We start from the raw sequence: 236513 nt of genomic DNA, 5'->3' as shown, positions 1-236513 counted from the left end.
TAAATAACAATTTAAGGGAAAAAAAGAAAGTAATTCTTTGAGATTATTTTAAGCTTAACATTTTCTAATATAGTCCTGCGTCAGTTTTTAAGAGACTATCAAACACGTCAAAAGAAAAAAAAAACACTTTACATTTTCAGAAAACTAAAAGTCATTTGTTTTCAGTAAAAAGACACATCTTCAAAGAATGGTTGCAATCCAAATTTTTCAGTCACCATTTTAAAAAGTTTGTGTCCTCTGAACTGTAATGTGCATTTCATTTAAACTGCTCAGTGTTGGGGGGTGACTCACCCTGAGGGTATGACATGTGTAAGGGTAATCATCAGGTTGATGGAATACAGACAAAGTTATAATAAGAGCCATTATTTTAGCATTATAAATGAATCTAAAAAGGATAAAGAATTTCATCGTTTTGCAATTAATACACCACAATTTGGCCTCTGTATTCTACAGACCCCTGTGAAATTCCGTTTCAGACCTTTCCTAGGGATGGGCAATACACATTGAATATGTAAAATGGACATATATCACAAAACAGATTTGTTCCTGCAAAGCAGTTCAACAAAAAATTAAACAGAATAAGAAATTAAATACTATTTTTAAAGTGCTGGTTTGAGACTAATGTAGAGATCAGGTCTGGCTTCCCCACGACTTGCCATGGGACCTGGAGCACCTTCCCGCCTCTGCAGGCCTGAGGTCCTGGCTCTGTCTGTAAAGGAAGGGGTTAGCTAGATGATTTCAACTCAAACTCCCTTGGGGGCATTCATTCCTTTTCCTCATTCTTTCTAAAATAGTAAATAAGGAAGTAAACAGCTTTCGTACAGACAAGGAAGCTCTTATTATAGAACACTCAGTAAAACAAAGACTTCATTTACAATATGAATCATCTCCCTCCCCCAGGCTGGAGGCTACCCACCCTTTCCCAACTCATTTAACATGTTTAGATTTTCATAATCAGTGTTGTGATTATCTGTTGCTAAGTAACAGAACTACTCTGAAACTTAATGACTTGAAATAATCGTTTTAATTTGTTCATGAGTTTGTGGGTCAGGAATTGGGGAAGGGCATAGTTGTGCAGCTGGTCTCTTTCTAGCGAGAGTGGTTAGGCTGGAGAACCCACTTCCGAGATGGTTCCTCCAAGCCCGTGCCTGGCACGCTGACAGGGGCAGCTGGAAGGTTCCGCTGGGCCTCTCCATCTGGTCCTACAGCATGAAAGTCACAGGAGCTAACAGGACATCTCAGGGTTCCCAGAGAGAACGTGATGAGAGACAGGAAGGAGAAGCTGCCAGTTCTGATGGCTGGAGCTCAGCCGCGCTTCTTCGCATCCTATTAGTAAAGTTGCTGCAGACCCCACCTACTGTCAAGGCGGGAAACACAGACCCCACCCATCAGTGGGAGGAGCATTAAAGAATCTGTGGCTAATTTTAACTCTACCTCAAAGTACGCTGCTATATTGTTATCGATTTTTATTTATTGCGTGCATCCTATGGCCAGGCATAGTGACTCATTTAACCTTTCTAATAACTATGAGATATCTTTCTTAATCCCATTTTACGGATGAGAAAATTGAGGCGGGGGCGGTGGAATTAGGCTGTTTGCAGAGGATCACCCAGCCAGGAGGTGGCAAAGTCAGAATTCCTGCCGGCAGTCTGCCTCCAGAGCCCACATTCTTGTCTCTCTCTCTCGCCTCCCACTCGGGCAGTGCTTCCCCAGGCATTTAGGAGGTCCGCCTCGAGGCTGCTGTTCCTGTGTTCTGCTTCCATCCACATTCTCACCAACCGGATGATGACTCAGGAAAGCCGTTCTTTCCCTCGTCGGATTCCCAGGCCAGATACATTTGTATTCTTGCTTCTGAACACTGCTCCCTCTGCTTTTCCACATTTTGGTTCCACATAAAACATAACAGCCTCCATATCTGTGATGGTTAATTTTAAGTGTCAGTTTGACTGGCAAAACATTATTTCTGGGTGTGTCTGTGAGAATGTCTCTGGAAGAGATTAGCATTTAAAATCAATAAACTGGGTAAAGATCACCCTCCCCGATGCGAGTGGGCATTATCCACTCCGTTGAGGGCCTGAATAGAAGAAAAAGTGGAGCAAAGGCAAACTGGCTCTCTGGGCTTGAGCCTCGGCATCCATCTCTGCCCTCTGACCTTGGTTTCCTGGTCCCCAGGGTTTTGGACTCAGAGCAGGATTTACACATTGGCGCCTCTAATTCTCAGGCCTCAGACTGAACGACACCACTGGCTTTCTTGGGGCTCTGGCTTTCTGACCTCCATAACTGCATGAGTCAGTTCTTATAGTAAATCTCCTATATAATTATAATTATCTATTATCTATTATATAATTATATATATTATATATGTATATACTCTACCTATCTTATTGGTTCTGTTTCTCTTGGAACTATAATTCGGTATACAGTGCCTTAAAAGGGAACACTAGGAAGCCATTAAACACCACGTGTAGTTATTATTTTGTATTTATATACAATATATTGACATGGAAAGAAATTTATAATATAGCAAGTAAAGAAGCAAGTTATAAACAAAATATATAATATAACCCCATTTAGAAAAGATGGCTCATATTCATAATTATAGATTTAGAAAAATAAAATTACCTTTGGTGTTTATCTCCTAGTGGTAAGATTACAGATGGTATTGTTTCCTCCTTTCTGCTTATCTTTCTAAATATTCTACTATAATATGTTACTTTGTAATAAAAATGTTACTGCATACATTTGATGTAAACTGACACAAGCTTTTACTTGATAGTAACTCTTATCAAATACAATTCTATAAGCAAAACATTGCCGTTTAAACAAAACTCAATTTTTCCATAGACCTCCCTTCAAATGTGGAGCATCAACCCTGGTAAATATATAATATGCTTATACCTATGTTTATATTTCCTTATTCTTTGCAGCCATCTAAATTTGGAGACAATCTAAACCAGTCATTTTTTTAACATTTGTGAAGGAGAAACTAAACAGTACAGATAGGGAAGGCTGTTGAATAGGTATATGTAAAAAGAATTGCTGACAATTTTAGACAATTGCTGACAATTTTGCACTGAGTCATGCAAATACCATCTGCCATTTTGAAACATTAAAACTACCATTTTGAAACATTTTTCCTAATTAAAAAATATATGTGCATACAATTTTTTCTATATAATGACTCTTGAGTTTTTAGGAAACTATTTTTAGCCTTCACCCTTTTAAGAGCCACAATCACAAAACATCTCCTCCCATCTAGAGAACCAGCACCCAGCAGAGCATAAACATTCAAGGTATTTATGGCATATCTCAGTTTTGTCCTAATTTCTTTGGCTCTGTCCTCTCTTTTCCCCAAATTGGGTTTGTGAAATGGGTAGTAGGTGAATTGAATGCTACACTCCAAGTAAGACTCTGAGTCTATTCTATTAATGAAGTGCAAAAGAAGTCACAAATTGAATTCAGGGGCAGCTTGGTTACTTTTCAGGGCCATTAGCACTAGGTTGCAGGTTTCACAAATCAGTTTTGAATGTGAAAGCTCATTATTATTTAAAGTAAATTCCAGAAATTATCATTTCATTTGTTAATATTCCAGTATTTCTAAAAGTTAAGGACTACTTTTAAAAGCATAACCGCATTATTATTATCATACTTAGAGGACATTATCTATACTTCCTTAATATGGTCAATTACTCAGTATTCAGGGTTTCAGTAATTTCAAATGTCACAATTGCTTTTCCACTATTTTGATATGTAATTTACATACCATAAAATTCACTGCTTTAAAGCGTACAAATCAATGGTTTTAGTATATTCACGGAGTCATGCAAATACCATCGCTAATTACTTTTAGAATATTTCGTCACCCCCAAAAGGAAATGTACCCCCATCACTTCCATTCCTGCTTCTCTCATCCTCTGGCAATCACTAGTATACTTTCTATCTCTATGGAGTTATCTATTCTGAACTTTTTATATAAATGGAATCATACAATATATGGCCTTTTGTTCCTGCCTTCTTTCATTTAGTGTAATGTTTTCAAGGTTGGTTCATCTATGTGTAAGTACTTCATTGTTTTTTATGGCTGAATAATATTTTGTTATATAGCTATACCAGATTTTGATTATCCATTCGTCAGTTGATGGGCATTGAGTTGTTTCTAGTTTCGGGCTATTATAAATAATGCTGCTACAAACATTTATGTGAAGTTTTTGTGTGAACATATTGTTTTCAGTTCCGTGGATATATACGTAGGAGTGGAATTGCTGGGTCATATGGTAAGTCCATGTTTAATTATTTGAGGAACTGCCAGACTATTTTTCAAAGAGGCTGCATCATTTTACATCCTTATCAGCAATGAATTAGGGTTTAAATTTCTTCACATTCTTGCCAATGCTTGTTATTGTCTCTTTTACAAAATTATAGCCATCCTGATGGCTGCGAGGTGGTTTCTCATCATGAGTTTGATTTGCATTTCCCTGATGGCTAATGATGTTGAACATCTTTTCAAGTGCTTATTGGCCATCTGTATATCTTCTTTAAAGAAATTATTAAAATCTTTTGCCTATTTAAAAAATTGAATTACTTGTCTTTTGAGTCGTAGGAGCTCTTTGTATATTCTGGATATTAAACTCTTATCAGATATATGACTTACAAATATTTTCTCCATTCTGTTGGTTGTATTTTTACTTTCTTGATAGTGTGTCTTTTGATACCCAAAAGTTTTTAATTTTGATGAAGTCCCATTTATCTTTTTTTCCCCCTTTGGTTTTTATTCTTTTGGTGTCATACCTAAGAAAACATACCTAATCCAGATTTATAGTTATGTTTTCTTCTAAGAGTTTTATAGTTTTAGCTCTTATATTTAGATCTATTTAATTTTTGTACATGTTGTGAGATAGGGGTCCAAATTCATTCTTTTGCATGTGGACGTCTAGCTATCCCAGCATCATTTGTTGAAAGATTATTCTTTCTCTATCGTATTGTCTTAGTACCTTTATTGAAATCTATTGACCAAAGATGTATATATTTATTTCTAGACTCTCAATTCTATTCCATTGATCTATATGTCTATCTTTAAGCAGGTACCACACTATCCTGATTACTGTAGCTTTGTAGTGAGTTTTAAAATTGGGAAGTGTGAGTCCTCTTTGTTTCTCTTTATTAAAGTTGAGTTATTCTGGGTCCTTTGCAGGTCCACACGAATTTCAGTGTCAGCTCATCATTTTCTGCCAAAAAGGCAGTGGAATTTTTAATAGGGATTGCATTAAATTTATAGATCAATTTGGCAAATATTGCCATTTTAACAATATTGTCTTCCAATTCATGAACACGTGGTATCTATTTATTTAGTTATTCTTTAATGTCTTCCGATGATGTTTTGTAGTTTTTAGTGTACAAGTTTTATGCTTTCTTTGTTAAATTTATTCCCAGGTTTTTTTTTTTTTTTGGATGATATTATAAATGGAATTTTCTTAATTTTAGTTTTGAACTGTCTATTGAAGGGTATAAAAATACAATTGATTTTTGTATATTGATCTTGTATACAGCAACCTTGCTGATCTTATTAGCACTACTTTTTTGGTGGATTCCTTAGGCTTTTCTAATATAAGATCATGTCATCTACAAATAGATTACCTTCTTTCTTTTCAATATGGATGTCTTTTACTTCTTTTTCCTAGTTGTTCTGGCTAGAACCTCTAGTACAATGTTGAGTAGATGTGGTGAGAGTGGACATCTTGTCTTGTTCATGATCTTAGGGAGAAAACTTTTAGTCATTCATCATTAAGTTTGATGTTACCTGTCAGCTTTTCATTGATGCTCTTTATCAGGTTGAGAAAGTTTCCTTCTATTTCTAGTGTTATCATGAAAGGGTGTTGAATTTTGTCAAATGCCCTTTCTCTATCAATAATCAGGTGTTTCTTCCCCTTTACTGTGTTGTCATGGGGTATTACATTGACTTATTTTTGTATGATAAAACTATCTTGTATTCCTGGGATAAATGCTGTTTGGTCATGGTGGATGCTCTTTTGTGTTGATAGATTCAATTTGATAGTATTTTTGATGATTTTTGCATTTGTGTTCATAAGGGATATTCATGGTCTATAATACTTTCTAGACAATGACGGACAATATAATAATGACAATCCTTTGGGAATGAGGCTTTGTTTTGTTTTTTTCTGGCGGCCGCTAGGCTGCATTGGCTATGTTGGCTGTTGTCAAAGGCTACTGCAGAGCTGGAATGAAGAATGCAACTAGAGTGAGTATAACAAAGGTCACTGTTCTTACCGAGATTCAGAGGTCCTTGCTCTGCCCCTTTCGCTGACATCACTTGGCAAAAGCTGTTAGATAATGTACAGTATCTTATGCTATTCCTGTTAGTCACCTAACTGCAGGCAACCCATGGCCTTTCCTCCCATACCCCTAACACACTTATTGGAACCTCCATGTGCGAGAAAGGTCTTCTCCAGAAGTTCCTTCTCCTTGAATTCTCTTCATTCACATTCTCTTAGATTTTGGCACGTCTTACCATGAATATTAGAACCACAAGTAACTTTTCTCTCATTCATGCTAGGTCCTGCTATCTTTGTGGCAGACATGAGGGTTCAAGAAGCAGGATATCAAGTGATTCAGTCAACATAAAAAACGCATTTGGGTTGTTTCTATAAGGTCTGAGGCAATATTACTCACAGTACAGTACCTGCTGTTACTCTGGGTACAGAAATGAACTAACTTGCCATTTTGGGGAGGTGAGATTTACATTAGCATAGAGTCTGAGTTTAGAGCTTAGTGCCAACTGGTCCAATGCCAAGCATTGTGCCATCTTCATTTTTAGCTGAAGGTGAAGCAAGTTACATGCCATGGACAGGATAGCTGAGCCAGCAGGCATCTAAGAAACACTTTCAATCAACCCAGGTCCCCTCTCTTCAAATGACAAGTGATCCTTGGGTTAACCTATCACATGCTTTTGGGTTAACCTCAGTAGAACCCTCATATTTGCTTTTGTAGATTAGTTCACCATCTCTCTATCCTTTCCTGCTTCCATTACTTACTTCAACATTCTTCTTCAGCACAATCTTATGGTGTCTCACATCATAAATTCTGTAATCCCTAGTGCATAGGACCTCTCCCAAACATCAAAATCTCAAGTATCTATCCAGTTATTCTCACAAATTTTTCTCTACAGAGTAATCAACATCTGATATCCTTCTTGTCTGTCTTCCTAAAACATCAGCTTCCTGAAGGCAGGGACTTTATAAGGTCCGTCATTGTATCCTTGGTGTTTAAAACAGTGCCGCAGAGTCTGTACTCAAGAAACTATTTGTTGAAGGGCTAAATAGGCCTAAAAAAGGTAAAAAAAATCCCACCCTTCCCCTTAGAGAATGGTGAAGAGGAAGAAATATCTTAAGTGGAAATACCACTTCAGCCTGTATTTCAATCCTAAGATAGATAATCATGAGAAAGGTCAGAAGTGTGAAATAGCCACAAGGAAATGAAAAATTACACAAAAAGAGGAATGAAGCAGGGGAATGGAGAATTATACAAATTCTAGAGAGGGTGAGATGGAGAAATAATCTAGATAGTGGAGAGCTTTATACATCAGTATTTTTAATGAAAGTAGTCACTAGCCAAGCTTCATTTTTCTATCTTTTGTTCGATTAGGCTGATTGGGAAGGGACAGTCACAGTAAGACACAAGCGGGGACCGGTGCTACATTCTTCTGGAGTTTGAGGTAGACAAAAAGTTTGGTTCTTCACCTTTGGAAAAGAGCACATCCAACACCTAATCAATCAGTTTTGTAGTGCCAAGGAAGAAATTACCAATTCAAAATACAGTATTGCTACCCAGTTTTACATCTGAACCACCTACCAAGGGGTACCACAAGCAGGGAAAGAGCAGGCAGAAAACAGACTACCAAGCACATCCACAGATAAATTGAAAACAAGGACAAAGTGGCTGGTGTATCATTTCAGGGCTAAGTGAATTGTGGAAACTGAACTCAAACTACCCTTTCCCAATGGGCAGAGAGCCAAGCTGCCCCATCTTACCAATGTTGGGTATGGCCATGTGAATTGCTTTGGCCAGTGGAGTATCAGCACATGAAATACACGAAGTATACACTGTGTGTGGTCAGGGTTGCCTTCTTGTGCTTCTGTCATTACTAGAGAACTTCTGGACTTTAGTATTCTAGCCCAAGTTTGAAGAGGAACACAAATGGAGTAGACCCAAGCCCAACTCATGGCCTGTAGTCAAACCCAGCCAGAGCTCTAGTGTGAAGCAGAATCACTCTGGCAAGTCTGGCAGCCAACCTGCAAAAGCATGAACGAGAATCATTAAGTTGATGCCATTCTCTTAGGCTCCATCATGAGGGCTAAAACACCTCTTCGTTTAGTGCTATATGCTCAGAGCCTAGCAGTTTGTTACATAGCAGGTGTTAACATCTGTTGTGGTCACTTTTGTTTCTTCCAAAATTAGTGACCTAGGAGAATAAAACTGAAAGGAACTTACGTAATTTAGTAGTCAAGCATGTGGTGCAACTGCAAAATCAATTTCAATGAGGATCGTAAAGCATATTAAGGGTTATTAGGTCGGTAAGAGCACTGCCTGGATTTATAGTACCTACCTCACAGCACAGTTGCGTGGATTAAGAGATGTATTTCAGGTACTTAGAATCTTGCCTTGGTACATGATAAAGCACCATATAGGCATTTTATTATTGCCAGCATAAGATGGTTTTGAGCAGGGTTACTGAAGTCCTCTTCGCCTGCTCCTCCCATCACCTATTTATATCTACTTGTTCTCACTTTTGTTATCTCATCTCTGCACATATTAAGCTCTTTTGTAGATTTTCATGATCTTTTTATGCCCAGGAATGCTAAGGGCCGATATCTATTTCACCCACCTCCCCTCTACCAACCATTTTAAGAAATGATTTTGTTCTTTTCACCTAGGCTATCATTGGCAACTCTCTCCCCCTGCTCAAATCGTATTTGTTACTCAATATCCAGTCTAAATGCCACTCTTTTCACGAAGCCTGTTCTGATCTTCCTTCCCAAAGGAATCTGCTTGTTCTCTGAAACTCCTTAGCAATTCATCTCTACCTCAATTATACTCTTATACTTGCTCCTCTCAGGTATATGCCTCTCCATGATGACACTATAAGCTCAGAGTATAAGACCACAATTCCTAGGCTTACTTTCTACACATTCCCACCCTCAAGTATACGGCAGGCAAGAAAGAAATGTTTTGAATGAATATATATGAAAAGCCCATTCTGATAGGTTCATCTAAATTCTAAAACAGCTTTATTGAAAAGTCAAGCTTTTGAAAAAAAGATAAATTATAATAGAACACTAATTAGATATAAAAAGATAAAAGAAGTTTGCATGTAAAAAGGAAAGACACTTGATTTATTGCATTAAAAAACTTTATTTCATTTAAAAGGTCCAATATAAGCCAAATTAAACCCCCAATTTACGGCTACACGTAGAGATCTCCTGAACTAAATGGCACTGTTTGAGTTGAGTGTCTTGTTAAAGGAGGTCATTTGCTATTACCACCATTTCCCCCAAAGCAGTTCTAGAGCAGAAGCTGGTATTATTAAAATACACATCGGATATCAGATGTCACCTTTCATGCAGAAGTTAAAAAAGCAGACGTGCTCTTCTGTTCTGTGCGAGGATAAAAACCACTACAGAGCAGGGCCCGAATGCTTTTGACATACAAGGTGTAACCATAAGGGAACTTACTGTGGTGCTGTGTTCATTCATTAAAAAGTCCATGTACTTACTCCAACAATACTAGTGCTGTTCAAATACTATTTGGGACAGTACTTTGGGTTTTCCCTGCAGAACAAAGGAAGTGGTTGATCAAGCTGGGGGACAGACTATCACAAAATGCGATCACAAAGCAATGAAACAGTTTTCCTAGCGGGCAAGCAATCCCAAGGACCACCTCACGAATATTTTCAGCAACAGCATCATTTACATAAAGTGATGCAAGATCTAAGTTCTGATATATGTGAGGATAAATTAAAAACAGCTTGTTACTTTATAGCTACACCTCGGATTTCATTAGATGTGGTAAATCGAACAGTGTGTCTAATGAGTCCTTCTAGAAATCAGCGCAGATAAGTCAACAGCCTGTAAAAGAGAAGACATGGCAGAGGGCACAAGAGTCATCTTTTCAATGTTCTCAGTGTTCTCTTGGAGGACAGACCCAGGCCCAAGGACAGAAGTTACCAGGAGGGAGGCTTCAGCTCCATCTAAGGAAGACCTTTCTAACAGTTAGAGCTGCTCGACAACTGAACGGACTGCTTGGTGAGGTAGAGCCACCGGAAGTGTTCAAGGTGGAAAGATCACCCTTGTAGAAGGGACTCCTGCATTTGTTAAGAGGTTAGCCTGGATGAACCTCAGGTCTCTTTCAATTCTGAGATTCTAGAAAATTCCCTCAGGGAATTCAGAAGAGAATTCCTAAAAGGAAAGAGAAAGCACATATATGTATACTTTTAGAATCCTCTTGAGTTTTTTCTTTTTTTTCAAAAGGTACAATAGAAAATGTAGTCTGCTGTCTTTAAAATGCATATTCACCTTCCTATCACTAATACTTAGGAAGGGTCCATTAGGACTTCTTTATATTATAAAGAAAACATGGAGGATTACATTTATAATTTCTGTAAATATTTTAGAAAAAATGCTTAAAATCTAGTAGTCAATGCCCTAGAAACTTTATAGATTTTTAGGTAATATGCACAGATACAAATACATTATTCATTAAATACAACTCACATCTGTGTTTTATTATACTCTAAAATATACAGGAATCTTGATGTACTGAAAGAGTGCAAGTAAATACAGTATTCAAGCAGTCACTATTTCTATGTACATGCTCATTAATTCTTCAAAAAACCCACAAAATTATCAAATAGATCAAAATACTGTTCTGTGTTTTCACACTTTATATTCAGAAAAACCAGCTGATAATTTACAATGTCATAAGGTTTCCAGTTTTACAATACAAAAAGGATAAAATGAAATTGGGTATCATTTTGTGAAAATTTATGGAACTTTATACTTAGACCTGACCCTCTACATATGTGAAATCATTCTCACTGGGAAAGTGACAGTTACAGTAAAAGCAGAACCATGTAAATTGTTACTTAAAAGTCTAACCCTCAGCCATTTCCCTCTCCCTGTTATTTGAAAGGCAGTCTTCCAATCTGGCAGGCAATTGTCCCCCAACCCCAAAAGTAGCATGTTACAAACATGCTACAATAAATCTGAATAGGACCTAGAGGTTTTAGTATTTTAAAGTTTGCCAAATATTCAAACACCTTCCAAGAGACCTGATGATGTTAATTTATTAATAACAAGGGATTTGATTCTTCACTAAACAATGACAACGAAAACTCCCCAACTCGCAACTCGCTGTGCAGGCACAGAAGTAACGTAAGTGACGAAGGTGCACCATCCAAAGTAGAGGCTGAAAACCTCCCAGGACCTCTCAGCTGCAAAAGGGTGAAAATAATCTACTTTTTGATTTTCTGAAAATTTCTTCTAGGAAATTCTTTACATTTTCAAACAAAAATAGTTCAATTTAAAACCTAAACCCTTCAAAACCGGGCAACAATAGCCCGATCCCAACCTATCTCATGTCTACGTCACAAATATTCCACCCTGACTGCACTCAGTCAGCTGGTTTTTAATTCTAATATTACAAAACTTGGAATTTTAAAATTTTTATGTAAAAGAAAAAATGTAAAAATACATCTGCTTTCTCTCATGGTTTAATACAGTATTCGAAGGCTTTCAGATGTTTTGTTTAAAAAAAAAAAATCAACATTTAAAACCAAATCTCGACTTCATTTTCAGAAATATTAAAGTTTGGTTTAGATAACGTCTCATTTCACCTAGTCCAGTTTCCACAAAATGGTATTCTATTAAAAAACCTTTAAGTTATTTGGTCCTTTGGCAATTTGCTGTGCACATAATGCCTACTTATTGTACCAAACTTTTATTGCCCTTAAATTTAGCTGTAGTTTTATTGATAACATTAAAATCTAGTGTCTTTATCTCTTCTTTTACAATAGTGTTGCTTATGTAAGCAGATTAGGGTGCACAGTGTCCCAAATCATTCCTGGCACTGCAAAACCAAATAAAACAATTCCACAAAGCAATCTGACAGCAAAACGTTTTCCTCTGGCCAAGTCTATTTCAAGATTCTAGAAGTTCCTTTTCCAAAACTTGCCTTTAAAATTCTTCTTCCTAATGTCATCACATTTCTTATATTCGCTCACTCTGTGATCTTTCCTCTTAGGTTGAATTTGTACGAGAATAACAAAGTGCCTTTTTCCTGAAAAAGCACAGTTTGAAGCGTTAGTGTCAGAACTCTCTCCTTGGACCTCTGGCTCAGGCTCTTAGTAGGTCTCAGAATCGGAGTCATTGAGCTCGTCCACGTCGGTGTATAAGTACTCCTGTTCCCCGCCAATGTTGTTGAAACTGCAATAGGAACTAGGTTCATTCCTCATGATGGGCAAGGCTTCGAAGCTGACTGTTTTTGAGGTGTTGGTGTAACGATTAATGGCATTGAATGTCAGGGATGATAAAGGGCTACTTGATGAGACAGGCATCATGGTGGCCAAAATGAGAGCTAGGCAATCAGCTACATCCTTATTGGGAGCACAGGCCAAAGCTGGGGTATAGCCTAGAATTAAAAGATAAAATTTAAAAAATTAAACATCCTGAGACTCATTTTCATTATATTAGGAAATAAGCCTAAAGGCCTTCAACTTTAGATGTATTTTCAATTACTTGGCTTATGATAAATTGGTTTCATTAGAGTGATTCAGAAATTTCCAATAAGTAGAAAAAGAAGAGTCATAGCAATCTAGGGCAGGAAGAGACCTAACAGACTGTATTATAGTAAAAGAAACTAAGGCCCAGAGATGTAAGATCTTGGGAAAATCATCCAAGTTATCCATATCCATCTGAATTCACAGATTATTACTGGGCTAGAATAAGGGGAAAAAAAAGTTTGATAATCTTCTTTCAGAATGGTGGAAGCATCTTACTGTTAATTTTAAGTTATATAAGTTTAAGTGCTTATATGCTGAGATTTCTACATGAGTAGAGATTCATGAATGAAGCACCAAGTAGGTGCTCAAAAGAGAAATGTTGAATGAATGATATTTTGCTGTCGTTTAACTTTCAGGGTCAGAGTCCACTGAAGAAAAACCAGCAGATAGGTGAACTTTTAAAACCTAAGTCAAAACAAATGTTTCCTTTGTAACTGTTCCTTTCTTTAACAGAAAACTGACCTTAGCCCTAAGGCACCACAGAGTTATCAATACAACAAACTGAGTAAGGAAACATTTGATACTTTAGTTGGTACAAGACCCAGTCTTGAGGATGGAGCGGGAGAGAAGATGGCGAGAGCACACTGTGAGTTGCCAGGCTTAGATTTTCCCATACGGAACTTTGGCAGCAAATGTCTTAAAGTTCGAGTTTACAGCTTCATGTGTCCTTCCTTGCACATCTGACACGGTTTTCCCTATTACTATATTTACTCATGTTTTTAGCCTTCACACACATATATGTATATATTTTATAAAGTCACATTTGTTTTTCAAATAGCTGACTGATTTATCACAAAACATTCATGAAACCACCATCCGAATCAGGAAAGAGGGCATTAGCAGCATACCAGAAGCCCTGCCTGTCCCTTCCCTATTCACTATCCCTTTTCTATTTCACAAAGTTAACCACTTTTCTGACTCACGTGGTGATCATTTCTGTGCTTTCCTTTCTACTTGAATTCATAAACACTATAGTTTAGTTTTGACTTTTAACCTAATATAAATGGAATCATACAGTATGTATTATTTATTACGTGTCTTCTTTTGTTTAACGTGTCTATAAGATTTATCCACACTGTTGTATGTAGCTGTAGTCGGTTCATTTTCATTGTTACATATTCTACTGTGTGATTATACCATGGTTTAGTTATTCATTTTAAGTATTAGGCATTTGGCTGTTTCTAATTCTTGTATATTTTTATCAAGGCTATGTTACATTAGCCTTGAGAAAAAGATAATTTTTTCCCTTCATAAATTTCCCCTTTTCCAAGGGTCAAAGAAAACAGCTGATGCCCTTGCAAGTTTGGCAGGAGTGGCTGAAGAGTGTGCATATTTTTAATTAAACTCTATTAGCTCAAAGTGAGTAGGAGGGTGCTTCAATGCCAACACTTGTTTAAAGGGCTCCTCTGAAGATGCCTATTGTGCTCTCCTGCTGGTAGGCAGAGCAACCCATTAGACAGGCCATGATGCCTTGGCTGAGAGTGGGGACGGGGGAAGAAGAGCATCTGAGTGCATTCTAAATATGACTAAAAAGAGGCTCTCCTCTCTGCATGAGGTTGGTGTGGTCAGCAAAAGAGAAATGTAAGAGAAGCAAACTGCTTGAGGATAGGGGTCTAATTCATTCCACGCAAGAATAATATATTTTGATTCCTCTAGAAAAATCCATGGAAATATCACTTAACCTCATTCTTAGAGTGAATTAGGCACAGGATATATTGGGCCCTTTATCTAGTCTCAGCTTAAGACTACAGAGCCTAAGTAATCATTAACCACTATTGTTATTTGAGCAATTTATAACTGGATAATTAATTTGAAGTTTAGAATCAAATTATAGATTGATTATAAAATGAGATCGGTATTTACTATGACTTGTCAACTTTGGGCAATGATTACTATTTCACATTGCAAAATGTGTTAAATGATATTCAGGTCACAGGTGATCTTCATTATCATCTGTTATATTATCCCTTACCTTTCTTTATAAGAAAAAAGTATATAAAATCTTGAAAATGGTCAACGAAGACTTGCATATCAACTGTTGATTCAGAGCTTCATAATGTAGTCAAATATCCTATACAGTTAGCATTTTAGCCCTCATTTTAATTTATGTAATTGCTATACTTCCAGAAATATAATTTAATGATAATGTAAGTTTCTTTTAAAGCTGGGTGAGTCTGAACTTATCTTAGTGGGTGATATTTACCACTTCCATGCATTTCATGACTACATATCCTAATGATTTCGGGCTCCACATCCATATATATCCAATTACCCACTTGGAGTTTCCACCAAATTTTTCTCAAATGCCTAAATGAAACCAGCTCTTTCTCTTACGTTCCCACCTTTGACTTTTTTAACTTAACATAATTCTGCTAAACACAGGCACTCTTTCCACACAGTACTTCAAACCAGGGAGTATGCGACTTCCTCCCTCACCAAGTCCCAGTGAGTTTCATCATAACACCTCCAATGCCTCTACCTTTATTCTGGCTACCATCTCCTCTCACCTAAAACTGCTAACTTGTTTTCCTGTTCTACTCTTGTCTCCCTCAGACCACTAACTTCCTAGTGCACAGATCCTTTGCCACTTGATCGAAGAGGCTGGCAGAGCTCAGTACTTACACTGCCCTGCGTTAAATCTCTAAACATGCTACCCTCTGCTTTGAAAGTTCTCTTCCACTTTTTACGTGTCTTTTGGATTTTGGCTCAGAAGTCATTTTTTTTTGGATGTCTTCCCTGATCCTACAAAAGGGTTTGAACACTCTTTCACATACTCTCGCAACATTCTAAGTTTACTCCAATTGAACTATTTCAAGTGCACTAAAACACTCTGCTTATATTCTTCTCCATTCAAGGAACCTGACCGCCTCATTCTACATCATATCTTTAGAACTCAGCACATGCTCGGTATAATCACTCACCACTCACCCAACAAATATTCGGAATCTCCACTATGTCCATGTATTCTTTTAAGCACTAAGAATGTATCAATGAACGCCACTGACAGAGTCCCTGCCCTCCTGGAGCTTATATTCATTCTAATGAGGGAGACACATAATTAACATAATAAAAAGTAAATTATATACAACACGTTAGAAGATAAACTCCATGGAAAAAAGAAAGAGGAAAGACTAGAGCAGGTTAACAAGGGCTGAGAACGCTGTGGTAGGGGGGTATGTGCAGCAGGGTGTAGTATAAATGCGGTAGTCAGGATAGGCTTCACTAGAAAATGAAATTTGAGCTAAGATTTGAAACAGGTGAAGGATTTAGTCAAAGACTGCTTGGGGACAGAGTGTTCCAGGCAGAGGAAACAGCCAGAACAAAGATCACGACACATGTACATCCCTGGTGTGGAGGGGATGGCATGGCAGAATAGAGAGAAGGAAGAGCAGAAGAGGTCAGAGAGGTAAACAGGGCACAGAACCAATCATGCAGGGCCCTGTAAATCATAAGGATTATAAGAGAACTGAGATTGAGAGGACTAATCTTTTCACACACTTTAAAAGGATCCAGGCCAGGGTGGTAGGAGTAGAGGAGAAAAAAGTAGGTATATTGTAGATACACTCTGGAAGAGGACCAATAGTATATGCTGATGGATTGTATACTGGGTGTGAGAGAGAGAAGTCAAGGACTCCAGGTTTTTTCCCTGAGCAACTGTAAGGATGAGAACTGCTATCAGCTGAAATCAGGATGGCTGTGGGGAGAATGAGCTTGGCAGGGGGAAGAGAGAAAGGATCAGCAGTTCAGTTCTGGACATGTTAGGTTTGTCTGAGTTACTAGACATCCACATGGCATTGCAAATTAGGCAGCTGGATCTATAAATATGGAGCTTGTGAGAGGTCTTATATGTAGTATTTAGAACTGAGGGACTGGATGAGATTACCTAGGAAGTGAATGTAAACAGGGAAAGCAAAAAGAACCAAGGACTGAGTCTTAGACCCATCCAAAATTAAAGAGTTGGAAAGAGGAAGAAACTGCAAAATTAACTGAGAAGGAATGAGAAACAGGAGGAAAACCAAGAAAGTTCGGAGTCCTGAAAGCCAAGTAAAGAAAGTTTACCAATGAAAAAGCATACACACCTGAAACTAATATAATACTATATGTCAATTATACCTGAATAAAAGAAAATAGATGTAATAAAACACAAACAAGCAAATAGTTTTCGGTTCCAGTAAATCTAGTTACTTAATCCAACCATAGTGAGTTAGAAACATAGTGAGTTAGAAACCGTCACCCAGTTACCAATTCAAGGAACCAGGTATTTGTGAATGAAGGGAGACTATGTTCATCTAAAGGAGGGCACTGAAATCAAATCGTAGTTACTGTGACTCTGCCTCTTGTCCTGCCCTAAAGTGATCCACACGTATTTACCCAAGAAGCAGTGTGCAGCATAAAGGAAAATATGGCGATTGTTTGGGGGAATACTGATTGCAACCTTCAGATCCCCAGGTAGTCCCTTATTCATGTGCACTTTAAATTCCATACTAAACCCCTTATTCTTATTTAAAAAAAAAAAAAAAAAGTAGGTCGTACCACATTCTGAAATTATATCAAGTAAAATGAGAACTAAGAATTGATTCTCAACATAGTGGAGGTCATTGGTGAACTTGAGAATAATTGTGCGGTGTGGTGGAGGGCAAAGGTCTGACTGGAGGGGATTTAAGAGAATGAAAGAAGAACTGGGGAAAACAGGAGAGCCAGCTCTTCAGTAATTTTGCTGTAAAGGGGAACAGAGAAATATGGCAGTAGCTGGAAGGATTAGTGGGATAAATAAAGGACTTTTCTTTGATATGAAAAAAAAGGTTTACATATAGATGAGAATAATCTATGAAGATTTCAACAAAAAATTGTTACTTTAGGACACAAAAGCAAAGAACTACTAAAGTAATAGTTTCAAGTAGGCAAAAGGGGACATGATTTAGTGCATAAGTGAGAATATTAGCTTTTGGTCAAGAACCTAAAGGTTAAGAACCTTTAGGTTAAGACAGTTGAATATTAAGAGAAAACAAGATGGTAACACTAAACCAAAGCTAATCAACACTAACTCTGGTTTAACAGATATGTAAAATCCAGAAGTTCATCTGTTAGATGAACTTTTCCTGTTCCTCTTGCCCTTATTCCCTTTGCCTCAAAGTACTACTCGATATTAATTTCAGCTTTTTTCTTGGACAAATAAAAAATATCCAAGCTTACTTCAAACATGGATAGTCCAAAGATAAAAGCTTCTAGAGTAAGATATAGGTTAAGGAAAGAGAATACAGAACCTACTTACCATTCTCATCTACTGCAAGCACACTTGCTCCTTTCCCCAAAAGCTCCTGAACCACCATTGTTAGCCCATTTCGGGCAGCAACATGCAGAGGTCTAGGGGAAAAAAATTATACATATACATGTTTTTATATGCATGCCCAGGCAGTGCATGTGCACACAAACACACATGCTACAAATCTGAGGCACCTAGTCCTAGGTGGGAGTGGGAGACAGCAGAACCAGTGTGCAGTGCACTGACAAACCTCGTCAATGTGCATAAGCTTAGCACCGGGCCACATTAGCAAGTTCTCGCCTTCACGAAACCCTTGTTTGTCTCCTTTGAAGACTCAATGTTTAAAAAGATTTTACCAACTGAACTACATTCTTAAGTTGTTTTTAAGGAATGAGGCTGGCAAACAGGTACAACAGAATATACAATGAAAACTATAAATTGCAATAGCACAAATTCCAATAGGCTTTGAAAACACTTTATAAGTTCCATGACTAATTCTGGGGCCCTTAAGAGATCTGATTGATACATGAATGGGAACAAGCATCAAATAATTTTTCTTTTTACCAAGTCTCAGAGTAGAACAGCAAATGGAAATTGGGAGAAGACAACAGGAGATATCAATCTAAGGTCTAAGTAGTCACCTGCAGGCTGGATGCTCAGATTAAGAACTTGATTCTTTCTGAAATCTCTTTAGCTTACAGACACATAAAGCTTTTTACCTCATTTATTGCTAGTGTCACATATGTACTATTCCAGTTGGTTTCCATGAAACATACAGATAGTATTACTTTCCCCCATAAAATTGGATTGAGAAAAAACACATTATTTTCAATAATAAAGTTTCAAGTTCAAAAAAAATTTTTTTTTAGTAATATATCTTTTAATTGTGATGATTTTAGAAATAAGTTTTGTCAATTATAAAATCTGTGACTGATTCCAATGGTCCCATGTTAGAAAGAAATCAATCCTGTCAATCATTTCTATAGTTACAGGTCACTGGTTTACCCTAGACAAAGTACTTACGTTTGCAAGGCTGCATTGGTTGCATTGATGAGGTTTCTATCTGTTATCTTTTCCAGTATTAACAAGGCACTAGTTTCATGACCCTAAAATTACAGAAAATAACTTTTGATAACTTGGGTACCATTAAAGATAAATTTGTACACTCAATACACCCCTACCCCAGTCCACGCAGGTATATCACCATGGATTTTCTTGGCTAATTCCTTAAATATGTGTTCAAACATGTGTTGGTGGAATGAGGTTAGGGGGAGAGGACAAGAATATTTAAGATAAGATCAAAGAAAGACAATAATTATGTTTTGGCTTGTGCTCCAAAACTTACTTGGCTTACTGGTGACTCTTATTCACCATGGTGCCCAACTCATCAGCACTTTTTTTCAAGAACTCTGAAGCCAGTGATCATTAGAGGTTCAGTCCCTAGCTCTGTTCATTTTAGTGAAGTAGAAATACTTTAAATGCCACTGTTGATATTAACAATGAAAACATGTCCTTAAAATGTGTACGTACCTTGCTGCAAGCCAAATGGAGGGCGGTGTTTTTACTGTTATCTTGTAAAGTCAGATCTGCACTAGCACTGCTAACCAGCATCTCTGGGAGGAAAAATTGCATCAATTCTTATGTTTATAAACACATGTCTTAGATTATCAATAACTCACTGTAGAGAAATGAAGACACAAAGCAAAAATATACCTCTAGCAAAAAGTGTAAGAAAAATACTATAATATAAAACATACATACTATATTAGTCAAAGACATGAACAACTGTAACTAACATTTATTTTGTGAGTGCTTTCTAAATTTCAAATACTGTTTTAAGTGCTCTGGATCTATAATAACTTATTTAACCCTCACAACAACCCTACAAAGTAAGTACTGTTATTTTTCTCACTTTATAAATAAAAAACTGAGGGATAAGGTCACTTACTTGGCAGATCTAGGATTCAAATTCAGTCATTCTGACTCCAGAGCCAATGTTCTGAACAACTACCTCACACTGCCTTGTGAAAGTAGACTATTCAATCAGAAGGACAAATGACAACATTGTAGCCCTAAATGAAATGTGGGTTTTAAGTAGGTAAAAGGTTTTAAATCTCAGGAGTGGTGGGATAACTAGTGGAAAATTTGGTGAACTAGAGTCAGAAGGCTTGGGATCTAAGTTCTACATAAGCAATACAGATACTTAGAATAATAAAGCCTTAACCAGTTTCTTTACCAACTGTGTTTGTTTGTCCATTTTCTGCAGCCATCATGAGAGGTGTTTTCCCAGAAGCATCCACAGAATTGACTTGAGCATTATGGCTGAGCAGCAGCTGCAAACACTCCACGTGGTCTGTAAAGGCGGCTGCATGGAGAGGAGTTCTGCGACATGGAGAAATCGAAAGACCTGACTAAATCTATGTCATATACTCTAAAAAATTATTCCTTAATTTATGACAAGTAATTTTCAAGGGTTTATAGATTAGACTATAAAAACACTGCCTAGATACAAAATTTTGCCACAAAATTTGTATTTCTGACAAGATAAAGGACCTTATTATACTATTATAAATAAGGATAAAATATAAAATTGCTAAAACAATATTATATCATTAAAGGACATTTTGAAATAAATAAGGCCTGATCCAAAAACTGCAATCTATTACGAATGAACTCTCTTCCAGTTTTTATTTCTATACAGAAAAATGTTAACTTTATTAACAAACATACCACTTAAAAAGGGGGGAAATCTTTATATTTTTACAAGTTTTAAAAAGACGAAAACTGGCTAAAAAGCATAATAGAAAAGTCTTTTCTAATGAAAACATAATTAAGACTTCAGAGCAATTTATATTTGTGAATATAAATCAACTTTTAATTAATAATGGGTTGTCTATATATTCTTCCACATTAGTCCAGTCTTCCCAGTTTTTAGTCTTCCACATTTTTTCCTATTGAAAGTAAAACTACTGCCTACATAGATGAATCTCCTACCTTCCTTTTGAATCTGTGGTGTTCACGATGCTGGCACCTAATGTATCAATTAACATCTCAGCAGCACCTTCATTGTCATTTATCCTGTGTAAGGTAACAAGGAGATCACTATCACAGCAATGGTGCATTTCTTAAACAGTCAAAACAAATCTGATTCATTCTGTGTTTACTTACACAGCACAGTGCAATGGACTGAAAGCATTTCCATCCATTTTCTGGAAAACTTCTTGTTCTAAAAGAAGTTCTACACATGTCTCATGACCTAAATATGTAAATGAGAATCAGATATTAAAATCCCCCAAAATACCAAAGGGCCAATATACATCCAATATATCCTTACGCAGGTAGGAAAAAGCTTTACATGGATCAAAAATAACCAGTCCACTGAACCCATTACACAGCATATTTTCAGGAGCTTTGGAACACAAAGTACAACCTCAAGACCTGGAGTACAGTAGCTTCTTATGATAATTTTACTGTAGTTTATTATGTATGTAGCAAATATTTAATTTGTGGGGGAAAAACTGTTTCATTATTCTTTTCCCTAGTGACCAGTTTAGAGTTATTTGGTCATTATTTTTTAAAATGTCACATTTATACAGCACAGTATAACTTTCAAAATAATACATATTTATACAACATAATTAACTTTAAAATTTAAATATTTTCTAAGTATAGTAATGAGGTAATGGTAAAATATCAACTACTACAGAAGTGTTTAAGAAGGAAGGAGCACATGTCTCTGCTGCTCCTACCCCTACTGTCTCAGTTCTACATTCTATAACTGCTACCTTAACAGTTCCAGAAAATTTCTAGGCATATACAACTGTATGTACACACACGCACACACACAATTCCTTTTAAATTTTTACACAAATGGGATGTTACTTCTGCAACTTTTTTTTTTTACTTAATAAACTGTATATATCCTTCCAAAATGACATTCATAGAAATCTTATTTTTGAATGTTTGGAAGAACTTCACAATATTGAAGTGTATCATAAATAATTTCATTTCTAATTATGGCTTTCAAGGTGATTGCTGGTTTGTTTCTTTGTGTATTATCAAAAATATTGTAATGAAACATTCCAATACTATTTTTAAAAAAGAGTATTTTTCCAGAACAATTTTTTAGAAATAATAGTGTGGGGTTAATGGACAAGTATATTGATTACTGATAGTTTTTAATACAACTCTGAAAACAGGGAAAAATCCAAACCTCAGGTTTTCTTAATCTAATTTACAAAGTCTCTGTTTTAGTAAGAATACAACAATTGCTATACTAATTGCTGAAATTGAAATGTTGCTTCTTTTATTTCATTAGGCATTTGAGAATCTGCTGTAGGAATAAATTAGATTCTTACATAGTCTCTTTATTTCTATGGCTTAATATTTGGATAAAAAAGTAATGCTATATTCCTTTTCTTTTTAAATTACTATAACATTCTTAAACAATAGCTCAACTTAATCTTTATCCTATAATTGTTTTTATCAGGGGAAAAAGTAAATAGGAAACCTTTAATTGTGTTCCATCTTTTGTCAGTTCTTTAATCCAGTGGTTCTCAAATGGAGCAGTTTTGCCCCTCAGGAGACACATGGCCATGTCTGGAGACATTTTTGCTTATAGCAACTGGGCATGGGGTAGGGAAGTGCTACTGGTATCTAATAGGTAGAAGCCAGGAATGCTGCTTAAACATCCTGCAATACACATGATAGTTTCTCACAACAAAGCATTATCTGACCCAAAATGTCAAGAGTGCTGAGGTTGAAAAACCCTACTTTAATTCCCTCTCTCATGTTAACTCATTACCAAAAAGTAACCATAGAAAGTTGTCCAGCATTAATCTAAGAGTCTCTTATTTTCCTGGTATAGCAGTTATCAAGGTGTGGTCTGGGTAACTCTAGGATAATAACTATCCATTAAAGAAATTTGCCACTCCCCTAAAATTTTTCTTTTGGAAAACAGTTACCTTTCAAAAAATATTACTCATATTGACATGTAATAGAATAGTATTTTAAAATAAATTATTAAATAGCATTAAATTTCTCAATTCTAATTTCCAATATAGTAAATGTTAATAGTGATAAACCCACAGGTCCTGAGGCTAAAAGGTTTGAGAATCACTGAGTATATTGCAAACTGCAAAAAAAAAAAAAAAGGGAGTCCTGGGGCTCCTGATTACCTCCAGCAACCATTATTGGGTCATATTGAGCCAAGAAACTAATTACTTGTGTCCTAGTTTATGAAAGAATGAAAAAACTTGTCTCTTCATGTTTCAGAGGAATATACTGAGGATGAGTAGTGCTTTGTAAAATTTGATAATTTTTTATAAAGGAACATATGAGATAATGCAAGTACTCTTAAGTTCTATGACTGAAAGACTACATAATTGAAAATCTGAACTTGAAGGTTTAGTTATGTATAACCAGTTCCTTTCTAAAGCTTTGTCATTAATCCATTTTGAGAGAAAGGTTATTTTCTGTTTTGTTGGAGTGCTTCCAATTTTCTTTTCAGCTGTACAATAATTACTAGTCAAAGTAAAACCATCTTACATATTTTACTCTCAAAATGCCAAATTACAAATAGGCTTTTGGCTATAAATATGGTATTAATTTTAGACTGTCTGTATAGTTTCTTATTGCATATAGCCAACACACATCTAATTCCTTATAGCTCAATTCAGAATCATAATTTTGCTACGGTCTGGAAATTAGACACATCTGTTATGATCTTTAAATGGCAACCAGGCATGTAGTTTGTGCAAAATTTTCTCTTGTACACTGCGTGCTTAGAAAGTCTAAATTCGTTAGAGACAGAGTAGAAATTCACTTTAGGGAAACAGTATTCTGCGAAAAGACTTAATAAGAAATGTTATAATAGATAGCAACTCTCCAAAGGACAGTTACAGTAGCATATTTACAACTAAATTCTCTACCTGAGGAAAAATACCTTATGGTATGATTCTACCGATGGTTAATTCTCTCACTGATACATTAAAAAAAAAATTTCAAGCAATAAAAGTCTGCTTTGAAATAGTTTTATCTCGATTTAATGCAATCCCTATTAAAATCTCATCAGCATTTTTTAAAGAAATAGAACAAAAATCTATCAGATTTGTATGGAAGCACAAAAGACCCCGAATCACCAAAGCCATTCTGAGAAAAAAGAATGAGGCTGGAGGCATCACTCTTCCTGACTTCAAATTATACTACAAAGCGACAATAAAACGGCATGGTATTAGCAGAAAAACAGACACACAGACCAGTGGAACAGAATCGAGAGTGCAGAAGTAAATTCATTTTTATATGGGCAAATAATTTTTGACGAAAGAGCTAAAAACATACAGTGGAGAAAGGAAAGCCTCTTCAATAAATGGTACTGGGAAAACTGGAAAGCCACCTGCAGAAGAATGAAACTAGACTGTTGTCTATCACCACATACCAAAATTAACTCCAAATGGATTAAGGATCTGAATATAAGACCTGAAACAATAAAATGCATAGAAGAAAACATAGGAACTAAACTCATGGACCTTAGACTTAAAGAGGATTTTATGAATTTGACCTCAAAGGTGAGGGAAGTAAAAGCAAAAATAAATGAATGGGACTACATCAAACTCAAAAGCTTCTGCTCAGCAAAAGAAATCGTCAACAAGGTAAAGAGACAACCATCAAATGGGAAAATATATTTGTAAGCAATGCCTCTGATAAGGGCCTAATATCCAAAATATACAAAGAACTCATAAGACTCAATAATAAAAAACAAACAATTCAATTAAAAAATAGGCAGAAGATCTGAATAGACACTTCTCCCAAGAAGACATACACATGGGCGACAAACATATGAAAAGATGCTCAACATCGCTAGCTATTAGGGAAATGCAAATCAAAACCACAAGGAGATACTATCTCATACCTGTTAGAATAGCTATAATCAACAGGACAAGTAAGAACAAGCGCTGGAGAGGATGCAGAGAAAAAGGAACCCTCATACACTGCTGGTGGGACTGCAAATTGGTATAGTCACTATGGAAAACAGTATGGAGGTTCCTCAAAAAACTAAGAATTGATCTACCATACGATCCAGCAATCCCTCTACTGGGTATTTACCCCAAAGACTTGAAAACATATATCCGAAAAGATATTTCCATACCAATGTTCATTGCAGTGTTATTCACGGTGGCCAGGACATGGAAACAACCAAAGTGTCCCTCAATAGATGACTGGATAAAGAAGATGTGGTACATAAATACAATAGAATGTTACTCAGCTGTAAGAGATGAAATACTGTCATTTGTGACAGCATGGATGGACCGCGAGATAATCATCCTAAATGAAATAAGCCACACAGAAAATTTGAAAACCACATGACATCACTTATAGGTGGGATATAAACCTAAAAGCAACAAACAAAAAGGACAAACAGAGATTCATGGACATGGACAATAGACTAGTGGTTACCAGAGGGTGGGGGAAGGTAGATGGGATAAAAGGGGTCCAATATGTGGTGACAGAAAGAAATCTAACTGTGGTTGGTGAACACACAATGCAATATATATATGCCTTACTGTTGAATTATACACTGGAAACTTGTGGATTTTGTTAACCAATCTCATAATAAGAAATTAAAAAGATAGTTTTATCTCACTGATTTCTCAAATAAACAAAATTCATATCTGTGGATGTTTTTCTATTATATTTTCATTTGTTTTTAAAATGTCAAGCTACATTTTAAAAACAAACCAAATTTCAGTGGCAAAATATAGTATCCTTTTTGACTTAGGACTAATCTTTTGCCACTTCACTACTCATTTAATACTAACTTTGGTGAATTGAAAAGAGAAAAGAGAAGTTAAAATCCAAAGGTTTTAGAGTTTTCAAGACTGTTCTGGCTAAGGATCTGAGGCAGTAAAAAACTAAATTTTTGAATTAGCAATTCGTTTAACTATTCAATTTCTTATGGTGCCATCAGTATTCGGAATTGAAGGATAACTAATAGTAATCACAGAGCAGTCCTTAGGAAGAGACCAAAACCTCAGCAAAAGAACAGAACTCTCACATAAGAATTAATATGAAAATCAAAATATTATATCTAGAAAGTACTTATGAAAACACTTAAACTTTAATTTTGCAAGATTCAGATTTTTCCTTTTTCATCATAAATCAACATTATTTGTCAAAATGGTTCCCAGTGAAAGAACAACGAAACAATATATTATAGAAAGGTAGAAACTTCAACTTCCAGTAAGTTAAGGCAATCAGGTGAATTTTAGAACAGATATTACACTTATTTTAAGCCAGTAGATATTTATATAAAGAGGTAATTTATATTTTCTCTACCTTTTGAGGGAAAGTTATTAGAATTGTGAACTAGTTTTGTAGATTTACTCTCACAACTAACTTTAATATGAATGCTACACTGAAATTCAAAACAAAAATACTCTTCATGTCCCTAAAACCCTAAGCCGAAATTTTGACAGGATTGATGTTTATACTGTACATAATGTATGTGTTTTCTAAGATGACCAAATCTTGGTCCTCCACAGGAAAAAATTAATACATCTCAACATTCTTCGCTACTTAAATTATTTTAATTAGTGAAACTCATAAGCCAAAGTCCATTTTAAACATCTATACTTTAGCTTTATACTTCTCTGAGAACTTTTAATGAGCCAACTTGTAAAAGGACTGTGACTGTGAGCCTCTGAGAAGCTAAAAGTTAGTCTGTTTTAATCATGCAGCAAAGTTAACTTAACCATGAAAGTTTCTAAGTTTCTGAAGTTTCTATTTCTATAGTCTGACAGGATTTTATTCCCTTAAAATGTTGAGCATACATGTTACTGTTGACATAAGAATCTTATCTTGCAATATGTTTAGAAAATATATACAGATTTTGGTTTAGAATATGATGCCTTTTCATTGTTTCTTCTACCTTTGTCACTTTTCTCCTAAAACAAGTATACTCAGAAAGTAAAAGAATATAATCAAAATACAAGCATACTATATAAAAGACATTGGCAATGTTATAAAAGTAACTTAAAACACAAAATTGTTTAAGCAAAGGTCTAAGAAAAATTTCAAATTTAGTGATAGCTTTTCTGAAAACATCTTTGACAGCCAGAGTCAGCTTTAGCACAACAAGGAATAGAAGTAAGCTGTGACTACACAGTAGATTATTCCCAGGCTTCCTACTAATTTTGAACTTTAAGTCTGCTTTATAAATATGTCATTCTTATGCATATCGAAATGTGTTGTAGTTAGTTGTCTCTGCTTGGTACATAATAGGCATTTAATGTAAATTTGTATACTTAACCGTTATAGCAAGCCCAGTGAAGTGCTGTATATCCATGATTGTCTGTTATGGCTGGATTTGCATCCACAGATGCTGCTGACTGCAAAAGGGCTCCAAGAACACCGATGTGTCCACAGGCAGCTGACAAGTGTATAGGTGTCCGGCCCCTGCTATCCCGAAATAAGCACTTAGCACCATGTTGAAGTAATGCATCTACACATTCTTCATGGCCTGTAACTGCCTGGAAGAAAAATTATTTGAATGTAGTTGAATATATTATGTTGGGCACTACATATCAATTATAGCCAATTCAAAACTTTTAAAGTCCATATTCCCTATATCCGTTTGTCAATCAAAGCATTTATCATTTTTGAGTAATTCAGTGGTTTTATTGGAAGTGACTTTAAGATTCAGTTAAGGCAGTAACTTTGTCAAAATATAAGTAGTATGAAAAACAGGAATAGAGGAACTTATAATTCAATGGAAATAATGATATTTCAAAGGTGAAAAAGACAAAAATGTGTAAGAAAATAGTTTTGCTAATATAAAAAAGTAAACTGACGTTAACTCTACTCAAGGTTTTATGGTTTACAATCCCCTAAGGTTTTATGGTTTACAATTCTGTTCCTAGAATTAAGTTGTGTTTTGTAGTTGATTAAGATTAGCATTCAAAAACTAAGATACTGAAAGAAATGGCAAAGATTATTTGGTAAAATTTAATGAAGAAAAATAAAATAGCCTAGTTGTTTTAGGTAAAATGAGGTCATAAAAACTTTTTGAAAGGAAGTGGGAATATTTTTGCTTACCCCTCTATGCAATGCTGTCCTTCCCCATCTATCTTTGGCATCTACATTTGCTCCTTTGTTTAGCAGTGAATAAACACAGTCTGTGTGCCCGTTGAGAACAGAGAGCATCAGAGGAGTCCTGAGCAACAATAGGAATAGATTCGGTGTTATCATTTACGACTCTGCTCCATGAAAAATAATTAGTCACTGTGGTGGCCTGTTTTCTAAACATGCCTATTTGTGATGCAACTTAAAGTACACTTAAATTTTAAAAAATTATATTTGATGTTACTCAGTTAAATAATATGACAGACTTACTATAATAGGGGCAAAAGCATAAAGATTAACAAATATCCTAAAGATAATTTAAAAATTATTAAGACTTACTGTCCATTTCCATCTTGAATATCTACAGCATTCTGTGGTTCTGCATTTCCTATTAGTAGTCGTAAGCATTCTGAATGACCATTTGTTGCTGTAAAGTGATATTTAAAAATCTCAATAATATATATAATAGAAAATGTCCATCTTAGAGTACATTTCCTACATATAATTTTGAGATAGCGTTATTGAATTTAATAGGAAAGAAAGAAAAATATATACAGATAAAAAAAAGGTTTCTATTGCTGTTGTTGATTAAACCAACCAAGATACGAATCTCTCATGGTAAATCACAGCCATAGCCATGCCTCATCATCTGCACTGCTAATAAAATGCTAATTTTACTTAGTTCTCTTGTGGTAACAATGTGGTCAGGGAGGGTGGCCTGCTCCACCAAGGGAAGAAATCATGATTAGATGAAGCCAATCACATCTCCATTCTTCTTTGCCAGTGATTGGTCTCAAAATGAGCACTGGCCCAGTTTTGACCACTGAGATATCAAGAAGTCTGGAGGGCTTCTGGGAAATAGTTTTATCCCTGATAATGCAAAGTCCTACTTTTTTCCTCATTTCATATTTAATCCTGTAGAGCAGCGGCAGCCATTCTGTGACATGAGTGCAAAGACGAGAATCTTTCAGAGTTCTGACGCCATTGCTGAATCAATCACCCTTGAACCAACTCTATCTCTCACATTTAATGTGAGAGACTAAATCTCTGTCACTTAAGCCATCTTTCAGTTGCATACTATAATACCGATTTGCTTCCAAAAAAAAAATTCTCAGTGTCCTTTTCATTACTTACTAGTAAGATGCTCCCTAGTAGATCTCCAAATTTGAAAGACATCTATAGGAATAAGGCTTGCTTCTATCGACTAGGTAGGCATTAACAGTAACCTGTAGCTCTTCAGGTGGCTAGGACTTACAGAGCATATGGCATTGGTTAGCCCCTTCTGAGGGACGGTAAGTGTCTCGAATCAATATTCATCTATTAAGAATATGAACACTCCATGAGAGCTTTAATTAACTCTGCAAATGATTTGTACTTAAAAATTTTCAAGTTCCATAACGATATATAACCTTACTCTTTTTCAGAATACAAAATGATACCATTTGGACCTCTTATTTTTACCATATAGCAGTTTGTATTCATATATTTATTAGGAGTTTTAATCCATTATTAAAATTGTCTTTGAGCCCTGCTTGAATATCTGACAGTTTCTAAAAGGCTGTTCTGGAGTAACAGTGGGTGTTACTTATCTATAGTCTTCTAAAATGCAAGTTTCCCAAAAAACTAGAAGCAAAGTGCAAGACCTATATTCAACTATGTCCTTAAAAATCGCTCTGTAAAAACGGCCTAAGTGAAATGAATCTAATCATATAAAGATGGCCTATTGGGGATGAGAAAAATACTGGGCTAGGATTTCATCAAATGTACCTCTTTGGTTATTTAACATGAACACTGTCTTGTAGTAATTCACGTAGAGAGTTGTGAATCTGTATCTGCTAGCTATACACAGATGGTACCAAGTCATCACAATGACATGGTTACATGCTTTTGCATTTTCACACTTTTGCAACATCATAAAACTGTATCATGGAGTAGTTCTTGAATAAAGTCAGTGCTTTATAACTCTTGTTAAAAAAAAAAATTTAATGCAGTACCCTGGTACAGTTAGTCAAAATGTTCATTAATTTTTATACGAAAGCACGCACCTATCTAAAAAAACTTCCATCAAAAAGAAATAAAAAATATTGCATTATTTTGCTGATAAAGTACTTCAGAAGCCAGACCTACATAAATCCAATTTCTAAGGTAAATAATGATTTTACCATTTAGAATATGGTAGAAAGTACTAGGGGGGAGAAAGGGACAAAAAGACAAAACAGAAGAGTCCAACTGAAAAAGAATTGAAATTGAAAAAGAAGGGTATTAGATGGAAAGTGGTAAGTAAAATCATGCATAATACTTGACATACCTGCCGCATGTATAGGTGTTCTCTTCAAAATATAATCTTTTACTAAGATTGAGGCTCCCTGATTAATGAGTACATCCACACACTCAACATGGCCCTTAAATGCTGCAAGATCTAAGGGTGTTCTTCCACTATTATTTCTCACATCAAGATCTAACAAAGACTGTACCAACACTTCCAGTGCTTGATGGTGACCATGATAGGCCTAGGAATAAATAAAAATATAAATTAAAAAAATACTTATTTAGATTGACTTCCCAGATAACTTAGAAAACATAAAGGAATTGAGCAAATTCGTCTTTATATTATATTTGATATAATCTAAAATTTCCGTACTGAGAATTCAGAACGTTAAGGAGCTGGTATTCTGCAAATAATAAAAGTTTAAATGACATGTGATCTTTTCATGAGTGTACAATGTCTGGTTCATGGCAGACATTCAATGAATATGTGACACAAATTCAACTAAAGGTTTCATTCTAAGTCTATGATTCCAAAGCCTGTGTTTTCAATCACAGTTCAGTGCTCCATTAGAACTCCCTGATAAAATTTTACTATACTTAAATTATAGAGACAGCCAGCAACTGAAGTTAAGCTAGAACTTGAGTTTTTTGATTTCTCAAATTAAAATGACTATCTCTATCCTGTAATATGCCATTTCAAAAGTAAACATTTCTTTTAGCATTAAAAATACTTAAAACTGAGTCCTGCCCGAATAACTGCCATGAGCCAGACATTGTCCTAGAGATACAAAGAGCAAAGAGATTTAACAATTTGTCAGACAGAAGCCCCCTTCTTTATACAGTCTGATAAAAGGGCTTTTCAGATAATTAATTTCAAAAAATCAACATGTCAACTGAACATCTATTTTTCTCACTAGATTACATGCTGAGTAGGACATAAAGCAATAACAAGGCACAGTTCCAGCAAAGAAAGGAATGTTCTCTCTAGTTCACTCATACTGCAACTTTATAGCTAAGGGGCTTTCACAAGTCATTTTTTGATAACCATTTAGACCTATAGTTTAGCAGGCTGCTAAATTATCACATCTGAACTTTTCACTGGGAATTGAAAAATGTAAAATTCTACCATACTTGAACCAAATCTCACTTGCTCCTAATCTGAAAAAAGATACTTAGCTAGATGAAGGCCCCACAATGCATTGAAGGACCAGAAAGCCATTTCTTGTGGAAAATGTCAAAGTTAACAGCAAGAAGTAAAGTTGCCCTAGGCCTTACTGATCTCTTCGGCGGTTGTGACTACCAATAAGCTTGACTATCTCAAAGATGGAAGTGAAAAAAGACCACTGAACCCTACTGTCCTATGATCACACCTAATCTTGTTCCTCTATACCAGGTCAGTGAAATCATGCTACTAAAAAAATGAACTTTGAGAAATACACTATATGCAGAAGATAGAAAAAGAAGAGAAAAAATCAAGATGACTAGGAGTCATGTAGATTTGCCACGGGGTCTTCCCCTCATGACGTCCTTGCATATGAGTGAGACAAGGAACTCCTATGCCTACTATGTACCAAGACAGGAAGCAAGATTAGTTTCCTTAAGCCTTAAGCCAGTGTGTTTTCACTGCACCAAGCTGTCCTGGATTGGAAGAGTTTGGAAACAAAAAAAATCACTTCAAGTTAATTTCTGAAAATCTCCTAGAAATAGACACAAAATGCAAAAGTGGTGGTATAACTGCATTTGATTGAGCCTAATTATTAAATTATGAAATTGCTTCCATTTCAGCTAAAAAGCACTATTTGGCACACTTACCTTCATATAGCAGCACTGTTCACAATAGCCATGAAGTAAAAAACTAGTTAAAAAACTATAACCTAGTCAAAAACTTGGCAGAGAGATTAGTCTGGCATCTAGGAAGTGCTCAGTAATGATAATGCTATGATTTAAAAAATGATGATGATGATATAAGAATTGCCCAGTCATCTGCTCAGACATCATTTCTTGCAACCAACAGTCAACGGCTGTCTCTGTTCTTTTAGATGACTTATTTGTTATGCAAGCCTGGGAGAGTAGATAATATTTCCAAAGGCCCAAAGGGCAAGGAAGCAGGAAGCTTCAGCATGCCTTCTTAATTATTTAGAACATGTTAGGAAGTACTAGTGGGAAGACAGCGGCAGAAAGAGAAAGCAGAAAAGTCAATGTACATGTGTCTGGTAGAAAATATGCAAAGAGAATATTAAGATAAAAAAATAACAGTCTATGAGATGAAAAATTAAATGGATCATTGAACTTGTAGTGATCCATATTAACTTAGTATACAGCCCTATGAGCATTTTACTGTACTTAAAATCAGGTCACATGAATAGCTAGTGACACTACCTAAGTTTCCTGATTCTCAAAGCTGCCCCCTCCTCCAACTGTAACATGCTTTGTTTCAAAAATAAGTTCTTCCTTCTGCTTGAAATTTCCTAAGGTAATTCATTACCATATTTGCTGTAATGGACTGTCATGCTCTCTCTTAACTTCCTCTTCTCAGTGACTGACAGTAAGAGGAGAAATTCAGAAGTGTCTTAAGCTAGAAGGGACATGTAGATCATGTAGCCAAGTCCTATAACATGAAAAACTGAAGGACCAGTGAATACACATCTACCTAGTTAGCACACCAAGATCACAAAATAAGAAAAAAGTTGTAGAAATATTATAGAAATTATAGTTCTTATACTATGTGCTTAGCAAGTCAGAAACTATTCCACTATGGCAATGCATCTTTTTAATTCTTTTCTTTTAATTTTTTTTCTTTGTTTGTTTTTAAATGGCAGTGCATTTTAAAATTCACGTCACAGGTATATTCTCTCCCTTAGAATAGGCAGGCCTTGGGGGGAAGCCCAGAAAAACAAACAAAAACAAAATAAAACATAAAAGTGCATTCAAGAATTCTCTGAAGAAAGTTCTAAAAGTTTTAATTTCATGATCATCATTACATAGATCAAAAGTTCTGGGTACTAGTTTGCTAGTTTGAGTCAACACAAACAGATATATTTTCAGTGAACCAGCCAACAAGTTGGCTGTGAAGTCAGTACTCACAGCCAAGTGTAAAGGGCTTATTGTTGCTCTATTGTCTGAATCACTCAGCATGTCTGTTCCCGAGGTTTCCATTAACTGAGAAAGAAAAGCATTTTAAATGTTAGAAATGATTCTTTTACGTATAGTATAGCAGTTATTCCCACTCCCTTTCCTCCAGGTTAAAATCCATTTTAGAGTATACACTGATACTTGACTATTAATTTAAAAATTGCACACCATCATATTATGAAAACTAAATTCAGCAAGCTTATAGAACAGACCATCCTGAAAGGTGGTGAAGACCACAGACTAAGAGTTTTGAGGGAGGGCTATAAACTAAGAGCTTGAGGAAATGTTATTTAATTACCATCAAATAAGAACCTCCCCACCCTCTGCATACACGATTTCTGTCACTATCTTTGTTCCCAGGAATGTGAAAAACAGGCTTCAGCTCTAGTGAAAGAAAATAATTAGGACAGTACAAATAGTAGCGTGTGCGTGTTGGTGTCTGATACTTACAACATCTAAAGGAGTTTCACTTGCAATCTGAAATAAAATTTAAAATTGAAATAGTTTAGGAAGTAGTCACATATATAAAAAAGGTAAATGTTAACTATGGGATCCTATTTACACTGGACTTTGTTAAATTCCATTCTAAATCTGTATTTCCTCTGCCTTCAAAATTAAATAACCAATATATAATATCACAGACCATAAACCTATATACATGAGTCCCAAAAATTTAAAAATACCATAATCATCTAAGGAAATATTTGTTATTTCTGTAGCAGGATTATAAATGCTATATTCAACATGCCAAACATGCCAACCTCTTTTTTATTTCTTTTATATGCACTCTCCTTGAATTTTATTTCCCCTCGAAGAGAAGGAATGTTTAATATAATTTATAAGGTAAGTCTAAATAAAGAAACTTTTAACTTGAAGCATCTGTTACATACTTGAGAATCTTTTAACTTGTCCCCATTTTCCCTCTGGTTTGGCAAAGTGGGGTGTATGTTCAAGGATGAGATTAAAGTTGAAACAAAAAGTTTCTTTGCAGAAGTAAAGTCTCTCTTATCAGGAGAGACTGATAAAACAATGGGCCTTTCAGAATTCACTAAATGTATTGGGGGAACATTCCTCTCACAAGGACATTTATTTCTGATGTAAGACATGGTTACATTTCTTTAGAAATTTCTGGGAAACGTTTATTTAGAGGGGAAGAGGAGTTAATGCTATATAGACATGAGGTAAATATAAGAGAAGGACATAAGTAGCCCTCTCCAGAGATTTAATTTTCTCTTTTCTCCTTTCTTTTTGAAAGAGAAGAGAATGAGATAGCTTACTGAGGCAAGTATGAATTTGAAAGGTATACAGATTCTAAAAATGTTAAAAAGCACACTGTTAGATTGATTTGTTTAATCTCATTTTAATTAAATTATTAGAATATAAACTCATATTAATCCTCCCACAAGAATTCAGGAATCTTACCAGCTGAAGACATAGACGGTGGCCATAAGCAGCTGAATAATGTACTGCATTGTATCCTTGCTTGTCCCGGATCCCTGGATTTGCATCATTTCTTAGTAAGTATTCCAGGCACCTATATATAGTAACAACATATTCAAAATTCTAAATCCTGCATTTTAACCACTGGTAAAGAGAGACTGAAAATAAAAAATGAGTTTTCTTACACTGAGTAATGTAAAATCATAAATATACCTATATTATATAGTCGTTTACATGACACTGACTGTTAAACATCATAAAAATACAAACAAAATGTTCTTAAATACAAACAAAATGTTCAAAATCATCTTCATTCTAAGAAAGTAACACCTCCAAAATCTGTAAGCAAGCTTACCTGAGGGCTGTTTTTTATAGTTACTATCTATGGGACTACCTACTCCACTCAATGTCTGAGAGGATTAAACTCTTAGTGGTGGTGAGCATTCGACACTGGCAAATATTACTGCTCATCTATCTGGAACACATAGCAAGTAAGTATATCTCATCAGGAAGCTCAAAAAAAGGATGCAAAAAAAAAAAAAAAAATCTCACAAAACCAAAGTCAGAATTCAATGAATTAGAAGATTGAGAAGTGTGTAAACAGTATAAAAGTGGTATGTAGGTAATAAGAAAGACCTTCTCATGGGAGAACATTTCATTCCTGTGCTAGAAAATAATTTTAAACGGTTCATAAGTTGTTATAATTTTAGTAAATTTTATTGTTACTGTAGCAAAAAAAAAAAAAAAGAGTACATTAGAAATTAAGATTTGTTTTTAGAATTAGTTTGATACCAGCTCAAACTTTTCATCATTTCATCTTTATAGTGAAATAGATTGTTCATTCATTTGATATATGGATATAGGAATCCAATTAAATAATCTAAATTCTATTGCTCAAATTATAAGTCCATAATTATTCAGTGATAATTTGTCTAATATTGCAATATGCCTAACTAAATATGAATTCTACTACTAGGAGGAAAATCTACAATCAAATACTTCTTGTTAAAAATTCAAGTTTCCAAAAGCATACTGAAGTTATATATAGACAAATAAAAAGGAATTCTGAAGCAATGTAATTTTCAGTAACTATCATATATATATATGAGGACCATCCTTTTCAATGCCAGCCCTTATTCTTTAATGCTAAATTGCTTTAAATTCTTTAGATTTCTTAAGAATTACTTACAGAATCTATATTACAATGGTAGTAAATGTTCACTCTTTTAAGTGGGATTTTGGTATTTATGTATAACTAAAACTATTAGACAAACATGGTGAATTGGGTATCACTACGATTAAAAAAAACCCCAAAACCCAAATCTGACTCTAAAGTAACAAGACTGGTGTTTTTTGGTGTTCATAAACTAGCTCTTGAGGGCACGTGAAGCTCTGTGTAAACTCTGTATACAGTTATCCTAGGTGCCCAACTCAGAAGTCAATGCTCAATGGGATGGAGAAAAGACCTGCAGGGCTGGAGGACAGTCTCATTGCTTTACAGGCCAAACATTTCACTCTAGGGAATATCTTTTTATCTTTAATCAATTTCTCTAGATGCGAGTGATAAAACAGAAATAGTTCTCTTTACTAAGACCTGAATACAAAACAGATTCTATCCATGGAACTATTTTAAGATAACTTGCTGATACATGAGTACTGAAAAAAAGATTTATTTAAGGAAAGCAAAACAAGTAGGCAAGTCCATGTTTACTTTCTGAAGTAGGAGAGCATGTCTCAAAGCCTTATTTACAGTGACTAGTTCCAAGTATACAGCATTGGATGATCTGAAATAATTTAACTCTTATACAGGCAGTAGTTTTTTTAGCAGTCGCATTATTTAATTTTTTTACATTCCTGTTACTCAGATGATTGGTCTATAACAAATACTAACAGATGATTTACAGCGATAAAATTCCTTCTACTGGTTAAGTGTTTTAGATTCTGGTAAGTAATATGAATTTTCATAACTACTTTGTGAGATAAGCATTATCTGTAACAAATGAAAAAATTACTGACATTGAGAAAAATTAAATGACTTGTTCAAAATCTTTTGGCTAGAATATGGCAAAGCTTTAGACCTCAGGCCTTCTTTTCTCCAGTGTTCTTACCATACTACCAAACACTTTACAACAGGAGTTAATGAGTTAGAGTGATATCTTACCCTAGGTGCTTATAAAATACTGACTCACAAAATTACTTGATCTTGAAAATCCTGACCTTACTTTTAATTTGCATAGAAAGTGGAGGGGAGATAGTCTATTCTAATTTTTTTTCCTGACTATACGTTAGCATATGCCCATATTAGAAAACTCAGAAAATTATGAAAGGAAGATTTTCTAAAATTTCTCTTTTCCCTAAAATAAACTAGGTATGCAATATCTGGAAGAATATTAATGGCTAAATAGCTAAGTTAGTAATAAACTATACTATTAATATATTGTTATTTTCATTTAATACATCAAATTAAGTATTCTTATCCCAATTAAGCATATATTTAAATCAGAGTGCATTTCACCCTATGTAAATTTCTCCTACTCTTTCCCTACCACTCACGAACTTTTAAACACTTTGGGTTCTAGTACAAGTTCAGAATGATTCAAACCCATGCGTCAGGACCACTCAGCCAAGGGCAGTGGATATGGCATTTTCACCAGAGGCCCTCCTTCCTCTACTCTCTCCATCCTGGTGTACAACAGTGTCTGTTCTCACACAGACACACACATACACGGCATGGCTTAAGAAAATTATTCCTTACAGGAGATTGTGTGTCAGATACTATTTTAAGCAACTCAGATATTTTATACCTCATAGGCCATATGATTTTAGACCAGACTATTATTCCCATTTCACAGGAAAACCAGGCACTGAGAGGTTAAGTAGCTCACCCCAGGTCCCATAAGTAGCAGAGCCAGTATCAATCCCAATGTTGTATTTTATACCTAGACAAAATCAGTTTAACAAGGCTGCTGAATATAAAGTATTATACAAAAGTTAAATATATTTCTCTATACCACAGCAAACAAAAATTTAAAGATAATTTATTCTGGCAATAAAAATATCAAATACTTAGGAACATATCAAAGGATTATAAAACTTCTAAACTTTATGATTCCATTTATATAAAGTTCAAAACAGACAAAAATAAACAACGCTATCAGAAGTCAAAATACAATCCCATTTTTGTGAGAAATGCCAACTATTACCAAAAAGGTAGATCTCAGTGACATATATCATAAACATTTAAATATAATTATATGAATATAGAAAAGGTCACAGAAAGTCATATATTAGGTTTTTAACTTTGTTTAGACTGTGAGGGACACATTCCAAAATACAAACAACTTTCCCTTGGGATGCTCACAGGAAATTAGTAAACAATCATGAAAAAAAAACCAAAAAACCTCACAAACACACATTACTGAATAATAGCAATTTGAAGCCATGGGGAGTTTATTTCCTCATTTAGAAAACATTTCACTCTTACTTTGGCAAAGTATGAATTCATTATGTCAGATTCTCTTATTACCCAACCTATTCCTGGGATTAAATCCTTGGAATTTAGAAAAATAAATCAATGTTTAATGCTACTTAAGCCTCTGAAATAATCACTTATTGAAAGGATGGTATCCTAAAATAATTACTGGGGTTTATAGCTTCCATAAGGTTCCCAGGGAACACATCACTGAGTTAATAAATGATGGCATTAGACAGGACTTCTGGGATACTGATACTTTAAAGATAAGAAACAGAGGCTCCAAGAAACAGTGTTAGATTCTTTATATAAGTAATCTCATTTAGTGTTCTTCACAATTCTAAGAAGTAGGTTTCATTTTAATTTTATAGATAAAGCAGTTTTTGCTTAGCAATTACTTGCTCAGGCTCAAAGAGGTATAATATGGACACCCCCGAATTTAACTGGGTCTTTCGGATCCCAAAGCTCATGTTCTATCTAGTACATCAGGCTGCTTGGTGTAAATACTGAGAATTAAGTGTTTAAACAATAAATATCACTAACTTATTGCTCAAAATAGTTATATTAAGTGAGAAAACTAAGGATATGATTCACTTTAGTACCAGTATACTTCAATAGAAAAAGTAGACTGGCTTAAAAGAAAACCACAAATCTCAAACAGTATGGGTTGAACATTGTTATTCTTTTGTTTTTGCATAAGAATTCGCATTTAATGTAATTGTCTAAGGGCAGACCACCCATAGGATTATGTGTGGGTGTGAGTGCGAGTGAAAGAGATCTCTCAGTGAAGTTTATGTAGATCATGCTGGGCAACACCCAATATCTAGCCTGTGGGAATAGTGATAAAAGACTATCAATGGTGACAATAGTCATTTAGGTATAACCTATTTAAGTAAAACAATCTAGAAATAAAATCCTGAATTTACAAAATTTATAAATCAGAAGATAATCTACTTACCCAAGTTTATAAAAATATTTTCTGATTTATAAACTCTTATATCACAGACTTTTTAAAAAACATACTTCAAATAATTTAGCTTCTCCCAAACTCTATCTTTATCTAAATCTCCTGGTATATATGAAATTATATAAAGTGATATATTCCTACCAACAACAGAAAATACATTTTACTAGTGCCGTCAACATTAGAATTTTAGCAAATAATCCAACACAACAAAGTGTTACATATCACAGACATTGCAAATCTCTTCTCTGTCTCCAATGAGTTTATTTTCTTTCAAGAATGCAATATATGTTGAGGTACTGTATTATGCTTTTTATTTTGAGGGCAAAAGTAAATATTAAAGACAAACAAATAGTTCTATCTTAATTGCAATTTCCTTGAAGTATATTTTATAAAATCTTTCCCTAGAAATCATTATTTGTTTTTCCTAAGGGTATTTTCACTCTTTACTGACCACAGACACTGAAGATCTCTTCTCTGTCTCCAACGAGTTTATTTTCTTTTAAGAAGGCAATATACGTTAAGGCACTATAAATGGGTCTGATCAACTTTAGGTGAATATTAATTATGAACTTATACATCTCTCATTTTTGTTCTCATTTAGTCATTCTTGGCCAACATTTACTTACTCTGTTATCCAGTTTACTTATTTAAGCAATATTTACTACCAATTACATGCCAGATTCTGCCAGTTCAATTACTCCCTTTTTGGATACCAATTTACAAGGATCCCTTGCAAATATGAACTATGTCTGAAGGATACTGATATTCCAATCTCTGTCCAGTCTTCTGATAGCATGTATCTCTTTCTCTTTCTCTTTCTCTGTCCCTATAAGCAAGGCTGCTGCCTTTAAGTCAGATGGAAAAAAATTGGAGGTGATATTAAGATATGCTTTTGGCAAGGAGAATGAGAGACCTTTATCTTTCTTCTACCTGATCAGTCAACAGGAAAGTTGTTGAATAGAAATAGATAGGAATAATTTTGATTTACGAATAATTATGAAATTAATTTATGAGACTTAGAGAAAGATAATCAACAACAAAGAGTACAAACAGAAAATATAAATTTGCAATAAAAATAGCCATCCATATGGAAGATGCTGGTTTATAGGAATGACAATCCTTCATTCTCACCACATGATACTTACTTGCCATCTGTGTCTGATGTAGCTGCATAGTGCAGGGGTGTGCATCCTCTTTCATCAAGGTCATTCACACTTGCTCCTGATCCCACAAGAGCAAACAGGCACTGGTAATTGCAGTTGGCAGCAGCATAGTGCAGTGGGGATCTTTTGTACCCAAGTTAATGTAAGAAAAAGAAAAAGAAAAGACATAGAGGAGTGTATACAGGAGTATACTTGACTCTTGACAGTTACAAATACTGTATTTATACTCGAGATTGACTTCTGCTGTAAACTAAGTCTTTTGAAGGTCTAGACAGAAAGCAAGGAGAAAAGTAAGGTGGCAGAGAACCTCTGAAAATAGGAAATCACAAACACAGTTAAATGATTGCATGGTTCCCAGACAGTACAATTCCAGCGTTTTGAGGGAAATACAGATACCTTTTGCATTCTGGTCAGAAACTTGAAAACTTTTAACAAAGCTTATCCTATACTAACAAACAGTTATTAGTTATTATTTATGGAGAGTCAGTCCTATTTGATTTAAAGTGTTTATTCCCATTGTAGTGGTTATTATCATTATATAATTCAATAAAACATTATATAAACTGATGAAAAATGTTCCACAGTACAGAGTAGCAGCTTATGTTCATATCTTAGTAGGGAATAAAAGGTAAGAGAAATATAGGAACATTAAAAAGAATGCTCAGTTATATCAACTATATGATAGAGCTTCAAGGTAAGATCAGATTTCTCAAGCAAAAATTGCTCAGTTTTGAAGACTGTTCACTATTCAGAAGAGTTAGGTATTAATTTCTAAAGACTAGATATTGAAATGGAACAATTTAGGAGTCCCTGTCACTGGATTACAAAACTATGATTTCATGACTTTTCATTAAATAAAAAACAACAAAATAAAACCAAAAAGCCCAGAAAGGTGAAGGTAAAATTTAGTCCAGAGTCTTCATGGTATAATTTTTTTTCTAAAACATTCACTTAATGAAATGACAGTAAAACATTATTTTACTTTATTGGATAACTGTATAGTACAGTACTTTTAAAAATGCCATTAACCCTGAATTATTTTCAAGCTTCTAAACTCAGAATATGTTTCAAAAGCCCTCTCTGCTATTTGCGGTACAGAATGCTTCAAGTACTAAGAATAAACTAAGAGAAGATGGATTAAAGTATAATTATAAAAGCTAATTGGCTATAAAGATACTGTATGCCAAAGCCAAACAAAGTGATTTTTGATTTTGTAGGTCATTAGTTCCTTTCATTAGCAGGCTTTAGAGAGCAGTCTGTTCTTCAAAGTAATTATGGGATCAGATTGTAGTTTTTTCTCTTCTTATATGCATTTCTAATTCCCCACCATACATAATTCTATTAACTTCTGCACTGACCAAATCACACTTCCTTCTGACATCCCCACCCTTCCTTGTCATATACACTTTGATACAATTCTCAAACTCTTGACATACACAATTTTGCTCATACTGCCATCTCTACTTTTCCAACCAATTCAAACTGCCTTCAATTCGTTCTTCTATGGTTTTAACAAACTCTGGGTCAATTTTTTGTCTAAGTAATTTATTAGATAATGGTGGCTTTAAGTACTACTACCACAAATGCTAGTAACAATGAGGCCTGGGGTTAAACTGTAAGGATGAAGATTGGCTGACTACACAGAGACTGTCATTTCACAGGTGCTTTCCTGCATATCTTACTCAGGGGGTGTTGGTATGTGTATAGGTGTATGTGGAAGTTACAGGAAAGGAGAAAAAAAAAATTACATATATATTTGCAACCAATTTCTTCCCTCTTTCTAGTGCTCCATAACCAACTATGGGCACTATAGTTTCTGACAAAACAGTGACTTGGGAGAAAGGAGAACTGTACTACTGAGTTCTAGGTCTTCTGAGTTTATTTCTTGAAGGTACCATGGGGTTTTATATTTCCATGGCTATAATTATGGGAGGAGGAGGAATAATATCAAGAGGCTTGGAGGGGCTTGTAAGGTAAAGTGTGGCTGATAGCTTGGGGCTGTGGCAGGGGTCCAGGTGGAAGAAGATTATGGGTGAGAATGAATATTTGGAAGCCGTCGATTTACTTGGGCCTCTCAATGAATCATGATCACAAGGCAAAACATGCTGAATTGTTAATTCTCAGAAGCCAGTTAGGTCAAGCAGGTCATTAAGTAAATACCATTAATTAGGCTCTATGGAGGAACTCTATCACACCCTACCTCCCAAATTTGTCCTTTTTGTTGAAGTCTGCACCAGTATTCAGCAGAAGGTTTAGGCACTCCAAATTCCTATCCAAGGAAAAACAGAAGACTTGTCAGTAATTTATAATGAAATTGGTAGGTTTAAATAAGTATAAAAGCATGTTTTCAAATGAGAGTAAAGAGAAAAAAATGACATGATTTATATTTTATGAAAAATATTAAAATTCATCTTATCTGGATTTAAAAGCAATATAAATACATATTGGCATGCTGATTAAGAAATAACAAATGAATCACGTTGTCATTATTTAAAAGGAAGTTCACATTTGTAAAAGAGTACCAAAGAGTTTTTAGGAATCTTTAAAATAAACTTTGAGCAACATGCTTATAATTGAATGGTTTAAACTTAAGTGGTTTTTAATACTAAATTAAATGAAAATGGGTTAAAAAAAAAAAAAACCAGATAATTTCCTGAGTTAGCTTTCTCTTATCCTCTCCTATACATGATTGCTGACTTAGATATATCCTTAGTTAAAACTGTAGGAGAGTATGGGTATTTTTGTAATTTAATTTTTATAAACCTGAATATTAACATACTATGTTACAATGAAAACTGTAACTGCCAAGCAATCAGGCATTCATGTTGTCTCTCGTCTTTCTCTTTGTAGGCAAGTAACATGAAAGGTAGGTTTTAATTAGAAGGTTCTTTGGTGACTTTGAAAGAACAAGAGGACCCAGTCACATGTTCACAATCCATCTCAACAGATGAGACTGTCCTAGTAGTAGTCTTGGTTCAACACACTTGTCCTCTGAAATCACCAGTAATTTTTAAGGAATTATTATTAGAAATAAAATTCTGGCAAACGTCCTTTTGATAAGTCATCTCGAATTCAATGGCTTATCATAGATGTAGGATCTAAATTACCAGAAGCATTAGATTAGCAGCATGCTTCAAAGACCAAGAGTTTTAGCCGGAGTTTGTTCAAACTACTTGCTTCGTTTTTCATAGTGGAAATATTTAAAACTTTGTCTAAAATCTTCCAATGTCAACGTTTTCATTCCTATATATTAGTCCTGAGTAGAGGCAAGGCACAAAGAGGCTGCCAACATTTTTTCCCCCTGAAATCATGATTTAAAAATCCCAAACGCCTTCTCAAAGAATATTAACATTACTTAGAACAGTCCCCATGTTTTACTGCTCTCATTTGAGGAAATACATGTTTTTTTTTAAATCCAGGAATGATTTTCTCTTACAGAAAGCAATACTTTTTTTTTTTTAAAGCCATACTTCCTTTTGTAGGTTTGTTCTTTCTCTCTCACTCACAGCTTATGACTTAGGTGGAAGAGGATTTAAAAAATTAATTTCTACTACTCTGGACTTTCTTCTTCCAAACCACTCCTGTTATGTTTTGTTTTCTATTTTGTGCTCACTTGGCACTAATAAAGAGAAACAAAAATAAGAGAAAAATTGCCATGACCAGCTTACCCTTCTCTTAAAACACTAAAAATTCAGTTAACATACCCTCCAGCTGCAGCTGCATGTAGACAGGTCCTGCCAAAATCATCTGGGGTATCTACATCAAATCCTATAGGAATGAATACATCTTATATAATATTATAGATATGTTACTTTATATAAAGTATTATGTCAAGAGTCACACAACCCGATCTCAAACAAAATTATAATTACAAATGGGCATGACACTTTTTTTAAAAAGCCATAGGTGCTTTGCTATCTGTGAATTATTACTAATGCTAAGAGATTTTAGAATTCTCTTTCATAGATAAATGGCTATGTAAATACTTGTGGAAACACACACCTTAAAAACTCAAAACAAAATTAACTCGCTCAAAAAATACCATTTAAGAAAAACTCGGAAGTGTCTCACAATGTTAATTTTCACTACAGTTTTCCTTTCAGCCATCACAAGTATTAATAATTCTTTCGGCAATCACTAGTATTAATATACAAAATGTGTTCAACACTGAGAAACAGAATATCATTTAAAATCAATTAAATCTTATATATTTAGTAATCCTATGCATTTAATAAGGACCATGATTTTATAGTAAAATTTACAGAAAGCTATTGATCCTGTTTTGTCTCAAATAGACTATGATCATGGTATTTTAAAATAGTAATTAAATATGAAATAAATAATTTCATAAACCTAGAAGATAGTGTAGGATGGCTATCAGCTCTTAAAAAGGAAGCATGCAAATGAAGATATTTTGCTTCTAGACTAAAAGGGACAATCCAAGACTACCATTCAATAAACAGAAGCTGCTCTAGAAATATTCCACGTCCCATTCCCCAACTGAGAGAAGGTAATCACTGATTGAAAAATAAAACCCTTCCAGAGCAGAAGAGAAAACCAAATTTTAAAATTAAAGGACCAAACATCATGTAAGAGAGATTAATAAATGATTCACGCTTGGAGATATCTATATGTAATTTTGAAAGAGCAGGATAAAAAAAATTGCATTAAAATGAGGGTGGGTGGATTGGGGAGACAAAAACAAGAGAATCAGTCTGTGAAGGTTCCACTTACCAGAAGAAAGAAGTTTCCTGCAGCAATCCGAAAACCCACTTAAGGCTGCCAGATGGAGGGGGAACATTCCATGTATGCCACGCCTAAAGTAAACAGGACAATATCTTCATTATAATACAAGAAGATTACAATCATTTAAATAAATTAAAAGAAACTACTTAAAGTAAAAAGATAGATGAGTCAAAATCTGTAACACTTTGGAGAACATTTTGGCAGAAGGTTGAAGGTGGGCGTAACTTATTATCCAGCAATTTTCCTCAAAGAGAGTAGGGTTTTCAACCTCACCACTATTGTCATTATGAACTTTGATGTGTGTGTGTGTGGAGGGGATATCCTGTGCATGAAGGATGTTCAGCAGTGCCCATGGCTCTACCTACACTACATGCCAGTAACACCCTCCTCTCCCAAATTATGACAACCAAAAATGTCTCTAATCCAGGGAACAAAATGTATTCCCCAACACCTCATCATTGAGAATCATTACTACAAGGCAAAATGTTCAAGAATGTTCACTGCTATAAATTTTACAGTAGTAAAAAATTGGTAGCAACCTGTTTGTAAATAAGAATATGGAATTTTTTTGAAAATTTATTTTAATTAGTTTCAAGCATACAGTATATTGGTTAGACATCTATATAGTTCATAAAATGATACCCCCAATTGCTCCCTTCCTGCCCTGGTCCTCCACCTAGCCAACATATTAATGCTAACTGCATTCCCTATGCCATGCTCTCCATCCCCGTGACCATCCATCAACAACTAATTTGTACTTCTTTAACCCTACACCCCCTTATCCCAGCCACCCAACCCCCTCCCCTCTGTCTATCACCAAATTGTCCATTATATTTGTGAGTCTGTTTTTGATTAGCTTGTTCTTTTTGTTCCTTAGATTCCAAATATAAGTGAAATCATATGGTATTTATTTTTCTCTGTCTGACTTAAATTCCTTCTAGGTTCATCAAGGCAATATCTTTTTCCATCTCCTTCCTTGTAGTCTGTATGTGTCTTTTAATCTGAAGTGAGTTTCTTCTAGGCAGCTTGTTTTCTTACCTAATTATCCACTCTTTTAGTTGGAGCACTTGATTCTTTTCCATTTGAGGTACTTATTGATAGGAATGTAGTTGTTACCATTCTTTATTCCTGTTTTTGATACATGTTTTTTCTTCTTAAAGAAGTCCCTCCAACATTTCCTGTAATATAGGTTTGGTTTTGATAAATTCCTTTAGCTTATTTTTGTCTGGGAAGCTCTGTCTTTCAACTCTAAATGACAGCTTTGCTGGATAAATTATTCTTGGTTGTATATCTTGGATCTTCATCACATCGAATACTTTGTGCCAAGCTATTCTGTCCTGCATAATTTGTTTCAAAAAATCAGCTGCCAGTCTTTTGGGTGCTCCCTTGTAGGTAACTATCTGCTTTTCTCTTGCTGCTTTTAAGATTCTCTCTTTGTATTTAACCTTTGGCATTTTAATTATGAAGTGTCTTGGTGTGGGTCTCTTTGCATTCTTGGTTTTGGGGATTCTCTGAGCTTCCTGGGGTTGTATGTCTATTTCCTTCACCAGGTTAGGGAAGTTTTCCATCATTATTTCTTTAAACAGCTGTTCAACATCTTGCTTTCCTTCAGGTACGCCGATGAGATGAATATTTTTACCTTTAATAGTGTCCCATAGGCTCCTTACTTATTGTTATAGTCTTGGCTTCTTTTTTCTTGCCATTCTGATTGAATGTCCTTAGCTTTCCCATCCTTTATATAGGTCATTTGATCCTCTTCTTTATTCACTTTGTTTATTCCATTTAATATACTTCTTATCTCAAATAATGTGTTCTTCATTTCTGACTGGTTCCCTTTTATAATGTCCATTTCCATTTTTACCTCTTTGTTGAAGTTCTCACTAAATTTATCTACACTTCCCAAAAGTTCATTGAGCATCTTTATAACCAGTGTTTTGACTCTGCATCTGTTAGATTACTTGACTCCATTATTTCTGGATCTCTGTTTTGTTTTCTCATACGGTTTTTGCTTCCTGTCTTCCCATTTTGGCTGCCTTTCCATGTCTGTTTCTATGTAGTAAGCAAAGCTCCTAAGTCTCCCAGTCTTACTAGCGTGGATTTGTGAAGGAAGTGTCCAGTGGCACAGTCCTAAGAGGAATTCAGCTGCAGGCCAAATTTAGCTCAAGCCTCTGCCCCTCCGGGGCTACCTGTTAAGATTCAGCAAGCGATCCACAGATGCTGTGCTTATAGTTGCCTCAAAAGGCCACACCAGAAACCGAGGCCAGCTGCTTCCAATGGGAGCCTAGGTGCTACTCAGCAAGGAGCACCTGAGTGGCTGAGGACTCACCTGGATGTGGCCTGGGTGGGGCCACAAGTTGGGAGAGGTGGGGTTTCGGGGAATCCTCTGGGCAGAGCAACCTCTGCTATCCAGTTTGATGATGTCTGAGCTATGGTGGCACTGTGTCCACCGCAATGGGAGCAGGGAGGACTCAACAGGGAACAATGGATACTGCCGGCACTTCTGTACCCAGAGAGTCTCCCCTGGGCCCTCACTCCGACAATGTATCCCTTTAAGTCCCTAGTGCCCCTGCATGCGGCTGAATTGGCACCAGTGCTCAGATTGAGCAGGTCCTTCATGGCGAAAATTTGCTCCTTGAATGCGGCCCCTTTAAGAGGCATCTGCCGCTGCTGTTGCTGCTGCCGCCGCCACCGCCGCCGCCACTGCCGCCGCCTACGTCCCACTCAGCCGATTGAGACCGGGCAGCCCCACATCCTCGCTCCGTCCTACCTTCTGCTGTTGCAGGGTGATATCTTAGATTTCTCCCTAGTTGTATGGCTTGTTCATCTAGATTCCAGGAGATTTTTCCTTGCTGCTGCTTCTTGTGTCTGTCACAACTTTGATTTGGTTGCCAGTGGAATGAACAGAGCCTCTATTATCTACGCCATTCCCCCAGCCCCCAGAATTATTTATATAATAATTAAATTTTACAAAATGAATGAACTAGAGATACTTGTAGAGATATGAAAAAAGCCCAAATTTATAACTACATGCTAAATCAACAACTTCATATAAAAAGAAAAAATAAGTGTACAGAGGCATATCATTTATAGAAAGTCTAAAGGTTTAAAACACTTTAATGAATATATAAATGTAACAGAATTACAACAACATACATTGGCATGATAAACATCTATTTAAGTAGGGTGTTTACTTCTGTGGATCATGCAAGAGAATCCATCTTTTAAACAAAATCTTACAGAGAAATTTTAACATATAAAGTAGATAAAAATGAGCTGTTTTGAGCAAAGTAGTGGGCTTAGGAATGAATCCCTAAGCTCTGTAGCACAAAGTCTGAAAACCACTATCTACGGATAGTATTACCTGGATGAAAACAAAAAAGTATTCGGTATATAAACTTTTTCAGGTCTTTTATTTACTTTTAGATTAAAAATAAGTAGACCATAATAATTAAAAGCTCTGATCAAAACTGCACAATCTAGAAAGAACTGGGGTAAAAAGACATAAGATTATTCTATGCTGGCTTACCAAATGAAATCGTATTAAACATTCTATTCTATCACATCACAAACACAAAGGAGAAAGCCCTAGCAAATCAGTATAGTATTGAGAACAAAATCCACATTTCTATACGAACTATCTAGGAAACTGCAGTTCGCTTCCTTCTGTGTTTTCCCTGTTACAGCTATCAACACCTTGGTAAGTACTTACTTTGCAGTGTCAGCACCACTTGTAATAAGAGTGTTGATTAGCAGCTCATGGCCATACCTTGCTGCTATGTGCAAAGGGGTGTTTCCATTCTTATCCTCACAGTCGATTACAGCTCCTGCAATAAAGGACATATTATCAGTCTGGACTATATAAAGATCAAGTCAAATCTATTACATGAAAAGTAAGATAAAGTGCTAGTCAAGCACAAACTAACTGATACAGCAATTTAACCAGATTTGAATCATAGTACATTTATTGTACCAGGCACTGGAATTAGTTTTATATGTTCTGGGGTCCACTAAGTTTGGAAACCACTGCATTAAAACAAAATTAAAACACCATTCTTTAGGGCAAGACTTTTCAAAGCTTTAATATAGACATACTCCACGTGTCATCAAGAAGATTATGTGCAATGCTTCACAAATTATTCATCGTGGATTTATTTCTACTTTTCCCCTGCAAAACTGTAACAGCTATTATCTTGAGGACTTCTAACAAACAGTTCCTTGTAACATGGCTTGGGAAACATTGCTTTAAAGTAATACACCTAAAAGTTCTTTTTATTTAAAAGTATAGCTTGCCTAGTATTAATTCAAATGCTAAAGAACATAAGTTCAGAAAATAAATGAAAATGCTAAAAATTATTTACAATATTCAAAGGAGATATTTGCGAAAGTTTTATTAATACATAATACAAGCTGCAGTAGAAAGGGAGTTTTCTCTTTAGCAATGTTTTTAAAAAACCAACACTGTTAGAGAAATTATATTTATAATCCAGAGGGAAAAAATAAAAATAAAAACAATTATGAAACATATGTATACATGGCATTTTATATTATTATTTAATTTTCATGACATCTGATATCAAATATTAAAAATATATAGACTGTTATGACAAAGCTTCAATACCACTTATTTTGTGGATGTTTTTACTACATTTAAGAAAAAAAACAAACAGAAATACTTTTTACCACTCTGGATAATGGTTTGTGATCTGGAGAATCTACCGTGGAGGGCAGTCATATGCAGTGGAGTTTTCCCATCTTTGCTCTGAAATAATCAAACAAAAGAAATGTAAAATTACTGTTATGTCCATAATATGTAATCCTTAGTTTTATTTTGAATGCCCTTTTGCATCTTTATTTTGTAAAACTATTACTCAAGCATTAAGTTTAACTAAAGACTATGGAGGTAAAACAACTGTTCAAAATTATGAACTAATTTTGTTAGCATGTATATCATAAATGACAAATATTAAAAAAAAAACCAATGCCTACAGTTTATAAAAAAGCTCTGTATGGTAGGTACAGTGTAATCTTAGTACCCTTCCTGTATCATATCATAGTGGGGAAAGTGAAGCATGAGGATATTAAATGACTCAACCAAGATCACACAATTGGGAGTGGTACAGAGAGGATGTGCTTCCCACATTTCAAAAATTTCACATTGCTACGATTCTTTCATTCTAAGAAATACTGAATCCCTCCCAGACCAAGGAAAAGTGAATGTCAGAATTAACTTCAGCTACTATAATTCACTTAAAAAACTTGATATATTCTTGTATGTAATTATTTGTAATAACTATTACTAGCTATTTTCTCAAATTACTTAAAATAATAAATACATGTATATATTTAAAATTCCAAAATTCTAAAGGAGCTCCAAATATGAAGAAAAACAATACCTGAATTAGGTGACATCTTTTATTCTGAGTTAGGTAAATTTAAAGTCTTTTATTCTCTGAAATTCTTTTGTTAATCAAAACATACATGTGACCTTCACAAAGGAAAAAAATTTGGAATTCCTAATCTGTCAGCAAAATTTAACATACCTGCTGTGTATATATTCAAAATTGAAATGTTGCAAGTGTCAAAACATTATACTAAAATTGCATTATGCAGATCTCCTTAAGAAACCCTCATGTCATTAATAATGGATTGTTAGATTAACTTCATAAATACTTATCTAGGTACTTGATTACGTATTTTCATATTACTTTTTTCAAGCAGACAAACCATCCAAATGACAAGTTATCTTAAAGAATCTTTAATCTTTTGGAGGCACTGTGTGCAACAAGAGGTAGAAAAAAAACCAAGCAAGGAAACAAGCTAGCTCAGGCTCTGGAGTTAGAATAACCTGAGAATGAATCCCAGCTGTTACTTGCCATAGCAAGATTTTAGAGAACTTGCCTGAGCCTTCACTCTCTCAGTTGAAAATGAATGTAATACCTAATAGGTCTGTTGTACAGAATAAATATAATAATCTTCGTAAAACACCCATTTAACACACTAGTGTCTGTTACACTACAAACTATCATTTCTATGTGGTATTTTTAGTTATGTACCAGCTGTTTTTCTTTTAAATAGAAAAAAAAAAAGCACAAAAACATTTTAATAAAGGGATTTCAGTTTGTAGTGTCTTTTCAAAATATCCTCTATATGACATAACTTGATTTTTGTTAATCTTTTACCTACAGACAGAAACTAAACTGTAATAAAAATTTGAGTCTGTAACATAGTAAATGTTAAAATGGTAAATCTGACATTAATTTTACCAAATTTTACATTAATTTTACCATAAAATGGTAAAATTTGAAAGATATAATTATAGCTGACATTTATAGATATAGTAAGCGCTTCATTCCAGGCACAGTTTAAAAATACTTCATATATACTAGTCACTTACTCCTCACTACCCTATGAGATAGGTACCATTATCTCTGTTTTAAGGCCCTGGGGTTAAGTAACAAAACCAGGTCTCATAGCTTTAATAAGTGGTCAAGTCCTTTACTATAAGCATACAGATGGCAATAGATTAACATTTGTACTTTCTACATAGTGGTCATAAAAAGCATTCTAAATATAACAAAGGAAAAAGAGAATCAGATTACCAAGTAAAAAGTCTACCTCAGACAAGTTAGGGAGGAAAGCATATTTATTTTTCTCTGAATTGAGGAGAGAATGGGGAGGTGTTTTTTAAGTCATCTTAATTCATTTTAGTATCAAATCAGAAATTTTAAACAACAACAAAAAAGATCCGCCAAAATTCTAAGAGTTTCTTTCACAGGTGCCCCAAAATAGCAACAATGACAACAAAGCTATACATATTATAGTACTTTTTAGGTTTACATTTTAAATCAAGTGTTTGGGGTATTTAGTTTATGTGACCAAAATTTATTCTTAAAGAACAACAGGGTGGGGTGGGAAAAGGTGTATATGTAAGTGCTACAATCAATGCAGCAGGGATCATGTTAACCAAGGTTATAAAAACCAGACCTATATTGCTTTAAATTCCATTCATTTTCCCTCCGTGTAGTAAGTACTCTGTAGGACAATCAATTTAAAAACTTTTAAACTGAATAGTTATAAACCTAAAGTCACATTCCAATTTCTAGTCATCTGCAACTTAATCAAGGACAGAAACATAAAATTGGAGAATGGAATAAGAGAAAAAGATAAAGCAAAGAGAAAGAGATGATCTGATAAGAACATAAGGGTTAACAAATATAATTTTTAATGTAAGGCAAGTGTCAAAGCCTTAGCTCCTTAGTTAAGGAACAATTTGATAAGAACTGATTTGACAAATATGGGAAACACAGGTATTAGGAATGAAGATATATTCAAGAATATATCTTCAAGAATATATCTTCATTCCTAATACCTGTGTTTCCTATATAGTCCTATCGAATATATAGCAGGCCCTCAAATAACGCTGTTTTATCATAATATTGATGAGATGCCACAGAACTTTTGCTTATATCAATTAGCCTACAGTAAAACTAGTTTCATTACATTATGTCATTTCACTTAAAATCGCAGAACCTATTAACAACATTAAGCGAGGACTTACTGTACATTCTTATTGAAAACTCACTGCTATCAACAACTTTTGTATAATTTCAGAGCTGGAAGGCACCTTAGAAATCATTAACCACACGGGCAACGTGTTCCAATGGAAAATGGCAACAAGATAATTGGACAACTGCATATAAACTGGATGTCACACATCCTTAGGCAAGATTAAGGCAACTTTTTGTGAAATCTGTTTTAAAATCAACATCATAGGCTGTTGCCTTCAAATCTACTTAACCAATATATATATTAATTGCTTTGTTAAAAAATTCCCTTGTTATGTGTAAAATCCATCAATGAATTTTCTAAATCATTAAGGAGGTAACTTCGAATAAGACCATGGTCTGAGCATTATTAAGTGATCCTCTTGTAGGACTAATTCTTATTCCTACATTTAAAAAGAAAATATAGAATTAAAAATAAATCACAGGTACATGAGTCAGATATGTAAGCACTGACATAGGAATCACAGGATTCATTATCATCTAATTATATTAAATATTCATGTCTAAATGGCACTGCATAAAAAGTCTAATTTTTACCTTTTAAGGATAACTCATATAAACTAAAAAATGTGTAATAGTTAATATAGGTAAGCCTCCCTTATTCTATGATACTGAATATTTAACACATACAGATGATCTTCGCTAGTCATTTCATCATAAACAGGTCTCATAGAGACTAAAAATATTTAGTTGTGATCTTTTATTTTGAGGAATGTTAAGATTATTTCAAAATTCTATTTTTGAAATAGCCTAATCTTCATTAAGAAATAGTAGCAGGCCTTTGAGGAAACAAGTAACACATTCTCCCACTTCCACAAGAGTTTCGATATTTTTCTGGGCCTTGATTATACAAAAAGCAGGAATTCTTAATATTAAAATAAGCAATTCAAATATTATCAATAACTTTTTAGTAATTATTTCAACTATTAAAAAAGTTAGGTAATTTGAGAACAGAAAGCTTTAAATATACTTAAATGAGACATTTTAGGCTCTCTCAGAAAAAATGGCATAGGTGATAAAGGCTTCGTTCATCTGCTCTTACGACCACATCAAAGTTGTGATGGAAACATGGAGAAAACAGCAAGCAGAGTCACCTGGGGTCTAGATGAACAAGCCCTACTAGGCTGAGTTGTTGGAGTGAGGGCCGAGGAGCCAAGTCTCTCTCCCAGGCAGAAGTGCTGGAGATATCCATTGTTCCTCTGTTGAGCCCTCCCCTACTCCCAGTGTGGGGCCTTGGTGCTGCCATAGCTGAGACATCATGAAACTGGATAACAGAGGTCACTCCACCCAGAGGATTCCCTGAAACTCCGCCTCCCCCAACTCATGGCCCCACGCAAGCCACATCCAGTTGTGTCCTTAGAAAGTCCTGTGCAACTTGCAGAGCAAGCTCCAAGACCCACACTGATGGCAGTTGACCTTGGTTTCTAGTGTGGTTTCTTGAGGTAATTATAAGTACAGCATCTTTAGATTGCTTGCTGAATCTTAACAGGTGTCCCCAGAGGGGCGCAGGCTAGGGCTAAACTTGGCCTGCAGCTGAGCCCCTCTCATGACTGTGCTTCTGGACACCTACTACACAAAGCCATGCTAAAAGACTGGGAGACTTATGAGCTTTGCTTAGTACATAGAAACAGACACAGAAAGGCAGCCAAATGGGAAGACAAAGAAGCAGAAACCGTATAAAAGAACAGAACAGAGATCTCAAAATAATGGAGCCAAGCAATCCTAAAGATGCAGAGTTCAAAACACTGGTTATAAAGATGCTCAGTGAACTTTGTGGAAGAGATGAACTCAGTGAGAACTTTAACAAAAAGATAAAAAACATAAAAATGGAAATGAAAATTATAAAAGGGAACCAGTTAGAAATGAAGAACACATTATCTGAGATGAAGAGTTTATCAGAGGGAATTTAACAGAGTGGAAAAAGAATAGGATCAAATCACTGATATAAAGGACAGGGAAGCCAAGGACACTCAATCAGAACAGCAAGAAAAAGCAGCTCAGGATATAATAATAATTTAAGGAGTCTTTAGGACAAGATTAAATGTAAAAACATCTGTATACTAGGGGTACCTGAAGGAGGAGAAGAAGAACAAGAAGTGGAAAAACTATTTGAAGAAATAACCATGGAAAATTTCCTTTAACCTGGTATAGATGTACAACACCAGGAAGCTCAGAGAGTCCAAAGAAAGAGGAAACCAAAGAGGCCCACACCAAGACACATCATAATTAAAATGCCAAAGGTTAAATACAACAAGAGAATCTTAAAAGCAGTAAGAGAAAAGCAGTTAACTGTAAGGGAGTACTCATAAGACTGGTAGCTGATTTCTCAACAGAAACTCTGCAGGACAGAAGGGCTTGGCACAAAATATTTAAACTGATGAAAATCCAGGATCTACTACCAAGAATACTCTACCCAGCAAAGCTATCATTTAGAGTTGAACGACAGAGAAAGAGCTTCTCAGACAAAAATAAGCTAAAGGAATTTATCATCACCAAGCCACTATTACAGAAAATGTTGGAGGGAGTTCTTTAAGAAAACACATGTATTCGAATCATGAATAAAAATGGTAATAACTACGTATCTATCAACGACTACCTCAAATGGAAAAGAATGAAGTGCTCCAACCAAAAAATAGGGTGGCTGAATGGATAAGGAAATAAGACCCCTACATATGCTGCCTACGAGAGACTCATTTCAGATTAAAAGACATACAGACTAAAAGGGGATGGAAAAAGATATTGCTTTGATGGACCTAGAGGGTATTGCACTAAATGAAGTAAATCAGATAAAGACAAATACCATGTGATATCACGTACATGCAGAATCTAAAGAACAAAATAAACAATTACAACAAAAATGGAAACAAGCTCATAGAGAATATTTTGAAGGCTACTAGATGGGAGGATGGTTGGAGGGGATGGTGAAAAATGGCGAAGGGATTAAGAAGTACAAATGGATAGTTACAAAACAGACATGGAGATATAAAGTGTTGCATAAGGAAAATAGTCAACAATGTTGTAATAAATATGTAGGGGGCAAGAGGGGTACAAGATTTAGTTGGGTCATTACTTGAGGTCTAATCACTATGTTATACAACTGAAACTGGTATATTATTATATGCTAAATATAATTTTAAAAAACCTCATTGAATCGTACAGTGTAAATATGAGCAACTAATTGTCTATTATATTTCTATAAAGCATAGAGGGGAAGAGAGACATTTTACTTGTAAGCATAATAGGGGTGGATTTCTTTATGAGATACCTTATGCCCTTTCTTTCCTTAGGTATGATATGTATAAATTTTGTCCTTTAGCTGGGAGTGGGTAATATACAAAAATGACCTAATTATAGATGGGCTTGCTGCTGCTACAGCTGTCAGAGTGGATCAGTGATATCATTAAGGCCTTCTCTAAAATTAAAGAGATAAGGAAATGGACTCCTTTCTCTACCAGTTTGAAAGATATTGGCTCATCCCATCTAAAAAAGGAGCTGAAATCTCATGTAATTAAACCTCTGAAAACCACATTTTAAGCTTTAATGTTTTTACTAATACTAAATGGTTCAATTTTGTTTGTGGTTTTCTTTTCTTCATACCACAAGATATAGTCTGGCAAGTGATTAAAGAATGAACTGATAAATTAATACAGAAGAAATCAGTGAAAGCATCTTGAAAAATCTAAAATAATAATTACACATTGTAAAGTAGTGATGTTCAAAATTGTGGTTGCATGTGCTTTTTCACAGACTTACACAGTGAAGGTACATTTATTTTGGCTCCAGAACTTCCACATATTTCTAAAATTCAAATGTTCATTCCTAAAAGTGATTACGATCAAAACCTAAAAAGCGATTGTGACCGAAAAACCCAAATTCCTTATATGTAACACACTGATATTGGTCTTTTAATTTTTCTAACACTGTGAAATTTTTCAAAGCAGAAAAGATGAAAGAATATTACAGTTACCCATACACAAACCACCAAGATTCTACTCTAACATTTTACTATATATGCATCTTCACCCACCCATCCACCCATCATCCAATTATGGGATGCTTTCCAAAGTTGGCTGCAGCCCCATCACTATGGATTACCTCTGAACTCTTTGGTATACGTATCATTAACTAGGGTTCTTCATTGGTTTGGTTTGTTACCTTCTAAGGGAAAATATACACGCAATGAAGTGTACACATCCTAAATATAACAATTTCATTAGTTCTGACAAATGTTTATATATATAACACAAAGTCTGTCAAAAATACAGACCATTACCATCATCCCGGAAAGTTGCCCTATGCTCCCCTTTTCAGCAATTCCTTCTCCCAGAGGCAACAGATGTTTTTCCCCCCAAATATAGACTCTGGAACCCCATATAAACAGAATTTCATCTGTTCTAGAACCTTATATAAATGGAAATAGTGAATATATTCTTGCATAAGGCTTCATTCAACATATTTTAAAGATTGATCTGTGTTCCTGTATCAGTAATCTGTTCCTTTTTGTTGCATAATATTTGTTACTGATATTGTCTTAAACAGTAAGCTTCTAATACTACATATGGATTCTGATTTTATTTCATACCTTCATATTGACATCGGCCCCATTGCCTACTAGAAGCTCTAAACACAATGCTCCATGTGTTGATGCAGCAGCAAAGTGCAAAGGAGTAAATCCTTTTTCATTCTTTTGATTTACATTAGCACCACAGTCTATAAGTTCATTCACTACAACATCTTGTCCATTATAGCAGGCTACATGAAGAGGTGTATTTCCATAGGCATTTGGTTCATTCATCTATTGGGAGAAAAATGTCAGTGTTAATGTAGTTTTGCTAATTATCATTGTGGTGAGCTATTTTAGCAACATTGTGATTATGATCAAATTATTAAAGTGAGAGACAGAAATAAGTACATAGATAGGCTTATAATTCTAAAGTTCTTTTAAAACACTGAACATTAAAAACGGCTTTTGGTATCAAATGGATTTTGTACATTCAGATATAATTCCCTTGTACAACATCTACTTCATGACAAAACTGAGTGATTCCAAGAGAGATATTTTAGGACAATAAATGCTAAAATAACGTATTTCCAAAAGCCTCCTAGGTAAGGGACAATTATAGAATTAACTCTAAGAATCATGAAAAATGAACACAAATGGAAAATTCTGACATTTTTTGAAAAACATGCATATTTTCAGCCTTTTCACTTACAGTGACAAAATTAGTAATGGAGATCAGGATTTTAAAAAAGAGTAGCATCTTTTTCTATTTATTCAATTCATTTGTGCATTAAACTTGGGCTCTAGATATTTTCCAGCCTTACATGTTGACATTTTACCAAAATGAATGTGCTCAAAAGAATACGCTCAATATTGAGAAATAATTCATGCAGCTCAAGTTTTTCTAGATCTAATAAAATGGCAAAAGTCTACATGACTTTTGTGTGGTAAAGAATTGGATCTTTGCCTAAAGAGATGTTTGGCCTGTGACCTTGCCTTTTGGGAGGTAATCTATGGTATACCTGATAGGAGTGTCCTTATTTTAGGAGGGAACTGGTTATACTAGATCTTGGAGTAGGATTAGCCATAGCTGACTGTCTTAGGATAAGGGCTGACCATACCACATAAACCAACTATGTGATTTAGGGTGGTAACTTTGGGTCTCTTGGTATCAATTGACTTGGAGATCAAAATCAATCATGTGGGCAACTGATCAATCAATCATGCTTATGTAATGAAGCTTCATTAAAAACTCTGAAAACAAAGCTCAGGTGAGTCTTCCTGGTTGGCAATACCATGGGCGTATTGTCACACATTGATGCTGGGAGGGTAAGGAGTCCTAATTCTACAGGGAGAGGCCAATGGAATGCTTTCTGTTTAGAATACTCCTGGACTCTGCTCTAAGTGTCTTTTCCTTTGGCTAATCTTAATTTGTATCTTTTCTGTGTAATAAACCATAACTGTAAATATAATAGCTTTTAGTGAGTTTTTTGTTTGATTCTAGTGAATTATAAAACCTGAAGGTAGTTTTGGGAAACCCTTCAAACTTGCAGTTGGTCAAGTAATAGGTAGTCTTGGAGGCTGTGCCCTCTAACCTTATAGTTGTCCCCAACTTACCACAACTTTACTTAACATTTTCTCAAATCTTTAGTTAACAGAAATTGGCGGAAGTGAAAAAGTATCAACTTTAGTCAGAGTACCTTGATTTTATCATCAAAGGTAGGAGACATGGAATAGATTCTCCCTCAGAGCATCCAGAACTTTGAGAGATTAAATTTGTTTTAAGTCATTCACTTTAAGGTAATTTGTGATGGCAGCCCTGGGAAACTAATAAATCACCCAACTGGAGACCACATGTCACTAAATGGCTCTGAGTCTGACCACTTATTTCAAAGAATACTCTGTCACCAGGTTTACAAACGTTATTGTACTGTCAATACAGTTTAAAAAACCGCACCAGAATGGACCTGAAACGGTGATCAGAAATAAGGCTCTCTCATTTATCTAGGTGAGTGGCTTTTAAAAGCATTATGTTATTGTGTTGAAATAGAGCTACAGAAACTGTTGAGCTGAAATAAAACTTATCCATTTGTACTATCAGAGATCATACCTGACAATGTGTTTACATTTTTCCAATTTCTTGAGATCCCTAGACTTTTAATAACTACTTGGTTGCTTTAGGCAAAGTCTTCACACAGTCTTTAAATTAAAAGTCTATTCAACCCTATAGTTCTGCCACATGTTCTTTGTCCAACCAGACCACCACCTACCTTTCTCTCTCTTTTTTTTGTAGCTGATCTAAACTGCATCTAGCAGAGCCTTACCCTTTCTCCTTCTAATATGCTGCTTTTATTGTGTTTTAAACCAAATTTTGTCACAACTGTACATAAAATAAGAGTAAATATAATAAAAGTAGGTGTAAAGTACCTGTGCTTAAAGGATGGCCTGTGAAAGCTACAGGTATCTTTAGCTATCTCAGTTCAGGAACCAAATATATTCAGATAAAGCAGCAACCATTCCTTAAGGTGTTCCTTATATACTAAGGAACACTTACAGTTGATGGGCAAGAACCTCTAGTTTCTCTGCCTAGCTCTTGCCAATATCCTGTAATGTGAACTGCTATAGTCATTTAAAGGGAATATTAGACTAACTGGGCAAATAAGATTAATAATAACCTAGCCACTTAGGAAATATAATCCAAGTGTGTCTGATATGTTGGTTTCCATAGCTGAAATGGAGCTGTAGGGCCTGTAATATGATGCAGAAGAAAAACTTCTGTCAATCAATCATTTGAAATGTATTTTTCCTCTTAATATACTTTGACTAATTACATGTCTTGAACAAATATCGGTGCATTATAAATATCTGCTTAAAAGACAAAAACATTATTGTGTGAAATAATCTTTTAAATTTGAAATAACTTCTGCCAACGATGAAATTAGAACATATAAAATGCTCCATTCTTTTATACTGCTCAGTCCATATACCTACATCAACTCCAAGATCTAGAAGGTACTTGACTACGCTGATCATTCCACTAGAGGCTGCAGCATGAAGAGGTGTATAAGACTTCTTATCCTTGCATGTTACTTCAGCTCCATGTGCCACAAGTAATTTCACTACTTCAATGTGACCTGAAAATGTGTTTATGAAGAAAAAAATGAACAGATGAGGACATGATAAATATGAAATATAATCCTAAACATCTTTAAAAATGCCTATTAACTAGATAATGCATGACAAGTTACCAAGAAATCATGTTATAACCAGAGAGAGGATGGAAGAAGAAAAAAAAGAATTCGGAATAATTTTGATCAATGTCGATAGAAGTAATAATTGAAAATATACATTTGATAATTTTATCCAGTGATAACCCTGCAATCCATAACCCTCCTTTTTCCTAGATCTTATTGTTTTCGAGGTTGTTTTAATACATTTTCAAGATCTGAAGTTAGCTTTATATGTCTAATATAAAACATTAGTTTATGTTTCTCTGCCTTAGTGTAATCTTCTACTTGGAAATGTGGGAGTGACTTAGGCTTGTTACTTGAAAATGTTTAGGTCTTTAGAACATGGAGCTAAAAATCTCTTTTCCTCTAGTATTTCCACCAGATGTCCTTAACAAACTTGGTTTATTATTCACCTTGTATCAATCAGAATAGGCTAGATTATATATGCTGTGGTTAATAATCAACTCCCCAATCTCAGTGGCTTAAATAATTATTGTTTTATTTCTCATTAACACTGTAATAGCTTGGCAACAGGTCTCTGCTCAGTCATTCAAGGACTCAGGTTTATGCAGCTGACACCATGTTGAATGTGGCTGGTCACTGTGACAGAAGGGGGAATAGACTGCAGAGTCTCACATCAGTAATCAAATGCTCTGGCCCAGAGGTGATGCTGCTTTCAGTTCACTGGTCAAAACTAGTCTCAGCCCTACCCAACCACACATGGAAGCCAGAAACAAGAACATGTATCTGGAAGATGGCAGAACTACTAATTCTCCTTTTATATAGCTCCTCGCTTTTTATCACATTAGATCATACGGTGCTTTCTTTTCCTCCCATTTTCCTTCCCACCTCTGTGCCTCTGTTCATGGGATTCCTTTGTTGTACAGAATGTTCTGCTTGGATGTCTCTTTCCAATCTTTCAAATGCATTGATGAAAAAAATGAACGGAGAAGCATAAGAAATAATGTACTGAGTTGCTAATCAAGGTAATTAATACTTATTCAGTACCTTCTTTGTTAAAGTCATCATGGTAAAGTGATTTGAGGTAGAATTTGGCTGGATATTGCTAAAAGTACTGAAAACAATAAAAAGATGAATGTGTAAAAGGTATCTTAAATGAAGGTTCATGGTAGAAGCAAAAATGGGGGTAAAGAGTGGCAAATGATCGATTTATTTAGAGACAGAGGTGGGGACTGGGGAACACTGACAGAGAATTCAATAATAGCACAAGGATAAGAGGTAGAGCCTAAGAGAAAAGTGAGGAAAGCCTCAACCATGGGACAGAAGGCCAAGCCAAATAAGAAAGCTAGTAAGAAATAAATTATAAGATGACTATATATAATCCTAATGTTTCTTACACTAATATTGACAGATTCTCTGAATATAACCTAGAGGTGACAATGACCTGGACTTCAGGCTTCTCTATTAGATAAGCCAAGAGCTCCCTACTTTCATATGTTTAACTTTCTTTAATCCTGAATGCCTAGGACAGCTGAACAGTTTTAAAAGCTATGTGTCAATATTCCTCTTTTTCCATGCTTAGAGGAAAGAAGAGACAGGGAAAGGAGAATTCAATCCACAACTGACTTGAAAAGTGACACTTAAGTGTATCAAAGAAAACAAAGCCATCCAAGGGCCCATGAGATACACCCAGTTAGCCTGGGAGCTCCATTAGAGATATCTCATAAAATTCCCTGGACTTCAATTTCATAAAAACAGCTGTTTAGTCAAGTTTAATTCTTTGGAGGAAAGGACTGATGCACTCTACTTAATGTGTAAACTCTTTAATATAAGGTGTATATATAGTTTCAAATCACACATATATACACCTTTAATATAAGGTGTATATATAGTTTCAAATCAAAACAAGCTGTTCCTAAGCTTTCTTGAAGAATAAACTACACCAGAATATTCAGAGAAGTTCCTAACACATAAAATATGGAAAATCTAGAGGCTTGAGGAGGGGACTTTAGGATGCCACAGGAGACATGCTTCTGGATTTTATCTTTAATTAACAGAAGAATATTGCCCATGACCTAACTAGAAGCACAAACCTTTGGTGTGAAAGAAACATCAAGAGCCCAGATTTTTAGCTTTTGGCTTTCAAAATAAGGGCCAGCTGACGAGGATATAATCCTTCATTTTTGATCTTCCTTTACACTCACACTAAAGGTCAGACTTGCAATTCAAGATGGATTCAACTGTTTTTGGTTATTTATACTATATGCAAAGGATTTTCCTGGACCTTAAGGTTATTGATAACTGGTTGTTTTCTTACATTTTCCTATTTTACAATTTTATATAGTATTTAAAATTAATAACCTTCCGTCAAATCTTCCTTTAATGTTTTATTTTTAAGTGAGATATAGGAAAAGACAAAACCAAGAGCAGGGAGTGGTGACGACAAGTTATTCCTATTTAAGAAAGGTGGCTAGCTAGATGTCTTTGTCATCAGGCAGTGTGAGTGGGTAAATCAAGGAATGATACAAGTATTATAGAGAAGATATGTCAGTCCTTCTGTGATTCTTCCTAAGCCAGAGGAGCCAGAACAGGGAAAGCAGAATGATATCCTCCGGCAGAAGGAGAAAAAAAGCCCTGAGCTCCATGGCTGCAGTGGGAGAAGTTCTTTCAGTTCTATTTTAAGAAACTTCAAAAATGAATGCCTATGTCAATGGCTTCCTCCCAGACATACATACAGCCCTAGCCTTGCAGAACTTGCAAGGTTTGTGGCAGGTTGTCTTTCTCCAAGCTTGGAGATCTACTGCCTGCATGATCTTAGCACCCACAGAACAGCATTTCTACTCTGCTCTTTTGTCCATTTTGAAATATTCTGAGGTAAGCTGATCTGCTTCCTGCCAAGCTGTCTAAATTACCTCAAGAACCAATTAATGTTTTTGTTAGTGCTTTCATCACAGAGTTGCACAGGATTTGGGCGGTCTGCCCCAGGACCATTTTCTCATGAGCTCTGTTAAGCTTTTGAATGCAATTTTGGAGATCCTAAGATTTTCCCAAGAACGCATATATCATGTTACAGCAGAAAAGCGTATACTGTAAGCCTCAGTTTCTTTCTATGAAATTACTGTTGTAGAACTCAAACATGATGATACTTATTTATCCCAGAGCTTGGTCTAAAATAATAGGCTTTCTAATGTTTCTTCATAACTTCTACCATAATAGTCCCATAAAAACAAGAATCGGTATGAGAATGGGCTTTTCGGAAACTCTAATCTAAATTACGTATCCCAGGCTTGCATCTTCCTTTAAAGGTAAACAGAATCTCAAACAATTTTTAGGAGAACTACACCCAATGCCCACCTGTTCTGGCAAACCTTCCCCACTACCAAGCTTGTTCTACTTGGGCAGCAAACTCAGATATGGTATAACTTCTCACAGTCCTAAAAGACAGATGTGACATCAAATGCAAGAACTAAAATGTACAACTTTTCCTGAATACATAATGTAAATAAATAAATTTTAAAAGTACATACCCATATAAGCTGCCCAATGGATAGCACGTCTGTCTTTCTTGTCAAAAGCATTAATATTGGCACCTCTAGACAAGAGTAGTTTGACCATCTGGAATTATAATAAACACCATTTCACAAAATTCAGAAGTACAACTGTTCATAAATATCCCTGGTGTTGAATACTCATCTCGATCTATTTGGCACTGAATTTCTGCATTTACAGAAAGGAGCTATATACTAAATATTAAAAACCTTTTTAACATATTAATAAGAACGAAATATGAAAAAGGGTTCACAGCGGGTGTTACTAAAGTCAGGCATCATACCTTTTAAAGATGCCACTTTATGTCCTGGTATTTTACGAACAGCTAAGCACAATTCTGGAAAGTCTAAAGGTGAAATATTTAAAAACGGGTTTTATTCCCTTTTATAACCCAAAGTAATATTAAAATACAAAGTGTACTCTCATCCCAGAAGTGTCTTAAATTTAACTCAAACACAAGTGTAGTATCCATAATATGATTAGACCTGAAGGTCAATGCACAGTCTACTTACCTCATAATGTACCAAGAACAATATTTCTATCACGTCTAACCATATTTGCAATAGTTTCCCCATTGGAAAAGGTATTCCAGATTTCCAAAAGGGATGCATTCAGTAATCTTAACTACAGTGGAGGCAAGAATTCTTTGTTTCAAAGGCAGAGAAGAACAGTGGAAATAAACACTGCAGCCACTAGCTCTCAGCCATGGAATCTTGGGAATGTGTCTTTGCCTCTTTTAGTTTCTGTGTCTACAACAAAAATGAAAGACTAGACAAGCTGGCCTCAAAGGTTCTTCTGTGTTTTATTCTAAGTCTTCTATGTCTTCTTTGCTGTGACAACACCTAACATTAGGCAATGCCTCTTGTATAAGAGAATTAAATACTCATTTTCTTAAATTGTTTTCTTCTGATGGTCTGTCACCAAAATATTCTTGACTAAATGTTGATAATAAACTATAAGGAAATGTTTTCTAAACTCCGCCTGCCTTTGCTACTACCTTCCTGGGAGCACAATAAACTGCTCTATCTTCCTAGATTATTTTTTCCACAATGACAGAACATAGTTTTCACACTATGTTATAGTTGGTAGTGGTCTCCTTTGTTTCTCTAGGTTGACTATGAAAATCAAGTAGGTACAAGGGCTGTATCTGATCAATGTATACATCTGAGAAAGTTATATCATGAATTATCATGAAAAGAAATCTAAGAGCTTATGTAGTAAAATTAGACTAAATTAGCAAGATAAGTATTTTTGTTTGTTTTTATAATGGACTAATGAATGCTAGAAAAGGCAAGTTCATTAACAATTGGGGTGAGGGTGGGGGTAGTGGGAGGGCACAGGGAGAGTCGACTGGATATCACCTACCTCACCATGTCCACTGAAAGCTGCATGATGTAACGCAGTTCTCCCTGCTCGATCAGACACGTTTACATTACTCAGAAGAGGTACCAAAGCTTCAGCGCACTTTACGGCTTTATTAGCAGCAGCTATGTGTAATGGCGTTTGCCAATTTTTGTCTCGAGCATTAACATCTGCAGAATGCTTCAAAAGTACCTGAACTGCTTCCTAAAACACAGGAAGATAAAATTTATAAAAGACAAATGAGTTAACAGTTTTAGAAATTTTATGTATATGAGGGAAATAAAAACAGTTCTGATGGAACCTGCTATGAACAAGTAGAAATTTATCTCCCAAAACAAAATATTTTGAACTAAAAGCAATACTCAGAGCCATATAAGATGCATTGGGATAAAACATTCCCTTTTTCTATTCTCCAATTAAAGGCATAATAACCTCTATCAAAATGTTCAAGGAAAAATACTGATAGGTAGTCTTCAAACACAATCATTATATCTCATTTATCTAGATGGTGAGATACAATTAATTTATACTTATACAGTTTTAAGGAGATTTACTGCTTTGCCATTATATACATAAAAATTTTAAATATACTTCCCAAATACTATATTTTACAAAATGAAAAAACATTATGATCTAGTTCATTAGGGAGAGAGAGAAAGAGAAAGTCTTTTTTGTGATGCTACCTGGTAGGAAAGCTGGCATTAACAAGGTAATTTATGAATTTACTATCCAAAGAGATTCATCTCTTAGAAGCACAAGGAAAACTTCACAACACATCTCAGGGTAAAGTCCTAATGAACCCAGTATGCCACCAACATTAGGCAATATAATGAGAACTAAAAAAATTTTTCTCTAAGAGTGGTATTCCTATCTTTGGTAGCTCAACAAACTACATATGAAATGAAATGGATCGGAACCTGAACAGAATCATCTCTAGTAAAACTTACCCTCAGTTTTCTTAGATGCAAAGAGAGGAAATACCACCTGTTCACCACTCATCTTAAGTCTGCTATACGGCAAAAAAACTGATGTACACGAAAAGTGTTCAGAAGTGCAAAATAATTATAAACATGCAAAGTAGCAAGGAAGACTAAACAAAATACTATTATCAGTGATTCACATGCAGCTCTTTAAGCCTTTGAAATAAGTCATCAACAGTTTAAAACATGGGAAACAACAGGTATTTAACAGAGGTGGCAAAAGATTGGAGAGTTGCATAGTAATCTATCAACCTAAGGAAGGCAGCCAGCTAATCAAAGATATATGGAGTCCTCCCCTATCATCCCACAATTCTACTCCAGTTGTTTACCCAAGAGAAATTCCAAAAGACCCATCTAAGAATGTTTATAGTAGCAAATGCCCATCAATAAGAAAATGATAAACAGGCTGTTGTATATCAATACAATGAGATACTACTCAGCAATAAAAGGAATGAACTACTAATAATATACGATATTATTAACAAGTTTCAAAAATGTTATGTTGAACGAAAGAAGTCAAGATACAAGTGTACATATTGTGTAATTCCATTTTTATAAAGTTCTAGAACAAGGAAAGTTACTCTATAGTGAAAGAAATCAGAAATGGGTTGCCTCTGGCGAAAGGAGGACTGATTGAAAAGGGACATGAGGGAAATTGTTGGAGTAATGGAAATCTTCTCTATCTTGATTGAGAAAAAGGTTACATGGGTATACACATCTGCCAAAATTTAAGAGTACACACAAAATCTGTGCATTTTTCTGTAACTTATACTTCAATTTATAAATGGAATATGGGGAAAAGGATAGAGGATATGTACTCAAAATTATGGAAAACTAGGTACAAATAGTATCAGGATTCTCCATCCTCATCCTTAAGAAGGGTACACTGTGACTTGAGAAATAAAACTAACATTGTACTGGGAAATGTCTGTAGGTATGTTAATTGATGTGCAAGAAAATAGTTAAAAACAAGTTGAAGAATTTGCAATTGGATAAATTGGGCAAATACAGCACACTATCAATGCTAGGCTTGCCTTATTCATTCCCACTCTGGAATTCACAATGCATACATTAAGGCTTTTGAAAAGTCTGGGGAATATTTATATTTCATTAGTAAGAACAGAAAATTCAAAACTATTCTTTGTTTCAGTGAAAATCAAGAATAAATCCAGTTTATGGTAAGTGAGGGTAGGTAAGACAGTACGGCACCTAAGGAAGGCTGTTAACAGTGACTAAAACTCTGGAATCAAGACAGAACAAAGTTTAAATCTTGGGTCCACTGCTACAGACTGAATAGTGTTACCCCACAATACATCTGTTGAAGTCCTAAACCTCAGTGTGACTATATCTGGAGAAAGAATATTCAGGAGGTAATAAAAGTTAAATGAGATCATAAGGGAAGGATCCCTAACCTGATAGGACTGGTAGCCTTAGAGAGAGAGAGACAAAGAAATATCCTCTTGCCCCCATCTTTCTGCACCATGTGAAGACAAGAGGTGGCAGTTTGAAAGCTAGGAAGAGAACCCTCACCAGAAATTGACTGTGCTGGACCTTGATCTGCGACTTCTAGCCTCTGGACTGAGAAAATAAATTTCTATTGTTTAAGCTACCTGGTCTATGGTATTTCATTATGGCAGCCCAAACTGACTAATATAGCCACCGTTTATTAGTTGGAATAACACATGTCATATCACGAACAAGGCAGTGATCTTTGAAAATTCAGAGACAACTAAAGAAATCTCTAAAGATTGGAGACAATAAATAAAACAGGTGAATTTCTGGAAATTACAAACTAATGAGCCTGTAGTCATATCCCAGTAAAATTCTAGATCATCTACTATCAGCACATTACAAACGTTTTGAAAGTAATGTAGGGATAATCAAGGGTATATACAGTTTCACTAACATCAAGTATTACCACAGTAACCTTAATCCCATTTTTTCTATTTTTAGAGGGCATGTACATATAAGAAATGCTGTACCTCGACTTAAAAAAAACCCCAGCTAAGTAAATATCCTATTATATCAATTTAAATAAGATTATGAAATATGGGGTGATGACAATAGGTTAAATAATTATGTCCAAAGAGTATTTATTCACAGGTTGGGGTCAATCTAGAATAGTTTCTACAGAGTAAGCTTTGGCTCTGCCTTTTAAGCAATTTTACCAATGATTTGAAGTCAGGCACAGGAAAAAGAAGGGCTAACAAATTTGCAGATAAATAGAATATTTAGATGGACTGCTAATATCTTGCAAGATAATATAATTTAAACTGTTATCTTGATAAAGTTAACATGTAATTCCTAGAGTTAGGTTAAAAATAAATGTATATCCTTTAGAGGATCCAGAGGTGATATGAATTTTTAGGAAAAAAAACAAAAAACACAAAAAAACGGACGCACAAAAAGCCCTAGCACTCAGCAATCAATTTATTCAGAATAGTCAGCACTTAAAGAGAGCTGAATTATAGGCTACACCTGAGGAACAACTGTCACAAATCAATGGTGGACACAAGATGTGATGCCAACCAAAAAAACCAGGTGTGTGGAAACTATGTCACTGAAGGAGAGTTGAGGAGCTGGGAACATTTAAACTGAAGCAGTCTTTCTCAACCCGGGTTCACTAAGGGAATTGTCTAATGCATAACCAACCGTTTGTGATGAATGAACTGCCCTACTTTGCATCTGCAATGGTATTAGCTATGTATGTCCTAGGGAAAATTTAGAAAATAATAACTCCAATTATCTTCTGTAGGGCTTACTTCTCACGTGGTATCGTAAAAACATAAAGCAAGAGCTACCTAAAATTTTGCCTTTTACGTACCCCTCTGGTTATTTTTTCTGTTAAATGAAATATGTATAAGCTCTCTTTTGCTTTCAGGATGTAATGTGAGTAATTAAAAGAGCACTGGTATAATTGATAATCTTGACTAGGTTTCTTAGAGTTTGGCTAATTCTGAGATTTTCTTTTAAAAAGAAAAACAAACCTTTACAGAAGTTTTATTTTTATGAAATAGTCACATTTTATAGCTGTTTCCCATAATCCTGAAAAGAGTAATACCACTACACAGGCCAGTAATTTTTAGGCTGAAAAGCAGGCATAAGGAACTCACTAGGATCACTGTTTTCTATTCTATAGCTTCCCTTTAAGTTCAGGCTAAGTACATAATATTTTAAAATCAGCAGGCAAGTATCTGGGTAGAATCTGCACTCTTCTCAAGTTAAGTAAAATAAAGAAAATCTTTAAGAATTTTTGGTCTGTTTTTCAATCTCTACAAATATATAAAGTGTTCTTTCTGATGATTTAATTTGGCAAAACTCCCACTAATTTTAAGTCATATTCCCAAGACTCATATTAAAAACTGGATAGGTAATGACTATCTTATTAATAGGTTGTAATGTTTACCTCTTCCTTAACTGCCTTTATTTAAAGAAACTTCTTTATAAGAGGGCTAACCACAAACTTCATAACATTACCATGGAATTTCAGAGTTTAAAGTATTTTAGTTAACATGTCTTAGTTTTCATGATAATACCCAGATGTGCCCAAGACCACACAGCTAGAAAGTGGCAAGTGCTATTTGAAGCCAGTTTCTCCAAATCTAAGTTCCATAGTTCATCAGCTACAGTACATCCAAGGACCAGATCCCAGCTAAATGTGTGCTCATGTGTAGCCATTGTTCTCTTCCTCCTTCTCCTAACCAGGAGTTTATGGTTAACTGACTGACTGTCACATTTCAGGGTTTGTAATCCTTCCCAGTCACTTTCCCCTTCTACTTCTCTTCACTTGCCTAACCCTTGTTCTGGGTTCAAGATGTAGTTCACAATGAGGAATACAAAAAAGATCGAAGAGACAGGATTTCTCCCAGTTTCTCTTGTAGAAATATTCTCCTAAGGCACTAGAGTTCTCTTGCCTTCTCCATAACTACCTGGTCCCATGATGGGAGGAGCAATACCTACATTTTCTTGTCTCTCCCAATTTTAATAACTAAAGAAAAACTGTGTTAACATTAATGTATACGATCTCATACTTTTACATTTTAAATTTTAGGGGTGCTTTGGGCACAATTCATTTTTTAAAAGCACCCAACACATTTTAGAAAGGCAGTAAAATGACAGAGAAAAAAAAAAGTCCAAGTTTTGTCCCATTTCTGCTACTCAAGAGCTGAGTGGTTTCTGGCATATCACTAATAGTTTCTTCAAAATGTCTATCTTACAAGGATGTCATGAGGACTAGAAGATATGAAAAACATAAAAACAATGTTCCCAGCCAATGTCAGTTATCTCAAGAGCAAACAATATATAGGGTTACGAATAGGAACTGTTCTTCCTCATAAGACACCTAAAATATTTTAAGGTTATATATTTAGAACTGGTAAAATGTGACATCAAGTGATGTTTTGAAACTAATTTCAATGTTTACCTAAACAATATTTCAATAATCATCTCAAGAAGCTGAGACTGCTCCTTGATCACAATCAAGTAGAACCTTTGCAACATCTATTAGGCTACTGTGAACCACCTTAGAGATAACCCCTGAGGACGATTTTATAAGAGAAAAATAATTTCTTGTATTAATTATAGAAGGAAGGTTCTTCTACTCTCTGCTACTTCAGACTCTCCATTTTCAGTTGTTTTCTCTTCTTTTGAAAATACAGAATTTGAATATGGGATCACAGGTAAGCCTACTTAATGATTTTATATACAATGTATTTACTAAGAGAAATTTCATACCTCACTACAAGATGCAACTGCTCTGTGTAAAGGTGTCAACCATTTGCTGTCTTTGGCATTAACTCTAGCTCCTGCAACAAGAAGAAAAAAATAAATTGAAATATTTTGCATAAAAATTTTAAAGTAAATCTACCGAAATAATAATTATAGTCCAAATTAGATAAACAATTGAAAAAGTAGTACTTTGTTTTATACTTTCTGATAATGAATTACCTTTAATTACAAAACAAAACTATTTTTTTAATTGATATGATTATCCAATAAGGTATCAGCTCTTTTTATTAAAAATAAAAGAAACATCATATATGGGCTAGAAAAGTCACCTTTATACAGAGCATATCCAAAGTAAAAATGAGACCCCACTTTAGAATGTGTGTTAAAAACTCAAATTCTTAAATAAATGAATAAGAATACTCAGACATAAAATGTAGACCATTACAAAGTGTTCATTATATTTCTTTACTAATGGACGTATCATGTTAACAATATAATAATATCAAAAGTTTTCCAGTGACAATTAAAAACACATTGGTAATATAAAGTTATCATATAAAATGGATACGATGGCTATAGACTTAAGAAAAAAAAACTGAGAAAGAAATGAACCAACCCAGATGTCTTTCCAGGTTATACCTAAAGGTTTAGGGAAGTAATAATAATAATAAAATCAACTATGGATAGTTTAAAAATCATTGACTTAATGGACAAAAATTATTCTTACTAAATAGAAATACATTTAGTAAGACAAAAAATGTATTATATAATTTGAGGGGGAAAAAAAATCAGTTGCTTACATAAAATTCACTGATTTGGTACCTAGGTCACAATCAAACAGAAGCAGCACATTGTAGAATCATCCTATATCTAAGTAGAGAGAAACAGCCCTGGCTCTTAAAAGTGTAGAGGAAGTGGTGACAAGTCCTGCACTATAAGCAATCCTAGATTTATATCCAAAATCATAACTGGCTAGTGAGAAATGGCTTTCGATATCTAGTCCAATTTCCTTATTTTTTAGATGATGAAATGTAGGTATAGCGAATAGCTTTAAGTCAAAGTCAACTATAGCAGAATCAAGGCTAGAATTCAGACCTCCTAATATTTACATTCTATGTTTTAAGGGCGAGGTCCCAGGGAATAATCAAGTGCGGTGACTCTGAATTATGAATCTAGTAACTACTAGCTAGTTATGGGTCCCTAATTGTTTGAACTCTCTGAACCCAAATTTTGTCATCTATAAAACAGAAACCCTAAAACTTTGATACAAAGATTAACATGTAATAAATGTACCTACTACACATAGCACAGGTATATTAGAGGTAGATTTATAAGTCTTAAATGTGAGAGAAAATGAAATGAAATGAAATGCAGGTGTAGGAAATCATCCACAAATGCAGCAACTGAAATTCTGAGAGTAGTCAAACCTTCTGTGGGCAGTGACAGTGAGGACACTGAAAGAATCAACCACCAATATGAGCTTTCGAGATAGCTTAATTAGGCTTTGGGAGAAAGAAAGGGAGTCAGTAAAATAAAGAACGAGCCAGAGGGAGTGGATTGTTCACGTAATAAACATTTGAACAATTATTTGTCAAAGATGGTTAAAACATATAGACTGCCTGACCACAATAACGTCAGTGTTTGTTTTGGTAAGAGGTAGAATGTGGATAGTACAAACATTTGAAATGTTTACAGGTTAGAAGGTTGGAGCCCTAGAGATAGTGAAGAAGCAATATAGAAGGTAGGTTCCTTCATTCTCCCATTTATCTGCTTTGAACGTCAATGGTTCTCTATTACTATGTCTCTTTCTACAATTTTGTATTTAACATGCACGATAGAAAGACAAGTCCTGGCATTAAGGGCTGAAGGGTAGTGACGCAGACACTCAGAAGAGACAGGTACCCTGGATAGACAAAGGTAGAGAAGAATGAGGCCTGATATCCACTTAAGACACAAAATAGTCTTCGTACAGATAAATAAAACCAAACCTAACAGCTCTGGTGGCATCATCTTGTGCTCTATACAGAGCATAGTATTTGTGGTTTATAAGAATGACCATAAGTCACTAAGATTAATTTCTTTACTATTTCCTAGTCATTAAAACAGAAAAGAATATACAATAGCGGTTCCATCCCAATTTTTGAAGTTAGGTTACTGGGAGACACTGTGGTAGGAAAAAGCACTGCTGAGAAACTGAAGACAATAACGGAAGCAATTTAAGGATGATGCCATTGATGACTATTGCAAACCAGCATTTATGGAAAACCTCTTAGATGCTAGAGGCACATCTCATTAAACCCAAGATAGTTATGCCCAATTGAGTAATCAAATACTTTTTATATTAGACTCCCCTTCTCCCACAAATCCATATGTATCAAGTGAACTTTTCCTTAAGATTTACAGCCAGAACATATGCCACATGAGATATCTGAATTCGGACTCGCCTTTCCAGAGTAAAGATGTGATTAGATTTCTGATATGTTAAAAGCAAAAAGAAACTAAGCAAAGATCAACTATAGGATCAAATAGGCTATATCCCTCCCTTTCATACCACAGTTAGATTATATTAAAAAATCCAGATAACTAGCTTCCTCTAACCTAACTTTACATTTAATAATTCATATATAGAACAATATACTCTGAAATGATAGTTTTTTAAGGAAAAAGGTTATTTAAGGTAAGAGTTCCAAAATTAGACAAATGCCTAGGTCATTTGAAGATAAACCAGAAAGTAATTCAAAAAAATAAAAAATCTGATTTACTTACATCAGTTTACTCTGGGCTCTAGACAGCAATGCAGCTGAAGAGAGGTTTGGATGTTGAGACAGTTAGGGGTTAGCGGAAGGAGCCCAAGAGCAGGACCTGTGAGCTAATAATGACTCTGTAACCAATAGGCTGTGTGATCTGGGGCTGTTCCCTGTAGCCTAGAGCTTCATTTGTTAATCGTAACCCTTGCCTCCTGTGTGTGTATGTGTGTCTGGGATAAGAGAGGATGGGCCTCAGGTTGAAACAACAATAGGGAGTTCTACAAGTAAAGCACTCAAATCAGGAGTCTCCCATTTGACTCTAGGTCTCATTCTTGCCACCCACTGGCTTTCTCCCTAATCTAATCAGTCACCAAGCTCTGCAAATTCGTGATTTTTGAACATCAGTTATCAGTAAAATAAGGGTTGTGCTAAACTCTTTATGCTCCATTTACAGTTATAACACTCTATCCTATTTTGAAATACTCAGAATAAATTATTTCATACTTAGTAAATACCTTGCTGTACTTTAGCATTAAATAAATGAGGTAGTACCCTTATAACCTATGCCAAAAGTCTTCAAATTATTGCCCACAAGCTACCAGCAACCTATTTTGTAAAAAAGCTTTACTGCAACACAGATATACCTATTCATTTAAGTGTTAAGTAACGAAGCTTTCACATTAAAGGAGTTGAGCAGTTATGAGTGTCTGTAAGGCCCTTTACATTAAAAGTCTGTCAACCTCTGATCTAGGATAAGTACTTGGTAGTTGATATTATTAAAGTTATTTCTATTTTAGATATGTTTGTAATAATTATAAAGTCTCATTAATAATTTTCTAAAACTTCTATTTGCAGAGAACAGTTCTCTTCCCTGCTTTTAAGCCACAGTGGAGATAGTCCACAAGCCCACAGCCAGTAAACTGGGCCAGGAGCCAAGCACTTTCTCTAAGACTCTTCCCAAACTGGAAATAATGCTCTCCTTTGGCTGCCTACAAAAAGCAGAGGCAAAAGCTTCAGATTCTGTTTTCAGGTTGGGAGTGGAATGAGCAAAAGGTAATTACATTTCTACCCATAATGCTGGGAACAAAACAAAACAGCTGCTGTACTGTATCATTTAAGAGAATGTTATGAACACCAGGTATTGTGAGTTGAACTGTGCCCAATGCTCCCCAATTCATATGTTAAAGTCCTAAACCCGGCCTCTCAGAATGGGACCTTATTTGGAGAAAGACTGTTTACAGAAGTAATTAAGTTAAAATGAGGTCATTAACATGGAAACTAATGAAATGACTGGTATCCTTATAAATAGAAGAAATCTGAACAGGGACATGTACAGACAGAGAACACAAGGAGAAGGTGGTCACCTATAAGCCAGGGAGAAAGGCCTAGAACAGATCCTTTCCTCACAGCCTTCAGAAGGAACCAACCCTGCCAACACCTTCATCTTGGACTTCTAGCCCACAAAACTGAGAAAATAAATTTCTGTTAAGTCACTCAACTTGTACTTTGTTATGACAGCCCTATAGCAAACTAATATACCAGCGTTACAGGCTTTCAAGGGTCATATACTTTAGGTCTATTTCCTAATACCAGCAACATAATATTTGTATTTCCTTATCGAGGACTATATTTTCTATAAATGGCCAATCAAATGATTTTTTGACTAATGCCTTATATAACAAAGCCATTTAATCACCTAATAATATATGCTGGAAACAGTCTGAGGTACTGCTAAACCTATGATTTTAAATACAGGCATATCTTGTTTTACTGCATGTTGCTTTACTGTGTTTCACAAGTGTTGTGTTTTTTACAAATTGAAGGCAAGACCTTCCACCAGCAAAAAGATTACGACTTGCTTTATTGCAATATTTATTGTAGACTAAAATCAAACCTGCAATATCTCCAAAGTATGCCTGTATAAACATTAAATAAATAACTCCCATAAATAACTCTATACTTAGGTAGCCAGAAAATTTAGTCCTTAAAACAGAAGTTCTTCAATAAAAGTCACTGTCTACATAAATTTTACTAAATGCTGGGGTGGGGGTAGAGTGTAGAGGGGAGGTAGAGTGGTTCAGATTATAACAGAATTAAGAATATGGACTCTTTCGTCAGACTGCCTAGGTCTGGATGCTGGCTCTAGCTTTAATTAGTAGTACAACTTTCAGCCATAAATCTCTAAATGTTTTAGTTTACTTACCTATAACAATACCTTTAAAGTGAAGAGGATAAAATAATGAAAAAGTTAAATTTAGCATAGTATTTGAGATAAAATAAGCAATCATTGTTTCCTCTTATTTCATACCATTCAATAATAAATGTGAAATTAATTCTACTAGACTCTAGTGTTACTGTAAATTCTATAGAAAGATTCACTGGTTTGATTACATGTAACATGTCAAAAATAATTTCCCTCATCCACAGATCTCGGAGTTGCATCATGCACAAATATTTTACTTCTGATTACTTTAGTTCTGAACTTTCAGTTAAATACTATTACTTTAAAAAAAATTCCCCAAATATAAGAGAATGTGAATCATCTTCAATATGACAAGAAAAGTTACCACAAACCAAATTATGAATTCCTACCAAATACAGTGAAATCTGTACCAAAATGAGGAAATACACCGAGCTAAGTAAAGGTTCTTCAGATCCTAGAAAGGCTGCTGAGTCTTGAAAGAGTGTGTGCTTGTGTGTATGTCCATTTGTCCCTTTTTCTCTGCTGTCTATGTCCTAGAATCTCTATCTAACAACCTTTTAAATGATCTAGAACTATATGGGTTACCCATGGAAGAAGCTCCATATAGAACTCTAACTTTATAACACAGAAGAACAAGGTGGGAGCAGTGCTAGAGGAGGGGCCAAGCAGACATCTTTATTATTTTTAACTCAGTTGGAGATGAAGGGTAAGAGCCAATCACCAGCAGATCACTACCTAAGAACCTGTGATCTAAGGAGATGCCAAGACAGAGTCCACTGCTAGCACTGAAAGAAAACACATTTGGTTTGAGAGCTGTTTGAAGAAACAAAACTAACTGATGCTCACTTTTTGCCCCTCTCTACTTTATTCTTTAACAAACAGCTGTTCTAGAGAGAAGCATATTCCTCAAAGATATAAAAGAACTTGAAAGGATACAGCACTGGACTAGAACAAGAATACAGGAGCGCAGAATAAACTGAACAAAATACAGTTAATAGGTATATTTGAAAGAAATTATCCCAGGAAAGGAGAGGATGAATTTGCATACTTATCCATACACAACTTCAAAGAAATTAAGCTTTGAAACAGAAATCTCAAAGAAGAGTTCCAAGAAAGGGGTAAGACAATGCAAAGATAAGAGAATTGGCAGAATTGAAGAAAGAAAAAAGGAAAATAAAACAATTATAGATAAAAGCCTAGAAACAACAAAAAAAGAGAATAAACATGACTTAAAACACAACCAAAAATTTGAAGCCACAGCAAGAGTGAATCTGTAAAAAACATGTCACTCCACTTAAAACTCTCCATTTGTTTTTTATATCACTTTCAGGGCAAAATCAAGTCTTTACCATAGCCTAAAAGGGCACACAAGATCTGGAAACTTGCCACCTCTTACATCATCTCCTACTGATCTTTTCATCTGCCTCCAAACATGCTATCACCTCATGCATTTGTTCTTGCTGTTCTTTTAATTTCCTCCAAATATCTGCATGATATACAAAGTTTGCTTCCTCATTTTCTTCAGTTATCTTCTCAAATGTCATATTATCATTGAATCCTTTCCTGCACACCCAATATAAAATAGCAACTGACCCCACCCAACATACTATTCTTTGAATTTTTTCATAGTAATTATCAATATATACGACAAACTATATATATATTAACTTGTTACTATCTCAAAAGCTCCACGAAGACTGGGATCTCATCTATTTTATTCACTGCTCTAACCACAGCACCTAGAATAGTGCCTGATACAAAGACCAGCTCATTAAATATTTGTTGAGTGAACGAAAAATGGATATAAGGAAACAACCTAAAACTAAATGAAAAAGACAAAACTACAATTAGAGAAAAGCAGATAAATACAGATGGAGATCAAACCTAGTAGAAAAACACATAGAAAAATTACTTGATAGAAAAACATACAGAAATAAGTTATTCGAAGATTTAATGGAAGATATAAATCTGAATTTCATAACTAAAAGTGCATATCCACACTATGTCCCAGCAAAAATAACCAAGAGATATAGCCTAATGAAGTTACTACTAAATTTCAGGAATAAAGAATTGAATCCTACAGACATCCAGGCAGAAGAGAAGTGACCATGGTGGTGGAGGATGATATGGGGGATGGAAATGGTAAACAAAGAGCTCGATCCAAGGCTTTCACTCAATGATCGAAGATACTGGAGTAACATCTACAAAATTGGGAAGAAAAACCATTAATCAAGATTTTTATTACTAGCCAATCTACCCTTCAGTTAAATAAAAAAGGCAACAGTCCCAAATAAATAAGATACCAGGAAATATGACATCCATGAGCTCTTACTGAAACTATAAAAATAAAAACTACTTGGTAATGTCATTCAACCAAGTGATATTAGCAAAATAAAAAACTTGGACATAGAGAAACTATGGATAAAGACTGTGTGTAAACAGTAGGAATTATGATTACAAAACAGAATGTAAACTCATAATTCCTGATAATGAAAACAAAAGAGTAAAATTTACAAATTAGGAAAGGTTATTCTCTAGTTTCTCAACACATGAAATCAGAAAATAATCAAAACAAACATGAGAGAACATGGCTCTATCGAATGATCTCAACCTTTTTATATTCTTCATTTTTCATTTTAGAGAAATATTTTAGGAATAAATAACCTTGCCATGGACACCGAAGTAGTTTTTGTAACAAAAAATTACAGTAGTTTATTGTGTGCTCTTATTAAAACATATCATGATTTTTGTATAATGCTAGAACCATATGGAGATTATTTCACATTGCTTAATTTTCTTAAGGTTAACCTAATATAACATATCACTGGTAATTAGCATGAAGGGCAAGAGCAATCTCTCCTAAACTTTCCTACTACACTATTTTCAACACTAATTCAGAAGAAATTAGTTTAATTTGTTGCCTATTTTTATCTCCATGCACTTAAATTCTCTTTTTTACCTAGGGAATTGATCAGGTCAAACACTTAGTTTCAATTCTAATTTATAACTTGGGTCTCAACAACCATGGCATTCAAATCAAATTTAAGTAGAACCCCTGAAGCACCACTACAAATCTTTAAGAATCTACGTATGTTTGAAGACTTCTATTCTTAGTGATATAATTCTCCCTCTCCCCAGTGTTACTGAGGTATAACTGACATATAACACTATTAGTTTTAGGTGTACAACATAATATGACATATGTATATATTACAAAATGATTACAGTAAGTTTAATTAACATACATCATCTCACATGTTAAAATTGTATTTTTCTTGTGATGAGACCTTAATATCTATTCACTTAGTAACTTTCAAATATACAATACAGCATTGTTAACTATTGTCACCATGTTGCATATTACATTCCTGGAACTTATTTTTATTTTATAACTGGACGTTTGTAGCTCTTGACCCACCCCTTTACTCTCCCCACTCTCCTGCACCACTCTCCATCTCTAGTAACCACTAATCTGTTCTGTTTCAATGAGTTTGGTTTCTTTAGATACCACATAAAAATGAAATCATGCATTATTTTTCTTTCTCTGTCTGGCTTACTTCCCTAGCATAATGTCTTCCTCCAGTTTCACCCATGTTGTTTTAAATGGCATGACTTCCTTCTTTTTTATGGCTGAATATTCTGATGTTTTGACTATTGTGAATAATGCTGCAATAAACATGGGAGTTTATTTCTTTGAGATTGTGATTTCATTTCCTTGGATATATAGCCAGAAGTAGAATTACTGGATCATATGGTAGTTCCATTTTTAATTTTTTGAGGAATTTCCATACTGTTTTCTATGGGGGCTGTACCAATTTACATTTCCACCAACAGTGCACAAGAATTTCTGTGTTCCCTTTTCTCCACATCCATTACAATACTAGTTATCTCTTGCCTTTTTTATGACAGCCATTTTAACAAGTGTGAGGTGAAATCTTATTGTGGTTTTGCTTTGCATTTCCCTGATGATTAGTGATACTAAACAACTTTTCATGTACCTGTTGGTCATATTTATGTCTTCTTTTAAAAATGTTTATTTGGTTCTTTTGCCCAATTTTTAATCAGATTTTTAAATCTTGCTATTGAGTTGTATGAGTTCTTTATATATTTTGTATATCAACCCCTTATTAGATATACGGCTTGTAAATAAATATTTTCTCCCATTCTGTAGATTGCCTTTTCTTTTTGTTGCTTTCCCTTGCTTTTCGGAAGTTTTTTAGTTTGATGTAGTTCTGCTTGTAAGATAGTGGTCCATTTTCATTCTTTTGTAAGTGACTGTCCAGTTTTCCCAGCACCATTTATTGAAGAAACTGTCCTTTCCCCATGTATATTCTTGGCTCCTTTGTCATAAATTGACCATACATGTGTGGGTTTATTTCTGGGCTCTTTTTTAGTTCTAGTGATCCATGTGTCTGTATTTATGCCAATATCATACTGCTTGGGTTACTACATGTTTATAATATAGTTTGATATCAGGAGACATGACACTCTAGTTCCGTTGCTCTTTCTGAAGATTGTTTTGACTCTTTGGGATCTTTGTGGGTCCACACAAACTTCAGGATTGTTTCTTCTATTTCTATGAAAAATGCCACTGGAGTTTTGACAGGAATTGCACCGAATCCATAGACTGCTTAGAGTAGCATAAACCTTCTAACGATGTTAATTCTTCCAATCCACGAGCATGAAATATTTTTCCATTACTTGTCTTCTTTAATATTTTTCATCAGTGTCTTGCAGATTTCAGTATACAGTTCTTTCACCTCCTTGATTAAACTTATTCCTAGATATTTTACTTTTTGATGCAATTGTAAATGATACTGTTTTCTTAATTTCTCTTTCTGATAGTTTGTTATTAGTATATAGAAATGCAAGATTTTTTTGTTGATTTTGTATCCTGCAACTTTACTGAATTTATTAGTTCTAACAGTTTTTTGGTGATGTCTTTACATTTTTCTATATATATAATGTCTATATATATATATATATCTCATATATATATATCATCTGCAAATAGAAACAGCTTTGCTTCTTCCTTTCCATTTTGAACACCTTTAATTTCTTTGTCTTGAACAACTGTTCTGGCTAGTACCTCTAGAACTATGTTGAATAAAAGCGATGACAGTGGGCTTGCTACTGATTTTAGAGAAAAAGCTTTCAGCTTTTCAACTTGGAGTATATTAGCTGTGGGCTTCTTGTACATGGCCTTTATTGTGTTATGTTCCCTCTGTACTCATTTGTTGTAAGTTATTATGAAACGGATGTTGAATTTTGTCAAGTGCTTTTTCTGTATCTATTGAGATGATCATATGATCTTCAGTCTTCATTTTGTTAATGTGGTGTATTTCACTGACTGATTTGTGAATGTTGAACCCATTTTTGCATTCTTGGAATAAATTCCACTTGATCATGGTGTATGATTTTTTTAGTGTACTGCTAAATTCAGTTTGCTGATATTTTGTTGAGAATCTTTGCATCTGTATTCATCAATACTGGCCTACAATCTTCTTTTCTTGTAGTGTCTTTGAGTGATTTTGTTATCAAGGCAATGCTGGCCTTGTAAAAAAGTTTGTAAGTGCTCCTTCTTCTATTCTTTTTGGAAGAGTTTGAGGAAGAATTAGTATTTTCTTTAAAATCTGGTGGAATTCACCAGTGAAGCCATCTGTCCTAGACTTTATTTTGTTGGGAGGTTTTCCATTACAAATTTAATCTCCTTACTAGTAAATGGTTTGTTCAGATTTCTTATTTCAAAGAGTTAATGAGAATTTCAAATTGATATAACAAACTGAAATATTTTAAAGTGATTATTTTTATAAAAATCAACATGAGCAATTTCATATACATAAAGATACTATACAGGTCTTCTTCAATTATGTAAAGGAGTATTTTTATAGAAGGCCACGACAATCATCCTGTATAGCGTCAACTTTAAAAGTTAGGAACACATTCCTGATTACTCCCTATCTTCTTGTTAGAGCACTGTTATCCATAAATTACACAAACCTTTGTTATTTGCTCCGCTACTGAGGGCCCTGTTAAGTAAGACACTTATGTATAGCTTTAAAGGCTGTTTTTTTGTTGTTGTTGGGGGTAGTGGGGTGGCGGGGAGGTGGACGGGGACTACAATTTGTTGAGAGATTGAATAACTTCCCAAAGTTCACAGAGGTGGTAAGAGATGGAGCCAGGATTTGCATCCAAATCTGTCTGGCCACAGAACCCATGCTCTTTAACATTCACTATCTGCTATGCCTCGCATGGCAACACAGAGCCTGGTTTATTTTTCATTTTTAAATGGAAAACTGAGGTTCTAGTTTAGAAATCTAGCCTCAGATTTCTTTTCAGCTCTTTTTACTCCAAATCCAAGTCAGTTAGAGCCTAAAGAGATAGTCTAAAGAGAAACAAGTCTAAGAAAGAGTTTAATTTGCATTCGAAGGAAACAAATCATTTGCCTTCTTTCCTTTTCTACTTACCTAACTGCTTTCAACCCCACTCTTCTCATGCCCACCTCTCCCATTTTTACTTCCACTAAAAACTTGAGAAACTGAGACCAAAATGTGAACAAATTTTTGAAAAGGAGACAGAGCTTAAACTTACATTGCTATAATCATACATTTATTCAGCAAGTAGTCACTCAGAACCTATTATGTATTCAACAGTATTCTAGGTACTGGGAATGAATATGTTAGGAATCAAAGCCTACTAGATCCTTGCCTTATAGGAGTTTATACTCTAGTAGAGAGAGAATGACAAGTAAAAACTTATTTTTTAAATTCTGAGAACTGTAAATAAATTAATTTAGAACTTTATTTCTCCTTTTAAAAATAGTTGCATGAGCTGCTCATGAAACATAAAATACAATATTGAAAGAATTTTTCAAAGAAGGTTTGAAAAAGCTTTAATACATGTATAATGGTTTATTTTATACATGATTTTTATTTAATTATTCAAAAGAAATTACGCTTTCTCTAAAATGTTTATTTCAAAGCTGACATCTGAGCCTATCGCACTCATAAGGCTCATTTGACCATCATACTTACAACTACCAGGACGTCAACCATCTCTAACTGAAAATCTCCAATGCAAACATTCACATTAAATAAGAGGGATTAAGTCAAACTTTGAACATTTGAAAAGTTTCTTTTAGGTATAAAAATTCAAAATGGGGGGAAAACCCTCCATATTGAGTTGTAAAATCTTTTTGTTAAAAATGAAAGTAAATGATAGAATTCTGTGTTAAAATGAAAAAATACAGCAGTAGAGTTCTTACTGAAAGTCTTAGACATTAAACTAATTAAACTGTTTCTAGATAGCTATTTTTTAACAAAAAAAAACAGGAAACTGGTTCTTGGACAATGTTTGTAAAAAAAATTCCATATATAGACCTGTATCCCATTAATTCATATGATTAAAGCAGAAGATGCTTCAATTAAGAAGAAATACTATTTTTCTCTTGACCCTCCTCAGTTCTTAGCTTTAGTAAATTTCAGCTGAAAACCAGTGAACTAGCATCCACAGAGGAACAGACATCTTCAGAGAAGTGCATCAGTGATGAAGTTATTCACAAACAAATTTATCAAGTCCATATATAACTATATTTTTTTCTATATCATCATGCAATTTGTTATAAAAACCAGACTGGAAGAATTTTATGAATTTATAATGGAAAAATTCTGTTTAGGCTACTATTCAATAGGATCATCATTCAAAATTTTTCTCAGCGCTCCTCTCAAATATCAAAAGAATAATACTATTTCTCCAATAGCATTATGCATGTATCTGTGCAATCTGGCAACACAAGCAACATTCAAACCCATGTATCCTTTCTCAGTAAATATCATTTATAATAATCTGGCTACAACAAAAATATTTCTAAGCAATGTTTGACTGTCTGTTTTAGGACTACAAGCAGTAGTCCTGTAGTCCTAAAACTTGACCACAATAGGAGCTACTCTATAAAAGATGGCTATTTCATATTGTAAAGTCTTAAACAGTTTAGAAGAAATTAGAAGTTTAGAAGAAATTAAAAAATAAAAGAACAGTTCCCTAAAATGTGTTCTACAGACCCTCAGATAGAATTAGATAAAGCCATTTAAAGACAAAACTTGCCGGCATCACTTTCAAAATATATCTATCATCATACCATTTCTTACCACCTCCACTGCTGTACTTAGACCAAGCCATCATTGCCTCCCCCTTGGAGAATCATAATCATTTCTTAGTAACTCTGTAGTCAATGAGGCCTACTATGAATACTCTATATAATATCCTACACTATATAATGTTCATCCCACTCCATTATTCTCATCTACTTTTTCATTTTTCTATAGCACTTATTACCTTCTAACATATTATAAAATTATTTGTATTTACGGCCTGTTTTTCTTTTTTAGGACATACATTCCACAAGGGCAGTTATCTTTGTTTTGTTCTCTCATGTACACTAACCTCTGGAACAGTAGCCAGCACCTGAATGAGATCAGTATTTGTAGAACGAATAAAAATTAAACAAATATGAAGAAAGTCAATTACGTTTGACAAATATTAGTTATGACAAAAAATATGCATGATGTGCTCTTATTATACAGAGCTTACCATACCAGATAAAATAAGCAGTTCAATAATTTCTGCATCTCCAAGATAGGCAGCAGCATGTAGTGGAGTTCTCTTTTCACTGTCCTGTGATAAGAAGGAAAGGTGGAACATAAGTTTTAATATAAAATTAATGTACTTTAAATGAAGAAAACCACATAACTATCAGCTTACTACCACAGTTCTATTCTAGTCTACACGTCTCATTAATAGAGCATTTCCTTGCTAGGGGAAGACAAACCTTAAAAAAAAAAAAAAATACTTTAAAAGAATGATATAAAGTGCAGCAAAGACTAAAAGAAAAATTTAAGAGGCAAAGAAATAGCTTCTCAGACTTTCTTTGAATAAAGATACACAGGCTGCTGATATATATAGGAAAATTTCCTTTACTCCACACTACCACCCCTTCCCCACGCTAATATCTTTCCATAATTTTACAGTTTAGAGTTCCTGGCCTCTCTAACAAAACAAACCTTAAACCAAAAAGTTTGCTTATTAAAATGTTTCTGCAGGAGTATCCACAGTGGCAAAAAGAAGAAATATCTCTCGGGGTTTAAAAGTATCCCTTAACACAATCTTAAGATTTTTCTTAACATTCCTGGCAATTTTGTTTTTGGCTCTAAAATATATTCTTAGCTTTGTAAATACCAAAAAATGCATTGTCTTCCAAATCTTCCTCTAGGAAGAGAAGCTACATCTAATGCATGGCTTCGTATACTTCCTCCCTTCAAGCAACAATGTTCTCCAGTTTGAAAAGCAAGATCTTAGGGTAAAGTCGCATTCTGAGATTAATTCATATTTACACCTCATCTAAAATTACAACAGAGTGTTGCTGACTTGGCTGCATCTGAGAAAGCTATACATTTAGAAATATTTATTTTGAAACTTACGTTCAATTTTTTTTCGACATAGGCTTTTGTAACAGATTGTTAGTTGTTTCAATTGTCCATTTTCCCCTTCATCCACGGGAATAAAGTTTTAGCTGGTTATTTACCCACCTAGCAAGAGAATACACTCCTAGCTTCCCTGAAGTTTTGTTACTTGGTGTGGACTAATGGTATGTAAGTGGAAGTGAATGGCACAACTTTAAGGTCATCTTCAATTAAAAAGACAACCACCTTAGAAAATGGACCAATGCTTTCCCACTTCCCACAGGCTGGAAAGCAGATGCAAAATTTTGTGGTAGGAGCCAATTTTGACCATGCAGAGGTAGGCCAATATCCCAGAAGAATGTCAAGAAACAAGATCCTGAAAGATCTTATGGAGCAGAGTTACCCCATCTACTTGACCCCAATTTATCTTAACGGTCTAAAAGTTAAACTTTAAGAATAAGTATTGTATTTTGTGGTCTCCTACCACATTAGAGTATTATAGCTTTCAAGATTTAAAAAAATGAAAAAAAATTATTTCACATTGTAATGATTTTCTATTTTGGCAGTACTCCAATTGCTCTAAGGAAGGATAGACAACTGAGAATAAATTTGGAAAAAAACTGCTATTCAGAAGAAGGGTTTAAAATATTCATAGGCAATCAAAAAAGGCTTAGCTATAGTACATAACAGTATTATAAAGATGTGTAACACAATTATCACTGGCTCTTCGTACATTTCTTTATATAACTTTAACGTATTTGTGATACTGTTTTTATTCTTATAATAGTAACAGGTGTTCCAGTAAACGGAGGTTGATCTAGTGGCTATTAATATTGTTCAGCACGCAAGAGTTCCTGTCTCTCTAACCACAGTGGACTTTCACAAGACCATGATTTTTATTCCAACACATACCACAGCAAACAGAATTCTTTGCACAGAAATTATTCAATAAATAGTCATTGAAAAAGCTAAAACAGAACCACTAAAATATCAGACTTATTGAAAGCTGAGTCCTAATTTAGTCATTTTAATAAAAGAATCCTTGGCTTAAGGCTTTTCGGTGCTAATCACTAAACAGCAAACTTCCCCAGAGTGTTTAAATGTCATCAGACCTACTCAATTAAGAAACATATCTATTACACAGGATAAATCACACACATAGCACACACATAAAGTGAGTCATTTATGTGTGAGAAATGTCTGGAATTCTGACTCAATGCCTTGAATTCTTTCAATGTATTTTATGACTCACAAATGTAGTTTCCCTTCTCTAAGAAGCAAATTCAAAGGGGAAAAAGGGAACAAACTGGTCAATTAAAAATTTTTTTTACCTTATATTTTACTTTATTATAGTTAAATATTGAAACTCAAGCAACAATATATTTATAATTCCATTCAGTAAAATTTATTAAATGAAAAATCCCTATCTCCTTATATATGCTAATCTTATTTTGTGGAATATCATTATGTGTGTACAAACAAAATGATTAAGAATATTTATTGATCATCAAAGGAAGAAGCAAAATGCTGGAAACAATTTAAATGCACACCAATAGGGGAGTGGTTATCTAAAATTATGAAACACAAGAAGCGCTGTTAACCAATGTTCACTTAACCAAACTTTAACTGACTTACATGATAAATCAATATTCTCTGTTTCTAATGATGACTTTTACACACACATGTATTTTGACCATTTGGCTACTACTGATAAAACTATGTACTTTCGTTCCCACCACTGGATGTAGGTTTATCAAGAGTAAGATGTGTTTGTTACCACAACTGTTTGTGCCAATTGTACCTGCAATCATAATTAAGTGATTTAATATTAAACTGATGAAATATAAATGAAAAAAGCAAAAAAGCAAATTGTTTCCATTATCACTATACTGAATATTATATAAAGGGTTAAAAAAGGCAAGCTACCAAAAAAAAGTACTGTTGAATTGGGTATAGCCAAGATGATGAAAAAACTAATGCAAACAGTAAACATAAGGAAAAAGGTGTGGGCCAAAGTTTGACTCTGAAGTGTCTCAATTCTCCCATCATTTAAACTCAAAATAGGAGTTACAGATAATGTATTGGGGTATGGTCTACACAAGGAAGATTAACACTGAACTCCTGTCAGTGGACTCCACATTGTCGACAAAAAAGTCTTGGCCCAATTTAAAAAAATGCCTGATAAAAACACTTGTTACAGTAAAATGCTTAAAGATCACTTTTTATTATTTCTTCTGTCAGACTTTGACAAGCTTATCGACTACAAGTTATGGACGTTAACAGATGAAAAGTCTTCTAGTTGTCCATCCAAATAATGAAATACTATGTAAGCATTCTGCATCCAATTCTAATGTGTGGGGGGTTCTCCCTCCCTCATCTAAGCAACTCTCCAATACCAGCTGGGTGTCTTACAATTCAGCCTAAGTCTGACACTATCTACCAGAAGATAGCATCAGATCCCACAGATTAAAGATTCAGTCCTACAAGGCTGCCACTCCCCTTTTCAGATACCAATAGTTAGTCCAGGTTGTGATCTGTATAGTAGTACCCCATTATCCATGGTCTTGCTTTCCAGTTTCAGTTACCCATGGTCAACTATGGTTCAAAAACAAATGGAAAATTCCAGAAATAAACAGTTCATAAATTGTAAATTGCATGCTATTCTGAGTAGCATGATGATATCTTGTGTTGTCCCGCCTGGGACTGAATCATCCCTTTGTCCATTGTAGTTACGCTCCCCGTTAGTCAGTTAGTAGCTGTCTCCACTATCAGATCAACTGTGACAGAATCATGGTGCTTATGTTCAAGTAACCCTTATTTTACTTAATAATGGCCCCAAAGGGTAAGTAAGAATGGTGATGCCTGCAATTCAAATATTCCAAAGAGAAGCCGTAAAGTGCTTCCTTTAACCAAAAAGATGAGTATGGCACAATAAGATATTTTGTGAGAGAGACCACATTCTGTGAGTGAGAGAGATCACATTCTATGATTAGGTCTCTTTCTGTGAGCCTATGCCTCTGGTCTGTGAACTTCACAAGTGTTTTCAGTACCCTTCCCTGCCACCGTGAGACAGGATGGCTAGAGTGGGCTGGAGTTGGGCATCTCCCTTCTTCCAGAACAGTCAGGGTCTAATAATATACTCCAGCAGGTTACTCTCTGGTTAACTTGCCTCCCCCTACTCCCATCCGTCTTCAGGACAGGCCCTGTTAAGGACAGAGTTCTCTGGCATATTTCAAATGGCTCCTATTCTCATCCCTCTGCTGGAAGCATGAAGGGAGTGTTCTCTAATATTTACTGTGAGCGCCCGGTAGAGCTCCTGGATAATACTGGGTGTGGAGGCCCTCCCTATGACTGGGTCCCCTGGCGTTTTTAACTCTCAAGAGTTGTCCATACTGAACCTCCAGCAATTCATCAATTATAGTTCAGGTTTTCCTATCCTAGCATTGATTCTTGAGGCAGTTTCTACTTATGAGTCTGCTCTCATTGATTCTTGAGGCAGTTTCTACTTATGAGTCCGCTCTCGTTAAACAATGGCTCCCTGTATTTGCCTGTGTCTCTCCAATCTGGGGGCAGTGGTTTGCCCTGTGTTCTCCCTTCTTTTATAGATCCTCAAGAAAAATTTTTTATCTGTTCGGCTTTTTACCTGTGTTAGGATTAAATGGTGACTTCCAAGTTTCTTACATGTGGAACTGGAAATGGAATTCTCTTCTGTGTCTATTTTTAAGCAGTGAGAAAACTGCCCAGAAGGTACCCGTGTAACTTCCTTTCACTTCTCATTGGCCTGTCTTATGTCACTTGCTATGCCTAAATCAACCACTTGATTACCCCTGGAGGTGAGAATGGGATTATCTTCCAGTGAGTGAAGTTGGGGATAAGATACCCGAACAAAATCAGAGCTCGGCCCAGTAGAAGAAAGGGGAAAATGAACGAACACTAAGTAAGCGGCCAAAGTTTCTGTCATATTGGTGGCTTTTATATAGCCTCTGATTGTCTCTTTCCAGGTATTTGAGTTTTCTAGACAATGTGGTATGAGGTAAGTATAAGAACAAACAAGACACCTAGAGAACAAATTCAAATCAATTTTGTTACTACCTACTGAAAAGAAAAACATAACAAAAGATAAAGGAACATTAACTGAAATCTAAGCTGAAATCTGCTGAAGCATGCCCCTCCGCCCCACATGCTGTGAAATAACCTAAGTTTAAGTGACGTAATTCATAAAGAAATAGAATAGTTCACGGAGTTGTCAAAGTAAAATATAAAGAAAAGAAATAGTCTTAAGAGATCATCTAATTCAATTACCTCATTTTACAAATGAGAAAAGCAAGGCTCAGAGATGCTAAACCACTGAAGGACACATAGACTAGAATCTAGTTTGCCTGACTCATAGGTCAGGGTTCCTTTGCTATTACACTTTGGACCACTACATTCTCTCACAGTTTAAACAAGCAACAATGAGGTAGCAATCATTCTTTATGTACATGTGTTTATTCATAAACATCTGGACATATGCTGCATCTTAGAAAATAACATTAAAAAAAAATCACAGCAGTAACAATGGATTCATTCCCCTTCTATAACTGTATTACTAAGGTCCTACTTCAGAAAAATTTTCTACAGCATGACGATTTAATGTTCTTTTTCATAGTCCTCTATTTGGATTAATCACAACTAGGTGATAAAGGTACAAAGTCTGGGAAGAAGTGAGATTTTCATTTCTTAGAAAAGAATCACATAAAATAGGAGAAACAGGAAAATCTATTAAAAGATAAATTATCTGAACACAAAAATATCATACTGTATCAGACTATACATATAACTGTAAGATTTACACATTTAAACCAATTATTAAATTTATTTATGGCTAGTAAAAAAGGAAGATATATCTAACAAATGACTTCATTAATTATACTATTTGATGAAACTTATTTTGGGGACTAAATAAGTGCCTTGGAGTGACAGAAGGAGAATTGACTCCATTTATAAACAAATACCTTAAACAAAGCTACTCAAACAACCTAAAATTAATATGGAAAGGCAAAGATATTAGAGTAGTCAAGGCAATTTTGAAAGAAAAGGAGTCTTACACTGCAATTTCAAGAATTACTTTAAAGTTGTAGTAATCAAAGCAGTGCAGTATGAGGAAAAAAAGACATACCCATAGTAAAGAGTCCATAAATAAATGCATGCAAATATGATCAACTGACTTTTGACAAAAGTACAAAAGCAATTAAATGGAGATATAATCTTTTCAATAAATGGTCCTAGACAGCCACATGCCAAAAAATAAACATTGATCTATATTAACACCTACTACAAAAATTAAATCAAGAGATTATAGGCCCAATTGCCAAATGCAGTATTTTAAAACTTACAGAAGAAAATATGTCCATTAGGCAGAGTTCTTGGATATAACACCAAAAGCACAAACTATGAAGTTAATAAATTAAACTTTATCAAAATGAAAAATATCTGCTCTCAGGAAGTCACAGTTAAGAGGATAAAAATTCAAGGCATACACCGGAGAAAACATTTGCAAATCACATATATGACAGAAAAGTTGCATTCATAATAAAGAACTCTAAAAACTGAAAAATAAGAAAACAGCTCAACAAAATATGAGCAATTAAAATACATCTGAACTAAAAGTTTTGAAAAGCTTATCAAAATTTTGCAGAAGACACAGGCTCTGACATGATAATTCTGTTAAGAACAGTAGCTTCCTTTGTTGGCTTGGCAAGTTTTGTTCTCCTGAACTAATGAAAATGAAAAGGTCACCTGAAAACTGAAAAAGAAAGCTACTCACCCTTGCACCCATGCCCTTCCCCCAACCACCAATTTGGGTCTACAAAAGAATGAAGAATAAAAATAGAAATTTTATTATCAGAAACTTATGTAAGGCAATCTTAAAAAACCAAAAACAAAATAATTTATGTAATTGAGGTTTATGTAAACAAAATCCTACACTCTTCACAGCACATATTTATCTTCCAAACTAATGATAAAAACTTAACATAACAGCATTTTGTAACTGATGTTTTTTCTCATATACAAAAATAAATATATTCTAAAATGATTTATTTTTTGAGCTTCTATAAGAGAACATGCTTCAGTAGGTAATATTCAAATCATTGATTCACTATAAAAACTACCAAAGGAAAAATGGTGCATTAGCAGTTTATATTTATGTAATTTACATGTTTCACACAATAAATAATTACATTAAGATATGAAAAATATATCTCGAGGTTTTGTCATTAATTTTATGGCAAATGTGTATTTACTTAGCAATTACTCTATTAATTAAATCATCCACTTTCACAGTAATCTAAAATTATGTAATTTAAATAAAATATAAAATATTTTCTTTGTGAATTCATGATTTGGGATAGGATGAGACAATAAGTTTCCTTTCCTAAATCTGACTGGCTATTACGGGTACTTCAGCTTACACACAATTACTAATATATCAACTATTTAGACTTGTTTATATATAACACTGTTTTGGCAGCATAATCTGAAAAGTGAACCCCATGTTATCTAAAACTATACTCTTGGCTTATTAGGCAGTTCCTAACAATGGATGGCAGCTCACAGCATCCCATCTTTACCTGTGAGGGTCCCATTATTTCCTGCGTTGCTTTCCTGCTACATGTTCAGCAATTCCGCAAACTTTACTTTTATTTACTGATAATGATATACTTACAATACAACATAGCACGGTAAAGCTGCTTTCTAGAGTGTCAGTAACTCTAATAACTAATAACTTTATTAAATGCCTTTCCTAAAACCAACTTCTGTCCCTGAGCACTGAGGGCAAGATGGGATTCAGTTCCCTTGGCAGAGAATAGGGTAGAGCATGTCCCTTTAAGGTCAATGCCCTGAAGGACCATCAACAGAGTGCTGCAAATCATCAAGTTATTATTTCATAAAAGAACACTGCCCTTGTCCACAAGCATTTCATGTGCACTTGATTTTTTATTTTTTAATTTTTTAAAAAGAATTAACCCTTCCTGTCAAAGTGATTTGAATTGTCTAATACAAGTCCTGATGAGGATGCAAGGCAAATGACCTTGGTAAGAAGTCAGGTTAGCTTAACTGCACTTGGGAAACTGACAAATTGAATGCTCCTATCCACCAAAAGCAAAACCAAAACATACCCTACACACAAACAAAAACAAAAGTACCCACACACAACATAGCCAAACACTTTTAAATTATAAAGTTGCTGAAGCCAGGGACTATGTTTTGTTTTTATGCATTCACTTCTAACACTTTTTAAAGAGCTAATAGTTACCATATACTGGAGTATAAATACAAAGAATAATTCAAACATAAAAAATAATTTAAAATTGTTAAAAATTAAATTAAAAATAATTTAATCTCTAGAGTTAAAAGTTATGAACATAACACAAGTCAGTTAATATGAGTGTTATAAAGGAGAAGTTCAGAGTGCTATGGGCATCTATTAGGCTGACATGGGGAGCACACCTGAGGGGCCAGAAAAGGTGTTCCAGAAAAAGAGATATTTAAGTCTTGTATTAGTTTTCTATTGCTGCATAACAAATTACCACAAGTTTAGCAGCTTAAAACAACAGTCATTTATTAGTTCACAGTTCTGTAGGGCAGAGGTCCATGCAAAGTGCTGGCCAGGTTCTCTGCTCAGGGTTTCTCATAAAGCTGAAGTCAAGGTGTCAATGGGGTGCGTTCTCATCAAGAGGCCTGACTAGGAAGAATCCCCTTCTAGGCTCATTCAGGCAAAATTCAGTTCCTTGTGGTTATTTGACTGAGGTTCCAGTTTTCCTTCTTGACTGTCCACCAGAAGTTGCCCACTGTTCCTACACAGTGCCCACAGTCCTTGCAATGTGATCCCCCATCTTTAAAATCCGCAAAAGACAGTCTACCCCACATCAAATCCCTTACTCCCTTTGTTACCAACTCTGGAGCCAGACTTAAAGAGTTCATGTAATTAGGTCAAGTCCACATAGCTAATCTCATCTTCCTATAATCAACTTCAAGAGATTATCGATGATATATACACCAGGGGGTGAGAATCCCGTGGACCATAGAGTTCTGCCTACATAAGCTGCAGCCTAAAGAATGAACAGAAGCTGAAGGTAAGGTAAAGGAAGCTGGAGACAATGTAGGCACAACTGATATGCTGAGTCATGAAAGAGCATGGAAGAGCAGGGATAAAAAAGTATGGACAACTGGTTTCCCCATTACCCAGCACAGCAACATATCTGTCAAGGGAATGAACCAACACACCAAATTATACCAAATGGAGATAGCGAGTATTTACTAAGAGCTATATACTTACACCAAACAAGAGAAAAGCTAAGAAATTCCTTGTACGACTAAGCCACTAGGCAGAATTGAGGGGTGACAACATAAACAGAAAACTAACTGGACATTAAGAAAACTGGGCTCTTATTCCTATATTTGCTTAATGGAAGTGACCAAATGAAATAAACTCCAAGGGCTTTAGTTTTATCTATGACAGAGATAATTTAGCTACTTGATCTCTAAGATCTTTACCTAACTATTCTAAAAAATGGAAGGCAAGATTCTTACCGTGGGGCAAATTCTATTCAAAAAGCTTAGAAAGTAAGAAAACAATCTAATAATAATTTTAAAAAACTAGCAAAAACACTAGAGAAGACTTTTCACCAAAGACATACAGATTGCCAAGAAGAACAAGAAAAGTTGCTCATCATCATCAGTTATCACAGAAATGCAAATGAAAACCACAATGAGATATACATCTATTAGAATGTTCAACATGAGAAAAGACTAAGCATACCAAATATTGGTGAAGATGTGGAAAAACTGGAATTCTCTTATTGTTAGTAGGAATGTATAATGGTACAACCAGTTTGGAAACAGCTGCAGTTTCTTAAAATGTTAAACATACACCTACTGTGTGTTCTGACCACTCCACCACTATATATTTACCAAGAAAAAGGAAACCGTCTGTTCATATAACAACATCTACACAAATGCTCATAGTAGGTTTATTTGTAATAGATGAAAAAGGAAAACAACTCAAATGTCTATTAACAGGTAGGTGAATTAAAAAAACAAATTATATATTATCGATACAATGGAATACTTACTCAGAAACATAAAGGAATTAACTATTAATACATGCCACGACATGGATGCAGCTCAAAATGATTATGGTGTGTGAAAACAAAGCTAGACAAAAGATGCGCGTATTGTATAATTCCATTTATATAAAGCTCCAGAAAATAAATTATCTATCGTGACACAAAGCAGATCAGAGGTTAGGGGCAAATGGAATCTAACTATCTGGATTGTGGTGATAGTTCCATAGTTATATACATATGTCAAAACTTAGAAAACTGTAAGTTTAAATATATGCAATTTACTGTATGTCAATTATACCTCAATAAAACAAAAATTGGCTGAAGTGCTAAGACCTATGAGATTAATTAATAATTTCAGATCAATTAATAACCTCAGCTCAGTCTGAAATTTGGAACTTTATGACATTTTTGCCATACTAAATAACTATCATTTTAATTTTTATGTAAGTATAAAAATCACAGGGATTATTTTTAAGTATACGAGATACTTGATTTCTATAAAAATACCATCTATTTACCTACCAATTTATATATAAATGTCCACTAAAACAAATAACTTAGGGGATATTTAGTCTCCTTGAGTTGATAAATATATTTAATAATCATAATAAATACAAAATTCTAAAATTTTTGCTTGTCCAGTGAAGCAGAATGTTTACTTGGTGAAAAGATCCCATTTATTGTCAATTAGCAAGATTAAAAATAATCCAAATACCCTTTAAGGGAATGGTTAAATCGTTATAAACACATAATGTAAAACTATATGACCATACAAAAGAATGAATAAGCTCTCTATATACTAATATGAACTGATTCCCAAAATATATTGGGGATGAAAAAAAGATGCAGAACACGTAATGCTAAATAAGCAACAAGATGAATGTAATACAAAAATAAGTCACCATCAGTTTCTAGCTGCAAAAACAGCTGGTTCCAAATTCATAGATATGGACCAACAGAATGATGGTTACCAGAGGGGAAAGGGGCTGAGGGGGAGAAGGTAAAGGGGGTCAAATACAAGGTGACATAAGGAGATTAGACTTCAATGAGGAGTACACAATATAGAGTATATGGATGTTGTATTATAAAATTGTACACCTGAAATTTATGTTATTAGCCAATGTTACCCCCAATAAATTTAATTAAAAACAAAAACAAAAACAAAAACAAAAACCTAGTTGGTTTCATCAGACAGTATGTTCTCTGTTTTAGGACCACCATAATACCCAGAACTCATTTATGGACCTTGGGAGAAATGTGAACATTGGTGAAGAAAATTTAAAAAATCTGAGGCTAGAATCTAGAAGCATTAGCAAGAATAGAAGAGAGCTGCAGTTTCTAGACATGGAAAAACTATCAGAGAATTCTCTTCTGAGTGGAAGCTGAATTGGTTCTCTCTTCTTCACTGGTCCTTTCAACTTCATGTTATGCTAGCAGTAGCTGAGTGGGTACACTTGAGATGGGGCTGCAGGGTTGTGGGCTCCAATACCAATTTCTGTTGGTAGCTCAGAAGACCATATACATACATACGATTTTAGGAAAGGCAGTACACATCATCTCAGATAACTGAAGAAGTTTTAAGAGTTGAGCAAGGAACGTTATACTGCAAGCCAGCAGAAGCAACATGTAGTCGTGAGAAAGATTTGTTAAAGATCAGAGTACTTCTTGCTAAGTTCCAGAAAAGACTAGAGAACACTGGGAAGGGTGGGGGTGGGTGGAATTCACACAACCTGTGTAAATTTAGGGTTTAGTACTTTGTGTTAACTGCCCACGATATTATTACAATAAAATTAATATTATTAATATTAAAATATGACAATAATGAAAATAATCTGCTTGTGTGATATACATGTATATACATGTGCATGTATCTATTTGCCGAGCACTTCATCTGAAAAAATAAAATCAACATTGTTTCAATGATTCCAGTATTTTTGAAAGCTTAAAATGTTAATAATTTGGAAGACTACATTAGCAAAGCCAATCTCAAAATATTTTGAACGAAGTACATCTAAATTCAGAAGCCAGTAAGTAAAATATACAAGGCAGCATTTTAAAAAATATTAAGTTATATAATACAGGCAGGATCTACTTACTGGCTCTTAAGTCAACTCTTTTGAGCTAAAAAAGGATCACTCAATCTAAGTCTTTCTGTTTTAAAAACTAAAAACAGCATTGGCTGGATTATAATTACCTCCAGTTTGATACTATTTTGAATAACATTTTTATCCAGCCATAATATATGGCACTAAGGCAGGCTTGTGTTTACTCATTTGCAATGCTAACAGCACTTGGCATCATGAAAATTAGAGTCACATTTGTACTATAGTTTAAAAGGTAGACATCCACAGAACATGGACATAACTTTTAGAAGGAAAAATCTATTTTTAAATCATTATTGCTTTATGGCAGGTAGGCGAGCGAATGAAATTTCATCTGTATTTGTAGCCACTCCCCAGTGCTAGCATCACCGCCTCAGCTCTACCTCAAATCATCAGGCATTAGATTTCATGGGAGCATAGGTCCCTGGTGCCAAAAGGTGTGAGAACCACTGCTTTATGGCACTAATTAGCAAAAGAAAAAATATTTCCTTCTCTCTAGTTTACTTTTTTATTTCCCAAGTTATCATCAAGTGTGACATGAGTTCAAATTCCTGTTCTGCTATACTTACTGGTCCTGGAGACACTGAACCTTTCTGAATTTCAGTTTTGTCACCTATGGTAGAATGGAAACGTTAACTTACCAAGTTTACAAGATTCTTTTGTGAGATAAATCAAGTAACATAAAAAGGTTCAAGCATATCACTGTCTCTAAAATAAAATTAACAATTAATTAACACCAATTTCTATCATTGTAGATAGAGAAAAATAATTTCTACTTGTAGAAAATAATTTTCTTATAAAGTCAGATCTTTACTCTGAAATGTTATTAATATTTCACTTTAAATTATTTGGGCTCCACAACGTAGCATTAAGTTCTAATAAATCCTAGGGAAAGGCATATTATTGTCATCATCATCATCACTATTATTACTATTATTATTTCGGTCACATAAATCTAGAAATACAAATGAAACCTTCTGGGCAAAAGCAGGAGGTCATTCAAGCTCACCTGGACTTTTTGAGAGCATCCTAAATTTGGGGTGAGACAACACCCTGAAAGCCATTAATGTAACCCCACACATTTTACAACAAAAGAAAACTGAGTCTTGAAGAAGTTAAATGGATGTGCTCAAGCAGTATAGCTGATAAGGCTAAGAAGATAAAAGTACTTAGGTCTTTCAAGTTATATTTCAATTGTTCTTTTTACTATATACACCACTCTACCTTAAAATTTTTTTTTGACTTTCACGTGCTTGATTTACAGTGCTTCTTCCACATACGAGTGACTTTTATTTTTCCAAAAATTTGCTATTTAAAATGTTTACATGTTATCAAAAATCTTCTGTTAGGTGGCCTATCCAAACAACTATTTCCCCTCTATTCTTTCCTATGAAAATGCTGATTTTCTCCAGATATGGAGTATAATAATTGATCATAAGCCTCTATTCTCATCCCAGAGTTTGAGCTAGACAATGAACAATGACTGATCTAAGTAAAAAGCTAATTCTCATTCTACCTTTGCTGGTGGATTGGTTTAGAGTACGCTTGTAGCCAAGAGAACCTCAGAAGAAGTTTTGTGGGGATTCTGGAAAAGATGCTTTTGCTTGATTAAAAAAAGAAAGGAAATGTGAAGGGAGAGTCCACTTTCCACTTTCTTTGGTTTGTTACCAGTACAGGATGCAACAGCCATCTCTTTATCGTGAGCAGGAAGCCAAGAGTCTCACAGAGAAGTTCACCCAGAGCTCTGACATTACTGTCTTAACCAACCCCTAAATCAGCTTGCTCTGGATGAAATTATTATATAAGCAAGAAACCAGTATTTAGCCAGGTAGTCTATCATTTGTGGCCGAAAGCCTCCAAATATAAAACTCCAGTATTTCCTAGTGAAATCACCTTACCTAGCTTCTACAATAGGTTTCCTTCTCAGACCAAATAATATGAAGGCATAATATTTTACGGTTCTGTTAAAAATCAATTAGGTGTGTTACTAAGATGGATGCTATTTAGTGGTCCATGGTATTCAAAACTTCAGGATATGACTGAAGAAACTAATCTAAAATAGTAACAGTGTTTATTTAACAGTATAAAAACAAATCTGAACACTTAACCCGCTCTAAAAATTTATTAAAAATGTAAGTTAAAAAAAAGTCAGATGTTATTCCGAAATACATATTTAAACAAATTTATTTTCGAAAATATCACAACTGTCACAATGACATAAAGCTTAAAAATATTTTATTACCTATCAAGAGTCAATAGATTTTAAATGACAAAACACTATAAGTTTTATCACACACATACATACTCTTATACCTCTTAAAACCTCACATGATTCTTTATCACAGAGGACAAAAAGAAAAAAGAAAAAAATTTACCATCTTAAATTAGAATGGCCAAAGACTTAACAAATATTACTCTCAACTACTGAGTGACAAGAGAAAAAACCTAAAAGCAACCATAAAAAAAATTTGTCAAAAACCCATGAATCACTGAAGGCAATGGAAGAGTCACCCTCAAGAAGGGCCTCCTGGTCTGAAGTACAGCACTGACCTAGCTTTTGGTTTTACACCAAGTTTTGGAGGAAAGGACAAGCTAGGAGATATTTTAAAATAGTGGTTAAAAGTGAGTAAAGAAAGGACTCTGCAAGCAGAGGCTAAAATTCATAAAAGTTATGTGGAGAGGTCATACACTAGTTACACATACATAATAGCTACCAAGGACATCACAGCAGAATAAACTGATGCTCAAAAATGATTCTGAATAAGTTTTTTAAAACTTAGGATAAGTTGATTAACATAACAGAAAAGCAGTGTTAGCTATGACAAGACCTTGTAACAACAGAGAAATTAACCATGGTAAGTAGGAGTACAGTTCAAACTTTCTCATCAAGATTTGTTACTACTATTAAAAAAAAAAAAAAAAAAGAACTAGAGTTAAACAGAAAGCTCTTTTCCTTTTTTTATAAGTCTACACCTATAACTATTTTCTGTCCTAAGAAAAGGAGACTCTCCAGACATCCTAACTAGGTAAAGTGACCAGGCTTCATTTAAACTAAAAAGTAAATCCTGAATTAGGTGCACAAATATAAACTTAAAGGCAACTCACTTAAAAAGGTTTAAGAGTACCAAAAAAAAGTAATGATAGCATTTTGATCACTACCCAATGTCACAACAAACCATTTTAGCTAAAGATTCACATCTATTTGAATAATCCAACTTTAAAAACTAAAAACTTTTTTATATCTACTTAACATTATGTGGTCACAGTAATATTATATGAAAGAATGGAGGAAAGATGAGAGTTCGTGATGAGCTTAAGGGTAAGGCTTTCTTAGAATTACCAATCATTTCTAGGTCATCTGTTTTAGTGTTGCTATAGTGACTATGAATCATGACCTCTCCCCACCCTCCATAATTCAGAGGACTAAACTATTAAATATGTACTGAAAACATGTGTTTCCAATAAAAATATATACATTAATAAATTTGATCATGTTATAGTAAATTATATTACTCTCAGCCTCAATTTAGTAACTAAAGAAACTACTGGCTACTGGAAAACGTACAGAGAGGAAATTATCTATATACCCACTCTTTCCAAAATTGTACCTCATGTCAACCCTAAATGTTTAATCCACTACATCTTTTCAAACAATATGTCTTTCTTTACTGATTCAGATGAGTCTTTGTGTATGACACTTACCGGGATTATTAAAGGAAAGCAAATCTGATCTCATAATGAAATTAGATATATTATAAACTTAATAGAAATGTCTTTTGAGTTCATAAAAAAGAATGCTCATCTTAAATGGACACAAGTAATTAACAGTGAAGTAGCAAAATGTCTGCAATTTACTTTCAAATGGGATTCAGCAGAATGAAAAGAAAAAAATATGTAAAATCTGTGTAAATATGAGAAAGCAACTGTTGCAAAATGTTAACAATGCTGGCTCTAAGTGGAGAGTATATGGGTATTCAGAGTATTTTTTTCAACTTTTCTGTGAAAAGTTTCACAGTAAAAAGCCAGAGAAACAAAGGATCCTCACTGGCTCCTAGTTCTCTTGAATATTTGTCCAGTCACTTCTTTTTTTGCCTCAAGTCCCTTCCTTTAAAACAACCGTTAGAAATTGTGTTATGTCTTTTTAACAAAAATCATAACTCTAGGAAAGAGATTTTAAAAGTAGGCTTAAAGACTGGTATCAGTGAATTCTGTTACCTGAAAGTTAACATCTTCTTTCTTAAATATTAGTGCTCGAACTTCATCAGGATCTCCATTAAATATAGCTTGCACCAGTGATGGCTAAAATATAAGAGAGTAATAAAAACATTAATTACAGCACATGGATATTTTAAAGATATTTCTACGTAAGTTTTAAATCTAAAAATTTTCTTCCCTATAGCAAGAATAACCATTTGGATTTTGATATTAACCAAAAGTGTTGTGAAGTCAAATCATATGAAAATACAGGATTCTTTCTTGGGGAAAAAAGGTCTAATAAAAAAATTAATTCCGTATGACAAACACTAGGTGGTATAATAAACATAATCAGATTTTATTTTTTATGAGTGCATGCCGTATGTTTATATATGTGGTAAAAAGAAAGTTTCTGCTAAATACAAGTGTGACATCTCAACATCTACTTATGGGACACAACTTGTCAAACAGTTCCCAGGCATCACTAAGGCCCATGAAAGAAGGCTTCTTTGAAAAGTTCTGTTTGGGACATTAAAATAACTTGCATGGGTTAGCAAACATGTATAAAGATATAAACCCAAAGAAAGAAAAGCTGGCAATTGATGAAAATCACTACAATTCAAAGACCAAAAAATACTGTATACCTGAATAATATGAAGAGAAAAACACGTGCATGTCTAAATATAACAACTTCTTAATCAACGACACAGTGACTCTCTGATAAGGTATCACATTATACTAGTCAAACAAGAAGCCAATTGACAAGAGCATTAAAAATAAGGTTAAGAATAAAGTCTGATGATTTTTCCTATAAAAGTCTTGCATGTAAATACATAAAATTCATTGCAGAAAAGTCTGTGCCCCGGTGTTGCTGGCAGTAGTCAACCTTTCCTAAAACACAGAGTTCCTCATTCTTGTTACATCAATTTTTAAAACCACAAAATGAAAACAGAAACGTGGTTGCCATAACCATTATTCTCAAATTTTAAAAAAAGTCTTAAGAGATTAAGAGATAGCAACTAAAGTCTGAAACGTTACCTAAACATCTGAAAAAGTAAAAATCAGAAACGTGTGTTTTACACACAAGTAATGTTGCATCATATTTATACACATATATTGCTTTAAATTGGGTTTTTAATGTAACTACTGGAAACTAACTTATGTTTCTTCTTAAGGAATAAAATTTACCCTATTAGTTCAGTAGAATACAGTAAACATATAAACTCTCATATCTTACCAATACATTTCCAGGAGGTGGAGAATGTAGGCATTTATTTTCCTGTGGTGATTTAGAAATGAATGCAGGAGACTCATCTTCTACCTCCTCCAAAACAACAATACACACTCGACTCATTCGCTCTTTTAAAATACTAAATTCCAAGCTATGTGATAAAAGTCACAGTTGGAAGAACACAAGTAGTTTTTCCTCCTCTTCTGTACAACACTTAGAATCATTCTTTGAATAGCGTAGCTGGTTTTTTAAAGTTAATAAGTACCTCCGGAAAAACTGAAGTTTAAAGTTATGAATACATAACTCACAACTTCCTAAAAACAACTAAATTCTGTTACTTTCCGTTGGGTTACTGCAATACTTAAAAGAAATTTCACATCAACATGTCAATAACTAAAACTGAGTCCAGTACAAGCTAATTCAAAAATATTTTTCCCCTACCAAAATAGTCATATTGCTGTCTCACAGAAATTTACTTGCATAAAAAGAACATTGTTTTGGGTGATACCGTCACACCAGGCAGAATGAAATGAGACACAACTGCTGCGACAGAGATAATTACAGCTATACTCACTCTTGCCTACAAGGTCATAGAGTTACCAGTAGCTGGCTTGCTTATAATTGAAAATAACAAGTAAAATCCACTTCTAATTCGTCTTCATTTCTTCAGCTTTACTAGTTTAATGCAGATACTATCCAGAAAGAAAAAAAAAAAGCAAATCTAGAGCTCAGCACAAATTCTTAAAATGCAGCTCAGAGGTTGACAATTCTTTCTGTGTTCGGGAAAGAAAAAAACAACAACACTGCATTAATAGCAAAGCTGCAGTACATTTACATGTAATGAGTCAGAACACAAGAGACAATAGGACTCTTGGTATTAGAATACAGCTTAATTAATCTAGATATTCCACATAATAGAAGAAACACAGATAGCTTTATTCCCATCGGTAGTATAAGCAAGGCAGAGCGTTCATTCTTTCTCCATCAGATAGTTGTCTGTGGCTGCTCCAGCAAAAGGGCACAGGCACCAGGCAGAAATGGTGTTAGCAGGGAATCCTAATAGAACAGGCAGGCCGCGAAGGAATTAGAAGGCATTTGAGCTCGAATTACTGCTTCGGGCTTTTCATTTAGAAAGAGAAAAAAAAAAAAAATCCAGTAGTTTATCATTCCAGTGTTTCCTTTGATCTCCACACGAATACAGCTTCCATTAAACAGTCTTCATTCAGATGAAAAAACAGCAGACTCTGCATCTTCTTTGAGTCAACTACTTTATTCAATCATCTGTGTCAATACAGTTTCCTTCCACTGTGAAAGCCGCTACAGTTATCCTTTTCAGTAGATTTCAGATGCTTTCTTGTTCCTCAGATGATCTTGCAAAACGCCACTGACGCCTCCAAATGAGTAGGTCCTTAAAAAAATATCTACAGAACCTCAGGATCGGCCCCACAGAAACATTCCAACTGAGCAACAGTCTGAATAGCAAAGACTGCAGAACCGCAGGATGAAATGCCTAGTAATGCTCACATGTTACACTTACCAGAGAGCTGAGCTACTGCTCGGGATGTGACTTCCTCTAGCAGGAGAAAAAATAGTGCATTTGGACAGCCTTCACAATTAGAAGGTTCATGCCAGTTCTGTGACTAATCCAGAACAAAATGAAAAATTCTATAACTGAAAAATGAGTGCGCTTTTAACATTTTCCACTAAAAGCCACAAGGGAATCTGGGGTACTGCCTCTGCTGACTAACACTGGTTTGAGCAAGTAAACAATTCTAAACAGCTTAACTGCTTTCGTATGTTAGAGTATAGCAAATGTTTAACCATATAATGACAGCTGAACCCAGATAAGAGAATTAGAAATGAAGGAGAAATATTTTATGGTAATATAAAAACCATGAACCTAAGGTTTTATTCTTATTTTTTACCAAGATCATTTTAAAATCTACCAGATGTATGTTACCTTCAAGGATGCAAAGAAGTTTAAACAAAATAAATTTAAGATTTATTAACGAGTTCTAAGTTGTTGAATTTAATCAAATCATATTTTTAAAGGAAAAAAATTTCATAGTGTAGAAATTCTAACTCTAAAATTCTATGAGTCACTTGAATTTTCACTGAAGAAATTATTCTACCTTGACACTCAGAAATAGAATAAAGTCTTAAAATCTGTTAAATAGCTACATAAAACAAATGTTTAAAGTTCCTGGTACTATACATCAAAAAGGCATAGGGTAACACTAAGAAAGCAAAGAATCTTCCTCCCCTATAAAATTAACATTCCCAAAACTATAAATATCAAAAACTACCAATTTATAGTTGGCTTCCTCCCTTTCTATGTTTACTCAACGATGGAGATATTTTCCAATAGAAAAATAACAAAGAAAATACCATGGCTCCCCTTCAATTTTTGTTCTTCTATCAACAAGCATTTTTATTAATAAACCTAAGTTTTTTGTGAACACTTATGATGTGCTACATGTACTTTCTCATTTAATACTCACAGTAACCTTACTACATTCCCATATTATAGAGGAAAAAACAAGACTCAGAAATTAAGTATTTTATCCAAATTCATGCAAATGAGTAAAGTTGTGCCTAATTTTAAACACATGCTCTTTCTAATCTATTCTGCTTCTATTGAGGGTATGTACACATACATTCTCAAGAGCTTTACAAACTATAATACTAGACTGTAAAAGTGATCTTAAAAGACAGATAACCTATAACGACTGTGAAGAGTTTGAGAAATGAAGGAATATACGATTTATTGCGACGATATTCTTAAACGAGTTTTTTTAGATGAGTATTTCAGGGCTAATTTGACCTCCTCACACATCAAAGCCAGTTTACTTATAAAAACATAAGGAGGAAAAAACCCCAGCATGATATAGATTAACACAAGAATGCCAGAATTTAAGAACAAAAACCATTAAATATCAATCTATGAAAAAACTTGTAACCTTAATATAACTTACCAAGATACTAAAATATGCTAACAATTTACATAGTTGTATTTTAAAATATAAAAAAATGTTTTAAGGCCAAATTAAAGACATGGAAGTATTTTACATACAAAAATGATGTTAACTATCTCCACATGGCTAAATCAAAAATATTACCTTAATATCTGAAATACCTGAAAACGATACCACTATAGGAACAATAAACTATACTCTACCTTCTGGGTCCTCCCCCCCACCGCCCCCCAAAATCCCGAAATTCCTCTTTATATGAACAATTTTAACTTGTTCCAAAGTATCCAGTATATAAATACTTAGACATAAGCAGGTACGTCCAGTTTCTTGTTCTAGGTCAAATTCCATACTTAGGTCTTTCCCAACCAGAAAACAAGCTCCTTGAAGGCAGGGACTGTGTTATATTCATATTGTTTCCTTCCATGTTCTTCTACCTGTAAATAATTTCACTGCAACAAATTCTATTATGTCATAAGATTCTGGAATAGAGTGGCAAAATTATAAAACACAATAGGGGATTAATATATGTGTACACACACACACACTTTTATCAGAAAACACAAGAGGCATTAAGGTGCAACAAAATGAATTTTATACCTCTCGTAGGTGAAGGCGACAGGATATAAAACAATGATATGACAGCTAAACTAAGGGCTCAGGAGTCAGCCTACCTGGAGTTCAAATTCTGATTTCATTATTTATTAGCTGTGTCCATGGGCAAGCTACTTAAATTCCCTGAGCCTAAATTTCCTCACACTTATAAAGTAATAATAATAATCTCCTGAGATTTTTATCTAGGAGAAATACTGTAATAACATAGTGATAGAAAACAGGTTTTGCAGCTAAACTGCATGTATTGTAATCTAGTTTCCCACAGGTTAGTTAACCTCTCTGGTAATCATTCAACATCTATTAAAGAACATTAACACAATCTACTTTATAGTGCTATTCATAGTGAAGTTTAAATATGAAATAAGATTTTATTATTATGGATATTTAGGGTAGTTGAATGATATCCTTAATGAAACCAGTGAGCAAATAAAGGTCTAGTGACAACCTCCCTCAACTAGTGAGGTGATTCAAACTGGGGCTGGAGAAATCTCCACCCTTCCCAGCCCTCTCGAGAGACTGCTAGAAACTAGTCTAACATTACAGTAACCAGACAAGAGTTTACTACCTGTTATTGCGGGGGAGGGAGCAGTAAACTTAGGCAAGAAGTAACTACAGGTTTTTTCCATTCTTCCAGATTCAATGTACTTTACAGTCTAGGGAAAGAGAAAGGTAAAAAGTACTGGCCCATGATCTACTACTACATTAGTAAAGATAGATAAAAAATCCTGAGATAAATATTTCAATATTTTTTTATTAGTTAACAGCACTATATAGCACTGTTTTATATCTTCTATTAAATTAGGCCCCTAACCTCAAGGAACTTATATCTTAAAGGAAAAGAGGCAGGTAAATAATATTTAAGAAATCTGAAAAAGAGAAAGTACTTATAAAAAAATTACTGACAAAGACTGTGTAGTTAAGTTCAACACTGTTTTTTGTTGTTTTTCGGTTAAACAATGGCAAAGGAATGTGGTTTTTTTCTTGAGGCACTTACTTTTAGGCCAAATTAGAGTGTTTTAGTAAGCCAACAATTTCAACTCTGACTTCATAATTCTATTCTTTATGCTAAAATGTATCCTATCAAAAGCTTACTCCTAACTCTTCACAGAATCATGTAATGGTAAAGCTCATTTAAACCTTCATTTTACTGATAAAAAGTTAACATCCTGAAAGAATATTTTTAGGTTCTTAATTTTGTTTCATCAGAACTTTTTTTTTTATACAAATGATTTTTCTTTCTGCATAGAGACCCAATCCAAAGCTCAATTTACCTCTTACAAATCTGTGAACCCATAATGATAATCACAGAATAAAATATTTCACTCAGGATGTATTAAGTGACTACTCTGTTCTAAGCTGGTCTCTGAGTATTAAAAAAATAAAAAGCTTGTGGTGAAAGATAGTAAGTAAGTGAGTTTAAATCATGTTTCAGAATAATTTCTCATAGTTCAAGAATCCTAAACAATATTCTCATCTGTTCATGTACTTTAGAAAAAGTCTTATGAACAGATTTAAAAGGTCAGATTTTCTTGTGAATTAGTAGAGACATTGCAAAAATATCACACTGCTGACCGTTGAACGAGATGGGTTTGAACTGTGTAGGCACACGTTTTTTTTTTTTTTTCTTTCAATAAATACTGTAAATGTATTTTCTCTCTCATAATTTTCTTAATCTTTCCTCTAGCTTACTTTATTGTAACAACACGCTATATAATACATATCACATACAAATATGTGTTAATTAACTGTTTATGTTATTAGTAAGGCTTTGTAAGGTCAACAGAAGGCTATTAGTTTTGGGGGAGTCAAAAGTTATATGCAGATTTCAACTGTACAGGAGGAGAGGATGAGGTTGGTGCCCCAACTCTGCTTGTTCAAAGGTCAACTGTATATTTAAAAAATAATGAATTCAAAATCCTTAGCAGATCATATTTAATTCTCTGCATGAACGTATAAACTAGGCCATTTAAAAAAATACTTACCCAATCATATTTCCAAAATAGTTGACAACCAATATTATCTGAAGATCTCAAGTGGTTTGACCCAAGTGGTTACAATGGTAATAAATAAATTAACCCTTACATTATTATTATTATTATTATTATATAAAGCATATTGTTAACACATATTAGTATTAAATATTATTAAACTGATGTGTTTTTTGCAAAGACCGATATTTGGCATCCATTCTTCACATCTTCCACTCAACTAGAACATTCAGTTTTTAGGTAAGTACAGAGCCTCACAGAACAAAGACTATTCTTTCTCATCCTCCCTTGTAGCTAGGAGCCATATGACAAAGTTCTGACCAGCATTTTAAGCAGAGGTGTTATGTGGCTTCCAGAAAACTTAAAAGGACAAATGGCATATCCATCCTGCTTCCTTGAACAGTAGGCTAAAGAGGATCCAGGTCCCTGAGGATTTTGTGAGACAGAACTGCCATAAAAGCCCTGGACTGCCTACTTCCTGACTTTTACAGTGTAGAAAAATAGTTCTACTTTGTTTGATCATTGTGATTTTGAGTCTCTTTTACTTGGAGCTGAACCTAACTCTAAGAGATAATCTTAACTCTTTTAGAAATCATTATTTAGTGGGCATATATCCTTCTAGCCCCATTCTTATACTATCCATAATTTAGTACAATATGGCTACTTAAGTTTTCAATAAATAAAATGAATTACAAACACTAGTTGCAACAATTGTAATAGAAATAACAACTGATCAGAAAACAGCTCAAAGAATAATCTGCTATATTATCCCGGGTAAGCAAAGGAAAATCAGTAGAGAGAAAAGGAAACAAACATTTACCACAAAAATTCTCACTAAATTCTCAATCACCATTGGTGAGTTCTATTATTGAGTTTATATATGGGAAGTGGAAGCTCAGTAATATCTAGTCAGTCAATGACTCATCCATTTATTCATCATTTACTATGTACCAGGCTTTCCGCTAGGCTGAGGAAACAAAAATTGTGAATAGTCAATCCTTGTTCTAATGTAGTTTACACATGAATAACTATAACTGCAAACTGTGATAAATTGTAGAAGTTAAAAAAAAATTGAAGGGGAAGGAATTAAGGAAGGTCTATGTGGCTGGAGCAAACAATTATAAGGGACGATGACAAATGTAGTTGGAGAAATAGGTAAACTCAGATTACACAGAGCCTTTTAAGCCAAGTTATAAAGTTTGTATTTTTAACTGAGTGATTGAAAAGTCATTAAAGATTTTTAAGCAAGACAGTCATCATGCTTTTCTTTAAAAGATTATATGGGCTTCAGTATGGAGAATGGATTGAAGGAATAGAAAAACAGAAGCCCAAAGGCTAGTTAGGAAATTACTGCAGTAATCCAAGAGTGGTCGATTTTATCTAGGATGCTGGGCACATAAATGGAGAGACTGAGATACATTTTAGAAACTGGATTTATAGGATATGCTTAATAAACTGGATGTAGGGATGAGGGAGAAGGTGGTGATCACAATTTCCAGGTTTCTGACTTAAGCAACTAGTGCTACTAGAGTTTAAGCAATTTGGGCCTTCTTTGGTTTCCAAATTTATAAAATGAGAAAAATGATTTATTATATCATGTATAAGGTCCATTCAAGCGCTAAATCCATTAAAATTTTAATCCAAAATCAAGATCTTAGCATCTAATCTTATGATTTGAAATCCAAGTGTTAACAATCCTAAAGTTGCCTAATTCTAAGTGAGTGTAAAAGTATCGAAAGGATGATATTTTGGTTCAATCTTCCTCAAACTCTAGTAAACTGAAATAATCTAAAAACCTTTTGGCAAGAATACTCTATTTTTAAAATGTTCACCAAAATTATAACAGCAACTGAATCAACATGTATTTAATATTTCCATTCTACTATACATACCATGCCAAGAGATTACAAAATGCCATATATCATCTCCATCTTCAAAGACCTTATGCAACTAATGATTTTTTGAATGACATAAAAAGGTCACAGGCAACATATATAAACAAATAAACAAATGGGACTACAGAAAACTAAAAAGCTATACAACAAACAACACCATCAACAAAATAAAGACAACCCATAAAATGGGAGAAAATATCTACAACCCATATATGTGATCAGGAGTTAATACCCAAAATATATAAGGAACTCATATAACTCAATAGCAAAAAAACAAATACAACTGACCCTTGATAACATGAGTTTGAATGGCATGGGTCTACTTATATGCAGAGATTTTTCAGTACGTATACAGTTGGCATTCCATATCCCAGGGGTTTGCATCTGTGGATTCAATCAACCACAGATCCTAAACAGTAGTTTCGGTCTGTGGTTAAGAATCCACAGATGTGAAGGGCTGACTGTATGCACTGTTCTATGCCATTTTACATAAGGAACTTGAGCATCCCAGGATTTGGGTATCTGCAGGGGGTCCTGAAACCAACCCCCTACGGATGCCGAGGGACCCCCTAATTAAGTTTTGGGGGACTCAAGTTATAAGAAGAGTTTGGACTGCATTGAGGCCAGTGTCTCTAACCTTCACGTTGTTCAAGGGTCAATTCTAACCTAATTTTAAAAAGGGTCAAAGGACCTAAATAGATTTTTTTTTTCTAAAAAAGACATACAAGTGGCCAATAAGTATATGAAAAGGTGCTCAACATTACTACTAATTAGAAAAATGCAAAGTCAAACCACTATGAGATTTCACTTCATACCTGTTAGGATGGCTAGAATCAAAAAAATGATAGATATGAGAAGTGCTGACAAGGATACGAAGAAAAGGAAACCCTTGTAAACAGTATTTCTGATCTGTGGTTGGAAATGCCAAAATACAGTTTTCAAACCACAGTTGGTTGAATCCACAAATATGAAACCCACAGATAGCAAAGACTAACTGTACTAATTAGGAAAAAAATCTTCAAATAAGTGGACTCGCATAGCTCAAATCCATGTTGTTTAAGAGACAACTGGACTATTCTTGCCACTAGTTCAGTCATTGGTAAGAATGCAGCATATAAATTTATTATTATTATTTTTTGTCTTTTTAAAAATTTTTGTATTTAAATTAGTTTCATGTATACAGTACATTGGTTAGACATTTATATAGTTCATAAAACCATCCCCCCAATTGCTCCCTCCCTCCCCGGGCCCTCCACCTAGCCATCATATTAATGCTAACTACATTACCTCTGCTGTGCTCCCCATGCCCGTGACCAACTATCAACTACTAATTTGTACTTCTTTAACCCTTCACCTCATTCTCCCAGCTCCCTAAACCCCTCCCTCTGTCCGTCACCAAATTATCCACTATATTTGTGAGTCTGTTTTTGATTAGTTTGTTTCTGTTCCTTAGATTCTGCATATAAGTGAAATCATATGGTATTTATCTTTCTCTGACTTATATCACTCAGCATAAGAACCTCTATGTCCATCCATGTCGTTGCAAATGGTAGGATTTCATTTTTTTAAAGGCTGAGTGATATTCCACTGTATATATAAACCATAATTTCTTTATCCAATCGTCTGTTGATGGGCATTTAGGCTGCTTCTATATCTTGGCTATTGTAAATTGTGCTGCCATGAATATTGGGGTGCATAGATCTTTATGAATTATTGTTTTGGTTTTCTCTGAATAAATACCCAGAGGTACAATTGCTGGGTCAAAAGGTATATCCATTTTTAATTATTATTTATTATTATTATTTATGCCTACAGCACCTGGTCTTCCTAGGTGGTCTCCCATCTAAGTATTAACCAGGCCCGACCCTGCTAAGTTTCCAAGATCAGACATCAGGCTTGTTCAGGGTGGCATAGCCACAGACCAGGGACCATGGCTCCACTGGGGCGTGAACCCAGGACCTTCTGCGTGTAAAGCAGATATGCTAACACCTACACTATGGAACCATGTCCCCATTTTTAATTTTTTGAGAAACCTCCATTTCCATAGTGGCTGTACCAATTTGCAATCCCATCAATGTATGAGGGTTCCTTTTTCTTGGCTTTCTCGCCAACACTTGTTTTTTGATTTATTGATGATAGCCATTCTGACAGGTGTGAGGTGATATCTCATTGTGGTTTTAATTTGCATTTCTCTAATGGTTAGTGACCTTGAGCATCTTTTCATGTCTATTAGCCATCTGTATTTCCTCTTTGGAGAAGAACCTGTTCAGGTCTTCTGCCCAGTTTTTAATTAGATTGTTTGTTTTTTTGTTGTTGAGTTGTATAAGTTCTTTATATATTTTGGATATTAATCCCTTATCAAATGTATCATTAGCGAATATCTTCTCCCAAAGTCAGCTGTCATTTTGTTTTGTTGATGGTTTCCTTTGCTGTATAATAACTTTTTAGTTTGATGTAGTCCCATTTGTTTATTTTTTCTTTTGTTTCCCTTGCCCGAGGAGATATATCAGAAAAGAAATTCCTGTTAGTAACATCAGAGTTTACTGCCTACGTTTTCTTCTAGACATTTTATGGTTTCAGGTCTTACATTTATGTCTTTAATCCATTTTATGTCTGTTCTTGTATATGGTGCCGGAAGATGGTTCAGATTTTTTTTTTTTGCATGTATCTGTCCAATTTTCCCAACACCATTTATTGAAGAGACTGTCTTTACCCCACTGTATATTCTTATCTCCTTTGTCATATATTAAGTGAGTGTATAGGCGTGGATTTATTTCTGGGCTCTCTATTCTGTTTCATTGATCAATGTATCTGTTTTTATGCCAGTACCATGCTGTTTTCATTACTGTAGCCTTGTAGTATAGTTTGCTATCAGGTAGTGTGATACTTCCAACTTTGTTCTTTTTTCTCAAGACTGCTATGGCTACTTGGAGTTTTTATATGGCTCCATATAAATTTTAGGATTATTTGTTCTAGCTCTCTGAAAAATGTCATTGGTATTTTGATAGGGATTGCACTGAATTTATAGATTGCTTTGGGTAGTATGGCCATTTTAACGATGTTGATTCTTCCTACCCATGAACGCAGTATATGCTTCCATTTATTTGTATCTTCTTCAATTTCTTTTTTTAATGATTTATAATTTTCTGAAAACAGGTCTTCTATCTTCATGGTTAATTTGATTCCCAGGTATTTTATGTTTTCGACACAATTGTAAATGGGATTGTTTTCTTAATTTCTCTTTCTGAAAGTTCATCATTGGTGTATAAAAATTAAATTTATTATTACTAATATATAAAGATACTTTCTAACATTCCTCCTCTAAAAAAATGGCTTTTATAAAGCTATCCATAAACTTCATTATTGCTACTTTTTTCTCCTTTAATTTATTGGAAGGGTGGTTTTTCAAAGAAACTGATGGTCTGCTAACTAAAAAAACATCAAAATTTACTTTTAATGATATTATGGACAAAATGGTTGAAACACTAGAACAATTTATAATACAAAAATAATAGTACCCAAATGTAATAGCTACCCAAAGTGTAGACAACTGCCATCTAACAGAAGTATAAAGTGAGCCACGTATGTAATTTTAAAATTTCTAGTAAACATACTTTAAAATGGTAAAACATTTTAAAAAGGTAAAATGAATTATAACAATGCTTTATGTAATAAAACTGTTGATCCTTGAATAATGTAGGGTTAGGGGTTTCAACCACTTCCTCCCCCAATCATGTGCACGGTCGAAAATCTGAGCTTAAGTCTGACTTCCCAAAAACTTCAGTTGTTCTTTGGAATCTGCAGGGGGCTGTTCTAGGACCCCTCACAGATACCAAAATCCTTAGATGCTGAAGTCCCTTTTATAAAATGGCGCAGAACAATGCATACAGTCGGATCTCTGAATTCATCCATGAATTCCTAACTGCGGATCGAAAATACTGTTTATGATTTATGGTGGTTAAATCCAAGAATGTGAAACCCGGGGCTACAGAGGGCCGACTATATATTTATTGAAAAAAAAAAAATCACACATAAATAAGGAGACCCAGAGAGTTTAAACCTGTGTTGTTCAAGAGTCAACTATATATCCAAAATATTTTTATTTCGGCATGTAATCAATATAAAGAGTTTTGAGGACATACATATAGGTGCTCAAGTTGTTTCAAATATACTTAAAAATTTTCCAATAACTATGCCAAATATTTTTTACTTAAATTAAATAATTCAGAATTCACTTCTTCAGTTACATTAGCTAGCCACATTTGACTAGTAACTATTATACTGCACGATATTGGCTTAGATCTATAGGAACATACTTTTTACCAGTTTAACTGTTCTAGACAGAAACCTAAAATATGCTATCTACATTACTGTCTTACAAAAAAACAGTTTAGATTTTCATAGTAGCTCAGAGTCAATAATATAAATACACACTGTTAGACTGTTCTAAAGTTAAATTACATTAGAAGCTAACAGCCTTAGTTGACTTTTTCTAAATATTTCTGTCATAACTTGAATGGTTCACTATCTTTTTTTCCCCCTTTATCTCATCCCTCAAAACACACATACACCTCTCTAATTTTATCACAATACTAACCCTGGCTGGAAGGCAACAACATATTTTCCTATGAAACATAGTATATGAACTTTACATGTGCCATTTTCTTCATTATTCAGAGGCTCCTTTACATACATTAGGGTCCATACGGATTTCATAAGTTAAAGTTAGCAAAGGTGGCTACCTATCTGTCAGCACATGACTTCATTTATTTAGGTCTCTTGATTTTACTATTGAAGAAAATAAAACTGATTAAATGATTTTTATAGGTGTTTTCAGTTCTAACACGTTTTAAGTTTATGTCCCTTTTTCTGAGTAGAGTAGACTGATTCACAAAATGAAGGTACCAAAAGTGGACGTAGTGACCAAAAATTAGGTTTTTTAGTAAGTATGACTGTGAGGAAAAAATAAATTGGGTAATATTCAGCCCGAAAAGCGTTACAGGAAAAAAGGTAAAGATCAAGATAAATATGTTGAAGGCTAAAGAACTTTATTTTCAAAAAGGAAAGATATAAGGAGTGATGTCAGCAAGATAGAATAGGAAACCCATAGACAAACTGATCCATCAACAATACACAGACCTATTTTTGTGAGAAATCCACAAACTAGCTAAGGGACTTCTACACCCCTGAAGTGTACAAAACCAGCCACACTGAAGGCTGCAGTAAAATTTGACACACCCTCTTGCTATAATCCCTACCTCTGGCACAATGTCATACAGTTGGCAAGAACCCCCCCTGCACCCCACCCCACAACAACTCTTTGGGAAGGCAAGTAGAGGACTGAACCATATGTCTAACATTGTAATTTGGGTGGGGGTTATACACGAGAAACTGGCTTCTGTCTTGCCCGTCCCAAGAGTGCTAATGGGGTTCAACATCCTCTAGAAGCCTGGTGGCTGCTGGAACAAAGAAGGCATTTTGGTCTACCATGCAGGCATTCACTATAGCACTCCCTCCCCACCCCCCAACTTAATGAAGAGCAAGCAGATCCCAGTTTTTTCCTGGGGAAGAAAAGAGCTGGACCACACATCCAATGGTTCAGTTTTTCTGGGTGCTGCTCAAGGGACTGGCTTCTGTTTCACCTGTCGCAGAGCACTGATGAGGCCTGACATACTCTAGATGCTTGCAGGCCACTGAGAACAAAGACAGTAGTGTGGACTAGCAAAGAATCCTCCCACTTCCCAGCTCAGCACAAAACAAGCAGCAACAAACCCCCAGATCTCCAGGGAGGTAAATAGCTGGACCATGTGTCCAACATTATAACTTTTCTAGAGGCTGTCAGAGAAACTGGCTTCTGTCTCCACTGTATCAGATTGCTGATGAGATCCAACATACTGTAGATGGCTGGGACTGCTAAGAACAAAGATGGTGGTTAGGGCCAATGCAAAGGTTTGAGAGGGACCCAGCATCTACAGCCAGGCTAACTGGTCAGGGTCTTCCTTTATATTAGGCCAGTCCGTGAAGACTGAATGAGGTAGCTGTTTTTACTAATGCACATATACCAACACAAAGAGTTAAGGATAATGAAGAAATTGGGAAATATGATCCAAACAAAAGAACGAGATAAAGCTCCAGTAACAGATCCAAATAAAAGATATATATGAATGATCTGATAGAGAACTTAAAATAGCAAAATGCTCATTGAGATCAGAACAATACATGAACCAAGTAAAAATTTCAACAGATAGAAAATTTATAAAAGAACCCAACAGAAATCCTGAGCTGAAGAATACAATAATTGCACTGAAAATTTCTTTAAAGGGATTTAACATCAGAGTTCATCATGTAAAAGAATGAACCAATAAATGCAAAGATTTCAAATCTTTGGAGTAAGAGGAACAAAAAGAAAAAAACCCCAAAATCATGAAGAAAACTTAAGGGACTTATGGGTTACCCTCAAGTAGATCAATATATACATTACGGGAGTTGCAGCATTAAGTCCAGAAAGCTTATTCAAAGATATAATGGCTCCAAATTTCCCAAGTTTAGAGAAGGCAATGGACATTCAGATCCAGGAAGTCCAACAGACCAGGGGTCCCCAACCACTGGGCCATGAACCAGTAATGGTCTATGGCCTGTTAGGAATCGGGCCACACAGCAGGAGGTGAGCAGCAGGTGAGCGAGTGAAGCTTCATCTCTATTTGTGGTCACTCCCTAGCGCTAGCATCACTGCCTCAGCTCCACTTCAGATCATCGGGCATTAGATTCCCATAGGAGTATACTGGTCCCTGGTGCCAAAAAGGTTGGGGACTGCTGCAACAGACTCCCAAAAAGATGAACCGAAGAAATTCACACCAAGACACATTAAAATCAAATTGTCAAAAGAAAAAAAGCTATTTGAAACTAATTTAAATAAATTTTTTTTTTTAAGGCAGGATATGATATAGCATATACCAAAAAATAAATAAATAAATAAAGGAAAAAAGACCAAGAAGTTTGAACCAGCAAGAGAAAAGTGACTTGTCGTGTGCAAGGGGATAGCTCGGCAGAAACTTTGCAGGCCAAAAGGGAGTGGGATGATATATTCAAAGTGCTGAAAGACAAAAACGAACTGTAAATCAAGAGTAATGCATGTGGCAAAACTGTCCTTCAAAAATGAAGGCGGTAACTTTCCCAGACAAAAGCTGAGTTTGTCACCACTAGACCAACTTTATAGGAAATGCTAAAGGCAATTCTTCAAATTGGAATGAAAGGGTACTAAATAGCAACAGGAAAACATAAGAAAATATAAAACTTGGTGGTAGAGGTAAATATACAAATACAGAATAGTTCCATACTGTAGTGTAATGTGTAAATAATTTTGAATTCTTATATAAAAATGAAAAGACAGATTTAAAGTAACTATAAAAAAATGTTAATGGATACACAATTTTAAAACTGTAAATTGTGACATCAATAATGAAGTGTAGGTTTTGTATGAGATTAAAGCTGTCAGCTTAAAATAGACTGCTATAATAAGGTGCTTTTATGTAAGCCCCATTGTTATGTAAACAAAATACCAATAAAAGAAACACAAAAGAAAAAGGAATAAAAAGCTTATCAACGCAAAAATCAGTGAAAGAAAAAGAAAGATAGCAAGACAGAGGAGGGACAAAAGAACTACAGGACAGGAAGGAAAGTGTCAATAGTAACTCCTTTCCTTCAACAATTATTTAAAATATGAATGGATTAAACTAAGCACTCAAAAGACAAAGGCTGAACGTATAAAAACAAAATCCAACTATATTCTGTCTATAAGAAACTCACTTTAGATTTAAAGACACACATAGGCTGAAAGTGAAGAGATGTAAACAGATATTCCATACAAATAGTAGTGCAAAGAGAGCAGGGATGACTAAACTTACATCAGATAAAACAGATTTTGAGTCAGAAACTATCACGACAGAAAAAAAAAGGACATTATATGACAAAAGGTCCAATTCATCAGGAAGATATTACAGTTTTATATATATATAGCCAATATCAGAGCACCTAAATATATAAAGCAAACACTGACAGAATTGAAGGGAGAAACAGATAGCAATACGATAACAGTAGCTGATTTCAATATCCCACTTTCAATAAAAAATAGAGCACCTGGACAGAAAGTCAACAATGAAACAGTGAGCTTGCACAACACTATACATTAAATGAACTTAACAGGTATTTACAAAACATTCCACCAAACAGCAGCAGAATATACATTTTTCTCAAGCACACACAGAACATTCTCCAGAACAGATGGTATCTTAGGTCACGAAACAAATGTGAATAAATTTCAGAAGACTGAATTTATACCAAATGTCTTTTCTAACCACAATGGAATGAAACTAGTAATTCATAGCAGAAAGAATACTAGAAAATTAGTAAATATGTGGAAATTAAATAACATACCCTTGAACAATGGATCAAAGAAGAAATCAAAAGGGAAATTAGAAAATATCTTGAGATTACAATGAAAACACAGCATACTAAAATTTATATATCAAAAGCAGTACCAAGAGGAAAATTTATAGTAATAACACCTACATTAAAAAAGGACGATCTCAAATAACCTAACTTTTTTCCTAATGGAACTAGAAAAAGAACAAACTAAGCCCAAAGCTAGCAAAAGGAAGGAAATAATACAGATTAGAGCAGAAATAAGCACAATACAGAACAGAAAAACAAGAGGAAAAAAAAATTAAAAACAACAACAACAACAACGAAGAGTTGGGTCTTTTCAAAAGACAAAGGTTCTTGGACAAGCCTTTAGCTAGACTAAAAGATAACTGAAATAAATAAAATCAGAAATTAGTAAATATGTGGAAATAGAGAAGTTATTACAATTGGACGTATAAAAACAAAAAACATAAAAAACAAGAAAGAGAAGTTATTACAATTGATGCCAAAGAGTGGGGAGGAAAGGACCATGAAAGACTACTATGAATAATTATACGCCAACAAACTGGGCAACCTAGAATAAATGGGTAAATTCCTAGAAACATACAAACAACTAAGACTGAATCATGAATAGAAAATATGAGCAGACCTATAACTAGTAAGGAGACTGAATGAGTAATAAAAAACCTCCCAACAAAGAAAAGCCCAGGACCAGATGGCTTACGTGGTGAATTCTACCAAACATTTAAAGAATTAATGCTAACCCTTCTCAAACTCTTCCAAAAAATTGAAGAGGAAGGAATACTTACAAACTCATTTTATGAAGCCAGCATTACCCTGATACCAAAGTCAGATAAAGACACTACAAGAAAAGAAAATTACAGGTCAATATTCCTGATGAACATAGAGGCAAAAATTCTCAACAAAATACTAGCAAACTACACAATCATCTTAGCTGACACAGAGAAATCAACTGACAAAATTCGACACCCTTCATGATAAAAAGTTACAACAAATTACAAATACAAGGAAATTACCTTACCATATTATAGGCCACATATAAATAGCCCAAAAAATTCAATGGTAAAAGACTGAAAGCATTTCTTTTAAGATCGGGAACATGGCAAGTGTGTGCTCTCATTATTTCTTTTTAACACAGTACTGGAACTCCTGGCTAGATTAATTAGACAAGAAACAAATGCCATCCAAATCAGACAGGAAGAAGTAAAACTATTTCTCTTTGCATATGACATGATCTTATGTAGAAAATCCTTAAGACTCCACACTCACCCACTCAACCAGGCCCCCACCACAAAATGTTAGAACTCATTAATGAATTCAGCAAAGGTGCAGGATATAAAAATCAACAAAAATAAGTTGTTGGTTTTTTTAATACAATAAGAACAAACTATCTGAAAAAATTAAGAAAATCTCATTTACGATAGCATCATAAACAATAAAATACTTAGGAATAAATTAAGGTTAAAGACCTATAAACTGAAAATTACAAAACACAGCTGTAAGAAATTAAAAATGACAAATAAAAAGAAATCCTGTGTTCATGGATGGGAAGACATAATATTGTCCAAAGAAGGAGAAAAGATAAAGGAAATGGGAATAACTGAAAAAAAAAAAAAAAAGGAATAGATGAAGATCACAATCACTGCCTTAAGGGGGGGGTTCAGAATTAAGGTGGAAACCTGAGTTATGAAGAAAGGATCTTTGTCCTCAGAAATGGGGTGGGGGGGAAGGGTTGATGAGGGTAAGTTATAAGTGGAAGAGAAAGGATAAAGTTGAAAAGGAGTAGGAGTGAGTGTTTAGCAGTTGAAAATAATGGGTTGTGGGGTCTAGCTAGATAATAAAAATATAAAAGTGAAGGCAGTTTCAGTATATCAGACAAGGTAGAGGATGTGGTCACTGGAATATGTGGTTAGAGCTCCCCCCCAAAAAGAAAAAAAGGATCACTGGTATAGACGCTGTTAAATTGTAAATTATGATGTTCAAAGTGTTACTTACAAAGACATGAAATCACCTAGATGAACAAGACAATTACAATCCCGAGGTAGAACTGAGGAGTGATATTTGACAGACAACACCAATAAGAAAGAGAAGGCTCACTTAGCTAGATGGTATGCGCCTCGAAAGAAGGAAGGTTTTTATAGGTAGCTAGACTAGTAAAATTTTAATAGCTATAATGGAGGACTAGAAAAATGCTGGCTCTGCACCTCCCTCCTCCCAACACACACACACACACACACACACAGAGAGAGAGAGAGAGAGAGAGAGAGAGAGAGAGAGAGAGAGAGAGAGAGAGAGAGAGAGAGAGAGAGACAGGCAGGCATACAGGCATTCCCCAAGACATACTGGTTGTGAGCAAAGGAACAGTTACCACTTGAGAAGACAGCACTGGAGAAGCATGTGCTTATGAAAATATTTTGAATTTCAGTTAACACAGGAGATGGAATAGGCTTTCTAGGAAGAGTATATATTCAAAAGTTATATATGAGAACTTAAGGTCTAAATGAATATTTAAATAATTGTTTTCAGATTTTGAAATAATCTTTAAATTATTTCCTTCCTTTGAAAGTATGCACACAAAAAAATGTTAAGCTCATTGTAACAATATAGATAGTTTTCTAAAATATACCCAATGTGCCAAAACTAAGGGAAGGGAGAAAAATCTACTCTGCTGTCAAGTATGTAGTATTGTATTTAAGCAATATTTTTGAAAGGTTATTTTCTTCAAAATTTTGATTATCTGAAAAGGTAGTTTAAAATTAAGCAAAAGTAGTCATCATTCAGACTGAATTGAAGGCCAGACTGATTTAGAGCTTTCTGAGTTGTGTTACTTTCAAATATCCTATTTGATTTATCTCTTAATAGTGTAATTTTTGGCTGAGATTTATGTTAATTACCAGCATCTCTGGCATATGACTCATGTGCTACTAGGCCCAGGATAAGTATATTCTCTGAAATATAATTATTATTTGCATAGTCAACAAATTTTCAGCAAATGTATCAAAGACAACTTTGGACCAATATGCCAAATTAATAGAGTATAAAATTTTTATTTTAAATAGGCTGCATTTCTGCCTTTCTTTTAAAAAGACTGGGGAAAAATTATTTACAATTCATTCAGGTTTCTACAATACGGTGACACTGTAGTAAATGTAGTTTCAAGTTACTGCACTTTAAAAGCTGAAGGGAGAAAAATTTCAATTTAAAAATAAGTTGTTATGGTTACCAATGTTTGCCTTTAAAAGCAGTAATTACATGAGACGTATGAGGACTTCCCATAAGTGCAGTAAGACCAGTAGCTGAAGTGTACACTAGTTATTTCACACACAAATTGAGGCTGCATATGCCAATTCCATTTCAAAGTAGTTATCATTTGGGCAATGCTAAAGAAAATGATTCACATCTTTCTAAACTGTAGATATCCGGGTAGAGACAAAAAATACTGAACGTAACTATTTTTAATCCACATGATGACTCAGATAGTTGAGAACATTTTCATATCTTTGGTTCTCTTTATTAAAGAGTGCTATGTAAAATTTTATAAAGCAGCTTCTATTGTTGAAAGGAGGAAAGGGTGTTTCTAATGTGTTTCAGGCATGGAAACTGCATAAATAGATTTTCACACCCTTGGTAAACTTGTAAAAAGCTAGGCTTATAGTTTAATGTTACTTCAGAGTAAAACAATTTCAATTCTTTAGATATAGTCAATTTTTAACTTCTTAAATAGAAATAAGGGGCCCTGTCAAAACTGATAACTAGCTCATTCTTAACTAACTGGGTCACCTGTCATATGTTACTGTATTATAGAATTTTTGTGTATGTCTGTTTTGTTCAATCAGAACATTCAGTATTGGGAGAATATCTATGAAACTTTTGACTCCAATATAATTCTAATGTCATCTTGAAATTATGAGGCTCATCTTACATCTTAATGGGCCTTCCTTTCAGAAAATGTCTACTATCAAACACCTTTGTTCTTTAATATTAGGGCTACCCTATACTAAACTAAAATAGCAAGTTGGACTCAATTGGCTTAAAGAATAGAGACTTATCATCATAAATAACAAGTGAAAGTGGCCTTAAGGTGACTGATTCAGTTATTCAAGGTTATCACATGGGACACCTAGGTTCCTTCCAGCTTTTCTCTCAGTCAGACTCAGAATGGGCCTTAAGATATTTCTTGCATAGTCACAAGATACCTGCCATACTTTAAGGCATTCTATTAGACACATATTGTTATACAGCAGAAGGGCGAGTTTCCTTTTTAGGTTCAAGAAGACTTACCTAGAACCAACCTAAGCTGACTTTCCTTGAGAGGAGACCAGACTTCATTCACATGTCCTTTCCTAAATAAACCACTAGTAGGCAGAGTAGGATTACCATGATTAGCTCACACGTTTAGGGATTTCTCCAAGCCATGTAGAAGAGAGGTGGGCATCCAAGCAAAACTGGGGGCTTGCAAGGAAGGAAGTGGGTTATAGTTGGTGAGTAGACAACCGACAGTATGCTATGTACTACACGGAAAAATTAAATCTTTGCATTTTATTTCAGTGGTTTAATTTTCCCGTCATTATTAATTATAACACACTAGTATTAAACAATACTTCGAGGACTCTAGAGATTTATTTTTAAAAGGGGAAAAAACAGTCATCAGTAATTTATCTTACTAAAGGTGATCATTTGATAAATGCCACTGACAAAAGAGAACAATATACTTTAGAGTATGAAAAAGCAAAATTACTTAATTTTGACCAATTAAAACGAAAGCTTTATCTCAAAAATGTTTTCTATTAATCTCACTTTTTTTCCTCCAGGAAAAGTAAGGCTAATAACTAGACATAGTTGTCAAACTGCATCTAGAATATTGAGACTAGAACACATTCAAAGACAGTAGCCAGGATAAGGGTGGATCTAACAACTGTGTTGTAAGTGTCAATAAAGCTGAAGATAGTTTGTCTGAAAAGGAGTCAGGGAGAATATGACAGCTTTAAAATATCTCAAGTACTGTCATTGTGAAGAAATACTAAACTGCATAGTTCTAGAGATAAGAACTAGGATCAAAGAATAATAACAAGTAGGAAGGTAAAATCTGGTTCAATATAAAATAGTACTTTTATCTAGCATTATTTTATCTGAAGATGGAACAAGGCTGCCTGCTCATCTGCTCATACGGAACAGGGATGAATATTGCAGCTAACCTGAACACCTAGTCTGAATTCATGCATATTATGTGTACCCAGTTATAACATCATGCCTGCAAAGTAATTTTTAATCATGATTTCACAATAAAAATCTGGGCTGGACAAGTCAAACACAAAATTACATGGCTAAGAAGTGTTGAAAACTGGATCTCAGCCAGGCCCATCTGTCTCTGAAGCCTGGATCTTCCCACACATCACACACTTAAGAGAAGTTAAATTAGCAGTTGTTAAGGAAGCATATGGGATTTCTGAGTTGGTGAAAACCGAGTATCATCTGATATTAAATCCCTTTCTAAATTAAGATGCCAGAAATGGTATTACTCCCTTCCATTTGTATGAGTACTTCCTAGTTTAAGAATGCTTTCACAGCTGTTCTCACCTTGGTTCCTCACAACAATGCTTTAAGGTAAGTAAGCGGGGGGGCAGGGGGGGGGGGGGGGGGGAACATTAATATCTCTTATTCTACTTCAGAGAGAAAGAGGACAACAAAGATGAATTCCTTTAATTTCCTTCTGGTTTACCTCCAAATATATTTGTATTTTCATTTTTTTTTTTTTTACCCATTGATCTTTCATTGGTTCAGCAGTCATTTATTAAGCACCTCTTACATGCAGGGTACCAAACTTCAACGACTTTGCAGTCTGATGGGAAGAGCTTGTAGTCACGAAGGATAAAGTAAGTTTATTAAAAATTATTTGCATCTTCTCCTTAGTTTATTAATTTTGATTCCGTTCTTATATCACTTTGATTTATCCCTCACTGCTGACTGTTCCTTCCTCTCGGTCTACAGAAAACTTCCCTGCCTCTAACAAGCTACCATTCCATTTTTCACTTGTCTCACCCTACTGCAATCTGACTTCCACACTCACCACTCAACTGAAATTGCTCTAAGGTCACCAATGATAACCTATGGCAAAAGCTTCATTTTTCTCAAATACTCTGCAATGCTGGATACCAGTGATTTTGATTAAACTCTCTTCTTGCTGCTTCCATAAAAATTTCACCCATTTTTCCAAAACCTTTTTGGCTCCTTTCACTCGGCTTTTCTTCTCCCACCTATACATAAATATTAGCTTTCCTTTCAGCTTTTTTCCCTCCTGGTCTACATGCTCTTCCTGGACAATCTCTTGTACTTCTACATGAAATTCTCAGGATGGTTAATAGTAATGGCATCACCACATACACAGTAACCCAGAACACAAAAATAATTATCTAGAAGCCTTTAATTTACTTTATTTATCTCCCAATTCTAGTCGCCAAATTCTAGGCATTTTAACAAAAATCTTCCTAAATTCTCTCTTCCCTCATAGTGACCTAGTCCAGACCCACTTCAGTCCTCACCTGAGTTATCAAAACTACCTTTTTCTAGTTATATCTATCCTTGTAGCAGACGTAGGTTCGTTCACAAGAATCCCTTTATGCAGTACATCTGGTCCAGACATATGCAAGAGACCCATGACTGGCCAGAGTACCACTTATCTACTCATAGCGACATGTCTAGTTCAGGGACTAACATATGATCAAAGCCTTCCTCAGAGTCTTCCTCAGGACTTTACTTTCTTGCCAAGGGTATCAGAAAAGATACTCTCTTTTCTTTTGGGATAATAAATAAGAACTATGTAAACTAAAATGCCTATAGGAGGAAAAAAAGAAGAAAGTTTAAAAAGGGTCGGGGAGTGATGGAGAATCCACTGTCACCAGGTCCTGGATCTAGCTCTGCCTGACCATTGCTATCACCTGGCCAATAAATTTCCTTTTGTGTTTAAGCCATTTTGAGCTGTGATTTCTTTCATTTGTAACTGAGTCCTGATTAACAATTCTCTGTACCACCCATTACTTTCTAAATCATAAGATACAATGCTATTTGCCTACTTTTATCTAGTCAACTAAATTTTATTAAAGTACACTATACAGAAGATATCCACCACTACTTTGGTCTTTAAGTTTCATGTATAAAAATGTACTTGTTCCGATTCAAATATACCATGCCATTTCATGCAGCTGGGCCTTTATGTATGCTGTTCCCTCTGCCTAGAATGCTCCCTTCCTACCTATCACAAAATATATAGTAGGGTTGCACAAACTACGGCTGGAAAATTACACTGAGGCCAAATCATGAAGGACCTTGAATACCACATTAAACTATGTACATTTTAACCTGCAGAATGATAGGGAGACCACTACAAAATTTTAAATCAAGAAATGACATAATCAGATTATTTTAGAGGCCTCACTGATATTTAGTATCAAAAATGAGGTCATACTAAAGACCAAGAAAACAATAGTAGGCTACTGCAATAGTCTAAGCCAGAGGCCACGAAGCATAGTAAAAGGAGTAAACTGGTACTTCTCTGGAAAAAAAATATTTGTCAACCACTGTTAATGGCACTGATAATCTTTCAAAGTTTTTAAACTAGCATTTCTACTTGAAGGAATGTAGACATAAGGAAATAATGTGAGGCCTAAAAAAATTTCCATTATCAGGATTTTACTGATGCATCATTGATAACAAAACATTAAAAACAACCTAAATGTTGAACAATAAAATGATTTAAAATGTAGTATATCACAAAATAAAACTGAATATTTATAAACTAAATTTTAAAAACATGGGACAATACTCATAAAAATGTTAAGTGGAACACAACACTAAATCCAATATGATTTTAACTATGTTAAATAATGAAGAACAGAAAGATTTTTTTTAAAGCAACAACAGTAAATTAGTTAAATCAATGGCAGAATTATGGATAATTTGTTCTTTCCTTCAGAAGTCTACATATTTGTTTTTTTCTGAGTAACATTACTTCTTAGTCATGATTTGCTAAACACAATCACTACTTTACAGGTAAGAAAAATAAGTGCTAGAGGGAAAAGTGATAAAAGTTTACATTCCAAAAAGAAATAAGAATTAAGACCAAAACCTGAACATTGTCGAGGTGAAGACTCACTGTTAAGCAAACTTGTAAAGCCAAAGCCATCTAACTCACAGCTTCAGAGAACTTAGAATAGCTGGTCACAGAATGTAGAACAAGGCTGTTGAGAATTTAAACTTGCTAGGTTACAACCACCTCTAAATTCAGGCCTCAAAAGCTATCAAACAACTAGTGAAAAGCAGACTACAAGAAGTAGCTTAAGATGCTTGTTTTTATAACTTTGTTTTCATATAAATAATCCTGCAAAGAAAAGGAAATGACAGAGTAGTTTGGAGAAAGGACTCAGAGAAAAGAGTTTAGAGACACTGTTGAGTATACTTAATTTTGCCTTTTAAAACATAAGTGTATGCTTTATTACATGAGATTATTATTTCCTTGAACTGGGATCTCCACAACCTTGTTACAACCCCAAATAAACTCTATAGACCTAAGAAGTCAATTCATTCAAGCACAATAACTATCAAAAAGTCATTTGGTAACTAACAAAAAAGAATTTGAATATAGTATTTGTGAAATAAAAGGTTTCAGTGATAGAAATTTGGATGGCTACTGGACATGAGAAAAAGACAAAATGATCATCAAGGACAATTTTAAAAGCTCGAGCTACCTGTATTTTTTCTAATAATACAAATTAAGAAACTGTGTTTTAGATGTCATTAATTACAGTACCACCTAAAAATCAAAACATCTAAAATATTTCTAATGTTGGTAGATTAAAGGTTGTATTAGAAGATACAGTCAGGTATACAGCTCTTAACCATTTCTCATACAAGAATATATCTTTTTAAAAATAACGAAATTACATATTGTATCACAAATGATACTTAAGTTTTGCTAGTTTTAATTCACCTATCTATATGACCAACTATACCATATCTTTACTTCCTTTGTCCTTTATGATGAATTTTTAAACCATTCCCAATGTAAATTTAGAAAGTTGGCAGAAACCAATGCAAAAGCACCATCCAGTGGTGAAAGATGAAAATCACAACTTACACAGTGATCACAGCAACAGTTGAATCTCTGACTCTCTCCCTGGTCTCCAACATACATTACGAGGAAACAAAAAATAAATGGGCTAAATGATATTGATGGTATCTGCTATTTGTTATAATTTTCCCAATAAAATCTGACCCTTAATCTTAATCTTACTCTTACTATCCTTAATTTGACTTTTTTTTTTTTTCTTTTTATGACTTGCCCACTCATTACCCAAATGCTTGACTGAATTAGGATGAGAGTATATCGAGATTCATCCAGAGCCTTTATGGAGCCAGAGGTTAAAAAACAGTTTACAAAGAGAAAGTGTGTGAGGGGTGAATTTCCAATGGAATTCTAGTCAGCAAGAGCCATTCCAGGTAACAACAAATGAGAGGCATTGTATGTTTGTTTTTTTAAATTTGGTAGATAATCCTGAAAGGTCAGATAAAAATTCACAATTGGTTAATTTATACAGAATTCAAATTTTCTAAAGAAAATATTAATCTTTAATGTGACAGAAAATTTTCCAATGTGAAGAACACAGCCTAACAGATAATGTTTTCATAATAATCTGCTCCCCTCCTACCAGCATACAGATGGATAAAATCTTTCAGCTTCCAATGTAACAGCTTTCTAATCACCTCCTCTTCTTAACAAAAAAAAAAAAAAAGGTTTAATTTAACTATAAACAAATTTTAACAGAAACCCAATAAAGGTGATTTTTTGTTTTGAAACAACTTTTCATCAAGTCTATTTAATATCAAATTTTTGAATAATAAAATATTTAACAAAAAGTACAGCAGGCTGCGACTTAGTAATGATAAAAAAGTCAAATACTGGGTTATAGTTTCTCCTTTTTATAGAATCTTTCAATATGTTTGAATTTCAAATAAGAAGCCTAATAATGCCAATGACATCAAACTAGCTTATATTCTTTTCACTACTGCCTTCAGTCTAACACATCTAGGTTTCATGAGACTTTTTTTAACTAAAATCTTTTGCTAAAAACACAGGAGTCACTCAAATGAGGTTCCCCAGTGATTACTGGATGGCTGACAAGTGTTTACAGGTGACCACAAACATATAACATGTACGAGAATGAGTTATGAGCAAGGTGATGCATACAACTGAGAAAAAAATACCTAGTAATTTACTAGTTTTTCAAGAGAAAATAAAGCTAACTGCAGTACTGTTATTTTCAGCTAGTTAATATTCTCTTCTCTAAGGTATAACAGAGATTTTTAAGCCCCCTCCACTAAAAATCTATTTGAATTAGGTAAGTTGCTATACTAAGTTTTCCAGGAATACAAGGCTCACCACACTTATAAACAAAATATCTACAACAAAGGATTTTGGCTGACACTAAGTATTTTTCACATACGCCTATGCATAAAAGCTAAGTTTAAGTCATGTAGAAGTCATAAATAGCAACAAACTACTGAATTATCAGAGCTTCCTATATTACTGCAGAGACACCACTGGAAAATAACCTACCATAATAGGAATTCCCATACTATTTTCCTCTGGTGGAAGCAGTAGCTGTATTGTTTCAATTCCACTCTCAGGCCTGTAGCAGAAAACAGATATCAAAAGCAAGAATATGCTGACACTAGAAATGAAGAACTATGTCATAGAAATAACACAGTACCTTAACAAAACATTTAATTATTAGAGAACATTAAAAATCTTACTAATTCAGAAGTTGATTTTACCCTTCTATCAAGAAAAAAAATTATTAAGCTGTTTACAAGACAGTTTTAAAAAGGTTTTCTTTATATATGAACCAATCCTTGTATTCTCAGAAGACTCGAAAAGTAGGATTTGAGTCTTAGAATTGCTAACAAGACATTCTCATTAAAACAAAACAAAACAAAACAAAACAAAACAAAACAAAACAAAACAAAAAAACATTCAAATACATTCATTATATTATAATCAAATAATTCCATGGGGATGTCTTAACCTAAGAAACTGTCTATAAAGTATAAAATAGTCAATTTGTATAATTTCTAAATATTTAAAACATGTTCATTTTAGAATTATATAATTTAAAAAATCAAAGATAAAGACAGGTAATTATTTTTTAAATGTATACTATTTAAAAATTTGTGATATTTACTATTTAGTAATTTGCTCCTTCCCCCCCTCCACTCAATAATTTGACCATATTTTTTTTTTTCACTTAACAATAGGGACTTTACCCATGTCCTTACATATTCCTTCAAAACATTTCCAATAATTATATAACATTATATACAAAAGTAATATCTTACTAAATTATTTAATCAATTTCCTAATATTGAACATTTGGGTTACTTCTATTTTTTATTCTTATATAATAATTTTTTCAGGATCATATCCCAACATTTTTAGTAAAATGGCTTGTCTTCAAATAAATAAAATTAGGCTTAAACTATTCTGAAGCCATAATTCTCAAGTGCAATGATCTAGAAAGAACAAATGTCAGAATTAAATTCCCTGTATAAAAGTATGTTGTCAATCATATTTCTTATTAGTCTGAAAGGATCATCAGTTTTTATCATCTCCATCATTGTGATTACTCCTATGTTCTAATTTGCCTTTCCACTCTGTTAGAAGATAGAAACCATCCTATCCAGTCTGGTGGATAGCTTCAGTTAAGATTAGCTACAGTTCTACACATATTTGTTTTTCTCCTTTTGTCAAAACTCTTTCTGAACAAATTAACCTTGTAAAAAAATATTAAAGGGTCATTATTTTTATTGTCTTCTACCATATTAATGTAACAGAATGGTAATATTAATTTGCCATTTGGTGGCAGCAAATACAAAAGAAAGTAAATTTCCTGAGTACTTCTATTATTACCAATAGGAGGGTACTCTTCTCTGAGTCATGTATCTTAAACAAGAGTTTCAAATGAAAAATGATGCTTTATAGGTTTTAATAGTTCTATTTTAATCTTATGTTAATAGTTAAGCTAAAAACAATATCATGAACAAATTTCCAATTAACCTGACTGAAAATAACAGACTTATGTCACTACAGTATTTACAATTACATTTACAATTGCCTCAAATAGTATGTGACTCTTGATGTTTATATAAAAAACTGTAATAACTTTCATTTGTAGTAATTTATATAAATCATGTAAAAATTACGTTTTCTTACTCTAACCGAATCCAGCTAGCCTAGCCTCCCACTTCCTTGAATAATGTATTCAATAATTTGTTAATAACTACTTATGTGCTAAGTACAAGGAATACAGCAGTGAACAAGAGAAATAACGCTTACATAAAATCTCTCATGCAGTCCTTCTCCCAGACTTGTAACACTGGATAGTAAAAGATGAGCTTGAGAGCCTAAATACTATACAAATATATATAATAAAAAAATATTATAGTTTCCCTCCACATATAATCTACAATAAAAAAAACTACACAAGAAATTAGAGAAGGAAATGAAAGAATATTATTTTTTGTATTATTATTGCCTTAATGTCTTTCTCTTCTTTTGAAACTCAAGTTATCTCAAAAGAGAAAATGTTTGGTGCATTTGTTACTGTTTATTCAACATCAAAATTACTAAGTGACTAAAATAAGTGAGTTACATCAAACTGAAAAATGTACGAAGAGTATCTTTTCATATAAAATTATAACACAAAGTATGTCAAAACTTCTTGCTAACTTGTTTATAGAAAGTGTCTCATACGCTAGACAGAGAAGCATGAAGCTAAGATCGCAAGTGGATTCAAGCTGAGACTAAATTTCTGCATATATTGACAGATCAACCATATAGTTAAACACATCTGAATACTGAGAAGACCCAGTATTCTACAGTGTGAACATCTCCTTCAAGAGCAGAGGTGTATCCTATTTATATAAGTATTTCTACCTCTATGGCTTTGCTTATTAGCACACAACAGTGATGAATAATTTGTCATGCATGAATATTTCTCATACTGACAATGGGATCTTTTCAGAAGAGAATTTTCATTTTGTTTTCTGTTTTTGTCTCAACAAGATAGAAGATATTACAGATTAAAAATTAACATCAGCAATTTCATATAGTCCAACTTAATACCAATTATTGATGACATAAGCTCCTTGAGGGCAGGCACCATTTCTTAGTCCCCTCAAGATGCCCATCTTCTAGTAATGGAGAAAGATAAGTAAAAAGTAAACTGCCAAGCAGTGCAATAAATGCTTTGATAGAAGTGTGTGTGTGTGTGTGTGTGTGGTAGTGTGTGTGTGTGTAGAGGAACATGAACAGACATATGGTCTATCAGGAATCATAAGCTAATTCAAAAATTTATATGGAAAAGCAAAGAAATTACAAGAGCCAAAATGATTTTTTAAAAAGAATGAAGTTGGAGGATTCAGACTCCTAGGAAGTTACCATAATCAAGACAATATGATAATGGAAGACAGGCATATAGATCTGATGGAATGGAATTGAGAGTCCAAAAATAGATCCACACAAACAAGGCTAACTGATATTGACAAAAACACAAAAGCAATTCAATAGAGAAAAAATAATCCTTCCAACAAAATTAGCTTATTTCTGGAACAACTGAATAATCCATTTGCGAAACAAACCAAAAAAACCCACTTAGACCTCTACCTAATATCACACACAATGTGGACCACAGACCTAAACTATAAAACTTCCCAAAGAAAATATAGGAGAAAATCTTTGGGACCTTGGAATAGGCAAATATTTTTTAGACACAATATTAAAAATACAGTCCATACATAAAAATATTAATTTATTAAAATTCATCAAAATAAAGAATTTTCCGCTCTTTTAAAGATATCATTAACAGAATGAAAATACAGGCTACAGACTGGGAAAAAATATTTGCAAATTGAGTATCTGACAAAGAACTTATATCCAAAATAAATAAAGAACTTATATAACTCAATAGGAAAGCCCAACTTTTTTAAAATGGGCAAAAGATATAAACAGTTTGATACTTAACCAAAAAAGACATACAGACATGAAGACATATAGACATTAATTATTAGAAAAATGCAAATTAAAGCACAACAAGATACTATTATACACCTACTAGAAGGACTTTTTATAAAAACTGACAATACCAAATGCTGGAGAGAATACAGAGCAATTAAAACTCTCATACATTGCTGCTGGGAATGCAAAATGGTACAACCACTTCAAAAAACAATTTAGTAGTTGCTTATATCTATTCATACAATTAACGTATAACCCAACAATCCTACTCGTAGGTATTAACCCAATAAAATAAAAACTGACACTTACAAAAAATCTATACGTGAACATTTATTCGAGCTTTATTCATAATTGCCCAAACCAAGAAGTAACCAAAACATCCCTTGACTAGAGAATGAAAAAATTGAACTGTGGTAAATATATATAATAGAATATGACTCTGTAATAGAAAAGGAACCAATCAATGACTGAAAACACCAACAACATGGACAAATTCTAGCTAACTTTAAAAAGACATCTGACACAGAGAAAAAGTAATACATACTGAATAGGCTTCAAAATACTCCAAAAACATTGAGAAATGGTAAAATGTTGGTAATGTTGAAGGTGGATAATAAATCCACAGGAGTTCATTAATATCTTCTTGTGTAACAAAGTTTAAAAGTTATATTAAAAATTTTTTAATGAAAGAAAATCAATTATATAGTGATATTTCAAAAAAGAGAATGCAATATTAGATCAATATCTCCCTTTGATTCTACTCACACATAACACTATTTCAAAAAGAAAAGTTAAAAAAAGTGTTTCAGTCCAAACTTAATCATTAAACTATATAGCAATATGTGTATATCAGCCAATTTAGGGAGTCTTGGGGATCTAGTAGATTCAAATCAGGGTTTTTCAAAGTCAGCACAACTAACATTTTAAGCCAAATAATTACTTGCTGTGGAGTCCTGTCCTGTCCATCACAGGATATTTAGCAGCATCCTTGGCCTTTTACCCACTAGACGCCTGTAGCATACTGCCCCCTCCAGAAACATGTTCAGATATTGCCAAATCTAATTTATCACTGATCTAAACTGGTTTCTTAGAATGGTGAGCTTACTATAAAAAAGCAAAAGGAACTTAATAGTATATTCTTCAAAATCTGCCAAAAATGAGTTGAGTAAAGCAGCATGAGACTAGCCAGAATCAGACAAGAGACTTTCTCCATCTTAACATGACTCCCGACCATACAAGAGCTCAAATATTTAATCTTTTAAAAATGTAAACATGTACATTTCCTTACTTAAATATAACATGCTAAATAAATTAGATGTTTTTGATGACTTATATTAAATATCCAGAAAAGGCAAATACACAGAGGCAGAAAGCAGATTAGTGACTGCCAAAAGCTGAGGGGAAAATGGGGAATTGCTTAATGAATACAGGGTTTCCTTTCGGGGCGATGAAAATATTCTGGGACTAGATAATGGTAATAGTTGCACAAAACTGTGAATGTATTTAGTGCCACTGAATTGTACACTTTAAAGTAGTTAAAACAGTGAAGTTTATGTTATGTGAACTCTACCTAATTAGAAAACAAAGGGTGAGGTAGGTTGTTCTTTATGCTGTTTGCCAGTGTGGATCTGAGAAATATATAACAATCACCTAAAGAGATACTAAATCTAACAGTGGAAATGTTATCTTACTCCTCTGAAAAGTAATTCAGATTACTTAAATATCCAAAGGGTAGAATGCCAAATCAACTTGATGGAATATGATGCAACCATTAAAAATTATAATTAGGAAGGTTATGTAGCAACTAGGTAAAACCTGAGTGGAATGAGATAAAGCTGGGTCTGAATCCATATTAGATATGGGAAGCTACATATATAATAATGTGTCCTTGACAAACATATTTTTTATGAAATAATATAGCTACCTTGTATGATGAGAAGTCATGCTGACACAAGTAAAGCATCTAGTGCAACATATTTTGCTCAATGAAAAGATTATAAAATTCCATATGTGCTGTTCAGAATTATGTATTATTCATTCTAACAGTTACTTAGTTGCTACTATGTGTTAGGTGCTCGCAACAAAGAGCTGGCACAGCATTATCGTAAAGGAGTTATAGTTTTAGTAAAGAGGACAAGCATGCACACAACGTGTTCATGATAAAAGGATATACGGTACAATGATAACTAAGAAAGCCCAGTCCTAAAAAACAGGCACAAAGGAAATGTTTATAAATGCTTAATTAATGAGACACATTATATAGTCATAGAGAAATGCAACTAACCTAATTTAGTGGAGGAGGGTGAACTGAGTGTATGTGTGCATGCATGCGTGTACAAGTGTTGTCAGGTATCACTTATGCTAGGAGGATGGTCTTTAAACAAGGAGTTCGCCAAAAAAGGTAAAAAAGCTTTTGTAATAAAGAGGACAGGATGCAAAACAACAAAAAGTGACACACTACAGGTAGAAATATAAATTGATACAGCCTCTGCAGAGGGCAACTGACAATAGCTAGCAAAATTATGGATGTACATCCCACTGAAAAAGATCTCCAAAATATATCAATTGAAGAGAAAAGTACAAAACAATCAAGTAAGCTATCTTGTGTATTAAAAGGGGAAGGGAAATAAAAACACATGTGTATATGCTTGTCTTGTCTATTGTGAAAACTGCATCACCAATACTCGATTCTATAATCTTCCCTGCATCACAGGGCAGAAGTTTGGAACTACATTTCCCAGAACCCCTTTTCCCAAATGATTCAAGCATCTGCCAATGAAGGACACTCATGTGAGATTTAACAAAGAAAAGGAGAACTATTATTGTCTAATAGCAACTGTGAGTAAAGGCATGGGCAGACAACAGACATGACGTTTGAAGTGGCTGCTGTGTAAGAATCATCTGCTTTTCCCAGACTCAATATTGTACAGCAGGTCCTTGGAAAATGTCCTTTTTTCAATTCATTTCATTATAACATTGATGAGATGCCACAGGAACTTAACTTATTTATATCAATTAGCCTATAATAAAACTGGTTTCATTATATGTCATTTCACCACATTTCCAAGAGCCCTATCGAAGACATTTAAGTGAGGACTTATGGTACAATTTAAATTTTCCAAATTAAAACCATAATTTCAATGGAATACCAGTTAAACTTAACAGTTTTTATGACAATTTTGAGATTTTAAAAAATGTATACAGAAAAGCACAAGGAAGAGTCAATTTTGAAAAAAATGAACTTCACGCCATATACAGAAATAAAATTAGTGTTGGTCAAAAAACTAAGTGGGTGAAGACACTCGGCATGTGTACACGCACATACATATAATAGCTGCATTTTAAGAAAAAAAATTGGCAAGTCACACAAAAAATTCCAATCAGTCAAAAAAAAAAATTAAAATATATTCAATTTCACTAGGAACCTTGGAAATATAAATTAAAACAAGATACTATGTAACATCTATCAGATTGTAAAAACTGAAGTCAAACTAAAACGATTATCAACAAGTATGAGAGTAAAGAATCAAAATAATTGGTACAACTACTTTGGAGATAATAAAAATTACATAGTAAAAGGTGAATATATATATATCTCATGACCCAGAAAGTCTACTTCCACACGACTTCTAGGACCTTTGATAGGGACACAAGGAGACACACCAGAAGATCTACTGCAGCACTACTTGTAATAGCTGAAAAGTGGAAACTATCTAACTGCAGTGCAGTATGTTAGGGGAGTAATCTGTGGTTTATTTGTATGAGAAATACAGCAATTATTAAAAAAGGTATCAACATGAATAAATTTTAAAAATAATGTTGCAAAAGACACATAGTATACCACTAAAAGTTCAGAAAAAAGATGACAGTATGTATTGTTTATGATATTGTTTATAAATATGGAAATACAGTATAAGTACAAAGAACCTGCATATTATATCAACTTTCAAGGTGGTTACCTAGGAAGGATGAAAATTGGGCTCTAGCTATATATGTAACTACTATTTATTTAAGAGACATGATGCAAATATATAGCAAAGTATTAACATCTGTTTGTTTCTGGTGACAGGTACTTAAGATTTCTACTGAATCTTATTTTATCCTGTATCTAAAAATTTCAATCTCATTAAAAATATTTTTCAAGAAAGATCATTCTACTTGGCTTCAGTGTAGATGAAATGAAATTGGGGCAAGATTGAAAAAGGGTAGATTAGTCAGAGAACTACTACATTAATCCAAGTGAGAATGAGAGCATGAACCAATACCATAAAAGTGGGAAGGAGAGAGACACCTATATTACAAATACATACAAATTAGAACTAGAGTTCTTCATACAGTTAGTTATTCAAGCCCGGTATGCCTGTGAGTCATTTTCTTTTAAGATTTTCAGCAAAGTTAAAAAAAAAAAACTCTCACAATGTCAGTTTGATTTGGGGGTTGTCTTATAAAATTCAAGTTCACCTTTTTGGTTAGTAAACATCACCTTTTAGTTAGTAAACTTAAGCATCCTTTCTACAAAATTATTTAGTAAAAATCAAAGCCTAGGGGAGGCCTTTATCCAGAAACTGTGCTCTACTATTATTAAATCTGATTCGTAGTATTATCATGTCTGAATTATTAACATAATGTACCAAACGCACATGCTTGTCGACTTGCACCAAAACTTGTCACTTTCAGTACTGTGTATCATATAAAACCAGCAGCTTATAAACAAAGTCTAAACTCCATCATCTCTAAATCATCATCTGAAAAATTTCTAGAAATGGATCTCAACAGTCATTAACATTGGATCCAAGCAGAATTTCAGGTGAAAATATTCCAGAGTCATGTAAGAACCTAATTATTCAGCTTTATTGAACAATGTCCTGATATATATAATTTAAATCTGAGAGTATCCTTTCATCAAAACTAATATTTCAGATGATTCCATCTTTCATATGTGTGCATGCATATGTATTCACACATATTCCTGAGAATGTATAGACAGATCATAACCCAAACAGACCCAGCTCTGATTAAGGAGAGAATGTAGGCCCACTGGAGTAAAAGGCCTACTCCCTATCACAAATCCCTGTAGTGAGGACCCTGCGAAACACCATTTGAAACATACTGCTCTTAGAAAATTACCAATATGCTAAGCCCCAGCAGTCATTTGTATGTGTAAATTTTTGCTAAAATACTGATGTAATGCAATTTTTAGAACCAAACAGTAGCCTCTTCCAGGGCTGTTTATCAGCATAAACTGCCTAAGAGAGACATTACTAAAAAAAAAAAAAAAAAAGGATAAAAAAGGAATGAATTAAAAGATGTACTCACTTTACCCTTTGCTCTACTTGTGCTTACACAGAGTTGCTTTTCAGTTTGTAATGCCACACCCTTCAGAAACTCCATGCATATCTTTTTATTACATTTGAGAGAAGGAAAAATAGTTTGTTTCTGTTAACTCTAGAGTGGAGAAAATGATTCTTGAGAACCATTCATTTTTAGAGGTAAAGATGTAGGTATTATAACTTGGGCTCTGTGGCTGATACAGCACTCTTTGGGCACCGGTGTCACTGAGTATAGATCAATTAGTTATTAATACTGACCTATTATTGTTTTCGTTTTCTCTCTTTTAAGTCCTTTATAGAACCATTTTTCCTTGTTTCTGCTCCTAACCTTAGTCTTTTAACAGAAGAACAGAAACTAGGAGGTTAGAAAAAAATCTCTTTTTAGATCACATGAGGGTGCTTCAGGTAATAACCAAGAAGGAGCCAGAAAAGGGGTACGAAGATGAGGCCAGGATCCTAACACCATTCAACCCTCTTCTGAGTTCTGCCTTTGTCATAAGACACTGGTATACACCAGAAGCTTCCTTTGGTAAATGGATATAGCAGCTTTTAAAATACAAATTCATCAGTGTCAACAACCCCATCTTTCCCCAGTACAAATATACATAACACAAAAACTGCACTTTCGTAAGTTACTGAGGTAGCCATCTTCTTCCATGGTTCACTTCTTCCCTGTTAGAGAGTTTGCCTAGCACATGGCCCTCACAGCCACATCTCATTTGTCAAAAGTGACCGGTACCATTCAAGGCCCAATCCTTGGTGCTTCTGCAAAAAAGAGGAAATTTTGGAAAGCTACAGGGTATGTCTCACTTTGGAGAAGGGTAGAATAACTAAACCATGGCAAAGGAAGGAATGCAAATGTATATCAGAAACAATTGGAATCAGGCAATCAAACAGCCAAGACACTCACTTGTTAGATGGTGGGCATCATTCTCTTTCAATGCAGATTAGTTTCCTTCAAAGAGTGGCAAACATGAATGAACATGGACAGCTTTCAAATACTACATCTTACTACATCAGAGAGAAATGATTCTATTTCCTGGTTTCAGTTAAAAACTCCCAAGGAATTCTGACTGGCATATGTGAAGGAAGGTTGTGGGGCAGGGTGACCAAGTAGTGGAGGACTCTAGTAAGTCCCATTAGAACCATATGGTAAGGGACAGAGAGATGAGAGAGAGAGAACCCAAAAGTAAGGGAGTACTGTTCCCATAAGACACAAACATAGTAGGTAGGCAAAATGACGTAATTATTTTAATAAGACATTAAAAAAGCTGTTTTAAAAATCAAAGAAATCCAGGTTAAAATCCTTAATCAGTTAGCCAGCAATAAAACTTGGACAAGTTGAAATCTCTGAATTAGTTTCCTTATCTATAAAATGAGACTAAAGTAAGATTCAGGGAAAAAAAATTATAAAGCTCCTAGTATAATTCTAGTACATAATAGGCATAAAGATAGAAATATTTTGTTAGATCATTTATTAAATCTCACTTTTTTAGCAGTAAAATTAGAAATACTTAAATGTTTACACATTCACTGTATAATCACAGAATCATACAATTTCAAGGGAAACACACCAATGCTTCATTATGTACAGGAAGAAGTATTTTATGCCACCTTTAAACTAGAGAAGTTTAAACTGAAATCACTTCCTGTAGTTTTCATCTACTAGTTCTTAGTTTGACATGATAAAAGTCCATTCCTGCTTCCCCATGGCAGGCCTTCAAATATTTGAGGCAACCATGATGCCTCCTATTTCCCTGCCCAGGTTAATTTTGCTGGCTATATAGTCTTATTTGCCTTAATTATTCCATATAACATGATTTCAAGTGTATCTCCACTCTGAACATGCATCTATTGCCAAAAATATGATAATTCAGGTGTGGAATAGTCAGAATTGAGGGTTCCTTGTCATTTCCCTTACACCAACCACTATACTTCGTTTTGTCACATGCTGATACGCCAGCAAGATGTACGTACGTATACACACACACACACACACACACACACACCATACACACACACACCTACCATCAATAATATGCAAATGGAATTAATTTTTGGATGGAAGAACTGGATCTTACATTTCTCCTTATTCAATTTCCTTTTGTCTGATTCAGCTGATCATATCAGCCTTCAAGATCAATCCTCTTAAGCTCTTTAATCTGTCATCCAAAGTCTTCACGATATTAGATTGTCAAATGTGACATTCAGCAATATTTCTGGGTCTCTTCCTTCCAAGTTTACTCACCCAACACCCAAGTTAGGTGTGACCATATAACTTGCCCCAAGTTAGGTGTGACCATATAACTTGCTTTAATCAATTAAATGTGAGTTGAAGTGATGTGAGAGAAGCCTTTGAAGGCTGATATGCAATTCATCAGGTTCCTTTTCTCATGCCACAAACACAATATTCCAGAAGGTAAAAACTCCAGAATGGGTTTCTGCATGCAGACAACATAAAGCAGAACACCCTGCTAATCTGAGAATGAACTTGTAATATAAGCAACAAATAAATATCTTATTTTTAAGCCACTGAGATTTGAGAGTTATTACTACAGCAAAATCTAGCCCATCCTGGCTTAATATACTCTCCCTTCCATAATAATACCATCTGTAAATGTGATGAGTTTGCCTCAAACCTCATGTAATCCATTGAAGATAGCACATTTCATCCACAAAAAGAAAAGTTAGGTTGTTTTAGTTTGTTCTCAATGAATTTAGGCTAAATCTTAATGATTAGTGCTTCACCTCTCCTGGAAACAAATAACTCTTTAAATAATTTATTCTAGAATCCCACCTGAGAGCCACTTCAGCTCTATAATCTTTCTTCTTCCCATTTCTGAGAAATGGAATGACCCTTCTCTATCTCTAGTCTTCAGGTATCTCTCTCTATAACTTCACAAGACCTGAAAACATAAAAAGCTAGAGAATTCACTTTCAAGTTCTTACTTGAAAATAGTTCTTACTATTTTGCTTTAACCCAAAGACTGATCTTTCATGAGAAAAATCTTTTCCTTTAGATGTAATATTCATGTCTTCCCATACTGAGCTATTCTCACTATCCTGTGCTATTCACTCACTGCTTAAGATATGTTCAACATTTGCCAAGGACCTACTATATATAAGGCAACTGCTTGGTCTGAGATATAATCTCTGACTTCAAGGAATTTAGTTAAAAATGTCAACTGAACACTAGAAAGGGCAAGTGGGTAAGAGAGACAACAGAAGGGAACTTGAATGCCCTATAAAAGTATCATAGCACAGTGCCTAAGAACACAAACTGAAGTCAGACAGTCCTGAGTTTTATCCATAAAACTGGAAAAATTAATAGCAAAGGACTGGTCAAAGAATTAAATCAGAAAACACAAGTAATGGACTTAACTATATTTAATACTAATATTATCCAAAATGGTTAATAGAAAAAAATTGACATACTGATATGACTAATCATATTTACATTTTAGAAATATTATGCTTTGGATCGAGTAGCAATAGATTAAGATTAAAGGGTGAGTCTGAAGTCCAGAAATACAGTTAAAAGGCTGTTGCAGTAATCAATGATTCAGGTAGACAGAAAGAATAAGAGAAAAATCACCAAAAAAGTTTAATCCTGGCTCTAACAATAACTGTATAATCTTGTAAAACTTAACATCCTTGCCAGGCTTCACTTCTCTCATCTAAGACTTGACCTAGATAATTAAAGTTTATTTCCACTGTATCACCTCTTTTTAATTACTTCACATTTTATGTATCTATAATGACAGTTATAGGCATCTCTTACACAAATATCTTCAACAATAACAAAACCCCCAAAGAATAATTAAATGCTAACAATTATTTTTAGAAGCAAGCACAAAACACAAAAAGTATACACAATGCCAAGGACTGGAAGAAAACTTCATCTGTGATTGGGCTCTCTCTGACAGCAAAAAAAAAAAAAAAAAAAAAAAGCTGTTCTAAATCTAGAAACTGTTGAGTTAAAATTTTCTTTGCAATGCAGACTACCTTTATTATTTTATTTTTAAAAACCCAGAGCTGTCTATGGAATAACATTAAAAACTTTCAAGATGTTTTTTCTATAGTAAATCTTTAGATAAATTTCTAAATCAAATATCACATTCTATTTAATTTTTCCATCGGTTAAAACTAATGGACAACAAAAAGAAAAGACATCCAAATGAGAAAGGAAGAAGTAAAATTATTTCTGTTCACAGACCTTACATGTAGAAAACTCTAAAGATTCCATACACAAAATTATTAGAACAAATGAATTCAGCAAAATTATAAGATACAAGTCAATGCACAAAAATCAGTTGTTTTTAATACACTAACAACAATCAAAAATTAGAAGGAAATTAAAGACACAAATAAATGGAAAGATATCCTATGTTCATGGATTGAAAGACTTAATATTGTTAAAATATCCATACAGCATAGAGCAATCTACAGATTCAATGTAATTCCTACCTAAATCCCAACAATGTTTTTTACAAATCCAAAAAATCCACCCTAAAGTTCATATGGAATCTCAAGGGGCTCTGAATAGCAAAAATAATCTTGAAACAAACAAACAAAAAAATCAAGCCTGGAGGTTTCACATTTCCTGATTTTAAAATTTCCTACAAAGCTACAGTAATCTGGCATAAAGACAGAGATAAAGACCAATGGAACAGAACAGAGCCCACAAATAAACCCTTGCATATATGTATGGTCAAATGATTTCAACAGGGGTGCAAAGACCATTCAATGGGAGAAAAGAACAGTCTTTTCAACAAATCGTGTTCAAAGAGCTGTATATCCACATGCCAAAGAATGAAGCTGGACCCTTACCTTATGCCATATACAAAAATAAACTCAAAATGGACCAAAGACCCAAATGCAAAAGCTAAAAGTATAAAACTGTTACAGGAAAAAAGGGGAAAAGCTTCGTGACACTAGATTTGGCAATGATTTCTTGGATATGACACCAAAAGTACAGGTAACAAAAAAGAAAAAAAATTAACTGAACTTAATCAAAATTTAAAACTTTTGTGTATGAAAGGACACTATCGATGGAGTGAAAAAGCAACTTAAAGAATAAGAGAAAATATTTGCAAATCATATCTGATAAGGGATAAAAATCCAGAATACATAAAGAACTCATACGACTCAAACACAGTAACAAAACAACCTGATTAAAAAATGGGCAAAGGACTTGAATAGACATTTCTCCAAAGATAACTAAATAGCAACAAGCACATAAAAAGATGCCCAACATAACTAATGATTAGGGAAATACAAATCGAAACCACAAAATACCACTTCATACACTTGAGAATGGTTATTATAAAAAAAAGCAGAACAGAAAATAAAAAATGTTGGCAAGGATGAAGAGAAACTGAAACTCTTGTACATTGCTGGTAATGAGGATGTAAAATAGATTACAGTATGGTGTTTCCTCAAAAAATTAAACACATAATTATCATATGATCCAGCAATTCCACATCTGGGGATATACCCGAAAGAACTGAAAGCAGAGACTCAAACAGATATTTATATACCCACGTTCATAGCAGCATTATTCACAAGAACCAAAAGGACACTTGAGAAGCAACCCAAGCATCATCCATGGATGAATTAATGGATAAACAAAATGTGGCATCTACATATGCTGAAATATTATTCAGCCTTAAAAAGAAAGTTTAATACATGCTACAACATGGATGAACCATGAAGACATTATGCTAAGTAAATCACAAAAGGACAAATATCATATGATTCCACTTATATGAAGCAAAATGGTGTTTGTTAGGGGTTGGGGACGAAGGGAATGCGGAGTTAATGTTTAGTAGGTACAGAGTTTCATTTTGTAAAGACAAAAACATTCTGGAGATGGATGGTGGCGATGGTTGCATAACAATTTGAGTGTATTTAATGTCACTGAATTGTACACCTTATAATGGTTAAAATGATAAATTTTACAATTAATGATAAATGGTTAAAATGTATATTTTACCACAATAAAAACCTAATTAAAAAAAATTTTTTTTTGCTTTTACATAAATGAATAATTTAGCATTTTGGATAATATAGTTTTTCGTTTGATTAATTTTAGAATAAGAATTTTTTTAAACACCTGAGGTATTCTGATAGAGTCTGTCACACACACAAAATTTTTTTGAAGACCTATGCCCCTAAGTATCTCATGTCAACATTCAGACAGAATAGGAATTTAAGTATAAATCATCTGATGTAAAGTAAGGAAAGCAGAATGTAATAAGAAAAAAATGAACTGAAATTTAAAAAGATAACTATATCTACTTTAATGTTTCCAAATGAGTACACTGGTGATTAGAAAAAATCTTTTTTCAAGTCAAATTTTTAAGGATAGAACTTCCTCAAATTTGACTAGTGAAAAATATCTAAGTATATAATATCAGTGCTAAGTATTATTTGTACTAGCACTTGAAAAAAACAAATTACAGTATTTTCCTAATATTCCAGTTCTTAATCCCCATTATAAAGTGACTATGGGTTATAAAATAAGGCTCCCATAAAGTACTACACATAAAAAAATTATATTTATAAAATCAGCTTAACAAAAATTGTAATATCTGAGGGCCGGTGGGGGAGGGGGATCATTGCCTTTATGTCTTTAACGCCAACCCTGACAAATTTTCCTCCCTGATTTCTTCTGGATCTTGCACAGCTTTACACAGTGCAGAGCACTTGTTCACTGACTTCACAGGTTTCTGTCAAAGCCTTACTTAAACAAACACAAGCCAAAATGATCCTTTACAAAGGTTTAACTGAGACCAGGACTCAAAATCAAGGTAATCCTGATTAATTTTATATGGATAACTTCTGTGGAAAGTCTCTTTTCCTCTAAGTAACTTTCAAGTAAGGTTCTCCTAAATGCTGCCTGAATGTTACTTCCATAGTAACCAATCAATGGTTCACTCAAACCCACAGAGTTTATTTTCAGCGTTTATAGAAACAGCAAACCTATGATTTCTTTATGGTTAGATAAAGCTATAATGTAATGTCGATAATTAACATGCTCCTATTATATCTCCTTTTCATGCAATCTTTTCCATTTAAGGTATTTGCTAAACCTCATCTTATTTCTCTAAGACTCTCAGGAGATAATTTTTTTTTCCATAAGATTATGCTTTTTCCATGGTCATTTGCTTACTGTAACCCTTAGAAAAAATTTTTTTTTACCATATCCTGCAGTTCTTTTTGTCATTCTTCCAGTCATCTGATATGTAAGTAATGGTTTTTCAGCCATATGGAGACAAAATTTAACCATCATAAATTCTGCTATTTATTTTATACATTAAAAATATACCCAGGTTGAAATAAAAAGCCAGCACTTTCCATCAAAACCCAAGGAATTTAAATCTTCTAATCCATGGTAGCCTAATCCAATATGAGACACAAATTCAGGATCAACAATATCTGAGGGACCAGTCTCAGAAAGCCATCTGTTCAAAAATCTTTTGATCTCAGAACCCCTTCACACTTTTAAATTATTGAGAACCCTAAAGAGTTTTGTTTATGGGGAATATTTATGTTGATGTCTACTGTATTCAAAATTAAAGCTGGGAAATGTTTATTTTTAATTTACTTAACATATTACATATTAATATAAATACATTTATGAAAATAATTTTTTTTTTAAATTAGTGCTTTACATTTTACAGATCTCTTTATGTCTGGCTTAATTGTAGATAGCTAGAGTAAAAGCCGCTTTTGCTTTCAATCTGCTCTCAGTTATCCTGCTTCAAGTATATGAAAAAAATCTGTGACTCATAACTACAGAAAATGGTACCATATTATAAAAGCCTTTTCGATCATTGATATTCTTCTTTGACATTACATAAAAACTTGACAAGTGGTTATCTCTTAAAGGTTGTGAAATGTGAAACTAAATCTATGAACTTTCCATACTTTTTCACAATGAAATTCATGTACTTTAAATGTATCTTTTACCCATGTGTGATTTTATAACATCATGAATCAGTCATTTGGAAAATGCTGGTTCATCAAAATATTATCAAAGTATTGCGTACAGTAGGTAAAAAGTGTTATTTTGCATTCTAGTATTTAGAAAGCATGTGACATAATTATATGCCTAAATTCCTTGTTAACTGTTTGGTGCTGGGCAAAAATGTGGCCCTTACCTTTTGGGAAATTTTAAGTTGAAGACTAAATAGGTAAACTCCCTCAGTTTACCTATTTAGTTAGTTTCAATTTAGTTAGAGTTAGTTTCAATTCTAACTCCCATAGGTTCAATGAATACCCTATATTAAACTCTTGAAAATGGTAGAGTTTAATGATTTTAAGAATGAAAAAAAAAAAGAGCTCCAGCACTCCTAAGGCAACTGTAGGCAATAAATGAGAGTAGTGCAAAAACAAGGTCATTGCCTCCAGAAGTTACTCAGAAGAAAAAGCATTCATTGACAAGGTAACGATCACAAGAATTATTTATAACAGAATCTGGCAAGACAGGGAGTAGGGGCATTTTTCTCTTTCATTTTATACTTTTGTGAAAAACTGGTAGCAAAAACTTAGAATAAGTTTTCTGTTCTTCAAATTTTCCTAAGAAGCAAAACAAAACCTCCTATATATTCTCTCTATGGTTAAAAAAAAGAGTTGTGAGAATCAAATAAGAAAACAACCAAACACTTCTCTGTCGTTATCAAAACTACTGAAAGGTACTGCTAATGTACAACCAACCTTTAAGAATTAAAAATTTTTTAAATGTCAAGATGCCAAAAGATGTTTATCTACTGTTTCAATATACATCCCATCCCACATACACAAACAGTAAGCAATCTGTTCATCCTACGAAAGTGGTACTCAAACTGTTGTTTCACAAACTTCACAGACAGCTCCCATGGTTCCCACTCTACAGAGTATGTATAACTCTGTCACAAACCTGTAAACATTTTATGTCTGCAAGGTAGTAGATACTTGGACATAAACAGTTTTTAATTAGCCAACAGAAGAAAGATGGAATTTCAGAGAAAAAGGCAGATTCACCTTTATCTGCAGTTTGTCGCTAACATCTCTAAAAAAACATTCAGAATCCAGACTTTCAAAGTCTTTTTCTCAAGGCTCAAATCTGATGACAGAACTCTGCATAAAATCTTCTAATGGTTGTTCCCCACAGCAATGTTTCAAATCCTACAGCATAGAACCCAAGATACATCATGAATTGGTCCTTTCATACTTTGCCCCAGCCTCATCATCTGCCATCCCTTCTCAATTCTCACTTAACTATTCCCATGTATAAGATAATATGATCCCCAATTGAGAAGATAGGAGGGGGCTCACTATAACTCTAACCTGTATTCTTTATGAGATACAGATGAAAAGATGTTCTAAGGATGAAAGGAAGTGACACCAGAGAGTAGCTGTAATCTATGTGAAAAAATAAAGTGGCAAAGGTAATCACAAGTAAAGGAAAAGTTACAATATACTTTTTACTCTTGATTTAAAAGGTAACTGCCTAAAACTTATAAAATTGTTAGGCTTATATCATATAAATATGTAATACACATTACAATAATAGCACAAAAAAGGGAGGAGGGAATGGAGCTACACTTGAAGAAGGAAATGACACCAGAGGGGAACTGGAATCCACAAAAAGAAAAACGTATCAAAAATAGTAAATATGTTGGTAAATATGAAAGACTAAATATTTTTCTGCTTTCTTTTTCTCTTCAAAAGACAAAAATTGTTTAAAGCAGTAATTAGAACATTGTATTGTTGGGTTTATTACAAAAATATTACATAATATATAAGAAAAAATAGCACAAAGAGGATAAAATGGAGCTATACTGGAGCATTATTAGTAGTATTCTGAATTAGCCTATGATAAATTCAGATGCATACTGTAACTCCTAGAACAAACACTAAGAAAAATATAATTTAAAAAAATCTAAGGTACTAAAATGAGAAAAAGAAATACAAAAGTTGATGAAAGAGGAATGGAGGAACAAAACAAGACATGAGGTATATAGAAAACAAACAGCAAACAGAAGATGCAAATCCAATCATTTCAAAAATAACATTAAATAGGAATGGATTAAACACTCCATTAAAAAGATAGACTGTTAGACTGGATTAAAAAAGCAATACCCAATAATATGCCATCTATAAGAGACACTTTGTATTACAAGACACAAATATGTTCAAAGGATGGAAAAAGATATAATATGCAAACAATAATCATCACGGAATTGGAGTAACTATACTATTATCTGACAAAATAGACCTAAAAAAAAAAAGAAAAAGGAAAAAATAAATATGTTACAAAGAGGAACATTTTATACTATTAACAGTATTCATTTAACAGGAAGATATAACTATAAAAATATGTTCCTAAGAAAACAGCCACAAAATAATGAAAGAAATGGAGAAAGAGCAAATTAAACAATAATAGTTAGAGTCTTCAATACCCCACCCTCAATAATGGATAGAACAAGTAAACAGAAAATCAGTAATGATACTGAATTTAAACAACGCTATTAACCAACTTGACTTGACATGTATAGAAGACTCAAACGACAGCAGAATTCACAATCTTCTCAAGAATGCACAGAATATTTTCCAGGACCTTATGTTAGGAAATTTTTTAAAAATCTCAAATTTAAAAGAACTGAAATGATACAAAGAATACGAAGAAATGTTCCTCAATCACAATGGATTTAAATTAGAAAACAACAACAAAAAAACCTGGAAAACCCACATGTTTGAATATTAAACGAGTTATTTCTAAATACCCCATGGGTCAATGATGAAAATACAAGAGAATTTAGATTATATTTTGAGTCAAATGAAAAAACAAAGCATCAAAACGCATAGGATTAATGGGGATAGTTAAAAGGTCTCTGGGACAACATCGAACGTACCAACATTCGCATCAGAGGGATACCAGGAGAAGAGAGTGCAAGGAATTGAAAATCTATTTCAAGAAATGATGGAAAACTTCCCTAACCTGGAGAAGAAAAAAGATATACAAGCCCAGGAAGTGCTGAGAGTTCCAAACAAGATGAATCCAAAGAGACCCACCCCAAGACACATCATAATTAAAATGCCAAAGGTTAAAGACAAAGAAGGAATCTTAAAAGTGGCAAGAGTAATTAGCTACAAGGGAGCTCCTGTAAGACTGTCAGCTGATTTCTCAACAGAAACTATGCAGGCCAGAGGAATTGGCGAAATAGTCAGTGATGGAAAGCAAGGACCTACAACCAAAATTACTATATCTAGCAAAGCTGTAAAATTTAGAATTGAAGAACAGATAAAGAGCTGCCCAGACAAGAAAAAGCTAAAGGAGTTCATCACCACCAAGGGAGTATTATGGGAAATGTTGCAGGGACCTCTTTAAGAAGAAAAAAAAAGATAAAAGATATGAATAATAAAATGACAGTAACTACATATCTATCAACAATTACTTTAAATGTAAACAGATTAAGTGCTTAAATCAAAGACAGAGTGGCTAAATGGATAAGAACCAAGATCCTTACATATGCTGCCTATAAGACTTGCTTCAGATGGAAAAACACACAGGGACTGAATGAAAGTAAAGGGATAGAAAAAGATGTTTCATGAAAATGGAAACAAATAAACAAAACCCAGGGTAGCAATACTTAAACCAGACAAAACAGACTTTAAAGCAAAGGCTATAACAAGAGACAAAGAAGGACCAATTATCTCACTTCTGGGTATTTATTTACCTGAAGAAATCCAAAACTTTCATGTCTCACAAAGGCACATAAGAATCTGTATGTTCACTGCAACCTATTAACAATAGTCAAGATATGGAGGCTACTTGGGTGTCCATCAATGGATGAATGGATAAAGAAGAGGTGGCACATATATACAATGGAATAATACTCAGCCATAAAAAAGAATGAAAGTTTGCCATCTGGAATAATATAGATGGACCTAGAAGGTACTGTGCTGAGTGGAGTAAGTCAGACAGAGAAAGACAATATAAGATTTCACTTACATGTGGAATCTAAAGAATAAAATAAACAAAATAGAAACAAACTCAGATACAGAGAACATCTAGATGGTTGCCAGACTGGAGGGGGTTTCGGGAGTGGGAAAATGGGGAAGGGATTAAGAAGTATATATTGGTTGTTACAAAATATAGATACAGGGATGTAAAGTATAGCATAAGGAATATAGTCAATAATGTTGTAATAACTATGTACAGCATTAGATGTGTACTAGATTTATCAGGGTGATCACTTTGTAAGTTATATAAATGTCTAATCAGTGTGTTGTACATCTGCAATATATCAAATGCCAACTGTAATTAAAAAATTATTAAAATCCTTAAAAATAACCTTACCAGATAATTACTGCAGTACTCAAAGGGGAATTTATAGCTGTACATGTCACACACCAATACTAGAAAAGAAATACCTGAAATAAATGTTTCCATCTTAAGAAATTAAGAAAAAAAGCAAACTAAACCCAAAGCAAGCAGAAGTTAAGAGATTAGAAATATCAGAGGGGAAATCAACACCATAGAAAAGAGATTAAAATAGAAAAAAATCAATTTCAAGAGACCAAGAAAATTGACAAACCTTTAGCCAGACTAAGAAAAAAGAATGAAGACAAATTAGCAAAATCAGGAATGAAAAGGGGTACATCACCACTGATCTTATAGAAATTTAAAAGGATTATAAGGGAATACCATGAACAACTTTATACCAACAAATTAGACAACTTAGGTAAAATGAACAAATTTCCTGAAAGATACAAGTTACAGAAACTGATTCAAGAGAAAACAGAAATCTGAATAGACCTATAACAAGTAAAGAAACTGAATTAGAAATTTAAAAGCTAACTACAAACACAGAGAAAAAACCTGGCCCACAAAGCCTCACTGGTAATTTCTACCAAACATTCAAAGAAATAATACTAATACTTCACAAACTGTTCTAGAAAAATAACACCAATACTTCAAAAACTCTTCTATGAGACCAACATTACTCTCATACCAAAGCCAGATAAAGACATCACAAGAATAGAGGTATAAAAATCCTCAACAAAATATTAGCAAGCCAAATCCAGCAACATACAATAGGGTTTACACAGTTTGGCTGTTCTTGAAACACTAAACATATGTTTACCATGCAATCCAGCAATTCTACTCCTATGAATCTCCCAATAGATCGAAACACATGTCTACACAAAGATTTATATGTGAATATTCAAAGCAGCATATTCATAATGGCCGCAAAGGGGAAGCAATTCAAATTTCCATCAACTGATGAATAAACAAAATATGATACATCCATACAATGGAGTACTATTCAGCAATAAAGAATATATGATACAAAATGAATAAACCTCAAAAATATTTATGCTAATGAAAGATGTCTGACAAAAAAAAAGACCATATATTATATGAAAAAGTAAATCTATAGACAGACCACTAATGAGTGTTTGCCTAGGGCTGAAGGTGGGACCAAGAGTGACTACAAAATGGGTATGAGGTTTTGTAATATTGTGATTTTTAATAATAAATATATATTTTGTCTTCATCCTCCTTCCTGGCACAGAGCTCCTAAAAGCCTTGGAATTTCCTGTGATGAGAGCAATAAAGGTGTCTTAGGTTAATAAGATGACTTTTGGAAAACACCTAAGGATGGGGGCTGGTTGCCAAGAGAACCAACCCCTTGATTAGAGGGTTGGAACTTTCAGTCCTGTCCCACCCCCACTTCCAGGGAGGAGAGAGGGACTGGAGATAAGCTCAATTACCAAAGGCCAATGATTTAATCAAACATGCCTATATAATGAAGCCTCCATAAAAACCTAAAAGGATAGGGGTCAGGAGTGTTTCCAGGTTGGTGAACATGTGGAAATTTGGATAGAGAGGAGTGCCCTGAGAGCAGGGAAGCTCCATGCCCACTCCCACATACCTTGCCCTATGCATCTCTTCCATCTGTTTCTGAATTTTACCCTTTTATAATAAACCAGTTATCTAGTAAGTAAAATGTTTGAGTCCTGTGAGCCACTCCAGTAAATTAATCGGTAGCCTCTGATTTATAGCCAGTCAGTCATAAACAAAGGTGATAATCTGGACTTGTGACTGGCTTCTGAAGGGGGTGGGGGGAGTCTAGCAGGACTAAGCTCTTAACATATAGGATCTGACACTGTCTCAGTGTCACAAGTGTAGTGAGTTGGTAGTGGTGTGAGAATAAAGGAGAAACACAGGAGAACTGAGGTTTTCCAAAATAGGTATCTTTTTGGGTGATGGAAATGTTCTAAAACTGGATTGTGGTGACAGGTGCACACTTTTTAAATTTACTAAAATAACTCTATTCTTAAAATAGGTGAATTTTAAGGTATGTAAATTATACCTCAATGAAGTTTTTAAAAAATAGGAGCCACTGGTCTAACCAATCAGCTCCCTAGATCCAACTTGACACAGGATCTTTGTAGACAACAGAAAATGACTGAATTGTAGCTGGAGAGACCTAAATTGGGTAAAAAGAAGATTTTTCTGACAGCGGGGTTAAGCACATAAGAATATGGAACCAATAAAAGCTATACAAACTCAGAACATTTTAGAATCAATGTGGTTCAGAGAGAAGGCTATGTGCAGGATAGGTCAGATTTGTCTACAGAATTATTAATAAAGAAACACCAGAAAAAAACTTTATTTTTTGAATATTATATAGTTTTTTGAATACTTAGCCTTAAATATGATGATAGAAAGGAAACTGTTTTCACTGTTCTAATCAAAGAAATTCAACTCAAACAACTTTGATTTACTGCTTTATACCTAAGTAAACATATTTTAACAGTTAATATTCTAACATACAGCATGCCCAAACAAAAATAAGCCTTATTAAGTTTGACTTCTGTAATGGGTGTTGCTTATCTGGTTTTGCCCAATCTGAGTATTAGAATTTTAATTAATAGGTTAGTGTCCATATAGATACAAATATATAACAATGTGTGGGAGCAGGGATAAGGGAAAGGGGGGGAGGTTTAGAGGCAGAGGAGTAACTGCTAATAAGAAAGGGGCTTCTCTTTGAGGTGACAAAAATGTTTCCAAATTAGATTGTGGTGATGGTTGTAAAACTCTGTGAATTTACTAAAGCAAACAAAAAATACTGAATTGCATATTTTAAATAGATTTCATGGAATATGAATTATATTCAATAAAGGTATTACCAAAGGTCACACAATAAGAAAGTGGCAGAGCTGCCCAGATCTCTCAACCCAAAGTCCTTTCCAATGCAATTAGTAGCTACCATTTATCAAGTGCCAACTATGTGGCAGAGGTTTTACATGCTCTCATTTAATACAACAATTCTAGGAGACAGACACTATTACCTCCCTTTCCTATGTGAGAAAACTCAAATTTGAGTGAAATAACTTGCCCAAGGTCACAGAGGTGATAAATTAATGAGCCAAAATTAAAAGTACATACTCTACCATCTCACACATTCAGACATTAAGACTATCATAATTGTTTGGCATATCCATGTATGAAATCCATATTATTTACTTAACATTTTCTTTAAGTCATTTGCTTCTCTTTCCTAACAAAGCCAGAGGAAGGAATGGAGCTATAACCTGAAAGGGTAGCACTGGGGCTAAGGATATATGAAGGCTGATGAACATAAACCTTATTAAATTGGAGTTGGGAGGGTCTGGAGGGGGAGCTCTAAGGCCCTACCCATTCATGATCAATTATCATGAACAGGCAGAGACATACTTTCGATCCCCAAAAGGAAGATGCTTTTCTACTCTACTACTCCAGCAGGAAGGAGGATTTTCTCCTCAGATACTCAGCCAATGAAAGACTGACAATTCAGCCAATGAGAAGCCACTACACTTCGAACTCCCAGTTTCCTCTAATGGACTCTTTACTTACAATGGCCCCTCTGAACCCCCTTCCTCTATGGGACAACAGTTTCTCTTTGTTCTTTGAACCTGTCTGTGGTTCACCAGACTGCATGTCCTGAATTGCAATTCTTTGTTGTTGCCAAATAAACCCACTTTGCTGAAGAAATATCTGGCTATTTATTTAAGGTCAACAGATAGGAATAGAGAAAGATAGAGAATAATGATATAAGACTGACATAGTAGAACCAAAAGGAGGAACGGCAAGTAAAGCTCCCACTGAGAACAAGGCTGGCTGAGAAAAGGATACAGCCTGAGAACAGTATGGAAATAGAAAGAATGGCAAATTGCAAAAGGCAGAAGACTGAGATGAAGGAAAGAGATTGATGGTATGTATAAGTTAGGAGCTGAAGCTCAAGAAGTTGGGTCAAAAGGACTAAAAGAAGGGAGGCTGAGGTGGAAAAGCAGAAATAAAAGCTAAAAGATGAATAGGGACAGGGTGGTAGTTGAAGGGAAAAGGGATGGGTGCTGAACAGTACAAAATGAAGAATAAATTTACAGAATGATTAATATAAAAGACTGCAATGGAGCAAGCTGGGAGACCCCCAAATAGGCCCAAGGAAAGTGAGAATAAAACAGGATACAAGGTTATGCTCTTGAGACTGGATTGGAAGCAAGAAAGTAAAAGTCAACATGTGGTAATCAAAGTAGATCATCCACACAAAATCTCAAGAAACACACCAGTAGTAAAAGCTGTCTCACGCTTCAGAAAATACTACCCTAACCAATACTGCTCAAATCACGAGGTCAAGCCTTCTCAAGGTCTGTGTGTGACCAAATTAAACCTAATAGATTAGGGCTTCCAATGCAGAAAAGCTCAGGTTCACTGTGGATGAAGAGTGTGAAAGCAACAATGAAAGAAGCTGTTTGAATTATATATCTTTATCCTAATTAATTTACACTAATAGGAATACAATACTAAAAGTAGTTAAGTAGGTCCAAGATCAAAACTGTGGTTCCAACATGCTGAAGGAACTGGGGGGGAGGGGATGGTAAGGAGTTCATTTGACTTTATAATAGAATCTGGAAGTCTTAGAAGGTAGAACATTGCTAGTTAGGGGAAAAAAACAAACAGGTTGATTAGGGACATTTCAAAAGCAATAATTCAACAGCCAAAATACAGGGGGGTCCTAAAACAACAATGCATCAGGACATGCAAAATAATCCAGGTATTACTGATCATCTGAAAGTGAAGGTGAAATACAGAAATTCAGCTTTATGATAAAAGATAAACTGAATGATGTTTTATTAAGAGACTGTATTTAAAATAATTTACAGTAAGTTTCCTTAAAATAGCAAGGTCACTCATTGTTAAATGAGTGAATTAACCATTATCTGACAGACACGCAATCTTCCAGAACATTTCTACAGTACATCTATACCATATTTTATTTAGACCTCTTGATTAGTTCCTATCGGGAACCAACCAAGTTTCCTCTCATTGTCCCTGCTATACTATCAAATGAGAATTTCTGAAAGGTTATAGCCCCTTGGCCTCATCTATTGAAGTCTCTTGATTCCAGATATCTTCTCTACCTAATCATTCAAGTTGTCACAGACATGCTAGTTTCTAACTACTGGCCTATACCTTGATTTGGCTACTTTTTAAATCTATCTGACTAATACTACATTTGTTATTCTGATCTGTTCATCTTGTTTCAACTCCAGTGTTCACTTGCTGTAGTTTGCTTTTACACTTCTTAAAAGCCATGTGTTGTAAACCTTCAAGTCAAACTAACTCCATTTTTTTTCTCCAGAATGTGGCTGTTGCTTGTCTAGCTGTTTACAGTCTTCTAAGGGACATCCTTCTCCCTCGTATGACCCAGTCTGACACTCTAGAGCTATACACTGCCTAGGCATGTAAACTTTCAAAAAGTGGAGGAAACCTCTCACTATCCCAAAACTATCCAATATAGATGCCCCTTGTTTGTTCATCTACATATGTAAACATGTACATATATATAATCTTTTAAAGTCCTGTTTGAATTATATATCTTTATCCTAATTAATTTACACTAATAGGAATACAATACTAAAAGTAGTTAAGTAGGTCCTTTCTGACTTTCACCATTTCTAATCCAAAAGTTCCCTCAAAAGGAAAAGGTTAAGAAAAAATGCAATCAATATTTCTTTAAAAACTAACAAACAGAAAAAAACTTTAGTTAACTGCAGAAAATTTTAATACTATAATCTGCATCAAGACTAAGATTTGCAGTTCTCCTAAATAAAGTATTCGATTTTTTTCTTGGTAGTAGAAACAACTTATGCTTAAACAAAACACCCCTGTGTAACACAAATCTACCAAAAATGGAGTTTTTGTTCCTCTAAAAGAATTTTATACAGACTACGTATGGCTTTCATCCACTAAGGATGAGAGAAAACAATATTACAAGAAGAATATAAATAAAATTCCAATAAAATAAACTTCAGGAAGAGCCCCAATTCTACCATTGGGTTAAATTAGCCATTTTTCCCTTGATGCTCTCAAAGCACAGGTAAGATAATTGCCCTTATTTAATGTCATTTTATCCCATACTAGAAGGCAGAGACCCTATTTTTATAAAGGTGCATTCCCAGTAACAAAGACCAGCAGGTAACAGGCATATAAATGTTTGTTACCTAATAAAATAATCAGGCTGTTAATTACAATCATTTCTATGAAAATTATTACAAAGAAAACACAGTATTTACATGTAAGGCCTGAAAGTCAACAGCTGAAGACTAACCTACCATATAAATGAGTTAAAAAATACAAAATAGGAAAAACCAAGGGCAATGGTTCCCAAATCAGAATCTGCATAATAATCTAAGGAGTTATACTGATTAAAGTAACAGTGGATATTATAATAGATAAATCCCCAAACTGTGGCATAACAAAATAGTTTTATTTCATGTTTACATGAAGTCCAAAAATCTGGGTCAATGATCATATGGGGGCATGAGGAGGCTGGAGATGACCCAGAATGACCCAGCTCTCTTGGACCCATCATTTCCAAAGTTGCTCTGCAACATTACCCAACCAGCAAGTGGGGGAAAAAAAGCACTGTTCAAGGGAAGTTTGTATTTTCCAGGGCTAAAGAACCACTCAACACTTTCGTTTAATTTCCTAAGGTCAGATCTCAATCATATGGCCATGCCCAAATGCAAGAGGGGCTGAGAAATATGTAAGTGAGTTGGGATCCTGGAGAAAAGAAAACAAGGTTGTTGAAGAGCAAGCCAGTCTTTACCACAGAGGTTTTAAAATACAGATTCTAGAGCGTTAACCCGGGTGGTCTTCACACTAAAAAGACTCTCGAATTTTGTGTTTAAGCTGGACAAGTGATTCTGATGTATGCCCAAGCTCGGACTTACTGGCTTAAGAAGTTAAGAGCTTGGAGCAAATAGAAAAAAATTTTTCCATTGAAAAGTTTAAAACAATGTAAAAAAAAAAACTAAAGTAAAAAAAAAACTAAAAAGTGATGAAAAAATTAAGCATTTGTGCCTAATTTGTGCAACTTGGGAAATTCTTCCCTCCCTGGCCTATGATAGTCTCTCATGATTCTCTTTCTAATTCTGGTATCTTCTCAGGCTTCCTTCCCTCCACTCAGTTCATATTCGCCATTATATTCCTTGGCCATGAGCTGTTCTCATTCGTTGAGTGACCTCATTCACTTCCATTACCACTGAAAACACTATTCTCTTGAGCCTAGCCTCACAGTTCACTGCCTACTATAACACTTCTCAATTTAAATGCCCCACTAGGACCTCAATATATACAGAACTGAATTCATCTTACTCTCAAAACCTGCTCTTCTTCTTTGATGCCTTATCCACCAACGCCCTCTAGTCAAAACTCTAGGAACCACTGATAAATAGAGCTCTTAATTAAAAGTTTCTGTGCTTCAAAAAATACCACCAAGAAAATAGAAAGATGATCTACAGAATGGGAGAAAAAAAAATGTAAATCATGTATCTGTTAAGGGACTTGTACCTAAAACACATAAAGAACTGCTACGACTCAATAAAAAGACAAGTAGTCCAAACAAAAAAATAGGCAAAAGGTCTAATAAAAAGATGCCTGACCATCATGAGCTGTCAGAAAAATGGGACTCAAAACCACAAGGAGATACAACTTCACACACACTAAGATGGCTACATAATTTTTTTTAAAAAGACAGACAATAATAAGTGTTATTGAGTATGTAGAGAAAATGGAACCCTCATACACTGCTGGTGGGAATGTAAAACGTTGCCGCCACTCTGGAAATGAACTGGCTGTTCCTTAAAAGGCTAAATACAGAGTTACCATATGATCCAGCTAGTCCACTCCTAGTATATATCCAATAGAAATGAAAACTTAGGTCCACACAGAAACTTTTACACAAACGTTCAGAGCAGCATTATTCATAGTAGCCAAAAAGTGGAAATAACCCAAATGTCCATCAGCTGGTGAGTGGCTAAAATGTGGCATATGATACAATGTAAATATTAATCAGCAATAAAAATATTGATACATGCTTCAATATGAGGAGTCTTCAAAACATAAGTGGCAAATGGACAGAGACAGAGGCAGATTAGTAGTTGTCCAGAGATGGGGAGGAAGTGACAGGTTTAGGGTTTCTTTTTTGGAGTGACAATCCCAAATTGATTGTGGTGATACTTACGCAGCTCTGTGAATATACTAAAAATTATTGAACTGTACAATTTAAGACTGTGTGAATTATATGTCACTAAAGATGTTTAAAAAAGAAAAAGCTATCAAATTTTTTCTCTTGCATTAGCAAGAGAAAAGGCTGCCTCTCTAGACTAATTTATACTTCCTATTATAAGATATAAAGTTTATGGGGATTTTTGGTAAGTTGAATAACAGAAAAAGTTAAATGTAGTGTTCTACTGTAATAACTCTCATCTGGGCTTCTGGAACAAGAATTTGTTTCAGAAGCAACTGCTTCCAGATTTACATTTTAAAATATTTTAATTGTCCTGTGCTGCATGTTTTAAATTATGTATGACCTTAAATCCTTAAGAGTAGAAAAAATACACCTTTAAGTTTATAATAAATGTAAAAGGTAAACCACTACCAATTAAGAATCTGAACTTAAATTTACTAGGCAAAAGTGAACTTTTCACTAAAGTTGTGGAAGTAGTAATTCTATTTAGACTTTGCTTTGTAAGCCAATCAGTATACCGACAGAAGAATGCGTATAACTTTTTTTTTTAATCAGGAGTGACTTAATGGCTTTTTGGAGAGATGAAAATGTTCTGGAATTAGATAGTGGTAATGGTTGCACAACTTTGTGAATATACTAAAAACTACTGAATTGTACACTTTAAAAGAGTGAATTTTGTGGTAGGTAAATTATCTCAATTTTTAAAAGTTTGACTATTTGGGCTATTGTATCTCAAAGAAAACTTTTTTTTAAATAGGGATCTTATTTTGTAGGTTGTTTCTTCAAGCTGATCTAAACTAGCAGTTATAAACTGGTCTTCTAACCCCTCTTTAAAACCACAGCTTTAAATTTTTATCAATGGTAACTACCAACTTGCCAATATTCATAGATTTTTCATAAGAATCTCAATTTCTAAAATATTCCTAAAAAAAAAAATTTGCAGTTCTAAAAATACTAGGCACACCTGCACAGCAACAATGGCCGAGAACTGAGCAGCAACTAACATAACTGCTTCCATTTACCAAGATCTCCATCACTCCCTGTTGTCTTCCAGATACTGAAGCCACGTGTAAAGTGCCATTTAGTTTCCCAGTTGTGAGTGTTATCCCTGATCTAAACAAATACTGTCTACCTTTCTTATTAGGGCATACTATTAATCACTGCTAATAAAATGTAATCATGAAATTGGTCAAAGGGTGTAAATTTCCAACTATAAGATGAATAAGTTCTGGAGATCTAATGTACAACAATGTGACTGTAATTAACAATACTGTATCTATCTACATTTGAAAGCTGTTAAGAAAGTAGATCTTAAATGTTATTTCCACACACATACACAAAAAAAGGTAATTATGTAAGGGGACAGAGGTATTAGCTAACCTTATTGTGCTAATCATTTCACAATATATGTAAGTATCATTTGATCATGTTGTATATGTTAAACTTACATGTTACATGTCAATAATTTCAACAAGGCTGGAAAATAAAATTAAAAAAAATTTAATATAATCATGTATGATTGCATTTTTATTAACTGCAAAGATAAAGATCTTGATGGTGACACTTGTTGAATAAAACCCTGCAAGAATTACAAATTCATGGTATATATACATTTTAGTATGGAAAAAAAATCATGGGAAAAAGTTTGTTTCGCCTAAGAACAGAAAACAAATCATTTTCATTTCATTTAAAATTAAAAATAATTTTCATTTACTAATAGAAAATAGTACAATAGTAACTTCTTACTCCCATATTAGGTGTTGGCACAAAATGAGGGACACTGTTTTATTCAGATTATTGACTGGATATGAAAACAAATTGCTTTATTTACTCACAAGTTTTACGTTTAAGCCATCTAGAACCAATGCTTATGTGCACAAAGACTAACTACCCTAATCACTTATAGTTTCTATGTATCAGATTCTATCTGCAAAGCTGGAAGAAAACAAAATACAAGGTGAATGTGGAAATAACACAGAAACTAGATTCTACTACTTCTTATCTCAAGTACGAGGATTGAGCTAAATACTGTCAAGTACTTTCCAGCTTTAAAATTCTTTGTACTTAATCCAGATCTCCTTTCCTCCAAATAAAATTCATCTAGCTGAACTGCTTTTCCTGTAGGTGGGAAAGATTAAAATAGTATTTGCATTCCATTCATTTTTACCATCACTTCTAAAAGCTAATAAAATAACATATAAGATGATTTCTAAAAGCAGCTATTCCCTTAAAACTAGGCAAAAATCAAAACAAAACAAAATCTCATTTCTCAAGGTCTTCCAAAAGAGAGACCAGATGAGCTAATTACTTGGAGTTTAGAGGTAAACCTCAAAGTTCTTCTTCCCCCTCAGAGCCATGCCATGCCACTTCATTTACTTGTCCAGTATTCTCAAGTTTACATGTGACATTTTAAACATCATTACCACTATTAATAGAAATTATTTAAAACTGGAGTAGCATCACAATAGCAATTCCTAAATACACAAAGGCAAAGGTGCAACTGGATTTTAGGTCCGACTGAGAACACAATCCTGTTTCTGTTTAAACCTGATAGTGAATAAAATGGGATGCAAAGTTCACCACATTGATGCAAAGTTCACCAAACTGCAATGATCCAAACTGCAAAAATAACTTTTTCAAAAGTGTAGGACTAGAAACAAAACAAAAATTAACCATTACCTCAACTATAACTTATGGAAGGGCAAAGTGCCATTAAGATTGGTAGAGATTAGTGGAGAACCTAGATCTTGAGTTTCACACCATCAAAAAGAAAGAGTTAATTGTATAGGAATTTGCAGGAATTGGTTTATGCTTTACCTGTTATTCTTTAACAGTGCTGTCCCATAAAATTTTCTGATGATATAAATCAGAAATCCTGTATCTGTGCTGTTCAATACCATAGTCAATGGCCACATGTGGCTACTGAGCATTTGACATGTGGCTAGCAGGACTGAGAAACTCAATTTTTCATTTTAATTAATTTAAATTGCCACATGTGGTTCGCAGCTATCATATTGGACAATGCAGTTCTATGATCTGAAATACAATGTATAAACTTCAGCAAACAATAGAGTTTTTCAAAGTATTATGTCCTGATGATGTTAATATCAGCTAAACCCTTCCTGATACCAAATGATACACAAGTACGTTTATCAGCTTAAACATAAAATAAAATTCACTCACGACATCCTAAATATAAAATACGATTCACTTATGAAGTGAGAATTCATGATACTATTTAGGTTCAGAATTTGAGGTACACTACTCATTGAAACAATATTAAATAATACACCTCAAGTTTTCTCCATTGTTTTTGCAAAAGAGGTAAAAACTTTCGGAGTAAGTTTCCCAATGCATGTTAGTTACTTTCTCTCCAAATCTGTTCAATATCTTCTGTTCAGAAAAATAAATGGTAAATATAAATTCTCAGCACTAATAAGTCTGCTGAGACTCGGCATATTTCACACGTTAATTTCTCTTTTCCTTAAAGGAGATACACAAATGCTTGGAAACCTCTGCATTGCCTGAAAGCCTTGTTACCCATCTTTCCATGTTTTCAGGTTTCTAAGTCATTCTGACATAGGATTTCGTTGCCAGACATAAAGTATTTTTTTCAGTTCAAGAGTCAGTACTCTCTGCACTTCAGGTATTCCTTGACCAGCTCTTCCTAAGTCCAGAAAAGTAACCAAAATGGTGCACAAGCTGTCAAAAGAAAACAAGTCGGGATATTTGCACGTGGAATAACTAGTCCCCAAGCAAAATCAACCGCCTTTAACCCAGAGAGAGTGAGCCTTGAACTGTCCGGCGAAGCGAACAGACGAGCAAGGTCGTGACCCTAGGTCACGGCCGCCAGCACCGCACCAGCCCAGCAGCGGGAAGCCACCTGTTAGGCCCGAGCCTCACCTGGCAGGAGAGAGAAGGCGCATACCCGGCAGCGCGCCGGACGCGAACGCACAGGCGGCGAGCGCGGGACCCGCCCCTCTCGCGGCAGCGGCGGGAGGCGGCAGCGAGCCCCCAGCGACACGTGGGCTTCGCCCGGCCCGGGCCTCGCTGACAGGCAGGTCGCCCACGGCCCCCCGCCCCCCGCCCGTCCCCAGGGGCAGCATCCAATCTTCCTCGCAGCCACCCCGCCGAGAGGGCGCCCCAGCGGCCCACACCGCTGGCCCGCCCGCCCCCCTCTTCCTTCCTCCCGGGTCGGCGCGATCCCGCCCCACCACCCCTCACCTACCTGGTCCCGGAGTTTGAGGAACGCCATGGCGGTCGCCTCCGCCGCCGCCGCCCCGGCCCACCGCTCCTGCCCCAGTAGCCTCGGCCGCTGCCCGGGGTCGACGGGTAGGCGGCCGGTTGCGCTCAGAAGTCCAGGGACAGGGGGCGGTGCCGCCTCCCGAGCCACACGCCGCTGCTACCGAGAGGTGAGGAGCCCGGCCAGTCCCGCCTCCTCCTCTGAGGACTCCCCGCCCTCTTCCTTCCTTTCTTTCTCTTTCCCTCAGCTGCCTCCACACGCAACCGCTGCTGCCGCCGCCGCCACCGCAGCCGCCGCCTCCTCACGCCCCCTTCCCGAAATACCCTGGCAGCCCCCGCGCTGCGCCGTTCCAGCCCGCGGCAGCGGCGGCATCTAAACTCCACTCCACAATATTACCACCACCGCCCGCCGCGATTGGCGGCCGCGCGGGGGAGAGGCCAGAGTAAGCCGAGCGCCCATTGGCCACGCCACCGCGCTCGCTCGTGGCCCCCGCCTCCGGGAGCGGGAGGGGGCAGAGAGGAGGAAGCTGCGCGGGTGGGCGCGGAGCTGCGGCGTGCGCGGGGCGGGGGGCGCCGGGCCAGAGCCGAGCCGGGGGAGGGGTGGCCAGGTGCTGCTGGGCGCGGTGGGCGGAGCCCGGGGTACCGGGAAGGAGGTTAACGGCCCCCGGCTCCACGTGGAGGTAGAGTGCAGACGCTCCCCGAAGCTTGGGAAGGTTGAAGGAACGGGGTGAGGGGCCGGAAGGGGCGTGAGCGAGGGGCACCTGGAGGCTACTGCCTTCCTGGGAACATCTAGGGGAGAGGGGCAAACTCGACTCGCACATGGAAGGGGCGTGAGAATGCTCCTCTGGACTTGGGGAGGATGGAGGAGCCTAGGGAAGGGGTGAGTTGGTCACCCGGAGGCTGCAGCCCTCCTGGGAGTGGCAGGCTAGGTCAGAAGGAGCGGGGGAGGGGGAATATGAACTAGCTGGATCTTGCATGTCGAAGAATGAGTGCCCCACCGGATTGGAGAGGTTGGAAGAGGTGCGGAAAGGTGAGAGGTTGACACCGGGGCAGCAACCGTGGAGGTGAGGGCCGATTCTGGAACTCTGGCAGAAAGCGGCATCTTTGCAGCCAAACAGGTTGTGGACGCCGTAGCCTTTTTCTCTACCCGCCGTCCCATTCCGAAGCAAGGTTGTGGTTCTCTCCAAAACCTCCCTGCTGGGCTTGCTTTCTCCCTCCCCGCCCCCCTTTCTTTCGCGTCTGATGGGTTATGCCTCCCACTCAAGAGAAATCAATTATCTGAAAAAAAAAAAGATATGCTCGATTTCCAATAAATAGCATCTTGGGATGTAGAAGAGGAATGACTCCCTCACCCTGCTACACACGCCCCCACACCACCCCACAGTTCTGAAACGGCTTTTCTTTCTTAGGCAGCCGCACACTGTTACCATTACAGGCGTGTGTGGGAGAAGACTGTTGTGCGCCTGTGTCTGTCCGCCCGGGCGGCTCCGGCCTCTGGTTTATAGAAGAAGGTACAGATGGTTAGAACACAAATGTGTGACGTCAGGCTCGGTTTTAAAATCCCCCGTTCCCTACATCAGTTGTTTCTCTTGGGACAGAGTGTTTAGAGGATCGATTTGAGACTAATGGCAGGCAGGAGAAATGAAAACCTGTGCCAGGACTCACTATATTGTAATGCTCTACTCAACAAAAAGCTTATCTTTTAGCCCCATTAAAAAAAAATGAAAATAACAGTGTGAAATGAAGCACATTGCCGATTAACTAATAGTATGATTCTTCCAATAGTCTTCGACATTATCAATGCCTTGATTCTATAGAAACAATTTCTTGTCTAAAATTACATTCCTCGTCATAAATAATATTTTCTACTTAAAATGGAGTTCTCATAATTGCGAGATAACATCTTCAGTACATCGTCACTCCCCTTCATTAACTCCAGCAGGTAAAACATAGATACACTTTGTCACCCAGCCTCTACTTCATCCGTTCAGTGAGAGTAAATGAGTTAATGTGAAAGCAATTGAGTTCTCCAAAACAACTGTTGTGATATTGCTAGAGTACTTTGATTACAAGTCACCTTTGTGAATAATTACCCATGTGCTATATCCAATACTGAGTTCTGCTTTAGTCAAGTAGTGTAAGAATTTACCCTCATTTATCTCTCAGCCTTTTAAGCACTGTGGATGTCTAGCTAGGAATTAATATAGCCCTCTGTTTCCTTCCAATAATCTTTTTTTCCTTCCAATAATTATTTCCAATAATCTCTAGGTTAAAGTTCTAGAATTTTAAAGCACAACAGGAACTTGATTAGGAACATAGTGAAGATTAACTTTTGGGAAAACACAAGTGCATTTGAGAGTATGAATTTAAACTGCGGAGTATGCATTTTAATAGATTTTATGATTGAGCTAATGAAAATTTTCAGGGCTCTTCTAAAATTTTCTAATTAACAATACTTAATGAAGATGTCTTATAATGTATTATCTCTGACAGCAGTGTCAATGGTAGGCTCTGCGCTCTTCCAATACAGGATGCTTAATATCTAGTCCAGTTCTCATGCTTCTCCTCCCTCAATACCATTTAACTTGTGTCTTAAATTCACCATTTATAAAAACTAAGCTAACATTACCTGGACTACTCTTCTCACAAAATCAAATAAGATAATGATATGGAAGGCTGTGGGAATTCTGCAGGACCATTCAAATTTAATGCTATTATTACAACAACGACATTTTCATAGCTAGAGAAAGGGTAACAATTATTCTGACATATAGAATAAGAAATCTATATAATCAAGCAATAAAATGAAATAAGGTTCATGTTCCAATTCAGATAGTATTTTTAAATCTATATTTTTATAAGATATTCATGCTCGTTATGAAGTATTCAAATACTAAAGGAATCTATAGTATTGAGAAGTCTCATGTCATCAAGACAATGAGGCCAGGAGCTTGAATGGTGTTAGTAATCTCTTACACCCTTATCTTCCCTTTTCTGCTCCCTCTTCTAAATGTCACTTTCTCCGTTACTACAGCCAGCAGCCCTACTCATACTTTAAGCACTCTGTAGTCATGAACCCTCAAATTTTGAAAGTCTCAAGGAATGACTAACCAGTTGGACTAGGCTCATATGCCCATGCGTCCGTCATTCACAACAACAAGGAACTGATGATAGCTTCCATTCAGAATCAATGTCTAAAATAGTGGGAGGAAAGTTGTCACATAGATATGACCACCAGGGAAATTGCTGTGAACTAGAGTACCACACCAAATTTTAGTTACTGTGCTATTGTATTGGGCACTTGTCAGCACCTGATATACTTTACCTCATTTAAGTTTTTGAATAACCTTAACCTCTTTGTGTTGGAAAACTATAACCCAAAGAAGTGTGTGTCTGTCATTACCTAACTAATCAATAGCAGGGCCTGGATGCATGAGAGACTTGAAAAACAGAAAAGTAGCTTATGTAATAGAAAATAGATAACTATTTATGACTTTTGAGTGAAATAATTCCTATATTATAAAAATTTTTATGAAGAATCTGAAATACATTGAAAATTCGTATAATAAACTGCCAAAGTAGCAAAAGTAAGTTCAGAGACCTAGAGGATAGAATTAGAAGGCCCAATATACATCTGAAAGAGTTCCTGGAGGAGAGAAAATACAGTATTAAGAAAAAGCAATACCTATAGATATAATATGTGAGGATTTTTCAGATTTAAAGAGGAACATGAGTTATTAGATCAAAGGAATTTGCTAAGGTCCAATTACAGAATACCAAACACTAAGAAAATGTTAAAAATTACCGCTGAGAAATGTCATTTCCTAATAGGAATGACAGTCATTCTGTCAGATTTATCAGCAACAGTAGGTTACAGAAGATAATGGAAAATATCTTCAAAGTATTGAGAGCCTATAACTGAGAAAAGAATTTTATACCCAGCTACCCTATTTTTTAAGAAGCAGAACAAAATAAATTTTCAAAATTTAGAACTTAGGGGTGCTCATTGAAAGAAATACAAAAGAATATACTACAACAAGAAAAAAAACTGAACCTAAAAGCAGTGAGATTGGAAAAGGAAGGATAAACGTGTGAGATCATGTGAGATTATATATATATGTATACACATATACACACATAGTCGTAAAAAGTAGTCCACATGACTCCTCCAAAACATTAAGTCTAGCCATTTTCCTGGTGAATTTCACCAAACATATGGAGAAAATGCTTTTCCTTTGTTTCATAAAGTGTATAACCAATACTGATGCACAAAGTGCTTCTCAAACACCTTGTCTTCAAAACCAACCCTCTGACATATCCAGTTTTTTGACAGGTGTGTATTTGAACAGCAAGGCCATTCAGAACCATTTAATTTAGTCAAAAGCTCTTCTAAGAAGACACTGCTTAACTGCTTTTAGTATCTTTCTACTGGTGATTGATGGCTCTTCTGTGGTTGAAATACATGGAAAATGCATATAACAGGTAGCATAAGATAAAAATATATAACAATTATATACATAGTATGATATAAACTCTAAATAAACAAGCCAGCAAACATCTGAATAGAAAAAAATTTTAAAGACAGGAAGAAAATATACCACAGTGTTAATTGAAGTTATATTTGACAAGTATGAGTCATTTCTTCTATTTTTCTGTATTTTACCTATTTTATTTAATGAGAAATTAAGTAGTTTCCAAATATATTGGCACTTAATTATTTCATTACTTCATTAGAATGAAAAAGGCATGAGACATAGAGAAAACAACTATCAAAATGGCAAAAGAAATTCTCTGTCAATAAGTACATTAAGTGTGATTGGACAAAACACTCTACTCAAAACTCAGATTTCAGAATGAATAAAATAGCAAGAGCCAACTCTGTCACAGAAAGTATGTTCTTTATTTCCTGAGTTTGTGAAGGATTGATATTTCTTCTTTAAACATTTGATAGGTTCATCAGTGAAAGCATCTGTGCCAGGGCTTTTGTTTGTGAGGTTTTAAATTACTAATTCAATGTCTTTACTTGTTATAGGTTTATTTTGGTTCTTCTTTAGTTTTGATTTTGTGTACCTCTCGAAATTTGTCCATTTAATTTGTTGGTATTACGCTGTTGATAATACTCCCTTAAAATCCTTTTAATTTCTGTAGAGTTGGTAGCAATATCCTTTCATTCCTGATTTGAGTAACTAGTGCTTTTTTTCTCCCTTTTGGTCAGTCTAGTTAAGGGTTTATCAATTTCATTGATCTTTTCAAAAAACCAAAAATTTTTTACTCTATTTTTCCATAATATTTATGATTTCATTCCTTCTGGCTCTTCGTTTTCTAGTTTCTTAAGGTGAAAGCTTAGGTTTTGGATTTAAGACCTTCTTTTCTGATATAGGCATCTAAAGTTATACATTTCTGTCTAAGCACTGCTTTAGACGCATCCCATTTTCCAAGGCTGTTCACTGCAAATATCCTTGATGAGATAGCCTGAAACAAAAGAAATGTGAGAAACACATGAGAATCATCTCTCTCAACAGAGAGTTTAGTCTTAATTAAGAACATGGACACTTCATCCATTTTAAGGCTTGGAGATTGGGGATATGGGGAACATAAGATTACTGGAAAAGATACTGGTAGCTCTCTGCTTAATTTTATTTTTTCCCCAGTGTATCAGCAGTTGAGAGTATCAGGTAAGAGTGAAGACTAGGCATTGAAAGTGTGGGATTCAAAACTAATCAAAAACAAACTCACAAATATAGAGGACAATCTGGTGATGGCTAGAGGGGAGGAGTTTGGGGGACTGAGAGAATGGGGTAAAGGTTTAAAGAAGTACAAATTAGTAATTGATAGATGGTCACGGGGATGGGGAGCATGGCATAGGGAATGCAGTTAGCCCTAATGTAATGGTTAGGTGGAGAGCCAGAGGAGAGAAAGAGCAATTAGGGGGATCGTTTTATAAACTATATAAATGTCTGACCAATGTACCATATACTTTAATAAATTTTTTTTTTTAAGTTAAGGGTTCAAAGAAGATGAAATCAGAAAGAATGAGAGAGGGTTCACTAAGGAAATGAATTATTGGACACTCCTGAGGCCTCCTGTAACTTATGATCATTAGTTTAAACAGTCAGCACAGTTATTACTGTTTTAACCAGATTCATTCCTCTACTCGAGTGTAGGGACAGATAGACAGAGAGTTGGTTTTAACCAGGATTGGAGTTTTTCCAGGCAAGTATGATGGAGGAGGAACATGATAAGAAGGTTGTGGATATACACAAAGGAATGATTACAACGATTGACCAGGGAATCTAGGCTGGATGAAGAAGAGGGTGAGGAGAGGAAGAACAGTGAAAAACTGGTGGGGCCGAATGATCAGAGTTCCTGATGGTTGAAGAATAGTTGGAGTGGGGTCTTAGAATAAGTGAACTAGAAGACAGGAGGAGGTAGTCAAATAATGGCGTTCTTAAAATCAAGATTTAGAATTATGGTACAGGAGCATGAGAATGAATAGCTGAGGTGGGTGAAGAAAAAGATCTTTGGAGCCGAGGAGTTCAGGAAACTGAGTGGCCAGAGTGTCAAATGAGCTTGTTCAAGTCACCAAGAATAACTGGAGTCACGCGAAGAGAAAGACAGTGAGCCAGGTGCTAAAATTCTCTGTGAACGAGGGGAAGTAACTGGAAAGTTATAGATGATTGCGACAGGAAGGAGTGGCAGGTGCTATGGACTGATGGCAGACTATTCCTTCATTTAATGAATATTATATGTGATCAACTAAGCATTGTGAGAGAGACAAATTATCACTGTCCTCAAGAATTGTATGAGCTAACTCAAAGGTAATAAATACATACACCCATGAAAGCTAAACAACAGGGCAAACATTGCAATATGATGAGGTAGAAAGAACACTGGCCTAAGGGTCAGAAGATCTGAGTTCTAGTTCCAGCACTGTCTAATAATTACCTGTGAGTTTGGGTAAATCACTTAATCTTATCAGGCCTTAGTTTCTAGATACCTCAGAACCTAACAGTCCATAACTGGTGTAAAATAATAACATTTCACAAAAAAGGAAGAATAAGCACGATTATCCAGATGTTTCAGAAAGAGGAAATTGAACCACAAAGGACTACGTAATTTGTCCAGCATCAGACTAAGTCAGGTTCATGATTGGTTGTGTTAGATCATATAGGGTGCAAAGTAGGTGCCCTAATCTGTGTCTGTTACCCTCCACTTATATAAAGTTGTGTTTGTCTTTCTGTTATCTCCATTTGGTTTTGGCTGGGTCGTGATTGCCTATGTCAAAGAACAAAGAGAATACCATCAGAACCAATAATCGGAACACTGAGGTTGAACACAGTCCTGAAAGCATACATTTTTACAAGAAGCAAAGAAGTATGTTGCCCTCCAGGAAATGTATGTCACTCTGTAGTAATTAGGCTGACATACATTTCCCTGGTGGCAAATGTAATGAATTGGTCCATTAACCCTTGACATGAGCATAATGTTGGGGTGGGATTGGAGGTCAAGGTTTAGAAGGATATAATTGGAGTAGAGGGGTTATAAACAGTTTTTCCTGTATAACATATTCTTCTGTTACAGCTATAATGTTGTTCCTACATTTTTTAATATATGCAAGCACATTTAGTCATACAGTTAACAAATATTCATTGAGATCCAATAAGCTAGGCACCATTGTAAGGGCTGGAAGTATTGTGAAGAACAAGATAGCTAAGGGCCCTGTCCTATCTCCCTTTGCCTGTGTATACAGAATGGGGGAGATGGACATAAATAAGAAAATGAATAAGAGAAATTTCAGAGTATGATCAATGCTACAAAGAATATAAAATAGGATAAGAGTATATCCCTTACCATATTCTGTATTTCCTCCATTTAGAATGTAAGTTCCACAAGAGCTAGGACTTTGTTATAGTCATCACTGTACCCTCTGTGCCTCCATAAAATTAATGAATTTTAACTAATGTCTTCTTTAGATAGAGTTTTAGGATAAGTATGTCTAAGGGGGTACTGAAAAATGAGGAGTTTTCATCCATTCAAAGATGAAGGGGGAAAGCAACATAAAGGTCCAAGGAAACAACAAATTCAGCATGTTTAAGAAACATGAGGAAGGCCATTGTGGCTGGAGAATTTTAAGGGTGGGAACATGGATCGTAAAGTGAAGTTGAAGGGAGAGTCAGGGGCTAGAGTAATGTAGGACCTTATAAGCCAAGGTTAGAAGTTCGCATTTTACTTGCTGTGGCAAGCCAATGTGGGGTTTTAATGAGAGACATTATATGACTTTTTTTTAAAAAGTCTACTCTGGCAGTCATGTGGAGAATAGAGTGAGGGGAACATGAGAGGAAGCAAGAGATTAGGAGAAGAGAGGTGATGGTGGATTGGTGCAGGGGAAGAAGTATTGAGAAGTAGTTGAATTTAAGATCTAAAGTTAGAATAACAGGACAAGCTGATTGGTTGGATGTGTGATGTTAGAAAAAGAGAGGAGTCAAGAAAGACTTCAGTGTTTTGGCTTGAGTAGCTTGGTGTTGGTGCCGCTCTTAGGGAAACTGGGTAAGGAGCAGAGTTTTACCAGGGAAATCAAGGATTCGGTTATGGCCTTGTGATGCTTATGGTACCTATTAGATTTCCGAGTGTATATGTGAATTAAATACTTGATATATGAATGTGGCAAGATGTCAGAGCTGAAGATATCCTTTTGTGAGTCATTGGCATTTGGAAGCTATGTTAAGCCACAACACTGAGTGAGATCACCAAGGGAGAACATGTAGAGATGACAGCCAAGGACTAAGCCTTGAATATCTGTCATAGGACTCCAGTTCTAGCCTTTGAATAATGTGACATTTTGCATAGAACTACGTTGCCTACCAGGTCAATCAGCAAGTTTTAAAACCCGATTTTGTCTTTCTCCCTTTCTCAGTATGTATGGGACGCCATCTTGGAGGAAAACCATCTTGGTGAGAACCTTTAATCATATAGCAGCCCTTGGGACTTGCCAGTATGTCATCAGATACATAGGGAAAGGCCCTGGTCTTCACCGTGCTTCTCTCTTGTCATGCAGTCTTCACTGACGCTCCAAGTCCCAGTGATCTCTCCTTTCTTCAGTTTCCTCTAAACTGCTCTATTCCTCATTATTGTCTGTACCTCTGTAGACATTTCTGCTGCTGTTGTAGCTTTTATGTGGAACACGTGCTCTAATCTGTGTTTGTTTCCCTCCACTTACACAAAGCTGTGTTTGTCTTTCCATTGTCTCTATTTGGTTTTACCTTGGTCTTGATTGCTTATTATCCCCACTTTCAACTGTACGGTAACTTCTTCAAGGGCAGGATATTCTCTGATATATCTTTCTATCCATATCATGTTCTGCAGTTTTCCAGTTAGAATGTAAGTACCACAAGAGCTAGGACTTTGTCAGTTATGTTTACCACTGTACTCAACACAGCCTGGAACAGTGTTCTTAATAAATACAAACAGAATGAATGAGTACAATAGCTGTTGGTAGATTTATGTTTTAGATAGGTGATCAAGTGCCCTGTCTCAAAGCAAGACTCTCTCCCTTTTCTTTGATAGATGTTATCCACACTTTGGGTCCCTTTGAATTTTACCTCTACACACACTTAACACTGGGTTATACAGTGATATTTCACTTTTCACTGCCTTTACTTACTCTTTCCACTGATTCTGCTGATGCTGAAGTAGGTAAGAATAGGGCATGCATTTATGGTATGTATAATGCCTATACACAGTTGAAATCTGTGGTAGAGTATCTATAAAGATGGCCATCCACAGTTTCTTTCATCTCTGTATGTACATGTTGCTCCTCCTAACAAGAGGTGCAGTTTGTTTCCATTCTTGAATCTGGATGGCCTCAAGACTTACTTTGGCCAATAGAATGCAGTAGAAGTAAAGTCATATGGCTTCTGGGCCTAGGCTTTAAGAGGCCTTGCAACTTTCAGTTTTACTGTCTTGGGATCTTGACACCATGTTTAAGAAGCTTGGTATTCTGCATGATGTGAGATCACATGGAAAGAGAGAAGCCCACCCAGTGTCCAAGTATTCCAGCCACTACAGCTGAGGTATGAAATATATAAATAAACCCATCTTGGATTCTCCAGCCCGAGACAAGCTGTCCCAGCCAACAAAATGGAGCCGAGACAAACCACTGAGGAGCCCCACCTGAAATGCACAATCTTAAGAAATAATAAATGGTGTTTTTAAAGCCACTGCTTTTTGCTATATAGCAACAGATAACTAAAATAGGATCTGTCAGGGTACAGTTTATGACAAAACTTCTAGAAACACATTGCATATAAAAGCAGAGCTTCTGCAATTTCTAGCAAAATTGCAAATGCAATTATCCCTTGTCTCAGCAGTTTCTCTCTTGGGAAACTATTCCAAAGATACCCTGGCAAAAATACAAAGAGTTGTGTTGGCTAATTATTGCAGCACTATTTATAATTGCAACAAACTTCAAACAATTTAAATGTCTATCAGTAAGGGACTGGTTGAATAAGCTATGTAACATCCACACAATGGAGTAATATGCAGTTGTAAAAAGGGAATGAGGAAAGACTTCTAAACTACCATGGAGTGATGACCAGGGTATAGGTTGAGAGAAAAAAGTGAGGCAGAGAAAATTGTATATGGTATGATATGCCACTGTTAATTGTTTTGAAAAATTATTAAAATTTTAAAAGAAATTATTACCTATAGGGGGAGGAAAGGAAAAGAGTAAATGACACCACAGGGATATAATCTGCAAACTCCAGACTGCAGGAAACTTTATAGAACAACCAACCCAGTTTCTTCAACAAACTAACTAACTAAATGGTTAGAATGAGAACCTAGTGATTAAAAAGAAGAACTTAAGAGCATATCAACCAATTGTAATTTATGAACTTATTTGTATCCTTATTTGAAGACATAAAATACATTATCAGACAAAGGAAAAATTTAAATGCTGGTTGAACATTAGATGATATTAAGGATTTATTATTTAGATGTGATAACAATAGTGTGGTTATATTCTTAAAAAATCTTCATTTATATGAGGTGCACACAGATTTTTTATGGATGAAATGATATGACATGGGAATTGCTTCAAAAGAATTACATGGATTAGTGAAATAAAGTTATAGATTAAACAAGATTAGACATGAGTTGATAATTATTGAATCTGGATGATTGGTTCACAAAGGTTCATTGTCCTCTTTTATAAATATTTGAAAATTTCCAAAAATAAAAAGAAAGGCCTCTTGAGACCCAGTGTTTCAAGGGTACCAAATCCATTGTCTTCATAATAGCACACTGTAAGTCTGTCACTCCAAGTAACAGCATTTATGTCAAATAGAAGTCATGGCTGTAAAACCAATAAGAGTATTTAGAACTATATGTGACTGACACCATGTAAGTGGGTTTAAAGTTGTAATGAATTCTCGGGTGGTCTAACTGTTTTTGTGGGTTTTTTTAAAAAATAATTTCCTATGTCATTATTATCTCTTAAACTTAGGAAAAGTTTTAACTAACATGAATTATTCATGTATTACTCATGTATTCCAAACATGTATTATTCATTCACTTAAACATTCAACACTGTGCTTAAGTGGCTACTACTATGAGAGGTCCTGGTGTTAGGAAAGGATGCTGTTAGCTAACAGGTCTCCAGTCCTATTGTACCTACCGTCAATACGCATGCCCAGATGATTACAACACTATGGAACAACAGAGGGCAGTGATCAAGGACTATGAAAGGACAAGAGGAGGGACTTGGTTTCTCTGCCTATAGTAGGAGATTCGGGAAGAAACCTGAGAAGGGGAGGTGTTGGAGCATGCTAAGGTGCTGGTTCTGGGAAAAGAATAACAATATAATTGGGTTTGGCTTATTTTGGAGAAAAGATGTAACCTGATGCTTTTCACTGTACAAAATTCTTTCACTTTCAAATACCCAAATCTTCTTTACTGAAATGGGTGATATATATCAGTGGTTCTCAAAGTGTAGTTCCTGGACCAGCAGCATGGCCATCCCCTGGGAACTTTTAGCAATGGGGATGCTTGAGCTTCACCCCAGACTTACTGAACTGAAAGTCTGGAGCTGGGCCAATGACCTGTCCTTTTTTTTTAAGTTAAAAAAAAAAAATTATGCTGATAGAAATTTTGAGAGAATCCAAGGTAGAAAAATATTTTGGCTTGGCTGTGTACCTGACAGAGTAGTGGTTGTAGAGAGACCAGTGCTCCACAGTGAGAACCATAAATGCCAAGCTGGGCATCTGCCATCTTCCATGCAGGACAAATGCAGGCTAGACAGGTCTAAGACTTGGAGGGCCCGGCACACAGTCTCCTCTCATATTAATCCTTGGCCAGAGATACCTGAGGCCAATAGCTAAATATAAAGATTATCCTCTGAGAGCAAGAGTATATAAGACAAGGTAAAACAGGTAAAGCTATATGATAAAATTTTTGGAAAAAGTGTACCCATTTTCACATTTTTCTTGTGGCTACTAGAAAATTTAAAATAATCTATGTAGCTCACATTTATGGCTTGCATTATATTTCTGTTAAACAGCACTGGTCTATTCAAGAAATTTTATGCAGACTATGGAAAGCAGTATGGAGGTTCCTCAAAAAACAGAATTGGCCTACCATATGATCTAGCAATCCCTCTAGTGGGTGTTTACCACAAAGACTTGAAGACTCACATTCGAAAAGATATTTGCACACCGATGTTCATAGCAGCATTATTCACAGTGGTCAGGACATGGAAGCAACCAAAGTGCCCTACGATAGATGATTGGCTAAAGAAGCTGTGGTACATACATACAATGGAATATTACTCAGCCACAAGAAGAGATGAAAAACTGCCATTTGCAACAGCATGGATGGACCTTGAAATAATCATGCTAAGCAAAATAAGCCAGACAGAAAAGGTTGAAAATCACATGATATCACTTATATGTGGGATATAAACCTAAAAGCAACAAATGAACAAGACAAACAGAGACTCATGGACGTAGACAATGGACTAGTGGTTACCAGAAAGCGGGGGGAGGCGGGGGGAGGAGAAAAAAAATGTTAAAGAAAAATTATGTATATATAGTATGACAAAAAACTGGCACTTATAAAAAGAAAGAAACTTTATGTAGCCAGAAGATATATATAAAAGGGAGGGCTGGTAGGAGACAAAATTTGACCATTTTTTTCTACAGCTCTGAGCAGGCGAGTGGGTGTCCAGAACCACAAAACATCATTTCTTATTCATTTGTCATTTGTGTTTACATTGTGAAGATAGTTCAATGGCATTAGCCATAAAAATCATGTGGCAAACATCTTTTATATCCTTGTTCACAAAGCAGTTTTTCAATTCTAGAAAATAGGCTTTCTTATCAGGAGAGTATGCATTCATTGGTAAAAACTGGAACATATAACAATATATACCAATTATAGCCATTCCCACCCACCTCCCAATCTTGACTGTTTCACACATAGTTAATCGGGACATTTTTTCCTATTGATCCAAGACACAACATCAATGTCTTTATCAACAGGGTACTCTGGAGAAGCTATGTATCTATTGAGAAATGCAGCCATGGTGCAAAACTAGTCTGCCTGATCCCAAAGACCAGGTTTCTTCATTAGACCATGTGGGTTCCCACTTAATAACAGGTGCACATTTATAGTTTTATTTATTTCTAATTCAAGTCAAAACTTTTTCCACTTTATAAATTAGTGTCATATGAATTTGGGTGGTACAAGTCCATCCCTGAGAGATCAAATACCTTTTGATATGCTGGCAAACTTGAATAGCTGACCTTACCAACTAAGAGCCCGGTTCTAGACCAGGAATGGCCTGTACAGAGCACATGTACTTAATTCTGTTCTTTCTTAACTATGTCCGACATTGCTCACCAATTGCAGTGTTCTTTGCTGAGCCTAGAAACAGCCTCAAAGTCTTTTTCAACACAGTGTTCCAGGAAGCTACTGCCACTTGATTCATGAGATTATGGAGTTGCTAACCTAGGTATTAGTTACCTAACAAAACTGCTTTCCCTCCATGTCCAACTGACTTTCTTCAGGTGAAGCCTTGACTTCATGCTTCTCTTTTCTTTTTTCTAGAAGGGTAGGTAGGTTCTAATAACATGGGACAAGTAGGACCTAGGGAAGAACAATGGCATTTTAGAAGTCAACATTCGACAGGATGAGAGAATTCATATAATATGTTTTCCTACTTTTCTAGAGGCAAGCTCCAGAGATTTGTACAGTTTTCTTGAAATTCTACTACTGTATCTGATTTACAACTCACCAGGAAGTTTTTGAATGGGATTTGTAACAATAATAGTAATAATTCCTGTACCAGTATTATTTGGGCTATAAATATATTTTTTATATCGAGAATGTTGACACTGCCGCTATTCAAGAAACTTTATGCAGCCAGAAGGCAAATTTATCAGCATAAATAAGAATATGACAAAAAGGATAATGTCCCAGAGGAAGTGACACTGGGAAAATTTTCACATTAAAGGAACTCTAAAGGATATTTCACTGAAAGTGCAAAGGGTAAAATGTTGGAAGCTGATCTAAACTTAGAAAGGATATGACAGTTTGCCAAGGCATAGAAAAGGTGCTCTGAATGTAAGCACCATTTAAACTACTCTTGATAAAATTTTTGCAAGGAAATAAAACATGTTATTGATGTTTCTAATGTTCTAAATAACAATCTTATTTTTAAACTATCACTACATTTATAAATGAAAGTAGGACTATTTAATACTGTGGCAAAATTTTTTGTTGAGTTTTAGTCGTTCAGCTTATTGTTTCAAGGGGAGAGATCTGGGAACATCTCTCACTCCGCCATATTTAATCCAATCTCCAAGGCAAAAATTTTTATGGAACAGTTGTCATTCTTCCTATTGATTATTAAGGTTGCTTTGCACAGTTTCAGCTCGCATGGTCTTTTTATGGCCCTGCATTATTATGCAAAGTGAGGACTACCTGCATATGGGTAAAACAAGAAGAAATTCTAAATGATAGAATTGTACTAATGCTTTGACAGAGTAAGTGTATTTTAAAATATACTTGGAGTTTGAAAAAAAGATAAGAGGTGCAATAGTATTGTAGACACATCTGCCAATGCAAACCAATAACACACATAGCTAATTCAAAGGCGTGTGGTACATTTGAGACAGAGATTATTTGGGTATTTATTTGCCTGGAGGGTGGGAGTATAATAAAAAGGAAAGGATGGCGAACAGGTGTGAATCACTATATACTCAGAAAACATGGCAGCCAATGTCAAACTGTCCTAACATTTGCTTCCTTAAGGAATGAGGCTTCATTAATTAGAAGCCCATTGACTACAAGTACATCAGAGTTCCAGCTCTTTTTGCTGGGCATTTCTCTTGGTGCTGCCTTCTACTTGCATATTGGCTTCATTTCAGACTGGCTGGCAGCAAATTGTGACAGCTGTACCAGGCATCACATCCAAATGCCACGTCCAGAGGCAGATAGGGGCTTTTTCTTCCTGAGTCTCCTTCTCAGGAGTAAGGAGAAGCCTTCCAGCCTATTGGCCAGAAGTGAACCATTTGGCCACTGTATCAGTCAGGATTTAGGATGGAAAACTAAAGCCATTCTATGTATTGTGGATATAAAGAGCTTAACAGAATTGGGGCATTTGCGACTTCTGGGAGAGCCTGGGGAGCCGAGTTCAGAAACTCTTTGAAATAAGAGGAGTTGACTCTGAAAGATCTTAGCCTGAAACACCTATGTGTGTAATTGTTCAAATTTGTTTCTGGAAGCTGCTGGGAATCGGCCCACCTATACAACTACAACCATCTCTAGGGGAATAACACCATCCTCTTTGCAAATCTTGCCCTCTTGTGAGCAACAATCTGGAACAGAACAGAGATGGTGATTCTGAGAAGTATGGTTCCTAGACGTAGAAGGAGACAGTGGTGGTACCATGCTGGCAGCAGACAATCCAGTGCATCCACCCCTAAACCAGCTCCTGCAGAGGGTAATGGGCCACGGAGATTTGCTTAGAGTCACCCTCAACTGTGTTACATGGGGGAGGATTGAAAGCCACCCCTCCCACCCTCAAATTGGTGCATGACTAAATGAGGGAAAAGCTGTTTGGACAACCAGCAGGGCCTGCTACATGCCATATCATACCATAATCATAATTTTCTTAACAAATAAACATTTATTACCAAAGTAGCTAGCTATATATTTTAAAGAAATATGCCACATAACATTTACCATGCATACCTGCAATTATCCACAAAGGACGATCTCCAGCAAGCAGTTCAAATTCCAGGCTAAATTGTAAAATTACAGTCAGCCGATTAATAATTTATAGTGTTACGGCATTCAATAAGAAGTTAAAGCTCTTTTTAGAAAATCCCTCCATTACCTCTTTTCTTCCAGATAACTGACCAAATTTATTCATGTGCTGCTTCTTTATATGCTTTACCAGCACCTCAAGAACATCCTAGATTTAATTAACTTATTTACGGGGCTCAAATTTACGAGATGATCCATCCCCTCTTTCTATGGCTCATCTTCCTGATCTCCACTTTGTGGTTGTTTTACATCCCAGCTAAGGCCATTCCAGTTTCCTCAGAGACTATGCAACAGGTTCAGCCCTGGAAAAAGGAAAGCTGATGGCTATGAATCCATTTGGGACCCCAGGAAAGAATGCAAGTGTCAAGGATGTTAATTTCTGATATTCTCGCCAAAGCTGTTTACAGTAAATCCCTTTTAAGAAAGCCCTGGAGATGAGCCTTTGGTTGGTGGGGAAGAGGGGTGGGGGGAGAGGAGGTGGGGGTGGGGAGGGTGGTATCAGGATAGTTATGTATGTGCAGGTGCCAGGGAGTGGCTTCTGTTCTAGAAGGGCCCCACAGCTCAGCATTTCCTCCCACATGCCTCTTCGAATATGCAAGCTGCATATGTATTTATAACTCTGCAGTAAAGTGAACTTTATTAGCAGAGATAACTGTCATAATTCCAGCAATTGCTCTCTATAGAGCAACCAGAGACTATAGGCACTAGGATTATATATATTCAGTCAAGTCATGAGCAAGTGTTGGGAAATTATGAGTCCCTAACGGGCATAAACATGGAAAGAGGAGGGGCTGGAGTTGACTGTCCCTGTGGGGGACTCTAGGGCTCCAGATTACATATCTGAATGCTTCTTCCAGGGATTTGTTAGGTTCTTGAAGTTAGTGACTTCATCATGCATTTTTGCATCCACCTAATCCTAGTAGCAGCCCTCAGTAAATGTTTGTTGAGTGAATGAGTAAATGAGATGTTGACCCTGGAATACATAATGGCTCCTGAATTGCTGTGTGTGTGCACATCTTCTCTTCAAATTCAAACATCTATTCTAAATCAGTGGAGCCACAGCTGTACAATTGAAGAGCCTCATTCACAATCTCTGTGAGCTAAGTGAGGCTCTAAGCCTGTGGTTCTAAACCTTGGCTGCACATTAGAATCACTTGGGGGATGTTTGAAAATCCCAGTGCCACGGCCTGGGCATCAGGTTGAGAACCACTGCTCTAAGCTAGCATAGAAACTTCTCTGTGTCAGGAGTTAGAAAACCTGGAAGATATCCCTTAGTACAAAAAAGTACCAGTGCCACTTACACTGAGGCCCAAAGTGCAGATAGAAAAGAAGTAATTCTGATGGGACCTGGGAATGTATTTTTATACTTATCTGGAATTTGAGGAGGAGAGGGCATGTCCCGTATCTCAGGAATACAGAACACTTCAAACAACAAAATAATGCCATGCTTTGAAACAAGATGGGAAGTGATTGAAAATCCCGTCCTGCTCAGGATAGTGACCACTCTCAAGCTTTCAGTGTCCCCCACCAGTTCCTGGCACATGTAAGTCGTTGGGCACTCTGCCTGCAGCCCAGCAGCCTTAGTCCACAGGCCCCTGAGTTCTTTCTTCCTGAGGACCTTGTACAGTTTTGGGGAAAGGTTGGAGGAGAGGTATGTTTCTGTTGTTTGGGTTCATAGACATCTTTGATGGGGGAGTGGCTGAGCTAGCACTGGGAGCAGAGGAGCTATGACTCAGGGGAAATTCTAAGATGCTACAAGCTGTAGCAAGTATGTGTCAGTGGGAGGTGAGAAAGGCAAACAGAGGGCTGAAAACCCTGCCAGGAACCTGCCCAGCGGATAATCAAAACTTGACTATAAATAACTAATGGAACGATGAACGTGTTAGTAAAGTTATTTTCTAAAACAGTGTATAGGCAAAATGAGTGCTCCCCCTGAGCAAAAGCTCAAGCTGTTCCAGAAGACCAAGTGAAAATACAGAACACCTGTCTGCTGGAGTGCCTTTACATAAACAATTTTTCCAGATAACTGAAAGCTCCCTCCAAAGATGCCAAACACCCTGACATTTTAATTGTGTAAGGGAAGCCTTTCCAAAATGCTTTATATTCTTCCTATAGTTGGTGGTTTATAGAGTGCATAGTCATTTATTGGCTTTGGGTGGTTCAGGAAGCAGAACTCAGATTTCCTTCTGAACCACCCTTCTCATGCACCTTCAGTCCAGCTCCAAGACTAGAACATGAAACCTAGGCCAAAGACTGTCAGTGTGTCTTGTTTCCCCTGGCTACAGGCCATGGCTCAAATGCATGGCTTTGTGACAACTATTCTTGTTTTGGGCCCTTTCTGGCTCCCATGCACTCAGATATGTTTTGAATAGATACAATTACTGCAAGGCATACCTCTATATAAGTAAAGAGTACTCAAATGAATTTATTATTATTTATTTTAGTGCCCTAAAATTCACTTTAGTTTTTGAGTATTTTCAAAAGAATCATAAAACTCCCTGTTCCATGAGAATATATTACGGAGAGACAGACAGCACAGGAAAGCAACCTAAAATAATCTATACCCAATTTCAGTCTAATGTCTCAGAATATTTTGTGCACAATCTTATTTTGCCTTGGTACCCTAAACATTGCAAGATCGACATATCCAGAGTGGCACAATTAAAGTACCATACCTTTTATCTTGCAATCAGTGTTTATGAGACTTGCATCATTATAGACCTTCAAGAAAAAACTGTATATTGTGGAAAATTTTGTGCAAAACCCAGTGTACCTGACTCAGTTGTGAAACTCTTCCAGGCCTAATGGTTTAGAATTATGGGTGAAATTAACCCCACTGATGGATCAAGTTGCTCTATTTGGTTCGTTGCTAAGTTAGTGAAGAGAGGCGAGATGCTGTCAGAAGTTACCACATCAAGACATGACAAGGAGAGAGGAAGCAGCTGAATTGCTCCCAGCTATAGAGACATAAATGTGGGGAAGACAGCCCTATAAGCCTCACTAGGTCTTGTTCTGAGGGCCTCATTATTATAACCCAGAATGACAGGTGGGGTTCACAATGACAATTTTGTGTTATTAAGAAAAGTTTACAATTATGGCCTCATGGCTGTTCTTCCAAGGCAGGGAGGTATGCAATACATTTCAGAAGACTTTACATCAAAGTATGGTTAAATATGGACATTTAAAATGGCAGATTTGAATTTTCTAGTAAAATCACTTATACAGAGTCCTCAATTCCAATTAAAAAGAGAGAGGAGACCAATCTTTTAGTTCTAGTTGTATTATTAACCAATTGTATCTGGGAACTCAGTTACTTTGTCTTTAAACTGGAAAGGCCTAGATTTATACCTTCTAATATGGTAGCCACTTGCAATACACAGCTATTTAAATTCATTGGAAAAAAATGATTAAAAAGTCAGTTCCTCAGATACATTTCAAATGGTCAGTAGCCAACATGTGGTGAGTGGCTATTATATCGGAGAGTATAGATTTAGAACATTTCCATTATCACAAAAGTTCTACTGATAAGCACTGATCTAGATCCCGAGGAGAAAATGTTTCCTCTCTTATGTCACTGCCTATTGATTGATAATAGTAATGGAAAGCATATCCAAGTTGTCCGCTCAGGCCATGAACCATTCCTGCCCTCTCTGAGAAATGCTCCCCATTCCACAGTAGCAGGCACTAGGTAACCATTTGGAATGTTGTCACCTCCCTTTTGTTTATGACTGATTGGGCCACGAGTGGTCACCTGACCCAAGCACAGCCATTCAGAGTCTCTCCTTCAGGAATTTGATTCTGAGATTCAGATAACTGGAAAAAGTAAACATGAGTGCTGTGAATGGCCATATGACCTCAAGCAGATTGGAGACACAGAGAAAGCCTGACTGTAGAGAGAAAAAGTGAAACAAGCAGGCACAGACATGCAGAGATAAGGGACAGACTCTTGATGGCTTTCTAAAGTTTCATGGTTCCTGAGACTTGGCTGCATTCTTGTACTTGACTTTTTTGGGACACCCTTGTATGTTTGTATGAAATTCCTCATTATTTGCTTAAGGTGGCTCAAATTGGGTTTTGTTACTTGTAACTGAAGAGTCTCGTCTAAATCAGTAGTAGTTTCCTAGAGTTGAGAGGAATTCTGAAGCTCTATTCAGACTCAGCAGAAGATTATAGTGACTGATTGATGATGTTGGTCATGTGTACAGTTTGGAGGAGTTAAGGCATCTGTGTTAAATATTGGCCAACTCTGATTAGTCATTTTCTGAAATAATCTTCAGTTCTCAAATTCCTTTTGTTTCTCTGATGAATTCTTAGGGTTTTTGTTTGTTTGTTTGTTTCCTGATAGTGCGGATGAATAATAACATGTTAGTTTCATTCTTTAATGTTTACTGTTAACTGTTTCCATTGGTGAAATAAAATATAATGACACTTTAAGACCCTAGAAAGAGAGATAAGAAATTGGAGCTATTAAGCATCAAAGTCTCAAAATTTTACATAAAATGCGAGCTCTAAATCCAACAAGCTTTCAGCAAAATGTGATTTTTAGTAATGCCAGCCAAATTCCCTAAAGCTGGTATCTTGCAGGTTTTAAAAAAAATTATCACGAGGCTAAAACAATTCTAAATGATGTCAAATTTGTCAAGGAAAAGTACAAATAATCTAAAAAAGCTTTTTTTAATCTAAAGAAATTTAACTGAGATTTGCTTATTTAATAATTTATTATTTAATAATAATAATAAATGTGTTATGTTTGACCCATGAGCATTAGCCTTTTCCAATATGACAGTTATGGCCAAATAAATGAAAACTGAGGTAGGAAATTAACTGAAACAAAGGTTATCATTGTGGGGCCAGAGGCAACAGCTGTAAAAGTACAGAGCTAGGGCAAGGCTACATAACAATCCAGGGAGAGCCCAAGACTGAACCAGTTGTCCAGAGACAGGTAAGAGTATTTGTTAAAATGCGCACTGAAATGACAAGTCAGAAAGCAAGGCAGTACATCAAAAACATTCAGAGTAAGCACAGGGAAGACCTTGTTTGCTTAAGACCAGATTTATATGAATAGGAGAATTAGGAATGAGGCAATTCATTCTCCTACACCACAAGGCTTTTGTCTCTTTTATCAAGAGGCCTCCTATTAAATATCCTCTTTCTACAACCATTGTGGTCGACAGACCCTAATTTGACTCCATTTTTAACCCTGTATAACTTCCTCTCTTTGAGTGTGAGTGGGCTCAGGAATTGCTTCTAACTAATAGAATATAGCAAGGTTGATAGGCTGTTACTCCCATGATTATGTTATGAGATTATATATATATATATATATATATATATATATATATATATATATATATATATATATATATAATCTGTCTTTCTAGCATGCAAGACAGACATGCAAGAGACTCTCTGTCCATTACTGCCTTGAAGATATAAGCTGTCACGTCATGAGAGGAACTTTGGGTGGCCTGTATTGGCTGCGAGCAACCCACACTGACAGCCAGCAAGAAAACAGACCCTTGGTCCTATAACTGCAAGAGATGAATTTTGTCAACAACTTGAAGGAGCTTGGAAGCAGAGCTTTTCCCAGTCAAGCCTCTGATGAGACCATAGCCTTAGCCAACACCTGGATCACAGCTTTTCCAGACCCTGAGCTGAGGGTACAGCTAAGCTGTGCCTAGACTTTTAACCTACAGAGACTGTGAGATTAAAATGTGTGTTGTTTTAATGTACAGCACAGGGGATATAGTCAATAATATAATAACTTTGTATGGTGACAGATGGTTGCTACATATATCACAATGTTTATATCGTATGGTACCTAAATGTAGAATTATGATGCTGTACACCTGAAACTAATATAATACTGTACATCAAATATACTTTAATAGTCAACTATACTCTAAGTTTTTGTAATTAGTTATGCAGTTATACAAAACTAACACATTCATTTTGACCATGGTCTATGACAGTAGTTTTCAAGCCTTTCTTTTAACTGTAGAGACCTACATTTAAGTAAAGCATATGTGAAATCCCAATACATAAAATAAATAAAAGTTGAACTGCTTCATTTGTAGCTGGCTAGAGGGTATGGAGCCCTTACTGGTTGAGTTCTTCCAAATTTATGGTGACTCAAGAGGAAACTGTAGAGAACAATCTGAAAACCATAAGGTAAATTGAAGAGAGAACATACGATTGCTGATTCAGATATGTCTTCAGGCTGCAGGGTACCAGGTGACCTTCCATGATGGAGTACAGTGGACATTGTTGATGCACTGCTCAGAATTCTCAAATCTCTTTACTATTTCTGGTCACTCCTCTCCTGGTTTCAGCATGCTTTTGACTTCAATGGTCTGTACCTGTAACTCTTCTTCTGAGGACTCTTTTTGCACTACAAGAGTTGCTTTATCTAGTATAGCAAGAAGTAGAAGATACCTAGGACTGTTTATGTCCCTTGCTAAGGCGGCTTTTGACCAAGGACTGACTGGTGAGGGACTGTGAAAACAAGCCTTCCTCACACTGAGATGGGACAACCTCTGAAGTACAACTTATTCTCAAGAATTTTTCACCTGGATCAGGCTACTGCCCTTTGCAGGACTGCTGAAATCGCACTGTCTGACTTTTCCCCCATTCTCTGTCCTGCCTCTTCCACTCCCTACCAGCTTCTCCTGGGAGCACTTCCTTAATAATTGCACATTAATCCTCATTTCAGTGTCTGTTTCTGGAGAACCCACTTAAGACACAAAGGTTTCCTGAAGGGATATATGAGCAACTGAGGCATTTCAACATCTGTGGGGCTCAGTGTCCCTAAGTCCCTTGTTGGTCACATTTCAACCCAAGCTCCCGTACCTCTCTGATGCCTGTGATCCTCATGTTGATTCTTATTACATATTCTTCTTACATATATAATATTAAATTTTCTAGTAGCCATATTTTTAAAATGTAAGAAGAAATACATTAAATTAACTTAAACATTGAACAAAATAAAAATATTTCAACATGTAACCAATTTTAAAAATATTAGTGATGTCTTTTACATTACCTTTTAATATACTAAGGCTTCAGAATCCAGTGTTTTTTATACATACAACACATCTCAATTTGGACTCTAAATTTTCATTGGAAGTTCTTGACTGGTATTTAGATATCATACAATTTACAATTAAAAAGAAGTAGATTCATAAACCCAAGTTTTTCTAAGCATGCTTAATAATTTTTCAGTAATTGAATGGAGGATCAGTTTTTTAAATTAAAATTAAGTGAAATTAAGTATTTAGCTTTTTGGTTACACTAGCAACATTTCAAGTGCTCAGCCGCCACCTGTAAGCTTGTGGCTACTGTTTTAGACAGTGCAGCTCTAGACCCTTATTCCCCTCTCTTGGATGTAGCTTTGGGGCCCCTTTGGGCTGATGGGAGCTAGGTAGAAACCCCAGTGTTAAGTCATGTTGGGTTGGTGTTGAGATGATATTTAGTGAGAACTTGGGATCCTGAGCTCAGGATCCTTGTCCTGCTACTTACCCACTAAATCTCAAGAGCACTGTTCTAGGTCAGGTTCCCTGGCAGCAGAACCTGAGACGGTGTTTTAGGTATACATAATTTATTAAGGGACACCACGGAAAGAAACCAGTAAAGGAGTGAGGGAAGCAGGATAGGTCGGGGAACAAGCCAAGAAAGGACGTGAGCTAAGGTAAATTCTAGCCTTGTCCTGACCCATGGTGATTGTAGAATGTAAATTGTTCTACAGAGTTGTGCTACCTTGAGGCAAGGGGACCAGGCTTTTCTGCTCTTGTATCCATCAGTCATTGGCCGCTTGAGGTGAGAGTGAGAATGGCATATCCACAAAATTTCTAGGTGAGACAGCTCATTCAATAGCAATTGTCCAAAGACGATCATAGGTGGAAGCTTTGAGCCAGAGCATTTGCATCAGCTGGGAGATGAGTGTACTGACTAGTGAAGGAGATTTGGACAGGGCACCAGCAACCTACAGTGACCTACGTATAGAGGACTAGGCCAAGGTTAGAGTATTTTATGATCTTTTGGCAGTTTGGCCTTAAGCCTCAGTGTGGAATCACAATGAGCAGGCTAGACTGTTTTGGGGCCACAGGACTCTTTTGCACAGAGGCTTGAGGTCTAGAATCTCAACAGGTCAGGCCTTCTCCTTGGCCTTTTCTTCCTGGGCAACTTTAAATCTCAGCTTTCTGCATCATACTTTTGGGGAGGCAAAAAAAGGTGAGAAAAAAAAAAGCAAAGAGACTGAATCCCCCAAAAAAGAATCAACCCTAATACCATGGCCCAGTATGAAGCAAATTCTTGTTCTTCATTCATTCCCCCCAAGGAAGATTTAGCTGGGTGCCTACACAGGCCAGGCACTGAGTGAGGCAGTGAAGGCAAATTCCAAGCTCATATTCAGCAATGGCAACATGACTAAAATAAGTGCTGCTGCAGGGTTTTTGGTGTCCACAAGAAGGGACAAGCCAAGAGAGGTGGGGCTTGGGGAGAGTCTAGGTCAGCAAGGAGTGCTGAGAAATATAGCAACAGGCTCTGGCTAGCCTGCCAGGGACTCTAAGGAGAGAGCTGAGGTCAGTCTGGGGCACCAGCCAAGGCAGGGTCTGAGTAAGCAAGTTAAGGTCAGTGTTCAGAAGCCCAGGCTAGGGAGAAGGGCTCAGACAGATGGAGACTGGACACACAGGTGTGGCAGTGCCAAGTGCCAGGTGAAAAAAAATGATAACGTGCTTAGCACCTAGCTCTCTTGTCAGGCATTTTGAATACATTTAATCCTCACAATAACCTTGCGAGATAAGAATGAGGTTCGGAAAGATTAAAACAGTGCTTCTCAAACTTTAATGAGTATATAAATAACCTGGGATTGTGTTAAAATGTAGATTCTTGACAGACAGAGGGGAGGGGTTTGGGGCCTGGGAGAATGGGGTGAAGGGTTAAAGAAGTACAAATTAGTAGTTGATAGTTGGTCAAGGAGAAGGGGAGCACAAGAGAGGGAATGCAGTTAGCATCAATATGATGGCTAGGTGGAGTGGAGGGCCAGGGGAGGGAGGGAGCAATTGGGGGGGCGGGGATTATTTTATGAACTATATAGATGTCTAACCAATGTACTATATACTTGAAACTAATTTAAAGAAATAATTTTTTTAAAAAATGCAGATTCTGATTCAATAGCTCTGGATGGGGCCCAATATTATGCATTTCTAACAAGTGCCAGGCGATACTGAGGCTGTTGGTCCACGGACCATACTTTAGGTATCAAGAGGTTAAAACCCTTACCACAGAGGAAATGCTTTTATTATTATGAAGAAAAGGGTAGAGACTGAAGGGCAGGAAAACAAAAGTAGTCTAGTTTGAGAGTCTTGTCTTCCAAACACAGTCACAACCATGGACCCTGGACCATGGTTATCTGCTCTCCTGGGTGTGGGCAGGTGTGGGCAAGGAAGTATGTTACCTTTAAGAAGGGAGTGGCCCACTCTGGATGCTTGGGGTGGCGGGTTGAGGGAAGGGAGCTCTGATAGTTTTCTTGGAGTTACTTATTCATTTCAATGCATCTGATCCAACGTATTTCATTTCAATGCATCTGATCCAATGTATTTCAGTCATCGTTCATACCTGGTTTAATGATCAGTTAATTTAGATAATATATATATTTTGGATACTATATTATGGTAGACGTTACTTTCCAGTGGCTACTTTTAAGTTGTTAGTCTTAAAATAAACCAAATCCTTCTCAAAAGTTCTCTTGACTCTTTTTAAAAAATGTTTTATTCTTTATCTAAGACCTTCTCATGGACCTTATTATTAAATTTTCTCCTCTATCTCATTATGGATATTGGTGCAAAGACTTATTGAAACATTTCTTAGTTTTTTAATTGCGACAATAATAACTATGACAGAGCTGGTTTTCAGCAATCTGCATTGCTCCAGTGTGAAGTTGAGTATGAACCACGCCTGGGTAGCGAAGGACGAGATGTTACAAACTGAAAGGCAGTGGTGAGCCAGATGTTGCATCATGGTAACTGTGGCACCATGGCCCCCTGAAAAACAACAATCTGTGAGGTTCGCACTGTGGGCATCTATGTCAAAGGAGGCTCTAAGCATATGAAGCCTTTGACGTTGTGAGAACAGATTCTAGAGCCAGATTGCTTGGATTCCAATCTAGACAATGGCTGGGCGACCTCGAGCTAGTTATCCTACTTCCCTGACCCTCATTTTTCTCATCTATAAAATGGGAGTAAAAATAGTACATACCTGGTAGGGTTATTGTCAAGACTAATTGAGTTAATCCACAGTGAAGTTTAGAACCCCACATACAGTAATCATCAAATAAAAATAAAATTTGAAAACCCTGCTAGGCTAGTGTCCAACCAAATGATGGTTTTTACCAAAAATTAGTGAAAATGTGTAAAAGTAGAAAGAAGCATAGGCAGGTTGTGGAAACTCAAACAAATAATAGGAGAAATAATAAATCAGGCTGAGGGGAAGTATATCAATCTGCAATTTATTTTTGAATTTTAGTCTCACCATGAATCAAACTGTTGTTGTGAAACTTGATATCATTAAATTGGTGAATATTTATTGACAATCTGCTTTAGTTCTCCTAGGGAAAATCCATCATGATTAGTCTATAGCCATGCCACCCTGAACATACCCGATCTTGTCTGATCTTGAAGCTAAGCAGGGTTGGGCCTGGTTAGTACTTGGATGGGAGACCACCTAAGAATACCAGGTGTTGTAGGGGTTTAAAAAAAAAATTTATCATGATTTAATACTTCACTCAGTTTCCATTTAAAGCTTTTCTAAAAGAGAATTCGGTTCACTTGATGTTTGACTAAATATTTGAGATGTTTGAAAAAGCCAGGTTAACTCAAAATGGATTAAAAACTTAAAGGTTAAACCTGATATCATAAAACTCCCAGAAGAAAACATAGGCAGTAAACTCTCTGACATTGCTCTTAGCAATACCTTTTTAGATATGTCTCCTCAGGCAAGGGAAACAAAAGGAAAAAATAAACAAAAGGGATTACATCAAACTAAAAAGTTTTTGTACAGCAAAGGAAAGCATCAACAAAGCAAAAAGACAAACTACTGAATAAGAGAAGATATTTGTCAATGATACATCCAATAAGGGGTTAATATACAAAATATATAAAGAACTCACACAGCTTAACACCAAGAAGACAAATAGTCTGATTAATAAATGGGCAGAGGACCTGAATAGACAGATTTCCAAAGACATACAGATGGCCAATACACATATGAAAAGATGCTCAACATCACTAATCATTAGAGAAGTGCAAATTAAAACCACAATGAGATACCACCTCATACCTAGCAGAATGGCTGTCACCAATAAATCAACAAACATGTGTTGATGAGGATGTAGAAAAAAGGAAACCCTCATACATTGTTGGTGGGATTGAAAATTGGTGCAGCCGCTATGGAAAAACAGTATGGAGTTTCATCAAAAAAATTAAAAATAAAACTACCCAGTAATCCCACTTCTGGGTATTTATCCAAAGAAATCCAAAACACTAATTTGAAAAGATATATACACCCCTATGTTTATTGCAATATTATTTGCTATAGCCAAGATATAGAAGCACCTAAGTGTTCATAGATGATTGGTGCACGTATATACAATGGAATGTTACTAGGTCATAAAAAAGAATGAAATCTTACCATTTGCAACAACATGTATATAACTAGAGAGTATTATGCTAAGTAAAATAAGTCAGACAGAGAAAGACAAATACCATGTAATTTCCTTTATATATGACATCTAGAAAACAAAATAAACTGACAAAACAGAAACAGACTCAGATACAAAGAACAAACTAATGGTTGCCAGTTGGGGCACCTGGTTGAAGAAGGTGAAGGGATTAAGAAATACAAATTCTCAGTTACAAAATATTCATGGGAATATAAAGTACAGCATAGAGAACATAGACAGTAATATTGTAATAACTACAGTGTCAGGTGCATACTAGACTTATGGGGGGGGATCACTTTGTAAGTTATATAAATGTCTAGCCACTATGCTGTACAATTGAAACTAATACAATATTGAACATCAACTGTGATTGAAAATTTTTTAAAATTAAAAAGGAATAAAATACTTAGGAATAATTTTTTAAAGCCAGTTTAAGAAGATTTCCTAAAATCTTGTTTTCTCCACCAGCAAAATTAGGAAACAATGTATCTGCATGACAGGATTTTTCTGAAGAATAAATATAAAGTGTTTGTCACATGGTGCTCATTTAATATCTGCTCTTATTATTTGTTTATGATTTTACCTTTGAAAATTTGACAAAGTCGTACAAGAAAACATGCTCTGTATTTTTGACTGCTTTGAGGAATTAGATTCCATTTTTGGATAATTAAACTGTAAGCCTGGTTAGATAAGAGATTTATTTATATAAATTAGTATTATAAATGGAGGTATACAGTACCACTATGAAATCGTCTTATCAAAAATTAAATTTTAACCTGATCAAGTCTCTAGATTTAACTACCAAGATACAGAAAGTACAGAGGATATAAGAACATGTTAAATGACATAATGGAGACGCAATCAGTAAAATCCAGAATGTAAATGTTATGGATTGAATTGTGTCTCCCTCCATGTCCCCGCCTCCACCTGCCACATGACTGAATGTGGATGAGGGATCCTCTGGGTCACATGAAGGGCTTGCTCAGGGGAGCCATAGGTGACTGTGCTTGGCTAACTCTTATGCTTTCATTTTACAGAGTGGAGTATTGCATCTGAGAAGAGGTGAAGTACTTGAGACAGCAAACGGGGTTTGAAAGGCATTTGAGGAAGACAAAAGGGAGAGATGAGGAGGCTGATCAGAAGAGGATTCTGAAGGGAACCAAGATATCCAGTAGGGAAGCTGAAAAGTTTTTGCTTTGTGGTGTATTAAATAAATCTCCCTTCTCTCTAAAAAACATCTTTAGCAAATGATTTCTTCTGTTAATGCGTTGTGGATCTGTTTTGAGGGACCCATCAAGTATTAAGTTCAGATGGTTCAGGGGAAGAATAGACGCTGCCCAAGGGAGTGTGGCCATATTTGAAATACTAAAGTCAAACCAAGCAAATGAATGAATGAATCCTGGAACTCCTATGATCTTCCATTAGCTAAACATAATTCCTGGCAAGGCTTGGAATCCCTTCAATCCACCCTCCAGCCAATTCTGGAACTGGCTAACTGGCCCGCCATTTCCTATCCTTTTCTATCCCCAGATCCCTTCTACTTTCTTTTCCTTCACATCATGAGTTTGAGGATTAAAGTGATTTCTGTAGCATAAACACTCTTTTCATTCATTCCTTAATTCTCTGTTGTGTATCGAATGCTGTGTCAGTCATGCTTCTGCGTGTGACGGAGAATTCTGAGAAGTGATGGAATTCACAATCAGCAAGAGAGGTAAGACTGGACTATCCTATGAGGTAAGAAGAAACAGCTGCAATAGAAGAGTTAAAAATAAGTTCAACGATGGGGTCTCAGTGGGGACAGTGAGGGTAGAAGGTTGAGAAAGGCTTCATAGACATGGTAACATCTCAGCCAGGCCTTTAATTAAGTGTGACATTTGAACATAAAGAGATAAAGATTTGGGGGTAAGGAATTGGGTGAGGGGATAATTCCTGACCCACTCACTCTGCCTTCCACATCAAAGAGCTCCTGACCTATGTCCAAGCCCCTGTGGATCTTTTCTCAGTGTTTTCCTGGCCCAGAAGGGAGCTGCACTGACATGTTAATAAAAAGAAACTGGCCTCAGGCTTCTCTACCCACCCAAAAGGAAACCAAGGTTCCTTTTCAACTGTGACCTTCTGGGAACAGCAGACCGTAGTCACCCACACAGAGAAGAGAAGAGTTAATGTTGAAAAGAGCAATAGGATGTTATTATCAGAGGCCTGGGATAGGAGGAGGGAAACAGGCCCAGAGAAAAAATGCTGTTGCTGTCTTCCCTTATCAATGCTCAGTGAATAAATGTATGTAAATAAATCAATGAATAAATGAAAATGTATATGTCTGTTTGTTGCCTCACTTTGACTATGAGTTCCTTGAAGGCATGAGCTGAGTCTCAACCATCTTGGTGTCCACAGTACTGAGCCTGGTACATTGTTTTTGTTTTGTTAAGTTTTTAATTAAGTTTATTGAGATAACATTAGCTAATATAATTATATAATTTTCAGGTGTACATTATCATTTGACATCTGTATATTGTATTGTGTGTTTACCACCTAAAGTCCAGTTTCCTTCAGCTACCATATATTTTATCCCCTTTACCCACTTCACCCTCCCCTTAAACCCTATATTTGATCCCTTTTACCCCATCTATGCCCCCCTCCTCCCCCATCCCACCAGAAACCACTAGTCTATAGTCCTCTGGTAACCACTAGCCTATAGTCCATGTCCATGTTTGTCTTGATCATTTGTTGCTTTTAGGTTTATATCCCACATATAAGTGATATCATGTGATTTTCAACTTTTTCTGTCTGGCTTATTTCGCTTAGCATGATCATCTCGAGGGCCATCCATGTTGTTGTAAATGGCAGTATTTCTTCTTATGGCTGAGTAGTATTCCATTGTGTATATGTACTGCAGCTGCCTTAGCCAGTCATTTATTGTAGGACACTTTGGTTGCTTCCATGTCCTGGCCACTGAATACTGCTGCTATGAACATTGGTGTGCAAATATCTTTTTGGATATTAGTTTTCAAGTTTTTGGGGGTAAATACCCAGTAGAGGGATTGCTGGGTCATATGTTAGATCAATTCTTAGTTTTTTGAGGAACCTCCATACTGTTTTCCATAGTGGCTGTACCAATTTGCAGTTTCATCAGCAGTGTATGAGGGTTCTCTTTTCTCTGCATTCTCTCCAACATTTATTATTACTTGTTCTGTTGACGATAGCTATTCTAACAGGTATGACATGGCATCTCATTGTGGTTTTGACTTGCATTTCCCTAATAGCTAGTGATGTTGAGTATCTTTTCATATATTTGTTGGCCATTTGTATGTCCTCTAGGGAGAAGTGTCTGTTCAGGTCCTTTGCCCATTTTTTGATTGGATCATTTGTTTTTTTGTTGTTATTGAGTTGTATAAGTATTTTGTATATTTTAGATATTATACCCTTATCAGAGGTGTTGCTTGCAAATATGCTTTTCCATTTGGATGGTTGTCTCTTTACCTTGTTGATGGTTTGTTTTGCTGAGCAGAAGCTTTTTAGTTTGATGTAGTCCCATTCATTTATTTTAGCTTTTACTTCCCTTGCCTTCGAGATCAAATTCATAAAATCCTCTTTAAGTCCAAGGTCCTTGAATTTAGTTCCTATGTTTTCTTCTATGCATTTTATTGTTTCAGGTCTTATATTCAGGTCCTTAATCCATGTGGAGTTAATTTTGGTGTGTGGTGATAGACAACAGTCTAGTTTCATTCTTTTGCAGGTGGCTTTCCAGTTTTTCCAGCACCATTTAATGAAGAGGCTTTCCTTTCTCCACTGTATGTTTTTGGCTTCTTTGTCAAAAATTATTTGCTCATATAAATATGAGTTTACTTCTGGACACTTGATTCTGTTCCACTGGTCTGTGTGTCTGTTTTGCTGCCAATACCATGCCGTTTTGATTACTGTCACTTTGTAGTATAATTCGAAGTGACACAGAGTGATGCCTTCAGCCTCATTCTTTTTTCTCCAGATGGCTTTGGCAATTCGGGGTCTTTTGTGCTTCCATACAAATCTGATGATTTTTTCGTTCTATTTTTTTTTAAAAAATGGTGATGAGATTTTGATGGGGATTGCATTAAATCTGTATAATGCTTTAGGTAATATGGTCATTTTAATTATATTGATTCTTCCAATCCAAGAACACGGAATATCTTTCCATTTCTTTGTATCTTCTTCGATTTCTTTTAATAGGGTCTTTTGGTTTTCATTATATAGGTCCTTCACATGTTTTGTTAAATTTATTCTTAGGTATTTTATTCTTTTTGTTGCAATTGCAAAAGGAATTATTTTTTCCACTTTTTTTTTCTGACACTTCATTATTACAGTATAGGAAAGCTATGGATTTTTAAATGTTGATTTTATATCCAGAGACTTTACTGTATTTGCTTATTGTTTCTAGTAGTGTTCTTGTGGAGTCTTTAGGGTTTTCTATATAGAGAATCATGTCATCCGCAAATAGTGACAATTTGACTTCTTCATTTCCTATTTGGATGCCTTTTATACATTTTTCTTGTCTGATTGCACTCGCTAGGACCTCCAATGTTATATTGAATAACAGTGAGCCTGATACGTTGTAGGTGTTCAATATATGGTTGCTGAACTAGCATTCCAGGGATTAGGGCAGTGATTCACAAACTATGGGCCCTGGGCTTGTAGTATCAGCATTATCTAAGGACTTGTTGGAATGCGAATTCTTGGGTCCTCACCCTAGACATAGTGAATCAGAAACTTGGGGTGCAGTCCAGTAATCTGTGTTTTAACAAGCCTTCCCGGAGATCTTGATGTCAGTTAAAGTTTGAGAACCATTGTTATAGGATATTTGAGCCTAGAAGACTTGCTCTGTCTTCCCTTTGGACATCGAGAACTCAGATACTTTTTATCTATAACAGAGATATCTTTATATTCTTCGATTAGCACCCACCCTCTTTGCAAAATAATTGGAAAAAAAAAGAGAATACCATAAAAGTATTGCCAGTGACGAGGGAAAAATAAACCAGTAATGGCAAGTTATCCTTCCTGGAAAAACAGAAACTTTGCCTGTAAAAAATGTATTCAATGAGTTCAAAAACAGACTGTTTATAGAATAAAAAGAGAGCAAAGAAAAATGTCAAAAAAAATTGAGTCGTGGTTTTATGTGAAACTGCCACTCCTTCCAGACAAAACCACCTGCTCATCCTCCATGTCAATTCCATTGTCATCATGATAATTCCCAGGAGTTGCCACCAATTGATTCCTCCTAAAGTGGAAGATCCTGTTAAATTCACTGTTTTCTTGATCACTGACAATGCTCCAGGACTTATGGGATGGGCAGAATTGATGAGATCTGTCCAGGGTGTGTTTGTACCTGGCAGATAAGAACAAGGAAGATTTGCGTAAAGAATCAGTCCCCACTACAGTCCTCACACTATGTGCTCAGTACCCTCCTGCCTTTGTACAGGATATAGTTATGATTTTGTTTTTATCTTCGAGAAACCTATGATCTTACTAGACCTACTGGTTAGTGTGATGGACACTCACAAAATGAATGACTTAGCCCTTAGATTAGGACTTTTGAGTTTGCAAAGTGTTTTCATAGATACAGTTTCATTTGATCATGAAAGCAGCATGTAGTGGCTATAGTAAAGTCCAATCTTGGAGCTATAAAATGAGTTTGTGATAAACTGGAAGGAAATCTCCCTGACTCATAATCATTCATGGGGTAGCTAAAGAGGTGGATGTCGTTTCAGATAGGCAAGAGACAATTGTGACTATATCTAAGAGAGCTTAAATCCAACCAGTTATGCAAGATATGATGTGAAAAATAATGTTTATAGAATGTGTTCTTTTAATTGATCCCACTTAATAGACCACCAGGTTAGCTGATGTGCTATTTTCTCTGTAAGACATACTGACGAATACCCACATCTCACTAAAAATTTCTAGCTGGTAATCCAGTCTCTTATATGCCTATCAGCATGTTATAGGCTTTCCTAGAGTCGGTTGAGTTTGTTCCCAAACCTGTTTATGCCAGTTGTGCTATTTTACAATTATACAGTTAAATAAAATGTTATATTAACCAATGATATAATGAGTGCAAAAATAACGAGTTCTCTTTTTTTTTCTCTGAAAACTAAGTTGAATGTTGTGAAAAAATTTGACAGAAGTGTTTTTATTAAAGTAAAGTTGCTATTGAATGATATGTAAATGAGACAACTTTGTGATGAAACTTGTAAAACTCTGGAAGGAGTCTGCTCTGAAATGCTTCACTGCAGGTTTTCATGTTATTGCTCCACTTTAAAGGAACCTAAACTGGAGGTTGTTAATGATGCTTCATGGGTGGGCTTTATGCAAGGAAAATGGGGTAGATTTTAAGGAAAGAAGTTAGCCCTATATCAAAAGATTGGCACATAAAAGCATATTTAAATGTTTTAGTAAAATGTTAAATATATATTTTTTATGATTTTTCTCATTTTTTAATGAACTTTTTTTTCCCAATTTACTTAAAAAATGTTCTGCTAACAAACTATGTTTCTCAATTTTATTAGATAAGAGGGCTTGTACTGAACCACATCTGCATGGAGCCTAAAGAAAGAAGAGGTGGGGAGAGTTAAGGAAAATGAAAAGTTGATGGTGTTCTCCATGGCTGTCAATTAGAGACAAGAACAGATGCAAAAAACTGCCTTTTGGAGCTCTCTCTGGGTGGAGGGTATGTTGGTTGAGCTCATCATAGATTGATGTCATTAGCCATTGGAATTATTCAGCTTTCCCTTTGTTCTGACTTCCTCTTCATCAAGAAATACTCGACCTACAACCTGACCATCTATGTACATTTCCTCCTAGAAGAGAATGTGCTGATGAGAGAGTCCTGATTCCTTAAGTTATTAACCTTTTTCATTACACATTAGTGATTTATTACAATACCGTTTAATTTATTTAATATTGCCTCTTCTGATGCTTCTAGTAAAAACATACTCAGAGAGGGTGGAAGTCATCCAACAGTGTTAATATATCTGCCAATTTTTAAATGTTGGCAACAGATTCAAAATGTTCCAATACTGCATGTGATCCAAATGAAACCATCAGTTTGCAATTCACATTCTAGGATCTATGTGAAGGAGACTTATTTTTGGTTTCTATTTTTGTTTTTTAGTTTTGATATCCAACTAAGAGTCTGGGTCTCTTTGGATCAGTAAATGTGTTTATTTGCAATGGATTAAGGATCTACTATGCACAAGACACAGTTCCAAATTACTTGCACACATTTAAATAATCCTTATGATCTAGGAAAGAAGGTTTTACTATTTTCATTTTATAAATTAAGAAGCAGAAACTCAGAGAAATTAGTCAATTTACTCAAGCATGCACAGCTAGACAGATATTATATAGACACTATAAGATACTATGATAATGATAATTACAGATTATTGAGGGCTTCCTCTGTGCCAGGCACATTTTATTAGGCACTATATCCTATTTGATTATTTTACACCAATACTATGAGATGGATACAGAGTAACCAGATATCCCCAAGAGCCTTTAGCCAAGATAAGGATAATGATATGACTTCCCTACACTTACTGAGATACAGTTGATAAGAAGCTATAAGAAAGAGGGATTTTAAAAAATGGAACAAAATAGATCCCAGAAGAAGCTCCATGCATGGATTGAAACTTTACATACAACAGAACTGACATTGCAGGTTGATAAGAAAAGTATAGACCATTCAAAAGTTGACATAAGGAAAATCAGATGTACATATGGGGGAAAAAATTGTATTCTTACCTCACACCAATCACAACGATCAATTCTAAGTAAATCAAAGAATTGAGTGTGCAAAGGAAGACTTCGAAACTTTTAGAAGAAAATATAGGAGAGTATCTGTCAGATATCAATGTAGGAAAGAATTTTCTAAATAAAAAACAAAAGGTACAAATCATGAACGAAAGTATTATCAAACTCAACTCCATTAAAATTAAGAACTTCTGTTTATCAAAATACAGCATAAGGAATATGGTCAATAATATTGTAATAACTATGTATAGTGCCAGGTGGGTACTAGACCAATCAGGGGGAATCACTTTGTAAATTATACAAATGTCTAACCACTACGCTGTTCACCTGAAACTAATACAAAATAATATTGAATGTTAATTGTAATTCAAAAATAAAAAAATTAAGAAAACAAGAAGCAGAAGTATATAAAATTTTTTAAAAATGAAATACAAGTTATAATCTAGGAAAAGAAATTTGCAAAACATAACTGACAAAGAAGATTTATCAGAAAAAAGGTATATTTTATGTCTATAAATATGTATATAAATATGTATATTTTATGTTTACAAATATATACATATTTATAGACATAAAACACATATGCATTTTATAACATCTTAAAATTAATTTTTAAAAAGGCAAAGTCTAATTGAAAAAATAGAAAAAAGTCACAGAAAGCCATTTAACAGAAGAGAAACCATAAATGTCCTATAAACATATGCAAACACGCTCAATATAATTTATAATTAGGAAAATGGAAATTAAACAAAATGAGATACCATTTGATGGCCAAAAATTTTATAAAACATTTTAAGAACATGTTGATGAAGCAGCTGTGGAATAACATAAACTCTTATATACTGTTGGTGGGAATATAAATTATTCCAACCACTTTTGAAAATAATTTGGCACTATCTAGTAAAGCTGAACATACACATAAAATGTTCTGTGTACCCAGAAGTTCCTAAGGATGTGTGTGTACACACAAACACATATACTCATACACAAGCACCCAATACATGCACCCCAGATCAACTCTTATACATGTGCAACCTGAAGCATGTACAAAAATGTTCAGAGTTGTGGGTTTTTTTTTTATAGTAGCAAAAAACAATAAGATATTATTTAAATGGCTATCAACAGGAGGACAGATAATTTTTGCCATACTTACACAATTAATACCTTGCTACAATGAAAACAAATGAACTTCGCTATGTGTATATCAATATGGATGCATCTTTCAAAATGTTCAGAAAAAAGATTATGCTGCAGAAGAATATATGCAATATAACATTAATATAAAGTATAAAAACAGGTAAAATTGAATTGTATGTTGTTAAGACATGTACGTAAGTCTATTTTTTTAAATGATGAAATGATATGCACAAAATTTAGATAGTGTTTATTTTGGGAGAATGGAAATCAGGAGAATGACACAAGGTGGGGACTTCAGCAGAATGATAACATTCTTTTTCTTCAGCAGAGTGGTACATCAATGAAGGTTCATATTATTATTATTAATACCTTATTCATTATTGTGAGTATAAGGTAGAAAATAAGATAGAAAAATGGAGACAGGAGATGAGATGACTAGAATCATTAGCTATATATTTAATAACTCAAGGAAGCATTATCTTTTGGAGATAGCAACTCAGTATTTTCTTTTATCTTCTCTATCAACCTTCCCCTTTCCTCTACCTCCTCTGCCAAAAGAGAAAACAAAAACAAAATAAAAAATAAATGAATAGTTCATAATTTGAATAGAATCGGTTATTATAAAACAAACCCAATAAAAAACGGATTGATAAAGCCAAGAAACCAAAGATATTCTTCTAAAGTCTGTGGGAAATGTTCTGCCGTGACATTGACTCTTCACAGCCAGGTGTACTCTGTACCATATGATAGGAGCATGAGGTGGTAATAATTGGGTGACATGCAATTATAGAGACAGACACCTTGGAATCGGGGTCTTGAAGAGCTATTGTTTTTTAAACCTAAGAGTAGATGTTTTTGTTTAAAATAACCCAGAATGCCTGGCTACATAATCTGGAATCCATCCAACCATCCATCACTTATTAATCCTCCAGAATTTATCAAGTTCTTCCTATGCCATGGCTAAGAAGGTGCTGGAGATGGCGAGGAGGTAAAGCTAATCACACTGCAAGATGATGGTGTGTGGCTGGTGTTAAGGCTTGAGCGGATTTGGGGGCACAAGGTCACAAGTGGTTTGCTTTACTTGCTAGAGAAGTTAGGGTTTCGTTATAGATGAGACGGCTCTGTGTCTTGACGTCTTGAAAGACCAGAGGAAAAGGAAAAGTTTTCAGACATGTGGTCCTCAAAAAAAATTTTTTTTTGGTGTGAGCTTTTTAAAGAAAATTTATGTATAGCTCATAATTTATATGATTACATCTAAAATTTTCCATCATAAGTTTACATATTTTTAAGAATGCAATTCCCTGTTTGTTATAAATACTGATATTTTAAAACAGGCCTCTTACATAATTTTAAAAATGTTTCCAGTGGAATCTATACACTATAGTAATTTGATATATAATCAACTATTAAAAATATATAAGAACAAGGTCTTCTTAAAATATTAACATTTAAAATAAGACTTATATAACTTAAAAAAATGTTTCCAATGGAGTCCATATACTGAAGGGGAGCAGAATAGGTGGCATGTGGATTATTTTGAACTGAAGACAATCAAGGCCCAAAAGCCTCAGAAAGTGCTTTTTACCTTCTCTGTAACTGCCTAAAAGAGCTTAGATAGAGGGCCTGGTTCAGAAAGAGGATTATCTCCAGAGAGACTACCCAGAGTATGGGCTAGGTGTGGTTAGCTGGCAGGGAGCTCAGCAGGGGTTGTTTGTTCAAATTCCTCTCTGTGTCCCATTGTCTCTGCATGGCATAGCAAACATTTGCTTACTAAACATTTGCCTTTTCCATCTTTCTTTAAAGTGTCCTCCTTCCCCTTGAAGCCTCAGATTCCTACCCGCTTCTCCTTAGCTCAGGATGGCATATAAGCCTCAATCATCTTAAGTTTGGCTCCCATACATAATAAATTAAATTTGTTTTTCTCCTGTAGACCTGTCTTATATCAATTTAATTATTAGACCAGCCAAAAGAACTTAGAAGGGTAGAGGAAAAATTTTCCTCCCCTATAGTACCATAATGATTCGATTTTATTGTTTTAGAAATGATAAAACAAGCTCTTCTTAAATGTTGCATTATTCTTTCTTTTCTTTGATTCATATTTCCATTACTTATCTTAAATAACTTTATCCTTATGAAACATACTTTGTATTATATTTTTTCTACAATAAAAAATGTATGTAAACTCATAGTTCGGAAGTCTCTAACTTGTTCCCTAAATGTTCAAACATTTCTTCACACGATAATTGTAGGTATACAATTGATGAAAACAACATAAATATATACTTCTTGGTAATTTTTATTATTAAAAAACTTTTTATTGGAAGTAGATCTCTTCATGAGATGGATAGTTTATCTTTCTTCGCTTTGCTCTACTTTTTAAAAGCAAGTAACACATTCATGTTGACTATTACTTATTGCTAAAATGGAATAAGAGTCAGCATCAATACCCACCCTACTTTTTCTTTTTTTATAGATGTAAATGCTAAGAAATTTTATTCATACTTAAGGAGTGGGATTTGAAGTTTTGTTATAAAAAATGCCATCTAATTCTTTGAATTTTTTCAGTTACATGCACAATTATTTTTGAATAACTGTCAATGCATAATTCACATCTCCTTCAACTTTGTTGAGAGCAATGAATCAATACCATTTGACTTGTGAAAATATTTGTAACCAGTTATTAGAGTTAGTCACTTTCTCAACAATAACACCAATTTTCAAATTGTTGCTTTGCTTGAGAACCTGGCCTAGTTTGCACCCTGAGGCAATGTACCATTGTAAGACTTGAGATGAAGAGAGGAGGGCCTTTGTTCAGTAAAGTGGGAAGAAGTCCTTAGTAAAAGGGGAACTTACAACTTTGACCTCATTCTTCCTTAGATAGATTTTAGGAAAGAGTAAAAACTTTGAACTTTAAGAATCTGGAAATTGATTCCTTTAAGACTACGTAATACTCTACAATGTAAAGTTCTCTCTACATGGAGTGTGGTCAGTGGACTGGCAACATTGGCATCGCCTGGGAGCTTGTTAGAAATGCAGAATCTCAGGCCCACTCCAGTCCTACGGAATCATGATCTGCCTTTAATGGAATCTCAGGATGATTCATAAGCACGTGAAAGTTTGAGAAGCCCTGGGCTAGACTGCTGTCACTCTCCTTCCCCAAAAACCTTGTTGTGTGCACCTAGGCTCTTGTGTGGGTTCCTTCCCAGTTAAGCAATCATGGTTCTGGCTTCAATTCTCCAAAGAGTCACCTGGTTCAGCTTCCAGCACCCTGTGAGACTGAGCTTGCTTTTCTGACTCTGCAAATCATTTGAAGACTGCTTACATAAGCTTAGATGATCCCTAAGGGCCCCTGGGTAAGTGGTATCTGGTTGTTCTCCCTTCCTTCTCACTAATGGTCAGATTTGGGTAAGGGATCCATTTTCCTCTCTGAGTGTCACTCCAGTCTGTGATTTTGAATCACTGGATGTTAAGACTGGCAAGACTCGCCTGTGTCACAGAGAGGTTTCCTCCTATCATCCTTGTTAACATTGCGACCTTGTCATTAGGAGAGCTACAAATAGAACAATTTTTTTCTTTTTTTTAAGGGAAATAAAAGCCTATTCATATAGAGGGTCAAAAGCCACTGGCTCTAGCAAGAAGAAAATGTCTGTGATTGTATTTTTGAAATATTTCGTCTTTCCTTTATTTTTGCTGTGTTGACAGTTGTGTCATCCAAGTTTGGCCTAGCCCTCTACCCTCCCTCTTGGCTCTGTATTTACTTTTCATGTATGTGAGATTCCAGATCTACAAACAAGGGGGCCTGGCGCCAAAGCCTCCGTCTTGGGTGCAAACACCCAAGTGTCAGTGGTGTTTGCAAGCAGCGGAGCAGTCTGTGGGAGGAAGCATTTCCCTGACACCATTTTCACTTTGTCCCAGCAGCAGGAAAGCCTGTGGTATGCTGGACAGAGCAAGGGCAGCTCAGAGTTCAAACTCTGCTCCACTGCTCATTAACAGGGCAATGTGGGCAAGTTACCTAAAATCTGAATTTCTGTGTCTCTGTCTCCAAAATAGTCATTAACTCAAATGACTACCGGAGAATTAAATGAGACTTAGTACATCAGCAGGTAAGTGGGTGCTCTATAAAAGTTATTTTCCTCCTCTTTCTGAAATAAGTGGATAGTGTCTCTTAAAATCACCGCTTCATAAAATCATGGGATTTTAGGCTGGGGCAAGTTCTTAAAAATCATCTCATTTGCTCTTGAAGAAACTAGAGGGAAAAATAATCTGCACCGATGAGTCAAGTTTCAGATTTCACAATAGCACTTATGTGGTAACAATAATTCAGGAAGATAGTGGCTAAGAAGGGACACATTTCTCTAGCTGGTAAGCCACAGATCGCTGCTACAGGTTTTGAGAACTATGTCAGAATATGAATAGATGAGAGGAAAGTTAATACAGTGGAGCAGGAGCACAATACTGAGAGTTTCCCAATGTACTTTATTTGCTGCTTTGAACAGCATTTCGAATAGTGAAATTATGTATTAATATCAGGGATTCTCAAACTGTGGTCCCTAATCAGCTGCATTAGTATCCCTTGGGAACTTGTTAGAAATGTAAATTCTCCACCCCCAGTCCAGACCTAGTGAATCAGAAACCCTGGGGTTGGGACAGCAATCAGCATTTTAGCAAACCTTACAAGTGATTCAGATGCTCCTTAGAGGTTGAGAATTACTGGTTTACATTATAACAGCTTCCATCCATCTTTACCAATGCAAAGTAAAATGACATCATAAATGTCTTAGCATTTTAAATTTCTCACCTCCTTGACGTGCGTGTCCTGTGAAAATTCCCAGATGTTATTGTCTGCTGATTCTGGCAGAGATATACATGAGCACAGACACTGGCTATACCTTCCTCCATGGCCTTGGGTGGGATTCTTTTAATCATGAAACAGTAATAAGGAAAAAAGTAAGCAAGTGAATCTGATCGCACTTCTGTTCACTAGAAATACCTTTCCTCTGGAGTTATGACATATTCACAACTTTATTACAAATTATACAAATCCCTAGGTTTTTATTTCCACACCTTAGCAATCCCATCTCCAGATGCAGTTACAGTGAAGCCCTGTGTTGTCTGGAACGTGGCTACATCCTGATGATGTCCTGGTGCCACAAAGGCAGACACTCTGGGCCCCTTGGGGTCGGGGATGGGGTATCATCACTTGAGTCCTACTTTCTGATTATCCTGAATTTTCTGTTTCATGGTTAAAAGTCAAAGAGAAAGCCAGAAGTTAAAAGCTGGTACCACATCCTGCCTCTAACTGATCTTCTTGTTTCATTGACACATTATTTATGTGTCCGTCTCAGTCCCCCAGATTCGGGCTCCTCAAGGGCAAGTGTGATCTGTTTAATTTCTCTTCCACGAGGTAGGCGTGAAATAGATGTTCATGAACATGACTGAAACGGAAGCCCAGTGAGGCCGAGACTGGCTGAAGGCTATGGAGCGCTTTTGAATATCCACAGCTGCTCTCTGTTGCTCCTTTTGTTGTGCCATCTCTGTTTATTGTGTGGGTGTTTCTTACTGCCTTTATTTCCACATGGTATTCTCGAGAGACTTTGTAAAATGATTGACTGTTATTCCCCCAAACTGTGCAGAGACCAGGCTTTGTAAAAATAGTGGAAAACAGGAGATTCACAGCTAAAAGCTCCCTAATGAGGACTCGAGCATGTTATTTTCAACATTCAACTCCCAAGTTTGAATAATTCATGAAAAAAAAAATCTGTTGAACTAGAAATGACTGGGCTATTTTAATGAAAGGAGAGATTTAGAACATTTTAGAGCTAGAGATTACACTAGGGAACTGAAGACAAGGAGAGGAAGGACCTGCCCAGCAAACAGTGAATTAATAACCTCAGGTCTCCTATGGCCAGCACCCTCATTATCCAAGGTCATACAGTGACTAGTGGTTAATCCAAAATTAGAACTCAGCCCTCGAGGTGCACATGCCCAGCTCTCTCCCCTGAGCCGCTCAGCCTGCCACAAGACGCCAGAGCGGGGTCAGGCCCAAGGTCCTCTTCTCTGGTATTGCTGGGCCACAGAAGACACAGGCAGATCACATTTCCTTTTCCATCTTCAATCTAGCCCAGTTGGTCTTAACTGACTGTGCATTAGAACTCCTGAGGAGCTTTTAAAAAATATGGATGCCCAGAACCTACCTCAGACCCGATGAAATCATTCTGCAGGGTGGGGCCCAGCCCTGTGTTTTTAAAGCTCCCTAGGTGATTCTGATCTGAAGCCAAGTTTGAGAAACATTGATTCTAGCCCTTCTCCTTCCTGTTCTCCTATTCTCTGAAAGGCCAGAATCCTTCTCCTAATCCTTTAGTTTTCTTTTTGCTAACCCACAGTTTACAGTATGGGTACTGCCATTCCAAGCCATTTAAGACATTAGCGAAAACTTAAGTCTTGTAGTACCCTCCTCATCTACTAATCTCTCTCTCATTTGGCTGTGTCTCTGTGTCCCTCGCCCTGGCCTACACAAGGTCACCCCCACAGGGCCTCACTTTCCCAGGAGGGGCTCCTATTCCTAGTCCTTCCCTGCACTTTCTCTCAGGGTCTCCCTCTTCCTGGGCCCCGCCTGGGGCAGCTTTGAGGCTGGACTACAGGAACTAGGAGACCAGGCTGGCTGGATGGAAGGTTCGGGGAGGGCTGTGCCTGTGATTATTGGTCCCAGAGGGAATAATTTTTGCAGCAGCTCTTCTTTTTCTCTTGCTGGCTAGGTGTGTGGGTGTGCAGCAGGCATTTGCTAGGGAACGTCAGCAAAAAATAAAACTTTTCAAGCTTCAATTCTGCAGACAGATTGAGAGGCCTCCTAACAGTTCAGAATTGCCGAATCTGGCTCCATCCACCCACTTACCCCCCAGGAAGTGGTAGGTTGAGTTAGATGTGTTATGATTTGTTAACAGTGGCCTAGCTTATGGGATTTTAAATCATGAGGGTGATACTTTAAGATAAACCAGTCAACAGCAAATTATTGAACACTCAGTGCATGCAAGGCACTGTGCCAGGCACTGATAAAACCAGGGGGAAGGTCACCTCTGCTAAAGGTACTTTATGATCAATGGAAGGGAGGAAGAGAGGTTTGAGGGAGGCAGTAGTCAGTCTGAAGTTCAAGAAGTGCAGAGGCTGAAACTCAGTTCCTGACTAGGCAGGGATAGGAACTAAATAAAAAGAGCCATAAAAGGGGAAGGAGGTGGGGGTGGCAAGGTGACAATTGTATGTTTAACTTCCTGGATTCAAAGTTCTGAAACTATTTGCCTCGCCCATGCTCACCAACCATATCGTAGCCTCCATATTGTTTTAACCTTGCTGTTTTGACCCCCAAGACATTCCAATCCCTCGGAGGGCTTAGCAAACACTATTTCAAGACAGCTGCAGCTTCTTTCTCAATCTGTCTCTGCCTGTGTGTCTTTTCAACATTTTCTGACTCCCACACTTTATCTCCTTTGCTATCTCTTAGATTTATAACATTTTTTCATGGATCAGTAAAGAAATAAATCCAAGCTCTCAGCCTGTGATCAAAGTAATAACGAATATTGCTGATAGTCATGATCAATACAAAATAAGATTAACAACAGCTAAAACTACATACAGAAAAAAAAAGTTACTAAAAATTGCCTGAAGAATCGAATCTCGACAAAATGTAGATGTCTCAGTCTGGGAAAAATTGGATTTGGTAGAAATAATGTCCACGAAAATAAAACTCAGAAAGGCAGATGTTATAATTAGTAAAATTGACATGAACGAAAACCCGATAATGAATCAAATTTTATTGTAAAATTTAAGCAGAAAAAAGAATTGATGCCAATGAAAATAATTACAATAATCTATAATAAAAATGGTAAACACTGGCAGCAAAATGTGCTCTAAGGGAAATTGATCAATGAATTTCATTACTTAATGACATTTGTTCTAGAAGTTACTTTCTTAATGGAAGTCTATCAGTATTGGCATAATTCTGATTAAAATGTTTATGGCCAAACTTCCATTGGGTTAAAATAACAGTCAAAAAATATCATGACCCCAGATATTTGAGTCCAACTGAAGAGGCAGCAAGACTGAAGCTAAATCACAATGCCAGGGAAGGGCCTAGGAATCGGCATTTCTAAAAGAATGCTCCGCCTTTTGAACCCCAATTTAAACAAACCAAATATTAAAAATGTTTTGGGAGCAACTAGGGAAGTTTGACCACAAACAAGATATTAGATAGTATTAAGCAATTATTATTATCAGGTATAATAATGATATTACAAGCCTGTTTTTTAAAAGTCCTGTTATGAATTGAATTGTATTCCTCCAAAATTCATAGGTTGAAGCCCTAACCCCCAATGTAACTGTATTTGGAGATAAGGTGTTTAAAAAGGTAATTAAGGTTAAATGAAATCATAAGGACGGGGCCCTAATCCAATAGGTCTGGTGTTCTCATAAGAAGAGGAAGAGAGACCATGATTGCCTGGACACAGAGAAAAGGCCATGTGAGGACGCAGTGAAAAGGTGGCTGTCTGCAAGCCAAGGAGAGAGGCCTTGGGAGAAACCAAACCTGCCGACATCTTGATCTTGGACTTCCAGACTCCAGACCTATTAGAGACTAAATTTTTGTTGTTTAAGCCACTGAGTCTATGGTATTTTGTTATGGTAGCCCTAGCAAACTAAGACAGGTCTTTACAGAGTATAGATACCGACTGAATCATTTATGAGTGGAACAATATCATGTCTGAAATTCGCTTTAAAATACTCCAGAAATAAAAATTGAGAAGAAGGGATAGATGAAACACAGCTGACTGAGAATTGACAAATACTGGAGCTGGTTAACAGTACATGGAGGTTCATTATACTATTCTCTTCTGCTGTGGAAACTGTTTGAAAACATCCAAATAAGTTTAAGAAAATTGACATGAACAATTGGACAGGTGATTTTGATGCATATCCAAGTAGATAAATACTGAGAAAGGGTTTCCCATAATCTTGTGTTCTAACCTGGGATGCTATGGTCTGGAACACATTTGTTATTAACATATATTTATAAATAAAATTTTAACTAAATATAATAAGGCGGTAGGGAAAGGAATCAAAATACTAACTGCAGGCAGTGGAACTGTGGGCAAGGGACAATCAGTCAGGGAAGAAGGAATCAGCATTTATTGAGCACCTACTGTGTACTAGGTGCTTTGTCAAAATTATCTTTAGATGCTCACACAGGTCTATAAAGTAGACTTTAACATTTTTAATCTTTTAAAAAAGTTTTAATATAAGGACACTAAGGCCCAGAGAGGATGAACTAATTTTCAAGAATACTCACTAGGAAGTGGCTGATTTGAATCCCATCTGTCTGCCTCCAAAGCTTGCATTCTTTCCCTACCCATCACCTACGTACTCCCTAGATATTGCCAAATGCCAGATCATAAAGGGCACAAGAACATGAGGAGGATGAGGTCACGGAGAGACGTAACCAGCAAAGGCTAACAAAGAACTTGGGCTTGGAAGTAGGTTCTGGAGGTGGAGTAAGGGACATGAGAACATTCCAGGTATGGGAAAGGATAGCGAGATGCAGAAACTTTGTAACAGATAGAGAATGAGGAGAGAACGAGAGGCCACTGTGGACTCCTAGGGAGATATGGTGAGGGCAGGATTGGGTTATGGGCAGTAGAATTGAAATAGAAGGTGTTCCAGAACTTGGACAAGGTCGATAAAGATAACAGATTTCAAACCTGGGTGGGAAAATGATGCCTCCTTCACCAGGTAAGGGAAGCCAGGAGGAAGTTGTTTCAGGTGGGGAGAGGAGAAAGGGATGAATTCAGTTTAAACATGTAGAATTGGAGATGGCAGTGGAAAATACCAATGAAGAAGCCCAGATAGCAGCTGGATTGTCAGAATTTTAGACTTGAAAAATTGTCTGGTCTACCTCTTTATTCAAGAAACGTAAATTCAGGAAGTAACCAGTGAGCACCCTGGGACTACAAAAATTTGGCTCCCCAAGTCTAGCTTACACTATGGTGAAAATGTAATCATTTATTCTTTGCATGTTTACTATGTTCCAGGCACTGTTCTAGGTGTTGTGGATGCAATCAATGGTCCCGGAAGTAGATAAATTGCTTGGATCAGTATAAAGACCTTTTTTTTTTTTTTTGGAACGTCTTCCCTTCCTTCTTTTTAAAAAAATTCCATTTTATTATAAGTGTCAAGTATACAGTACTGTCAGCGCCAAGCTGATGGAGAAGGGAAGGTTTTGGCGTTGAGACGCCCAGTTCAAAGAATGCACGAGGAGTCTACGTGAGAACAAAACGTCAGGCGCAAACTTTATTGCGGGGAGTACACTTCTGCACTGGGGGACCTCATGGGCTTTGTACATGTCAGAGAACAATAGTGGCATCCTGCCACATATGTGTGATACAACAAGCCGAATCCTGTTTACATGAGCTAGGTGCAGGTGCCCTACTACATTAATGTAACATTCTAAATCTGGAGTCCTGTCCCTGGCCACGAGCCTGGATCACAGCCAGACCTGGGACCAGCCAGGCCTGAGGCCCACAAGCACATTGGTTAGACATTTATTTAGTTTGTTAACTGGTCTTCTTGCTTCCGTCCTGGCATTTCCTCTATTTTTTCTCAGACAGTAGCCATTCGAGTTGCTATATTATAGGGTATAGTCTATGGAAATGGACTAAATTGTAAAAGGAACCCCCAGACTGTGAATGCACAACCTATGTGGCTATACACGACAGCCCTGGGAAAGTGGTTCTGTTAGAAGTCAGATCACATTACTCCTTTGCTCAAAACTCTCCAGGAACTCTACTCTCTGTTCCCTGGATGTGCAAGCCATACTCAGAGCCTTTGCACTGGCACTTTCCTCTACCTTCTGCCAAAGAGCCATCCAAATCTCCCTCAAGGCTTTACTCAAATTTTACCATTTCAATGAGGCCTTCCTTGACCACTTGTTTTAAATCGTAATTATCTCCAATTCCCCCTGCTACACTCCCAACATCCTATGCCCTGTTCTATTTTTCTTTTTTTTTTTTTTGGCCTTATTACTTGTTTCTTTTTCACATAGTATTTCTTTTAATTTGTTAAAATTGTCTGTCTACCTTCATCAGAATAGAAGCTAGAGAAGGGAAGGGCATTTTGTTCCATTAGTTCACTGCTCTAACCCTAAGAATTAAGAACGGTGCCTGGCACATAGAAGATGCTCGGTGAATGAATGAATTCACTGTTTCATGAGTGAATTACAGCATAACGGAGTAACTGATAGACTAAATACATGGACAAAGTGCTAAGGAATTAAAAATGGGTGCCAATTCCATCTACCTGAGATTTCGATTTAGTGAAGCCGATGCAGACTTCTGACCTCCAGGACTATAATAGAATAAATGTGTGTTGTTTTAAGCCACCAAGTTTGTGGTAATTTGTTATAGCAGCCATAGGAATCTAATACAGCAGGTATGGGCATCCTAGTAAGAGGGAATAGAATGTGTAAATTGGAGAAGTGGCAGCACGTTCAAGAATCCCCCTGAGACGTTTAATGTACCTGAATTAGACAATAGGAAACAGAGAAAGATGGGGTTGGAGAGGCAGCAGGGGCTAGATTGAGAAGAGCCATGCAGATCATGCAAAGGAGCTGAGTGGTATTCTGTTGGCGTAGGAGAGTGCAGTGAATGTTATGGCTGCCCAGATCTCCCTTTTCAGGACTGAGGGTTAATTCTCTTGGCTTCAGGGAGTGCTGCTAGCAGATGGTCCTTACTCTTAGCCCTTTTCTACTCTCTTTCCTGAAGATAGTCACCTTGCCCAGTCTCATGCCAGTTTCTTGGGGCAGCCTACAACCAATGACTGGTGTACATAGGAGTACAAAGACTCTGTCAATCTTCCCCCAATTCAATAAGACTCTAAAGGGCCAACCCAGCTTGGGATTAGCTGAATCCTTGTGATGACTTCTCCATGTGTCCAATCTTGTTCAATTTCCCCATGCGCCAATCCTGCTTCCTTCCCTCCCTTTCATGACTGTTAATTTCAAGAACCTTCCTTAATAAACATCCGACATGCTAGTCTCTGTCTCATTCTGCTTCCTTGGGAACTCGCCCTGGCAGGGTGAGCTACGAGGTCTTTAAGTAAGAGAATAAAAAGTGAGATTTTTGGGGAGCTGGTGGTGGTAACTCAGATCAGTCTGAGGATGGGCTAGGTTGGGGAGAGACTGGAAGAGAGGTCAGTGAGGAAGCTGGGGCAAAATTCCAGCTGAGAGATAATTTCTGGACAAGGAAGAGGCAAAAGGAACTCTATGTGTAGTCATCAGCTTTTCCATAAATAGCTTCGTGAAGAGAAGGTATTATTCCCAGAGAAGCCTAGTCCATTGCAAGGACTTAAAAGAAGTCCTTCCTCATGATGGCCCAAACCATTACATTTTTATCCCTTATTTCTAATCTGGTTTTGTAGAACAAGTCTGCTTTCTTACCAAAAATATGTTCTCTGTTTCCCTGGTGAACAGTAAGCTTTGGGAAGTGAAACCAAGGTCCTGATTTAATGCACGATCCTGATTTAATATGGAGCCCCAGCACTCTGTTCAGCTTTTTCACAGCATGCCCTGTAAGGCTTAGCTCCTTCCCTTAGTAGTCATTCTCCCTTTGAGGCAGCCAGAAACAGTGGCTATGCCTTGACGAAACATCACAAGGTACGGGTTTCTGTTAAGCTAAAGATAACATCTTGACCTAAGTTGTTTCAGTTCCTGAGCCCTAAGGTAGAATGATCCCCTAGCTACTTTTCCATGAAATCAGACAGAGGGATGGCGGAGCAGACCTCTGAGCTGTCCTCAAGATCCGAAGAAATGATTTATTACCCTTATCTCACTCTGACTAATCATTTCCTAACACAACCCTGAACGCCTAACTCAGGATGTCTTGTGATTTTGTCCTATATAAACTATAACCTATGAGCCATCCGGAAGTTCAGGGATTTGAGCATTAGCTCCCATTCTCCTGTGTGGTGCCATTCATAATAAAATAGCCAATCTTTCTCCAGTGCAGTTCTTGGTGTTTGGTGTTTGGCTCTGCTAGTGCCGAGTGGGTGAACTCTTTTTGTTACGGCACTAGGTAAGAGAAGCAGCAGATTTGATCAACCATTCTTCCCAGAACATGAAACCTACAATACTGGGTAGCCAATACTAGAAAGTATTCTTTCGCTTCCTCGTTGAACACCTCCAGTATCAGGGAGCTCATTATCCTATTGCAAGGTAACGTAGTCTCACTCTTAGCCTGAAACTGCCCAGAGCTTTCACTTGGTTCTAGCTCTGAGACATGATCGTCAGCATGGAACAGTGTTTACTGGCCCTGGTTTTGGAGTCGACAGAATTGAGCTCAAATGAAGACTCTACTCCTTACAATGACTTTGGTATATTTATCTCACTTTACATTCAACTGTAAAATAGGGATAACAATGCAGTCTCCCTTATAAGGTTCTTAAAAAAATGTGGTTAGAGCATGATGCCTGGCACGTGGTAAATGCTTAATAAATGGTGGATGATAATATGGATGCTAGATGTCAACTGAATATGTCTTTTCAAAAAGCATTACATTTTTATATGTACTCTCATTAGAGAAGAGAAAGAAAAAGATATAGAGAAAGCTAGATAGATAATAGATAAGAGAGAGATAGCTAGATAGATAATAGATGAGAGAGAGAGAGAGAGAGAGAGAGAGAGAGAGAATTATCTCCTCATTGAGTCGTGAGTGGATATGCACCTGGCCTTTTTGAATTAAATGTTATGTTAAGCACAGATACAGTGCATAGACTCTCATTCAGGACATGTGTGGGTTGTCATCAAGGTGTCTCCCAGGGCTTATTTCTGTCAGCTTAGAAGGAGAAAGAATTTGCTTTCCATTTACCAAACAGCAGGACTGCATAATAAGAGGGGATTGATTTTCTCAGCATTCCATTAGCTCTGGGTCTTTAAAGAGAGCATAATGCACTCCAGTGGGGAGACGAATTGCGTCATCCTAGAGTTGGAAAGGGACCTGGAGAGGAATCAGGCTGTAGTCATAGCTTTCGAAAGGAATAATCCTACTCTTCTCCACATTTACTATATACTTTTAAAAACCATTCTTTAAAGTCTGGCAGTCTATAGTCGCATATCCAATCCAGACACATGTTTCATAATCAGCTCCACTGCTGACCCAGTTAAATAATAATGAGTGATTTTTATAATGCTAAACTTTTTCAGAAGAACCCAGCAGAAGAGGTTTCAAGGTAGTGGTTGGAGGAGAAGTCATCAGCGGTGATGTCAAACCCACTTGATAGATTAAAAAAACACTAGCTGTCTGCACACCATCAAACCACTGATGGGAGAGAGAAAAACATTTAGTTAATGCACTGGTTGTTTTGTCCACCTGGCAGCCACCTGGAATCCACACAAGTGAAAGATAGAAACTGAGAGAAGAAAATGCTGCTTTCCAGAGAATTCAGTGATTTCCTCCCCGCTCCCCTGAAGAAAGGTCCTCTGTCTGTGATGAGATGGCAAATGTTTAACAACGGACTGGGGTAGGAGGGGGTGGAGAGGAGCCCTGATTTGCAGAAGTTGCTCATTTCAATGGTGTGAATACCCTCATCGTCGTCTATTTCAATCTACCAACGTGATGATGTCACTGAATGCAATGTTGGGAGGAGCTGTGCGGTAGCACACCATTTTATAGGATTTCCACTATCTAGGTATAATAGATGTAAGAGCATAAATAATAGGGGAAATGTAGTAAAATAATTGTGTAGTGGAGAATTTTGAGCATCTATTATCTTTGTTCTTAATATATTTATTTAGATATAAGTTTATACAATTTAATTTTTAATTATGGCTGTGTTTAACAGCCAGCTCTCAGAATTCCTGAAAATATAACAATTAGTTCATTTGAGCCGATAACAAGTGTTTCTAGCTTACCCTTGACCCTTGTGGCATTTGAAGACAAAATAACATTTTCCTTGGCTTTTTTGGGGCGTTTGTTACAAAACTAGAACAAGGGTGAGGCAGATGAGGTACTTAGGGCATTTAATTTAAGGAGACACTCTCAGGGCTGGCTGTATTTACTCAATCCTGAGAATACACGCCTTCTTAAATTTTGTGCCTTCAGTGTCTCCTTTGCCCTGCTGAGTCATCGGTCTGCCTAGTATCCTCATCTGTAAAATAATGAGATGGGCTTAACTATTTTCTGTCTTTTCCAGTGCCAGCATTTTATTTCCCAAACCTAAAGCTTAGGCCAATATAGGACCAGGCAAAGTAAGACTTGTTTAATTATCTAGTTGAGTTTTGTAAAAGTACTCTCTTTTTCTGCAACAGGAGGGTGGATTTTATTAGTTCTGCACTTTAGGAAGGTTGTATGAACAATGTTCAATCGTCTTATACTTTCATTATATCAGTAGACTTCAGCCGCTGACTCTAACGCTTTCTTTTAAGGTTTAGGCCAGGCCATCCACAAATTGCTGTACATTCACTTGTGCAATCCCCCATATGACCAGCTATGGGGTGATATCTATTGTCTTTTAAATTTCAAATAACTTGAAAGGAGAGCTTGGGTCAGTGGCAGGCAGAGCTGGTTTCTACTGACTGATGAAAGCCAGTTGTTAAATTTCCAGAAATTTGGTGAAGTGTTTATTAAATACGGACATCATTAAAAACTAAGTTATATAAATTTACAGTTGAATAAATTATATTTAAAAATAAAGAATACTCAAAATTCTTAATTTCCAAATTATTTTACTACATTTTACTGTTATCATCTTTGTGAGATTATGTCTGCCGTGTCTGTATTATATAAATACTAAATAATGGTGTGCTGCTGGACATCTCTTCCGAGTCTGCATTCAGTGGCATTACCCAGTAGGTGGAAATCAGGCATGATGGGAGCATTTTCACCATGGAAATTGGCATGTGCTGCTTATCAGGGATTTTTCACTTGAAGATCCAGGGTTAAACATTTATTAGTACACTACTGGCTTGGGTTAACTAAAAAGCTGAAAAATATGGTACTTATGATTTAACCTTGCCCTATATACATAAAGCAGCTTTATGTAGTGGAGAGAGCTCTGTATTGAATAGTTCTGCTAATAATTTGAGAATACCATCTCTGTCCTTCAATTCTTCCCATCTCTTAAGAAAGCAAAAATATAATACTTGCCCTGTTATTATCCCATAATATTATTGTGAAAATAAAAATTCGATTTAACTCTTAAAAATTGTTCTGTGGTTTATGATTTGTGTTTTAATGAAAGGGCTTTAAGAAGTGAATACTTTGCATAAACACAAGGCATGGTTACAAAGGATCAGGCAGTCTCAAGAGAATAGTTAACAGACATGAAAGCATATTTTGCTATTTTCTTTACCTCAGAGTCTGGCAGGATGGAGTAGTGAGGATAGTGTGTTCCAAAGCTAGTCTCTGGAAACTGCTACCTTTTAAAGGGAAAACTTGATACACTGAAGTATCTTGTAAGGTGGCACGTTTTGGTTATGCTGGGACTCTTGAGTGGCTAAATTAACTCATGGCTAAAACTAAGGGTTATTAATAACTCAGAATTTATGGTAAGATTATTTACTTGTAGGCATTTTTCCCTACACAAAAAAATATGTGAACAAAATGTAAAAGGATTTATTTAGCACCAAATCCTGTGACTTATTCATTGGGGCAAAGTGATAAAGTGTCACTGTAACTACTTCCCCAGTTCTCACACTTGATTTGCAGTTGTGAACTGAATTTTTGGGCCAGAAGGGGACAAAGTCTACTCCTGATTATTGCCCCCTTGTGGCCATTAGACGCAACCTTGTGTGGTCTGAACCCAGCTGTAAACTTCAGACTCTTGGAGAGGGATAAAGTTATGACAAAAGTTGCAGAATCCCTTTCAACTTCCAAAGCTTTGTAGAATAAAGAATGACCATTTTTCAAAACCATCCAGGTACTGTTTTTATGAACCAAACGTAATTTTATTTGAAAGCCATACTGACCCATAGTGTCATCAGGGTCATCAGGGCCTCCTTATGGTCGTTGCATTAGTTGTCTTCTGGCCAAGAGCAGCTCACTGAAGGGGCTCATATGAAGGTTAAAAACCAGCCCCAACACCAGTCCATGAGCCATTTGTCTCACTTTAGGGCTGGCCAGTCCTGAGAAGAAGAGGTTTCATTTTCTAATTGATCCATTTAGAAAGCCCTATTTTACATTAATTTCATAAAGGCATGTAAGGACCAACAGGGGCTCTGTGGGCATTATATGTGTTCTCAGTCAACAGATATTAATAAACAGCTGCCAGAGTAGTACAGGTGTCCAAGTATTTTTGTCATCAGAGAAAGAAGTCTTTATGTCCAAAAGGGTTGGAAAACCCTGGGTGAAATCTTCAATCTGGACCAACATTTTCAATTTTCCTCAGAGTTTGTTTGTTTGTTTGTTTGTTTGTGAGTGTGTGTGTATGGGTTGGGGGTGGTGGTGGTGGTACATGTATGGTGTGTGTGAGTGTGTGTGGGGGGGTATATTTCTGCATATTGGTGTGTATGTGTGTGTGTGAATGAACTTGCAAAGCTTATCCCTTAATAGAGACCAGATTAAATGGATTTTACCAGTCTCCATTCTTCCTCAGACTCTAGTGAAGATTCTACTAATATCATGATTGTCAGGAAACCATCCACGCTGTACCAGTTAACTTCTGCTGTACAAGACACCTCAAACTTATGTTAAAACAGTAAACATTTATTATATCTTATGATTTTATGGGTCAGCCGGACCAGCTCAATGGTCTAGAATGGCCTCATTTACATGTGTTGCAGTTGACTTCTTCATGTCAGTGGGGGCAATGGGGAAGACTTGATTATGTATCTTTTATCATCCAGCAGGCTATCTTGGCCTTATTCACTTAGTGGTGGCTTCAAGGCTTGCAAGAGCAGCAAGAGCAGTAAGCCCTGATGCACGAGCAGTTTGACAACCTCTGCCTGCCTCTTGTTTGCTGAAGACCCACTGGCAAAGCAAGTAACAAATCCAGCCCAGAGTCAGAATAGGAGAACATGGCCAAAGGGCATGGATAGAAATCATGGCCAAGTTTACAAATTACCACACTCACCGATTTTAAAGACATTAGAGAACAAGATCCTACTTCTAGTTTCCATTAGAGAAAAAGCATTGTTTTCTACTTTGTGTAACATCATGGCTATGTAATTTTAAATTTTACGATAGTTACAGTAAGAGAAGTAAAACGAAATGTAAAATTAATTTTCATGATGTATTTTATTTAACCCAATATAGCAAAAGTTATTTCGGCATGTAATCACTATAAATTTTCCAAATCTGGTGTGTCCTTTATACTTACATACATCCGAATTTGGACCAGCTACATTTCAAACGCAATAGTCACAGATGGTTTGTGGTGACCACACTGAAGAGCAGTACTGTAGAACATGGACTTCATTTCTTTGTTTACATGAGAAAAGCTAAATTCAGAGAGGGTAAGTAGCTTTCCCACGGTTGCATGGCTGGTACGTGGTTGAGCCAAGATTTAATACCAGGTTGCTTGAACACCAAAGACTTTACTTTTTCATTTCATTGATCATAATCTCAATGTGATGCACCACATTGGCTGCATCAACAAACATGACTTTTTGGGGGGTGGGGAGGAAGCTTTTGAGATGCAGACTATTTCCCTTGTCTTTAGCCCACTGGGTCTAATTCTATCCTTGACTTCTAAGGCATTTCACAATTTAGCCTTTACTCTGCTCATTCATTCCCACTGCTCTCCATTCATGCCAGTCTCCCTTCCCATCCTGCACACATGCCATGTTAACCTGGGCATTGGAAGACACATTTTAGTCTTGCACTACTTATACTTTGGGTCTTGAGTCATAGACTTTTTGATATGCATGCACTCTTTTTCTTTCCTGGTGGTGCTTATCTCCAGGAAGGTTGTGAGTTTCTCAGGAGCAAGAGTCATGTCAATAATTTTTCTTTTATCTTTCCACACCACATTTTGTATAGTTCTTTCTTGGTAGTGGGAGTTCAATAAGTCAGTGACCCATCTGAGCTGACATTAGAGGAAAGATCGAGACTGCTCAAAAGAAGGATCTAATAGTCCCTAGAGACATTGGATGATGATCTCTAAGGCATCCTCTTCCTCTGACAGGGAAGGAAGACAGCTGGCTGACCATGTGACTATTCTACTGGCACAGGACAGCTTGGCACATCAAAGGCCCTCAACAGATATTTTGTTGGAAGAATGGATCAATTGTACTTCTAAGTCAATTTGAGCCCCAAATAAGGAGGGATTGACAGACCGCCCACCACAATAACAAAATTGATAAACATATTGTTTTGAAAACATTAAGTAAATTCTGAGTGTAACCTTGGTGGCAGAATAAAAATGGATATTAATACTTGATAATTAAAAATTGCTCAGTTTCTGATTTACCTTTTCCAACATAATATCTATTTTTCTATCTGAAGAAAGCATATTTTCCAACTTCTTTTATGTTCCATTGGTTAAAAATAAATAGCAGTTAAAGACCATTTCACTTCTGATTGATCCTTTCTGACATTTTACTTTTTTCTGTTTGAAGAAAGTATATTTTTCAGCTTAGTTTGTTTTCCTCTGATGAAACACTGGAGCAGTTTTGGTTCTTTGTTTTTTTCTCCAAGTGTAATTAAGTTGATTAGTATTCCATATGAAGTGAAAACAATTGTTTTCACGTATGCTGGTGTACAGTTACCTACAGAGCTGTAATTGTTTATATGTTTCTCATTTCCTTGTGGAAAGTTTTTGACTTTATTAGATAAAGATCTGACAGACTTGAACTCTGTGAATATTACAGCCTTTGGTTATTAGAAATGGCTATATCCTGTTCAGTGGTCTTGGGGATGAAATAGATATTCTACAGTTTTGTACAGAATGAACTTTGAAGATGTCTACCTGGCATCTATTCCCTCTTGCTCATTTCTTGCAGTACCTCTACCCCCACGGAGGCCTGAGGTTTAGGGAAGCTGAGTCTACCTCCAGTTGTAGTGTGGGCTTGACTGGTCTAACCCTTCCCCCTTGTGACAGAGATTAGTTTAGGAATCTAGACCTTAGCTATCAGTGTATGGCATTCCTCAGGCCAAGGGGATTGGTTCAGAAGTGGGCATGTGACCAAATTCTGGCCAATGAAATGAGATGGAAAGTTTGATAGAAATAGAAAGTTTTTACGTTCCCTGGTAGTCTAGTGGTTAGGATTCCTGGAAACAAAAAGTTTCTGGTTAATAGGGTTCCTGCTTTTAAGTGTGGTGTTACTAGATGAGATGGTCCCTCCTCTAGCGGAAGTTGTTATGGCCAGACTTCAAGACCAGGAAAAACTCTGGTCACCTTGCTGTCAGCCTAAGTGCGTCGCCAACCCACAAAAGTGGGTGGGGTGGCAAGCAAATCATAGAGAGGCAGATTTTGAGGTTGATGGAAACACACCTATAGTGACCCAGTATCTTGACTTCTTCAGTTACACAAACCAATAAATCTTCTTTAGTGTATGAGCCAGTAGAAATGGAGTTTTCCATTACTTGCAGCCAAAAATGTCACTACTGATATAGGCAATTTTACCACAGAAATGTGAATCAAAAAAATGAGAACTCGATCTTATGAAAGCGAAACATAAATGTGTGAGAACATATAGGAGATAAAATGCAGAGCAGGCCTGGATATAAGCCTCTCCTCTTCTATCTTCCAAATGAAGCAATAAACTCAGAGAGTTTTGACAAAACATCTAAGTGGTAAATGCAGAATTCTTGGTAGGCTGATAATCCCTAGATATCAACAGAAAGCTATACTTTGACAAATCCTTCAGAGAAGCCTTATAGGCCTGTTGGTACCAGACCCACCTTCACCCAATCTTAATAACTAAGCCCAAGGCCTCCTATTCTTGCTCTAGGACTCATAAAATGTTTGAACAGAAAATAATTCTGTGTGTGTCTTTTGGTTTTCTACTCAAGTTTCTGTCTTGATAACCTTGCCATTTTTCTTTAAGTGGTTTGGTGTTTCTTTATGAGGAAATGGTTAAGAAGATAAGTCCTCCACTTACTTAGACATAAGCATGGCATCGCGATGTAAATAGTGTAGCCAAATTCTACCTGAACCTCTCTCTATCTCTAAGCAATTTGTCAAAATATTTTCTTAAATATAAGGAGTTCTTCTGCCAAGAATTCTGGTGGCAGTTGTCAGGAAATAAAATTGCAGTCTCCAGGATATAAATGACTGAATGACTGAATGACTGAATGAATGAATAGTCTCTCCACTGATAGATGAGATCAGGTTGTATAGATTCACTGACTCTTTTGAAGAATCTGTCCAGTACTACCTTTATCTTTTAAAAAGGCTTTGAACTTTCAAAGTTTAATAATTGGAATGGAATATTTTTAAAACTCTCCTGAATATTCAACAATGGGTATTACATCATTATTTTACTATACGAGTATTGTTGTGGCACTTGATAAAGCATTGGTAATATGGCCATAGCAGTGTTACACTTGCCTAATTAATTTAACCCTAAAGTTTCTTTTTAAAAATTGACTCATAATTCCACTAGCACATAGGATTTCAGAGGAGATAACACTCATTATAGCCTAGGATATTTAAGAAGTTTTCAGCAGTGAGACATGAGTTGGCCAGATAGGATTCAGAAGGAAGAGAGAAAGCAGGAAGGTATTCTTATCTGGAGGAATCGTGTGGACAAATGTGGGGCGATGAGAACATATAAAGCATATTTTAGGGAACAAAGAATGGACTAATCTGACTGGAGCTGAGAATAGTGGGGGATCTTTTTCAAAAAATAATGTAGAAAATCTTAAACCCCAAACTCAGACGTTTGAATTTTTCTCCTGTAGGTATATGGAAGCCTAATCCTAGACAAGGAAGAGATGAGTACTATAGGCTTTAAGAAGGTGAATTTGGTTGCAGAGTGCATGACTGAAGTCTGGCTCCTCTTTTAGATGAAATGAAATGGTCCTTGTGCAACTGGAACAGCATGACTGAAGGAGTGGCAAGAAGAATGGAAATGATGAGACAGAGTGGGAGGCGTTAGGAAGACAAAGAATTGACTGCTCTCGGGGACCACCTGGATAAAGAAGTCCAGACAGAGAGGGCATCAAAATGATTCTGAGGTTCACAGCCTCTATGATGGGTGAATGAAATTGCCACTGGAAAAGTCAGGGAATACAGAAAAAGGAGTCGGTATTAGGAGATAAGAAAATAAATTTGTTTCCTGATAGACTGAGTTTGAGGTGACAGGACAATGAGGCAGTGTTGCCTAGCAGGCAATTAGAAAGATGTCATTGGAGGTGAGAACAGTCAGGGCTGGAAATAAGGATCTGGGAGCTGTTGCCTCAAGAGGAAAGCTATTCCTCTTCCTTCTGAATATAATCTCACCTGTGTTTGGGTTGCAACTGCCCAGATGGAGAGGATAAATTATGACTGGCCTAAGTTCAAATATGGTACTCGTTTCCCTTTGAGTGGTCAAGGAGTGAGCACGTTCTAGCCAATGAGACTCAGGGGCTTCTGGAAAGTACTTACTTCCTGATAAAAAAGATCGCTGTGAGGGGTAGGCCTGTTTGCTTTCATCTCCTTCCTTCCTGCTTGTGACCCTGTCAGGAGAGAATGGGATAGTTGGAGTAGCGCAGCCATCTTCAGAGATGTGGCTGACACACTACTGGTGACAGAGCAGAAAGATGCTTAGAAACTTTGGTCACTGGGGTCCTTGTTGATCTGCTGAACAAAGTCTGGAATTGCCTACCTCCAGACTCCTTGTTACACATACGTTTATTTAAGTCACTGTTAGTTGCTATTTTATTACTTTCACCTGAAGAGATCTTAATTAATATAGATGTAATTATTTAATTATTAATGCCTGTAAGAATGGATATGACCTAAGATTGAGAGAGAGTAAGAAAAAGACAAGGCCTGGAGATATATTCTCATATTTAGGAGAGAAAAGCCTTTTACTAATTAAACTTTAAGGTTTTCAATTAAAAATCTATATAGACAGCTTGTTTACATCATAAACACACACACACACACACATGTCCCCCTACAACCTCCCTCCTTGAACTACATTTTCCAGAGAGCATATGCTTCAAATGAAAGGTCACAAAGGAGATCGGTTTCAGTTTGGAGTTACAGGAGGGTGATTATTTCTCTAATGCGATTTGCTTCCTGTTGCTAAAACAGAGTTCCTTCAAATGAGATTGTTTGCTAAGTGAGGCATCTCCTTCCTTTTTCTCCCTTGGATAAATTAGAGATCAAGAGGAATAAGTCTAAGGTTCTTCACTGTGATGGGTGAGGCGCTTTCTTTATTCCCTGTGGATAGTGGCCTGCCACCAGAGAGGCTACAGGCAGGAGCAAGGATCTGACTGACACACAGGGTAGGGAGAAAGTGGCCTGGATCTTTGACAGAGGTAAGCAGTGTCCAATTCTGCCTGGGGGGAGGAGGGAGAGGTTATGACAAAGAAAGCCATATCTATTCCACTGAGCAATTAATGCCATTATTTTTCTTGGAAAAGCATTTTCTCTTAAGCTGTTGAGGATAATTTAGCCCCCATCTTGACAGAATGTACTAATGACTGCTAATGGATACATTCTTTTAATAAATGACGAGGCACAAGAAAATTGCCAGATATTAAACATAGTCCCACATGTCTTATCTGAGTCTATAATGGCCCTATCAAGTGACCTAATTGAAAGAAATGTGACTCTTCAGGGGTTAAAGGAGTCTATTTTTCCTTAGTGCAATATAAATTCACTGCTGGGAAGAACAGTAATTCATTGGTCTATCCTAGGAAATGTTTAAAAGGGGGGCCACATCTCAAGTTAAATGATGCATTTCCTATTGGTAGCAAAGAAAATATGGAATAAAACCTCTGTGCACTGTGGGTTTATGTAAATAGCTTCTCACCTGAAAATAGAGCTTAAAGTGCTGTTGGGTCTCTCTGATCCTTGGAATTTTCAGCCAAGAAGTCAAAGAGCCTGTGTAATTTGTTGTTAATTTTGTTTATTGTTTTTCTTCAATATCTTCCAAAGTGTTTTTTGTTTGTTGTTTGGTAATTTTAAACTCTATTCTTGGAAATGTTTCTCAAGCTTCAAGTAATTCTTATACTTCTTAAAATTTATAAAGAATCCCCACAAACCAATAAATAAAAAAACAAACAACCCAAAAGAAAAATGGACAAAAGAAATGAACCAGAAACTCAAAGAAGAAGAAATGGCCACTAATCATATAAAAAGATGAAAAACATGTATTATAGTCTTCTGCAACTTGCCCGTTTTTAATACAACGCTATGCCTCTAAGCTTCGTCCATCCCTGGTATTGTCTGTGGTAATGTTCGGTTTTACTGCTGTAATAATATATCACTGGGTGAGTCTTTTATAATTTCATTCTCACTACAATACATGTAGCATGAATCTATATTTATAAAGCTCAAAAACAGCTCAAAATTATAAATAGACTGATATATATATATATATATATATATATATATATATATATATATATATATATATATATATATATAACACCTTATAGAACTATTTACAAAAGCAAAGTAATGATAAAAATAAATTTCAGTATTTTCCTTGGAGGAGGTGGAGAATGACCTTGGGATGAGAGAATGTATCAGTTATCTCTTGCTGCATAACAAACCATCCCAAAACTTTGTGGCTTAAAACAAAAGCTCATGATTCTCTGAGTCAAGACTTCAGGCAGCGCTAGCTTGTCTCTGTTCCGCATAGAATCATCTGGCTTACTCATGTGTCCACATTCAGCTGGGCTGGGCTGGAGGGTCAGGATGGCCTCACCGTCAAGGCTGGGTGCCTCAGAACTTTCCCACATGTTTCTCTCTCCACGTGGTGTCTCATCTTCCAGGTCCTCTTTTTCCAGACTTGGCTGAAATGTTCTTCGGTCTGCAACACAGTGCAGCTTCTTCCTCTGCCATTCTGCTTCTCCTTTTCCTTCCCAGGGGTTGACCCCTAATAAACATCTTGCTCCCCGAACTATGCTTAAGAGTGTGCTTCTGGAGAACCCAACCTGCGACACCACTTCTTCTCTCTGTCATAACTGCTTCAAAGGCCAATGGCTTCCTGCGGGGCTAACCTCTGGATGGCCTCAATATGCCTCATTTGGACACTCAGATTTTGCATTGCCTGTGTAACCAATTCACTGCATTATATTTCCATCTGTTTATATACTTAAAGTGGGTTTGTTTTCCTGCTTCGACACTGCCTGATATACTGCATTTACATCTAAATTTAAGTTTATACTCTGACCTCCCATCCTAAGCAACTGTATTATAACGGACCTCTTAACTCACACAAAAATACTAAAATCTACAGTCTTTTCCTTGGTCTCATGGCCACCTGTCAGTTGGAACTTGTTACACTGGACCCTTTGAAAGAAAGGGCAAAGCCAACGGTGGAGGTTAAACATAAGTGAGTAAAACCAGCAAGCAGTGAGTAAAACCAGCAAGCAGTGGGTAAAACCATGATCACCCATGGGCCTCAGATAGTGGCCCAGCACTGCTTCCCACCACTGCCTGCTCCAGCTGTCACCTGTGACTTCATCTGAGGTTGGACACATTTGGCACCAGCGATCCCTGAGCTGGGCTCTAGCTTCTTGGAATTGACCCACCCCGCCTCTCATCTTCCCCTATCATCACTGTGTCTGACTCTGAGATTGGCCAGTGTGTCTGGCCCACATTTCCCCAGCTGCTCCTAAGGGCAGGGCTGGAACTAGGGTGAGGCCAGACAGGAGTCTAGGGCGTGCAATTTCCGGAGGGTTCCCTCAGAGGGCTGTGCAGGTGCAGGGTAGGCAGCTCTCTGTGGAGGGGTAAGATGGGAAGCTGGTACTGAGCCCAGACAGAGGCTGGGAGTAGAGGGATGACACCTGTACAATCAGGAGATAGAAATCACACCAGTTTGTTTTTGTAACAGAGAGGATTTAATGAAAATAATTGGTAATTAGGTAACTTAAAAGGCAAGAAGTCTAAAATATTGTGAAGGTGTCAGGTATAGGAAGCGGCCACTTCTCCTAGGACTGGGGGAGACTAAAGATAAATTGAGAAATTGAAATTATTAAAACTTAGAAATTTAGTGGAGGGTTCTGGGGGCTGGGACCCAAACTTCCGAGGAGTGCGTGCTGCTCAGCCAATGCCAGTGTCTCTGAGGGGCCCTATGAAGCTACTCTACAAGTTTGAAGAAACTCCAAACTGGATTCAGTGGTAGCCATAAATCCTTGCCTCCGCCTCCAGCTTCCTAGGCACCCTCCACTGCCCCCTATTGGCAGATCCTGGCAGGGAGCCTCTGACAAAGCCAGAATTTGGTTCCCCAGCCCATGTCATAAAGCTGAATACAGAAGGTAGGTTTGGAGTCAAGAGATAAGAGCTTTGAATAATTGGCATACTTCCCAAAAGAGTTCATATTTAAGGAGCCTCGGAAAGAAGTGGCCTGTGACCTGGCAAGCACAGGCTTACCCAAGAACACAAGTCAAAGGGGGAAGCAAGACAATAATTCAGGGCCCCAGCAGGTAATTAGATATTCAGTTTGCAAACAGATATGAGAATTATGATAGTAGTATTTCAGGAATGTGCAGCGATGGGCAGGAGCATTGCTAGAGCTACCAAGAACTTGGCAATATCAATGTAGTAAACCACAAGTTTCCATGTCTTTCTTCAGACCCAGTTCCCATCCACACACATACACCTCCTCTGTTGCTGTGTCTACATTGTAGACTTTGTTACTATGGTTAGACTTTCAAACGCCTCTCTAGATGACATACCACATAAGTCTGGTCCTGAATAAGTGACCATATTCATTTTTTATTGCTGCATAAATAAAACAACATTTATTATTAGCAAATTAATAATAATAATAATAATAATAATAATTCATTATTTCACAGTGTCTGTGGGTCAGTTTGTCTTTGATTCAGAGCTTCTCATGAGGTTGCATTAAAGCATCCACCAGGGCTGCCTGCATCTTAAGGCCCAAATGGAGAAGGATCCTCTTCCAAGCTCTCTCGAGTGCCTGGCTGTTGGCAAGTCTCTGGTTCTTGCTTTCTGTTGGTCAGAGGCCTCTCTCAGTTCCCTGCCATGTGGGTCTCCCCACAGGGCAGCTCACATCATGGCAGCTTGCTTTTCCTACAGCGAACAAGCAAGAGAGCAAGAGAGAGAGATGGCAAGAAGGACTGAAGCCACAGGTATTTTTAACCTAATCTTGGAAGTGACATCCCATCGCATTCATTGTATTCTGTTTATTAGAAGTGAATCTCTAGGTCCAGTGTACACCAGACGGCATGAACGCCGGGAAGTGGCGGGTCATCGGCAGCCATTTCAAGAGGCTTTTCTCACCACAACTCAGGCCATAGTTGCACTAAATTTTTAAGAGTGGCAGATATCCATTCTGGATGAGTAACACACCATGAAGGCTCAATTCAATACATGTTGAGTCTCCTATTCTAATCAAATTATCCTTTATAACAAAGTTAATTTAAAGCATATGTAATGATACACATAAGCATTATGGTACCATATGGTAATTAGGCATCTGTGGTAGAAGGCTCCCCAAAATGACTGTAATTAGTATTACTTCTACACAGCCAAATCCATTTAACTTTTCTCTTCCCATTTGTTTAGTCGCCAGTATCTATCACCAGCCTCTATGTTGATAGTTTTCCCTGATACCACCTACCACTTAATTATCACCCCACATGCAAGCTCTGACACTCACATAAACTAAATAACAAAGATCCTAGATATTGCCATGCAATAATTGGGTGCTTTGTCTCTGCATCCTTCTTCCCAGTGTTTTTCATTTCTCCCTGCTCCCCAAACAAAGAAGCCTGAGCCGCAGCAGGCTTAGGCAACAACGGTGGGATCCAGAGCCTGTGAACTGAATTTCTCAAGGGAGGTGCTAACATAGTAGATGTTCTGGTGAGAACAGCTCAAACTCTCCAGCACTTCAGAATGATCTACTTGAATTATTAAAGCAAATTACCCGTATATCTCCCCTCATCGGTTATATATAGTTTGGGGTAATTTTAGCAAGGAATAAAATCTTTAAAGTTTTGACAACCACGAGAAATTAAACATGCTAACAGAGACGAGAGAACATATTGGTATTGAAAGAGCTTCAGTTATCTGAGACCTATTGTCAGATCCTTTCTTGTATTGAAGGGGAAGAATAACTAAGGAGGGCTAGAAGACGAGAAAAGGGGTAAGAAAATATCAGGGACAGGTGGAGGAACTGGCGAGCTACAGATCCACAAGGTAGAGTTGCCAGATAAAATACAGGACATCCAGTTAAATTAGAATTCCAGATAAACAGCGAAAAAAATTTTAGTTTAAGCATATCCCATGAAACACTTGGGACATACTTATACTAAACATTATTTGTTTTTCATTTAAAATTCAAATTTAAACCGAGAGTCGTATATTTTTTTTGTTAAGTCTGGCAGCCCTACTGTAAGATCAACCTCTCACACTTTTCTTTTGTCCCAGAACTTGTCATCATTTCTGAAGGTCATGTTGCTGTGGGGCCAAAGGGGTTTCATGCCCTTTCTGATGGCCTTGACCCTGGCATTAATACTGCCCTCTCCTGCTGTTCTTGGCCTTCTGCCTCCAGACTCTCAGGCCCCGAAACCACTGTGCTACCAGCTCTAGGCAGGCGCAGAGAGATACCTCACACTCATCTGAGGTCCCCCTGCTCCTTTCTCCCCAGAGTACTCAATGGTACTTGGCCCTTGCCCTGGCCTTCTGGAGTGCTGTGCCTCCACTCACTGCATGAGTGCACGTAAATCCAGTGTGACAGATTTTAAGACAAAAAGGGGATTCTGGGTATGGGTTTAAATGTGGGCGAAATATTTCTTGCTGAGCAGTTCATATTAAAAGGATATTAGTTTGCCTCTTGGTGAGCCGCCTGGGTGTGCAGCTGGACATCTACTCATAAGGCTCCTCCCGAAATTTCTCTTTCAGGTTTTCACGGATCTTATTTTAGTGGCCAAGTTTTATTGATGAACAAAGCAGATGAATCACAGAAGTATTCACGTTTTCACTGGGGAAGGGGGAAACAAAATTTGGGTCTCTAGGGTCTATAATAAGACAGAAAAAACAGGTTCTGTTAAACGCTAATCTCTTCCTCTAGTTCGATCTCTAGCCTTCTATCTAATTGCAGTATGGGTGAAACTGTTGCCTGCTACTGGAAGTAAGCTATTTTTATTGTCAGTTGTCCAAATGATAGAAATTTCCTGGATTCTTTGCTGCAGTTTTTCAGTTAATGGACATATGCTGACTTTTTAAAAGCTAACTATTATTAGGGGCAAAAAAGAAGTACAAGAGAAAAATGCTTACCTTCAGACTCTCCAATGTAGGCAAAACATTTTTCCTGAAGAAATGAACAACAATGACAAAAGTGCCCATGCTGCTCTTCATAAGTCATGATCTTGGTCCTCACACAGCAGGTTACTAGGTCCCAGGTAGGCTGCTAAGACAGGATAGAAGGAACAGGATAGGATCTAGGAATCAGAACTGGGGTCCAGTGTTGTACCAAACAGGTTAGCCTGCTGCTGCTGGGCAAACCCCATTCCCCATCTCTTCCTCCTTCCCCTTCTCTGCTCCAACAACATGAGCTGCTCCTTGTCTGAATAGTCAAGCTATTTCTCCCCTCCATGCCCATGTCCATGTTGTCCCTTCTGCCTAGCCCTCCCCATTCCATTCCCCTTTTCCATGAACATTCAGCATGGAAAATGCCTCCTTCAGGCAGCCCCACCCTGACCTGCCCAAGTTGTGTTAGGTGTCCTTCCAGTATGTGAATCTCGATATATAGTATTTGTTAGTTTGAGTCTCAGTCTCCTCCATAGTGTCTGAACACCTTGAAGTCAGAGACTGTCTTGTTCATCTCTGTACATCTGTGTCTATCACAGTGCCTGGTCCGTATCAGGTCAGTAGGGGCTCAGTGGACGGCTGAATGGACAATATTTTGAGATACTTGATATTGAGTTTTACCATGTTGGCTGGAGTTTCTCAAATCAATCATGGCTACCTAGAGATAGTGACAATAGCCCTGTGCACTATTTTCAATAGCCCTGTGCACTATTTTCGAGATTTCCTAATGCCCATTGGATATAATACATTTATCTAGATTAAGAACAACCTCCATCCCCTGTCAAAAATGTCCACTTGCATTGTTTCTGGCTGGAATTCTGTCAATCATCTCTGATGATGCCAGTTTTTTTTTTTTTTCATGTAGAACAGAAAGTATAATCGGCTGTTAGTATATACTAGTGCTTCCTCCCCCCACCTCCCCCGGCCAATTTTCACAATTTATTTATTTATTTATTTGTTTATTTATTTATTTATTTATTTATTTATTTATTTATTTATTTATTCATCTATCTATCTATCTATCTATCTATCTATCTATCTATCTATTTATTTTTATGGTGACATTGGTTAACAAAATCCAATAAGTTTCAGCTGTATACTTTATACTTGTGCTTTTTTTAAATGTGCAAATTATCAAGAGCAATTTGATGATGAAGAATAGGTAAAATCACCAGTTAAGTTGCACATGATAAAAAAAATATTTTTTGGTGGTGAAATGTGAGGCGCAAACTTTGTCATTATTCATTCAAATTCCCTGAGCATCTATTACTTGCTAGCACTGAGCTCCAGACATAGCAGTGAATAGACTAGATAAGACCCTGCCCTCCTGTAGTTTATCTTCTATGGACAGAAAGAGATAATAAACAAACCAACGAATACATAAGAAAATATCTGATAATAATAAGTTCTACTCAGAGAACGAAATCAGAGGAACATACTAGAGTAACTAGGTGAGAGAAAAGGCTTTTGGAAGGAAGTTATGTTTAAGCTATCTAATGACAAAACCATTAAAATTAAAAGCAACTTCAAGAGGAAATCATGCAATGGGCCCCCAAGGCAGGAACAAATGCAATGTTTGTATTATGTTTGTGTGCTTACCTGTTTATGTCCTCTACTGAGCTGCAATCTCCATGGCAAGAGGAAACATGTCTATTTTATTTACTGACATATGCCCAGTACTTAGCATAGCACCTGGCTGGCACATAGTATGTGCTCAATATATATTATTGAACAATGAGTGAACCACTGCCCACCATTCTTCTTGCCCAAGGTTAGGGCAGTTTCTGCAGATATGAGCTGTGGGACCCCAGCTGGGGAGAATGGAGCGAGGCAAAAGCTGGTTTCCTTGTAGTATCTGGCAGCAAGAGAAGGCTGAGGGAATCAGGGACTGCACAAGCGAGCATCAATCTCAGCCAATGCTTTCAAGGCTTCATGTTCAGCCTGCTTATTTTCTGTGCTTATGGGAACCCGAGATCAGACTTGGCTGAATTCATTCTTATCACTCAGCTGCACAATAATTCCTGGGCAAAAGGAAGCTTCTAATTAAGAGTTCAAATCCCCCAGCAGCCATATGCCAACCTACAAATGTGGAAAAATCCCCGGCTGCTGTCCTTGGTATAAAGATGATAATGGCTAGCTGGCATGCTGTTCTGGGCCAGTCAGGCCTTTAACTCAAACAAACAACCACCACAACAGCTACAAAAATTCTGCTGCAGCTGTTGGTTCTAGGGACTGGGGTTATTCAAGAGCCCATCTCCCACCAGCTGCTTTACATCTTTTTTTTGTTGTTGTTAGGACTTGGAATATCTAAGGTCTTTGAAAACACTAGGCCTATTTTATTCTGTATCAAATATCTTGAACTCTACTCAAATCCCACATTAGGTACAATGCATTTTGCTCTTGTTCTAAGATACTCGAAAGGGTTTTATTTCAGTTAGCTAATGCTGTGTAACAAATGACCTCAAAACTTAGGGCCTTAAAGCGGCAATGTATTAGCTTTCATGGGGTGGTTCTTCTGCTCCAAATGGGATTAGCTAAAGACAGTGGATGACTGTAATCATCTGAAAGCTTGACCGGCAGCTCAGCTGAGGTTGATATGCCTGGAATACCTAGGCATCTGGCATAAGATGGAGCTTGACTAGAAGTTCAGTTGGAGCTGTCAGCTGGGAACCTTGATTCTTTTCAATGTGGGCCTCTACATGTGGCTACTTGGACTGCCTCATAGCATGGTGGCTGAATTCCAAAAAGGACTGTTCCAAGAGTAAGCATTCCAAGAGGAAACAGACAGAAGCTGCCAGATCAATTAAAGTCTAGTCTTAGAATTGGCATAGCATTGCTTTCGCTATATTTTATTAATCAAAGCAAAGCAGCGACAGGCCCTGCCCACAGTTAATATGGGTGGGAACTACACAAGGGCATAAGTATTGGGGGAGGGGGGTTCATCTGAGTCATCAAAACAACAGTTTGCTACAAATTTTAGATTAGTTATTATTTTGGTAACTCAAAAAGTTAAATGTAGAAATACCATATGATCCGGCAGTTCCACTTCTGGCTATATAACCAAAAAAATTGAAAGCGGGGACTTAAATGGATGCTTATAAGTCCATGTGCATAGCAGTATTATTCACAATAGCCAAAAAGTAGAAACGACACAGATGTCCATCGATGGATGAAAAGATAAACAAAATGCGGTATCTATATACAATGGAACATTATTCAGTCTAAAAGAAAAGTGAAATTCTGATACATGCTAACAACATGAATGAACCTTGAAGTCATTATACTAAATGAAATAAGCCAGACACAAAAGGACAAACATTTTATGGTTTCACTTATATGAGGTACCTAGAGTAGTCAAATTGATAGAGACAGAAAGTAGAATAGTGTTTATCAGAAGCTGGGGAGAGGAGGAAATAGAGAGCTATTGTTTAATGAGTATCAAATTTTAGTTTGGGAAGATAAAAAGATGATATTGTTTTTGGCTACTTGGTAGTTTTCAGTTTGATGCTAGTATGATAGTGCAGCTGGGCATAACTTAGTCTTTTTTGGGAGAAGAAACACATACTACGTTTCTGTGGGAATTACCTGGGACTAGAATTGCTGGGTCATAGGATGTGTTTGTGTTTAGCTTTAGTGATTCTGCCAAGGAGTTTTCCAAACTATTAGCCCTGTTCTTAATCTGAAAATGAATTCTCCTGCCCCTACTCTATCCCTTAGAGTTGCGACAAATCTCAAACATGACATTATTTCTCAAATGCAAGATTTACATATTCCTACTAAAACATTGGTGCTAACATTTCAAAATAAATAAATGCATCCACGAAATCCTCAGCAGAGTGAAAAAGCAAAAAATCCAGATGACAGCTATAACGCTGAGAGGCTAAGACGTTTTTTTCTTTGTTGCCAAGAGGGCTGGGAGCCTTTTGCAAAAGCTGCTGCCAATCAGGCTTGTGATCTGTGTAGGGCTAATTAACAGCACTGGGGCTAGGAAGGGGGCAGGTGTCTGCACGGTGATGCCAGTGGAGTCATCTCAGGGCTTAGACAATTTGTAAACACAAAGAACGCTTAAAGGTTCTGATTTAAAGGAAAAAAACAAAACCAAAAAAACCCCCAAGCAACAACAACAAAAAACCCTTCAGAATTCTAATGCCGGCGTGCTTATGATTGCATGGCTTGGGAGCAGGGGTGCCAACAAAACCTCCTTCCACAGAAGAAATCACACATCGCCCTTCTGTCCTATAGCCACTCTCCCAAGCACGCACAATGGAAGGGCTTCCTTTGTGTCCTGCAGGAGTTTCGGGGAGTGTGTCAATTCCATTTCCAGGGGCATCCTGGCCCTCACATGATATTGTTCTTGCCAAGCATGGAAAAGCAGATTGGGGTAATCCAGGCCCCTGCAGGCGTTGGTGAGGTAGGGTTGTATGTGTAAGTTTTATCCCCATTAGCTACAAACTGCTAATAATCCATAACGTATGCAAATCAGGCCCCAATTAATAGCACTTATTAACATCCCCTGGAACTGTGCAAGGAGTAGCTGTGAATTTTTTTCAGGGCGAAAAGAAACCCTTGTGCACCTCATTGCAAAAGCTTGTCTGATCAGGCGAGAAACCTTGGACTTGCAGGGAGGGAAGAATGAAGCTGAAACTGAAAGGCTGCTTTGATGCCCTCAGGTCATCTGAAAGAGTGTCCACACAGTTCAGGCATGTGGAGTGATTTGTTATGAGATGGAGGAATCAGACATGAACAAGTTTCCCTGTTTCCTCTTCCGTTGGGCCTCTGCCTGGTCCAGGCCCTAATGAGTCCTGAATGCCAGCCTCTGAGATGAGACCAGGACAACCGAAGACCCCGCAAAACACTGGCAGAAAGGGGCTAGGCTGGGGGCAGGCGCAGAAGAAAAGGAACTGTTATTTAAAAGGATTATGAGAAGCTGTCTGCACTAATAATTTTGCACACTCTAGAGAAGAGGGTCTTAATCTTGCTTTATCTGTGTATCCTTTTGGCAATCTAGTGAAGCCTCTGGACCTTTTGCAGAAGAGTATTTTAAATGCATAAAATATAACATATAGCATTGTATTAAAGTACAACTATCAAAAAATATTTAAAATATTTTTTAAATATGCTTCTTTACTAACACATGAAATATCAAGATCCAGCAGCAGATCCACAGGTTGTAATAGTTTTAAAGCAATGAGCATAAGCAATATTTTAAGATATTACAACTGTATTATAATATAAAAATATCTGTGATTTCACTTAGTGACAGTCACAGGTGCTGCTAACATTCCTATGATGTGTTACCTACATTCAGAATTGCAAGAAATATGAGATTTCAGTTAGTTTACTGAAAATAATAATGTAACTTTTTTACTTGTTTATAGACTTTCTGAATTCTATCCATAAACTGTCTAGGTTAAGGACCCCAGTGGCATAAATTGAACTTTAAAAGATATATTCAAGGTTATTAGTAAACGTTTCCCTTGCTTCAAAAGACTTAGCAACAATTTAAAGGGATTCTTAGGAAAAATTATTTTTGTGGACATTGACATTAAAAAGATTTTAATGTCTCTTTAAATTTAATAACTGAGTTGAGATACAGAGATTCATTCATTCATTCATTCGTTTGCTTATTAAGTATTTACTGAGCTCCGATGCACCATAGTGAAAAATCCATAGTGATTCCATCAAGTTTAGCTGGTGTCAGACAGCTAGCTGTCCACCAAAGATTTGTTCTCTCTGATCATAGAGTAATTGCCAGGAAATTGCTACCAAGCTAGGGACCACATGTCTCTCATATCTTGTGGGGTAGAAGTTACATGGTTGAGTTTTCTTCAAAGGAATATGAGCAGAAGTGACATGGATCTCTTTCAGGCCAAGATTCTTAAGAAGTAGACATGCCTTCTTCACTCTCTTCCTTCCCTTGTCTCCCAGTTGAATACTGAAGTCAGTTTGAATCCCAAAATGACTGCATAGTGCAGGGCACTCCCATCCACCTTCCACAATTAACCGAGACCCATTTTGGATTTCACAGATTTAAATGATAAACTTCTATTGTGTTAAGCCATTGAGATTTTGGAGTTTGTTTGTTACAGTAAGCTAGTGTGTTAGTTTAATACAATAGGCATTACTTAAAGATGCTGCATTGGGGCCCTATTTCTCTAATTATCATCAATGGTCTGGCAAGTATTGGCAGATGAACCTACTCAACTCCATTCTAACTCCTGTGTAGTGTGCTAATTAAATAATAGAAAGCCAAAGATATTTCCTTATTTTCCAGACACTCATTTGTAGTTCAGGTTTTACACGAGACACAAGTTTTGCCAAGTGGAGGTACTTGTGTGGGATTTGGGAGCAGAAATGAACACAGTGAGATGGAGGTTGTGCTCTTACTGTCTCTACTCTCTTCTGGCAAGCATGGTTCTGAAGCTGCAAGTAACAGAAAACTCACCTACAGTGGCTTAAAAAAATAAGGGTTCATTTTCCTCACATAACAGGAAATTTGGATGAGCGCAATCATTGGGTTGGTTCATGAGCTCAACATCTGTGCAATTCATTTGAACTTTCCCTCATGATTCTAAGGCCACTGTTTCAGCTCCAGCCATCACATTTCTATAGAAGGCAAAACAGAAGAGATCAAAACAAAAACAAAATTGAAAAGAACAACAACACTATGTCTGCCTCTTTTTATCGAGGGCAATAGCTTTCCCAGAAGCCCTCACAACAGACTTATTTGTTGGTTTCACTGTCCAAAATTGGACACATTGCCACCTGACAAGGCAGAAGGGGGACTGGCCCAAACTATTGAATTAATGGTCTCTGCTCTCGAGGAGTTAATGATGGCTTTGTAGAGACAAAACATATACAGGGATATTTGAATAATAGTAACAAGAGTTTAAAAAAGTTATAAGGCAATAATAACAAGTGATAGAACAGATATTTTAGAGGAGATCAAGACTTTATGGCTCTAATGTTGCCCATTCTCATTTTAAGGAGGACATGAAGAATTTGCATGCCTCAGTTGGACTCCATGGCAGCCTCTTGCTTGCTGCACGATGTCATGCTGACCTTACCTGCTAGAGCCGACAGTTGCTCTGAATGAATGTCCAGATGAAGTGCTCTCAGCAAGGTTGATTGGTAGGGAGTGGTGAATGTGACCTGGCCATGGACAGATTAAAAAGCACTGGAGGAATTAAAGAAAGGGTCCTGAACACAAGTCCAGAAGTTGTGATTGAATGTGTCCCTGGATGCTGGAAACAGTAAAGATGGCCATCAACCTAAAATTAGCCCCTTTAGTCACCCAAATATAATACCAATCTCTAAATTTGCCTTCAGAAAGTAAGAGCCCATCACCCTGGACATACTGACACTTGCGTTTGGTACCATATTTATTAAATTAACCATCCTAATCCCATATGAGTTCCCTAGACTGTTCAGATAATGTATTTCCTTGAATGGCAGCAGCGCTCCTGTTAATGAGGAATATGTCGCTTTTAAGAAGTTTTTATTTTAATTTGGTGGCTCTTGTGATATTGGTTCCTGTATCATTTGCTGTTCAAAGCTCAGCTTTAATTTTCTCAACAACATGGTTCACCAACATATGGGATGCTGGTTTGGTCAAGGATAAGAATCTACAGAGATATCTCTATCGTAACCTTAAAGTACTTCGTTGTGTCTCAT

At 35.9% G+C, this 236513-nt stretch overlaps 1 protein-coding gene and 1 pseudogene across 16 annotated transcripts; one reads left to right on the top strand and one right to left on the bottom strand.

The window, feature by feature from the left end:
• Nucleotides 1-10765: 10765 nt before the first annotated feature.
• On the bottom strand, nt 10766-162583 carry ANKRD28 (ankyrin repeat domain 28). 16 transcript variants are annotated; one of them, XM_039837063.1, is made up of 29 exons: nt 102348-103860; nt 101132-101215; nt 91511-91549; nt 84841-84919; nt 71303-71373; nt 65592-65792; nt 64205-64292; nt 60478-60620; nt 57568-57780; nt 50101-50179; nt 49130-49244; nt 45409-45491; nt 44379-44442; nt 42875-42943; nt 40657-40797; nt 35055-35166; nt 34083-34109; nt 33585-33659; nt 30541-30742; nt 28572-28659; nt 28206-28323; nt 27421-27640; nt 21282-21369; nt 21108-21191; nt 20350-20495; nt 19644-19726; nt 19137-19219; nt 18123-18214; nt 10766-12699 (listed from the first exon to the last, which is right to left on the bottom strand). In XM_039837063.1, exons 1-29 carry the CDS (start codon nt 102462-102464, stop codon nt 12413-12415), a joined length of 3291 nt encoding a protein of 1096 aa, XP_039692997.1. In that variant the 5' UTR covers nt 102465-103860; the 3' UTR covers nt 10766-12412. The 16 variants fall into 16 exon arrangements, with proteins under 16 accessions (XP_039692997.1, XP_039692995.1, XP_039693008.1 ...); XM_039837064.1 differs by lacking the exon at nt 71303-71373 and adding an exon at nt 97486-97529 and having other exon boundaries at nt 12413-12699; nt 102348-103862; XM_039837061.1 differs by lacking the exons at nt 91511-91549; nt 102348-103860 and adding an exon at nt 128863-128912.
• Nucleotides 162584-189415: 26832 nt separating this feature from the next.
• LOC120582550 (uncharacterized) lies at nt 189416-189533 on the top strand (annotated as a pseudogene).
• The last annotated feature ends 46980 nt before the right edge of the window (nt 189534-236513 follow it).

This window comes from Pteropus medius, unplaced genomic scaffold (genome assembly GCF_902729225.1).
Source record: "Pteropus medius unplaced genomic scaffold, Ma_sr-lr_union100, whole genome shotgun sequence".
NCBI lineage: Eukaryota > Metazoa > Chordata > Mammalia > Chiroptera > Pteropodidae > Pteropus > Pteropus medius.
Note: the sequence above shows the minus strand (reverse complement) of the source record. Positions and strands in the feature narration are given on the sequence as shown.

Excerpts from the sequence above, each read along its gene's own strand:
- ANKRD28 (XM_039837063.1), bottom strand. The coding sequence starts at position 102,464 with ATGAGTCGAGTGTGTATTGTTGTTTTGGAGGAGGTAGAAGATGAGTCT. Across the intron at positions 42,944-44,378 it reads CATGCAGCTGCAGCTGGAGG|GAATTTGGAGTGCCTAAACC; the intron begins GTATGTTAACTG and ends TTCCTTGGATAG. Across the intron at positions 12,700-18,122 it reads GCTTGCAGTAGATGAGAATG|GCTATACCCCAGCTTTGGCC; the intron begins GTAAGTAGGTTC and ends TTTTAATTCTAG.